The 280,380-nt window shown below is 42.7% G+C and overlaps 4 protein-coding genes and 1 long non-coding RNA gene across 7 annotated transcripts in view; 4 read left to right on the plus strand and 1 right to left on the minus strand.

Annotated features, from left to right (window-relative positions):
- The first annotated feature begins 18,245 nt into the window (after positions 1-18,245).
- Positions 18,246-66,358, plus strand: LOC139318796 (uncharacterized). Its single transcript, XR_011600532.1, has 3 exons — positions 18,246-18,328; positions 64,594-64,641; positions 66,319-66,358. It is a non-coding gene; the product is annotated as an uncharacterized lncRNA (long non-coding RNA).
- A 1,055-nt stretch (positions 66,359-67,413) lies between these two features.
- On the plus strand, positions 67,414-119,301 carry ELN (elastin). The gene is made up of 30 exons (XM_070931972.1): positions 67,414-67,423; positions 68,828-68,860; positions 69,333-69,404; positions 70,942-71,172; positions 73,284-73,319; positions 75,778-75,825; positions 76,416-76,487; positions 77,456-77,488; positions 77,682-77,756; positions 78,194-78,232; positions 80,759-80,821; positions 81,803-81,847; positions 82,451-82,549; positions 84,064-84,129; positions 90,686-90,961; positions 96,612-96,662; positions 98,292-98,597; positions 98,701-98,769; positions 101,528-101,785; positions 103,007-103,060; positions 105,226-105,480; positions 107,396-107,446; positions 108,376-108,552; positions 109,342-109,389; positions 110,251-110,289; positions 112,017-112,097; positions 115,830-115,868; positions 116,545-116,568; positions 116,670-116,717; positions 118,509-119,301. Exons 1-30 carry the CDS (start codon positions 67,414-67,416, stop codon positions 118,532-118,534), a joined length of 2,724 nt encoding a protein of 907 aa, XP_070788073.1. The 3' UTR covers positions 118,535-119,301.
- A 6,566-nt stretch (positions 119,302-125,867) lies between these two features.
- On the plus strand, positions 125,868-176,021 carry LIMK1 (LIM domain kinase 1). The gene is made up of 16 exons (XM_070946427.1): positions 125,868-125,925; positions 128,097-128,193; positions 150,169-150,307; positions 156,689-156,798; positions 157,847-158,038; positions 158,916-159,021; positions 159,145-159,311; positions 161,283-161,466; positions 163,248-163,334; positions 164,515-164,646; positions 165,873-165,932; positions 166,838-166,903; positions 171,259-171,406; positions 172,220-172,275; positions 174,059-174,216; positions 175,859-176,021. The coding sequence occupies exons 1-16, from the start codon at positions 125,868-125,870 to the stop codon at positions 176,019-176,021; spliced, it is 1,923 nt and encodes a 640-aa protein (XP_070802528.1).
- A 7,166-nt stretch (positions 176,022-183,187) lies between these two features.
- On the minus strand, positions 183,188-238,994 carry SEPTIN4 (septin 4). 3 transcript variants are annotated; one of them, XM_070932124.1, is made up of 12 exons: positions 238,912-238,994; positions 214,300-214,623; positions 211,934-212,027; positions 211,363-211,449; positions 210,214-210,337; positions 207,038-207,172; positions 205,236-205,353; positions 203,320-203,421; positions 202,240-202,336; positions 196,188-196,350; positions 189,831-189,930; positions 186,667-186,817 (listed from the first exon to the last, which is right to left on the minus strand). In XM_070932124.1, exons 2-12 carry the CDS (start codon positions 214,480-214,482, stop codon positions 186,761-186,763), a joined length of 1,260 nt encoding a protein of 419 aa, XP_070788225.1. In that variant the 5' UTR covers positions 214,483-214,623; positions 238,912-238,994; the 3' UTR covers positions 186,667-186,760. The 3 variants fall into 3 exon arrangements, with proteins under 3 accessions (XP_070788223.1, XP_070788225.1, XP_070788224.1); XM_070932122.1 differs by lacking the exons at positions 189,831-189,930; positions 238,912-238,994 and having other exon boundaries at positions 183,188-186,817; positions 214,300-214,570; XM_070932123.1 differs by lacking the exons at positions 186,667-186,817; positions 189,831-189,930; positions 238,912-238,994 and adding an exon at positions 194,772-196,037 and having other exon boundaries at positions 214,300-214,570.
- Positions 238,995-273,572: 34,578 nt separating this feature from the next.
- The window catches only part of VPS37D (VPS37D subunit of ESCRT-I), an 18,311-nt gene continuing 11,503 nt past the window's right edge, over positions 273,573-280,380 (plus strand). The window contains exons 1-2 of the mRNA XM_070946439.1: positions 273,573-273,701; positions 278,114-278,285. Coding sequence (XP_070802540.1) covers positions 273,573-273,701; positions 278,114-278,285 — 301 coding nt within the window. The remainder of the gene's footprint in view (positions 273,702-278,113; positions 278,286-280,380) is intronic.

Genomic DNA, 280,380 nt, shown 5'->3' on the forward strand with positions numbered 1-280,380 from the left:
ACCTTTGCCATGTTTTCCAAATTCTAGCTGTGCTCACTGGTCCAAAAAGTTAATAACACCCTGCTCTTCCCTGTTCCTCCAGCCTTCTCTGTCCTCATCAGCCACCCCAGCAGCTTTCTATTTGATGATTGCTTCCCCCCCCCAAAAAAGGAAGACTGTTTGTTTTTACGATGATTCAGCGATGAAGCAAAACAAATATTTGACATAACTCCCACAGTGAGTTTTAAAAGACAACAAAAGCATTTACCCTCTAAGGAACATGTCACTCCGTGTTGTTTTCACACTACTATGGGTCTCAACTGGAGTGCCACAGAGCTAAGTCCTGGGTTTTGTGCTGTTTTTATCAATGACCTGAATGAAGAAGTTAAAGACACTTTAGATGACTACAAAAACTTTGTAGATCAAGGGTCTCCAACCTTGGCAACTTTAAGACTTGTGGACTTCAACCCGCAAAGTTCCTCAGCCAAGGTTGGAGATCCCTGTTGTAGATGACACTAATGGGGAGGGGTGGCTAATGCTGGCTGCGGACCTCTGGCGGTTGAAGTCCACACATTTTCAACTTGCCAAGTTTGAGAATCGCTGCTTTGGGTGAAACAGGAAAGATTCACAGAGATCTAAGCAGGCTTTCATTGTGATATGAAATGAGTAGGATGGGATTTAACAGGGAGGAATGTATGTTTGTACATCTGGCTAGCATAAAATGTAAGGCACAGGTAAAGGATGGCTTGGCAATAGGAAATGTGAAAGTGATCTGTCTGCCCTTGTCAATCGCAAATTAAATATGAGCCAGCAACATCATGCAGTAGCTAAAACATACCTTGGGAAGCATTAACAAAAGCAGAGAGTTCAGATCAGGTGAAGTAACTCTGTCCTCATGAGACCCCATTTAGAATTTAGTAATCTAGCCCTGCTGGCCAAATAAGGAAAATAAATTTTATACGCAATAAAATTGACTTTTCTAATTTAAGTGTGTCCATCCATACTGTTGGAAAAGTCTCCCCTGTGCAGAAAAGGTTTCTTTTCCCTAACCTGTTACTTATGTACATAGACGTATTGAACAAATTAGAGAAATTAACATCAGATGACACAGGAGGGCTGTTGGGTACCAAGACAGGTATCTGTGGACATATTGGTTCCTTGAGACTATATTGCTCATTGCTGAAATACAATCATTCAGAAAATACTAGTCCAGCATTTTGTTCAATATGTCCACCAACGTTTTAGCTACTCTATGACATGGGGTTGTAGACCTCCAGATGACCAGCGAAGGGAAGCAAATTGCTAATGTTTATTCTATCATGGTCATGTGTGGTTTTCATTATCTAAGGAATCTTATGGAGCCAATATGGAATTAGAGGACGTTCTTGGAAATAAAACTGAGTCTGGAGACTGTATTGTATTGTATTGCAATACAATAAATCTTTAAAAATTTGAAAAAGTAGATGTGTGGCAAAATGTCTGATAGGCATCATTTGGGGTATTGCAAAACTAGAATCGTGACTAATCTACATCCTGTTAATTTTTCAGCTGGGTGATCATTTTGAACCAAGAGGCTGCTTTTCAGAAATGGATCACCACTGGACTTCTATTGAGGATACATTGTGAACTAGACATCTCTCAAGGAGCGAGGACAGCAATGAGGTGGAAATTGGCAGCCAGACAGCAAATTCTGGCTGGTGAAGTCTGTCCAGAAAAAGGAGAGATTATGAGATTGCCCACTTGCACTCCGGACACCTGTTCCTCATGAATAAACTGCAGGAACTGAGATTTTTGCAATCAAATTGTGAGTCGAGTAGCTGGGACTTGAGCAATTTCAAGTTCACAGCTGTAATGTAGCCTGTATGGATATTTGTCAAACCTCATTTCTTATTCACTTTTGGAATTACTTTTTAACTACTTTCAATTATTAACAACCTTTGGATCAACAAGTTTTATAGGTTTCATTCAATCTGTAGGGTAATAGTTTTTAAATATAAGATTAATAACTTAAAAATATTTTTGTGGAATAAATAGCAAAAGGTGATTAGAATGTTGCATCTGAAAAGTTATAAACAAACTAAGGGTCCAGATGGATTTGAAATAAGATTTTTAATATTAATGATAAGAATCCCTGTGGGAAAATGCTGTTATTTTGAATTCTAAATAAAAAAACAAAAACCATAGTAAAATGGGACCAGAAGGAACTAATATATTGGATTTATAAAAGAGATCTATTAAGGATTTGAAGGATTTAGTAAGAAAAGACAAATTAAAAAATGAAATGAAATGAAATTCTGTGACGTTGTTTGAAGAGATTTGATATTGTTAAAAGTATAGGGAAGAAATATACAGTTGGCTTATTTGATCACAGTTAAAATAGATATGTCACTGATAACCCTTAATAGACTTTTCTTGACCAGAACTGAAAAACAAGACTTTAAGTATTTGCTTATAGATAAGAGATGAAGTGTGGGAAGAAGAGATCATTTGTTGTATTTTAAGCAAAGGTGATAAGTCACTAAAAATGTTTACCTTATTGTCATGCGCTCAAAAGCCCGATTGGGTTTATTATCAGGGGATGTCTTATTTTGGGGAAAACAGGGTATAAATAACTCTGCTGCTGGATAGGGCTTTGTCATTCTGGTGCATTTTCATCTTTTTCCTTTTACAATTCCATTAATGTTAATTTCTAATGTGCTGTAGCGTCTGTTCCCACAATAGTTTGCCTTTGTGCTGTGATCATTGTTAGATGGCCTGGCCACGCTAGGTGTTCCATCATCTTAAGGGTACCAGGAACATCTTAACAGCTAATAAAAAAGGCTCCTTCTTAATGCCCAAGCCACCTCCATTAAAAATAATGCAAAATGATCTTTATTTTTTTTTAAAAAAAAATGCTGTCTTAATTTCACAATTTGGTTTTATTGTGGATTTTATACTCTGATTTATATATGTGTTATAATAAAACCAAAAATAGATCAAATAAAGAAAAAGCAAATAAAACATGCACACACATAAACCAGGCTTTTATCCATAGCAGAGAAGACATTTTATTCTGCTTTTTATGTTTTTTTTTTTCGGGGGGGGGTGTTCCTCTTTTTGCCAAGATTACAACAAATTGAAAAAAGAACACAACATTTTATTTATTGATATTTATAGTTTAACTTCTTTCTAGAATCCTGGATGGCTTATATTTATAATATGCACAATATAGAAGATATTTCCTCTCATAATGCACCAAAATAGCTCTGTAGTAGTGTCTTTTCTTGAAACCCAGAGAAGAGCTGGCATGTCTTCTTGGATCAAACCAAGGTCCATCTAATCCGACATCCTGTTTCCAACAGCTGCAAGCCAGATGCCTCCAGGAAGCCCACAAACAACTTATGAAGGCATGAAGTTTTGCTCTGTTGGTGGTCCCCACCCCCCCATCTGTTGGTTTTCAGAGGTATATTGCCTCTAAACATGGAGGCTTCATTTAGCTAACCCAAAAATCTCTCCAGCTCTACCTTCTGTCTCCAGTGGCATTAGTTGGTGAATTAGATATTTTCTAGACAGGGCCCAGAGGCAATATTCATCCTATTATTTCTTCCCTTCATATAATGCTTAGAAGTAAATTGTTTCCAAAATATAAGCTCCCGTGTTGGAAAATAATATATTTTGTGGTTTTGCTGCTGAAATGTTAATTTTACAATAATTTCCCCTTCCTTTGCATATTGCAATCCAAGATTTGTTCTGATCCCCCCCCCACAGTCACAAAACTGAAGCCAGTCATAATATCTTAGATTTTCCTGACAACAACCCTACAAGGTTGCCTTATGACATGGGTTTCAAACTCGTGGCGTCATGTTGCCATCACGTGACATATCGTGACTTTTTTTTCTCTTCGCAGAGCTGGGGTGGGCGTGTCCTGTGCATGACGCATCCGGCCTGCGGGCTGCCAATTTGACACTCCTGCCTTATGAGGACTGCATGGAAATACTAGTAGCAAAAGAGAGGGAACAATAATTATCAAGAAACCAGCATCTATTATCTGTTATTTATTGATCAAATAGTCAGTTATTTCATGTCTTATCTGTACCAACTGAAAATACCTTATATCAATATAAAAACAATAACACAAAATCGCAATCAATCCATTAAAAGAAGATAAATATTAGGCAACTTAATGGTGTGAAGGAAGGAGAGTGAAATTATAAGAGGGGATGGGGTGTTGCTGTGATACACATTGGCTGCATTCACACAACATGCTTATCCCACCTACTAGGCCTCCCTGCAGCCTCCTGGAACAAAAATGGGCCGCGGGGGGGGGGGGGTGCGCCGCACCCCTCCCCCCGTGCCCCGTTTTGGGCCTGTTAGGCCTCCTTGCACTTATCTGGGAGTCAAAATGGGGCGTGTGGGGATTCCTAGAAGGGGAGGGGCCAGCCATCAATTTAACAACCAGTTCGCCTGAGCCGGCCCGAACTGGCTGAATCTCACCACTGGTTGACCCCCTCTTCTTTGTAGCAGGCCCTCAAATATTGAAACACTGCTATCATGTCACCCCAGTTCTTCTTTTCAATAGACTAGATATATCCAATTCCTGCAAACATTCTTCATATTCTTCATTTATGCAGTAGCGCAGTGGTTAGAGTGCAGTGCTGCAGGCTACTTCTGCTGATCACCAGCTGCCAGCCATTTGGCAGATCGAATCTCACCAGGCTCAAGGTGGACTCAGCCTTCCGTCCTTCCAAGGTCGGTAAAATGAGGACCCAAATTGTTGGGGGCAATATGCTGACTCTGTAAACCGCTTAGAGAGGGCTGTAAAAGCACTATGAAGTAGTATATGTCTTAAGTGCTATTGCTCTGTGTTTTAGCCTTCACCCCTCCCTTCATCTTTGTCACCCTTTTCTACACTCTTTCCAGAGTCGCAACATTCTTTTTATTTTGTGGTGGCCAAATTTGGATGCAGTATTCCAAGTGTGGTCTTACCAAGGCATTATAAAAATCATCCAAGCTTGGACTGTTATATGGATGTGGTTTGGTTGATGGGATTTAGTAGTAGTCTTGTGGGAACAGGTCATGAGGAAGCCTTGAACCTGGGTTTATGACCAAAAACTTTTAAGAGGGCTGGTCAAGTTCAGCCTGGCTGTTTCTAGATTCGTAAATAGGAGGCCACGTCCCCACTGTTGAGGTCACTACTGGAATGGGTCTGAAAAGAAGGTAGTGGATTTGAATTTGCAGAAAATCCTAAAGCATTAGGAACATGAGCTCCTTCTAATGATCTTGTTGGAGGAGCAGGATTGTTCGACTGATAAAGTGAGGCATCCTACTTTCCCATTTTTAAAAAAATAATCTTCATTAAATATTTACAATAAAATTAACACACAATAATGGTTGAAAAGCAATATAGGAAGCGAAATATAGAAACACATAAACACAGGACTAAAACGAAACAACAAACATGAGTAACCGAGAGTTAAGCTCACTCTCCAATTAATATTAACTAATATCATCCTAGCCAAACATTTCAATGCAATCAAGTTCTTTTTACTAACTACAAAACAATTGGTCTGTTTTTATCAAAATTATAAAGAGTTATAAAGCCTAGTGAATATCTAGCTAATCTAATTAGTCAATCTTATCACCCTTCTCCTAAATTTAACCTTCTTTTGAGCCAAACAAAGCATATGTCCCAACTTCCATTATATACTGAATCTTTCTTGTCTTTTAAGATATACGTTAGCCTGTCCATCTCAGCACATTGAAGAATCTTGTTTATTATCAGATGGTCAGGGGGCGTGTCTGAATCTTTCCACAGTTGAGCAAATGCCATTCTCGCCATACCATGTGACAATTTTTTAGGATTTAGCAGAGGTACTGGTCTACCAGGCTTTTAACTGCTTGCAGAGCTGTACCAATCTACCCATTTATTTTTGCAGGCACTGATCTACTCATATATTTTTGCAGGCACTGGTCTACCCATTTATTTTTGTAGGCACTGATCTACTCATGTATTTTTTGCAGGCACTGATCTACTCATGTATTTTTGCAGGCACCGGTCTACTCATTTGTTTTCTTTTAACACTGCTGTAGGGCGGCCCTTTGAAGCCCCACAGCAAGAGTTTAAACAGTTTTTTTCCCTCTAGCCATCAGCTGGGACTCAGGAGGCAGCAATAGATTGGGGGTGGGGTCAAATAAAAGGTAAGAATAACGCGGGGGGTGGGGGTGGGGGGCAGAACCGGTTTGGTGACGTCATATCGTCACCACTACCGGCTCGGCGGAACCGGGCGGAACCGGGCGGAATCCACCACTGGTTGGAGACCCCTGATCTAGATCACCACCCTGAAGCACCAAAGGGATATACTCAGGGGTGGGCTTCAAAAATTTTAGCAAGGGGTTCTCTGCCCGGTTGCTGGGTGGGCGTGGCGATGATGGTCATGGCCTAGTCAGCCTCCTGCACCACAGCGGAGGGTCGTTTTTGCCCTTCCCGGGCTCTGGAGGCTTTCCTTGAGCCTCTGGGAGGATGAAAACAGCCTCCCCAGGCTCCAGAGGCCCTCTGGAGGCCAGAAACAGGCCCATTTCCGGCCTTCCCAAACTTCCAGTAGGCCCATTTTTCGCTCTCCCCGAGCTTCCACACACGTCCTGCATTTACCTGCATCCAAAACGGGCTGTGTGGGGACTCCTGGGAGGGGTGGACGGGGCGGGGCCAGCCAGGAGTGGAATTTAGGGGTTCTCCGAACTGCACAGAATCTTAACTAGAGGTTCTTCTGAACCCCTGCGAACCCCCAGCAGCCCACCCCTGGATATACTGTACAATACTATGATACTTTCACTCTCATTAGTTGCCTAGTTGCTGTTCAGAATTGGACAGCCTACTTATGGTAGCTTGACCTGAATGCTATCAGTCTGCAGCTTCTGAGGACACAGCCTATGATTGTGTTAAAATGCATACCACCAGAAAAAACACTGGTGCGGAATCTGTGTTTCACATATTATGCCAGGACAAGACATTTTATGTGGATAGCCTAGACTGCATGGAGGAAGGAGGCGACTTGAGATTGCAAGTAATCCTTGACTTACAACCACAACTGAGATGAGAATTTCTGTTGCTATTTATTTTATTTATTTATTTTGTCACATTTCTATGCCGTCCAACTCCCAAGGGACTCTGGGCGGCTAAGCAATACAGTTGTTAAATGAGTCATAAGTACCCTTTTCAGTCTTGTATCTTTGAATGGAGATTAAACGAATGGTTGTAAATTGAGGACTACCTGTACACAATTGGCATCAGCAATCTCTTTATTTCCAACTATTCCAGTAGGTAGGTTATGGGACCAGCCTTTCCATCCAATCAACGGACTCTGTGGCTGTTCTGCAAGGCTGGTTTGCTTGCAAGAGGGACCAGAGCCCTGGCTGGTCTGACTGTAGGCTGACTTATTTATCACTGCATCCACAAAGAGACAAGGAACCAAATTGAAAGGATCCTATCAAGTCCGAGGCAGCTGGACTCCAACTAAAGCATGAACTCTAGAGGCACTGGCTATTTAAATGGTTCACACTGCTTCTTCCCAGAGTTCTCCCCACCTGGGCTGAGCTGCCATTTATGAGATAAGCTATCAATTGACTAGGGACCTGGTGGCTCAGTGGCTAAGACACTGAGCTTGTCAATCGAAAGGTCGGCAGTTCAGCAGTTCGAATCCCTAGTGCCGCATAATGGGGTGAGCTCCCGTTACTTGTCCCAGCTTCTGCCAACCTAGCTGTTCGAAAGCACATAAAAAATGCAAGTAGAAAAATAGGGACCACCTTTGGTGGGAAGGTAACAGCGTTGCGTGCGCCTTTAGCTTTTAGTCATGCCGGCCACATGACCATGGAGACGTCTTCAGACAGCGCTGGCTCTTCTGCTTTGAAACAGAGATGAGTACCACCCCCTAGAGTCAGGAACAACTAGCACATATGTGCGAGGGGAACCTTTATCTTTATCAATTAGCCTTCCATCACCTGATTGTTTATGCCCGTGTTGTCTTCCGATTCAGACACATTAGTGGGAATGGAGAATAGGCAGAGGGCCTTCCTTCACTCCGGCTAAAGAAGAGACTGGTATTCCAGTTTCCACAGCCACGTTATTCACTGAATTTTGAAAATTAAGTTGATTTACTTGTCTACATATACACAGAAAAAGCCCTTTCTTAAAGGCTAGCTCTTCGGTAGCATACAGGTAGTCCTCGCTTAATGACCATTTGTTTAGCAACTGAAATTATGACAGCACTGAAAAAGAGTAATTGATAACCATTCCTCCCACATAACTTTTGTAACTGCTGTCTCATGATGGTCATTTGTGACCTTCCCACAAGGTTAATAGGGAAGCCAGCAGGAGGGGGCAAGTTGCTGTCACAATGTCTTCCTTCATAACTGTAGATCATTCACTTAACAACCACAATTGAGACAGCTAGAGCTGCCAGAATTATCGCTAAACAGGGGAATCATATGATGTTTGCTTAATGCAGGGGTGAAATCCAGCAGGTTCTGACAGGTTCTGGAGAACCGGTAGTGGAAATTTTGAGTAGTTCGGAGAACCGGCAAATACCACCTCTGGCTGGCCCCAGAGTGGGGTGGGAATGGAGATGTTGCAGTAGCCTTCCCCTGGAGTGGGATGGGAATAGAGATTTTGCAGTATCCTTCCCCTGCCCACAGAACCGGTAGTTTTTTACCGGTAGTAAAAAAAATGTGGATTTCACCACTGGCTTAATGACCATTTTATTTAACTGCAAAGTTGCTGGTTCCAATTAGAGTTGATAGGCGAGGATACTTATATATTCAGCAGGTCCATCTTGGCTGTCAATAGCCACGTTCCCAAATTATGTGGATTAATTTGAGAGCATCCAGAGTTTAATAGGCCTTTAGCCACTCTGGAATCCCAGAATACTATGGCAGGGGCTGGAGAATACTCTTTGCTACCACCTAGTGGCCATGGGGTCAATTTTCCACTGAGGTTGGAAAAGTTTTTGGAATGTTTACTTTTACTTTTTGGGGGGAAATAGTAAGGGAAAATGTTGATACAGTTAGACATCTATACTAGCGCCATGCAATGCTCTGGCACAGGGTTCTCCAACCTTGGCAACTTTAAGACTTGTGGACTTCAACTCCCAGAATTCCTCAGCCAGCAAAGCTTGAAGTCCACAAGTCTTAAAGTTGCCAAGGTTGGAGACCCCTGCTCTGGCACACATTGTGTATGGCAATTAGTGGCAGCTTTCCCCACCATCGGTGACATTTGAATTTTAGTCAGGGCAGGGAAACCATCAGTCACTGCCCCATCAGTGTTCAAGAGTATAGTATTGTAGGGCTGCAGACAGCTGCAGAGCATGGCCTCATTCCCATGTGTAGACTGGCCTGCTGTGAGAGGAGTAAAATTAGGGAAATTTTCCCTCTCGATAGATAAAGTTCTGGACAGATAAATTGCCATGTGGATGAATTCTTCACTTGAACGTGAATTCAAGGCACAAATTGCAGCCAGCAATGTGACGGGACTAAATTAAAGAGTGAAGTCATAACTCATTTGAGACAAAAAAGGAAGCCCTCTCTGCCCAAGCCAACAATGGGGAGGTATAACTAAAGGCAAACTGTTATGCTTCATTTTCTCTGAGTCTGGGACAGTTGCACTTTGCATCTGTATACTGTATACTACCAGTTCTATGGGCGTGGTGTGGCTTGGTGGTCGTGGCTTGGTGGTTGTGGCAGGGGAAGGATATTGCAAAATCTCCATTCCCACCCCACTCTGGGGCCAGCCAGAGGTGGTATTTGCCTGTTTTCCGAACTACTCAAAATTTCCGCTACCAGTTCTCCAGAACCTGTCAGAACCTGCTGGGTTTCACCCCTGGGTATACTGTATCTGGACCTGTATACAGCACGAGCCAGAAAGAGGGCTGTGAAAATATCTAGTAACCCCTCACATCCTGGACATAAATTGTTTCAACTTCTTCCCTCATGACAACACTATAGGGCAGAGGTGTCAAACTCATGGCCCGCGGGCCGGATGCATCACGTGCTGGCCACCCCTACCCCCAGTTTAGCAAAGGGGGGAAAAGTCCCGATATGTCACATGACAATGACGTGATGATGTGAGTTTGACACCCGTTATAGGGCATTGCATGCCAAAACAACTAGACACAGGGGGAGTTTTTTCTCCCAGGCCATCACTCTGCTAGACAACTAATTCCCAAAATACTGTCTTATGCCCTAGGATGTCAAACCATGTAGTACGGCTGTGCTGTTATCTTTCTCATCTTTCTTATTACCATCTCTTATTACCTTTTAGCATCTTATGATGATGACTTTGTTGTTGATTTACGTTGATTGCTTTTATGACTGAGTGTTGTATCTTATGATTTATGATTGTATTATGATCATGATTTATCACTTGTTGCTTGTAAGTACACTGAGAGCTTATTCACCAGAGACAAATTCCTTGTGTGTCCAATCACACTTGGCCAATAAAGAATTTATTCTATTCTGTGAAGAAATGGTACACTTGCTCCTAGGTACATTACAAGGAGGCCAGTCCAGTATAGCATTTTTTGCAAAGGTGCAGTAGGCATGTGTTTCAGATCTGATTTCAAAAAAAGTGCTTTAGAATAACCTCATTCAAGGCAAGATGGTTTGGATATACTGGATCCACAGATATGTGATCTTGATAAACTTCAGATATACAGAGCTTTGTCCTGGGCTTTGTCCTGTTTTAATCTATGACCTGAATGAGAAACTTGAAGAGACACTAAAAAACTTTATACCGTTTCCCCCAAAATAAGACATCCCCTGATAATAAGCCCAATTGGGCTTTTGAGCGCATGGCAATAAGGCCAAGCGCTTATTTCAGGGTTCAAAAAAAATATAAGACAGGGTCTTATTTTTGGGGAAATACGGTAGATGACACTAACTGGGAGGGATGGCTAATGGCAGCTGGGGAATTCTGGGAGTTGAAGTCCACACATCTTAAAGGTGCCAAGCTTGAGAAACACTGCCTTAGAGGACAAAGTAGCATGAACATAATACCTGTCTGCACTTTTTGGAAGCAGCCCCACCTAAGGAGCTGCTTCCTTTGTAACAGCAGATGGCAGCATCAAACCAACCTTAGCTGATCTCAGAAGAAGAAGGAAAACAAAAACCCCATCAGACTTGGTTAGTATTTGAATAGAGTGCCACTAAGAAATCCTAAGGTTCTAAGATGGGCAAGGACATTAAAGAAAAAAAAAGCCAGAAGACAAGGGCAAATGCAATCATTTTGTTGCCATGAAGTGAATCTCCACTTGTATAATCTCCTGTTTCTTTTGAGTTCGACAAAGTGTCCTGTTGTTTGTTCGAACTGTCTCCAGGAACAAGTATAGGAATGGTTTTTCTAATCTGCCAAGAAAAAAAAACTGGAACCTTTAGCAGGTTCTAGAGCAGTGTTTCTCAACCTTGGAAGCTTGAAGATGGGTGGACTTCAACTCCCAGAATCCCCCAGCCAGCTGGCTGGGGGATTCTGGGAGTTGAAGTCCACCCATCTTCAAGCTTCTAAGGTTGAGAAACACTGTTCTAGAGAGTCAAACCTCCCATCCTCTGATGTCAGGATGATTCTTCTGATTTCCTATCAGAAAGATGAAAACTTCTGAGATTGCTTGAAAACAGTTCCCCAGCCATCCAATCTCTCTTACTGCATTCATACAACCCAATAAATTAACCCCTTTTCTGAGTTTCCACAACCCATTAGCTCCTAAATTAACCAAACAGTTTGGCTTGCATGGCACCGTAAATAAGGAAACCAAAATGAAAAGTAGCCATTCTTACCATGTTTATACATATAACCACTAGGCATTTAAACTGATCTGCTTAACCATGTTGTGTAAAGGCAAACATCTTGAGGGGAAGTTTGAAGTGCCACCCAGTTGTTAGAGCTTTTGTCAACAGTGATGCTGTTTCTGATTGAAAGCTGATTAATTACACTTTGAAAATTAGGCTGCCTTGGAAGGAATGAAGTATGCAGATTCCTAAATGAGGATGTCAAGTGTCTTGCCTTTCTAGCAGCCAAATTCTTGCCGGGAAAACATCTGAAAGCTCCTACCATGGATTCTTATTTTGTATACATGGAAGTGTAACATTCCTACTACAGTTATGAGGCTCAGCTGTAATAGGATTGACTGGAAGTGTGTGGATGTGTGTGGAAGGGAGGGGTGTCTCCTATAGTATTTTTCCCAATGCAATGCATCAGTCAGTCATGCTCCTCACTCATATCACATGGCTGTGGGACAGAAGAGTGTCAGGCTATCTGATAGCAAGGATTGCAATTCCAAAGCTTGAGTGCGGAGACAGAATTGTACCCGCCTGCATTGCATTCATTGTGAACATGTTTATCTTACAGATAAGAAGCGTAATGTTTAAGAAGCAATTTCTCTCTTTCTGACAATTTCAGAGTACAAGTATTGGAAATAAGGAGGGACAGTTCATACCAGTGTTTCTCAACCTTGGCAACTTTAAAGTGTGTGGGCTTCAACTCCCACAATTTCCCAGCCAGCATGAGTTGAAGCCTATCCATCTTAAAATTGCCAAGGTTGAGAAAGAGTGGTTTAAATAATGGAATCATACAATTGTAGAGTAAGAAGGGATCCCAAAGGTCTTCCAGTTCAACCCTCTGCAATGTGTAGGAAAACCAATTAAACTGTCCCAAAGAGATGGCCTCTTCAACTTTAAAAGCTTCCAAAGTTGAAAGACTTGTATTGGTAGAAGAGTTCCAGTTTCTGTCTTGGGTAGCTTTTTAGACCAGTAATACTTGGCAACCTAAGATGTTTGAACTTCAACTCCCAGAATTCCGTAGTGGGCACGCTGGCTAGGGAATTCTGGGAATTGAAGTCCACACGTCTTAAAGTTGTGAAGTTTTTAAAAATACTGTTTTAGACAAAGGGGCTTTTGAGTTGAGAGAAAGGTCGGCTGAGTTCATGCATTACACTAGTCTAGGCTAAAATGGAGATTGCTTAATTTGAAGTTCAACATGTTGTGCGAAATCAGGGTGAGGCAGGACATTGGGTTCATTTATAAGTTTATTTACCAGGTATATATTCTGCCTTTTGTTCTGGAGCCCAGAATAACTTCCATTCCATGGATCTCTCTCTCTCCATTTTATCCTCACAACCGTTTTGAAGGGTAGGCTGGACCGAGAAATCTAAAGGGTGGGACCATATAAAAAAAAGGTTGGGCTTCAATTGCACAATCATAGTTATAATCCTAAGTGTTTTGATTCTTCCTACAGATGCTCCTATTGGGCTAAGAGAGAATAAGTGATCCAATGAATTTCTATGGGTAGACTTGAATTTGGATCTACCTGTCCTAGCCTAATATTTTAATCCTAGCATTGTACTGTTTCTTCTGAAGACATCGTTTATTCTTTCCTTCTGTTTCTGTACCACGTTCACAAAAGCATTTGCCTTTTATAAAAATGTGTTGGTTGGAAAAGTTGCTACCAGACTCCTGGTTGTTGTTTTTTTCCCACCATAGACTAAAACATCTTTCCTTCTACAATACTGACATTGGGGAGACTCAATTAGGGAACCCTGCTGGATCACAGATCAGATCGAGGAGACAGAATGAGGTAAAAACCCAGTGGTGAAATCCAAATTATTTTACTACCAGTTCTGTGGGCGTGGCTTGGTGGGCGTGGCAGGGGAAGGATACTGCAAAATCCCCATTCCCTCCCCACTCCTGGGGGAAGGATATTGCCAAATCTCCATTCCCACCCCACTCTGGGGCCAACCAGAGGTGGTATTTGCTGGTTCTCCAAACTACTCAAAATTTCTGCTACCGGTTCTCCAGAACCTGTTGGAACCTGCTGGATTTCACCCCTAAAAAAAACCCAAGGAGCTGTCTTGTGTTGCGCTCCCAGAGAAAAGCTGAAAGCTTTGAAGAAATTTAATGCAAGAGGCTTTGATGCACTGGAACCACATTGTGCTTTTGACATCTTGCAGTATAGCTAAAATTGGCTTAGGTTGAGCAGAAGTGGAAAACACAGTCCCTGTACATGCTCAGAGGCAATTTCTCAATCATCAGTCCAGCCAGTAAAAAAAAAAAAATTAACCAGAGTTATGTGCTCTGGCATTCATTCAGCTTCTCCCTAATCCAGCTATTGTGAGACTTCTTGGCTAATGTCAATTCTGTTGGCTGCCAAAACAAACAAACAAGCAAATAATAACACGCCCTTAGGATTAGAAGCTTCTTCAATGTGTCCTTTCCCCTCTATAACCCAGTATGAACAAAAAAGATTCCCCCCACCCCCATTCTAATAACATACAGAATTATTGTTTCCTTCTGTATAGCTTTTGCCATCATTCCTTTTTCCTAGGAAATAAACCCATTTAGCTTTTCTAAACACAGCCCAGGTTAGAGAACTGGGGGGACCAAGTCAGATTGCTTTGTACCAGGCAGCTTGGAAACAGCCAGGCCAAGAGCCAGAAGAAAGAAGGAGCAGGCAGATACCAAGGGTACGGTTAAAAAAAAATCAAAATGGCAGCCATAATACTTCGATAAAAGTTCTGCCATTTGAGTGGGTGCTGCACGTAATACATGTGGTTACCATCTTGATTTTCTTTTTACTGTAAATTGAGGACATCCTTGGTAGGTACTATCTGTGTTGAACAAAGCCTTGCCAAAACAGTATTGTGGTAGACACTATGATTTGGGCAGGAAATGTTGGAAAGGTTTGTCAACATCCTTAAAACACTGTTCTGACATCCTGAAAATTCCCTTTGAAATGACCTTCACTTGAATAAACAGGGAGGGGTGGAAGAGCTGGCTTTGGAGTCTGGAGAACCCAGGCATGATGCCTGGACTGTCTTACCTGCAAGGAATAATAGCAATGGAAGTTGCCAGCATGGAACCCCATAGTGGAACCCCATGAAAGATTCCATGGGTTCCATGAGGACCCAGGAATCAGTCACGGTCACCATGGCAAAATTTTTGTGAGAGTGCTTATAACACCTTCAAAATTCCAAATGTGCCCATTTGGTGCCCCAAAATATATGGAAAACACTGATCTACCCAAAGGTGCTTTTTCAAGAGGCAACTGGACTTTCTGGTTTTTCTTTGAAGATGTTTCGCTTCTCATCCAAGAAGCTTCTTCAGCTCTGGATTTCCAGAAAGTCCAGTTGCCTCTTGAAAAAGCACTTTTGGGACAACCATGACCTGGATGACTGAGAATCTCCATAGATGCTGATCTACAACGTTTTGTACTGCCCCTTGAGGTCTATTATCGGAATCTCAGAAGATCCCTATTGGACCAGGAGTATATTTCTAGAGACTATATTTCTCATAACCTATGAGAAGGCTATATTTCTGATAGCCATTGATCTGATGCCTCCAGGAAAACCCTCAATAGTACCTTCTATAGCTGGATACCCAGCTTCTTCTCAGCTGGATGCCCAGAAACAATGCTGCCCATAATCATGGAATTTCATTATGTATGTCCATACATAATCTCCTCCTCCTCCATAAATTGGCTCAATCCCCTTTTTCTAAGCAAGCTATCAACACTGGATCTTGTGACTCTAGGTTCTAAATAGAATCCTTCATATAGAGAGACACTATGATCTTGGGAACCTGTGATCTCTTGCATGCAAAACATATGCTTAATCATTGGATTATAGTCAATATGAGCCAACTTGGCTTCCCAGGCAAGGAAGCCACATCAGCAAATTCCCTTTTAAAAAGCATTTAAAATGTCATCTTCTCAACACTGTGATATAAATTAAGTCCTACTAAATTATATCTCTCCATTCCTGTCAATTCACACAGAATTCTGATGTGCCGGCACTGCTCTCCTCTGAGAGACATCATAATATTGTGCTCTCCATTAATTTGGAAGTTCTCCCTTCCTTCATCATCTGGGCTGGGGAAGTACACTCTAAATGCCCTTCTTTGGCTAGCAGAGCTCAATTTTTCTTGTTTACGGCACCAGACTGAATATTTTTTGATCTAATCAAACAGATTTGCTTAGTGCCTTCCAAAAGTTGACATTCTTTCTGAAAACAATGGCAGCGGGCCAGTGAATTTGCTGCCAGTGCTGGAAAAGGCATCGCTTTCTGGCATCAGAAGCCAATAAAATAAAGGGCTTCTTAGGTGGTAGGGAAGGAAGTCCGTATCCTTGGAAAGGAGGGCTCCTAAAATCCTCAAATGCACCATATCTTCCTCCCAACGTACAGTACAGTATCTGTTTTGTCCAGAACGAGGTAGATATTTTTGGCTATTGTCCTAATTGCCTCCACTATCCAGAAAACATTGGGTGATATGAGAACAAGCAGGATCTTGTTGGTAATGGCACCCAGATTGTGGACTTCTCTGCCAAACCTTTGTTTGACACAAGTTTTCCTTAACAAGGCAGACCATAAAAGGTGTCGATTTATGCGAAGAATACATGCAAATACATTTTAGTTACCACAAGTGTAACTAATATGTCTTACCTACCTTTTAGAACTTGTAGAGGAGACTCCTTTTTTAATGTGTTCTTCTGAGCATATGCAAAATATATTCTAGTCACCTAGTGCATCTCATATATAAGGATCTTCCCTAGTCCTATCATCTCCTTAGAAACAGTTATGACAGCTTCTAATTACTTTTTATTTTCAGGGAACTTCAGTAGTTGCTCAGAATGTTAAAGCTGTCGTATTCTGCTCTCCAAGGTGATTCAAACCGTTGAAAACACGACTCGCAGGCAAAGAACGAGGTTGTAAACCGATATACAACTATGGAGAGCTTCAAGGGTTTCATTATATTTATATATATATTTTTCAAACTGAAGTTTGTATTGTTTTACTTTAGAAGTTCAGGACTCTTTGGCGCTTTCGCCAACTTCTTTTTTTGAGAAGTCAACGCCTTCGTTTTCAACTGAATCCCCCAAAGCTTGAATTTACACATCTGAGAACCCAAACAATTCTTTCCCATCATTAAATCATAAGCTGCGCAAGGCAGGCATCTATTTTAATCAGAGTTGTGCTCAATCAATGGTCACATTTATTTTTTTTAAAAAAAAACAGGCATACAGTATTGTCATTTTTCTTTTAAGCTCTTTTCCAGCAACTTGGTCAGGAGGGTGGATGAATGCTATTATATCTGGGCAAGGGAGGCCCGTGGGTGGATTCCCCAGACAAGACCAATGTGTTGAGTGGGACAGGCCAGAGGTCTCCAAACTGGATCCCAGGGCCTCACCCTTGATCCGGTCCTTTGGCTGGTGTGCAAAGGGCATGTGGGTTCTCCCCCTTCTGACAGAGGCTGCAGGACCCTTGACCCATCTGGAATCCTGCCTCTTGTCTGTCTGAGCACTGGTCCAGGTGTCCTTGTGTCTGAACACAACCCAATCTGGCCAGTTGGCTCCAGAGAACAAACTCTTTTTTTCAGATAAGTTATCTGGACTCTCCTGCTTCATTTCCCTGGCGCCTCCCTTTCTTTCTTTCTTTCTTTCTTTCTTTCTTTCTTTCTTTCTTTCTTTCTTTCTTTCTTTCTTTCTTTCTTTCTTTCTTTCTTTCTTTCTTTCTTTCTTTCTTTCTTTCTTCCTTCCTTCCTTCCTTCCTTCCTTCCTCTTTTCTTTTCTTTTCTTTCTTTCTTTCTCTCTCTCTCTTTCTTTCTTTCTTTCTTTCTCTCTTTTTCCTTCCTTCCTTCCTTCCTTCCTTCCTTCCTTCCTTCCTTCCTTCCTTCCTTCCTTCCTCTCTCTCTCTCTCTCTCTCTCTCTCTCTCTCTCTCTTAGTGGGGATCCCCCAGCCCCGCTCGGCTGTTCCTGCTCTCTCCCCTACCCCACCCCATGCCTGCAGAGTGGCAGAGGCGACCTGGTTCCGAGCCGAAGGAGCCCTCCCGCCCAGCCACTTGCCTCCCGGCCGCCACCTGACCTCCGGGCCTCGGGGGTCTCTTCTCTGGCCTCGGGGTGGGGCGACGGACCCGAGCGGGTGCGTTGCTCTACCAAGCTGGAGGAAGTTGAGTCCCGCTCTTTCCTCTTCGCTAAAGTCTCCTTTGGCAGCCGCGCTCGCTGTTGGCAAAGGACGCACCGATCTGGAGCGGAGGAGCGCGAGAGAAAAATTGCAAAGGGAAGCCAGCCCGAGCAGTTGGAGAGACTCGTGGCTTTGCCCTTTCCCAATGACGTCGTGTCCTGAGCCCTTCCCCTCCCCTCCCCGCCCTCCCCCCCCTCCCCCCCCGCCTTTCCCCTTACATCTTTGGAAGCCACAATTAAGCAGCACCGCTGGGATAAAACGCTCGGGCTGCCAGCGGACTAGGGCATTGCATCGAGAGATGGCCAGGCTGCGGACTTCGTTCCTCCTCCCTGGAGTCCTCGTTCTCCTGCTTTCCAGCCTCCCGGCTTCGTGGCAAGGAGGTAAGAGAAGCACCTCGGGCAGGCTGCGCCGGCTTCAGCTTCTGGCCAGCCGCCGCTGAGGTGCTTTCCTCCTGAAAGCCGGGCTCGGCCGTCTGCCCCCTGGCTGCGGAGCCTTCTCGTCGCCTCCATCCAACTCCAGCTTTGGGGACTCCGGGAAGCCCCGGCCTCTCCTCCTTCCCCACCCCACTCTAGGCAAAGCCTCTCCAGTCCTTTTGTAGAAGGGAAGGGGGCGAGGACCCCGCTGCTGCAGGTTACCATTTGACAGCAGGGAGCAGGGTGGGTGTATCTACTGAGCCCCCTTTTTCTGTCTGTCTGTCTGTCTGTCTCGGGGGTCTCCAACACCCAGGGCTTCCAAGAGAGGCGCTGATACTGCATTTTCAAAAATAATAAGAATGATCATAATAATAAAAATAAAAAGCCAAGACCTCTGCTGTGTGAATCAGGATGATTTGGAAGGACGGGCAGAGGTGGGGGAAGGTAGGATGTGGTGAAGGCACAAATCCGGAGTGCTCTAGGAGGACCAGAGCTCACCTGGATCCCTAGAAGTGTTTCCAAATGCTGCGCTCAACTCTGGGTCCTGCAAGCAGGTCCTGGAAGAGAATCAGAGCATCTCTGAAGGTGTGGCAGGTTCCTGAAGCAGATACAGAACCTGCAGACAGGAGGGTTCGATGTGAACCCCAGTATTTTCTTGCCTCTTTTTACTGTAGAGTGGAATTACAAGGTCTCATTCACTGGTTAGGAAGCCTCCCCTGCAGGGGCTCATGAAAGATATATGGGTCCCTCCTCAGTGTTAAGTGACAGCCAAAATTCTTCACCACTCTCCATGTAGGAACACAGAAAGATTATCCCATTTCAGGGACCAAGACAAATGTTGGCTGCCCAGGATCCAGAGAGCCATATTGTGCCAACCCAGCTCCACCTCTTGGATTTTGCATCCTTCATGGGGCTGTTTGGCGAACCATCCGCACTCTTAATGGCATTCCCCTTGCTTAGGAACCTCACTCTTCTCCTGCTGAATAGTCTGACTCCTTGTAACCAATCTGCTGTCTTGGAGCAAATCAGTTCCATAGATTTAGGATGTAGCTGGTGATACTGATGATAAAGTAAACCTTGAGATTTTTCTCTACAAGGGCCCCTAAGGGGCATTTTTCCTTCTCTCTCCTCTGTGCCCACCCTGCTTCCTTTGGAATTGTCAGCACTCCAGGCAGAATAGGTAGTAATCTGAAAGTCTTTTTAAAAGTAGTATTTTTAACACACACACACACACACACACACACACACACCTCTACTGCATAGGGAAGATCTGCTGGATGGGTTTTGAACTACTGTAGGTGTGATGAGAAGCAATTCTCCTAGAAAGTTAGCTAAAGACCGCAGTAGGAAGACTTAGTGTTTGGATTGCCTTGTTCTTTTCAGCTTAATGAAAAAGTTGCTTAGATAGGCAGTAAATGATGCTTTATGGCACCTACAGCAGATGCCTGCCTGGATCCCTTTTATAAATGATGTTACCCAACTTGAGAGGCACACCCAAGATCTCTTGAATTGCTGCCCTGAAGGATTCCGAGGGCAACACAGTGACCCAACATCTTTTCTGCATCTTCACAAAGGGAGTTGTTGGTACACCTACCGGTAGTAGGCTGCAGTGTGAGGCGGACACCTGCTTTTTGCAAAGATCAACTCATCTCCATAATCTCCTTAGACTGGTTTGAGTTCTTTTTTAAAAAGATCGTTCCATCAATGATCCCTCTAGTATTCGGTTGACTGCTGTGTTCAGCAGCGGCCAGCTAAACACTTTCAGGAAACCTACAAACAGCGCACAAGGGCTGCATCTCCACTTGTCTGTCCTTAGCACCCAGAAGTACGCTGCACCAAGCAGGAAGGTTCCACTTAGGTATCATAGCTCAGGCTTGTTGATAATCCTCCCTACCCCACCCATTACTTGGTCTAATTTTTTTAATGTTGTCCGATCCATGCTTTTGTGTATCCAACCCCACTTTCACTCATCCTTACCCTCCATTGCTTTGGAAAGCTTGATCTATAATTCAGGTCCTTTCTTTTTAATTTTGCCAACTCTTTGCATGATAAAAAAAGGAGACATGAGTGACCCCAAAGCGTACTGATGATAAAGAATTCTTTCTGTTCATTGCTTTCAACGTTCGGGGGGATAAGCAGTGTCTATCTTGCTGTTGCAACTAAAATAGCGGAGAAACTGGCATTGGCATCTTGTACGAATTGTAATGGGGTTACTTGGGGAGAATGTCTGGGTGTGTAATGTCCTTTCCACATTGGGCTTTCAAGCTGTGTTGTGGACGTAGCTATGTGTATACAACAGATTTAGGCACAGGAGCTATGAATATTTAAGATCAGTTCAATAGGGCTTAGTTCTTGGCTGCAATAGAAGTAAAAAAAAAAAAATACAGAAAAGAAACCAAGGTCTCATTCTTGCTGGAATACAAGAATGTTGGCCAAGAATTTTTTTCAAGAAAGATTTATTAGAGGAGACAAGGAAATCAGAAATCCACAGAAATATGTCCCCCAAGTTCTGTCCAGGTTTGAGAGCATATTCAGAGGAATTATGTATGAGTTATTTCCTTCTACAAACTGTATACTATGTAGGAAAAAATGTCCCAAGAGTGGGGGGGGGGGAGGGCGGCTGTCTGGGAGTTTTAACTTTTTGGAAGGAAGGAACCATAGTCAACAAGAAGATAAAATTTCTCCTGAATTTTACTAGTGCCTATATATGACTATGTAGTTTTCTTGGCAATAATATGGAATTAGTTTACCATTGCTTTTTTATAGAAATCTTTTCCATTTTCCTCTCAGCTCAGTAACCCTGGTGATCTCCCATTCAGGTACTGATCAGTTCTAACCCTGGCTAACTTTTTCAAGATCAGCTTGGTAATGCCACCTGTTGTAAATACTCTTTTGCTGACTTCAAAACTGGCTTCAGACAACCAGGATACGCTCTCAATCCCTCTCTCCCTTTGCTTAGACTTCTATTCTGCCTTGATTGACCAGAGCAGAGTTGACTTTTTTGGTCTTTGAGTGTGCTCAAGTGCCATGAATTCTTAAGAGGCTTGTAAATTCTTTGCTAAGAACTAACACAGGACAGTTTTCATGCTATTTGTGGATTAATTTAGACTAGCCTTTGGCAGGGAAAGTTGCAGAGGGAGCTGGAAATTTATACCAGAGTTTTCTAAGTTGCATTTTCAGGTTGTAGCGATAACACATAAAAGAAACTGGATTCATATGACAGACACAGAGAGGTACTTTTTCCTATCCCCTCAAAGCATTTTTGCGTTTCTGTTATCACTCCACTGTGTTCTAGAGTGGCAATGCAATCTGGACACGAGTCCCTGATTGTTTGGGTTTGTAACAGAACAACAGCATATAAATCTGCAGGTACCCGTGCTCGAAAAATTCCCTTAAAAAGCAATCCCTTGCAAGCCAATTTTTTTTGTGTGTTTCCCTGGAAACAACTCCCACTTGGTTAAATTGGACTTACTCCCAAGTAAGCATGCAACGGATTGCAGAGAATGGTTTTAGAAAAACAGGATGCATACCACATTTGGCAGCCCTTCAAATTTGGGTCTAGTTACCCAAGAGTCCAAAGAATGCAATTATTACATTATTGTTAAAGTATCTCAAATGTAGGACCTGTAAAAGAAAGAAAAATCTCCCTTGAGAGGAGCAAAATTCTTCCTGGCTCTATGGACACATCCAGGCAATTTTGTTGGGGATAGTAGAGAAGTGCCTTGGTGTCATTTTCTTCTAGAACGGGTGAATTTCTGATGATTTCATATTCCAAGAGTAGCCAGGTTCAACCGAGGTTAGTTTTTTCAAGATGAGCCAAATCATCCAGGTGGTAGCATCTGTTGTGACATAAACCATGCACAAAAACTTGGAATGCAATAGGTCTGCTTTCAGACTAACAAGCTACAAAGTGGTTTGGTGTGTGTGTATGTGTGCGGGGGAATTAATAGAAGCAAAAAGCTTCATCTCTATCTATGAAGAAATCACTTGATCCCACTTTTCCAGGTACTTTTCTTCTCATTGTTTTTTCTTGAGCCATTCAGAAGATATAGAAAGTAGATCCAAAAAAGGAAGGACTTACGGGTGGAAAGTGGCAGAAAGGGAAGGCTTCAGAAGGTGTTTTTTTTTAAAATTCCGTGTTTGTTTGTTTTCTGTGATGGAACTGGCTTTTTTCTGGATGTCTTACTTTCATCCCCAATACAGTATCGTACTTGAAAGCCTTTTTTTTTTTTTTTTGCAAAATGCTGAAATTTCCAATTTTAGGAATGAATGTTGGACATTTGGCCAGATGCTCAGTATCTTCTCGGTGCTTAACATTGCTGAAATACAAAAACCTTAGGAAATAAGATGCTGCCAAAGACTTATAAGAATTCAAAAAGAATTCGGAATATATCTACTGAATGGTGAATAGGAGAAGGAGAAGGAGAAGAGACAAATAAAAGGAGAAGAAACCCCAGTGTTTCTTTGTCCTGATGTTTGCATTTCTCAGCAAAATATTGGCTGGGCTCACATATTCTGTTTAAGCTCTAAGTTTCAATTATTGATTGCAGGAGTGTCCATGAATGGAGGGGGGTGGGTGGGATGAAAGAAATGAAGAGGGCAGCCAGGACTGCATGACTGAAGCCTCACCCCCCCTTTTTTTTAACATGCAGGGTCCTGACTGTTTGCCAAATAAAACACAATGTTCACACAATACCCTACCCCGTAAAGACCAGCTGAGTGTCCTTTCTGCCACTGGAGGGCGCTCTTCTTTTAAACCTGCATCTCAGCTACCCAGAGAATTGATTTCTATTATATTATTTATTATTAATAGTAATTTACAAGTGTGAATCATTTATTTTACTGCTCATTCTCTTTTTAAAAACTGAATCATTGCACTGCTATAGCACAGCTATCAAGTTGTGCAATTTTGGAGAATTTGGGGTCAGTGGGTATATAGAGGTGCTAATTGCACACCCGTACCAGAAAGTATAAATCACAGCCTCCAATTCATCCAACTTCTGAGGCCATACATCAAGTTAAACCAAAGAAACTATATGATGACTTCAGCTTCAACATCTTATGCCAAGCAACCTCACAAAAAAAAAAATTGCCTTTTTTAAAAAAAGAAATGAACTTTAAGGGATTGAGAAAACAGTGCAGAGAATGAACAGTGCAAATAGTGACAATCACACGGATAAGGAGGAGGCTTAAAACATGTCCACGATCATTTCTAAACCGCTCACTCACAGACACAGAAATGCTAAAGACAATCATATTTAGTATGCACTCCAAAAGGCATTTTTAAAAACTTTTTCCAGTTCTATCGGAAGCCTAAAATGTGGCATCTGGAAATTAATGAGAGTTCATTTTTATTCCACAAATCAAGCCATTATGTTTTCAAGTGGCTGTAAAAGGATATATACCAAAGTTTGAAATGCCCTGACTAGCAAGGAGAATCATAGAAAAGTGACATTATAGTAATACAATCAGGACTTCAGCAAGGCAAAACTAAGGTATTTGGAACAGTGGTGAAATTCAATTTTTTTTTTTTTTTACTACTGGTTCTGTGGGCATGGCTTGGTGGGCGTGGCAGGGGAAGGATACTGCAAAATCTCCATTCCCACCCCACTCCTGGGGGAAGGATATTGCAAAATCTTCATTCCCTCCCCACTCCTGGGGGAAGGGTATTGCAAAATCTTCATTCCCTCCCCACTCCTGGGGCCAGCCAGAGGTGGTATTTGCCGGTTCTCCGAACTACTCAAAATTTCCGCTACCAGGTCTCCAGAACCTGTCAGAACCTGCTGGATTTCACCCCTGGTTTGGAAGATTTACTCCTTTAAAAAAAGATCGATGGATGGAACATAATTGTTTTTATAACTATATATAGCACAGAGGGAGCAGTTTAGAAAAGTTTATATGATCACTGAGAACTGCTTAAATCACCCACTGAAATAGGCCGTAAATGTATTTCAAAACTAACAGTAGAAAACATGGCTTTGATGTCTACCAGAAGGGCCCTGATGAGGGATAAGACAAACGGGTGGTTGCTAGATCCCCAATTAGTACTATTTACCAGGGAGTCTAAGAAGAGAAATCTTTGTATGGATGCAGTCTATGTTTGAGAGCCGGATTCTGGGGACAATCCCTAGAGAAGCGCGGTGGCATTTATATACAATGCAAGTAAAAAAAACCCCAGCTTTAATCTCGTCCTGGAGTCTGCCCTATACAGTTTTTGATTCCCGCTCCCCTGCAGACCCTCTTGCTGCTTGGGGTTTCTTCGAGGCACATGAGTGGAAAACAGGATGCTGGACAGAGCAGGAGAGAAAAAGAAAAATGTTCCTCAGTCCATGCCAACCTCATAATTTCATAAACCTGGCAACTCCAGCACTTGCTTTCTCAGTGTAATCCGGTCCCTTCCAAAGGGGGCCAGAGACTGAGCAGCTGTTGGAAGTAAGCTGGGGCAAATTAGCAAAGATGTTTGGCTTTCTACTTTATCGAGTGTTCTTTTCGTTTTCTTTTTGAACTGTGTCCTTGTGAAACCCCTTTTTGTTAAAATAGGCCTGTGAGATAAGATTACAGTTCCTGCTGTGGTTTATTCTTGTTCTTCCATCTATAAAATATAAAATGGGGAGACCTGAAAATATAAAGGGGAGAGCTCTGAGGCTTGTAAGAGCGGAAAAGAAAAAGAGATCCTCTCCTAGATTCTATAGAGATATAGGGAATTGGTGTGTAGAAGCTTGGTGTGTTTCGGAATTGGCAGAGCTCTGCTTAAGCTGCTGAGTCATTTTGTCCCTTTCCTCAAAGTGAGAAACTAAGTCAGGCAAATAGAGGAATAAGGCCAGTTGATTCTCAAGCACTCCATTAATTACTTCTACTCTTAACCTCCCCCCCCCCGAATACAGTATTAGCAATAGCACTTAGACTTATATACCACTTCGTAGTGCTTTACAGCCATCTCTAAGCAGTTTACAGAGTCAGCATCTTGCCCCCAACAATCTGGGTCCTCATTTTACCAACCTCGGAAGGATGGAAGGCTGAGTCAACCTGGAGCCAGTCAGGATCGAAATCCTGGCAGAGTTAGCCTGTAATACAGCATTCTAACCACTGCGCCACAACAGCTTTAGATTAGAGGCATTTGTGCACAAATTGAGTTTACATGTTACTTGGTTGTGTGTTTGTATCCTGCCTTTTATTATTTTTACAAATAACTCAAGGCGGCAAACATCCAACATAACCTCCTCCTTCTATTTTCTCTACAACAACTCTGTGAGATGAGTTGGGGGTGAGAAAGAGTGACTGGCCCAAGATCACCCCGTTGGCTTCCATGGCTAAGATGGGACTAGAACTCACATCATGCTAACCAAGTGTGTGCACAGAGGTTCAAGATCAGTGTCTTTGCCAATTCAGTCAGGCTTCCTTGAAACGTGATTGTTATGGCTTTTATCAGGCGAACCCAGCCAGTGATAGCTTATTCAGCCAATCAGGGTTAAGCATACCAGGCAGTATTATTATTGTTGTTGTTGTTGTTGTTGTTGTTATTGTTATTATCATTGTTATCATTGTTATCATTGTTGTTATTATTATTTAGACTTCTGTACCGCTTCATAGTGCTTTACACTATGTGTTTACAGCCATAGTGCTTTACAGCCCTCTCTAAGCGGTTTACAAAGTTAGCATATAGCATATTGCATTAGCATTAGCATATTGCTCCCAACAATCTGGGTCCTCATTTTACCCACCTCGGAAGGATGGAAGGCTGAGTCAACCTTGAGCCGGTGAGATTTGATTTGCTGATCTGCTGAACTAGCAGTTAGCTGAAGTAGCTGCAGTACTGCACTCTAACCACTGCGCCACCTCGGCAGTATAGATGTGCAAACTAAATAATAGTGTCTTTCTCACACACACTCAGTTGCACTGTAGTCAGTGTAAAATTGACACGGATGGGTGCTTCCAGGAAGTATTTTTATTGTGTTGTTATTCTGTCTCATTTGTGTAGTTGCATAAGGACTTCCGATGATTCCCATTTCTTACTTAAATCTATCCTTTTTCTTCTCTCTGGTTACATTTAGATATTTAACCCGGTTTCTGAATTAATCCATTTTCTGTGTTCACACATAATCCACTGAACTCTAACCTAACCAAATGGCATGGGTTCATGTAATTTGCTAACCTGACCCCTGACTCCCAGACATACAATGGTTGACACTATCAAACTGAAAGTAAACTATGGTGTGTGTATATGATTTCTCTCCCACTTCCTCCAGTCATAGTTGTTTGGCTTTTCATAAAAAAATGGATAGAAGAGAAATCTAAGGCTGGTTTGATGACAGAGCCATCTTCCTCATTCATGATCTGGGTATTCAACCTTTCTATCACTCCAACCTGTCTTACTATATCTTCTGGCCTATTCTTGTAAAGATTTGAAAATTGGCAGGATGACTCTGAGAACAAAGAAATGAGTACAGATAGTCCTTAAGTTATGACCGTAATGAAGCCTGCCAACCATAGGTTGTGACAATCATGTGACCAACCCAATTTTACCTGGTTTACAATGATTGTTAAGCAAATGCCACGGGAGTTAAGTGAACCAGTGGGCCTGGTTTTACTGAAAACCAGAAGTAATTGCCAGTAAATGGCAAAGCCATTGTAAAACCCACAGGATGCTGTAAACAGCCATAAAGTGGCCTTGTTGCTGAGCTCTTGAAGGGAGCCTAACTGTCAAAACTTTGAATCCGGATTGCAAGTAGAACCATAGTAGGCCCATTGGAAGTTTGAATGGTCATTAAGTGAATGGTCATAATCGAATACAGTCATTCATGCAATATCCAAGACAAATTCCTTATGTGTCCAATCACACTTGGCCAATAAAAAAAATCTATCTATCTATAAAGAATTATTTCTGTCTTTCTATCCATCCATCCATCCATCCCTCTATCTTTCTATCTATCTATCTATCTATCTATCTATCTATCTATCTATCTATCTATCTATCTATCTTATCTAGTTAGCTAGCTAGCTAGCTAGCTATCCAGAAGCACTTCTGCTTCTCTCCATTTTGTTTTATTTTTTTTCAATCATCCATTCCTTTTGCCTAGAACTCTGAGCCTGTCACTGCACAGTGGATATGAAACCCGCTTCCTTGAAGGTGTAGTTTTTGTTTTCTTAAACCCTGCCTCAGGCTGGGTGCCTCACAGAGTCTCAGCATTAAGCTGATTAGCTTTGCAGCTCTTGGATGCTCTTTTCAGGCTAGGCATAAGCTGCCAACATTCATTAGAGTTTTCAACTTCTGCCCTTCTCCGTGATCTGAACTTTGGACTCAAGACTGCGGCTGCCGTTGTATGAAAAAAAAGTCAGTTTGGGCACATTCTTGGGAGAAAATTCCACTGCCAGACCACCAATGATTGGGGTGCCCACATACGGCTGCTCAGTGGTAAGGCATAGGCCGTGTTTAATTCTGGCTGAAGCCTTTAATCCTGCCTCGAAGCAAGTGCTGAAGTCTGACCTGTCCAAGTAAAAATTATTTCAGTTTTTCAGAAATGCACCACATAAAAAAAATTATCCTCTGTTTCCAGTTTCTCTTGGACTATTTTACTTAATTTTGAAGCAAGTACTATGAAGTAGATTCAGGCAGGACTATAGTTAGAGTGTTATAACATGTGCATGACTTGTTCTGCATCTCCAGTGAAACCACCACTTCAGCTGCATCCTGTAGGCCAAGGGTGTCAAACTCACGTTGTCACGGCAGCGTACTTGACGTATTGGGACTTCCCCCCCCCTCCTTGTTAACCGGGCATGGGCGGGGCCAGCATGTGAAGCATCCGGCCCATGAACCGGGAGTTTGACAGCCCTGCTGTAGGCAGTTTTCATGAAAAGCCAATCTGATGATTCTTCTGTATTTTACTTTTGGAATTTAGTGATGGCTATTATAAGAGACAAATTCTGCATAATAAAAGCATGGGAGGGGTACAGAGGTGTGTGAAGAATGTATGCGTATGCATGTATGTCTGTGTGTGCAAGTGCAAAAGAGTATTTTGTAGTTATGTAGAGGGGTGACATTGTATAATGACATATACTGTGTTTCCCCCAAAATAAGACCCTGTCTTATATTTTTTTTGAACCCTGAAATAAGCGCTGCCTTTGTTAGGAAATGAGTATTACCTACCTTGTTGGGTTGGCAATATATAAACCATCAATATAGCTTTAAGACTGCTGTATTGCATCATACTGTGTCCTGATTGGTTAGCTCTGTAGCCAATCTCCTTAAGAGGGAGCTAGAAACATGGTTTGTTTCTCTTTGCTGTTCTTGCTCTCTGATATCTCTGTATGCTACTGTTTGCAAATCCAGAAGAACTGTTTATTGTGAATGACTACAACAACTGGTAAGAAGACTTTGTTATTGGATTATCCCTGGATTGTCGTTTTGCTATCTCCTGCTTTATATGTGTATGACCTGGACTGTTTATTGGACTGTGCCTTACTATTTCCTGAAAGTAAACACAACTCAGTGTATCTGTGTGTTAACTATGCTTATTCGTATCTACTCTCAATTGCTTTCATGTGCACACCCTTGCTATTCAAGGGTTACTCTGCGAATTCCTTAACAGCCTTATTGCCAAGCGCTCAAAAGCCTGATTGGGCTTATTATCAGGGGATGTCTTATTTGGGGGGAAACAGGATATCATAGGATTTTATTCCTCTTCATTTTTTTTTCTGTGTCCCATCACATTCATCAAGGCCTTAACAAGTATCTTTTGTAAATCCAACAACAAAAAAATTACCTGATCATTCTCTTGGTTTGTCATTTATATCGTGTGTCCCCCAAAATAAGACCCTGTCTTATTATTTTTCTGAACCCTGAAATAAGCGCTTGGCCTTATTGCCAAGCACTCAAAAGCCTGATTGGGCTTATTATCAGGGGATGTCTTATTTTGAGGGAAACAGGTATTTCTCTTTAAAATTTACAACCTCAGCCAGTTTCCTTTGTGGATTTAGTAAGACATTCTTTTCTAAGCCATTCTCTTGACCTGTCAATTATAAATCCATTTTCAATGCCATCTCCATATGGCCCTGTTCTGACTGTGCATTAAGCACACACATTGGGGGGAAATTAATTATGCCTGCACATTCTGCTCCAGACTCCAGGTTAAGAAGGAAGCATATCACCATTGAGGGTGGGTGTTGGAGAAACAATTCCTAACGTGTCCATCAAATGAATAAGAATATTGGTAGCTGGCATAAATGATGGAATGTCTTTACATTGTACCCTCCATACCAAAAATCTGCCTTACTGAAGTCCTCTTCTCTGTGCAGGGATATTCTCAGGTCAAAGATAATGGGGGAAGGCCTTCTCATTTTTCCCCCAAGTAATTTCTCCAATATCTCCCTTCCTGTTAGATAACACCAGCCTGATCATACAACATCTAACCAGCATTTCAGGTAGTCCTTGACTTTGGACTAGAATTGGGACTGCAATTTCAATTTCTAAGCAATGTGGTCATTAAGTGATTCATCATGTGACTAGACCTGATTTTAAAACCATTGTTACCATAGCGTTTAAGCAAATCAGATGTTAATTAAGTAAATCATGTGATCATTAAGCCAATCATACTGGAACTTCAGGGACTGGTTATAAGTCATTTTTCCGAGGATGCCATAACTTCAAACCATTGTTATATAAACCATCGTGAGGACTACCTGTAGACTGGGCAAAGTTTATCATGGGCTACAAATGCTGAGTTTCTACATGAGGTTTCTACACTTATTATATATGGCACATGGCGGCCACAAGCCAATGAATGGAACTGTTAGAAGGCCAAGATAGAAGAAGATGTTTCATAGGATGGATTACTCCTCTTTGGCTTTTCTCATTGGTGGATTTGAAACAGCAGTATCCCAGTTAATAATAGGGCCTCTTTGCATCCCCCAAACCAAGAAATTGCAAAACTACAACTGGGAAATCAGAGATGATCTATTTCTTTAGACATTTCCCTCAGGCAGATCTTGAGACCTGGCATCATCAAGAGTCCTTGGCAAAAGGTTAGATTCTGAGAGATTACAGGCTCCAAAACTGACAAGGAGGGAAAGCTTACTTCATACAGTTGAAATAAAGAATTGATTTTTCATTCAGCATGCAGAGTTCTCCCATTTAGACTATTCAAATCTCCCTATTTACAAGCAAAGGAAATGAAGAACCATTTTGGTGACATTCTCTCATGTTTCTCAGGGATAGGCCTCCCCCTTAAAGGAACTTGGTTTGTTAATTATTTCCCAAATATCTTTTGCCCCACTCCCCTCCATCATTTGCAGCCTATCCTTCTCCAGAACACTCTCAGTTTTATATTGTGTTGGTGGACATTGTAGGAAAAAAAAGAAAATGACGGCTGCCACATATTTCAAGAAAATTCTGCAAATAGTCTCCTTTTTCTCAATCAACTGCAAAAAGAAAAAAAGAATAAGAAAGAACATCGGATTATTTAAAAAGGACTTTGGAGAACTTTTAGCTCATTTTTGCAAAATCAGGGAAGGAATGCAAAGAAGAAAAATGGGAAAGAACAACATAATTCCTTATTTTCCATGCACCTCTATTAACATTCTTCCACAGTTATAGTAAGCAAGCAAGCAAGGCAGAATGACTTTCTCAGTATAAATTCATAGGATATGAAGATATTGGATGGAATCCTTTGTTATCCATTTTGAGTATAGAATGGGAAAAGACAACATTGATTTGCTTGGGTGAGGAAAAAAATTCCCCTATCTTTAACTCCTTCAGTTATGTCTGTGAATCCTTGTGTGCACTGACAAGAAATCAACTCAGGCCGATATATTGTATAGGAACCCAAAGGGCTGAAATTGCATTGAAATTGAACAAGGCCATTCTTTTTTAAAAAATTCTATGTCTAGGAATAGCAGAACATCTTAAAATTATATAAAGATGTCACCAGGAGTAATGGAACAAACAAACAGACAAAAACTAAGGCCACCTTTGCTTCTTTTCTTCTGTTCCTATTTTGTTTTTTATCCTTCATAGATGCATAGATACTTCTTTTTAAAATAAATTTGCTGGTGTAAGGATTAGTGGCTCCAATCCCCACTGAGTCACGAGCTGTCTTGAAACCTATGAGCATTCTAGCTCTTGTGGATCTTAAAGAAATGCAGTCAGCACAAAGTTTGCGGGAATATTACAACTCTATGGTTAGGCAGTCACTGTTGTCAGGATAAGTAACTTGATTGTCTTTGGATGACAGGGAGGTTAATCCCACCATCTTGCTTAAGGGTAAGCCTCAGTCTGTGCATCTTGCAAACGCACGGTGCTGAATTGTAAAATGATGTTTTTCAAAAGATTTTTCACTGGAAAAAAAATATCAGAAGGAAGCAGATGGATTTTTATTTTTATTCTTAGGCTCTGTGTGATCTTGAAAACATGCAATTTTACCAGCTATCATTGAACAAACGGTATCATATCAATGTATTTTCGGACCAGTTTTTCTTCATGCAAAGCTTGGATTCTTACCAATAGTACATTTCAGGACAGAGCACTCCATGACATAAGTAGTTTAGGAGGCGATTTTAAGCATTGACTGCTTCCAAGAAAATGGGGGAATCTGTTTAACAGACACAACAGGCTCCTGACCAAAGAGACACATGTGGTCAATTCCCCCCTCCCCCGCCCATCCTTTGGCTTGTGATTTTTTTTTTTTAAATCGAATTTGCTGACAATCTTCTTCTGCATTTTTATCTTGATTGGCCCTCAAATCCAAATTGCTTTTACTACAGAAGTACATAGGGTGACAAGTGCGTAGAATGAAGAATATCTATGGCTGTCATATTTTTTTAATGCTCTTGAGAACATCTGGCTCGGAACAGAAGGGTGGGTAGAAGAAAGACGCCCTAAAGCTGGGAGATGTTTGGAGGAAAAGAGGTCAGTGACTTTTTAAATTCCAGCTCACCGCTGGAGTTGATTGACAGGGTAAGAAGTCCTCATTCCCATGCTGTCTGTCTCCATGGTTCTGGATTTTTGCATAGTTTTAATTTTTTTTATTGTTTTTCTATATATGTTTTTACAATTTGTGAGAGTCATGTTATCAGGGAGATAAGTTGCATATAAATTTAGTAAACAATTAAATTCCAGCTCTTTCCTTTGGTGGCACCTGGGGCTTCCTAATATTTTTAAAAAATATTATTATGTTAATATTACTTGGATATACTATGGTTGATCACACAGTCAGCCAGATGTTGAGACTGAATTTGTCATGTTTGCCTACCTATTGAGTCCTTCCCAAGGACCTGGAATAGGCAGGTGTCGTTGTTTAATAATATTAAGGATGTAACCTGCTCCAAGTAAAGCTGCCCTAGCCTATTGACTGATTTTGTCAATGCCAGTGATGCTCAAACTCCGGTTGCTTTGGAAATGAACCCAAAACGCCTATCGTTAGTGGTGCTTTCTTTGCTTTCTTTTGCCACAGTCGTTCTACTTCTATTTACTTATTATAATTTAGATTTATAACACCATTAAAAAAAAAAAAGACTCAGGGCAGTATGTGGGACAACAGACAGCATTTACAAATCTGCTTTCAGTCTGGTGGTTGTAGGAGCTGAAACTAATATGGCCAGGTTGGAAGAAACTGGATTATAGATTTATGGCCTGTTTGGCAGTTTCAGAAGAAAAAGGATTCTGGGGGAAAATGCAAATTAAATAGAATAGTAAATCCAGATTCTGCAAGTGCTTTTGTGGAGCTTTAACAAGTTGCCTAAACTCTTTCCAGGAGTGTCTCCCATCCAGCAGGCTCAGAAATATGGTATTTGTTGATCCCTCCCCCTCCCTTTTTCTGAAATCTGGATTCAGGCAATAGGATCTAGCAACTATGAAATGATGAAATCAAAAACCCCAGGTCAGTTTTGAGAGGGGAAATGCCTAATTTCCTAAGCACTTAATGATTAGTCTTTTGATTTACATGCTGCAAAATGAAGATCCAAAGCTTGAAGATGGTGTGAAAATTGTCCAGAATCCAAAATAATAAAGTGTTGGCACATAAAGAAAAAAAAATAAGGATACACATTTTTCAGGCTCTGATACCTTTATCAAGTCCAACAAAACTTCACTAACATCTGCCTTAAAAAGTTATTGCATTGATCATGCAGAAATGTTCTCTAAACATCAATTTGGCATCTTTGGAATGGGGAGAAGTATGGCAATAGGAGATATTTTTTTCTGATCAGGCAAGTAATCTAGTATGATTTTCCCTACATCATCAAAACCTGCTTCCCTAGCATTCACTTGGATAAACACATATTTATCTTACAATAGGGGGTGACCACAGGGAGAGGATCAAAAGAGAAAAGATAGAGGCCACAATACTTCAACATATCCTGGCTATCAACAACTTTCTTTACCCATTCCTCAGTTCCTTTGTTTTCCTCTTGCTGTCCACAGCTCATGAGTAAGGCTATCTTCAGTCAAACTTAGCCATATCAATATAATAATATGCCCCCATATCTGCCCCCCAGTGTATATGAAAAGCCATTGTATTCAGCTTGACTGAAAACTTGCACACACATAAAAAGGCTTTTAATTGGTGACATATCAGTGAGTCTTCATAAAGTAATACTAAAGTAATACTGTCTTCCTCTCATTGTTTTGATGAGTTAAGCACCTAAATTGGATTATAAAACATGCTGAATTTGGATTTAAAAAACACCATTTTGTTGTTTGCATGGTATGCCCAAATGAAGATTCATATTTTGGTTTAAAGTTATGGTCTGGTTCACATACAACCCAGACCATAGTTGGGCTCCTGAAACTACACAGCTCCATTTTAATCCAGGTCTGATACACTGTGTAAACTCAGCCCAACAACACGACAGAAAATATGATCTTACTCAGCCCTTACTCATTCATTCAGATGAACAGAAGCCATAAACACCTCCATCTCTCATTTGGCCATTTCACCCTGGAGCCTCTCTTGCACATCTACACACTTGGCGCACACCATGCACAAGTAGTTATGTGCAGCTAGGCACCATCTGCACTCCACTTCTAAAGTGGAGACTGTGCGCCATCAATCATACTAGGATTCATGCGCCAGAGCAGCTTCCCTCCTCGCATTCTGACAGCCAAACGCCTGGAAGTGTGTGAGCACAGTGCCAGGAAGACCCCAGTTCAACTCTCTCACAGACTCACCAACAGCTAAGCTGCAATCTATCAGGCTTAGTATCCTCCCTTTCCCCAAAACAAAAATCAACCATATGGTGATAATAAAGAATTCCTGGAGCACCTTATGCAAGGTTACAAAGATGTAATATATGTGAAGAATTCTGGCCCTTCTCCAGAAGCACTAGACAAATTAATATCCTGGCCCAGAATGTTGTATTCTGGTGCCTTCATAAATCATTTGCAATAATCCCTCCATCTGATTTCTTCAGCCTCCATGTGCGTGATCTATTATTCGTCATTTCTGATAGAAGCTGTGGCCAGTCATATGGGACTTATCCTGGCTACACTGTGTAGTGGTTTACAAAACAGAAATCACAGCAAAGTGAGTATTCCTGGACTTTTAGGAAGACTTTTAGACACTGTTTCTCAACCTCAACCAATTTAAAATGGGTGGACTTCAACTCCCAGAACTCCCAACCTTGGTCACTTCCAGAATTCTTCACCCTGGCCATTTAAAGATGTGTGGATTTCAGCTTCCAGAATCCCCCAACCAACATCCAGGCTAGGGAATTCTGGGAATTGAAGTCCACACATCTTAAAATGGCTAAGGTTGAGAAACAATGGTCTGGATCATACCACTGATCATCATGCATGATGCTTTTAGGATATTCTGGGTAGGTTTAGAGCATGTGGCATAGCAAAACTTTTGACTCCTCTATATTAAGCCACATAATGTGGTGGATCTATTACTCTCCTTTCTTGCCTCTGAGCCAAACAGCCAGCAAAATAACAGCATTGATTTTCATTTTAAAATGACAAGAATATAATTATTCCAAAGTAACGTATGTGAAATTTGCCCTATTTAGAAGAACTTAGATCTAGCTATCTAGCTATCTAGTAGCTATCTCAGCGTGATGGCTCAGCAGTTAAAGATTTATTTATTTACACAAATTTATATGCCGTCCTTCTCCCTAAGGACTCAGGGCGGCGGACACAGGTTAGAAACATACAATAATAAAAGGAAACGTAATTAAAACCAATTTAAAACAGCGACAATAAATAATAAAACCCAGGAATCAGAATCAACCCATTTGTTGAAACAGCCAAGTCTTTAGGCCTCGACGGAAGGAGCAGAGGTCAGGCGCCGTCCGAAGTTCGGTGGCTAACTCATTCCAGAGGGCAGGAGCACCCACAGAGAACGCTTACCCCTGGATGTCGCCAGCCGACATTGTCTGGTCGACGGTACCCTGAGGAGGGCAGCCCTGTGTGAGCGGACAGGACGGTGGGAGTCAGGCAGGAAATGGTCCTGCAAATACCCCGGACCTAAGCCATGTAGGGCTTTAAAGGTAAGTACCAGCACCTTGAAGCGGATCTGGAGGACTACTGGTAGCCAGTGCAGCTCACGTAGGAGAGGTGTTACATGGGAGTAACGGGGAGCTCCCATAACCACCTGTGCGGCCGCATTCTGGACCAGCTAGAGCCTCTGGGTGCACCTCAAGGGCAGCCCCATGTAGAGGGAGTTGCAGTAATCCAAGCGAGATGCTGAGCTTGTCAGCTGGAAAGCTGACAGGCCAGGTCCGAGGTAACAGGATAAGCTCCCATTACTTGCCACAACTCCTGCCCACCTAGTATTTTGACAGTATGCAAATGCAAGTACAGTAGATAAATAGGTGGGAAGATAACAGTGTCCCATGTGCCTCGGCATATAGTCATGCTGATCCTGTGACCACAGAAATGTCTTTGGGTAGCACGGGCTCTCTCACTATGATACAGAAATGAGCACCGACCCCTAGAGTTGGACAAGCCTGGACAGAGGAAACCTTTACATCTATGTGCTATCCATCCATCCATTTATCTATCTATCTATCTATCTATCTATCTATCTATCTATCTATCTATCTATTTACTTAGCAAATTTATATATCAGTAGCAGCCCAACTCAGCAAAAGTGACTCACATAAAAGGTGGCACAGAACAGTCAAATGAAACAGAAAATGTAAAAACAAGAGATAAAAATATTTTTTAAAAAATCATATTACTAAATGTCATTAAAAAAACCAGAGATACAAAGCATAGGCAAAAAGAGGATAAAATGGGCCCCTCAACAATGATGCCATCTAAACAAGTCTCCAGCTCATGTGTCTTGAGGGCTTTCCAGAATATCAAAAGGGAGGTAGATTTAAATGATCAATAATTCCTTTGCCAAAAAGGAAGATAAACCACAGTTTAGCTCATGATCTTATTCCCAAAAATATCTGCCTCCATTTACAGAATTCCAGTAAATCTAAAATGAATCTCCAACATGGATTATTTGAGGGGTGGGGGGGGAAGAATTTCCTCTGAGGTAAACACAATATTTACATGTGGATTCTGGAAGAAATTTTACTTACGATGCTTTAGAAACTACAAAGAAAAAGCTCTAAGAAATCTGAAGCAGTCCAGAAGAAGACAGTGGAAAGTAAAACTGATGCAAATCTAAATCTGGAATTCTATATGCATTTAATTCTGAGTAAATATTATTTTGGTTGGGCTCTAATTGTTGTTGAAACTTATAAGAATGGGTGGTGATGGGGATTATTGGACCCAATAGTGTAAAAGATTATTTTCAGTTCTGTGGCTACATTCAACCTCTTTAATCCGGCTACTGGATTTACTCATGTTGGGGTTTACACAATATTTGAACCATAACCGAATGAGCAGTGTGTATACAATATATTAAACCACAGAAAAATAACCCACTTCCACCCAAGTTTAGCCTGCTGACAAATGTATCTGCTAGGTTTTTACCTCACTTGGTTGAGCATCCAAGCGTCCTCCATCTTTGAGATGTGCTAACAGTAATTTGGCAACGGACTGTTCTCCACCTTTCCTCTGCTTGTATGACTAAGCCCCCAAGGACTCCTCCGAATGTTGGATTCACCCTGGAATGTGATAGCTTGCATTAAGTAAAAGCAAGTTTCAAAGCATGTGCTGAATGCATTCGGCTTCCCATAACATGCTCCAGATTTGATTGAAGGTTTAATTCACTCAGATGTAGCATGATGGATGACTTCAACCAGAATCACTGTTACTGAGGCTGGAATTGCCACTTTCAAGGAGAGTCTGCCATCCTGAAACCCGATCAAGATGAGCAGGTGACAGAGAATCGAGCATTTCCCTAGCAGAAAAGCTCCAATTCTTCTGCCCATTTTGTGAATCAGTTCCTCTGGAGGTTTGGGGAAAGCTGTGTTCAGTCAACAGGGCACCGCATATCTCTGAGACTCTACTGGGGAGGGGGTGGGAACACCAGGGAAGAGGCAGCCTCCCCGCCTCCCCTGATGATTTGCAGCCAGCCAGCACACAGGCGCCTTCAGTTCCCCAAAGAGGCTGCAACACACAACCCATAGCATCAATGTCCCAGACAGCCCACCCATTTTGACCCCTTTTAAGCCCTGGCAGATAGGGCCTGCAGACAACTAGTGATGCAGAAGTCTGCAGCCAACAGACAGCCAAGGAAATCATTCTGGGAAGACGAGACCATGCCAGGGATGAGTCTGGAAAGGGTGCTGCAATTGCACCAAGGACTATAACCTTTTAATACATGCAGACCCATAAACATGGGCATATGCACACACAGGATATCCAAATAATATATAGGGCATACATGGCCTGAAAACGAGGCCGATTCATGGTGGGAATTAATAGCTAACAGCTATCAGGATTAATTCTGAAAAGAATACCCATGCCAGGAGCATCACTGCTGGGGTAGTGCAAATAGGGTTGCCAGGTGTCTACTATTTGAGCGGACAGTCCACTTTTTTCACATTATGTTCACTATTTTTTTTCACAAAATAGTGGACATTTTTTTTTATTCAAAAGCTTTATGATGAAATGGTACGTAATCTAATGCTGTACAGTCTAAGAGAATAAGGATAGGAGAATTGCGTTTTGTCTTTTTTTTCATAAGTTAGAATGAGACAAAGATCAAATGCTTATTGCAATAATCACATTTTACACAACAGCGCAAAAAATGCATTAAAGCAGTTATCTTTTGATATCGAAAATGTAGTGCTGAAGGTTTTTGCTGAATTTTCGAATTCTGTGAAGAAACGAGAAGAGTTGAAATCATTTTTTGAGTTTTGCGAGTCAGAATTCCATGAAGTTTTGTGCCATGTTCCAACACGTTGGTTAAGTTTGTTTAAAGCGGTCGAAAGACTTCTTTTAAACTGGATACCTCTAAAATCGTATTTTATTTCTCTTGGATCTGATGAGTGCCATAAGGTTATCTGGAACCTTATTTCGGATCAGGAAAATGAGCTCGCAAAGGACGATGAACCAACAATTTCAGAATTGTATTTATATTTCACGCACTTCTTCATGTCAATAATGCAAGACACCCTACTGAAGCTGGAAAGCAAGAAAATTCTTGCATGTGATCTTCACATTATCATGTGTAAGCTGCGTGATTCTTTGCAAAAAAAATATGATGAGCAATTTTTTGGAATGAAAGTTTTATTTGCCTTACGTAAAAAACATTTGCCTGAGAATGCCGTGCAAAAGTTCAAGAAAGAAGCCATCAACGTGTATCAAAGAGCCATTGCGTACCTAGAAAAGTGGTATAATTTCACCGATTCAGTATATGAGACGCTAAATTGTTTCAATCTAATTGATCGCAATAATCCTCCAACTTTAGAAGAAATGACGAACATCTGGTTATTATCACCATGGCGAGAAGAACTTCCACCCAACACTCTCTTCGATGAAATTTCTGCCTTAGAAGAAGTTTATGTTCATCTGCAGGGCGATTCATCCCTTGATAAGTGGACGTACTTTTTCAAGAAAGAGCCAGCTCTGAGTTTACTGAAACTGTTCCAGTATTGTGCATCACTTCCAGTATGAAATGCAAACATTGAACAAATTTTCAGCGTCATGGGAAATTTGTGGACTGACGAACTTGACGACTGCTTGTATCAGTTCGAAGTGAACTTTGTATATTTTTTAATATTTCTCAACGTTGTACTGAAATTAAAGAATTATTCCTTAAACACAAAGAATTGATCAAAGCTGCGCAGTCAAATAAAAAATACACACGACAGCAAAGTAAAATGTAATTTAATATTTTACATATTATTATATTTGATGTTTTGAATTTTAAGTAAAGTTTTGAAGTGATTATTTTAATACGTGTTAAAATGTTTGTAAGAAAATATATAATTTAATTGTAAATATTTTTTTTATTTTTTTACTACTTAACACACACACACACACACACACACCCCGCTTGTCCGCTATTTTTTGGAAGCAGACCTGGCAACCCTAAGTGCAAACAGCAATACTGTTGCCCTGACTGAGCTTCTTGGACTCATCCACTTGGTCACTATGGATACAAAGTGCTAGATTAGATAGAATGACTGGAAGCCAACAGTGAGTTTATTCTGTTCTTATTTATCCTGGCTACAGACTTAATCTGGTTCATATTTATTCTGTCTCATCATACAAGCGCCCTGGGAGCTAAAGTTGTGTAAAAGGAGGAAGTTAACTATTTTTAAGGTGTACAAACCAAGCCAGCAATTCCCAGAATTCAGCAGAGGAAGGTACAATATTTATGGGGGGATAAAGCCGAGCCAATTCTACCCTGTAAGTGCAGGTTGGCCTCAAGGCTTCATTTGATTTCTATGATTGCATTCACATGACACACTTAAGACGGGCTACTGAATTAGAAAAATGGTAATTTGTTTTTCTGGGCACTTTTGGCTACTTCACATGAGAAAATAAGCCAGCGGGGGTGGGTGCGGGGAGCTATGGCTAACACTGAACCAAGTTTAGCATGTTGTAGAATTGTTATCTGCAGGGTTTTTAACCTGATGTGATTGTGTGTTGGGTTGTTTTATTTATAGCTTGATCTGGGTATTGGTTCTTGGTTGCAAAAGCTGGTATCTTGTTGCTGATGAAAAAAAAATCAAAAACAAGGCAAGGCGTCTTTGGTTATGCATAACATTTCCGATCAATTCTTTGTCAGTCTGTCTCCAGCCGTGACATTTCTGGTGGAAGAAAAATCTTTTCTTCAACAAAGAGAAGATGTGTAAACATTGTAAAAAAAAAAAAAAAGTGGTGAAGTTTTTCAACTCCAATGTTGGTTTTTTGTTCTCTCCCAAGTTTGCTCCAATCCTTTGGGATGGAAATAATGGGCAAAAACAATGTTATTTTGTGTTCACACACACACACACACACACACACACACACACACACACACACACACAAACCCACTCATATTTGTAACAAAGCCACTGGAGAATTCTTGTGTTTAGGAAAGAGGGTTTTTTTTTTTTTCCACATCACCTCTTTGTTGTCCATACCAAATCCTGGAAAGTGGGGGTGGAGATTCAGGAGGGAACGTTTTCCAAAAGTTGATTTATTTTTCTGGGAATTAATATTGCAACAATGCAATCAAGTGGCTATGTATCTCTCCCCCTCCCTTACCCCTTGCTAATCCAAATAAAAGGAAAGGGTTTAATCAAGGTTTGGGTTGTAGTTTCTGTGCTAGCCCACAAATTCTAGACCAGTGATGGCTAACCTTTTTGCTGTCGCGTGCCAAAAGCAGGGGGAGTGGGGGGTGTTTGCGAATGTGCGTACCCACACCCACAATTCAATGCCTCCCCCCCAGTGCATGTGTGCAAGACCTCCCGTGCTTTCCCTGCTTTTGGCACATAATGGCACAGTAGGCCAGGTAGGCCCGTTTTAGCCCTCCCCAGGCTCCAGAGGCTTTCTTGGAGCCTGAGGAGGGCGAAAACAGCCTTCCCCACCCCCCAGAGGCACTCTGGAGGCTGGAAACAGCCCATTTCCCGACTTCCGGTGGAACCAGGCCTGAAAATCAGCTGACAGAGCTGAGCTAGGGCCACACTTGGATGCCCACAGATATGGCTCCGCGTGCCACCTATGCCATAGGTTCGCCATCACGGTTCTAGACTGAAGTACCTCTGATCACATCCAGAGTATTTTTCTTGACACCAGAGAGAAACCCTGGAAGAACCATGGCCTGGAAACCATGCTATTGGTTTTGCTGATTTGCAAAAAAGACCAATCAGAGGCTCAGGTGCTGTTCTTCCCTCCCTTAAATTGAGGCATCTCCCTACTGTTTGTCTTTTTGAGTTTTGCAGGATCTCAGGAGGATGAAACCTTTTTTCTGCCACCTGAATCCCAAAGCCTTTAAACTGGAGGTTGAAGCCTCTGGGCCAGGAAGGCTTCCTCATTAAAAGATTCTCCTGTAATTCAGAATGCATCCTCCATCAAGTCATTCATTGACCCCGGCAGGGTCTTCTTGGGAAAGTCTGTTCACAGGATCGGCATCAGCTCACCCTTATTTGTTTATCACATTTATCCCATCTTTATTACTTTATAAGAAATTCAAAGTGGCAAACATACATAATTCTACTTTCTCCCCTCTTTTCCCCCATAGCAACAAATTTGTGAGGTGAGTTAAGCTGACTGGCCCAAAGTCACCCAAGCGGCTTACATGCCTAAGGTGGGACTAGAACTCACGGTTTTCTGCTTTCTAGGCCAGCATCTTAACCACTACGCCAAACTGGCCCTTGCCAGTCAGCAATCATAATGCAGCAATTCTGCTTGTCTGATAAAGAGGCAAAATGGCAGCAGTCGTGTTGGAAAAATACAGTGTGACAAATGGCAGACAGCAAGAGAACATAGAACAACAAGATTGGAAGAGACCTTGGAGGTCTTCTAGTCCTACTCAAGCAGAAGACCTTACATCTTTCCAAACAAATGGATGTTCAATCTCTTCTTGAAAACCTCCAGTGATGGAGCACCCACGATTTCTGAAGGCAAACCACAGAATTAATTCCACAGATTAATTCTTCTCATCGACAGGAAACTTCTCCTTAGTTCTAGGTTGGATCTCTCTTTAATGATCTCCCACCCATTACTTCTTCTCCTGTCCTTAGGTGCTTTGGAGAATAGGTCAACCCACTCTTCTCTGTGAGAACTCCTCAAGTACTGGAAGACAACTTTAATATCACTCCAGTCCTTCTCATTGTTAGACTAGACATATGCAATTCTCTCAACCATTCATAGAAACACAGAAACATAGGCTGGAAGGGAGCTTAGAGGTCTTCTAGTCCAACCTCCTGCTCAAGACAAGAGCCTTATAGTATCCTGGTCAAATTACTGCCCAGTCTATTTTTGAAATCTTCCAGTGATGGAGCACCCACAATCTCAGGAGGCAAGTTATTCCATTGTTTAATTGTACCGTCAGAAAATTTCTCCTTACTTCTAGGTTGAATTTCTCTTTGACAAGCTTCCACCCATTGGTTCTTGTCCTGCCCTCTGGTGCCCTTAAAAAAAGTCAATCCCCTCTTTGTGACAGCACCTCAGTACTGGAAGAGAGCTATCATGTCCCTCCTCATCTTTCTCTTTGATAAACTAAACATACCTAACTCCCTCAACCATTCATCACATGATTTAGCCTCAAGAACCTTTATCATCTTTGTTGCTCTTCTCTGCACACTTTCAAGGGCCTCAACATATTTTTGTATCATGGTGACCAGAACTGGACCAAGTATTTCAAGAGTGATCTCACTAGTGCCATGTAAAGTGGTACTATTACTTCTCACTGTCTTTATACTACCCCTCTGTTGATGCAGCCTACAACTGTATTCGCTTTTCTGGTATCTGAAGAACACTGCTGGTTCATACTTAAGTGGTGGCCCTGTAGGACACTTAGATCTTTTTCATAGTTACTATTGTTGAGCCAAGCACCACCTATTCTGTACCTATGCATTCATTTCTTCTTGCCTAAATGTAGGACCTTGCTTTTCTTACCACTGAACTGCATATTTGAGGCCCAGTGTTCATCTGTCAAGACCCTTCTGGATCTTGAGCTTATCTTCCAAATTGTTAACAATTCCCCCCAGCTGGATTTGATGAGTTGCCCTTCTATCTTCTCATCTAGATAATTTATGAAGATGTTTGTTATGTCCATATAAGGGCATCCGCCCTGATTGGCTGCCAGCCATCGGGCGGGAGATTTGAATCCCTGTCTAGGGGCGGTGCGTCTGCCGGGAGCGAATATAAGGAGAGCTCCGGCAGCGCGCCAGCAGTCTTCTTTTACTTGTTACTATGTAAATAAAGTTTGTTACATGTATCGAGCTGGTCACGTCTTCTGTTCCTGCGCCTGATCTAACACTGGCGACGAAGGACTAGAGAAGAGAACCTGAGAAAGACTCACGGCACGATCGCCCAAAGAGCTGAAGTCACCTCACCACAGCGACTTCCAGAATGGCTACCCCGCAAGCCCCGATGACCGCGCTGAACCCGTTCGACCCATCCCGGGAGAAGTGGAGGTCATACATGGTCCGATTCCGGCAGTTCCTGCGAGGCAATGGATACCAGAACCTCGATGATGAGAGGAAAAGAGCCCTCTTCCTGGCTCATTGCGGATCGGACGTCTTAGAGATGGCGATGGACCTCGTGGCACCTAGGGACATCGAGGAGATGTCCTGGAATGACCTGCAGGACGTCTTACAGGAGCACTATGCACCTACAGGCACCCCCATCGCAAACAGGTTCACCTTCCAGCAAAGAAACCAGCGGGAAGGTGAATCAATCAAAGAATTCGTGGCAGCGCTCCGCCAACTCGCTGCCAACTGTGAGTTCGACAATGTGGACAATGCCATCCGGGACCGCATTGTGTTTGGAATGCGAGATGTGGGGCTGCAGAAGAAATTCCTCAGCAGGAAGAAGATTCCGCTTAAAGACGTCCTCGACGAGGCAACAGCAGCGGAAACGTCCGAACAAGCAGCCGCTGCAATGGTAAAAGCAAGAGGGATCCATAAGATCCACAAGTCGGGCCCAACCTCATCGGACGAGGCAACCACTCAATCCGAGTCTGATGAGGAAATGGCCGTCCACAAGGTGTCCCGCCCTCCCAGGCGGGAAACCCCACCGCATGGCGACCGCGGAGAGCGATGCGGCAGCTGCAGAGGCGACCACCCCAGAGCGACCTGCAGATGGAGGGACGCGACCTGCCGCCGATGCCTGAAGAGGGGCCACATCGCCGAGGCCTGCAGAGCCACAGACCCAGCCCCGGAGCCGCCCAGACCGCGATTCCGGGAAAATCGCAAAGATAACCAGAGGACATCCAAACGGTCCTCAAACCAGTCCCGGCGCGGGGAGGAGGAATATCCCCGAAACAGAACGGTGCACCAGACCACCACCATTGCTCACACAAGCGACGAGGGGACCACCAAGTTCCACGTGACGCTGCTAGCAGAGGGGTCTCCGTGCAAGATGGAGGTAGACTCCGGATCCGCCTTCTCCATCATGGACTGGCAGCACCTACAACAGCTGAAACCGGCATACAAAAGGACCCAGCTGAAAGCCCCGAAAGACAAACTTGTGGACTTTAATGGAAACCCCATCGACATCCTAGGCAGAGCAACCATCCATGTGAAGTACAACGACTTCGATGGAAAGCTGCCCATCACCATCGTGCAGCACAGCCGACCGAACCTGCTGGGCGTGGAGTGGTTCAAGCCTCTAGGACTTTCACTTCAGGGCATCCACGAGATCCGCAGGGACGAACTCGACTCCATCATCGAAGAGTTCAAAGAAGTCTTCGATGGTAAGCTGGGGAAATTTGTGGGGAGGCCAATCTCCTTTAATCTGGACAAGGGAATCACCCCAATCAGGCTCAAGCCCCGCCGAGTTCCATTTGCCCTGCGGCCGAAAGTAGATGAACAGCTGGATAAGCTGATCGCCCAGGGCGTACTGGAACCGATCGATCATGCCTCATGGGAGACCCCCATTGTGACCCCACTGAAGCATGATGGGTCTGTGCGCATCTGTGCTGACTACCGTTGTACCATCAACAAGGCGTTGGCACAGAGCGCATACCCAGTCCCAGTGGTGCAACACCTGCTGCATTCCCTGGGATCTGGATCAATTTTCGCGAAACTGGACCTGGCCCAGGCTTACCAGCAACTGCCAGTGGATGACAAAACGGCGGAGGCTCAGACAATTGTCACGCACAGAGGGGCATTTAAATGTAACCGCCTCCAATTTGGAGTCAGCGCTGCCCCTGGCATATTCCAATCCATGATGGAACGCCTTCTCCAAGGCGTTCCAGGGGTGGTGCCTTACTTCGATGATGTGCTCATCTCCGGTGACTCGAGACCCCAACTCCTTGAAAGGCTCAGGCTTGTCCTGCAGCGATTCAAGGACAAGGGTTTGAGGGTCAGGCGGGACAAGTGCATCATAGGAGTACAGGAAGTCGAGTTCCTGGGCTTCCTCATTGATAGCACAGGCATACACCCCACCAAATCAAAAGTGGAAGCAATCCATGAAGCTCCAAGCCCAAAAAACAAAACGGAGCTTCAGGCTTTCCTTGGGTTGCTCAACTTCTACGCCATTTTCTTAAAACAGAAAGCCACAGTTGCTGAGCCACTCCACCGCCTGCTGGGGAAATCGGCTTCCTGGAAGTGGGGCCAGGAAGAGGAAGCGGCATTCCGGGCCATCAAAGGACTATTGACGTCCAAAAGCGTCCTCATCCAGTACAGCGAGACGCTCCCCATCAGACTGACCTGCGACGCGTCGCCTTACGGGGTGGGGGCAGTCCTCAGCCACGAACTGCCCAATGGCTCGGAAGCCCCAATCGCGTACTTTTCAAAGACTATGTCCGGCGCAGAACGGAACTATAGCCAGCTGGACAAAGAAGCCCTGGCCATCGTGGCTGGAGTGAAGCGCTTCCACGAATACCTCTACGGAAGACGCTTCACCATAGTCACAGACCACAAGCCTCTCCTGGGACTCCTCGCAGGCGACCAACCAACCCCGACCTTCATGTCCCCAAGAATGACGAGATGGGCCATCTTCCTAGCTGGCTACTCCTATAGGCTCGTGCACCAGCCAGGCACAGCCATAGGGAACGCTGACGCCCTCAGCAGATGCCCGTCGAGGAAGCCGGTCGAGGACCCAGCCCCCACGCTCCACCTACTTCACATTGATGACGACGCCAGCTGCCCGGTGTCATCCGCAGATGTGGCCGTCCACACCCAAAAGGACCCCACACTCCGCCAAGTGAAGTCCTGGATCCTCAGAGGGTGGCCAGCGGAAAAGCCAGAGGAAAGGTTCAGCCCGTTCGCAAGGAAACAGGAGGAGCTGTCCACCATCAAAGGCTGCCTGCTATGGGGAGACAGGGTGCTGATTCCTGGCACCCTGCAACGGCGGACGCTAGAAACCTTACACAAGGGGCACCCGGGCATCGTCCGCATGAAGGCCCTGGCACGGAGTTATGTCTGGTGGCCCTCCATGGACAAAGACATTGAACAATGGGTCTCCAGATGTGACCCGTGCCAAGAAGTTCGCCCAGCGCCGCCGCAATCCGAAGTCGCGAAGTGGGAGACCCCCAGCAACCCCTGGTCGAGGATCCACATTGACTTCGCGGGTCCGATGCAAGGGCGACACCTCCTCATCGTGGTAGATGCCTTCTCCAAATGGCTCGAGGTGGTGCCGATGGCATCTACCACAACTGAAGCAACCATCCGAGCCCTGCGCCGCCTGTTTGCCACACACGGCCTACCGGATGTGCTGGTCTCAGACAACGGCCCCCAGCTCACATCCCTGGCCATGGAGTCCTTCCTGGCAGGACTGGGCATCCGCCACGCCCTGTCCGCCCCTTACAGGCCGGCCGGAAACGGACAAGCCGAACGCATGGTCCGGCTGACCAAAGAGGCCCTCACCAAGATGGGCCCGGGGGACTGGCAAGAGCGCATAGACAACTTCCTCCTCACACAGCACATCACGCCACACGCCACCACCCACAAGAGCCCGGCCGAACTGTTGATGGGCAGAAGGTTGAGGTCACCCTTGGACCGGCTGCACCCCCAATACAGCCCGGAAGTGACCGCAACCGCCAGCCGCCCGCTTCGCGCCTTCAGCAAAGGAGATTCAATCTTCGCGCTGAATTTCAGCGGCTCTCCTAAGTGGCTGAAGGGGAAAATTGCCAGCACAACCGGGCCCAAATCCTACATCGTTGAGTTGGAAGATGGACAGTTCACGAGACGCCACATCGACCAACTCCGAAAAAGGTGGGGGGGGGCACATGAAAACCAGCCTGACGAGGGAGGCCTACAACACCCCGACGAGGTAGGCCTCCAACACCCCGGCGAGGTAGGCCTACCACACCCAGACCAGGTAGGCCTACAACACCCCGACGAGGTAGGCCTACAACACCCTGACGAGGTAGGCCTACCACACCCCTGCGAGGCAGAGCAGCACCACCCCGACAAGGTTGGCCCAGCCCACTACCAAATGCTGTCACACCGGCAGCCCAGCGAGGTAGACCGGGGCCAACCGCACGGGGGATGGCACCACCAACCCAGCCAGGTGGGCACCAGGCACGGCAAGGCCAAGGACCACCAACCCAGCCCGCAGGTAGACCGGGACCTGCCCAGAGGAGGAGCAGCGCACCCCACCAGTTACAGCAGCCCATGCCAGCCCAGCAAGGGAGACTGCAGTTCCAGGCGAGTAGACCGGGACCCATCCAAGACGGGCACCCCCAAACCTATGGGCAAGGGTGGCACTCGACTCCCCGGCGAGAGGGACCCCCGCCCATCACAAGAGGCAGCCAGGAAACAACACCCCGACCCGGATGACCCCAGGCACCACCCAACGGTAGACCAGGGACTAGGGGGAAGGGAAAGCCGACAACAACCCGGCCAGGTAGACCTGCACCACCCCGGCAAGGGAGACCTCCGCCGCCCCGCAGAGGTAGTGCCGCAACAACAGCCCGACCAGGTCGACAACCACCGACCAGACAGGGTAGACCAACGCCAGCCCGACCTAGCAGACCAACACCACCCCTGCGAGGTCGGACAACGCAACACGGGCCAGCACCTCCCGCAGCCGGCGGGCCGGTCCAGAGGGCACCAAACAGAACCACCACCCACCCGGCACCAGGCCGAACCGCAACCGAACCGCAGCGCCCGGGAGACCAGGGAGGAGCAAACGATGGACTTACCAAGACTCAGACGCTCTTCCCGGGTCGGAACCGAGCCACCGAGACGAGGAAACAGATCCACAGGCCAGGAAGAAGACCACCAGAACCAGCCACCCAAGGTCTGCGGTCCGGCCGGAGGCGCTGGGGGTGACCCCGCTCACTCGACAGCCGAACCAAGCCCGGTTCCGGAGAGGGAGCCCGGAGACGACAGAGCCCCGTCCATCCAGGTCGGAGACGGAGAACAAGTGAGACTGCGCAGGTCAGCTAGGGTGCCGAGGCGTCCTACGTACCTGCGCGACTACGTGACTTTTGTAAACGAGATTGACAGTTCAGACTAAGGGGGGAGGAGTGTTATGTCCATATAAGGGCATCCGCCCTGATTGGCTGCCAGCCATCGGGCGGGAGATTTGAATCCCTGTCTAGGGGCGGTGCGTCTGCCGGGAGCGAATATAAGGAGAGCTCCGGCAGCGCGCCAGCAGTCTTCTTTTACTTGTTACTATGTAAATAAAGTTTGTTACATGTATCGAGCTGGTCACGTCTTCTGTTCCTGCGCCTGATCTAACAATGTTGAAGAGTATTGGGCCCAAGACCGAACCTTGAGGTATCCCACTGCTTACTTCTCTACATGTAGAAGTAGTTCCATAGTTCATGTCTCTAGAATTCTTTCTTCCTTCAACTATTTACAATTTACAGATCCCCTCGCATCCTGGACATAAATTGTTTCAACTCCTACCCTCAAAACAACGCTATAGAGCACTGTGTACCAGAACAACTAGACACAAGAACATTTTTTTCCTGAATGCCATCACCCTGCTAAACAAATAACTCCCTCAACACTGTCAAACTATTCACTAAGTCTGCATTACAATTACTATTAATCTTCTCATTGTTCCTATCACCCATCTCCTCCCACTTATTATTGTATGACTGTAACTTTGTTGCTTGTATCCTTATGATTTATATTGACTGTTTCCTAATATTATTTGATTGCTTATTTGTACCCTATGACTATCATTAAGTGTTGTACCTTATGACTCTTAACAAATGTATCTTTTCTTTTATGTACACTGAGAACATATGCACCAAAGACAAATTCCTTGTGTGTCCAATCACATTTGGCCAATAAAGAATTGCATTGCATTTGTTTGTAATTCCATGAACAAGGTAGAAGAATTATATTATAAAATGAAAACACCCCTCATAGTACTGAACTGTTGATTTGTGAGGCCAAACAGAGCTCTTGTAGATGGGTTTCAGCTGAAAAGCAAGTTACAAACTGAGCAATAAATTCGGATTAGGGGACGGTTACATCCAACCTTGCCAAGACTCCCGCTTGAAGTTTCCTTGCTTCCTGGAATTGCACTTTCTGGCTGCCCATTCCTGAGTCACTAAAATGTGTGTCTGTTTGTGTTTGTGTGCATGTGTTGTAACATTACCATTTCTACATGCCCTTACCAACAGGCCTGCTTACTTCCTTTGCTTGTCTGAGTAGTCTTTTTTTCTCAATCCCAGGGCTGAAAAAAAGGTCACACAGTTTAATCTGCTTCCAGTTACAATGGCTGCTAAGATACCTTTGAAATCTTACGCCTTGCATCAGGATCTTCCCTTGCCACATCTGGCCTCATTCCTTTTTTGTCTCAACTCTCTTGTCTGATCCTGGATCTCATCTAGCAAAAATGCTCATTTGCTTTTCTCTCCTGATCAGAATTTTAAAGGGGGAGGGGCAATCTTATTCAAGCCAAGGAACGAGCTCTCCCGTGCTGCCAGCAAATGGTGAATGCTAAAGACCTACGTATAATTAGATGAGACAGTAAAAGATCTCAAATGTTTGGCTCCGAAGTCCAAAATCATTCTTGGAAGATACCAACAAAAAGGTGCAAGCAGATGGTAATATTTCAAAAATTTCCTGCTGAGAATATCATCCATCTATCTTACCTTCCTTTTCCTCTCCTCCTTTCCATAAAAAAGAGAATAGAATTGATTCCTGCTTTGGGGTGGACATAAACTGCCTCTCTTCCTTTGGCGTCTCCCCACAAGGCTGAAATTGAGAACAGTAGTTACAGTGACAGTAATGGTCCAAACCACAGAGCCTTTGCCAAGAAACAGAGATAAAAATGATTATATTAAAGCAAGAAAGTTCCCTAGGCTGGTGACTTTCAGGCAAATTAAATGTCAGGTCCCATAATCCCCAGCCAGCTATTGGCTGTGCATGCTGGCTGGGGAATATAAGAGTTGAAATCCAACTCATTAGCAAAACATCTGGTTGAGGGATGATAATGTTAAATTATTAAAACATACGTGGTAAAGCAAATGTCTGGAGGATATTTTTAGCCTAGAACAGTGATGGCTAACCTTTTTGCTGTTGTGTGCCAAAAGCGGGGGGAGCACAAGGGGGTTGCGTGCATGCATACCCACACCCATAATTCAATGCGCCCCGCCCCCTGCGCATGCACACGTGACCCCCCCTGTGCAACCCCCGCTTTTGGCACGTGATGGCTTGGTGGGCCCGGTAGGCCTGTTTTTCGCCCTCCCCAGGCTCCAGAGGCTTTCTTGGAACCTGGGGAGGGTGAAAACTGCCTCCCCCCCGGGAGGCCTCTGGAGGCCGGAAATGGCCCGTTTCCCGACTTCCGGTGGGCCCAGAAGGCCCGAAAATCAGCTAGTCGGTACACACATGCGCGCTGGAGCTGATCTAGGGCAATGCTCGCGTGGCCACAGATACGGCTTCGCGTGCCACCTGTGGCACGCGTGCCATAGATTCACCATCACAGGCCTAGAAAAAAACTTGATCCACAGTCCTAGGCATGCTTACCTAGGAAAAGGGCCTTACAAATATAGAGGGATTAATAATGTTCCCCCCAAAAAAATCAGAACTCATATACTGTAATATTGTAAGTCTGGAGTCCAGCACATGCTTGCTTAGCATGAAGATGGTTATACCTGCTGTCCAGGTGCTAACTTTGAATTCCACCTTTCCTTTTAGTGATTTCTTAACTTGATCTGGGCTGTGCCAGAAGGAAGCTGTTGTCAAAGAGGTCAGACTGCAAATTCTGCTCAGCTCCAGCCAGTATGGCCAATGGCAACAAATTATGGAAATTATATCCCAATTTTTTGTGAGCATGAGGTTGCTTAATCTTACCCAATGCTACCTGACAGGGGAATGTCCATGTGGGGCTACTGTGAGTAGGAATTCAGAAGCACCATATTGATTCATCTAAAGATGTACAATTTATTTCATTAATACTCCTACTCCTACTATTTCTACTATTACTACTATATAGCAATAGCACTTAGACCAGGGGTCGGCAACCTTAAACACTCAAAGAGCCACAAAGGTCCTAACTGAAAGCTCCTGTTCAATTCTGGAGCCGCCCGGATGTCTGCTTCCCTCACCATAGAGTCTCCTCCTAGCACGGCGTCCTTTTTCCTCTACCTGTCCTAACTGAAAGCCCTATCAATTGTGGAGCCGAAAAGCAACAGGGAGCTGCAGCAGAGGGATGAAAGAGCCACATGCGGGTCCAGAGCCACGGGTTGCTGACCTGACTTAGACTTATATACCGCTTCACAGTGCTTTACAGCACTCTCTAAGTGGTTTACAGAGTCAGCATTTTGCCCCCAACAATCTGGGTCCTTATTTTACAGACCTCGGAAGGATGGCAGCCTGAGTCAACCTTGAGACGGTCGGGATCAAACTCCTGGCTATGGGCAGAGTTTGCCTACAATACTACATTCTGACCACTGCGCCACCATGGCATAAGTGGCTAATGTCAAATGTTTTTAAGCCATTTTGTTTCCCCCTTTCCAGCTGCCACTGACTGCTTATGGATGCCAATGCAGTAATTTCATATTTTTCCTGTCATTTGTGTCTTTGATTGAGTGGACAGAGCACAACAAAGGCTTGACATTGGTTGGTTCCCCTATTTGCTAAATCATAACTTTGTGGTTTGTTTGGTCTTGACTTAGAATGAGATGCTGATGCTAAAGGATTAGAAGGAAGCTGGCTGTAACCTCTGACAGAGGTCATGTTTGCACATCATGCTTAACCAGGCCAATTTCAAAGTTATCTGCGATTTGCACAACAGGCTAAGCTAAATCAGCATTGCAAACTTTGGTTTTTTTTTCAAGGTTTTTTGTGTTCTGCAAACCCTAATTTTAGGGTTTGGTTCAGGATATGATGTGAATCCAGAAAATAGGATGATTAAGTACACAGGTAGCCCACAACTTACGATCATTCGTTTAACAATGTTTCAAACTTAACAACCAGCTCAGAAAAAGTGACTTTCCACTATTCTCAAAATTACAACCATTGCATTACCAGACAAACACGCACACCACAGTCACATGTTCATATTTCAGGTGCTTGGGAACCAAAGTCACGTTTACTTATTATTTATTTATTTATTTATTTATTTATTTATTTATTTATTTAATTTATGTATTAAAACTTATTTGCCACCCATCTCGTGACAGTTGTAGCACTTGCAATCACGTGGTTGCAATTTGTGATCTTCCCAGCCAACCTCTGACAAGCCAAGTCGACTGGGGAATTTGGCTTCGCTTAATGACTGTGCAATTCGCTTAATGACCATGTGATTTGCTTAATGACCACAGTAAAAATGATCATAAAATCAAGTCTGGTCATGTGATTACTTATTAACGAGCGTATCACTTAGCTATCTCAATTCCAGTACTAATTATATTCATGAGTCGAGGATTACTCAATACTGGTGTATTGCAAGAATCCAATCAATCAGCCAGGGTCATCTTTGTTGCTGAGTGCAATATAGAGTTTAAACTCACCAGGGGTGCTTTCTAAAATTTTTTACTACCGGTTCTGTGGGCGTGGCTTATTTTGTGGGCATGGCTTGATGGTCATGTGACAATTCTTTAGGATTTAGTAGAGGTACTGGTCTACCAGGCTTTTAATTGTTTGCAGAGCTGTACCAATCTATCCATTTATTTTTTGCAGGCACTGATCTACTCATGTATTTTTGCAGGCACTGATCTACTCATGTATTTTTGCAGGCACTTGTCTACTCATTTGTTTTCTTTTAACACTGATCAGCTGTAGGGCGGCCCTTTGAAGCCCCAGGGCAAGAGTTTAAACAGTTTTTTCCCTGCTAGCTGGGACTCAGGAGGCAGCAATAGATTGGGGGTGGGGCCAAATAAAAGGTAAGAATAATGTGGGGGTGTGTGGGGGGTATGGGGGGGGCAGAGCCAGTTCGGTGATGTCATATCGTCACCGCTACTGGCTCGGGAGACCTGGGCCAAACCGGGAGGAACCCACCACTGAAACTCACACATCTTGCAGTGGCTGAGGTTGAAACACACTGCTGTAAACTATGTCCATTACAAGAAGCCTCCGTCCAACTGGATTACTCTTTGGTGGTGCAAATTCATGTTGCACATGAGCATGAGAATATTATATAATTTTAACTTTGCAAGTCTGTCCTTTAACCTGCTTGGACAAAAAAAAATGTCATTTTTCGCACAGGCATACTCAAGCTTTCTCTTAAGGTTGATCTAAACTTATGTTGAAAAATCAATTCTTGTGCTAAGTTAAGAATCACTATGAGCCGTTGATTAAATGAACACCTCTCAAGCTGTCCTGGCTTTGAAACTTTTTTCATCCTTCCCTTCTCTGCAGCCCAGGAAGAGGCTTGTTCTGATCCAAGACAAGAGAGGCAGGCCTAGGGCCACCATCCAATTTAGAAAGGAAAGAAACGTTTTCTTTACAGAGTACACTCAAGCTACACTACAAACCTGTTCCTGGCCAGACTGGTGCCTCAGCACCCTCTGCTGGACAAACTATGTAGATGCAGCTGAATGCCAGGAAGCTGAAATTGTAGTTCAAACTGCCTGCATCCAGCATCAAGGCTGCTTGGGAAACAGCTGCTAGATCAGGGCTGGGCTGGAATTTCTCAAGTCAAATTTCGCTGTGAGTCTTGCTGACAAAGTTTACCCAATCTTAACTTTATACAGCTCTGTGTTTTCTTTGGGTTCCATTGTTATTGTTTGTTTTATAGCATCTGGCTGTCTCCCAGTAAGATTTGCATTAGGAACCAATAGCAGTCATGATGTCTAAAAGTATTTCATGGGAGGCAGACAGTCCGGTGCTTGGCATCACTGTGCTTCATAAATCTAGATTTTTATCAGGGGACGTTAGTGTGAGAAACAAGTTCATTAACTCATGTAAAAACTCATGAATCTTAAGATCTATTTTGGAGGAGAAGGTCCCCTAAATCTTTGTCGAGAAGGAGCTTGACAGACTGGAACATGGCCCTATCTTTAAAAAATGTAATTCAATAGTAAGAAAAGTTAAGTTCTACATTTAGACAAGGAAAAACAAATGCACAGGTACAGAATAGGTGATACCTGATTCAATAGCTATAACTGCAAGATGGATCTTGGAGCCCTAGTGGACAATCGCTTACCAGCAAATATGAGCCAGCAGTGTGCTGCAGCTGCCAAAAAAGCCAACACAGTCCTAGGCTGCATAAACAGAGGGATGGAATCAAGATCATGTGAAGTGTTAGTACCGCTTTATAATGCCTTGGAAAGGCCACACTTGGAATACTGCATTCAGTTTTGGTCGCCACAATATAAAAAATAGTTGGAGACTAGAAAGAGTGCAGAGAAGAGCAACAAAGATGATTAGGGGACTGGAGGCTAAAACATATGAAGAACAGTTACAGGAATTGGGTATGTCTGGTTTAATGAAAAGAAGGACTAGGGGTGACATGATAGCATAGTTCTGATATCTAAGAAGCTGCCACAAAGAAAAGGGGGCCAACCTATTTTCCAAAGAATCAGAAGGCAGGACAAGAAGCAATGGGTGGAAACTAATCAAGGAGAGAACCAACCTTAGAACTAAGGAGAAATTTCCTGACAGTTAGAACAATTAATTGGTGGAACAACTTGCCTCTAGAGGTTGTGGATGCTCCAACACTGGAGATTTTAAAGAAGAGATTGGACAGCCATTTGTCTGACATGGTATAGATTTTCCTGCTTGAGCAGAGGGTTGGACCAGAAAACCTGTAAGATCCCTTCTGACTCTGTTGTTCTGTTACCTTTTGTGATCAATGGTACTTGCTTCAATGGTTCTTGGGGTGGCACCACCAAATTCTTAATGTCTGCTAATCAAGTGTCATCGTTGTATTGAGTCACTCCCAGTGCAAACACAGGTTTGGCTTGCATCAAGGATACGCACCTACTTTCATGGGCTGGGTCTCTAAATTTTCCTCATTTGGAACAGGTGTATCCACAAAATCATGCAGAGGCTCAGCAGGTTGAGCTTTTTTGAAAGGTTTTTTTTTTTTTAAATGCACCATCAGGTCATTCAACAACAACACTGATATTCTCCATGGCAATCTGTCCCTAACCTGTTCTTTCAAGTTTCCCAAATGTGTACTCATCACTGGCACATCTTATACACATTCTAAAAGGAAAATGTTCTCAAGGGTAACACCCCAGTTTGTTTTAATTTGGCAAATATGCCCCTTTATCTGAAATCTGGGAAACATGTGAGGGCCTCCATCTCAAAAACAACAAAATAAAACCCTGGCTCCCCACAGGCTAAAAAGGAAAGTAATAGGCAGCTGTGTTTCACAACCATTTCTTGCTGGTAAGTTCTAGCTAGCTTCCACTGGTTCAAATCAAAATGGTTCTGAGTGAGAATGGAGCTTCTTCCCCCCCCCACCCCCCCACCCCTCCCAAGATTCCAGTCTGGAACTGAAACTTCTGGCCACAACAAGAACATCATCTTGTCTCTACTGATGGCCTGCAAGCATTTCAGATTACTGTATTTTTCAGAGTATAAGACGCAAAGTGCATGCGCGAAGAGAATCGGTAGTAGCACCAGTTGGAACCCACCACTGGGCAAGATATATAGGGAAAAAATGATGAGAGCCAGTTTGATCTACTGGGTTAAAGCAGTGGCCCCCCATCGTTTGGGCACCAAGGACCGATTCCACAGAGAGAGGTTTTTCCATAGACTGGAGGGGCCGTGGTTTCGTGTACTGCTTGCATCCCACGGATGGGACTTTGCTCGTTTGCATGGCCTAGTTTCTGGCATACCGCAGACCAGTTCCAGTCCATGGACCGGGGGTTGGGGTCCTCTGAGTTAAAGCACCAAACTAGGAACCAGGAGACTGTGAGTTCTAGTCTCGCCTTAGGTATGAAAGCTAGGTGGGTGATTCTGGGCCAATCACTTTCTCTCAGCCCAACCTCACGGGGTTGTTGTAAGAAAAATAGGAGGAGGAGGAAAGAGTATATTCGCTGCCTTAAGTTATTTATAAAAAATAATAAAGGCAGGATTTTAAAAAATTAAATAAATAAAATAAGCCTTTTTAAAAGCTTTCCTTCCTTGGCCAAAAAAATAAAAATAAAATAAAAGGAAGATTCAAGGCATACTCAAACATATGACGCAGCCTCGTCCACTGCTGTCTCCATCTCCAGTTGCTTAACCCTGTTTAAAATGACAACCATATTTTCTGAGCCAAACAGCCCATCCTTTACTTCAGTCTGCTAAAACCCCAGAGAGGGAGGGTGAGCCAAGGGAACGACAGATTCACAATTTTGATGAGTTATTGCTGTTACTTTGTCTGCATTTTAGTGTTGCTCTAAAGGAGTGTTTCTCTGGTAATAAGGGGCCAGAGGGGCATTCTGAGGGATTCTGGGACTTGAAGTCCAAATATCTTTAAACTAAACTAAACATTGCTCTACAGAGCCTTAATTTTATACGTTTGAATGTCTTTTGTGTAGCATATAGGAAAATTATCTTTACAAATGTATTAGCTGAATCCGTACATGTTGGATAAATTGCGAGGTAGCACGCTGTGAAAATCCACCCTTCATCTTAGTATGTTATATGAACCAGATCATCCCTTGAGTTGGATTATTTAGGCACATATTATTTTAACACACCAATTGTATTTTCTTAATTTAGGATCAGATTTAGGATGTCATATGAACCCAGACAGTATTATTTATTTTATTGAATTTATATGCTGTCACTATCGAGTGACTCCGGATGGTTTATCAAATATGATTATTGTATTCTGTTGTTTTGCAAGTATACTGAGTGCTTCTGTACCGGAGACAAATTCCTTGTGTGTCTAACCACACTTGGCCAGATAAATAAAGTAAGTTAGTATTGTTTAAGTATCTTAATTCTATATTATTAGCGGACTTCTCGGTTTTTGGCTGCTCTTTGATACACAGCTGCTTAGTGGTTTCCTTTCTTTTCATAGCTAATGTTGGTTTGGCTTATGAAAGTTTACGTATTTGGTTTTACAAGGGATCAATTTGGACAATCTTCCAGCCCTGCCCTGGGAATCCATGATCTCTTGTCTCTTCTTCCCCTCCCATCCTCTGCATTGTGTCTGTGTTTATTATATCATTCCTTATTTTTCATTGTTTCTCAATCTGCTTCCACTAACCATCCAGTTGGTTTCTCAGTCTGCTCTGGCTCATTTGTCTGGGGGGGTTTCTGCCTTGTGTTGACTTAACTTTGGCTGCCGTCCATCAACTAATTAAGCTGGAATGCTGGAGTTTAAACCAGTTTTAAGTCCCACTTGGGAGGAAGCTAAGCTGGTTGAAAAATACCAACTGGACCGTTTTTTACTGATCTTGGGATCAGCCGTCTCTTTCTTTCATTGTCTTCCAGCTTGCTTAAAGAAAAAAAAAAAGCTTTTTCCAGTTTGGCCCTAGCTTTCTTTTCAGGTGGTAATATTTAATCTGGCCTTGTTCTCACACATAACTCAAGCAGGGGGAAAAGGGGAAACAGCTGGGAAACAGGTGGCAGGCACAACTTTTTTTTATCAGCGGGCAATTCTCTGCAGGCAGAGGCTCCAGGTAGGGGAAGGGCACACCTTTCTAATTTAAGTCTGGTTGTCAGATAGCAATCCCAACTCTGCTCCTGATGCTCAGGGGAAACTTTTCAAACTGGAGCTTTGATGACATTTTGAAGCCACAAAGACAGATGAGTTTGGGCTGGTTTAAAAAACAACAACAACAACAACAACAACCCACAGTGATAAGGGTCGATTGAAACCATCGGTGCTTGTAGGAAATGGGGCACAATGAATGTAGAGAAGGGAACATTGTTGGGTGGGAATAGTGGGGTTCCCTATGCATTCTGGGGAGCAGCACATCACTCATAGCTTACTTCACTCACTGCATTGCCTTTGTGGTTTCTTTTATTTTGGTGTCCTCACAGCCCAGTTTTTCTAAGACCCTGTAGGACTCTCTCTCCTCCCCCCCCCAATCTAAGCTCTCAGATCCTTCTCTGCATCCCCAATTCAGAACAGTAACAGCAATTGTCACAATTCCTCCCTCCCTCTCTCCCTCCCTCCCTCTCTCTCTCCCTCCCTCTCCTTCCTTCCTTCCTCTCCTCCCTCTCCTTCCTTCCTCCCCTCCTCCCTCTCCATCCTTCCTTCCTCTCCTTCCTTCCTCCCCTCCTCCCTCTCCTTCCTCCCTCCCCTCCTCCCTCTCCTTCCTCCCTCTCCTCCCTCTCCTGCCTTCCTTGCCTTTCCTCCCTCCCTCCAGAAATCCAGTGAAGTTCCTGGATGTAACTATCTGGAGCAGTATTTCTCAGCAAATTTAAGATGTACGGACTTCAAACTTCCATGGCTGGCTGGGGAATTCTGAGAGTAGAAGTCCAAACATATTAAAGTGACTGCAGTTGAGAAACACTGATCTGGAGTGTTTCTGTGATGTTATGGTAACTTCTGTCATCGTTTGGCTATTCCCCCCCCCCGCCCCCCAGCTGTGAAAATGCTGGGGATGTATCCCTTGGTCCAATCTTGAATGTCCACGGTGCACACATTGAGTAAGGAAATAATGTGGAAAAGATAGCCAGCTAGAAGCAGGTGACTCACCGGAATTGGGTGCAAAGTAATGGGTTGCCTGGGGGAGAAAAAATATGCTTTTATCTCCAGATAAGGAGCAATCTATTTTGTCATGGTTAATCCTACAGTACTTGCACTGCTCTCAGTTAAGAGGGTTGTTGGGGAGAGCTTTAAACAAACAAAATATGCATTGCTGAGCTAATGCCCTATAGTGAAGATGCTTCATCAGCCATCTCAAATCTTATTTTCTTGACCTTAAATTGCTGGGATGGGGTGACATGTATATCCTGGACATCTGTTAATGAGCATGCACAGGCTGCAGATGTCAACTCCTCTTCAATTCTTCTCGCTGTTTATCCGGATAGTAAATATTTGCCGCCAAACACGTTTGAACTGCAAAATAGCTCTCTTCAATCCGAGGCCTTCCACATATGTTAAACTGTAACACCCCCTGATTGATTTGCTGCCAGCTGCTCAGCAGGGTCTTAGGTAGGAATCATGGAAATTGTAATTTAATAGACACGCAGAGGCCTAGATTGAAGGAGGCCAATTTGTAGAGTAAGGGCAGTCAGGAAGATGGTGCTTTTTGTTAAATATTCAGAGGGCGTGTTGTGTATTGAACTTTGTCTCATGAATTTGGACTCCTTTGAGGTTGCTAAATCATTGGCTTTTAAAAAAAAATAACATTCTGTCCAGTTCCTGAGAAGAGAACTGAATGTAAGCCAACCCCAGGATTTCTCTTTGAACACATTTCTACAACATGCTAAGTTGCTAGGTTTGTTAGGGTTAGGCTAAACAAGCAAGCTGAGTTTCTGGGCTGGGTTACAAAAAGAATCAACTTTAGTATGGTGTGCAAACTCAAAACAATTGTGGTTTAGATATGATTTAACATAACATGGTTTTAGTATGGTGTTGATACCCAATTACTTGGGCTTTATGATTAACCAACATCCAATTTCAACCTCTGCAGGAGCTGCCTACAATCTAAATTCACCAACTGCCCTGGATAAAGCACAGTTCCTGTTTTGCCCTGTGGGGCTATTCAGCTTGCCTTCCAAGCCTTCAATGAGCAAGCGTAGATGCTAAATGTTAGTGCGCTGTGATAGTTTCCTTTCTTGTCCCTCAATCTTAGCCTAGAAGCCAGTCTTCTCCATCCTGACATTCTCCAGATGTGCTGGATTGTAGCTCCTATCAACCGGGCCATTGGCCAGGCTAGTTGGAAGTAGTGTGCCTTGTAATCCAAGACAGCAGGAGGATGGCAGGTTTGAGGAAACCTGCCATAACCACTTATCAAGAGAGCAAATGTGGCTGAGTCATTGCTGTGCTGTAAGTAACTAGATCTGGATTAGATTTATTTTTTTAAAAAAAAGATTCTCAGCAATTGTTGCTCTATAACTGTTAGCTTCAGTTGACTAATACTCTTTCCAGGACAGGCTTAGTAAATAAATGTCTTCTGTGTCCGATGGAGGAACAACATGTAATACCCTGTTTCCCCCAAAATAAGACATCCCCTGATAATAAGCCCAATCAGGTTTTTGAGCGCATGGCAATAAGGCCAAGCGCTTATTTCAGAGTTCAAAAAAATATAAGACAGGGCCTTATTTCAGGGAAACACAGGTAGAAGTCTAGTTTGATGAAAAAAAGGACCAGGAGTGACATGATAGCAGTGTTCCAATATCTCAGGGGCTGCTACAAAGAAGAGGGAGTCAGGCTATTCTCCAAAGCACCTGAGGGCAGGTCAAGAAGCAATGGGTGGAAACTAATCAAGGAGAGAAGCAACCTAGAACTAAGGAGAAATTTAGAACAATTAGTGGAACAACTTGCCTCCAGAAGTTGTAAGTGCTCCAACACTGGAAGCTTTTAAGAAGAGGTTGGGGAACCATTTGTCTGAAATGGTATAGTGTTTCCTGCCTAAGCAGCGGATTGGACTAGAAGACCTTCAAGGTCCCTTCCAACTCTGTTATTCTATGCCTATACCTATGCCTATGCCCGTGCCCGTGCCCATTCCCCTTCCCTTCCCTTCCCTTCCCTTCCCTTCCCTTCCCTTCCCTTCCCTTCCCTTCCATTCCATTCTATTCTATTCTATTCTATTCTATTCTCAAGAGGTGGTGGCAAATATGGAGCACTCTTTGATGTCAGAAAGGGAGTAATATACCCTTTTTGTCTCTGTGGGGTGTCAGAACAATTTATCTGTGTATCGATGGAGATTCTCAGTCACCAAGGTCATGGTTGTCTCAGAAGTGCTTTTTCAAAAGGCAACTGGATTTTGTTGTTTGTTTGTTTGTTTGTTTGTTTGTTTGTTTGTTTGTTTATTTATTCATTCATTCATTTATTAGTTCGATTTATATGCCGCCCTTCTCCGGAGACTCAGGGCGGCTTACAATGCATTAAGCAATAGCCTTCATTCTTTTGTATATACGTGCTTAGTAGGGCTTTCACCCCGCCCCCCAGCGGTGTTCTTTTTTTATACAAAGTCAGCTTATTGCCCCCACAATCCGGGTCCTCATTTTACCTACCTCGGAAGGATGGAAGGCTGAGTCAACCTTGAGCCTGGTGGGATTTGAACTTGCAGTAATTGCAGGCAGCCGGCAGCTAAGTACTACTTTAATAGCACTTAGTCCACTGCGCCACCAAGACGTTTCGCTTCTCATTCAAAAAGCTTCTTTTTATCTATCCACCACCATTCAGTCAGAACTGAAGAAGCCTCTTGGATGAGAAGTGAAACATCTTCAAGGAACAACAAAATCCAGTTGCCTTTTTAAAAAGCACCTTTGGGATTCTCTGCATAAGCTTTCTGTGCCCTGCTAGCCCTGTCCTATCACTGACACAAGGATGTTACTCTTTGGCTGCATTCAGATGTGTTTCCAACCCCAAATGACGTCTTCCCCTAGTCTGCTTTAGCAGTTCCAGAAATTGGCTTTTCTCATTTACAGTAGTTCTGCAAGTTACATTTATAATTTGATGCATGCCTCTGCTTTTATGCTTAGAAGACAAATGCACTCTGCGTATGCGTATTGGAATCATATATTTATTTCATATATGTTGAAGCTGGATTGGGCACCAGAAAAATATTCTGGGTCTGAAGTTGTCTAATGCTGAGTCGAATGAAAACCCTGCCTTTAGTCAATCCAGTTCCTATCGATAATTACATTTTCTGCTGAGTCTTCCTTTTATTTTATTTTTTCCCCTTCCCCATAAAATCTGCATCCATGTGTTTGTGTGAAGGCTACTGAAACTGGGCTGGAAACATTTGTTACATCTAGTGGTCATCTGAATATTTGCAGCCTGGATATGGTAGTTCTAATGCGTGCCTGCACATCTAAACACAAACTAATTGTTCTTTGGCCATAAAAGCTGCTTCTGCCATTGCAGCATTCTCTTGGCTGAAAGAGGTCAGCCCATTGTTTGAATCCCAAGGCAAAATATGCTGCGTTTAAACACAAACACAAGTGTTTATTTAAGGGGAAAGAAGCCACAGTGTCAGCAAGAGGAAGGAGGGGCTGGAGAACATGTGGCAACAAGTAAGGGTTGTATCAGGTTCTGCCATGCAATGTGCACAGGTGGCTAGAAGGAATTAAAGTTTTATTGGAAGGAACAACCAATGGAATAGCTTGTCTTCAGACATTGTTGGTGCTCCATCACTGGAGGCTTTCAAAGAGAATTTGACATTATTTGAGAATTATTTCCTGACGGTTAGAACAATTAATCAGTGGAACAACTTGCCTCCAGAAGTTGTGAATGCTCCAACACTGGAAGTTTTAAAGAAGATGTTGGATAACCATTTGTCTGAAGTGGTGTAGGGTTTCCTGCCTAAGCAGGGGGTTGGACTAGAAGACCTCCAAGGTCCCTTCCAACACTATTATTCTATGTTCTAACTAATGCTAGTCCTTGGAGTTGAATAACAAGATTCGTGTATATGTATATTTACCTTTGGAGGTATATTTAAATAATCATACATTTACAAGTCTTGAAATTCAAACTGCATTTATGCCATCTGCATTTCTTCCGTTATGCAGGTGACTTTGATAATGGTTTTATATTAGTTTTGAATGAAGGATGAGATTTCATGCATAAATATGTGTGTGTATATGTTTATAAAATAAAATATTTGTCTTAACTCTATTGAATTTACTAGTTATGTTTGCACAAGAGTTTAAGTTAATAATCTAATGGCACTTATAAGACTTACTTCTTGGTCGGGGTGTTTTATTTACTTATCAAATGTATATAGCTGCTCATTTTGCATACAGGTGACTCTGGGCAGTATACAACAAAATCAGATAGTTTTTGTTCTGTTTAGTGGTTTAGCATGTTGAGTGAATCAAACCCATTCATTTAGCTTTTGAGGCTGGGTGCGCCCAGGAAAATGTAGATGGCACATCATAACACATGTAAAATAGAGCAGATTTCGGCTGACTGGTTGTGGCTACCATCTTGGTTTCTGGTCCTTTGATCACTTGGTTGTAATCACTGTCTTGACTTTTTTGCCCCCTCCCTGTCAACATCCATGAACAAGGAAGAGGCAGGGAAAAAAAACAACAGGCAGGAACAGGGAAGGGAGCCAGGCTTTATCCCAAAACTGCTTAATCTTTTGGTTGGCCACTGTTGTTGTTGTTGTTGTTAGCTGCGAAGTCGTATCCGAACCATTGTGACCCCATGGACAACATTCCTCCAGGCTTTCCTGTCCTCTACCATCCTCTGGAGTCCATTTAAGCTCACACCTACTGCTTCAGTGACTCCATCCAGCCACCTCATTCTCTGTCGTCCCGTTCTTCTTTTGCCCTCAAACTTTCCCAGCATTAGGCTCTTCTCCAGTGAGTCCTTCCTTCTCATTAGGTGGCCAAAGTATTTGAGTATCATCTTCAGGATCTGGCCTTCTAAAGAACAGTCAGGGTTGATCTCCTCTAGGACTGACTGGTTTGATCGTCTTGCAGTCCAAGGGACTCTCAGGAGTCTTCTCCAGAACCCATAGTTCAAAGGCCTCAATTCTTTGGCGCTCAGCCTTTCTTATGGTCCAACTTTCACAGCCATACATTGCAACTGAGAAAACCATAGCCTTAACTATATGCACTTTTGTTGGCAGGGTGATGTCTCTGTTTTTTAGTATGCTGTCTAGATTTGCCATAGCTTTTCTCCCCAGGAACAAGCGGCCACTGTTTGTTACCCACTGAAGTGAAGTTAAAAACATGACTAGACTGGGTACCATCTGTGCTCTCCATGCAATCCAAAAACAACTTCTCTCTCTCTCTTATTTTATTGATAGGGGTTCCAGGTGCTGGAGCAGGAGTTCCAGGAGCAGGGTTCTACCCAGGTAAGAATTAGCACCATCCTAAGTGTTAGAGATGCCATGATTGTGCAACATTGGTGATGCACTGTGTGTGCCTGCTCACAATACCAATTTCAATCAAACTCAAACATTGGACTAGAAAAGAAGCAGCCAGGGAGAAGACCATTATTTATTCATTTGCTTATTTATTCTGCATAATGAACTTATTTGAGGGAGGTGAAATGGAATACTCCCGTGATGGCAAACCTATGACACAAGAAGCCATGTCTCCTGGCACGCGCAATGTTGCCTGTTCCTCTTCTCGGTTTCTGGCGCACATGCTCATGTGCATGCAACAATCAGCTGGCCTTTGTGCATGCAGCAGTGCCGGAAACTGTGGTCTTCCGTTTTCCAGCGTGAGATGCACGCCGGCCAGCTGATCAGCGTGTGCGCATGCGTGGCAGTAACCAGAAGGCAAGTGCACTGGAAACTGGAAGTACCTTATCCAACTCGCGCATGCCCCCTGGCAGCTCCTCTTCCTGGTCATGGCTCTGACAAGCATGAGCGCGAAGTGCTCTCTTTTCGGCACTTGGTGCCCCCACCCACGCGCTCCCTTTTCGGCACTTCATGCTGAAAAGGTTCGCCATCCCCGGAATATTCAGAGTTTTTTCTTCCGTGTGAATGGAGAAAATGTTAATTTGCATGAGTGCCTTATACCTATAACATGAGCAACACAACTATTTTTCTTAGTTTTCCACTACAAGAAAATGGGATGGGAACTTTAGAATAGTATATTTCTACATGTTGCAGCAGATGCCAGAACAAATTATAATATCTCAGGCATTTTCCGATATTATAAAAAAATATATCACGTAACTCAGTGTGGGGACTGATGTTTCAGAGGGCACCGTCTATCCTCTTGATCAGTGAAAGCTTACAGCTTTCCGATGTGTGGACTTCAGCTCCCAGAATTCTTGAGCTAGCATCACTGGTTAGGGAATTCTGGGAGTTGAAGTCCATACATGTGTGAATGTTGCCAAGGTTGAGAAACACTGATCTAGGTGGATCCACTTTAAATTATGGCATTCTGTAATGTTTCAAGGATGCCTTTTTCCATATCTACCTTAGAATATAGGGACTATTCCCTAGATAGATTAAAATCTTCTAACTTTGTACCAAATATGCATTTATAAAATAGGTTCATAACAATGTTGGTATTTCACATGGAGTGGAAGTAGGGAATCTGTCATGATCTATCCAGGCAGATTCTGCCTTCTTATTTCTTCCCTTAGGAGAGTTTGCAAAGATCATTGGGGAACACTAAAAAAAATGTAAATCACTGTGTGATCTTATCTTGCTTTCATTGGCAATTTGTTTGCACTTATCGTTTTATCCAAAAACCATCTGCAAGCTCATTTCCTTCCTTGCCTTAATTATTACCCTATTGTGCTATTTCTTTTCTTCACAAAATTTGGGATGTTATTAGTGGCTAAATGAATCTATATATGCCCATTTCTTTAAAAAAAAAAAAACATTCTTCAGAATGTTTTGTTAAATTCCCTTAACTGGGAAGTGCACAATACAGATATGAACATACTTGGCTCAGAACTCCAACTTTGGGGTGGGGGTGGGGACAACTAATATAATATCATGGTTGGGGCTAGTGTTTTATATGCTTTATTGAAATGACTAAGAATTGTTTAAAATCCTTGCTTTCTGCAGGAACAGCTGGCATCGGAGGCCTAGGGGGACTTGGCGGCACAGGTAAGCCCCTAACGGAGTAGAACAAGATTCCTTGCTGGGTTTGCTTATAAAATAATGCTATTTTCAAAAATAATACATACAGTAGAGCAAATAAGCATCTCTTCTTCCTCCCTGATAATGCTATCGTGTTTCCCCGAAAATAAGACCCTGTCTTATATTTTTTTGAACCCTGAAATAAGCACTCGGCCTTGTTGCCATGCGCTCAAAAGCCTGATTGGGCTTATTATCAGGAAATGTCTTATTTTGGGGTGAAGAGGGTAGAATTTGGTGGTATCCAATGAAATGTGCATATGTAAGAAATGCAAAGGAAAATATATAAAGGGAAAAAAAACTCCTGATGGTAAGATCTGTACAACAGGGGAACAATCTACCCTTAGAGACTGTTTTCCAAGAAGAGGCTGGACAGCCACCTCTCACAGATGGTTAAGTTAATTTTCCTACAAATTGCATGATTTGGCCTAAGTAATCCTTGGGGATCCTCCCAACTCCATAGTTCTATGATTCTGTCACAATTGACAAATAATGATCAAATTCATAGTCACATCTTGGTGGTGATGCCTGCCTGCTAGCCTAGGTGGCGCTTCCAAAAAGCTGCACAAGTCAACAGTTGCCTAGTTGGCTCATAAGAAGTCTGGTTGGAAACGAGCCAGTTTGGTCTAGTGGTTAAGGCATCAGGCTAAAAAGCAGAAGACTGAGTTCTAGTCCTGCCTTGAGCATGAAAGCCAACAAGGTGACCTTGGGTCAGGCTTTCTCTCTCAGGCCAACCCACCTCACAGGGTTGCTGTGGAGAAAATAAGAGCAGAAAGGAGTATTATGTATGTTCTCTGCCTTGAGTTACTTCTAAAAAATAATAGTCAAGGAAAATAAATAAATAAATAAATAAATAAATAAATAAATAAATAAATAAATAAATAAATAAATAAATAACATACATACATACATACATACATACATACATACATACATAACCAGTAGTGGTATTCACTTAACTTCGCTACCGTTTTGCAGATGTGAGTGTGCGTGCCACCTCTGCACATGCGCAGAGCGTCCGTGATGACGTCTGGTGGGTGGGTGGGCGGAGCCTTCTGCTGCCACCGCTACCGGTTCACCCGTAGAACTGGTAGATTCCCACCACTCATAAATACATACATACATACATACATACGACTGTCATGAAGTTCATTGATCCAGACTTCTACATGAAGAGTTTGCACCACTTCTGAATCACTTCCATACCGCTGTGATGTTCAACCTCAGCTGCCACAGCCATCTAAAAGGTCCTGTAAGAGGAATGGTAGTTTTCCTGCTTTGCATCTCACCTCAGTAAACTGAGGAAAAGGAGGAGTGAAATTGCCAGATTTTTTTCTGTACAGTACTGTAAACACAAGGGTGGTGAGAGAATCTAAGGATCCAAGGCAACTCAGGGCAGAGAAATGGTTTTGGCTCTTTTTTTTCATTGTGAACTTGGCAGTCACAAAGAGAGTGGCAGACATTTTTTAAGTTGGCTTTGGAAGAAATGGGGAGTGGAAATACAGTATTATGGAAATACTCCCAGGCAAGGTTTCTCAGCCTAATCTATTTTCCAGAGTTGCAGGTGGTCCCTGGAATAGACAAACATTTTTTTTAAAAAAAGGAATTTTATCCATGTGTTGCATGTGCACCAGTGGTGGGATCAGGGATGGGTTCTACTTACCTTTACTACCGGTTCACAGTGGGCCCGCATGCGCAGAAGCGTTTTGATGACATCGGGGTCGGTGGGCGGAGCCTTCCGCCGGTTTTACTACCGGTTGTATAGAACCATTGTGAATCAGGGGCAACCCATCACTGGGTGGGATTCAAATAATTTAACAACTGATTCTCTGCCCTAATAACCGGCTGGGTGGGCATGGCCATGGCAGGCATGGCCAGGGGGTGTGACAGCACTCGGCCTCCTGCACCCCGCTGGGAGCAAAGACAGGCCATGGGAGGGGGGAACGCAACACTCCCACCCATGCCCCGTTTTGGGCCTAGGAAGCCTCCCTGAAGCCTCCTGGGAGCAAAAACAGGCCGCCGGGGGCGTTCCCCCCCGCACCCTGTTTTGGGCCTAGGAGGCCTCCCTGCACTTTCCTGGGAGCCAAAATGGGGCGCGTGGGGACTCTTGGAAGGGGCAGGGTGGGAAGGGGCAGGGCCAGCCAGCAATTTGACTATTGGTTCACCCGAACCGGCTGAATCCCACCACTGATGTGCACATATGTGCTTCTATGCTGGAGATGAAAGTTTGTCACTGGGGTAACTGCTGCTATCCCAGCTTTCCTTCTGCTGCACTGCTGAAATAAGGCCAGCAGAGATACCTCTCTCACACAAGGGCTATCCCTATCAGGCTGTGGCTTTCCAGAGGGGTGTACATCCTGAGGAACCTGCCATAAAGGCCTTGGTCTTCATGAAGGGACATGAGAAAAATTGCTTCTTTTTTGATGTTCTTCCACAGGAGCTGGCATTGGAGGTGGACTTGGAGGAACAGGTGAGTCATTGTCTCCACTAACTAGGCTTCACTTCAACCTCACAGGTTGCTCAACTTGTTCAACCTGCATCTAGCCAACTGTAGTTGAACCAGAGGTGGGTTTCAGCAGGTTCTGAGCAGTTCTGGAGAGCCGGTAGTGGAAATTTTGAGTAGTTCAGAGAATCAGTAGTAAAAATTCTGACTGGCCCCGCCCCCATCTATTCTCTGCCTCCCAAGTCCCAGCTGATCGGGAGGAAATCCTGGGCCAGTCAAAATTTTTACTACCGGTTCTCTGAACTACTCAAAATTTCCGCTACCAGTTCTCCAGAACTGGTCAGAACCTGCTGAAACCCACCTCTGGTTTATTCAGTAAGCCACAGTTAAATAACCCCTTAGCTTAGATAGAGTCTCAACTCAACTGGGGCTTCCCAGTTAACAATTGACACACACAATTGTTCCCATCAAAAATGAATGGTGCATTTTTTTTTTACAGGTGGCCTATATCCAGGAGGTGCCTATCCTGCTGGATCTGCTGCTGCAGCCTATAAAGCCGCCGCTAAAGCTGGTAAGTTGAAGTTGCTGTTCCCCGTTGACCAGTGGTGAAATTTAAAATTTGTTACTACCGGTTCTGGGGGGGGGGGGTTAATGTGATGGGTGGGCGTGGCCAACTTCTTTTTTTTTAACTTTTAAAAGCATTTTTTCTACAACCTCTTCAGCCAAAGTGGTTGTAGAAAAAATGCTTTTAAAAGGCTCTGACGATCCCAGCTGAGCTGCGCGATCAACAGAGGGTGTTTTTTTTTTTACTTTTAAAAGCATTTGTAGAAAAAATGCTTTTAACAGTAAAAAAAAAAAGCCTCTGATGATCGCGCGGCTCAGCTGGGCATGGGGGGGGACGGGCAGGGATTTCTGCTACCAGTTCTCCGAACCACCCACCGCCATCGCTACTGGATCGGGCAATCCGGTCCGAACCGGGAGCATTTCACCCCTGCCATTGACCTCATGTTCAGTATTCTGATTCCATTTCGTCTTGCCACAGACCAGACTTGGACAAAAGTCATAGATGAAGTCAGAGGTCTATTCAATTCCTCTTTGCCTTTATTGGCTTTCTTGGTATTGGATGCCAAGGTCTTATAAGGTCATCTCTTTACCTGCCTTGTTCCCATCTTGGCTTATAGATGGTAACTAACTCTTAGTGATTCCTGATATAATTAATCCTCAATTTACGAACAGATGCTTAGTGACTGGTCGAAGTTGTAGCAGACCTTCCAGAAGCTACTTGCAACTTGGTTCCAAACTCCCCCCTTGTGGTCACATAAACACATTTTGGGTGTTTGGCAACCGGGCTGCGCTTATGGCCACTTGCCGAATCCTGCGGTCACATGGCCAGGATTATGACAATTTTGCCAAAAACTAGACTTTACTTGCAGTTTTCAACAAAAATGCTCCTTGGGGACCAATGGATTCGCTTAACATTCATGTCATTCTCCTCCTCCTCCTCCTCCTCTGCTTCTTCTTCTTCAGATTATCATTTATAATAAAAAAATCTAACCCAAACCAAAGAAACAAGAACAAAATAAAAAATAGAAGATGCAGTAAAGGAAAAACTTGAAAGAAAAATATCCTATTTCTTATCTATAAATAAATCATAAAAACCTCATCATTTCATTTCTGATGCCAGCAAAATCCCATTAAAGGTTAACAGAGATACAGCATATCTATTTTAGCCTTGATCAAATGAACCAATTTTATATCCCTCCCTTTTACTTCTAACAATCTTGATCTTTAATTCCTCCAAATAATGCCCTAGAACTTGATTTTTCGTGTTTTCTTTATTTCTTCTCACAAAACTCTTCTTTGTCTTTGTGTGAGCTGGCAAACAGTGAGACGAGTACTCCTGTGGGAGCAGAAAATACTATTTTCTGTCATCCTGAATAATTTTTTTCTTTTCTTTATTTTTTTCTTTTATTTATTTATATTTCCTATTTCTAAACCATATCCCCCCTCTTAGATATAAGAAGTCTAGATATCAGGGAATCATTAATCTCATCCCAACATCAACCTAGTCCTCAAACCTCAATAAGTGTGTGTTTTATCATCTTCAGGACTTGGTCTACCTGGTGGTGGCGTAGGTGGATTACCTGGAGGCGGCCTAGGCGGACTACCTGGAGGTGGCTTTGGTGGACTACCTGGAGGTGGAGTAGGTGGACTACCTGGAGGTGGCTTTGGTGGACTACCTGGAGGTGGAGTAGGCGGACTACCTGGAGGCGGAGTAGGCGGTCTACCTGGAGGTGGCATAGGTGGACTACCTGGAGGTGGTGTGGGTGGATTACCTGGTAGGTCTATTAACATGGAATGATTATATTATCAACATTTCTGCACCCAAAAATCTTAGCTCTGAATAAGAATGGTTCTTCAGTAAGTCCAATGTCAACTTCTTCCAATCACATGATTCAAACTAGGAGAAAGTTGGAGGAACAGTCTCTTGACTTTGCTTATCAAGTTACAGAAGCAGTTTATGGTGTGGTGGAAATAATGAAACAAAAATTCTCTATTACAGCTTCATCCCCCCAGGTACTTGTCTTGGTCATGGGCAAGGAGAGCAAGTGGTATTGTGTGCCTCATGACACCATCGTGGAAATACTGTAATATAAAATATCTACTTGCATTGTTTTGGGTCATGGTGCAATGACATTGTGGCATTGTGGTGGTTTCCACCAGATGCCTCTATAAACTTGGTCACTGAATTTCCCAAATTTTGATTTTGTACTATTGTGGGGAAAACGATCGTTTAAATAAAGAACCTTTCCACAATAGAACAGTATATTAAGTTATAAACTAACCAAAAGGTCTGGGTTCACTAAATCACCAAAGAACTTATGAAAGTAGACACTATCTAAGCTGCCATTAGGACATAAAAATGACTTGGTTAAGCATGTTCTTTGAAGCTAGCTTTTATGTGTAAATCATCATGATACCCTGGAAAAGCCATCTATCTCCAATTACTACTTCTTTTAAAAGAAGTACTGTATGTAATTGGAGATGGGTGGCTTTTCTGTGGTATCAATTAGATTGATGTTAAGTGCTGACTCCTCTGAAATTTCTCTTCTGCCAGTGGGGTAAATAGACAGAAGACATATGGCATATTAGCATCACCAACTTGATGATGTTAATCTGCCATTTTTAGAGGGCTTTAAAAAAGAGAGAGAACAGGGATTTCAGAAATCTAATAATCAGTGATTACAGATGAGGCCATGATGATGGCAATCTTCATATCATATTCCTGAATTTTTCCTGTGCATCTCAGCCTACCAACCTTACATTGGTTGCATTTGTATTTGTAGGTTTTAGGTTGTTTTGAATTCAAAGAACACTTGGAATCTTAAACAAGCTAAATTCACACAACCAACAGCATGATTTGCAAATGCAAACTTGATTATTGAGTGAAAGGAAGTGGCTTAAACACACTCTGACAAGGGGAGAATAGTTTTTATACTTTTAAGGCATGAAACCCAATCCAAACCGTAAAAATTTCCCCTTGAATGAAGAGTAATAAGGCGACAGCGATATCCTGTTACTATAGTTGGGATATATATACTAAGCTGTCCTCAAAGTTCTCTTATAACACTGATTGGGGCAGTTGCTCATTTAAACCCCTCAAAGACGCAGGCATCCCCTACAGACTTCAAGGACAAAAAAAAAATGTTGAAAAGTGATTTGCTATGTCATGGTGCAGGTTCTGACCTGTCAAACTTTTGGCTTGACCTTGGATATAAATACATAAGTCACAAGGATTGTACATTTCATCTCTTGTTCCTCCTTCCTGCCTGACAGGTGACCAAGCAGAAAGTTGTTTAATAAGTTTATGCAAATTGCAGTATTTTTTTTTTATTTAAGAGTTTAATAATAAAAGAACAATAGCGTTGGGGGTCGTTCAACGTAGGAATTGGTTGGTGGATTAACCGAGAAGCATATTAATTTTGCCTTATTTGCTTCTTGCCTTCCTGTATTGTATTTAATGTTTTTAATATTTTAATATTTATGATTTTAACTGTAAGCCACCCAGAATCACTTTTCAGAATGACATGGGCAGCATGTAAATTTAATAAAGAAATAAAATGAAATAAAATTGCCCATTAAATACCGATTGAAATCGTGGCCTGCTAAATTCTGCTCCTTAGTGCACTGTGTTTTAATTTGTTTTGGGCCAAAATAAATTAATCCTTTCTAACTAACTCTTGATATATTTTTCCTGATTTTGACTTGCACAATCTCACAAAGACTGCACGATCCAACAGAAAGCACCTTTGCACTACTGCTTAAGAATGTTTCCTTTTCGAATCTGGGCTGGGGGGGGGGGGAGACCAGAGTAAAAAAAAAAATGACAAATAGGTATGCTGGACTGAGGCTTTTGCACTGTATCAACTGGTCTCTTTTGCTCCCACAGGTGCTGGTACTGGAGCCAAGCCTGGGAAAATCCCTGGTAGGTCAGCAGTTACTCCAAGAAACTTCAGCTCAAATAAGGATGAGTGCTCTGAATTTTAATAACATGTTAATTAGCTGGGAGAGTAAGTTGGCTATGAAAACTGAAGGCATAACGTTGGGTTCATCTTTTGCTCTCTGACTTATAGGATTAGGTGGCTAATCACAGTGGGCTCGAGATGAACGTTTTGTTTTTCATTTAAAACATTACTTCCACTCCATATCCATCTGGGAAACTAATAGTTTTTTCAAACAAAACCTAACATCGTGATAAAAATAGCAGAATACCGGTAGTGTTTTGGTTAAAACAACAATACATTTAGTTTAGGGATAATATCTTGAGTTATCCATTTTTTTCTACATGAGGGGGTTGGTTTGGCAGCTAACAAGCAGTCTTTTTTTCATCAAAAATAGTCAAAAGGGGCCAAAAGGACACAATTCTAAACAGAACAGCAATCAACAATCTTCAGTGGATCAGAAACAACCCCCTTGAATAGTATGAACTGGCTTGTATTTGGTTAAAAAGTGGTCTCACTCAGTTTTGTGGGCCGTATTGCTAACTAAGTAGCTGACTTCCTACCATTACTACCAGTGGTGGGTTTCAAAAAATTTTACTACCGGTTCTGTGGATGTGACTTGGTGGGCGTGGTGTGGCTTGGTGGGCGTGGCAGGGGAAGGTTACTGCAAAATCCCCATTTCCTCCCAATCAGCTGGGACTTGGGAGGCAGAGAATAGATGGGGGCGGGGCCAGTCAGAATTTTTACTATCAGTTCTCCAAACTACTCAAAATTTTCACTACTGCTTCTCCAGAACTGGTCAGAACCTGCTGAAACCCACCTCTGGTTACTGCATATGTAACCTATCCACTGAATTAATCCATTTTCTAGATTTGCAACCGCAAACTAGTTAAACAGACTGGGCTCATGATACATATTAAGGCACAGTAGGATTACTCAGCCATTAACTGACTTGATTAAGAGTATTTAATCTTCCGCCCAATCCAAGCAAGTCTTGAGTGGCTTGAGTTTTAGGGCCTCTGGCTCTGTTGGTCTTCCATGTTTACTTCTGCATGGGATCATTGCACTTCTCCAAACAGAACTGGAACGCAATCTGGAGTTCTCCTGGATCTCTGCTTGAAGAGCAGATAACAATCTTGGCGAGCGAGAGGTTTTGTACAACTTCATTTGTGTGTCAGTTGTAGCTTTCCTGGGCCAGGAGGCACTGATCATAATGACTTTCACAATTATCTCCCAAGTGAATTACCGCAATGCAAATGTTTCAGAATGCAGCAATGTGAAGTGTTATGTTTATGTTTCGGTATATTCATGCTACACCTCTACTACACTATCTATATTGATTCCCAGTGTGTTTTTGGATGAATTCAAGGCGCTGATTGTCACCTATAGTTCCTTTCAGGATATGGAACCAGGTTACTGTATTTGTAGGGCTACCTTCCCCCAGTTTCTACCTATCCCATTTGATCCAAGAGGAATCAATTTAGGTCCCCTCAATTAAAGGATGTCATCTAATGGAATCTGTTCTATTGCAATGCTGGCCTTTCGGAAAGGGCTGAAGAGCCAGGGGTGCTCCAGGGCATGGGGGTCAGACAGGTAGATGGCCTATGAGATGTTATTGGGTATAATTGGGTTTGTTCTCAGTGATCATTAGATGTTTTTCCTTTTTTTTTTTTTTTTGCTGTTATTGTTCATCTATACAAGTTGATTGAATGCATAAATAAATAAATAAATTTAACATCAGCCGTTGTTGATTTGATGCTCTCCAGATGTGTTTAATTTTGCAGAATTCCTAAGTAGTATAAACACTGAGAATTCTGGACATTGAAGTCCCTGCACAAACATTGATTGGCATAAATGGTCTTGCTTTGCTGTCTTAGAGTGAGAAACTGAGGAACTAGCTGATGGATAATTTAAAGAGAAAATGCCTATTGAAACTAAACTGCTTTAGGACGTGCTTGGAAGTCCTAAACTTTATAACTTTATAACTCTGTATAACAGGTAAACAAAAATAAAAGCATTCAAGATAGGGGGCTAAAATCAATTCAGCAGGTGTTTTTGACTTGGTAGAAACTAGTTGACCTAATGACTTTGAATCTCATCTAGTTAAAATTATTGCCCAGAGCTTTTTAACTCACAAAGCCTCTTAGCATTACAGAAGAAATTTGCTACGGTCTTCTTCTGGGATGTTATTTCAGCTTCCCAAGGCAATGTCCCAAATTAGCAGGTGGTTCTCGATCCAAGTAAAGTATTAACCAAACCAAGGCTGATCTTGCTTAGCTTCTAAGATCAGTTTTGTGCTGCCATCTGCTGAAACCATTAAATTGACATCAAGAACGAGTGAGAGAATTCTTCTAGCTAAGGCATTTGAACTAACTATAATGCTCCAGTCGGAGAAAGTCATGGAAGGAAGAATGGCAGCATCTTTCTTCTTCTGTTTGACAGGTGTTGGAATTCCAGGAGTCTTCCCTGGAGGTGTACTTCCTGGCACAGGTGAGTTTGGCCTCCGTAAATTCCATCCCTCCCTCCTTTCAGCAACATGACGTTGAATGCATAGGTGCAAATTTAGCACATTTCAACGAACCAAAAGATAATGATGGAGCACTTTATTTTATTTTTTATTTTATATTGGATTTCTATACCGCCCTTCTCCCTGAGGACTCAGGGCGGTGTACAGCCAGATTAAAAAACATGCAGAACAAATATTAAAAACAATTAAAAGATATATAAATTTGGCCCAATTAAAACTCATTACCAATTAAAAACGTTTAAAACATTTAAAAAACAGTTAAAAATTTCATCTTAAGCCAATTTAACATGTGAGATAAAGAGACTCAAATTTCCTGGCAGTTAGAACAATTAATCAGTGGGACGACTTGCCTCCAGAAGTTGTGAATGCGCCAACACTGGAGGATTTTAAGAAGAGAATGGACAACCATTTGTCTGAAATGGTAGAGGTCCCTTCCAACTCTGTTATTCTTTTTTTTTTTATTGAAAAAGTTTTTCAAATACAATTTTTTCCCCCCAACTCTGTTATTCTTGTTAAACTAAAACCTTAAAGTTGCTGTTTCTGTATATGTCAGGAATCCGCTTTCCAGGTGTAGGAGTCTTGCCAGGAGTGCCATCTGGAACAGGTGTCAAACAGAAAGTCCCAGGTAAGTGGCATCTCCACCCCCAAATGCTACTTTGTTTGCTATTGTTTATAGCAAGGTTTTGTTGGGATCTTATAATTCTCTGATTCTCAAACATTTCGGTCTCAGGGCCCCTTTACGGTCTTAAAATTGATTGAGGACTCCAAAGAGCTTTGGTTTATGTGGATTGTATCTCTTGATGTTTACCGTATTAGAAAATAAAACGGAAGAGTTGTAAAATATTTATTCATCTGACTTGACTCTGGGTTCCCTAGACCATACTTTAATAACTGCCCTTCTAATTCACACTGTGATTCATTTACCTCTGTCTCTCTGTGTGCATGGATGTGTGTGCCTCAGTGTATGTGCATGTGCATAGATGCACGTGTGAGAGTGCAAAATAATACCTGCAAATACCTTCACTCTCAGTATTGATATCTGAAAAGAACTTGAAGCTCAGGGTAGCTTATTAACCAAAAACAATCACATTACAGGTGATCCTTATTTAATGACCATGCCAATGAGTGTTCAGTCTTATGACAGTGCTGAATGAGTAGTAGTTATGACTGATCATCATACTTACATTGGCTGTAGACCCAGCTTGCAGTTATGACGTTGCAACACCCCACGGTCATCTGATCGCCATTTGCAACCTTCTTTGCTGGCCCCCTGGCAAAATCAATGAGGAAGGTGACCGGAGGTCGCAAATGGCAACCACACAATGTCCTTGCTTAATGATTACATTGCTTAGTGACAGAAATTCCTTCCCAATTGCCATTGTTAACCCAAGACTACCATACCTGTATATATAGAATGAATAGAAAAATATCATATATCTTAAAATCCTTTATCACTCAGATAGATTTTAAAATATCCTACGCTCTAGCTACAGTACTAGGTGTGGGTTTTTTCCTCCTTTTCTCTTGGCATATTCATACTGCTATGTCCATATCAGAAACAATTTCTAACATGCTTTCCTCTTCTCCTTTCAGGAGCTGGAGCAGGAGCCTTTGCTGGAATCCCTGGTAGGTTGGATGCTTAAAAAAAGAAAGGAAAAAAAATGAGGCCTGCATTTGTGCATGCATCACATATATCACCTGCTTCCAGGGTAGGTGAGGAAGAGACTGATCCATTCCGGTTACTAGCTACAAAGTGCAGTAGGAAAATCTATTAGGTCATTGTCAGTTTGTGACCTTTCCCTTCTTCTTGATGTTACAGGACTTGGAGGAATTGGAGGTGGACAACAACCAGGCCTACCTCTGGGTTATCCCATCAAGGCACCAAAACTCCCAGGTGATTCTTAATCCAGAATTTAACAAATTACTTTACACATCCCTGAAACATTTGTCCAAATAACCTATAAATACTGACTACATTAGAAGAATTTCTCTCTCTCTCTCCCTCCTTCTCTCCCTCCCTCTACCTCTCAATTTACATAGCATTGCAAACCAAAAATAAAGTTGAACAATTGTGGCTTGTAAATTATAGGTTTGGCCTAGCCTACTGAGTAACTCTAAGATGTGTGTACTTCAGCTTCTAAAATTCCCCAGCCAGACACGACTGATTGTGGAATTCTGGGAGTTGAAGTCCACAGTTTTAGAATTGCAAGGTTGAGAAACACTCCTAGCAGTCCACAAAAATTGTATTCTATCCTAATTGGAGCAGTGGTCTGTCTCAGTAACTAAGCCAGTTTCCTGTGTGCAAGTTCTGATCAAACAGTTCTCTTTCAGGTTATGGTAAGCCTTATGGTGCTGGCAAGCTGACTTTCGGTGAGTCCTCTTGACATGTCTTCCATTCTATAAATCCTTTGTTCAGTGGTTGTGCAGCCTGCGGCTTGATAGAAATGGGCACAACTTGAGACCTTAAATCTACTAAATTATCGACTGGATTCCAGATTGCACAAATCTGTCTTGTGTGTCAATTGTGCCCTTTCTTGGACCAGGAGGCCTTGCTCATAGTCACTCACACTTTGGTCACTTCCAATTTGGTTTATTGCAACCCACTCTATATGGGGCTATCCATGAAGTCCACCCAGAAGTTACAACTGGTCCAGAATGCAGCAGTGCATACTGTGTTGAGTGTCCCTAGTTTCACTGATATTACACCCCTGTTGCAGGATATGTACTGGCTCCCAGTTTTTTTTCAGGGTGCAATTAAAGGTGCTGGTTATAACTTTTAAAGCCCTACATAGTATGGGACCAGGTTATTTGTAGAACTGCCTCTCTCTGAGGATATGTGTCCATCCAACCAGAGCTGATGCGGTGGGCGCACTCCAGTTCTCTTGCATTAAACATTGCCATCTTGCCAGGCTCAAGGTTGACTCAGCCTTCCATCCTTTCTAAGGTAGGTAAATTGAGGACCCAGTTTGTGGGGGCAATAAGCTGACTTTGTATAAAATATACAAAAGTATGAAGGCTATTGCTTAACGCACCGTAAGCCGCCCTGAGTCTCCAGAGAAGGGCGGCATATAAATCAAATTAAAAAAAAAAAATTATGGGACCTAAAGAAGTGTGCTTTTTCCATTGCAGTCTCTGCCTTAAGAACTGGTGGGCCCCTAGCCTTTCAGGGAGCATTAAAACCTAATTCTTCCCCCCAGGAAGGGGCATTGGAATAGGATGAGGTCAAGATGGGACAATAATGTGGATGCATTGGAGCATTTTTTCTGTTTCTGTTTTTATTACCATTAATTTGTTACTGTTTTATATATTGTTTTATCAGCTGTAAGCCTCCCAGAACTGTTTTATATAGCAGGGCAGCTATATAGCAGGGCAGCTATATAACCATTTTAAATAAAGAATTAATAACAGACCAGGTGAGCCAACCATTTAAAAGGAAGGTTTGTGAAGCTTTGGCTTCAGGCTTCACAGTAAGCCTGAGAATGTGAGCAAGTCTTCCTTACTGATTTCTGTCATTTGGTTTGAATCTAGTTTTAAGTCTCATGGCTTTGATTGGAATTGTGGTTTTGGATAGGAGGCAGAATTGAAAATTATTTGCAAATCTTCTAAGCCTGCTGCCGATAGAGAGAATGACAAGCATAGGAGTGGAGTGAAATTGGATCTAATTCCATAATTAGATGTAGAACAGCCTTTCCCCATCCTGGACATTCCATCTGATTCGGGATTATGATTGTAGAGGTCTTATACATACGGAAAGCATTGGGTTGAAGAAGCTTTATAAATATGAGGAATTAAGAGATCGCTGTCTCTCTAAATCTAAAACACAACAGGGATGAGTTAAAGGAAATGTAATCCTACATATCAATACGGGTAGTCCTCAAGTTACAACCATAACTGAGCCCAAAATGTATGTGGCTAAGAAAAACATTTTTTTAAAAAGATTTTTTTTTTATTTTTAAACAAAACATAAAACATAAATCCATCATCCATTACAATTGCAAACAGTGTGTCAGTCGGTTACAAGTCTTTTGTGCTTCATCCCCATATTCAAAATTTACTAATGATCTAATTTCTCATATTATCAAACAAATAAGTATCCTCATTTATCATTTATTTAACTATGGCTTTATCGTTTCATAAAAATTATTTTCAAATATTATATTATAACATTCATTTCATGTTCCATATTTCATTTCCATGTTTTATTATCTAGCCATTGATAAAATAAATCCCATATTTTATAATATTGTTTATCTTCTTGTTCTCTAATTTCAAATGTCAATTTACTCATTTCAGCACATTCCATGATTTTCTTAATAACTTCATATTGCGTTGGTATTTTCTCATTTTTCCAGTTTTTAGCAAACACAATTCTAGCTGCTGTTAATACATTCACAATCAAATATCTCAATTCTAAGGCTAAGAAAAACATTTGTTAAGAGAATTTGCCCCATTTTACGACTTTTCTTGCCACAGTTGTTAAGTGACTCGTTGCATTTGTTAAGCTAGTAACACAGTTGTTAAGTGAATCTGGATTTCCCCCTTGACTCTGCTTGACAGAAGGTCACAAAAGCTGATCACATGACTCTGGGACACTGCAACCATCATAAATATGAACCCACTTGCCAAGCATCTGAATTTTAGTCATGTGACCACGGGGATGCTGCAACGGCCGTACATGTGAAAAACGGTCATACGTCACTTTTTCCGGTGTTGTTGTAACTTTGGACAGTCACTAAATGAACTGTTGTAAGCGGAGGACTACCTGTATGGGGGAGGTGTTTTTACCAAGAAGAGCCCCAATGAATTTTTTTCCCTCCATTTTCTTTATATCTGGTATTAGGCAAAAATATTAATACCTATTCTCATGCAGATTCTGCCTTCTCTATGTGGTTTCAGGCGGGGCAGGTGGTGCATATGCTGGAGGACTTGGAGGGAAACCTGGCTATCCAACGGGTACAGGTAAAGGTCTTTGTGTGTTTGGCTGAAAGTCAGACTAGAGTGTTAGTAAAGCCCTTCTTGTCTTCCTGTCTTGCAGCTCAGGGCAAATTTGGCATTTTGAGATAGTCAGAGAATGCCACGGATTTGGGGAGCCTGTGGCCCTCCAGGTTTTGCTGAATGACTGCGTTTTCCACTGTATCCAGGGGTAGGCTGCTGGGGGTTCGCAGGGGTTCGGGAGAATCTCTAACTAAGATTCTGTGCAGTTCGGAGAACTCCCAAATCCCACTCCTGGCTGGTCGTCCTGCCCACTCCATCCCGCCCCTCCCAGGAGTCCCTATGCGGCCCGTTTTGGATGCAAGTAAGTGCAGGGGGCGTGCCGCGGAGGCTCGTGGAGGGCAAAAAAACGGGCCTCCCGGAAGTTTGGGAAGGCATTTCTGGCCTCCAGAGGGCCTCCGGAATCTGGGGAGGCTGTTTTCGCCCTCCCGGAGGCTCAAAGAAAACCTCTGGAGCCCTGAGAGGGCAAAAACGCCCCTCCCCCCATGGTGCAGGAAGCCGACTAGGCCATGCCCACCATGGCCACGCCCACCCAGCAACCGGGCAGAGAACCCCTTGCTAAAATTTTTGAAGCCCACCCCTGACTGTATCTGTAAAATAATTTAAAGATGACCTTAGAAGGTATGAAATAATAGTTAAGGATGGACTTGGTAAAGCAATTTCACAGTCAAGAGATTGAAGCCAGCAGAAGAAAAAAAAACTGAATCTGTCTTGATTTTGTTTATCAGAAGACAGGACAGGGAGGAACTGAGAGGTCCTTGGTGCTCTCTAAGCTTGATGGTTTTCTTGCAGATGTTTCATTGCCAAACTAGTAATGCATCAGTGCTAGTAGGAAGTGGAGTTTGCTCTCGTTTTATATTCTACTGACAGTGCACCAAACAGGGAAAGCCACTAGAATATAAAATGAAAGCAAACCCCACAACAATGTTGTTCTGTTTTCTTCTGCAGGTGTAGGAGCTCAGGCTGCTGCTGCTAAGGCAGCCGCAAAATATGGTAAGTATAACAAGCCAAAAAGAACCACCAGCATTTTTGTAGCACGTGCTCAAAATTCACCCTGCAGGATTTCCAGGGTGAATAAACATTTAATGTTTTAAAACCTATGCAGCCTCTGTGGTCTCCAGGGCTCCTAATCATAATTGTTAAATTACAACTTTTTTAAAAAAAAAAACCATGGCTAAATCTCAAATATCTGTAGGTTATCCCATGAAATCTCATGAGACTTTAAGCCATTTTAAAATTATCTTTCTTTTTAATTCTTGTGTGTTCTTACTTTCTTAAACCCACAATATCATACAAGAGTATCTACTGCCTAAAAGAGTCACTGAACTTCCATCAGCTAAAGGATATTGGCTCTAATTCTAAAATTTTTGGAACAAAGGGCCTTAACAGTACTTTCTTGTCTGTAGAAAATGAGATGTTTCTTCTAGGGAGTTCAATCCTGCAGAGAGCCTTTTTTTTTCAGATAGTAACTCGAGGTTGGGGATCAAATGACTTAGATGGATTATGCTGGGATTAGAAATATTTGCTCTCCATTCTGCTGGGAGTCAAAGTACAAGGAACTTTGGCCAATATGCATCCCTACTTTTTTCTTACAAGGCGCTGGACTTTTGCCTGGAGCAGGCACCATCCCTGGAGCTGGAACCCTTGGTGGAGGAGGGTTGTTGCCTGGTGTTGGTGGTGTTCCAGGAGGACTAGGTAAGAGATATCAAATCTGTCTTGCTGGATCACTGCCTGAGAATAAGGACAGTTCATTATGGGCTACCATGATGTCAATAAAACTAAGACGAATAAAACTAAGATCTATATAGCCTCTTATCTACCAGAGGCCTATTCACTCCCAGATATTAAAAGTCAGTTATGGAGAAGATGGCCATGTCCAACTTTCATTATCCTTGGTCCCTTGGCTGGGGCTGATGCATGTCCAGCAAAATTGGAGTGCTATTGCTTCTCTTTCCCTCACCTAAAAAAGTAGAGTGCATCTGAATTGATCCAGGACTAGCTCGTCCAGGAGTCAGCAACCTACGGCTCTGGAGCCTCATGTGGCTCTTTGGGCCCTCTGCTGTGGCTCCCTGTCAGGTGATCCCAACACTGGATGGCCCCACCCCTCGCCCTCCCCTCCCAGTCACTCCTCGCCTGGCCTGAGAAGGTAAGGGCAACGGCCAGGGCAGAAACAGAGAGATACAGAGAGAGGGGAAGAAAGAGAGACAGAGAGAGAAGGAGAGAGGGGGGGAGAGAGGGAGAGAGGGGAGAGAAAGAGATGTCAAAAGGATTTTGTGGTTCCCGGTGTTTTTTAACAACTGGTTCTCTGCCTTAATGACTGACTGAGTAGGCGTGGCTAGGGGGGGTCATGTGACCAGTGGAAGTGAGTGACATCAAGTTGGCCATGCCCACCCAGGTTTTGTGGCTCCCGGTGTTTTCTTTTCTGTGGGAAACAGGTCCAAATGGCTCTTTGAGTATATAAGGTTGCAGACCCCTGAGCTAGTCATTAGCAGCCATCCTCACCTTGTCTTGAAGTTCCATCACAGAAGTGGATAAGGCCAGCTATATACTTGGAAGTCAGAGCTCAGCAGAAAGACTCTGGACTCATAAACCTTGTGGAAGTTGAAGCATTCTGTGAGTGCACATGGGCATTCCTGAGCCCCCAGATGATGTGATCAATGAGTAGTGAAGCAGGTATTATAACTGAAACATAATGGAGATGCATATACAGGAAGTACATGATAGGAATAGGCCAGGTCTAGCACCTAGCTAGCTGCATCCTACTAGGAGGGAAGTCCAAAATAATATTTTGTGTGTCTGTGTCCCTGGGAGAAAAGCTAGATGGAGGTGACTGTAGATTAACAAAGTGGAGATGAAGTGATAAAGAGAGGGACACATTAAACATTAACTCTCCCTCTACAGCCTATGACCCTTATGGTCAGTAGGGCATGGTGTGCTGAAGAGCCTATGTCATTGGATTTGGAGGTCCAACAAGACTTTGGGTACCTCTCTGTTTTATAGGGCTATGGGAAGATAAGCAAACTTAAAACTCATTTAGTCCAACTAAATGTGTTCCCCCACAATTACGCTGCTTCAGCCATCACAGCCATGACTTTCTGAAATCCACCCCTCCATGACCCAGATATAGTAGGAACATCTGTTGTTATTGCCATCAGGATCCCAAAGGTAACAAGACAAGTATACTTCTCTCATCTTTTTCTTTCCTTCAGGTGCCGGTGGACCAGCGGTAGCGGCAGCAGTAGCTGCCAAAGTAGCTGCCAAAGCAGCAGCTTATGGTGAGTTGGTTCATCATCTTTAGATGAGCTTGAACTAGAACTGAAACGGAAACTGAAGATGAAGTAAATTGAGGAGGATAAAGAATGTACAGACTAAATTAAATAAGGCACCAAGAATCTTTTGTGGAATAACTTAGAATTGGCAGAGGAGAAGTAATTCTCCTTTGCTTTGAGCTTAATTTTGACTATCCGTGTTGTTTTCTTGGAAACAGGATAAAAATGATGTACCGTTATCTTCTAGTGGTAGTTTTTTTCTTTTTCTTTATTTATTTTTCACATTTCTGAGCAGCCCATCTCCCTCAGAGAGAGACTTTTTACTTCCTAGTCCAATCTTCAACTTTGGGATTTCCTTGTGATAGGCCAGGGGCGTCAAACAGATCTGCCCCGCAGGGTACTTAGATCTGGCCCGTGGTGTCGCCCTGGAAACAGCAAAAGACCAGCCTCTGCCAGATAAAACAGAGCTTGGGAGGGCCGCATGTGGCCTTCCCAGGTTCCATTTTCAGCCACAATGGCCTCCTGCCACCCTCTGGCCATGCCTACCCTGGCCACGCCCACCCCAGCCCTCGAAGTCAAACACAACCCTGATGTGGCCCTCAATGAAATCAAGTTTGACACCCTTATGATAGGCCATCTAAGTTCTTACTACCGTAGGCCCAATCCTATTTGAGATTGGCTGAGGTCAACCAAATGCTGCCGTCTGGTTTAACAAAAACTGGCAGAAAGGTGCAGTTTGGACAGAGTAAATATGGGGAGATGCCTGATTCTTCAGCACCTGTTACTGCTCCTTTGTAATCTTTTCTCCTGATGCTTTGTGAATTGACATTGACTGTAACAAACTTGCCTCCATGCAGGGAATGAGGTGGCAAATGGAGGAACTAGACACAGGAAACAGGAATTCTTCTTCCGCCTTCAGTCCTTGCTTCTGTCTTCAAAAATGTACCTCTGTCCTCCTTTTTTAGATACTGGAGAAACCATGTTAATGCTTCCAAACTTTCTATTTGGACTTAACAGCTAGCTAATCTCTCTTTATCTCTCTCTGAGTGATCTGATATGATTGTTGGGTTTGGGTGGCAAAGTTTGCTCTTGTCTGTATGGGACCAGGATGATGGTAGCTTCTTGTGTTTTTCCAAAAAAATAAAATTAAAAAAAATCTGGGAGATGAAGGAAAATCACACAAATAGCTTCAAATAAAAAGTGTAGGATCAAATAGGATGGATTTTGAGCACCTCCTCTTTAGGTTCTAAATACTGCATCTTTCCCAGGTGCACCTGACCTGCTCTCCGGAGAGATTTAGGAATTGTAGCATATTGCTTGCTACCACCTTTTCCTGGACTGTCTCAGCCTACCATCTGTTTTTTATTGAAGAAGTGAGCTGGCAATGGGGAGTCAAGCAGTTGAAGGGATTTTAGGAAACCACAGAACCGTCTGGTTTCACCAGGCAGGATATTGAGACTGTGTACTATTTTCCAGTCCCTGAGGTTCTGCCCAAACATCCATCCTGCATTAAAATCGAGGGGCAGGGGCACCAGCTCTGATGTGTTTTTTCTTTGGGGCGCCTCATCTGTGGCATCTGTGGCTCCTAGTAAAAGCCAGAAGCAAATGTGTGAGATGGGCTCTGAACTATCTTGAAATCCAACACTTCAGCCTAGAAAGTCTTCCTTCCCTTCCCTGATTTTACTGCCTCTGCTGCAGTTGCTATTCTTACAAAGGATGGATTATCTAGGCTTGATTGGGTGCGATTAACAGAGTTGGAAGGGACCTTGTAGCAGAGGTGGGTTTCAGCAGGTTCTGACCAGTTCTGGAGAACCGGTAGCGGAAATTATGAGTAGTTCGGAGAACCGGTAGTAAAAAGTTCTGACTCGCCCTACCCCCATCTATTCTCTGTCTCCCAAGTCCCAGCTGATAGGGAGGAAATGGGGATTTTGCAGTAACCTTCCCCTGAATTGGGGAGGGAACGGAGATTTTACAGTATCCTTCCCCTGCCACGCCCACCAAGGCATGCCACGCCCACCAAGCCACGCCCACAGAAATGGTAGTAAAAAAATTTGAAACCCACCACTGCCTTGTAGGTCATCTAATCTAACCCCCACCCCCTCACTTTGATTAGAGACACAAATTCAATGTTCCAGGCACAGTGCACTTCTATTCTTTCTTTTTTTAAAAAAAACTGTATATCATTTTTTTCTTAAATATTGAAAAGAATAAAAACCATATTACATTTTGAAAGAAAGTTAAAAAACCCAATAAATTAATGAAAAGAGTGCAAAGAAAAGATTTATAAAGGAGTGGCTTCAAATGTTAGGTTATTAGGTTAGGTTATTAGTTTACAATACTGTAAAACTTTCTTCTTTCTATAGTCTACCCTTTGGAGAAGGAAGTGAAAGAATATGGGCTTTAGTTACATGTTGGGAGAAAGAAGAGATTTTTTTTTAAGTGAGAGAGTTGTTGCTAGATAGGTCCTGCTGCCTAGTTATGATAACACCCTTGATTTCTCCATTGGATTTTGAGAGATCGTTTTCATTTTTACAAGAAAGGCAGAAACATAATTTCCAGTGTAGACCTGGGAGAATGAAATAATGCTAATCTTTTGTTCCATTAAGCTTACACACAGATTCATTGCATTTATTAATGTTTTTTTTTTAAACACATGAACTGAGATCAGTGTCAGAAAGAATGGGAAAGTTTTTTGTTGAAACCATTCATTGTATTAGTCAATGTATTGCCCAGTGGCAGTTGCGCTGAAAGTCTGGGTTTTTCCATTGGTTTCTATGGGCAGCCTTTGTTTCTCTTCAGAAGTGGAGGTGAGGCATGGGTGGGATGGGTGAAATGTGTTGAAAGCAGAAGTTCACCTTGAACATCACTCTTTCCTTTTCCATGTCTATGACTCAGCCCCTGTCAGAGATAGAGCCATCCAGGAAAGAGGCTGCCATCTAGTGGATCGTTCTGGCTACAACATGCATGTCATTCCATGCAATGTTTTGAACTTCCTAAAATAACAGAATAACCCCGGTCTTCTAACCCATCCAGTGGTGGGTTGCTCCCGGTTCGCACCAGTTCTCAAGAACCAGTAGTAAAAATTTCTAGTAGTTCGGAGAACCGGTACTAATATTGGCTGGCCACGCCCCTGAACCTGTCCCCAGCCCAGTCACCGCTCACTTACCTCACCCACCTCATCAGAGGCTTTTTAAAAAAACTTTTAAAAGCATTTTTTCTAGAACCTCTTTGGCCAAAAAATGCTTTTAAAAGTAAAAAAAAAAAGCCTCTGATGATCGCGCGGCTCAGTTGGAAGAGGTTGTAGGAAAAAAAAATGCCTTTAAAAGCCTCTGGCAATCCCAGCTGAGGTGCCTGATCGTCAGAGGCTTCTAAAGCATTTTTTTCTGCATCCTCTTAAGGTTGTAGAAAAAATGGTTTTAAAAGTTAAAAAAAAAAAGTTGGCCACGCCCACCCAGTCACATTACCCCCCCCCCACCAAGCCATGCCCACAAAATAAGCCACACCCACAGAACCGGTAGTAAAAAAATTTAGAACCCACCCCTGATCCAATCCCCTGCTCAAGCAGGAAATCCTACCTATATCATTCCGCACAAGTGGCTGTCCAGATTCTTCTTAAAAGCCTCCAGTGATGGAGCACCCATAACTTCTGAAGGCAAGCTGTTCCACTAATTTATTGTCCTCACTGTTAGGAAATTTCTTCTTAGTTCTAGGTTGCTTCTCTTCTTGATTAGTTTCCATCTGTGGTTTCTTGTCCTGCCTTCTGGTGCTTTGGAAAATAGGTTGACCCGCTCTTCTTTGTGGCAGTTCCTCGGAGTAAATTAGAAGAATAGGCTTAGACTTGGAGTTAGAATAACTTTATTATCATTTTAAATGTACACTAATCAGCATACATTAAAATGAAACTTCGTTGCATACAGCTCTCAATATACACTACATAAATAAAACAAAAAATTATGCATACACCCAGATACCCACATATATTATATGTTCAATACAATGATCAATCACTCCTCATGTGTCAAGAACTATTGAGATGGCAGGTAGAACATAGTACAGTAACAGAGTTGGAAGGGACCTTGGAGGTCATCTAGTCCAACCCTCTACTCACGCAGGAGATCCGTACTAGGGATTCGAACCGCCAAACTGCCGACCTTTCTGATCGACAAGCTCAGTGAGGAGCATCACAGGGGCTGTTTATGACTCTCAGGAGCCTACATTCAGAGTGACTGATTCATAAATATTAGAAAGGCATGATATTGGGAATGGCTAATTTAGAATTACAGGAAGATTCTCTTATGAGATTTGCTTAGTTTTATCAGCAGCAGCAGCTGTAGCAGCAGCAATTATCAGCCCCGCCCCCCAGATATTGTAGGAGGAAAGCCACATTAATTTATGGTAACAAAAAAAAAAAAATCAGAAGGAGTCATGGAGCATCTTTTCAACCAACAAATTGTATTAAAAACCATCAGCTTTTAATAAGCTGTGACTTCCCGTCACGACAGACCTTCTTTGAAGCAGGAAGTTTTCATCCCTGTACCTCTGGGGATTCAGCAACAGTGTTAAGTATTCATTCACAAAATATTGTATTTATTTTACGATTGCATCCTCACCATCCCAGAATTAGGCAGTCGCAAAGGCTGCAATTACTCCTTATTGCAGCAGTAAATAAAATAATTACTATAAAATTAATATGATTGCATTCATCACAAGAGAAGTCTTTTCTAGGTAGCAGCACTTAACAACTCTTGAGCTCAGAAACTGAAGTAAGTTGTGGTTGGCACTAACGTAGGAAATCCCAGGATTGTGGTTACATTGTGAAGTTTAAAAAAAAAAATCCTACATGACGACAATGATAGTGACCACTTCCACGTAACTGCTGAGAAAATTTCACAAACATAACTATGACATCATTAAACTACGACGTCAAGTTCAGCTGAAAGCATACTTTCTCATGATATTATTATTATTATTATTACAATAATTATAGCATTGTGGATGGGTGGTTTTGTGGTATAGGACTTAAACTGCCTGAACTGAAAAGTTGCCATTCTCCAGAAAAACAAATCATAGTTTCAAATCGTTCTTGGCACCATTCTTTTCATGGATGGTGATGATGATAACCTCCCTAGTTAGATGCTCCTATTACCACCATTTGACGTTTTTCTAGACATGAACAACTACTAGCTACAATAGTTCATGCTGCGTTAGCGTGGATGGCATGCACGCGAATGTAGCACACGAAGCACATACCTGTTCAGCATTTAGTGAGTAGTGTAAAAGGTTTGCCTGATGACTATCACTGAGTGTTGTATCTTATGATTATGATGATTGTATTTTATGATTATGATCATGATTTATCACTTGTTGCTTGTATGTACACTGAGAGTTTATGCACTGGAGACAAATTCCTTGTGTGTTCAATCACACTTGGCCAATAAATAATATTTCTATTCTATTCTATTCTATTCTATTCTATTCTATTCTATTCTATTCTATTTTATTCTTTTTTTTTTTTTTTGCTTTAATTTATATGCCGCCCTTCTCCGGAGACTCAGGGCGGCTTACAATGCCTTCATACTTTTGTATATTATACAAAATCAGTTTATTGCCCCCACAATCTGGGTCCTCATTTCACCTACCTTAGAAAGGATGGAAGGCTGAGTCAACCTTGAGCCTGGTGAGATTTGAACTTGCAGTAATTGCAAGCAGCAGTGGTTAATAACAGTGTTCTAGTCCACTGTACTACAGGCTCTCTTCCCTTCCCTTCCCTTCCCTTCCCTTCCCTTCCCTTCCCTTCCCTTCCCTTCCCTTCCCTTCCCTTCTCCTCTCCTCTCCTCTCCTCTCCTCTCCTCTCCTCTCCTCTCCTCTCCTCTCCTCTCCTCTCCCCTCCCCTTCCCTTCCCTTCCCTTCCATTGGAGGTCCCTAACAGAGTCTTAGTTCCTCCCCTGGAGCTTCTTTAAATGGCTCCTCTAAGGAAAGTTTGGATTTCATTTTTGTTCTGCATAGACTTCATTAACCTGATGTTATCCAAATATGCTGGACTACAGTTCCTAGTAACCCAGCTAATAGTGCATATTAGCTATGGATGAATGGAATTATACTCATTCTAAAAGTTATGCATTAAGTTCTGAATTTAAGTGATCTGGAAATTTCCTAAATCACAGGTTAGTATCTTAGCCTCTGTGCTATTCTAGCTTTCCACCCACAAATCCTTCCATTTCTTTGTGATTTGAGGATTGCAAAACTAGTAAACTACCCATAGAGATTACCATTACCATACTACCATTTCACCCTCCAGCCTTTCATAGCTGATTGTGTGTGTGTGTGTGTGCGTGTGTATGTTTGTGTGTATTTATTTCTTTATTGTCCATCAATGGAAGTTTCTGAAAAAAGCCCTTTTCTGCAATTAAGGCTTTCTGTTCTCTGCTGTTCTAATAAATTAATGCTAATTATTGATCAGTATTTGACCCATGTTGGCCAACATTCAAGAGATTCATGACTCCCTTCTCCCAATTTCACCCTGTTTTGCTTGTGCCCTTTATGGCTTTCTTTCTCTTTGCAGGTGGCAGAGCTGTCCCTGGAACTGGACTGGGTGGTGGTGGTGGTGGACTTCCTGGTGGTGGTGGATTTCCTGGTGTTGGTGGACTTCCTGGTGTTGGTGGACTTCCTGGTGGTGGTGGACTTCCTGGTGGTGGTGGTGGATTTCCTGGTGTTGGTGGACTTCCTGGTGGTGGTGGTGGATTTCCTGGTGTTGGTGGACTTCCTGGTGGTGGTGGACTTCCTGGTGTTGGTGGACTTCCAGGAGTTGGAGTAGGCCCAGGAGGAGTTGGTGTGGGAGGTAAGTTGTTAAGGGGAAGAGGAAGAGGAGGAGATGAAATTGGGGTTTGCTTCCATATCCCAAATAGTCAATCCCATTTAGTCCAACAGTTCTCAATTGCCCTGTTTCCCAGAAAATAAGAGCCAACCAGAAAATAAATCCTAGCATGATTTTTCAGGATGCTCGTAATATAAGCCCTACTCCCAAAATAAGCCCCAGTTAAGGTTGTCAGCCAGATGGATAGCATTTAGTACTGTATTTCCCCCAAAATAAGACCTAACCAGAAAATAAGCCCTAATGCTTCTTTCGGAGCAGAAATTAATATAATTTTTAATATAATAACATGGTATAAACTTGTTCACTGGCTTCAAAAGTATTAATATCTATTCACTGCTTTTAGGTTATATCACCAAGCAGAGGTCCAATGGGCAAAACAGCAATAGCAATAGCGCTTAGATTTATATACCGCTTCATAGTGCTTTTACAGCCCTCTCTAAGCGGTTTAAAAGGCAGCATATTGCCCACAACAATCTGGGATTCGGAAGGATGGACGGCTGAGTCAACCTTGAGCCGGTCAGGATCAAACGGCTGGCTATGGGCAGAATTTGCCTGCAATACTACTTTCTAACCGCTGTACCACCACGACTCCTACCGAATACTAGCAGACACACACATCCTGTGTGGCACGTGTGAACCGAGGGCAGGGGCTATCTGCTCAAATAGCAGTATCAGTCTCAAAGCAACACCGTGTAATCACAGCCATTCTGATCCTAGTAACTGGAGCAGAAACCTAATTTTAACATCCACACAGGGAGCAGAGCTGAATCCACCTGCCCCTTATTTATTCTTCCTCCAACCTGATACCAAAGACACTTCCATGCTGCTTCAGTCCCTGGTCCTCATCTCTTCAAAATCAGTTTGGAGCTGTTGTTTATCAGCTGATCTTAAAAAGCTGAGAAAGAGCAGAAAAGCTGTTCTGCCCCAGCTCCGGATTCCCAAGGATTGTGACACACACCAAAGTTATAACGTACCAAGAATAAACAAAGTCCGGCAAAGGTTGGCAACCAGCCCAGAAAACAAGATACGATAAGACACTCACTCTTCAAAAATGCTCTGATGATAATTACAAGTTGTTTTTAGCAAGAAACTTACTTAAATAGGTTAAGGGAGTGATTCATTATCCTCAAGCCTTACTCTCGAGGAGACCTCTTCCTCCTGAGTAGCCACTCCTGCCTTTTGGCAGCCCTGCGTGCTCGAGCATTGAGGAGAGGCTCCTCCACTTCGCTCTCTCCACTTGAAGGAACCTCTGGAGGTTCTGAAGGCCCTGGCTGAGTCTCTGCCTCTGGCACCACATCCTCTTCAGCCTCCTCGCTGTCTGACATGAGCGCCGGCTGCGCAGGCTTCTGGCGCGACCCCACACCAGCCTCCTCATCAGGATCAGCCACAATCCGCGCAGGCCGTTGGTGGGCGACAACAAAAGCCTATGAGTCATCTTAATTCTCTCTCCAGGTGCTGAGTAAGAGCGTGCAAAGAACATGGTTCAGCATCACAATACTGGAGTAATAAAACACATCCCCATACTTTGCAAAAGGGAAAAATAAAAAAATTATCAGACTCAGGCTTGCCCAGGAACCCATTGAATGGAATAAAAAAAAAAGAACAAAACAGTCAAACTCTTAATCATTTTGAGTTCCTTTTCCTGCATTTGCTATAGCCGTGATGGCGAACCTATGGTACACATACCACATGTGGCATGCAGAGCCCTCTCTGCTGGCATGCCAGCCATTGCCGCAGCCCAGCTCCACCGCACATGTGCGCGTGCCTTCCGCCTCCAGCTGGTCTTCGGGTCTCTGCCACATATGTGCGGGGGCCGGGCACGTGTGGGGATGCACATGTGTGTGCACGGGGCAGGGGGCATGCGGGGGATGCACACATGTATGCGTGGGGGCGGGGCGCATGTGCAAGGGGGTGCAGGTTGGTGCAGGAGGCTTTCCAGGCCCAAAACTGGGTGTGTGTGGGGGGTGCGGGGTGCATGCGCCAGAGGCGGGGCACATGCACAGGGATGCACGCTTGGGGGCGGGGCACATGCACGAGGGGACGCTTGCATTGCATTTTGAGGGTTTGGGCACGTGCACATCAGAGGTGGGTTTCAGCAGGTTCTGACCAGTTCTGGAGAACCGGTAGCAGAAATTTTGAGTAGTTTCGAGAACCGGTAGTAAAAATTCTGACTGGCCCCGCCCACATCTATTCTCTGCCTCCAGAGTCCCAGCTGATCAGGAGGAAATAGGGATTTTGCAGTATCCTTCCCCTGGAGTGGGGTGGGAATGGAGATTTTACAGTGTCCTTCCCGTGCCACGCCCACCAAGCCACGCCCGCCAAGCCATGCTACGCCCACGAAGCCACACCCACAGAACTGGTAGTAAAAAATGTTGAAACCCACCACTGGCGCATGTACATTTACATACGTGTGCTTTGGGCACTCGGCACCAAAAAGTTTAACCATCACTGTGCTATAGGCAAATAAAAATTGAAAGCTATCAGAGGTAGAGCTGTGCAGTCTTTCAATCCAAAACAGAAAAGTCAGACATTCTCAACTCCTTCCCTGAAATGCAGCTACCGTGTAAACTGAGGGTCCCAAAACTCCTCAGCTCCTTTTTTTTTTCTTTTTTAAATTTGATTTATATGCTGCCCTTCTCCAGAGACTCAGGGCGGCTTACAATGCGTTAAGCAAAAACCTTCATATTTTTGTATATTTTTACAAAGTCAGCTTATTGCCCCCACAAACTGGGTCCTCAATTTACCTACCTTAGAAAGGATGGAAAGCTGAGTCAACCTTGAGCCTGGCAAGGTTCGAACTTACTAATTGCAGACAGCGGGAGTTAAATTACAATGCATTAGTCTGCTGAGCTATCCAGGCTCTATCCTTGACCCCTTCGTGAAGTTTCAGGTTGTTTATTGACTCCTAGAGATTAATTATGGTATGTGAAAATAATTTAAGAAATACCACTTTAACTAATACAGTAATGGTCACAAATTATCCTCACACATTGTCTGCTGTGGATACTCTACAAATACAAACCCACCTCTGTTTGGAAACAACGCCAATCAGTTCATGCTGTATTTTACAATAGGATCATCGGAGGTTGTGTGTCTTTGCCCGATTTTATGCAAAAATACCTGAGCAGTAGATGCAAGAGCGGTGCTCTTAAACCATTTGACCCAATTACCAGGGTTTTTTTCCAGTCTCAAATAGTGTCATTAACACCCCCGCTCCTAAAAAACCAGAAACTATATTTTACGCAATCAGGTAGGCAGCAGTTTCCCAAACGGAGTCTTCCACTCAGAAACAAGCAAATTGCTTCATAAACCACAGGATATGCCCAGTTGAAGAACCACAGTATTAGAGGGAGCTAAAATGAAGCTACTTTAAAAAACAAAAAACAAAAAAACCCTGCAGACAGGAAGCTTTGTTGACTCTAGTAGTTCCTGAGTGGGGAGGCAAGGTGAGACGGAAGAGCTTCACCGGTTGGACAACCAACAGCTCATGCTTTAAAAGTGGGCTGCGAAACGAAAGTCTGGTAGGCCCATGCTTTGAAGTGGGCTGCGGCTGAGTGTGAAATTAATGGGCTCAGCTGGCAAACACAGCAGACTGCGTGGGAAGATCTTCCTCTGAATCCAGTTCTGGGGTGGCGGAAAATGAGGCTGAATGGAATTAACAATGTTTCAATAGGATGAATTGAACGGGAGGGCATTCTGTTCCTATCCGTTCTTTTTTAACGTTAAAATTATATCTCACTCATTTTCTGTATTATTTTCCATTTCCTTGCAATGCAGTACCGGCAGCACTCCACATTTTAAGATTAGTGTCTGTTTTGCTTCCTGTTGGCGTCTGTAAGCGTGTACACTCACACACAAGTACATGAAGGATACCTTTACCTCAGCCCCCCTGTGAGGTAACAGCAAATGAATCAGCCGTGTGAGGAAAAGAGAAAATCACAAACCACGTTTTGGAATGATCACATTTGTTTATTACCACAGTATATAGAATACATGCATGAAGCAGTGATTTTCTAGGAAAGAATGAAATGGCATTTGAATGAAGTAAATAGTACAGCTTTGAGAATCTGAATTACAGGTAGTCCTCGACTTACGACCACAACTGAGCCCAACAATTCTGTTGCTAAAAGAGACATTTGTTAAGTGAGTTTTTGCCCCACTTTACGACCTTTCTTGCCACAGTTGTTAAGTGAATTGCTGCAATTGTTAAATTAGTCACACAGTTGCTAAGAGAATCTGGCTTCCCTATTGACTTTGCTTGTCAGATGGTCGCAAAAGGGAATCACATCACTCCGCCATACTGCAACCGCCATAAATATGAGTTAGTTGCCAAGCTTCCAAAATTTGATCAGGTGACCAATGGGCATGCTGCAATGGTTGTAACTTCGAATGGTCACGAAGTGAACTGTTGTAAGTTGAGAACTACTTGTATTCCATGGCCACTAAAGAGAATAATAAGATACCAGTAAAAAGCTTACCTTATTACAATGCTGCATTTTATTTAAAGCACGTATGGGACTTTTCCTCTCCAGTGCTAAGGTCCTGGGGGTCAGAGAGGGAACTACGATATGTAGCCCCTTGGGAATCATCTGATGGTTATGGGTAACCAGAGCAAAACGAGCAAGGGAATTCATCTTCTTTGCCACCCCTTCTTTTCACCAGGTGCCTATTAAAGAGAGCTTCTGGACATGGAGTAAAGCGCTATGGTGGCGCAGTGGTCAGAATCGGTGAAGTCCAAATTTTTTTACTACCGGTTCTGTGGGCGTGGCTTGGTGGGCGTAGTGTGGCTTGGTGGGTGTGGCTTGGTGGGTGGGGAAGGGGAAGGATATTGCAAAATCTCCATTCTCACCCCACTCCAGGGGAAGGATACTGCAAAATCTCCATTCCCACCCCACTCCAGGGGAAGGATACTGCAAAATCCCCATTCCCTCCCCACTCCAGGGGAAGGATACTGCAAAATCCCCATTCCCTCCCCACTCTGGGGCCAGCCAGAGGTAGTATTTGCCAGTTCTCCAAACTGCTCAAAATTTCCACTACCGGTTCTCCAGAACCTGTCAGAACCTGCTGGATTTCACCCCTGGTCAGAATGCAGTATTGCAGGCTAACTCTGCTCACATTGCCAGGAGTTTGATTTCTGACCAGCTCAAAGGTTGACTCAGCCTTCCATCTTTCCAAGGTCGGTTAAAATGAAGACCCAGATTGTTGGGGGAAATACGCTGACTCTGTAACCACTTAGAGAGGACTGTAAAGCACTGTGAAGCGGTATATAAGTGCAATTGCTATTGCTAAAGTTGATCAGAAGTGGAGGCTGGGAAGGTCTCATCATCTCCCTTACACAACTGAACAGCTTCCAGTTTTAACCAAGCCAGGCTGGTTTAACTGCCCCAGCACCAGCTAACCTTTTGCTGATGCCAGCAAAAGTTTCAGAATAAATTGTTTGATCTCCTTCCCTTTGGCCCCAAAGGTACATTTCCACTATTTCTTAAAATTAGAGTAAGATTAAAATGAGAGTAATGTCAGATTTGCATTATCACAGCAAGACTATATTTGAAATGCATTACGTTTCTATTATTAAGCTATACCTCCTGTTTCCTCTCTTGCTTGAATCTTCAAGGAGTGAGTCCAGCAGTAGCAGCAGCTGCTGCCGCTAAAGCAGCAAAATACGGTATGTCTCCCAATTATTTGAAAGCTCTTTATTTGGGGGGGGGGGTATCTATAGCAAGCTCAAGTACGTAGATATTATTGCAGTGCACATGGTAGGATTGGGCCCTCCATTCTTCTCTCTCTTCTCTCTTTCCCCCTCTCTCCCTCCCTCTCCCTCTCTCCCTCTCTCCCCCCTCTCTCCACCTCTCTCCCTCCCTCTCTCTCCCTCTCTCTCTCCCTCTCCACCTCTCTCCTTCTCTCCCTAACTATTAAAATACTTCCCCGGGAGTTGCACTTAGTAAGTGTGCCATCTTAGTGACTTCTCAGAAACTAGAGGACAGGTGGGTAAATCCAGCATGAAGTTACAACTACTACTGAAAACAACAATGTTGTCGTACAGACAGTTTTTCCTCTCTGATGTCAATTCTGGAAGTTGAGACGAGGTTGAGAAATGTCAATCTGTACAGCGCAGTGTAGAGCAGAGAAATTTGTGATATTTTGGTGGGAGAAAATAGAAGATTTTGAGTTTCTGCTTTCTGACAACAGTAAGATTTAATACAGCATGCCTGGTGCCTTAAAGTATGTTTGAAATCAAGAAAGGTTTCAATTGATTTCATATTTCTTAACACTTCCCCTAGTTATCTGGCCATAACAAAACTAGAAATTATATTTTGAAATTTCCCCCCTCTAACCATAAATTTTGCAAAATAAAATTTAGAAAATCAAATTGACTTTGTAAAAAATGTGCAAGTTGCAAGATTCAGGCTTTCCAGGCAGAACGTGGATTGATTGAAGGCCCAGATATATTCTATGTCTACTTACACAGGAAGTAATTGCTATATATGCAGTGATACTTCTGTGATCTGGGGGTGTTGTGTGGATTTTTATCTAGGAACCTCCACAATTCACCTCCCCGGGACAGAGAGAGAGAGTGGCTGTTTTAAACCACTGTATCAAATAGGCTCATATATCAAACTGACACATACAGTATATGGAAGGGCAGCAATGAGATCAATGAAAAGCTTGAGGAATAGAACACATCTTTTGAATCAGTGAAAAATGAGAGAGAGACATACACACAGAGAGAGAGAGAGAGAGAGAGCGCACGCAGAACTGTCATGGAAGAGAATTCCTCATATTGAAGGTCATCCATAAAAAGGGTACCTCTGCATCCCACCAATCCCAAACGGAGGCACTGTGCCTATGAATCCCATGAATCTGAGGGACCAGAGTGATGAGCCAACAAACACAGCCTGTGAAACCTCCCTCAAACTTTGTGTCCTTGCCTACATGAGGAAACATGTACATGAATGGAATCCTATATGTGGTGGGATTGCAGAATGAGCATGGAGAGGTTAGGGTTAGGGTTAGGCTTTGGGAACCACCATCTGATATAGACTGTTTTTGCTCTAATGTGGTCATTCGATGGTAGCATGCAGGCAGTTCTCTCCTGAGTCTGCTCTTATGCTTAGCAGCATTGAAGTCGCATGGATTTTCTGAATAAGTATAATTGGTAGGCAGCAAGGACTTTGGTGAATTTTCTTTGAGTTTCCACTAAGTTCCTCTCCAATTGAGTTTCTGCTGAGTTCCCAATGCAATTGAACCGAGTTTCCACCGAATTCCCACCCCCATTTCATCATGTCTTTCCTAGGGCGGGTTCCAGGTGGTGTCATCCCTGGTGGCATCGGCCCTGGTGGCGTTGGACCTGGTGGCGTCATCCCTGGTGGTGTTGGCCCTGGTGGCGTCATCCCTGGTGGCGTTGGACCTGGTGGCGTCTTCCCTGGTGGCGTTGGCCCTGGTGGTGTCTTCCCTGGTGGTGTTGGACCTGGTGGTGTCATTCCTGGTGGTGTTGGCCCTGGTGGTGTCTTCCCTGGTGGTGTTGGACCTGGTGGTGTCATCCCTGGTGGCGTTGGTGTCCCAGGTGGTGGTGTTCCTGGTGGTGTCGGTGGTTTCCCAGGTATTGGTGGAATTCCTGGGGTGCCATCAGTCCCAGATGCAGAAGAGCTCCATGCCAGTATGGATTCTGTCCTGTAACTTAACTGTGTTTCTATGCACATTAGGAGCCGGGACAGCAGGAGCGGCAGCGGCAGCGGCAGCAGCTAAGGCAGCAGCAAAAGCAGCAGCATATGGTAAATATGGAACCTATTTCTTTTTCTCATTGCGACAGAGTTTGCGAATAGCAAGATATAACTAAATGCCAAACATCAGCAAAGCATTGAATAAAATGAAATACAGAATGGCATGCAAAATAAATTGCTGACTGAGGCAAAGTAAACTTATCTCGTACCTTGAGCCTGGCAAAATATGTAATATTATAAAGAATCCATAGATATTAATTTAAAAACACAAGGCTCTCTGTAGGAAAAATATATGTGAAATTATTTTGAAAGTCTATATTAAAGACGTTCATTGGACCTAATATAAAGCATTAATATACATGTCCTTAGATAATTCTTTTACTGAATCAAGTTTGTTTATCCCCCAACCTGTCTGAAATCCAGGTTATTGTGATAGATAACACAAAATTGGAAACAATCAGACACCCCTCTGGATCAAATCATAATAAAAAAAATATACGAATGTGCAGAGATGGACAGATTATCTATGGAAATGAAGGAAAGGGAGGGCACCGAGTACTATTTAATATGGAATAAATAGTTTTCCTGGCTGGAGAGTAAACATAAAACTTAAGGGATGTTTTTGTTATGAGATCGAATTGTAAATAGAAATCAAGATAATTTAAATAAAGACGTAAGTTTAAGAGAGAGATATTTAGAAGTAGAATTTGTGTAAAGTGGTTAAATAGGTTAGAGGTACCGATGCAGAAAAGTTGTTATTAGTATTGAAATCTTGATACGTTTGTTTTTGTTGTTTATATTTCTTCTTTTGTGTGTCTTTTTTTCTTGCTTTTTTGTGTATTATGTTTCTTTTTGTACTGTGTATTTTAATCTTTGGAAATTAAATAAATATTATTTTTTTTAAAAAAAGAAATCCAGGTTATTGCATTTACCTTCTACCCACTAAAACAATCCTTCAAGCATAACCAAAAAGATTTATCGCTCAAATCTCCCTCTCAGTTTATCACTGCCCTTATTGCTTTTTTGTTTGTAAACCAAAATTTATCATCCTTGTAGATTAATGTTTTTCAAACTTGGCAACTTTTAAGATGTGTAAACTTGAACTCCCAGAAATCTCCAGCCAGCACACTGTGGCTGGGGAATTCTGGGAGTTGAAATCCACACATTTTACAGTTGCTGAGTTTGAAAACCACAGAAGGATCTTGCCTTCTGATTATTTCTCATTCAGTATTTCTCATTTATACTGAATCAAATTTGTCAGACACAACAAAACCAAACTCAGCATCTTTGTGGGGATAATACAAGATTCTGCTGGATTGCTGAATTGCACTCTGCTCCCACAGCAATAGGAATTGGGTGGAGGGGTAGGGTGGGGCACTTCATTGATGTTTTTCAATTCTTGAACATTCCATTCTTTTTTTTTTTATTTGATTTATATGCCGCCCTTCTCCGGAGACTCAGGGCTAGCCTTCATACTTTTGTATATTTTATACAAAGTCAGCTTATTGCCCCCACAATCTGGGTCCTCATTTTACCTACCTTAGAAAGGATGGAAGGCTGAGTCAACCTTGAGCCTGGTGAGATTTGAACTTGCAGTAATTGCAGGCAGCTGGTGTTAATAACAGTGTTTTAGTCTGCTGAGCCACCAGGCTCCTTTCTCTCTTTAGAGGTAGAGGTAGAGGTAATTTGCAAATGAATAGAATAGAATAGAATAGAATAGAATAGAATAGAATAGAATAGAATAGAATAGAATAGAATAGAATAGAATAGAATAGAATAGTGGAAGGGACCTTGGAGATCTTCTAGTCCAGCCCCCTGCTCAAGCAGGAGAACCTATACTATTTCAGATAAGTGGCTATCTAGTCTCTTCTTAAAAACCTCCAGTGATGATGTGCCCATAACTTTTGAAGGCAAGCTATTACACTGGTTAATTGTCCTCACTGTTAGGAAGTTTCTCCTTAATTCTAGCTTGCATCTCTCTTTGGTTAGTTTCCAGCCATTGTTTCTTGTCCTGCCCTCTGGTGCTTTGTAGAATAATTTGACACCCTCTTCTTTGTGGCAGCCCCACAAATACTGGAATACTGCTATTATGTCACCCCTAATTTTTCTTTTCTTTAGACTAGCCAGACCCAAAACCTGCAACCGTTTTTCATATATTTTAGTCTCCAAGTCTTGGATCATCTTAGTTGCTCTTCTCTGAACTTTTTCCAAGGTCTCAACATCTTTTTTGTAGTATGGCGACCAAGACTGGTTGCAGTATTCCAGGTGTGGTCTTACTAGGTTTTTATAAAGTGGTACTAATACTTCACATGATCTTGATTCTGTGCCTTTGTTTATACAAGCCAGGATTGTATTAGCTTTTTTGGCTGCTGCTGCACACTGCTGGCTCATATTTAAATGATTGTCCACTAGGACTCTAAGATCCCTCTCATAGTTACTGTTTTTAAATCAGGATTTGCCTAATCTGTACTTATACCTTTGATTTTTCCTGCCTAAATGTTAATCTTTGCTTTTCTCCACATTAAAATTCATTTTGTTGGATAGGGCCCATTGTTGAAGTTTGTCAAAATCGTTTTGGATCCTGAGCTCGTCTTCTGGGGTGTTGGCTATTCCTGCAGTTTAGTGTCATCTGCAAATTATCAAATTTATTTATCAAATAGAAGAGTTCCCCTTCTATTTCCTCATCTAAGTCATTTATGGGGGGCGCGATAAACTTAATACCTCATCCTAATCCAACAAATATTACTAAAGAAGATAAAAAAATTGGTCCATATAATCAGACTATTTGTTTCAATATTTTTTTCCTCAGGAACTGGAGTAGTACCTGGTGGAGTTAGGCCTGGTGGAGTTGTGCCTGGTGGAGTTGTACCTGGCGGAGTTGTGCCTGGCGGAGTTGTGCCTGGTGGACTTGTGCCCGGAGGAGTTGTGCCCGGTGGAGTTGTGCCCGGCGGAGTTGTGCCCGGCGGAGTTGTGCCCGGCGGAGTTGTGCCTGGTGGACTTGTGCCAGGTGGAGTTGTACCTGGTGGAGTTGTGCCTGGCGGACTGGGACCTGGTGGAACGGGACTAGGTAAGTTCTTATGTATGTAGGAAATGTAAAAGCACAGCATTACTGCCAATGGCATTTTTATGCTGCCCATCTTGCCAAGAGCCAATTCTAGGTGGCTTACAACCAAGCACAACCAACCATTTTGTGTCAGCTAAATGGGTGTTTAGCAGTTTAACTCAACTGTGAGGAACATTCTGTATATTTAGGTCATTCAGTCCAGAGATCTTTAGTGAAACAGTGAGACTTGATGGGAATTTGGAAGTATGCCTTCTCTGTCATGATGCCTGTTTTATGGAACCCCCTTCCCCAGAGATACAGGCCTTGTTGTCTTCAGGAAAGCAGTGAAGACCTGGCTTTTCCCCTAGGCTTTGAAGCTACGATCCAATGGACCTAGCATGGGGTGGTGGATTTATGGATGCAGGTTTGATCATATCAACATTTAGGTTAAATTGGAGGTAGGGGTTGTCTTGGAATTGCATTGTGTCCTGTTTGCCCCCCAGAATTCCTTCTGGCAGATGAGCAGCTATGTAAGTTTGTTTCGATAAACGAATTAAATAAATAAATCCTTGCTCAGTGCAACAATTCAAATTAAAACATCTCTTAAAAGATGGCCATCCAGTTTCTGGATGAATATATCCAGGGAAGGGACGCCTACCAGCATTTCACACTTCAGCTGATCTTACCCTTAGGAAGTTTTTCCAACATTCAATTGGAAACTGCCTTCCTTTAACTTACTGTAAATTCATTATTCCGTGTCCCTGCAGTCTGTAATGATAAAAGAACAAGTTTTACCAATTTTCTTCTCTGTGGTCGCTTTTTAGATATTTGAAGCATGGTATCATATTTCTCTCCAGGCTCTTTTTCTCCAGGCTTAAACATGTCTAACAACTTCAATCTCTCTTTGTTTCAGGTTATTATCTTAGTTGACCTTTTCTGAAAGTATTCTGAATCCTCTGATTCCTTAAAATTTGGTGCCTACAATTGGTACAATACTTCAGCTGAGTATTATTCCCACATATTGGACACTGTACTTTTACTAATGAAGGCTAAAATTGTTTGGCTTTTTGGCAGCCATGCCACCCTGCTGACTCATATTCAGTTTAGCAGTCATGGTTTCATGGTTATTTAGCTGAAGTTAGGCTACCATTGGGGTGACTCCCAACCCTGCCATGAATTGGGGAACTATGCAAAATAGGTGTTGATGATCCAAAGACCTCATCTATATTTTTCTTGTATTTGCAGTTCCAGGAAGTTCTGCGGCCGCTCTAAAAGCAGCTGCCAAGGCAGCAAAATATGGTAAGGTCGCTTCCATCCAGCATAGGCAACAATTTAGACCAGCATTGTAAATATAGGCAACTAACAGTTTCTACTAGGTCTTTGCAGTATTTCGATTTGAAGGCAACAAGATATTTTGGGAAGTACAGCAGCATGTTTGTAGCACTTGTCTGCATCTCCTTAAATCAAATATGTCTTTCCTTAGGGTCCTGCTGAAGCTAAAGAGGGCATCACCCAAACTTTGCAGAGTTGCAGGCAGATAGCAATAGCCATAGCACTTAGATTTATATACCGCTTTACCAGCCCTCTCTAAGCGGTTTACAGAGTCAGCCTATTACCCCCAACAATCTGGATCCTCATTTTACCCACCTCAGAAGGATGGAAGGCTGAGTCAACCTTGAGCCTAGTGAGATTTGAACTGCCAAATTTCAGTCAACCAGCAGTCAGCAGAGAAGTAGCCTGCAGTACTACACTCTAACCACTGCACCACCATGGCGCATTATGCTACATGCGTGCTCCCAAAAGTCCCTTTTTTACTTTTATATTCAGATTCTGCACAGTATTAGTAAACAGCAAATGAAGCACTATACACAAGGAGAAATGAAAGAGTCCATTTTTCTGGGCCTTGGTCCATTTCTCACTTAAGCAGAAAATCTGTTCACCGAGTTAGAAGTACTGGGGTTAAGGAACCATTCAAGTCTGTGCTCTAAGGTTTCATGGACCGGCATTGGGCCGTGGCATGCCAGAAACTGGGCCGCACAAACAAGCAAAGCCCCATCCATGGGATGCAGGCAGCATGCAGAAACCATACCCCCTCCTGTCTGCGGAAAAACCTCTCCCCATGGAACGGGTCCCTGGTGCTCCAAAGTTTGGGGGCTGGTGCTCTAAGGAGACTGTGTCATTTGGAGAGAACATAGCATCTGAAGAGCATCCCAGATCCCTCTCTCATCTCCTGTTATACACATGGTATGAATGTCAGTTTATGGGGGGGGGGGATCAGGATGAAACTGGTAGCACATTTTCTGAATAGGTTTATTAACATGCATAGCCTGTTTTGTGAATGGCAGTGCACTTTATCAGAAGCAAAGAGCCTCTGATGCAGCTCACAAAAGTTTGTACCTGCTAATAAACTGTGTGAGTCAGAAAAGGTGCTACAGATTTTTTTTTGTCTCTCACCATTCATGGCTTTGGTTCTCTTTAATCATCATTTAATAATTGATTATTGGTGGCTCAGCATATCATGCAGAACCACAGGCTTTAAAAATTGTGTGTGTGTGTGTGTGTATGTGTGTGTGTGTGTGTGTGTGTGTGTATGCAGCCATAGAAGTGCAGCTACATCCAGCAGACCTTTCTCAAAAGTTGGGTATTTACCATGGCTCAAAAGCAGGATGATGAAAACAATGAATAAGCTGATGCTTATTATTATTATTTTATGTTAATATGTTATGTTAAGATTTTTATCCCCCTTTCTTTCAATTGCTCAAGGAAGCTACATGGGGAACTCCCTTTATTTTATTGCCATAATAACAACCCCGAAGAGGGTTAGTCTTAAGTCACTGGAGCAAAATCACCCATGGCTGTTGGTGGACTTGAACCTGGATCTCCCCATTCCTAGCCCAAAACCTTTATTACTCCACCTGCTTTCTTCTGCTATAAATGAAAAGCTTTACGCCTACACCGTAGAATGTCCAGGAATACAGTACAAGTGGTTTAAGTGGCAGGTAATAGGTTTATATATGTAAGGATCATAAGCATTGTTTGGGGTGTAGTTGACGTGCCCAACCTTTGATCTGGCTTTCCTTTGCAGCTGGAGAAATTGCATAAGATGGTATGATAGCAGAAGGGCAAAACACTTCCCCACCTACTCCAATACACAGACCTGTAATTTGCCTGTGAAAATATCACTGTATCATTTAGCAGCAGGGTTCTAAGGGGGGAACAAACAACTGCAGAAAAATGCTGTATCGTTGAGCAGCCTCATTTTGCAAAGAAAAACAACAACATTGTAATAAGAATGCAAGTAGCAGGCATGGTGAAAAACGTTGGCGGTATTAGGAGAAAATACAAAGCACACAGGTTTCATGTTTTGAACTGAGTATCAAAGTACCATCCTTTGAGAACTTCAACTCTTACACAACAGAACAGAAAACTGTTTCTTTCTTACAACGTTTGCTTTGCCCCAGCAGCAGCTGGTGGAGGTAGAGGACTTGTGCCTGGAGGAGGGGTTGGCGGCCTAGTCCCTGGCGCTGGTGGTGTTGGCGGCCTTGTTCCTGGCGCTGGTGGCGTTGGCCTGGTTCCTGGTGCCGGTGGCGTTGGAGGCCTAGTACCTGGTGCTGGTGGTGTTGGAGGTCTGGTTCCTGGTGCTGGTGGTGTTGGTGGCTTGGTCCCTGGTGCTGGTGGTGGACTTGTGCCTGGCATTGGAGGAATCCCAGGAGCTGGAGGTAAGTAATGCTATATGCCAACACTTATTACCAGCTATACTTATTTTATTATTCCCAGACAAATTAGTATTTCTCTGGGAACACAACAGAATTTCTATCAGTTCAGAATACAAGGCAACTAAGCTAAATTACTGAAATGCCCTTACAAATTTAATTAACAATGCTAAGGAACAAAACAACAAGCTCCCCAGCAGCACAAATGCTTCCGGCAAGAGCAAACATTTACCTACCCTCCTCAATGGTAGTAGGAGCCTTCCAAGAGCAGAGAGTTCCACAACTGAGGCACCCCCTCCAGGGCGGTTTCGATTTTCCCGTTCAGAAAGGCTGAAATGCAAATCCTATTCAGGTTTTTGGCAAGCTGTATTGCAAGTCAAAGCAGTGTTATTCTGTACTACCTTTTGATTTTTCAAATACTGCTGCAGGAAATCCAGGAAAGGGAGGGATTGTTTATAGCAGTCCATCTCAGCAATTTTAAAATGTATGGGCTTCAACTCCCAGAAGTTCCCAGACAGCAAGCTACAGAAGTTTGAAGTCTGCATCTCTTAAGAGTTGCGGAAAATTAGAAACACTGGTTTAGAGAAAAAAAACCGGGGATCCATCAGTGAAAACCGTGACCAAAAGAAATATAGCTCGTATACAGGGGTGGGCTGTTGGGGTTCGCAGGGGTTCGGGAGAACCTCTAGCTAAGATTCTGTGCAGTTCAGTGAACCCCCAAATCCCACACCTGGCTGGCCCTGGGCCCCACTGCCTTGCCCCTCCCAGGAGTCCCCAAACGGCCCGTTTTGGATGCAGGTAAGTGCAGGGTGCACGTGGAGGCTCGGGGAGGGCAAAAAACGGACCTACCAGAAGAGGGCCTCCAGAGCCTGGGGAGGCTGTTTTTGCCCTCCTGGAGGCTCGAGAAAAGCCTCCAGAGCCTGGGGAGGGCAAAAACACCCTCCCCCCCACACCATGGTGCAGGAGGCCAACTAGGCCATGCCCACCCAGCAACCTTGCTAAAACTTTTGAAGCCCACCCCTGCTCATATACCGTTTTCAACCTTTTTCAGTATTGTTATTAAACACATGCTCAGTGGTGTTTCAAAGACTGGTAGATAGATCTGCCTGTCAAATCCAAAACCAAACCAAAACCAAATGAACTCCAAAGCAAAACAAAGCAAAATCAAACCAAACAAAATCACGACAAAACAAAACAAAAGAGCCCTGGTGGCGCAGCAGACTAAAGCCCTGTTATTAACATCAGCTGCCTGCAATTACTGCAAGTTCAAATCTCACCATGCTCAAGGTCGACCTTTCTAAGGTAGGTAAAATGAGGACCCAGATTGTGGGGGCAATAAACTGACTTTGTATAAATATACAAAAGTATGAAGGCTATTGCTCAACGCATTGTAAGCCGCCCTGAGTCTCCGGAGAAGGGCGGCATATAAATTAAAGTTAAAAAAAAAACAAAACAAGACAAAAACATAGTTACCAGTCCGTTTAAAGTGGGACAGAGTTATAGTGCCGATTCTTCTGTTGACTGTGTTTTTACATAGCCATGCTTCCTGCTGTTTTTACTACTTGGGAGGAAAAGTATATTGTTTTGCCTGCCCTAAAGACATTGTGCATGTTCCATAAGTTGCTTCCAGATGCTGCCTTCTGCAGCTTTCCCCTGCCACCTTTGACTGATTGTGTGCCATCAGGTTGGTGTCAACTGTTAGCAACCACACAGATGTGGTTCTTCCAGATCTTCCACAGTTCTCTCATCACCACTGTAAATGAGTCCATCCACCTGGCTACTGGCAGTGGAGAATTTTGGGAGTCGAAGTCCACACATCTTAAAATTGCCAAGTTGAGAAACGCTGTTTTAATGAGATATTAGAGATCTGAACTTTGCTCCCATTCTGACTGCTTAATTCTTTTGTTCTTCTTTCGCCTAGGACCTGGTGCAGCTGTAGCAGCGAAAGTAGCTGCTAAAGCAGCCAAATATGGTGAGTTTGGTTTGCATCTATCTAAGGTAGCTTTTCTTGGGATATATAATTTTCTCTCTTTGTAGCCCGCTTAACAAAAGGCTCTGCGCTTTTTCAGGATAAATGCCAAATTACCAAGATCAGTTATGGGTTCCTCTATTCCACAATGCCATTTTTGAGTTGGGCAAGGGCAGAAATTGGGAATTTATTTTGATACCCTATATAGGGAAGTGCATACCTTAAGGCTAATATATGGCTGCATGTGACTTCCAAAAGTTTTGAATGGAGTTCCCGGAATCACCTAAAATTTGCAACTGAATTTTTGGAAATGATTGGCAGGGAATATTATTAATTGTAATGGTAATTAATTTGTCATCTTATTGAAATTAAATGTAAATTTAATTTAATTTTTGCATGGAGTCACTCTTTTGTATATCTTGCCCTTGAATATTTTAGAGTTGGGGTAGCTGTATCACATGACTCAGAAAGCTTCTCATTGGTCACTATTTCATTGGCGGGGGAAGAGGTGGGAAAATCTGATTTTCACAAACACCAAACCCACTGATAATGACTGTGTCAAGTGACAACCTGCCTGAGTCAGAATAAGATGAGGCAAAGAAAACTTTCGGAAAATGATTGCATAAAAAGCACAGCTTTTTAACACAGTATCCATGTATGAATCAGTTACACAGAGGGACAAGGCAGAAAGAAATTAAAAGCAAGAGCAAAGGAGATATGCTGCCATTTAGGATTTTTTTAAAAAATTCTCCTTATTAAGCTGGGATTTAATAGGAGTAAAACACCTATATGAAACCATCTAAACCTAACAGTGGAGGTGAAAGGACAGAATGGGAAACATTTGATCTTGTCTTTTTTCTTTTCTTCTTATTTAACACTGCCTGCACCTCAATTAAAAAAAAAAATCAAACTCATTATATGTGGTACAATAGGCCTTCGTCCTGGAGGTGGTGTCCTTCCTGGAGGTGGTGTCCTTCCTGGAGGTGGTGTCCTTCCTGGAGGTGGTGTCCTTCCTGGAGGTGGCGTCATCCCTGGAGGTGGTGTAGTGCCTGGAGGTGGCGTCATACCCGGAGCTGGCCGTATACCTGGGGGCAGACTTCCTGGTGCAGGTCTGTGCTTCATTGAGTACACATTGTCCTCAACTTATAGCAATAGCATTTTGACTTATATACCACTTTATGGTGCTTTACCATCCTCTCTAAGAGGTTTAGAGAGTCAGCATATTGCCCCCAACAATCTGGGTCCCCATTTTACCAACCCCGAAAGGATGGAAGCCCGAGTCAACCTTGAGCTGGTCAGAATCAAACTGCTGGCAGTCGGCAGAATTAGCCTGCAATATTGCATTCTAACCACTGCGCCACCATGGGTCTGACCACAATTGGGATTGAAATTTCAGTGACTAAGTGATGCAGTTATTACTGTATCATCATGTGACCAAACCTAAATTTATGACCATTTTTACCATTGTTGTTAAGTGAATGACAAGGTCATTAAGCAAATGACAAGGTTTTTAAGCAAATCTGGCTTCCCCAATTGACTTTGCTTGTCAGAAACTGGTTGAAAAGTTCACAACAGGATCATGTGATTGCAAGACACTTGCAACCATCATAAATTAGAGTCAGTTGCCACACACCCAAGTTGTAATTATGTGAATGCACGGCTAGTGGGAAAGTCATAAGTTTGAGAATGGGTTGTAAGTCTCTTTCCTAGACAGTTGCAACTTTGAATCGTTGTTAAAAAATGGTCGTAAATCAAGGACTACCTGTAATCCTCAAATTTTCCTGAGACAGGAGTAATTTCCTAGAGAATCAGCCCTCCTCACAATTTCTCATTTTGACAGGCAAAAATCATCTCTGGCAATGAGTTTCTGATGAGAATTATTTCCTCTTCTCTCACAGGCATTCCCTTAATTGGAGGACAAGGAGGAGTCAAACCACCTAAATACGGTATATCTGCGGAATGAAAAAAATGCTTGTAATTCATTATGTTAACTCCTCAAAATAGGTATAGACCAATATGTCTATGAAAGGAAGAGAAAGTGAAAGAGAGAGAATGAGAGGGGGAGAGAGAGAGTGCAAAAGAAAAAAAAAATCAGCTCAGAATGGGAGAAACAACCATTTGGAAGTGAGTGGCACATTTAACTTTGTTTGAGAAGGCCAAGGAGCACAATGGGTGGAAAGCATAAGGCAAAATAAATGATTTTTTGCTGTTACTCAGAACTAGATTAAAGTCACTTTTGGTTTAGGCAATTTCTGCATACCTTAACTGCAGAGGGCTGATCCAAAATGGCATTTCTTATTCACCAACATATTCACCTGAAGATATTCTAGCAGGAGGCTCTCCTGATCAGGCCCCACTGAAACAAATGGAAGCCACACCAGGGACCCCCTTCTGTTATTGCACAGCTCTTTTTTTCTCTTACGTATCTGGAGGCAATTCTCATGACCCAAAAGGCCAGAGGCTTTGCCTTCCCAAATGGTTGCTCTCCAATTTCTTGTACTGGCTCAGAACAACCATTAGGGCAGATTTTCTCATCTTGGCAACTTTTAAGCTGTATGGACTTCCACTCCCAGAATTCCCTAGCCAAGGCTCCCAGAGAATTCTGGGAGTTGAAGTCCACACAGCTTAAAGTTGCCAAGGTTAAGAAAAACTGCATTAGGGAAAGCAAGCTCTGGACAAAACATCTCCTTGAAGGAAAAAAGACCCGGGAAAGTGTGATGCAGCTGCCATCTGGGAAGCCTCCAGCCTGCAAGAGAGAAAAGAATTGCCATGGTTTCACCATTGAGACTTGCTCCTATCTTTGACAGGTGTCCCAGGTACTGGATTGGGTGGAACTGGCGTGGCAGGTAAGATAGTCCAGAATATGGAACTGCTGGAGTTGACCTTAGGGCTGAGTCTTTAGCTTATAGGGGCTGGGCCTGGATTCTTCCTAACCCTGTTTCTTTTCCTCACACTCCAAAATATGCAGAGTTGTCTTGATATGTGAAAAAGATGCAACACAGTGATGTTTGGCAGGGTGTGATGAATGAAAGCAGTTAGGCTCTGTCATGTAACACACAGGTTCTGTTGCTATAAACTTGAAGAATGTTTTCAAGGCCCAGCTGAGCTGTCAGCCAGCTAATCTTCATGGCCCAGTGTTATTCCCCAAACCACATCAAACTCTGTCCTGGAAGTCTGCTCCTTAATTGGAGGAACAGATTCCCAGAGTAGAGGCAGGGCCAAATGTCCTGCTTTGGTTCTCAAAAGGTCACCTTGAGTATTGATCACCTCCCTGACCTTGACTTCATCATCTCCCATTGTGATTTCCAACATTGCTGTTTTGTACCATTAAGTTACCTGTTCTTTCTTAGACTGCCCTGTAGCTCTTCTCAGATCACTTAGAATGGATTGCCAAATGGATCCCATAGTCCTTTTAGAACAGTTGGCCCAGTACTCTGCTATCTAAATTAGGATTAGCCAAGGCCAAAAGAGACTTCTCTCAAAACATGTTTGTACTGCAGACTGGTTTTTAGGATGTTCAAAACTAGCAACAATTGGGTAGGGCACATTCAGGATTTTTATAAGGCTTTGATAATTATCATTTCATACCATTAGCTTCTAATGTTAGAATAGAATAACAGAGTTGGAAGGGACCTTGGAGGTCTTCTAGTCCAACCCCCTGCTTAGGCAGGAAACCCTACACCACTTCAGACAAGTGGTTATCCAACATCTTCTTAAAAACTTCCAGTGTTAGAGCATTCACAACTTCTGGAGGCAAGTTATACCAACCTACGACCACAATTGAGCCTAAAATTTCTGCTGTTAAGTGAGACATTTGTTAAGTGAGCTTTACCTTGTTTTACAACCTTTCTTGCTGCAGTTAATAAGTTTCTTGCCCTGTTGATAAGTTAATAACCCGGTTGTTAAGAGAATTTGGCTTCCTCATTGACTTTGCTTCCCAGAAAGTCACAAAAGATGACCTTGGGACACAGCAACGGTCATAAGTATGAACCAGTTGCCAGGCATCTGAATTTTGATCACATGACCATGGGGATGCCGCAAAGGTCATAAGTATGAAAAATGGTCATAGGTCACTTTTTTCAGTGCCGTTGTAACTTTGAACGGTCACCAATGAACTGTTGTAAGTTGAGGACTACCTGTACTGACCTCAGAAAGCCTAACCTGGAACTCTGATATTTTGGACTACAACATTCCCATGTCTTTGCCATTGGCTCTGCTGGAAGAGATACATGGGAATTTAAATCCAAATCATCTGAAGGGTCAGGAAAATTTCTGCCTTTTATAATATTAGTACTGTAGCCTCCAGCGGGCTTCTTCAACTCATATTAATACTAAACAATTTAGTATCAGTTCTGGATTAATTCACCAAGATTTAAACTGAATGTTTGGCAATTCTTACTGTAGCTTAAATTCACCAACCACTTTTACAGACAAAAAATAGCATTAATTCTCTTCAAGATCCTCCCTTGTTAGATTCAAGAGCAATCAGGCCAAAAGACAAATATTCCATATTGCATTTCAACTAGATATATGGTTTGTTTCTGATGGAGATTTTCTTTGAAAAAAAAAACAGGCGTTGGAGGAGGATACGGAGTCCCTGGACTGGGAGGAACCGGTTTCGGAGCTGGTGCCGGAGCTGGAGGTCTGATCCCCGGTGGGCAAAGATGCTTCCGATGGGGTGCAGGGGGAGGGCAATTCAGGGTGGGAATTATGTCCACATCTGTGTCATCCTGAAACTCAGTCGCAACTTTTCAAAACTGGAAATGTAAGAATGCACCTGTTAAACTCAGTCCACCATTTTTTAAAAAAGAACAAATAGGGATTTGTTGTAGAAACACTCTAGATCAGGGGTCTCCAACCTTAGCAACTTTAAGACTTGCGGACTTCAACTCCCAGAATTCCTCAGCCAGCTGGCTGAGGAATTCTGGGAGTTGAAGTCCGCAAGTCTTAAAGTTGCTAAGGTTGGAGACCCCTGATCTAGATCAGTGTTTCTTAACCTTGACCATTTTAAGATGCGTGGGCTTCAACTCCCAGAATTTCCCAGTTAGCATGCCCTATATTTTAAACACTACTATCAATTTTATGGTCATGGTAAGCCAGTGGTGAAATCCAAATTTTTTTACTACCGGTTCTGTGGGCGTGGCTTGGTGGGTGTGGTGTGGCTTGGTGGGCGTGTTGAGGAAGGGTACTGCAAAATCTCCATTCCCACCCCACTCTGGGGCCAGCCAGAGGTGGTATTTGCTGGTTCTCCGAACTGCTCAAAATTTCCACTGCCGGTTCTCCAGAACCTGTCAGAACCTGCTGGATTTCATCCTTGTTGTAAGCTTAGATCTATCCTTGACTGGTTATAAACTTTGCTCCTTGTAATGCAAAATAGAAGAATATTATGTCGGGATGTAGGAAGAAAATCTGAGTGACCACAATGGGCTATAATTATAATTCCCCTTCAAAATACCTTAACTCTAATGCACCTATTCAAACAATTCAAAGCTTTTTTTTTAAAGAAGTCCAGTTCTTCATGATTATATCCATGCAGTTTTCTTAGCAGTGTAGCAAAATGGCTTTGCCCCTGCTGTCTCTAAGGCTGCTTTAAAAAAAAAAATCCAGTCTAGTGAATAACTTGGTATTAACAAGTAATGGCCATCCATGTACTAACCAGCTTCCAAGATCAGTCAAATCAGAATTGCTTTACAACCAGCTAAAATAATTAGAACAATCCTATTAAGGAAATGAGGAAGGTATCTTTCTCCCTATCACCTTTCAGCCTTATTACACTCATAGGTAGAGCTCACCTCTGCTTCCAGCCTCAAGTGACAATATCTTTATTTATTTAACACATTTCTATGACGCTACAATCCTAGGAGATTTTTGGCAGCTTAAATAGAACACATTCAGATTACAGACATCTGGGATAGAATAAAACAACTACAAACACAATAAAACTAAATACCAGAATAACAGAGTTGGAAGGGATCTTGGAGGTCTTGTAGTCCAACCCCCTGCTCAAGCAGGAGACCCTATACCATTCATGACAAGAATTTGTCCAGTCTCTTCTTAAAAGCCTCCAGTGATGGAGCCCTCACAACTTCTGGAGGCAAGTTGTTCCACTGATTAATTGTTCTAACTGTCAGGAAATTTCTCCTTAGTTCTAGGACATTCTCTCCTTGATTAGTTTCTGTCCATTGCTTCTTGTTCTGCCTTCAGGTGCTTTGGAGAATAGGCTGACCCCCACCCCACCCCACCCTCTTCTTTGTGGCAGCCCCTGAGACACTGGATCACTGTTATCATATTCCCCCAGTCCTACTTTTCATTAAAGTGTTTTTCATATGTTTTAGCCTCCAAATAGCATAAACAGAAATAAAGATGGCAAAATTTAGACCAAGGGAAAGTTTTCTGAAACAATTCAGTTTTTAAAAGTTTCCAAAAGACCAATAAAGATAGAGCCAATGGGACTGCCACAAAGAAGCAGCACTGCCTTGCCCCTCCTTCTCTCGCCCCCTCTCCCTCCCTCCCTCCGCCCTCCCACTCTCTCCTCTATCTCTCTTTCCCTCTCCTCTCCTCTCCTCTCCTCTCCTCTCCCCTCACATACACATACACACACAGACAGAGAATCTCCTGAAAATCTGAGATTTACAGCAGTTTCTCCCTGGCAGATCTGATTGGCTGGGTCAATTCTGATGGGAGAAGGGGGTCCTTGAGATACCCAGGCACTAAGCCGTAAGGGCCTTTATACAGTAAGTCAGCATTTTAAATTGGACCTGGAAACCAACTGGCAATCAATGCAGGGTCAGCAAAACCAGTGTAATTTGTTCCCACTACTGAGAGTCTAAAAGGATTTGGGCAACTGCATTTTGGACCAGTTGTAGTTTCTGAAGATTCTGCAAGAACAGCCCCAAGTAAAATACCTTATGGTAGTTAAACCAAGTGGCCATAAGGGGAATGATTCTCTTTTCTCTCATTTTGTTGCACAAGATTGCAGTATCCAGGGGTTGGTGTAAACTCCCAAACCAGATAATAAGAAAATAGGATTTCTACTAACGGGGGAGGAAGCAAGGGGGACAGAAGGGAAAGGAGGCTCAGAGTTCAAGTGACTCCCAAATCTCCAAACAATGGATCCTCATAAAGGATTTTTTTTTTCTCATAGAAGTTGTCGATGTTCAAAGTTCACAAAAGAAGTGAAATTTTGCAAGAATAACTCATTCCTATTTATCCTCAACCTGCACTTTTATAACTGGATAAATCATTCCACCATCCATGGGTAGTTGGAAACGTACTTATTTAAGTCAGCATTTCTCAACCTTAGCCACTTTAAGATGGGTGGATTTCAACTCCCAGGATCCCCTAGCAACATACTTTAAGGTGGGTGGACTTCAGTTCCCAGAATTCCCCAGCCAGGAAGGAATTCTGGGAGTTAAAGTCCACTCATTTTAAAGAATGGTGGCTGGAGAATTCTGGCAGCTGAAGCCCACCCATCTTAAAGATTACTGGCTGAGGGAATTCTGGGAGTGGAAATCAACCTATCTTAAAATTGCCACAGTTGAGAAACATTGATTAAAGTTATATTATGAGATTGCCCTTCTAAAAAACTACTTTTATTTTTTCTGTGGGTTCCAGCGCTGGTATTCTAATTGCTGTTGAGTCAATAAAGAAAAAGACCATTCTTTCCTAGGATTGAACAATGTCTTACCTTTCTCCCAACTCTCAGCTATGGCGATAAAAAGATGGAGCATCTTCAGAGACCCTCCAAATTCTTCCATCTTCCCACATTTGTTCCAACACAGTGGATTATTTTATGTATTGCTTCCTTAAGGACAAGCAAATTCCTGCATTTCTCTTTCTCTTTTTTCCCTTTTAACTAGAGGGAGAAAAAATATCCAAATTTCTATAAAATAATACGCCAGAGAGCTTGGAACGGAACTCAAGAGTCAATGTTCTACCGAAAGATAACATGTTAAATAGTGGGATCTGAAGCTTTGACAGGCCCACAGCTGCACTTGCGTGAAGTTGAGTGGGCTGAAAAAGTCCACAAAGATGTCAGGAGGCACATTGGCTGGGTTTGCATGTGCTCGTCTATAGCTTATTTTAACCACAATTTATTCAGCTAATCCAAGCTTTTGGAATCCCACTAAACAACTGTAGCATAAACTAACCACATGGAAGGATAAAACCAGCATACAAAGCTGAAACGCAGTTGGCTAGCTTTCAGTACATTGTTTGAACACTGCTTTTGGTACTCTAACCACAAGGGTCCTCTTTACACATGTGCAAAATTATTGGCTGCCTCAGTCCTCCAATACTTCATTTAACTGTGTGAATCAAGTGTCCTCTGTGCTTGTCCCTTTGAAGTCTTTTTATGCTTTCTCCCACCTGTTCCCCTCTATTGCAGCAACTGGCACTGGCTTTGGATTATCTCCTATTTACCCAGGTATGTTGTCGAGGGAAGGCCTCAGGTCCTGGCATACCCAAATGCAGGAAGGGGCTCTGGGCTGAATTATCTTTGTCTGGCCAGAGTAGCAAGCCTGTGTCCTGAGGGCAATGATTATCAAATGATGGCTTTCATCCAGTGTGTGTATTCCCTCAGTAACATTAACTTTTGTTATTAACAGAGCAGTGCCCTTCCAAAATCCTTCCAGGAGTTATTAATAAAGAAAATAGACTGGCCCAGTCGATATAACACTCAAAGCACAATGGCCAGGTTTCTCGTAATTTATTAAACCTGGGTTCATGAAAAAACTGCTGTATTTATCTCATGCTCTCAAACCTGTGGCTAGTTCACCCCACAGAATTGGCTACATTCCCACAATTCACAGGGCCAGAAACTACTTCATTTTTATTGAGTATATGTTGCAGTGTCTCCGATTTTAACTTTGCATGTTGTATGAACCAGCCATTTGCTTTTTTATACCATGGTTCAGCAAATGATGGCTTACTGCAATGCATGGATCCAGCCACTGACAAAGAAGGTGCTTTAGGTGGGCCCATTTTTCTGAGCAGTTCTTAGCGTAGTGGGAAAGGATGTATGTGTGTGTGTGTGTGTGTGTGTGACTAAAAGGGGTAATGGCAATGCTAATAAGATTTTCTCTCTCATTTGGGATTCCCAGGTGGAGGTGTACCTGGCTATGGAGGTAAGAGCAGTACTTTAGGGGGAGGAAAGAGGCAAAGGATAGTCTAGAAGTTAACTAATTAACTAGCCTTGAATGACCCCCCTTTTTTTCTGTATACATAGGTAAACCTCCCAAGCCTTATGGAGTCCTGGGGGCACTTGGCTACAAAAGTAAGTGGCACCATAGCTTGGAAAGATAACTTGATTGAGGTCTACTGCTTCTTATTTCCAAAACTGTCATGCTCAGAGATAGTCTGCCTCCAACAATTTGATCCTGAGTTGAAAGAAGAAGACTAATACTCAACATGCCATAGAATGTCCCCAGAATCTCCCGGTCAGAAACAAAATGTCAGGGAAGCTGATTGGCTGGTCTGATTCTTGTAGGACTGATTTGGTGCTCCTATCCAGTTAGCTGGAGAATTCCTGAGCACCACCTACACCCTGTTCCCAAAACAATAATCGTCATCTGAACCAGTGAAGGCAGTTGTTGGGGATCCTCAGCAGAGGTCCAGGAGTAGCTGGTGGGAGTTTGACCCCGCTTAGTTTCCAAGCCCAAAACAGATTCTACCAGGTACTATTCCATGCCATAAAAGCTGTCTACTATAGGTTTCAATACCAAAATCCGAAGCCAAACTTCCTCTTTGTACCTAAGGGTTGTACTATTCAAATTCCAGAATTATCAGTTAACTAAATCGCCTGGATTTGTACAAATCACACTAACCCACATACACAACAAAGGACATTGATGTTATTAAAGCTGAATGCATGGAGTTCATGGTGCTCTTAGCTTGGCCGGTTGCTTGGTTATGGCACTGATGAAGCTACTTAGTCGGGTAAGGGAAATACTTGCAAAGAATAGAATAGAGTAGAGTAGAGTAGAGTAGAGTAGAGTAGAGTAGAGTAGAGTAGAATAGAATAGAATAGAATAGAATAGAATAGAATAGAATAGAATAGAATAGAATAGAATAGAATAGAATAGAATAGAATAGAATTGAATTCTTTATTGGCCAAGTGTGATTGGACACACAAGGAATTTGTCTTTGGTCCATATGCTCTCAGTATATATAAAAAGAAAAGATACATTCATCAAGAATCTCACCAGGCTCAAGGTTGACTCAGCCTTCCATCCTTCCGAGGTAGGTAAAATGAGGACCCGGTTTGTGGGGGCAATAAGCTGACTTTGTATAAAAAAGAACACCGCTTGGGGGGGGCCAAAAGCCCCACTAAGCAGGTATAGACAAAAGTATGAAAGCTATTGCTTAAAAGCATTGTAAGCCACCCTGAGTCTCCGGAGAAGGGCGGCATATAAATCAAACTAATAAAATAAAGAATCATAAGGTACAACACTTAATGATAGTCATAGGGTACAAATAAGCAGTCAAATCATACAAGGAAACAATATCAAAATAAATAATAAGGATACAAGCAATAAAGTTACAGTTATGCAGTCATAAGTGGGAGGAGATGGGTGATAGGAACAATGAGAAGATTAATAGTAGTGCAGATTTAGTGAATAGTTTGACAGTGTTGAGGGAATTATTTGTTTAGCAGAGCGATGGCATTTGGGAAAAAACTGTTCTTGTGTCTAGTTGTTTTGGTGTGCAGTTCTCTAGAGCGTCGTTTTGAGGGTAGGAGTTGAAACAGTTTATGTCCAGGATGCGAGGGGGTCTGTAAATATTTTCACAGCCCTCTTTTTGACTCATGCAAATAACCAAGTTCAGAGAGCACCAAGAATGCCACAGTTCAGCCTTGAGCTACAAAGTATTTTTCTTCTGTTGGAAGTTGAACACGTCCAAATAAAATAACTAGGCCTTCAACAAACCCGGTTAAGAATGTTGCATCCACCCAAGCCAAGGTCAGAATCCTCAGGGCCATTCATTTCTGATTGGCAAGTCCCTTTGGCCCCTATCAGCCATCTGCTGGACGACTTGGTCATTCTATCTCTCTCTCTTCTGATTTCAGGAGGAGTCGGCCGGAAGAGGAAGTAGCCCAGACCGACAGCCTACCATTCACCTCATGAACTTTGGTGCTACTGCCTGGTCTCGAATGTACCCCCACCCCACCCCTGAGAAAAGCAGAGATTCCACCACCACCGCTGCCAACACAGCCCCATGCCTTGCCACCCCCCGGCTGGCCCCCCTCCCTCTCACTGGTGCTACAACCATCCCACAGGGAGCGTCCCTGCCTTCAGCTCCCTGGGGCCCTTTGGTGCTGCAGCCTAGGAGGGCTGCTTTCAGAGGGGGCGGCCTGAGCACTTTAACCCACTCCTGAGCCCCGCGCCCACAAGTGGGGGGACAGGAGCCATCGGCCAGCTGGCCCTGCTTCTTCCCTGGTCTCTCTCTGCTGGCTCCTCTTTGGATCTAAGTGTGTGTGGGGGGACACCCCTCGTTTTGCCGTGAGCCCCATGCCAGGCCATTCTTCCCTTCCCCCTGAACACACTGCCTCCGCTTGGAGGGGAGCAGCTCAGGCCAAGCTGTCAGCGCCAATGGGATTAGCCTTAATCCTGGAGCTTCTGCTGGCTGCCAGGCTCGGGTGGATTAGCACGGCCAGGCCACAGCATCCGTTCCATTCCTAACGTGGACGCCGGCATGACATCGTACAGCTCCCAATGATCGGGCTGGCCAGGGACCCCTGTACATGACCAGCCAACCTACTCCACATCTTCATGTTTAATCACTTTGGTGTAACTGGGATGGGACACTTTTTATAAAGAAGAACAGTAACTGCTTTCCAAAAAAAAATAAAATAAATAAAACCTGACTAATAAATAATGTTTTAAAGGTAATCTCTCTCTCTCTCTTTCTCTTGTTGCTATTTTCAGAAAAGAGATAGTAGCCTTTGACTTACATCCATTTCTTTAGCGACTGTTCAAAGTTACGACAGCATCCAAAAAAAGTTACTTACAACCAGTACTCCTCACCCTTGCAACCATAGCAGCGTCTCCATGAGTCACATGATCAAAATTTGGGTGCTGGGCAACCTGCAGGTATTTACAAGGGTTGCAGCAGCCAACATAGTCACGTGATTGCTATTTGCAGTCCTTCTAGCCGGCTTCCAACAAGCAAAGTCAATGGGGGAAGTTGGATTCACTTAACAACTGTGGCAAAAAAGGTAGTAATATCAGGTGTAACAACAGAACGCAATGGAAATTTTGGTCTCGGTTGTGGTCAGAGGTTGAGGACTACCTGTATATTTTCCAAATGGACTCACTTGATCATATCTGGATCGAATTTCCCAATATCCCTTGATAGCAGAATGCAGTTGCTCCAGCAACCCTGCGGTATGTTTAGTCCTTGGTCTTAAACAAAGCAAAAACCACCCACACATAATATGAACACATTTATCCTGTTATTGTGGCTGATTTTTTTTAATAATTCACATTCAAGAGTGTAGCTGCTATTGGAAATATTAATTCCTGCTCTCCTTACTTTCTGCTTCAGTTAACACTGCAACCTTATTAATACAGGCAGTCCTTGAAGTACAGCCACAACTGAGCCCAACATTCCTGTTGCTAAGTGAGGCATTTTAAGTGAGTTTTGCTGGATTTTACAACCTTTCTTGCCACGGTTGTTAAGTGAATCACTGAAGTTGTTAAGTGAATCACTAAAGTTGTTAAGTGAATCTGGCTTCCCCATTGACTTTACTTGTCAGAAGGTCATAAAAAGGGATTATATGACTCCAGGACACTGCAATCGTCATAAATAGGATTCAGTTGCCAAGCATCTGAATTTTCACCAGGGGGGGATTTGCAACCGTCGTTAAGTGTGAAAAACGGTCATAGGTTGCTTTTTTCAGTGCAATTGTAACTTCAAACAGTCACTAAATGAATTGTTGTCAGTTGCGGAGTACCTGTATCTGAATACTTATTATTAGAGTAAATTATTCTACATGTCTTAGAGCATGTTTAGCCTAATTATCAAACAATGCATGTTCTGGGTTAGCAGAATGTACTGTGCCAAAACCTAACCAAACAAGCAAGGACATACATAGCATTTTTGGCTCAGGTGTTGGGGCCAGAATGAGTTCGTGCCTGCAGGATCATAATAAATGTCATTTCCTTAATCACCATCGATGGTTGTTTACCGATTTTAACTGAAATTATTTCATTTTTGTATCTTGTTTATTGAACCCCACCCAGAATTGCGGTGTTCAAGTGGGGGGGAGGGGCATATAAATTTATCCAATGAATAAATGTTAACATACACGCATACACTGAGCGAATATAGTCATTATGTTTTCAGTCATCTTTCTTTTAATACAAATCCAGCCACGGCGATGTCTCATGACTCTCATAGATTTTAAAAATAACACAGATAAGTACACATGTGAAGTGGAGGTGTTTATAATGACGAAGAGGCATTATAAGTAATTGGAACCACATGTTTTAGGGTAGCATATCTGATGGTGGGAACTGATAAGTTTCTTGTCTTGTGTACTTTCTCGAAGTTTCTGGTTGGCCATGATTAGAAGTACAGTAGAATGCTGGATTAGATAAGAATAAGACAAGGTAAAATGTACCCTGTTTCCCCGAAAATAAGACATCCTCTGATAATAAGCCCAATCGGGCTTTTGAGCACATGAACTAAAATAAGTCTCCCCCCAAAAAATAAGCCCTCCCCAAAAATATTTAAACACAGAGCTAGAAATCAGGTAAGACGGCAAGAGGAGCCCCATCTTGCTCCATGCGTCCCAAAATAATAAGACCTCCCCAAAAATAAGGCCAAGTGCTTATTTCAGGGTTCAACAAAATATAAGATAGGGTCTTATTTTCAGGGAAACACAATATCATGCTATCAAATGGATCCTCTGTATGAAGAGGCAGTATATAAAAATTGTGCTAAAGAAAAATCTTTTCAAATAAGACTTTTTAGAGCAACTGAGAACAGCACAGGCAGCAGGAAGGTGCAAGAAGATACTGCCAGTGAAACAGGCATCCTCTTATAGTTAAGAAAGAGTTGTTATATAATGTGAGATGGAGCAATCTATAGTTTATATCATGAAAAAGAGAATAAACAGGTAATCCTTGATTTACAACAGTTCATTTAGTGACCAAAGTTACAAAAGCACTGAAAAAAGTGTCTTATGTCCGTTTTTCATACTTACAATCCTTGCAGCATCCCCATGATCATGTGAACAAAATTCAGACCAGCTTGGCAACTGGTTCATGCTTATGACCGTCGCTGTGTCCCAAGGTCATGCGATCACCTTTCGCGATTTTCTGACAAGCAAAGTCAATGGGAAAGCGAGATTCACTTAACAACTGGGTTACAACTTGCCAACTGCAGTGAGTCACTTAACAACAAGTGGCAAGGAAGGTTGTAAAACGGGGCAAAGCTCACTTAACAAATGTCTTACTTAATGACATACATTTTATGCTCAGTTGAGGCCGTAAGTTGAGGACTACCTGTACTTCTCTGCAAAAACTGTATAGAGCAAAATTGCACTTGAATGTATTAGGCGTCTGGTAGTTTCCATGTAATTTCCTTTTCAAACTTAACGAAATATATTGAAAGGCATAAACTTTCATAAATTGCAGCTCACATCACATATCAAATATGTCTTTTTGATTACACAATATCATCCTAACCCACACTGTACAACTGCACTGTACAACCAGCATACTTTCAACTTACCACTATTTGTTTAGCAACCATTCAAAGTTACATTGGCACTGAAAAATGTGATTTATACATGGTTTTTACACTTACGACTTACACTTACACATACACTTATGACCCCCACAGTATCCCCACAGTCCCATGATTAAAATTTGGTAACCAGCATGTATTTTTGATAGCTGCAGAATGCCAAGGTTATGCGATCACCATTCGCAACTGTCCCAGCCAGCTTCTGACAAGCAAAGTCAACGTGGGAGGCCAGATTCACTTAACGACTGCATAATTCACTTAGCAACTGCAGCGAATCACCTAACAACCACAGCAAAAAAAAGGTCACAAAATTGAGCGCCACTCACTTAAAAAGACCCTTGCTTAACAACAGCAATTCTGGTCCCAACTGTAGTCACACATTGTGGATTACCTGTACACAAGAAGGAAGAATCCATGCCACATCAGGTACAGAAAAGAACGTTTTTCTGTTCCCAGATAAAGGAACTGTGAGTTGCTACATGGCTTTCTGAATGTGTGTAATTTGAAAAGTGTTGGGTTCCCAGCTGGAGTGTAGGAATGCAAACATTTTACAACAGTAATCCAGAGCACAGAAGAGCCGATTCCTGAATTCAGACTTTTTCTGGATTTACATAAATTAACTGAAATAACCAAACAGGCTGGGTTTGCACCAGAAGTGGGTTTCAGCAGGTTCTGACCAGTTCTGGAGAACCGGTAGCAGAAATTTTGAGTAGTTCGGAGAACTGGTAGTAAAAATTCTGACTGGCCCTGTCCCCATCTATTCTCTGCCTCCCAAGTCCCAGCTGATTGGGAAAAAATGGGGATTTTGCAGTAACCTTCCCCTGGATTGGGGTGGGAATGGAGATTTTACAGTATCCTTCCTCTGCCATGCCCACCAAGCCGTGCTGCACCTACCAAGCTACACCCACAGAATGGGTAGTAAAAAAATTTTAAACCCACCACCGATTTGCACATATTAAGCTTCAAAGCAAAACCTATCCAAGTTTTCATATTATGCAAGTAAAGTTGCTAAGCCTTTACTTGACACCGTAAATGAACTTTGTGAGCTCAGCCTGCATGTGGTTTGAATCTTTGATGGTTCTGCTTCTTTGTAATTCTGGGATCATCTCCAGCTCTGAGGGTATACTCAGGATTTACTGTACTTACTTTCCATAGCCAGGAACTACGCAGGAAATTTAACTGCAGTTAATTCTAACAAATAAATACTGCCTAGCTAAGTCAAATCATATACAGGTAGTCCTTGACTTATGACTGCAATTGAGCCCAACATGTCCATTGCTAAGCAAGGCAGTTATAAAATGAGCTTTGCCCCAAATCACTGCAGTTATTAAACAAACCACGTGGTCATTAAGGAAATCTGGCTTCCCCCATTGACTTTGCTTGTCAGAAGTCAGCTGGCAAACTTACAAATGGTGATCATGTGACCCCAGGTCAGTGCAGCTGTCATAATACATACCAGTTGCCAAGTATCCAAATTTAGATCACATGAAGGTGGGGATGGTACTATGTTCGTAAGTGTGAAAAATGGGCGTAAGTCACTTTTGTCAATGTTGTAACTTCGGACAGTTACTAAACAAATGGTTGTAAATTGAGGACTACCTGTATGTTCTACCCCAGCTACGGACCCCAAAGAACGCAGCACACACAAAGTTTGTATAAACTTTAGTTTACTAAATTAAATCAGTCTTTTTCAAACAGAGGCTGTTAATTAATTTTCTTAACAGCCTATAAGAATCCAAAGAATAAATAATCATAATCTTACTATGATTGGCAGAAAGCCCAGAAGCAATTTGCAGGAAACTGATAAAAGAACTAAGATCAAGACGCAAAGGAGTTGTTCCCTGCAAATTGCCTCAGTCATCGTCCTTCTTTAAATAGGCTAAGGGAGTGGCCAATTAGCCCCAAGCCTTACTCTTGAGGAGACCTCCTCCTGAGGAGCCACTCCTGCCTTTTGGCAGCTCTGCGCGCCCGTGCATCTTCATCCTCTTCACTTATGGAAGCTTCTGGAGGTTCTGAAGGCCCTGGCTGAATCCCTGCCTCTGGCACTACATCTTTTCCAGCCTCATTGTCCGACTTGAGTGCCAGTTGCACAGGCTGCTGGCGCAGCACCACACCTGCCTCCTCGCTGTCGGAATCAATTACTAGCTGCACAGGCCACTGACGGGCTACAACACCGTATTACAAATAAGCATGCTGCGCGAAGGTGGATGTCATGTATTTCCTTTAGTTTAACCTACCTCGAAGGATTGTTGTGAAGGTGCAAAAGGGGAACACACTGTTTCCCTGCAGCGGCAGAAGCCATCAACTCAAATCCACTTACTATTAGTACAGATGACAGGTAATCCTCAATTTACGACCCCAATTGACCCCAACATTTCTGCTGCTTAAGCGAAACATTTGTCAAGTGAATTTTGCCCCATTTTTACAATCTTCCTTGCCACGGTTGTTAGGTGAATCAGGCTTCCACGTTGATTTTGGGTTCTCAGGAGGTCGCCAAAGAGGATCACATGACCCCGGGGCACACTGCAACATCATCAATATGTGTCAGTTGCCAAGCATCCAAATTTTGATCTCCTGACCGCGGGGACGCCCCAACGATCCTAAGTGCGAAAAACGGTCATAAGTCCCTTTTTTTCAGGGCCCTTGTAACTTTGAACGGCCACTAAAAGAACCGTTGTAAATCAAGGACTACCTTTATTGGGGGTAAAGTGAGAGTGGAAGTGATAACTGCTGAAAAAACAAACACCTTTCCCCAAATTGCACACCTCTCCTACCCCCCCCCCCCCGAAAGCCGGCACCAGAGTTTTTCTTCCACAAGTAGCCCAGAAGTTGTCCTGGCTTCACCGCAGGCCTTTCAGGGACAGCCTGGGCAATCCGGGGCTCCCCCCCCCCCTTTTTTTTTTTAAGTAGGCTGTCTATGGAGATTCTCAGTCATCCAGGTCAACCCAAGTTGTCTCAAAGATGCTTCCCCCCCACCCAAAAAAAGTGGCAACTGGACTTTCTGGTTATTCTTTGAAGACCTTTCGCTTCTCATCCAAGAACTCGCTTTTTGTAGCTGGGATGAAGATGGTTTTTCCCACCCCTTCGATCCTAACCAGTTTTTTTGTTTTTTGTATTTTTTATAAAAATCTTCGAGAAGTGCCTGTCAGGCGCTCCCCAGGCAGACTGATGCCCGGATCCTCCTCGTACCTTCTTCTTCTTCCTCCTCCTCCTCCTCCGACTGGCCGCAAGCCCGGGACATCGCTCCCCCTTCCCTCCATCCCCCCCCCCACCACCACCACGCCACGAGCTCCTGCAGCCGGCGAGCGGGGAGGGGCCAAGCCTCCAGGCATTGGCTCGCCCGCCGCTCTGCATTGGCTGGAAGAGATGGGGAGGGGAGGGGGGGTCCGCTCGCTTGCTTGCTTGCTCGCTCGCTCGCGCGCTCTTCTCTTTAGACCCGCCTCCCTCCCTCCCTCCCTCTCTCTCTCTCTCTCCCCCCCCCCGCCCCGTTTTCCCAGCGCTGCCTCGTAGTCGGCCCGGGTGAGTCTGCAGCCGGCGTAGTCAGCCCGCTCGCCCGCCCTGCCCCCTCCGTTGCGCCGCCGGGCCGGAGGTGGAGACGCCGCCGCTGCTGCCGCCGCCGCCACCGCCGTGCTGCTACTGCTACTGCCTAACCGGGCCAGGCGGGGGCGGTTGCATGAGGTTGATGCTGCTGTGCTGCACTTGGAGGGACGAGCCCATGGGAGAGGACGAAGGTGGGTCGGGAGATTTTTTTTTTTTTCCCTGCGCCCTCCTCCCTCCTTCCCTCCCTCCCTCAACCACCGGCCTGTTTCCTCAGGGAGGGAGGGAGGGAGCGGGGAGCGATCTCTTGAAGGCTGCAATCCTCCGCAGGTGACCTTGAGTCCCTCCGGGAACTGAGCTGCCTTGACCCCCCCCGCCCCCCGCTGCGTTTTACCCGCAAGACATTCACGCGAGCGGGCATTCGCACGTGGAACTACTAAGCCAGCTCTCGTATGCGTTTCCCCCTCCTCCTCCTCCTCCCCCCCCCGACCCCGCGCTGTGCCTTGCGGGTTGTGTGGTGGTGATGGTGAGGGGGGGGAGTGGGGGACTTGGCAGGCCCATGTCGGAGAGATGCCCTTGGCACGTCGAAAGGGGACCTTGACGCAATCCTCCCCCCCCCCCTTGCTTTTCTTCGCCTATTGCCTCCCCGCACTCATCCCCCCCCCCAATTTCATTCGTCTCGAAACTAGTTTTAGCGCAAAAACTAAAATAAATAAATAAATAAATAAAAATAATGTAGGGGGTCTCTCTGCGAGCAGGTATGGAAGGCCTTTTCTCCTCCCGTTCAGCCACGGAATTCCTACTTGGGATACTTTCCAACTGAAACAAAAAAGGCAAGGCAAAGGAGCTGACAAAATTTAAAAGAAAAAAAATCTATATCCATTTCAAATCCCTCCTCATCCCGTGGGTGCTGTCCAGGGTGCTGCCTGGACTTAGTCTCCCGATGCCATTTCCCTCCCAAGAACAAATGACCCCTAGTTAGCTAAGGGGCAGGGGGAAGAAATTCTTGCCCGAGCTGAATGAAGGGCTCAATGCTCACCCCTCTTCTTTTACTGGATGTTTTTCAGCAGGATGCTTTCGGTGGTATTATAACTTTGGGACTAATTCTCCCCTTTTAGACATTTTTTTTTCTTGTACTGTGTACTGTAACTTACACTGTAACGTAAGAGCTGGTTTGAAATGATATTGTTAATAAGATGCAGATCTAACAGCAGGACTTGGGTTTTTTTTTTTTTTCCTTCAGTCCTTCTTCATTCTTCCCATCCTTTTGACCCCATGCTAAAATAGAGGGCTTGGGGCAGGAGTTAATGCCATTTATAGAAAGTGAAGCAATGAGAGGTAACTCCGTACATGCTTCAAGGCACTTTTGCTCTTGTGGTGGATGATTGGATCCACCACCGCCACAACTGGTTTGGAGGTTTTACTTCCCATTTATGTGATTGGCAAAGACAAATATAAGTAGAGATCCCCTTGTTTCTTTGCAGCTGTCCTTCACCTTCTCATGCTAGAAGGTGAAGTGGGGGATAATGCTGTTGTTACAGAATGGAAAATCAATCATTTTTCACCAGACATTGATCCAAAAGTCAGAAAAGCACCTTCTGCACAAGGTTGTGGTCGTGAAACCCTTTGGGACCAGCAAAATTGCCTCTCCCCTCTGGCAGGCAACTGCTCTCATTTCATCCCTAAAGAAACAAGGAATATTTATTTGTCTGTCTGTCTGTCTGTCTATCTATCTATCTATCTATCTATCTATCTATCTATCTATCTATCTCTATCTTTCTCTCTATCTCTCTTTCTCTCTTTCTCTCTACCTACTACCTACTTACCTACCTACCTATTTATTTATTTATTTATCTATATCTATCTATATCTATCATCTATCTATCTATCTACCTACCTACCTATCTATCTATATCCATCCATCCATCTAATATCTCATTTCACAGAATAAGCGATTCTGGATGGCTTACAATAAGTTACAACACATTCTCCTCTTTTCTGCACTTCTCTTCTTAAAGGAAGGGGAGGATAATCATGGCTCTGCTTTGGGGGAAAAAGACACTAAGAAGCTAGAAGCTGCAGGCTCAGCTCGAGGTTTTTGATGGATAAAACCTTTTGCATGTTCTCAGAGGCACTCTGCTTTGCATTAGATTCCCATTCTATATTTTGGCAAGGACTGTCTCAAAAGAATTGAATGTTTAGAGTTAACCCAAGAGCCTGGGAAGTTGAGAGAGGAAAAAGGACCAACACTTGCACTTTTTAACTTTTAATGGCTAAGTCTGATGTCAGAGTTATACTGCTCCAGCTGAGTTGCCTCTCTAGGCTGCAGAAAATTACCTCTTATTACCTCTTTTGTGTTCCCCAGGAAGTGACCTGCCAATATGTGCCAGTTGCAGCCACAGCATCTACGACGGTCAGTACTTGCAAGCCCTGAACGCGGATTGGCATGCCAGCTGTTTCAGGTAGGGGGGTCTTTGTGATGACTGCGGCCTGCCGGGTCTAGAACAGGGCTATCAAACTGGTGGCCCCACGGGCCAGATGCATCACACGTAGGCCATGCCCACCCTACCCCAGCCCCTGCAAAGGAAAAAAACATTGCAATACATTGCAATACATCATGTGACATGATTGAGTTTGACACCCATGGTCTAGAGGGAAGGTTTTGCTGCAGAGGTTTATCTCCTTGGCTATGAGCCCAAAGGAAGGAGGGCATGTAGAGATCCATACCAATGTCAAAATTGCCCATCTGAATCATTCTATGACATCTAGAACAGTGGTTTCCAACCTTGGCAACTTTAAGACTTGTAGACTTCAACTCGCAAAGCTGGCTGAGGAATTCTGTGTGTTGAAGTCCACAAGTCTTAAAGTTCCCATGGTTGGAGACCCCAGATCTAGAATGTGGTTATGTAAAGTGAGAAAAAGCACCCAGATGGATAGACTGCATGGGTCCTGGTTAGTTTTTTGAGTAACAGCAGTTGTTCTCTATTTGTCAGCTCTAATAGCTCCAACTGATTTACAGGGAAGGAGATCTCTCATTTTATTTTACTGGAAATAAGGTTGAGCTGATCGATAACAGCTGGGCCAGATCCATCCAGTGAGGCAACTGATCAAGGATGAATCTGATTCCCCAGTTGTCAAACAATTTAACTACTATTATCACTCCAGTGAACCAAATAGGCTGATTCACACAACATGCTAAAGCACAAGCAAGCAAGAAGTAAGCAAGCAATTGTCCTGGTGTGGTCTCTATAAATTGGCCTAATATCTATTAAAGCCATTCTAAATTAGTGATCACCATCATTTCTTGTAGCAGTTTCTAGGTCTTACCATGGTGGGAACAGTGATCAAGTACTCTTGACCTGAGTTGTGTTCATGATTGCTCAGTTACTTAGAATTACAGTCCCAACGATGTAATCCAACCCTGGATGAAATATTAGCCTTGATATATTTTAGCAGAAAAAGTGCAATTCTGCCTTTTTCTGAGAAATAAGAAGGGAGAGTATATTCATGACATCCTAGGTATCAGCCAATCGATGCTTTGCTCAAGCTGAACTGCATTTCAAACAAGCACAGCTGCTGCTTCAGGCCTTGTGCCTGGGAGAGAAGATGCTTTTGTCATGTTAAACGCTGAATTTTAAAGCCTGCATGTTAAAGACTGTCCAGTTATATTCTATGTTCAAAATCTAACAAAATGTTCCAGTCCTTTGGCCCTCGCTGGCATATCCTGGATGTTTCTTTGTTGGATGCAACGTACTCAAAAGGCACCTCAAATTATGGCATAATATTAAACTTAAGCTAGGAAGAAGAGATGCCACAGACTAGGAATAACAAGCAGATAGTATTTGGGTTTGTGTTATGCAACTTTGCCAGCCATGCTGGCAGGCTTTTGCATTGCTCACCGCAGTAAAAGACATCCCATAGTGCCGGTTTTTGGAAGGGTGCCAATAAATTTGAATTAGGAAGTACCCTTGCTTTGAAAATCCCCTTAGTCTTCCAAGAAAGTAACTTCCATGCACCGTTGCTCCATCTGAACAAGGAGGTTAGAGGGCTTCCCGCTTTTGTAAATGGCTGGTGACATCTGCTTGACATGTTTAACTGGTTATTTCAGAGTGTTGTGCAAATATTTCTGGACCAGAATCAGGGCCAGAATAAATACCTTCATATAACCTTGCCTTGTGTTGGATTCATATTGTGCGAATGAAGAACAGAGAATTAAGTAGCACTATAAAATCTGGCTGACCACTAGATGACACTAAAGGCAGTCTTCTTATTTGTTTGTTGCCTTCCAGCGGTTGTCTTCGTGTCTGCATCTCTGTTCTGATAGCCCTAAACGGAATCTCCCTTTTGACCTTGGGACATAGAAATAGAAGTTTAAAGCAGTTGGGGGGAAAACAGGGCTATTTTTTCAAGTTTCTTTACTTTTTCTTCCTAAGGGCAAGGGATTTTCCCCTCTGTGCCATCCTCTGCTGGCTTCAGCCCTGATTTATCACCGTGGGGTTTTTTTTTTTTTTGGTAGCTAAAAAAGATGTTGAGAACTGTAGCTGCACAGGAGCCTGGGATGCCAGCCAAGATGGCTGCTTCCTATTGCATTGAAGAAGTTGCTCTTTTCATTCATCATCTGCCATTGGATCATCAGGTAGATCACTTTCCTGCAAGCAGCAGCAGCAACAGGCTCAATCTGCTCTTTTGTGAATACAAAATCAAGTGGTTTTTTTCCCCCCTCTTGTTGAGTATATTGTGCAAACCCAGCCTATTGGTTTACAGTCAATAACTTGTGTGAATGCCCCCTCCAGAAAATTGACCAGGTTAAATGTGTTGTGTGAATGCATAACTGAGTCACACAACATAATCCCTTTTACTCAGAAGTAGGAATTGATTTGCAGATATCCTCTCTGAAATGTCTGTGGATTAATTGGAGGAACTGGTTAATTTTAAAGCAGGAGCTGTTTTAAGATCTGAACCAAGAAAATTTTTGCTGCCTGTGGCATGTAAAATGATTTAGGGAAAATAGATATTCTCCATCGCAACTAAAGGGACTGCCCCTTTAAATTCTGAACCCTTACATTACGTCTCCCTTTAACAAACCTTTCAAAATAGGCGTGAGATTTTGGATAATATCAAACAAGAGAGGTCTCCCCCCCCAAAGGCTGATGTGTGAAGTTCATTAGAATCAGTAGACTCCAAATGCAAGTAAACTGTATCATAGGTAGTGGAGATGGATAGAAGAACCAGCAATGAAGAAAGAGAGGTTCCTTCCTATCTTCTGCTCTCCTGTATAAAATAATTGTGCTGGCTGCTGTATGTAATTGGCAAACTCCAAGCTTTGGAGAAAAGCCTTCATGCTTTAGGAGCCCAATATTTGAGAGAGTACCTCTCCAGGAAAGACTAATCTCAACCCTGAAATCTACGGGGGGGGGGGGGGGGGGGGGGGTTGGGGTTATTTAATCAATCAAATTTTCCCCTCAGGGCAAATTTTTCCCCTCAGGGCTCCAAGGTTAAGAGAGGCCAGGGGTGGGCTTCAAAAATTTTAGCAAGGGGTTCTCTGCTTGGTTGCTGGGTGGGCATGGCCATGGTGGGTGCGGCCTAGTCGGTCTCCTGCACCATGGCGGGGTGGCTTTTTGCCCTCCCTGGGCTCCGGAGGCCCTTTGGAGGCAGGAAACAGGCCCATTTCCGCCTTCCTGAACTTCCGGTAGGCCCGTTTTTCTCCCTCCCAAAGACTCCGTGCACGCCCTGCATGTACCTGCATCCAAAACAGGCCTCGTGGGGACTCCTGGGAGGGGCGGGATGGGTGGGGCGACCAGGAGTGGGATTTGAGGGTTCTCTGAACTGCACAGAATCTTAGCTAGAGGTTCTCCTGAACCCCTGCGAATCCCCAGCAGCCCACCCCTGAAAGAGGTACGTTGGGATGCAGGACATGGCCTTGATTGCTCTGGCTACTTTTGCAGGCCACACCAGGCCTGTCTTTCTCAACTTTTCAGCATAAAAGAAGCCTCTGGCTTTTGACTCTCATGATCAGCGTGTAACATCTACAGTTTAACTTTGTCTTTTATCCCTTCAGCACTCCGTATGGCTTCATTGACACAATATCTTGACCTGCTTACTCAAGTCACTCATTTAGAGGGTGCATGTAGTCCAGGGAATCATAAAGTCTCATAGCTTGGATTACTATAACATATTAGCTTCATCATGGTAAAAACTAAGCAAGGCATTCGATCCATGAACAGATGTTAGCGAAGCATGTTTTCTGAACATAACTTAGTGATATCATTGGGATGGTTACTGTGTGCTGTAAATGAAGTTCTTACCGTATTTATTTTAGTCGTCTGTCTTGCCTTTTATGTGGATTGTAACCTGCCATAAGATCTGGGCTATAAATATTTAAAATAAGTAGCTTTGTTTCCTTGTTGGGAGGCGTGGGGTGAGTGTAGACCCATACCCTTCTTCTGTTTCTTGATTCCTGCTCTCTGTTCTTGGTTTTGCATCCCCCACCCAGTCACTCCTTCCTCTTTCATATGACTGGGGCTGAGCAACTACTAATAGCGATAGCAGCAGCTGGTTAACACAAAGAGTTGGCTTGCCTGCTACGCATTAGCTGGAGGACCTCCTGAGTCCTCTGGCTTGCAATTCTTTGCTTGTTCAGCATTAATCTGAGTCCCAGAGTCCCAAGCTAATCTGCTTGAGGCCTGTCTCCTTTCTGTCATCTGGCCGGAAATAAAACAACCACTCTCTCACACCCACACTCGGGAGAACGCAGCTCAAGGGAGGATGCGGGTGGGGGGTGGTGTGGAGAAGCTGAACGAGTGCTGTGGATGGATAACATTATGTGTCAACGTGTGCTGGTGATATTCCCGTATCCCAGACTGCTGCTTTGGTAGTTGAAAAGGCACCGAGGAAGCCAAAATGGTAGGGGTTGTTGATTGATAGAGGAGCATCCTGGGCTGGGTTGGGCAGCGTTCCCTGGAGCTCGCATGGATTCAGCTGCGTATCCGTCGGTGAGGTTCTAACAGCCGGACTTGGACTGCTCCGCTGCATTGGAGGGTTGGCGCTCAGAGGAAAAGTTGTGCAGAGAAGGCGTGCACGCAAAGGAAGTTCTGTCCCACTTTGTGATTACAAGACAGCTTCCTCCCTGCTGGTAGTTAGATAGCAGAACGGACGCCTGAGTCAGAGCAGTGGGTGCCGATCAAGGGGACAGTGCCACTATTTGTCACTCCCCTGCCTCTTTGGAGTAGGTGGACAATTGGAAGTTTCCAAAGGGTGCTGCAGAACCCTGAGCCCCTCTGGAGGCAAGGACCAACATGCCCCTGGTCGCCCTTTAAGTGCCATCAGTGGACAGGTGACAAGAAGGAAACTCTCCCAGCCATGCTGACCACTGTGCTGAAACGCAATCGCCTCCGGATGGCGAGAGCCAAGTAAGTTGCATTTGGCATTTGTACTTTCTGATAAATCTCTGACTGGCTGAGTTCTATGAGCCAAAAGGTTTTAGCAGGTTTGGGAATCAGAGTGAATAAACCAGTATCAGTGGGGGGGGTTGTTTTGTTTTTGTTTTAATTAAAATAGGACAAAGCATTTTAGCAAAGAGTTGGGACGTGCAAAAGCTTTCAGTTCTGTTCTGATCATTTGTTATGATGTTCCCAGTGCTCTGTTAGATGCTTGGCAGATCCAAGGGGGTTTTGCAGTTGATGATGAAGTTTCCAGCCCGCAGCTGAAGGACAGCAAAAGTTCACATCCCTGTGCAAGGGAAGGCCATATTTTATTACCCCCACAACGAAGGGAGGGCTAGATCTCTTGCATCAGTGCTGCTTTGCATTATTTGCTTTGTTATGCAGCGCATATCTTTTTGCTCAAGAAGCTCATAATCAAATCTACAGTTCTCTGCCCCAAGGACCTTGCAAATTATGTTTGACAGTGAGCAAAATGGGAGAGTGGAAAAGATGAAAGGGTGGCACAGCAAATGATTGCAATGCCCTGCACTTAATTTTAACTTCAGATACAGGCAAGAATAAAAGAGCGAAGAAGAGAGCTTTATAGAAATCATGACTTTATTTGAAATAGGAACCAGAAAACACTTGCAAGCACAACATTCTTGGCTTTGCAATCATCTGTTCTTCATATCTTTCAAAAAATGCAGGACTTGCTGGTGATGCAGCCATGGTTTCTGGCATCACTTATATTTTTTTAAGAGGGAAGAAGTTGGTATTACAAAAAAAAAATATATGGTGTGTAAAGATCCATTGGGGAGCCTTGTGTGTTTCCACAAGCAGTGACACAAACTTGTTGCCTAGCAGGCAGTTAGATCCTCTTGGTTGGATCCTTTTAACCTTATGGTGAAGGCATCAGTTGGAGACCATGAGTTCTAGACCTGCCTAAGGCATGAAAGCCAGCTGGATGATTTTGGGTCAGTCGCTCTCTGTCAGCCCAGTCTGCCTCACAGGGTTGTTGTGGGGAAAATAGGAGGGGAAAGGAGTATTAGCCACAGTGGGGCAGTGGTTTGAATGCAGTGCAGGCTATTTCTGCTGACTGCTGGCTGCTTGCAATTTGACAGATCGAATCTCACCAGGCTCAAGGTTGACTCAGCCTTCCATTCTTCTGAGGCTGGTAAAATGAGGACCCAGATTGTTAGGGGCAATATGCTGACTCTGTAAAACCGCTTAGAGAGGGCTGTAAAAGCACTGTGAAGCAGTATATAAGTCTAAGTGCTATTGCTATTAGGTATGTTCATCACGTTGAGTTATTACAGGATACAAAAAATCTAAATACCGCTCTCTGTCTTAATTGTAGTTAAGATTACAATAATTATAGTACTAGCAATAGCACTTAGACTTATATACCGCTTCATAGTGCTTTTACAGCCCTCTCTAAGCGGTTTACAGAGTCAGCCTATTGCCCCCAACAATCTGGGTCCTCATTTTACCCACCTCAGAAGGATGGAAGGCTGAGTCAACCTTGAGCTGGCATATTATCCTTGATCTTCTTTCTTGGATTTTCTTTCCTAGGAGGGGGTGGGGAGGCTGCCACTCAGAGAAGCAGGGGACATGAGTGTGGGAGAGGGCAGACCCAGCTTCTGGACTCCAGAGATAGTTGTGCGATGGTATTTGTTGCTGAGGAGCAATGCAGGGAGAGCATCTGGCCTTCCTTCCCTGTTCTTCGGATTTGGGAATCAGGATTAGGATTATTCTGTAGAACTGCTGTTATAGCCATGATAATTGGGAAAGCAAATGCAACTTTAAAAATTACATTTTTTAAAAAAAAACTGGGAGGAGTTGAAGAGGGGCTGCTGTCTGAGTTGTAACTTGTGGGCTTTTCTGAGGCTGTTAGGTGGAAAGGGTGTCTTGGTTCAAGAGATAAACCTTCAATTAGCACAATTGCCCACAGACATTTGGGGGGGTCCTTCATTAGAAACAGAACACTGGGCTAAAGCATTGAATGAAAGAGTAAGGATGTGATTCTGGTGTCGTTTCCTTGTGGTCTTGCAATTTCCTTCTGTGCTCATGCAAACTAGTCAGGGTTGTGTAGTAGTTGCGTCGGGGCTTGGTTGTGGCTCTTAGGAAACAAAAATTGGCTAACTGTGTCAGTAATCTATCCCACTGCTGTTATTCACGCAGCACACTTAGCCAGGTCATTCAACAACTCAATTTTCAGAGGTGCTCACAATAGGAGACTTGAACAATAAAAAAATATATAAACATAAATAAAGGAGGCTTATGCAGTATGCTAAGGCTCCTCCTCATAGAAATAATTAAAATATACAATACACCTGTAAAATATAGAGTAACTATGCAGCATTCTCCCTGAGAGCTCTTGAGGCCATTCCAACCTTTTTCTCCCCCCATTGAATGTCAATGGAAAAATTTCAGTGGAAAAAAAGTTCCATTGAAGCTCTTCCAACCCCGCCCCCATCCTGTCAGAACGAATCCCTCCATAGCCCCCACCATCCTGCCAGAACTGATGAAGCTTCTTGGAGGAAAAGTGAAATGTCCTCCTCCTCCTCCTCCTCCTCCTCCTTCCTCCTCCTCCTCCTCCTCCTCCTCCTCCTTCCTCCTCCTTCTCCTTCTTCTTCTTCTCCTCCTCCTCCTCCTCCTCCTTCCTCCTCCTTTTCCTTCTCCTCCTCCTCCTCCTCCTTCTTCTCCTCCTCCTCCTTCTCCTTCTCCTCCTCCTCCTTCCTCCTCCTTCTTCTCCTCTTCCTCCCCTCCTCCTCCTCCTCCTTCTTTTCCTCCTCCTCTCCTCCTCCTCCTCCTAATTCTTCTTCTTCTCCTCCTCCTCTTCCTCCCCTCCTCCTCCTTCTTCTTCTCCTCCTCTCCTCCTCCTCCTAATTCTTCTTCTTCTCCTCCTCCTTTTCCTCCCCTCCTCCTTCCTCCTCCTTCTCCTTCTTCTCCTCCTCCTTCTCCTCCTTCTCCTCCTCCTCCTTCCTCCTCCTTCTCCTTCTTCTTCTTCTTCTTCTCCTCCTCCTTCTTCTCCTCTTCCTCCCCTCCTCCTCCTCCTTCTCCTCCTCCTCCTCCTCCTTCTCCTCCTCCTCCTCCTTCTTCTCCTCTTCCTCCCCTCCTCCTCCTTCTTCTTCTCCTCCTCCTCTTCCTCCTCCTCCTCCTAATTCTTCTTCTTCTTGGAAAAGAAAAGAAAAAAACCCCAATCCAGTTGCCTTTTGAAAAAGCACTTTTGATACAGTAAACCTCTTCGTGTGGTATGCAAATGCAAGTTTCTAGTCTTTATTTGACCGCTTAAGGATGTTGTAGAAACACATTCAACATACAGGATAGATCTTCTCTCTCTTCAAGTCCTCCCCCCTCCCCCACCAGATCTTTAATTGTTCCACCAGAGGCTGTGCTGTCCTTGCCGACAAAGAGTGTAGCCCTGCCAAATACTAAGGGAAGCAGCGAGCGTGGTTGAGAGGGGAGCAGCTGTGCAAGGGTTAAACCAGCGAGCTTCTGGATTGGTTTAGCCGTCTTCTCTCTAGAGTTTGGGAAGTTCTGCAAGGGTGATGTAATGGGGTGGCCCCTGAGTGATGTCATTGCTACTTGGCATTCCCCGCCTGATTCCAGAAAGGTGGGTGGGCAGGAAAAAAAGGAGGGGAGCGAGTAACAGATGAAAGCACGCTGCGGATGAGTATCTTTAAAAAGCTTTAGGCTGTGCTAAAATGTTTAATAATTTAGGGGGAGGTTTCTACACTTCAGTCTTGGTTTTTTTCCTCCTATTGCTGACACAGAGCTAGAGGGGGACATTTTGCTGCTGGCTCAAGAAAGCCTCATAAAGAAAGTAGCATTATGATTGGGAGAGGCTTACTTACATCTGAAAGTGCACGCTGCCAGGATAGGTTTCTGCACACCGCCTTTTAGTCTGCATGTTACTTCAGACCCTAGTCTTAAACCATCCTGTCTAACCCAGATTTCCAGGCTACTGTAATGGCTATGCTGTAATCACTCCACGTATAGCTACTTAAATCCTAAAACTTTTTGGTACTTACCCAAGCCAGGATGCAAGCTGATCCATAGAGGTCCTAGAGCAGGGGTCTCCAACCTTGGCAACTTTAAGACTTGTGGACTTCAACTCCCAGAGTTCCTCAGCCAGCTTCGCTGGAAGTTGAAGTCCACAAGTCTTAACGTTGCCAAGGTTGGAGACCCCTGTACTAGACTGCTTCCCTTGTATGAAACATTCTAGGATCCTTCTTAGTAGAGTTGTGATCACAGGGAGCAACAATTACATATACCAGCTAAGCTTCATATTCTTTTACCCTCATCAATCAGTTCCATTTCTTGCAAATCTACTCATTCTTTCAATATCTCATCTCTCTCTCTCTCTCTGAAACCCAGTGTTGTGGCCTGCCAGCAGACAGCAGAACTGGCAGCAGATTCAGACAGTGAGGAGGTTGGGGAGGAACGTGGGCCAGTCCTGGAGTCTGGGGAAGGCTCGGACGATGGCTCTGAGTTGGAGGCAGAGAGGGGGCCAAGGCCATCTGGTAGTTCTTTGCTGCCTCTAGAGTCTGACATCAGCGAGGCAGAAGAACAGCGTGAGCTTGTTCCCAGTGTGCGCATGTACAGAGCTGCCAGGAGACAGGAACAATTAAGGAAACTGGGTCGACTTGGGAATAAGGCTTGGAGATGATTGGTCCCTCCCATAAGACATAAAAGAGAACCGAACGAGGACGTGAGCTTTTGCAGGAAGCAATTAGTTCATCTGGTCGGTAAAAGCTGTGGAAAAGTTCTGTTTGACTCTGTGCTAAGTTTGGCCTTGCCCTGCGTCTGGCAATTAGTTCTCTGGCAGCATTCCAAGGGAGATAAGGTGAGTGTTTGTAAGACTGTTTGATAAGCCTGTGGGACTGGGAATGACAATAATTCACAGCAGTATGAATTAAAGAGATTTGCCGGGACTAAGTTTGTGCTGTATACTTTCTAAGGAAGCCTAGGTCAGAACATCCAGCATCTTTGTTTATATTTATGCTATACTGTAAATGGAATGCTTCCAGCTTGAATTTGCCACAAAGCAATACTGTAAACTCACTTTGGATTGTAAGAAAACAATGGAATGATTGAGCTAATGTCTGAATAGCAAGATTTTAGGTCTATGTTCTTTACAGGGTGAGAATATACATTTTCACACAATACAGAATGCTTCTGAGACCATCTTAGCTGGGAAAATGCACAGTGAGTGGTCCCTGAGCAAGAGATCTAGGCAAATCCCAACTCCCTGGGTGGCTGCTGGATGACTGTCTCCCAGGTTCTGCATTTAGTTGCAGTTAAAACCAGAATTAATCAGAATAGAGCTTGAAGGGACCTTGGAGGTCTTCTAGCCCAACCCCCTACTCAAGCAGGAGAACCTATACAGTTTCAGACAGGTGGCTGTCCAGCCTCTTCTTAAAAACCTCCAATGATGAAACCCCTACAACTTCTGGAGGCAAACTGTTCCATTGGTTAATTGTCCTCCCTGTTAGGAAGTTTCTCCTTAATTCCAGGTTGCTTGTCTCCTTGATTAGTTTCCATCCATTGTTTCTTGTCTTGCCTTCTGGTGCTTTTGAAAATAAGTTGACCCCCCTCTTCTTTGTGGCAGCCTCTCAAACATTGGGATACTGCTATCATGTCACCCCTAGTCCTTCTTTTCTCTAAACCGGCCATATCCAATTTCTGCAACTGTTCGTCACCATAAGCCTTGTGGCGTAAGATAATCCTCGTCCCTTGAGACCGTCATTGCAGTTGGCTACCTGGAGTGCGCAGGAAGGAAAGGGGAGGAGCAATTTGTTAGAAGATGTGCGAATCTGTGGCAGCAGAAAGAATGGAGCAGGCTTTCAACTCAATGCAGAGCAGAGGGTATCTTTGCGCAGCAGCATGCAAGCTATTTTTCCAAGGTTTTATTTTAATCGGCCAGCAGGCAAATGTGGGAAGCAGATTGAGACAAGGGGGATCCTGGCTGGTCTGGGAGATGTGCCTAGAAATGGAAAAACAAAGCAATAGAGAGAGTTCGCAAACCCAGCCAGCTGCTCCCTCAGATGAGGCTAATTTGAAGGATTCCCTTAACTTCCTCTAGAGATTTCTAGGAAACTTTCATTTTCAACCTTGGGATTTGCCAACCGTGGGTTGGAGGCACCTAATGTTCATCTGGCACGTTTTCATTTTCGTTGAATCTTGAATTTATAAGCTTAGAAACGGACTTTCTGCCTGTGTTCAGAAGATGATGGTCTCTAAGATTTCATAACGATGCAGGCATTTATTGGGAAAGGAAGCCCATTGAAAACCGGAGCTTGCTTACGAGCAAGGTTTTCAGGATTTGCTTTTTTAGTTGTTACATTTTTAATAAGTTCATTGCAAGTGGCATTTTTGCAGAACAGTTATGATTTAAATCATGAGTCTCTAACCTTGGTAACTTTAAGCCTGGCAGACTTCAACTCCCAGAATTCCTCAGCCAGCTTTGATCTTTTTTAAAAAAAATTTTTTTTTATTTTATACGCAAACAAACATTTAATACATCAGTCATCCCTCCCATGGGACATCTCGGCGTTTTCTCTGTAACTTCATCTTCTTTTTGTTGTTTCTTCTGTCTTCATTTTCACCAAATCTATTACAACATTTCTCCAAAAATACAATATTCTAATTATACCATTTTTTTACATGGCTATTAATTTACTCATCTGTATCTTTTCTAACCAATGATAAAATTGATCCCATATCTTAAAGTATTCTGAATCCTCAGCCAGCTTTGATCTTAATAAGATCATTGCAAGTGGCATTTTTGCAGAACAGTTATGATTTAAATCATGGATCTCCAACTTTGGCAATTTTAAGCCTGGCAGACTTCAACTCCCAGAATTCCCCAGGCAGCTTTGCTATTGTGGAGGAACAGCTCCTCATAGAATATTAAAGGTAAAAGTTCCCCTCGCACATATGTGCTAGTCCTTCCCGACTCTAGGGGGCGGTGCTCATCTCCATTTCAAAGCCGAAGAGCCAGCGCTGTCCAAAGACGTCTCCGTGGTCATGTGGCCGGCATGACTAAACGTCAAAGGTGCACGGAACGCTGTTACCTTCCCACCAAGGTAGTCCCTATTTTTCTACTTGCATTTTTTAACATGCTTTCGAACTGCTAGGTTGGCAGGAACTGGGACAAGTAACGGGAGCTCACACCGTTAAGTAGCACTTAGGGATTCGATTCACCGAACTGCTGACCTTTCGATTGACAAGCTCAGCGTCTTAGCCACTGAGCCACCCTTAGGGGAAAAAAAAGTTACTTGAGCATATTATATAAAAAGCATGAAATGAACACACTAACATTCTAAATTCAAAAATTAAATCCAATGGCAATCAGTGCAAGAAAATAGAAATTATTATTCTGGTGAATGCATTAAACTTAGTTATAAAAGCGAGAGGCTAAATTTGGAAATATTTGCCAAAAAAACAATAGGGGTGTTGGGTGTTGGGAGGGGGGGAGGATAGGTGTAAAAGAAAGCCAGAAAGATGGCCATGACTGTGCAACTGAACACATGCATAAATGCATACAAAGTAGGGGTGGGTTCTAAATTTTTTTACTACCGGTTCTGTGGGCGTGGCTTATTTTATGGTTGTGGCTTGAGGGTCATGTGACAATTATTTAGGATTTAGCAGAGGTACTGGTCTACCCATTTATTTTTGCAGGCACTAATCTACTCATGTATGTTTACAGGCATTGGTCTACCCATTTATTTTTGCAGGCACCGATCTACTCATTTGTTTTCTTTTAACACTGATCAGTTGTAGGGCGGCCCTTTGAAGCCCCACGGCAAGAGTTTAAACAGTTTTTTTCCCTCTAGCCATCAGCTGGGACTCAGGAGGCAGCAATAGATTGGGGGTGGGGGCAAATAAAAGGAAAGAATAACGCGGGGGGTGGGGGGGGAGAGGGGGTCAGGGGGGGAGAACTGGTTCAGTGACATCATATCGTCACCGCTACCGGGAGGAACCCACCACTGGTACAAAGGGGCAGAGCTTTAATTGCAGGTCACAATCGACACCTTGACTTTTTTGACTGTTCTCCTGTGGATGTTTTTGAGGAGCCTGGATAGCTCAACAGACAGAGCTCTGTAATTTAACATCAGCTGTCTGCAATTAAAGTAAGATCGAATCTCGCCAAGGCTCAAGGTTGACTCAGCCTTCCATCCTTTCAAAGGTAGGTGAAATGAGGACCCAGATTGTGGGGGCAATAAGCTGACTTTGTATAAATATACAAAAGTATGAAGGCTATTGCTTAATGCACTGTAAGCCGCCCTGAGTCTCCGGAGAAGGGCGGCATATAAATCAAATTAAAAAAAAAAAAAAAAGTTAATAATGCCAGAAATTATTAAGGCAATCCTTGATTTACGACCATAATTGAGCCCAGAATTGCGATTATAAGTCATCCCAGGTCTTTAAGTGGGTCATCACATGACCATGCTTGATTTTATGACTTTTTTTGCGGTGGTGGTAAAGCAGACATTGTGGTCGTTAAGCCAACACTGCAGTCATTAAGTGAAACCATTGTCTGCAATCAACGTTCTTTGCTGGAAACTAGAAGCAAATATCAGCTTCTGGTGAAAACATCGTAAATTGCGATCATACGACTGTGGAACAATACAAACAGCCGTAAATGCAGGCCAGCTGCTGAGCACCCAAAATGCAAGCATGTGCCTGTAGAGGAGCTTGGTCCTGAGAACTTGGAATCCAGGTCATAAGTCCCTTTTCGGGGTATATTGTAACTTTAAACAGTCACTAAGTGACCAGTCGTAAGTGAAAGACTACCAGTAAAATAAGAATTAAACATGAAATTGAAACCCTCGTCAATTAAATACCCATTTAATTATTTACAGTTCTTTACAAGGGATATCAAGGAAATCCATTCCCTTAGTTCCACATGCTGTACGTTTCATAGAAAGGGTGGACCTCTCATCACTGCTAGATGATCTTGACAAACTCATCTGTGACCTCTGCTAATGAGTGTGTTGTTGTAAACACTGTTAAATCTTTCTAGTGATGGTATATCACTTTGCTGCCTTACATGGGAAATTGGTTAAAAGGAAGTGACATATATGACCAACCTGAGGCTGGCCCGACATATTTTACACTTCTTACTATCGGAGTTCTGTTTGTTATGGGTGTATTATTTGGAACCCTGACACTTACTTCCTTTTTCTCATGAAATACCAATGGGCTTAGATAATATTTTTTTTCACTTCTCACCTCCTTTTTCTCATGACATACTGACAGGTTAGAAAGAGTCAGTGAGGTAAGCCTTTGAAAGCCCTTGAAAGCCTACTGAATTTCTGGTTTAATCCTATGGAATTTGCATTCCAGAATGAGATAAGCCTAGTAGTTAGAAAACAGAAGGCCAGGTGAATTGACCCGTAGAAGAATTAAAAATTGAAACAAAAAGAAAGGAGCTTTATATATTTCCATTAGATATTTGAATGTAAGGTCTTTGCTCTGGTAGGTTAGTCATCTAAACAAAATAAGGGCAAGACTATAAAAGTTGGGTGCTATGAATTGCTCTCATCTCTTCTCCAGATAGGATTCTGATCCATGAGAGGATTATTTTAAAAAGAAGTGAGCAGTTCAGAGCTACATTCATTCAATTCCTCAAGTTTTTGTGAACAAAAATGGTTGAATGTTGGCCCCATTTTTTTTCCAAAAATAAAAGTGAAAATGGAAGTGGAAAGCCTATTGAAGGCCTACTGTTTTCATACCACCCTTGTAGTCTTCTATCTTCCCCAAACATATAGAGAAATACGAGAGCAGATTTGGTCTAGTAGTTAAGGCACCAGGCTAGAAATCTGGTCAGAAGTCATCAACCTTCATCAACACATTTATTGGAGGATACATGCCTGAAACAGAAATTGCTATTAGTAGATAGAGGGAATGTGCATAACAAGTACACAAGACTTTTTTATTTTCTTACTTCTAAGATTTATCAACCACTTAAGTTCCAAAAGGTGGTATACAAATGTGTTCAATGCCAAATGGTAGAAATGGTATACAAATGTCAAACATAACAAATCTTGCCTTTCTTTCTTGACACAGTTATTAAGTGAATTACTGCAGTTATTAAGTTAGTAACATGGTTATTAAGTGAATCTGATTTCCCCGTTGGCTTTGTTTGTCAGAAGGTTGCAAAAGGTGATCACATAACCCCAGGACACAGCAACCGTCATAAATATGAGTCAGTTGCCAAGTGTCTGAATTTTGATCATGTGACCATAGAGATGCTGCAATAGTCAAAAGTGTGAGAAACAGTCATAAGTCGCTTTTTTCAGTGCTGTTATAACTTTGAACGGTCACTAAATGAACTGTTGTAAATGGAGGACTACAGTATAATGTTAATATAACAAAAACCTATCTTTCTGGCATCAGTTACAGCCTCTAAACATCTTCTTAAAGGGCCGACTTTAGAGGGAAACAGGCAGGGGTGAAATCCAGCAGGTTCTGACAGGTTCTGGAGAACCAATAGCGGAAATTTTGAGCAGTTCGGAGAACCGGCAAATATCACCTCTGGCTGGTGCCAGAGTGGGGAGGGAGTGGGGATTTTGTAATATCCTTCCCCCAAGACTGGGGAGGGAATGGGGATTTTTCAGTATCCTTCTCCTGCCACGCCCACCAAGTCAGACCCACAGAACCGGTAGTAAAAAAATTTTGGATTTCACCACTGGAAACAGGTTTAATTCTTTGAAACGCATCCTAGAAGGCCATTTTGTCCAATGAAGGGGAGTCTCCACCATTAAGATTACAAGTCCAGTTGGCAGCGACTCCTATTTAAATAGGTATTACATGAAAATCCTTGATATGAAATGCTGGGCTGAAGAAATTGTAATAGCTATGTGGACTCTGTTGTTCTGAATCAAAACCAAAGAATCCACTTTGCTAATATAGTTAACTTGATTACTGCATTAATCCATGGATGGTAAATTGCCCACCAATGTTGCAAGGCATTTTACCAGAATAACAGAGTTGGAAGGGAATTTAAAACACTTGTAGTCCAACCCCCAACTCAAGCAGGAGACCCCATACCATTTCAGACAAGTCGTTTGTTCTGATCTAGGCTCCGTTAAAAAGCAGGAAGCAGAATCTTGATCCCAGCAAAACCTCTTTTATTTACTTTCATTCACATTAAGCAAGGCCTGTCCAAGCAGTCTTTCAGAGGAATATTTATCAACACACCTTATCTCGCTTGGCAAGCTGCCACGTAACTTGTTTCCAAACACAGCACAAGGCAAAACTTGGCACAGAGTCTCTCAGAGTCACAGAACAAACAAACTAATTATTTCCTACAAAAGCCCACTCCCCATTCGCTCCTCTTTTGTTTCCTATGGGAGGGGCCAATCATCTCCAAGGCGTGGCTTTACTCCCAAGTCGACCCTGTTTTCTTAGTTGTTCTTGTCTTCTGGCAGCTTTGCACATGGGCACACTGGGAACGGGCTCCAGCTGTTCCTCTGCCTCACTGCTGTCGAGCTGCCTCTCTGCCTCCGACTGGCCCATGTTCTTCCCCAACCTCCTCACTGTCCAATTCTGCTGCCAGCTCTCCTGGCTGCTGGCGGGCCATAACATGGTTGTCCAATCTCTTCTTAAAAACCTCCAATAATGGAGCACTTCACCACCAACCAGTGGTGGGATTCAGCCAGTTTGCACCACTTCGGGAGAACCAGTTGTTAACTTTCTGAGCAGTTTGGTGAACTGGTTGTTGGAAGAAATCATTAAGGCAGAGAACCGGTTGTTAAATTATTTGAATCCCACCACTGCCACCAACCCCCCAGCTGGCAACATCCATATAATATTCTTAACCAGTTCAAATGTAATTCCAGCAGATGCATTCATACAAGATGATTTGGCTTGATTAATGTTAACTTTGGTTATTCTTTTTGTGACTTAATGTATTGGGCAAATCCAGCCATTTTGGTTCATTTAGGGCTCAGTTTATTTTACATGAGTCAATAAATAAGTTGTGTGAATGCACCCATAGAGATTCCTAGACACTGTCATCAAAATTCAGTGAGTAAATCATAATGTAACAGCATACTTTTCAGAGGACGCTAAATCAAATTGAAGGCATAATGTACCTATTTTATTCACCTCCCAAACTTGGGGGAGGGAGGGCAGCAGAAGGAAATACCATTGTTGCCACCCCTTACAGCAACGACACCATTGGTTATTACTGTGACTTCTGTTAATATTTAGAACTATTTTTAATAAAAGCCACTGGCTTTTGAAGATAAAAATAATGTGCGCCTCTTTGCAAGCCACAGTCACTGGTTTCCTACATTATGCTGAGCCCAAATGAAGCAAACCACATTAAGGGGACTGATGGGGCCTCAAATCTACCCTCTTGGCTCTTCGGGAACTGCTGTTGCAAGCAGGAAATATTGGGGTCTGGGGGAGAAGAGAGAGGTTTGAATCGAGTCTGTCATTTGATTCCAGAGCTTAAACAGAGAATTCAAGGACAAAGGAGACGAAGCTGAGAGCAGCAGTACAAAAGATATTTGAGACTTTTCCTTTTATTTCCAGTGCCATGTCTAAATTAAGCATAAAGTCAAGGGCTGGGACAGGGGTGATATTCATTTACCTTCGCTACCAGTTCGCAAATGGAAGTGTGCGCACCTCCATGCATGCAAAGAGCATCAAAAACGGGACGTGATGACATCCAGGCGAGTGGGCAGAGCCTCCCGCAGCCGCCGCTACCGATTCGCCCAAACCAGATAGAACTGGCTGAATGCCATCACTGGGCTGGGGAAAAATGCAGTCAAGGAGATGTTGCTTTCAAATGGCCTAAAAGCAGAGGAATTTTTCATCTGGAAATTCAGAAGCAAGTGGTACCTCAGTAATCATCATTCAATGGTTCCGAGAGGCACAATGAGTATCAAAAGCAATGAGTACCAAACAAATTTTACCCATAAGGAATAATGTAAATAAATTTAATGCATTCCTAAATCAAAATCAACACACATTTTAAGGCAATATGTAAAAAGATTTCTCATTACTTTACATGAGAAATAAACCTAAGAATTAATAAATACTTAGGTTAAATAAAATATAAAAACTTCACTTTACCTGTATGGATGAAGGGGGGAAGAGCAAAAATGCCCAAAATGGCCACATAAGCAAAGATGAGACTGCAAGGGGATGTGCACATGGCAAGAGCTACTGCGTGACTAACGTGTCCCTCTTTGTTTCAGTGGAAAGAGTAGCGAGTCACAAGGCAACCAAAACTGGCAAGTTTTAGTTTGCTCGTTGAATACCAATTGCTACAGCTTTTAGACTGTGATGTTTCTCTATGTCATATATGTGTGTGTATCTGGGTATATGCATAATGGTTATCCTTTGAAAGCTGAATGCAGGGAAGTTTCATTTTAATGTATGCTGATTAGTGTACATTTAAAGTGACATATTATTCTATTGTATTCTTTAATTGGTGCACTGGTTTAGCAGAACCAGGAAACTAATGGGATTTCCAAAAAATGTGGGAAGAGAGCTAAGTCCTTGCATATTTTCAGAAGCCACTTTGCATCTGGTTAGTCATTTCATACATTTCATATTATCTGATGCCTTTATTATTATCTGAAGCAAAACTGGTGCATTGCTAAAAGAGTACCTACCGTACCTTGCAGTTTGGTAAGATCAATTTGAATAGAATAGAATAGAATAGAATTCTTTATTGGCCAAGTGTGATTGGACACACAAGAAATTTGTCTTGGTGCATACACTCTTGATGTACATAAAAGAAAAGATACATTCGTCAAGAATCATAAGATACAACACTTAATGATAGTCATAGGGAACAAATAAGCAATCAAATCATATTAGGAAAAAGTCAATATAAATCTTAAGTATATCAGCAACAAGGTTACAGTCATACAGTCATAAGTGGGAGGAGATGGATGATAGGAACAATGAGAAGATTAATAATAATGCAGACTTAGTAATTAGTTTGACAGGGTTGAGGGAATTATTTGTTTAGCAGAGTGATGGCATTTGGGGAAAAAACTGTTCTTGTGTCTAGTTGTTCTGGTGTGCAGTGCTCTATGGTGTTGTTTTGAGAGTAGGAGTTGAAACAGTTTATGTTCAGGATGCGAGAGGTCTGTAAATATTTTCACAGCCCTCTTTAATTTAATTTAATGTAATTGATTAGCTGCATATTCTAAAAGACAGCTGATTCATCAGCTACAACATCTGTCAGTTCACTGAGAGTGTTTAGCTCCGTGCCACTTTTCATTTGTGGACTTCATTTTCCAAGGAATGACCAGATGCTATGCTTGCAGTTAATTATAAATCATGTTAATAGACAAAATCCATTTTGGAACAAAAGGGTTGTGTCCAAACAATATACTTTGCCCAGCAAATAACATTTCCACACAATATCTTTACAGTGCATCATGTAGTATGAGAAGAAAAAACAGAGATTTTGTAATAGGCCAGATCTAAATAGGAAGTGAATCTCCTGTGTCATTTCTCTTCTCTTTAGGAGAAATCCCCAGCAGCTATGCCTGTCTGGCCCCTCCCATACTCAGAAAAAGGATGGAAATAGAGGTTACTTCTGAATACTCCTAGCTTTTATATACTTTTTCTAGAAATTGAGGTTCTTCTTGTCCATCAGAACTTATGTTGGGTTGATCTCAATCAGTTTCTCCAAATCTCATATAAAGACATCTAGAGTCCCTCCCTGTAATTTATGGCCTTGAATTATTTATAGTAATGAGTGAAGAAATATTTTCTATTGTCAGTCTCAAATCTGCCGTCATATCCTCTGCTTCATGGGGGCATTGACAGGTCACTTTCGAAAAATGATTCAGAGGTGAATAAAGTTCCTTCTTTTTCTTATTGGAATGGATTCCTTTCATTGAGCTGAAAGGAAGAGTCAACTAAAAAAATATCTCCATCCTAGATTGTAGATATGTGGCCCTGGTACATTCATTGTACCAGGGCCACATATGTGTAGAGTTACAATACTTCTTAATTTTATCAGGATTGTACCAGTAAACAGTCCTCTCTGGGTGGCCCAGCTGGATTATTAAAAAGTCCAGGAAAACAGAACTGTAGCAATCCACAAAAGGGAAGATTGGGTTTAATAATCTCATAATGGCTAAATTCACCCTGCCCCTTGCCTAGGGAAGTATGATCAAATGGTTTAGCCATTTAAATTTGCTCCCCCTTAGCCTGCAGAGCATATCATGATGTGACATAAAATATTGTACTTGGGGCAACATTTACACAGTACTACTGGAGCATTTCAAGACCAGCTTGTTGGGTGAACCCCAAAATTGTTAACTTTAGATCTGGCGGATCATTCCACTTCCAAGATATTCTTGAACAATCCTTAGCCAAAACAGCTTCCCCTAGTCAGGATATACAGGTCGTTCTCAACTTATGATCACAATTGAGCCCAAAATTTATCTTGCTAAGTGAGAAATTTGTTAAATGAGTTTTGCCTCATTTTATGACTTTTCTTGCCACATTTATTAAGTGAATCACTGCAGTTGTAAAATTAGTAACATGGTTGTTAAGTGAATCTGGCAACCCCATTGACTTTGCTTGTCAGAAGGTCGCAAAGGTTTATCCCATGGCCCCTGGACACTGCAACGGACACCATCATAAATGTGAGTGAGTTGTCATGCATCCGAATGTAAATCATGTGATCATGGGGAACATGTCACAACTTTTGAGCACCCCTAATGTTTGAAAATTGAAAGTCGAAAAAATTGACTTGCCCTAAAATTAGATGCTGCAACGGTCATAAGTATGAAAAATGGGTAATAAGTCACTTTTTTCAGGGCCGTTGTAACTTTGAGCGGTCACTAAGTGAAATTGAAGTGTTGTTAAGTGTTGTTAAGCCGAGTACTACCTGTATTGTGTGAACCCAGAAATAGATTTCACACAATATGTCACACACTATATATCACACATTTCTGGGGTCACACTTCTAGACTCGTCTTCCTGTACTGCCCACTGGTCTTCCCAGGAAACACAATATTGTAGGAGTGGATAGTGGTGAAAAAAAATGGCATTCCAGTTTTTTAATAAATCTTGGAATATAATCATTAATTGGTTAAATAGTCCAAGATGCACTCATTGATCCCTGTGTAAGCAATCAAGAAATGGCCACTGGAGTAAGACAACGCAAGGACTTCAGGTTTCCCAAGAGCACAAAGCAGACTCCTTGTCCCAACAAAAACCCCTTTTTATTAAGTTACTGTGAATTCCTTTCATTCACATCCAGCAAAGTCTTTCAAGGGAGAATTTACAGTCACAGACCTTATCTGGCTTGGAGAGCTGCCAGGCCGATATCTTCAAAACTTGGCAAGAAGTCTCTGAGAGTCACGAACCAATTAAGCGAACTAATTGTCTCCTGCAAATTCCCCTCCCCTTTCGCTCCTCTTTATTCCCTATGGGAGGAGCCATTCACCATCCACCTGTGGCTTTACTCACGAGTCTACCCTTGTTCCTTAGCTGTTCCCTTCTCCTGGCAGCTTTGCGCATGTCCACACTGGGAACAGGCTCCAGCTGTTCTTCTGCCCCACTGATGTCTGACTCCGAAGGCAGCTGACAACTGTCAGACGACCCTGGCCCTATCTCTGCCTCCAACACAGAGCACTCATCAGAGCCTTCCCCAGACTCCAGGACTGGCCCATGTTCCTCCCCAACCTCCTCACTGTCTGAGTCTGCCATCAGGTCCACTGGCCACTGGCAGGCCACAACAATGCTATGTTACACAGGAACAAGAAGAAATTGAATAAGGTTTCTCTTTTTCCCAAATTGGTGGCTCTTAACCTAACGAGCATGTGCTACCGAATCTAAGAGTAATTTGGTCTGACTAAATTAGTAGCAGCCTAAATTAAGCATGCTGGGCAAACACAACTCCTCTGAACCTGTGGGATTATGCCTCCTTCAAGCTCTGCTTTTGGAATCTCTGCATGCAGTAGGTTTCCCTTCAAAGTCCTGAGGCTGAAAAAACCTACTTTCTTATTGTCCCTGCAGGTGCTGCGAATGTGGGGCTTTGCTTTCCCATCAGTACTACGAGAAGGATGGTCGTCTCTACTGCAAAAAGGATTACTGGGCCCACTTTGGGGAACTGTGCCATGGCTGCTCGGAGCAGATCACCAAAGGGCTTGTCATGGTAAGAGAGGACATCCACACAGAGCATCACCGGATGACGTAACTTGTTTTTTTTGGGGTGGGTGGGGCAAGTGATCACAAGCCAAAAAGCAAGTGGGACAGAAAAAAAAAGTAACTAGCGCTGGAAGAGAGCCTAATTTGGAAACCTGACATCGTGTTTCCCTGAAAATAAGGCCCTGTATTATATTTTTTTGAACCCTGAAATAAGTGCTTGGCCTTATTGCCATGCACTCAAAAGCCCAATTGGGCTTATTATCAGGGGATGTCTTATTTTGGGGGAAACAGGGTAGGGCCATGGTAAAAACTCAGCATGGTATTATTTAATTTAAATGGAAATTATAACACTGACTGCATGAAATACAATTCCGGTGATTATTGTTCCCTGCATTTAATAATGTTGTCCTTCCGTCAGACAATTCAGAGCTCACCTTTAAAGGGATATGGATTGTTAAGAGGTGGTAGGCAGTGATGAAGGCCTGACTGTACATCTCTGATCGCTAGGTCTGTCTGGCATATTTTTCCTCTGGCTGTGGCCATTGATGTGGAAATAGTGAGCAAGAAATACACCTCTGCAACTGAATTCAGAACTGCATGTAACCAAATCATGAACCTTTTTTTTTTTTCCTGGATGGTGCTACTTCAGAAATGCTATGACCACTGCGAAGGGGATAGGGACAGATCTCCCTTCAGTCTAAAGGTCCTTCCATTGGTTTTCAGCTTTTCATTTTGGAAACGGGAAAGAAGAAAGAAGAGGACATAACAAAAGAGGAGGGGGGGCAAGGAGGAGGAGGAGGAGGAAGAAGAATAGATATGGAGCAACCAGTGTTTGCAGAGGGAGGGAGACAAAAATTCTATGAGAGGCTACTGCCTGAGCATAGATCTCCTTAAATCCTTTTATTTGGTATTTTGTTACTTCAATACAGAAAAGAAAGATGTGAATTGGGGGGGGAAGTAGACTGTCCTTGGCACCTACGTCATCATAACCAACGAAGTCATGTAGGTGGAAGATGATGGTGAACAGGATATGCTCTTTTTTCCCTCTCCAGAGCTTATAGCATCTTTGCAGGTGAGAACCTGGGGAAATGGCACAGAAGGAACCATTAAGCCCTGTTCCCCAACAACAGGTCCCAGCACCAGCTAGCACTGCTGCTTTTAATCAAGCTTTGCTCTCATTGTTTTGAATAAGCTCAAGGCAGTGTTTCCACTTACTTTCACGATGGTTTCCTGGTTGTCTTTCATTTCTTAGTCTGCATTTGTTTAGTTAACTCTGTCCTTACTACAAAACAGTATTGTCAATTACACTCAAGTTTGATTGCCAAACCACCTCTCCTTCTCACAAAGCATTATGTGTCATGGGCAAGTTAGTACGTCCAAAGGAAACAACAGTTGCTTTTGAAAATATTCATTTTTATAAGAGCAATATAGGAAAGGAAGCATCTGAGTCCAAACTCAGCTATTATAAATGCAAAATCCATTTGACTTACTCTCTTTCTGGAAAGAGCCAGTTTGTATGGTGAAGATGCTGGCTTAGAAAGCAGGAGGTGGTGAGTTTTAGTCTTGCCTTAGGCATGAAAAATTGGCTAAGTGGCTGGGCCAGTCACTCTAAGTCCAACTCACATTACAGAATTATCATTGTGGGTAAAATAGGAAGAGAAAGGAATATTAGGTATGTTCGCTGTTTTGAGTTATTTATAATGTAATAAAAATCTTATAAAGAAATATGTACTCCAGTGATCTAATTTTTCAGCAAAATGCACAAAGGTAAATATAGCTGAGTTGTTTTCTTTTTATAGGTTAAAGCAACGCTCTAGTTCATACTTGTAGTACACAAAAGGCAGAAACTTGAAATCTTTAAATTGATTTAAATTGGATCTTGGTAGCACACATAAGCGCCATAGCAACCCACTAACTTCTAAAATAATGATGGTGATAATGAGTAGGATGATATCCATAATACTCATAATAACAATAGTAGTGGTGGTAGTTATTATGATAACGTAAATAATAAATAATTTATTATTTAAAATAACATATTTTAAATAATATTATACTTTAAAATAATAAATTAAAATGGCTGAAATCCCAGCAGGCCAAATTGGCATGAGAATTTGGCCATTTTTAATTAGATGTCTATATATATGTGTGTGCGTGCATATATATATATATATATATATATATATATATATATATATATATATATGCACGCACACACATATATATAGACATCTAATTAAAAATGGCCAAATTCTCATGCCATATATATATATATATATATATGTCTTTGGTTATTCGGGTCTTCTCCCACGTAAAATTGGAAGTGTCTTGGTGACGTTTCGACGAAGTCTCATTCGTCATCTTCAGGCTGGTGTTCTCGGCTTTGTGCTTCCAGGAGTACGAAGCCGAGAACACCAGCCTGAAGATGACGAATGAGACTTCGTCGAAATGTCGCCAAGACACTTCCAATTTTACATGGGAGAAGACCCGAATAACCAAAGACCTACATACAAACACCCGCGAAAACCTGAGAAAAATATATACATATACATACATACATATATATATATATATATATATATATATATATATATATATATATATATATGCATCTAATTATATATGTGTGTGTGTGTCTATACACACACACACATATTTATTTTTAGCATTTCTGACCATGCAAAAATCACATGATTGTGGCCCCTGCTTGAAATAATTGTTGATTCATATTTTAAAGGAATACCCAAAAGGGAAGTAACTACTTGGCCAGAAAGCAAACAAAAAACCCCTCAAATTAGTATCAGAGCTTTTTTGTTGGTTGTGAACGTGCACTCTATCCTTCAGAGGTCTGCTGTGAATTTATGAGAATATAACAGAAATTTAAGAAATTTAGATAGAATCTAAAGAGGGTTGTACAATAAAGAATCAAATTGTTTCTGTGGCAAAGTGAGGAAACACCTATCTTTAAATTTTTAAAGAGATTGTCATGAGACTTCTGGGAAACCACCAACCTAAAAGGGAAACTGAATTGTTGGTCAATCCCAGGATGAGCGTATTATGTGTGTGTCCTCTAGTCAGAGGTGTCTGCAGAAATGAGGAAGAGATTGAATATTTCTGGGTTAAGACAGAAAACAACAGCTGTGGAATGAACTAATGGAAAATCTGGAGAAACTGACAGAAAGCCTTTTAGAAAAGGGCAGGGAAGGAAATCCACAACGTGACATTAATTGTGAACCCAAACCATGGCATTTAGCACTTGGAGTATATGGTTATAGATCTAAATATGGCAGAATGAATTATGGGGTAGAAGTAATTGTGTCTGTGGATAATGAGGAAATGTGAGGCAAATCCTGAAGAAATACAATACGGAAAGTACAATGGTAGTTTTAAATACAGTATGGATCTTATTCCGTGAAAGATCTGGAGAAATCTAAAGATCCTGCTTAGGTTTCACCAGACACAGCTGTTTGGAGTGCCAAAAGCTCAGAAAGTTAAACATTGCTGATCTAAAGTGTTAAAGAGCGTCTGCTGCAATCAGTTGGATAAGGAGATTCAATGTATAGCAGCTACTCAATTCTAACTCTCTCTCTCTCTCTCACTCTCTCACTCTCTCTCTCTCTCTCACACACACACACACACTCCCTGATTCAGTTCAGCAAGACTGAAATAGAGCTACCTTCCCCAAATGGCCATGGGCGAATAGGTGGCAATATAAATTAGATAGATAGATAGATAGATAGATAGATAGATAGATAGATAGATAGATAGATAGATAGATGATAGATAGATAGATAGATAGATAGATAGATAGATAGATAGATAGATAGATAAAATGCCTCACTATTGTACCCTGTTTCCCCCCAAAATAAGACATCCCCTGATAATAAGCCCAATCGGGCTTTTGAGCGCATGGCAATAAGGCCAAGCGTTTATTTCAGGGTTCAAAAAATTATAAAACAGGGTCTTATTTTCGGGGAAACACAGTATCTGAAGATCTATGAGTCGGGAAGCTGGAATCAGAGCAGCCCAAGTTGGAGAGGAAGAAAGCAATAAGTCCAATGCAGTTTAGGAACCTGATCTTAGGGATGCCTTGAGACTTCTATAGAGAAAAATTTAAGAAAGCATTAGAGGGGAGAAAAAGGGCAGTCCGGAGTCCAAGACAGCGGAGCTGTTGCTCCATCGCAAAGTGCAAAGCTATTACCCAAGAAAGTTTGGAGATGCAATTGCAAGCAGCATGTGCTGCCCTACACAGGAGCGAAACAGCTGCCAATATCATAAGACAATAAGTGGACAATTATGAAAGTGCAAGAGACTCCTGCAGAGAAAGTGACTTCAGGTAGAATTCTAATCAAACCAAAGCTCTGAGCACTGAGGAAGGAACCTTGAGTATGGATAATCTTGACTTAGAACTGGTACATCAGGGGTGATGGCTGACACCATCATCACATTAATTTGGTTTATTGACTGCGTATGTGCCATCAAATTGGTGTCGACTCTTAGCGACCACATAGATTTTCTCCATAACAGTCGCAACTTAACCTTGTCCTTCAGATTTTCCAGTGGTGTGCCATCAATGCCATAACTGAGTCTAGCCACCTTGCTGCTGGTTGCAATAATAATAATAATAATAATAATAATAATAATAATAATAATAATAATAATAATAATAATAATAATAATAATAATAATAAATAGCCTTTATTGTCATTGTACATCATGTATACAACAAAATTGGTTCTTCTCTTTCCTTTCACCTTTTCCAGCATCAGAGCTTTTACCAGAGTCCAGTGGTACTCTGAATTCTGCATTGACTTCCAAGGACAATTCAAACTGCTGATTGTAACTTACAATAGTGGCCAAAATTGGGGAAACCTTTTGGGGAAAGTGTATTTTCTAAAACTAGCTAATAACACCACTTTTTGGGGGAGTAGTACCATAAAATTATATATCAATGGAAAGATAATTTAATAAAGAATGTAATGCAATAACTTTTATGAAGGATTTGCTATTAGAATAGCAGTTACAGTATAAAGAAGAAAAGTGAAACACATGGAAAAAATTAGATATACAAAAATTATCATCATAGAAAAAACAAGATATACAAAAATTATCACGTCAGTTAATACTTAGTTGGGTAAGCTTTAGCATGAATTACGGCCTTACAACATCTTCCCATGGAGTGAACCAAGTCTTTTAGTTCTGCAGCTGTTATAATGTGAAACCAAGATTGAGTGATTGCTTCTATTAACTGGATTTTATTGCTGGGTCGCTTCTGATTAACAAGTTTCTTTAGTCGGCTCCATAGATTTTTAATTGGGTTAAGGTCTGGGCTATTCCCAGACCATTCCAGCAGTTAAATATGATTATCTTGAAACTCCAAAAAAAAAAAAAAGTGGTGTTATTAGCCATCAAACCTCAAAAATACACTTTCCCAAAAGGTTTCCACAATTTTGGCCATTACTATATAACATTTTCATGATTTACCACCAGAGTATCTGAAGGGCCACATACACCAAACAGAACTGACTCCTCTGATTCATTCAGCCTAAAGAGGGTTGTTAAAAGTCCCACTCCCAAAAAGAACCACGAGGAAAGAGAGAAGGAGGGAGACCTGGTTGCTGCTTAGCATATGATTCACAACACTTTTTCTCCTGAAGTTTGTTTGGTACTTGGTCCCTGACCATTTTCCAGAAGACTGAATATTTTAAATAGTTTGAAGAAGAAGGAGAAGAATACTGGGGTTTGGTGGCACAGGGCAGATTTTATTTGATTTTTAAAATATTTTTATTCTATAAACCACCTGGAGTCTTCAGAAGTCTATGTTGCATTAAAATAGTTAATAAATAAATCAATGTGCTCTATGAACTCAAAATGGATTAATCAGTAACCAGTTAAATCCATTCAAAGAATCTTAGGGCTGGAAGGGACTTTGGAGATCTTCTAGTCCAACCCCCTGTCCAAATCTGGGCAAGTTTGCTTAATTTGTGCAACTTTAATGTTTTGTTAATTAATGAATTACCCAAATATTATTTGATTCAGGAATGATTGTCAATCTGCCTCTTCTTTCCGGTCTCTTCTGCTCTTATGTGAGCCTAGAGTCCCACCTGCATGTCTTTTTTTTTTTGAGATGTGATCCTTTCATCATCCTCCCAATGATTTCCTCAAATCTCTCTCTCTGGCAGTGTGAAGTGCCTGGATCAGAATTTCATTGCCTGAGCCTGCTTATGTTGAATTTCAGGACTGGACAATCTTTAGCCTCTTGCCATTCTTCCTTTGAACAGGAACTCTATGACACTGCTGGATAGTGGGAAGGACCACCCAAAAAATGGTGATTGAGGAGTGTATACTGGAAGGGAGACAAGCTCATGTTTATCTGTTCCTATTCCAGGTGGCTGGAGAACAAAAATATCACCCCGAATGCTTCAGCTGCCTGAACTGCCAGGTGTTCATTGGCGATGGAGACACTTACGCACTGGTGGAACGATCCAAGCTTTACTGGTGAGTGGGAATTTGGCTGAATCAGATGATTAGGATCTTCCCTAATTTTAAATTCACAACAAAGGCCCTGTAAATTAATGGAATGGAATGGAATGGAATGGAATGGAATGGAATGGAATGGAATAGAATAGAATAGAATAGAATAGAATAGAATAGAATAGAATAGAATAGAATAGAATAGAATAGAATAGAATAGAATAGAATAGAAGTGGGAGGAACCTTGGAGGTCTTCTAGTCCAACCCCCTGCTTAGGCAGGAAAACCTACACCACTTCAGACAAATGGTTATCCAACATCTTTTTAAAACTTCCAGTGTTGGAGCATTCACAACTTCTGGAGGCAAGTTGTTCCACTAATTAATTGTTCTAACTGTCAGGAAATTTCTCCTCAGTTCTAAGTTGCTTCTCTCCTTGATTAGTTTCCACCCCTTGCTGCTTGTTCTACCGTCAGGGTGCTTTGGAGAATAGTTTGACTCCCTCTTCTTTGTGGCAGCCCCTGAGATATTGGAAGACTGCTATCATGTCTCCCCTAGTCCTTCTCTTCATTAAACTAGATATACCAGTTCCTGCAACCATTCTTCATATGTTTTAGCCTCCAGTCCCCTAATCATCTTTGTTGCTCTTCTCTGCACTCTTTCTAGAGTCTCAACATCTTTAGATTAAGAACAATCTAAATTAGATTAACAACAAATTAGATTGGACACACATTGGCGGGGGAGGGGAAGAGAGATTTGCTCAGTTTGAAAGTTCTAATAATAATTATAAACAAACTAAACTCAGAAAGAAGGGATAGTAAAGAAAAAAAGAGAATAAAAAGTATGCAGAAAAATAGAAAAGAAAGGAAAAGGGAAGAATGATTATTCTTATTCATTTTTTTTCTTTTTTTCTGTTTCTGGAGGGTTACCTCCTTCAGAGGAGACATATTGGTGTTTCTCAGCAAGCTTTTAAAACATTCTTCAGTCAGTTTCTGGTGGTAGCCTTGGGCTCTTTCATCCTGAGGTTTGGAAATGGATGTCCTAAATTTGTGGTACCTTTTCTTCCATGTTGCAGTGGGCACTGTTATTACCAGATGGTGGTGACACCTGTGATGGATCAGCTGCTTCCAGAATCTCCCGGCACCCGGATTCCACACACTGTCACCCTGGTGTCTATTCCAGCATGTTCCGAAAACAAGCGGGGTTTTTCCGTCTCCATTGACAAGCATGGAGGTTCTGAGCACCCACATACTGTGCGCGTTCGTGAGTGAGTACAGACTGCTAGTCATTAGGAAGTGTTGTTCTTCAGAAATTGTAGCCTTCCATATCAGGCCTCTGGAGTGTTCTGAATGATAGAGGCTATTTACAACAGTTTGGCATTACAAATGTAGATTTTTAACATTTTGACATCTGAGGCATTTCTTTTTTACATCTACCTATTCTGAGTCTTGTTGGCATATATTTTTGGTTGGGGTAGGCTTTAAATAAGGATTGTCATAAACTGACAGATATCAAATATCAGTTACCACTGTATGTTACCAATCAGTCTATAATACAAGTCATACGTTTGCAACCTGTCTATCCAATACCATGAAAATCTCAAGAGTGTTACATGGAAATAACTGTGAAATAAGGAATCACTCAATTATTTGTCAAACGCAATTGTCTACTACTCTTGGTGTCAGATAATTGTATATTTTCAGGGAATATGTGGTGATATCTGATATAATCTAACTATTTGCAGAATATCATGGGAATTAGAGCGTGGAATTCAGAAAAGAAGGGCAACTGACAACGTAAAAATCTGTTTTTATTCTGGAGATGGAACTGTTTAATAGGTTCTGTTCATTTCACAACTCCTTTTCTATATGTGTTGACTGCAATGCCTAGAAGTCTTAAACTGAATGGCTCTTAGGAGTTGCAGTCTCAACACATCTGGAGGACATCTGGCTGAAGAATGTGGGTCTACACCATGTTGATTGATTGTAAGAGGAGGGTGATGGAATCTAAGTGCTTTGATCCCTCTCCTCTAGTTTTCAGAGAAAGCTCTAGCATGCTATCGCTTTCCTGAGGCTTAGTTTGGGAGATATATGCCAGAACAGAGTAACTTAAGCCTCCTTTGCTGCCCCCTTCTGTATTTTTAGATTAGACCCAGACTGCATAAGCCCCGATATGAAGAATTCCATCCATGTCGGTGACCGCATTCTGGAAATCAATGGCACACCAATCCGTCATGTTCCGCTGGATGAGGTGATTTTTTTTTTGTCACTACTGACTCAATCATCCTCTTCTCATTTTTGTTTCCACAATGTGGTCCCGTGCCTGTCAGGATGTATTGCCTCTCTTCTCAGCCTGCCTTCTCTATCTCCACAGATCGATCTTCTGATCCAAGAGACCAGTCGCCTGCTGCAGCTGACCATTGAACACGACCCTCATGAGATCATTGAAAGCAGCCCTCTTTCAGAGCTGCGCAGTCCTCTCCATTCGCCCAGCCACACGCCTTGCCCGGACCCTTCAGCCATTCGCCAGCGCACAGTCATGTAAGGATTGAGTAGAAGATGGCTCTCTGAAGTAGATTCCCCTTCCCTCCTCCGTAGAAAAGTTTTTGCTCTCATGCTGTAGAACTAGAAAATAGTTAGTGCGCTTTTCCCTAGCTTAGTTTATTTATTATTTATTTATTTATGTTATTTGTTCAACTTGTATGCCGCCTTTCTCCGAAGACTCAAGGCGGCTTACCATGCATTTAAAAACCATATATAAAAACATTAAACATTAAAACATTAAAAACAATTAAATCCCATTCACACCATTCATGGCCGGATCACGCCAGATCACAACAGCGAGATCAATGGCCCCAGGCCTGCCGGAAAAGCCAGGTCTTCACCACTTTTCGGAAGGCCAATAGGGTGGGGATGGTCTGGATCTCAGGAGGTAACTGGTTCCAGAGAGCTGGGGCAGCCACAGAGGAGGCCCTCCCCCGGGGGCCCGCCAACCGGCACTGTTTAGCTGACGGGACCCGGAGGAGACCAACTCTAGCGCCCTGAAGCAGGGCTGAAATCCAGCAGGTTCTGACAGGTTCTGGAGAACCGGTAGCGGAAATTTTGAGTAGTTTGGAGAACCAGTAGTGGAAATTTTGAGTAGTTCAGAGAACCGGCAAATACCACCTCTAGCTGGTCCCAGAGTGGGGTGGGAATGGAGATTTTGTAATATCTTTCCCCCAGGAGTGGGGAGGGAATGGGAATTTTGCAGTATCCTTCCCCTGGAGTGGGGTGGAAATGGAGATATTGCAGTATCCTTCCCCTGCCACGCCCACCAAGCCACACCACGCCCACCAAACCATGTCACACCCACAGACCAGAAGTAAAAAAAATTGAATTTCACCACTGCCGTGAAGGTTGTGTCGGGAAAGCACTTAGAGTCCACAAAGTCCCCAGCCAGGTTGGCAGCCTACAAGGTATCAGGTTAGGAAGGCAGCCTTGAAATTATAAATGTAGAGGCAGGCAGAAAATAAGCCCTTACGAGCAGAATCCCTGGCAAACCCAAAGATGGTGCCTTCTTGGTCAACTTCCATTTCTATTTTCCAGTCTCATGCTGGTTTTATTTACACATTGCCCTTTATATATTTACTGAATCAACTTATTTCCTAGGCTAATGCAATACACCAGACTGAAAGGAATTAAACGGACTGGGGGTATATGCCACAAAAAAACCCTACCAAGATTAACTGAATTCAGTGTATTTCTGATACAACTGCTAAGACAACTGGATAAGTGTATTATTTATACACTGTCCCTCTCTGCTTAATAATTTACAGTTCCATCTGTTTGTGAGCAACACACCCTAGGAAATGTGTTTTTCCAAAGTATGTCAGATTCCTCCTTTGCGTGCTTGCATTTTTTAGGATTCTTGAATAAAGATATTTTGAGCAAAGAGAAACTTAACTAAAGATATTTTAAATTTGTGAATTAGTTATATCCTAGCAGAGGTCAACAGATCTCAAGAGTAGAAGAGAATATATAACAGGGGTGTCAAACTTGATTTTATCGTATCAGGGTTGTGTTTGACCTCTGGGGCTGGGATGGGCGTGGCCAGGGTGGGCATGGCCAGCTTGATGTCATTTGTGTTGGGGGCGTGTGTGGTGGCTGAGTGCTCTGCCAGCGAAAACGGGCTCCCGAGCTCCATTTTCAGCTGTGCTGGCCTCCTGCCACCCTCTGTCAGCAAAAACGGAGCTTGGGGGGCCACGTGCAGCCAACAGAGGCACAGATTCTCCTCCTGTGAAAATGGCCATTTTGTAATGTTTTACCAGTGCAAAGAAGGTGAGGGTAAATTGCAAGCTGTGTTGTCTTAATTAAGCTGGAATTAAGGGCAAACGGGAAGTTGTTCAAGATGAAATTCTTCCAGTTTCTCCCTGAACCTAGAAAAATTGAACTGGGGCACCTGGAAATTGGTCTTTTGTGAGAAGAGCATACCCGATGTATACCTGAGAAGAACATTTCTCTTCTTCTGCACAGGAGGAGCTGTAGCATTGATAAGTCACCTTGTTCCAGCTCTCTGGGCTCCCCCTCCTCCCAGAGGAAAGACATTGGCCGCTCAGAATCATTGCGAGTTGTCTCCCGTCTTCATCGCATCTTCCGCCCCTCGGATCTCATTCATGGCGAGGTGTTGGGCAAGGGCTGCTTCGGGCAGGCCATTAAGGTACAGGCATGGTATCAGGACAGGATTTTGTTGGGGATGTAATAAGGATACATTTTGTACAATGCCCTTTACTTACAAAAGTAGTAAACAATGTAAAAGTAGTAGACTGTATCAATATGATTGTGTGACAAAATCTAAAATGTTCAGACAATGATATTCTTTTGAATTACATACCAAGCACTTGGAATGTGGCAACCGGACAATGTAAATGCATTCTCTGTGCCCATACTGTGCCCAAGAGACTGATATTCCGGCACTGGAAAGAGAAACATATACCCCATTTACTCAATGGATGGAGGAATGATTGTATTTGCCACTCATGAGCAGATTGCCTATAGATAGACAAATGTAATCAAATATGAAACTCATTTACACTAAATACAACAGGTTAAAAAAGAATTATATGTACTGTATATATTAGAGATTCATATATATTTGAATAATAATTGCATTGTTTTTCATTAAGTCATGCCCAACTCTTTGCAACCCCATGGACTGCAGCATGCCAGGAATTGTCTCCCGGAGTTTGTATCAATTGATGTTCATTGCATCAATAACACTATCTAATCATCTCATCCTCTATTGCCCCCTTCTCCTTTGGCCTTCAATCTTACCAAACATCAGGATCTTTTCCAATGAGTATTTGAGCTTGAGCTTCAGTATGTGTCCTTCCAAAGAGCAGTCAGGATTGATTTCCTTAATAACTGCATTAGTTAACTATATACTGGTAGTCCATGATTTATATGAGATGCTACAACAGTTGTAAGTATGAGGATAGGTCATAAAAAACTGCTGTTGTAACTTTTAATGCTCGCTAAATGAATGGTTATAAGTTGAAGGCTACCTGTATAGAATTATCATTGTTACTGTTAAAATGGTATACATTACTTTTGCTGTATTTTAGCTCACTTTTTTTAAAAAAAAAAAAAAAATCCCCTTTATGTTTTTTTAAAAATAATGTATATATTTTTAACTTTGTGTTTTTCTTTTCTTTCTTTCTTTTTTTTTGTTGCTATTTTAAAAACAATCAAACAGTAACATTTTAGAAGATGCAGGCATGGTATTTTGTGCCCTTTCTACCAGCTGGATCTAGATTATGGCTCAATCTAGCCAGCCTGTTGCTGAAATTTCTGTGTTGCACAGTCATTGTTCAGTGACTCAGACTCTTACAAAATCTGACTGAGGAGGAGATTGGATTAGCAGATCCATGCGCATAATTGCATTATTTTAGCTTATCCTAGAAAATTGAAAATGAAAATTGGTCTATGCATACACTAAAAACTAGAGTTTTCTAAGGCAGGGGTCTCCAACCTTGGCAACTTTAAGACTTGTGGACTTCAACTCTGGCTGGCTGAGGAATTCTGGGAGCTGAAGTCCACAAGTCTTAAAGTTGCCAAGGTTGGAGAGCCCTGTTCTAAGGTAACCCTCAGTGAGTCTCTCCTCCCTGCCTTTATCTTAGAGAGCATTAGGGCACTCTGGGAATTCTGGGAGTTGAAGTCCACAAGTCTTAAAGTTGCCAAGATTGGAGAGCCCTGTTCTAAGGTAACCCTCAGTGTGCCTCTCCTCCCTGCCTTTATCTTAGAGAACATTAGGGCACTTCTGTGACACTTCTTCAAATTGCATTCCTGTGTTGCACTTGTATTTCGTTTATCAGACCATTGCGGCTCTTCTTCCTGTCCCTCAAGATTATTTTTACTGCCCATTACATCCCTTGTAATTGTATGATTCTAAATGTTTCCTCCTCTAACAAAGCCCTAAATGCCTTCTGCCTTCTTCATCAGGTGACCCACCGGGAGACTGGAGAAGTGATGGCCATGAAGGAACTTATCCGTTTCGATGAGGAGACCCAAAGAACGTTTCTTAAAGAGGTTGGTTACTCCAGCTTAGTCCAGTGGCTAGAGAAGTTTCCTTTCTGTTGATTTCCTTTTAATATCATTTAAGTTTTTGTTTTTTACTCCCCACATCAAATGTTGCCTAATTTAAATCTGTGTCCCTCTTCTTTAAATGTATATGGCAGGGGTGTCAAACTCAAGGCCGGGGGCCGGATCCGGCCTCCAGGGTGCTTAGAAACAGCAAAGGACTGGCCTGTGATGCCTCTGCCAGCAGAAATGGAGCTGGGAAGGGCTGTGAGCGGCCTGCCCAAGCTCCGTTTTCACTGGCAGAGGGTTGCAGGAGGCCATCACAGCCAAAAATGGAGCTTGCGGGGGCTGTGGGCGGCTCTTCTGAGCTCCGTTTTTGTTGACAGGGGGTTGCAGGAAGCCATTGCAGCCAAAAATGGAGCTCGGGATCCCGTTTTCACTGGCAGAGCGCTCGGGCCACCACAGGCACACCCTGGTCCCCCGAGGTCAAGCATAACCCTAATTTGGCCCTCAATGAAATAGAGTTTGACATCCCTGGTATATGGTGATCCCTACTGTTTTGACACTGCAAGCAAGGATTTCTGGTTTAAGTTTCATATGGAGCATATGCTGTTCTATAATATTCTATAAGGCTCAGACGCTGAGCTTGTCGATCGAAAGGTCGGCAGTTCAGCAGTTTGAATCCCTAGTGCCGCGTAATGGGGTGAGCTCCCGTTACTTGTCCCAGCTTCTGCCAACCTAGCAGTTCGAAAGCACGTTAAAAAATGCAAGTAGAAAAATAGGGACCACCTTTGGTGGGAAGGTAACAGCACTCCGTGTGCCTTTGGCATTTAGTCACGTCGGCCACATGACCACGGAGACATCTTCGGACAGTGCTGGCTCTTCGGGTTTGAAACGGAGATGAGCACTGCCCCCTAGAGTCGGGAACGACTAGCACATATGTGTGAGGGGAACCTTTACTTTTAATATTCTATGACAAGCCGTTCCTCCACAATATTTGTCAAAATCTTTCCTTGTGTGATGTCCCCAAAGTTTAGGTAGTTGCTATAGGGCTTACAGAGAAGCAGGTAGTAGCCCAATATTTTACAAAATCGACAATTTTTTTCCTGAGGTTGTATGCAGTTTCCTGTCAACAGCAAGAGATTTTGAGGAATGCAGAATTAGCTGTCTTGTGGTTTTTGTCCCTTAGGTGAAGGTAATGCGCTGCCTGGAACATCCCAATGTGCTGAGGTTCATTGGCGTCCTCTACAAAGACAAGAGGCTGAACTTCATCACAGAGTACATCAAGGGAGGCACCCTTCGTGGGATCATTAAGAGCATGGTGAGGGCATAGAACCTACATCAAATCTAATGTAAGAATATTGAGCATCTGAGCAGGAGGAGGGAGAGCAGCAGAGACAATCTGGCTGGGTTCACACAGCACAGTAAGCCAGGTTAATAAAACACAATAGCTGTATTCATGTAGCATGTTGTAGCCAAGCAGACTGTATTATGACTTAACGTCATGATGTAATTGACACTACATGTTAAAACACCGCTGCCTGAGCACAAACTGAATTCTGGAGCTGGGGTCTCCAACCTTGGCAACTTTAAGACTTGTGGACTTCAACTCCCAGAGTTGAAGTCCACAAGTCATAAAGTTTCCAAGGTTGGAGACCCCTGTTCTAGAGAGTATCAAGTTGCCTACCAAACCCAAAGAGAAATGCAATCCCATTCAGGATCAAAGACTGAACCACTCCACAATCACAAGGCCCATATATCCACCGCCACTCATTTGGCCTTGTCAGATTTAAGGCCTAAGCCTGTTCCTTCTCCACTGTCAAGACCAACTGGACTCATCCGTCTAAAAAGGAAGAGAACAACACTTCCAGTTATGGATCAAGTAGAATCGGGATGGTTGCACTATCTCTCTCCTGGTTCCACCAGATGTCATCATCAAGCATGACCAATATTGTCACAGTACTATTCTCCAGGTCTGAACCAGTGGTGTGTTGTCTCCGGTTCAGACCGGTTCACAAGAATTGATAGTAAAACTGGCGGGAGGCTCTGCCCACCGCCCCGGATGTCATCATCAGTGATCTGCGCATGTGCAGAAGCAAGGCGCGCAATCCCGTTGCGAACCAGTAGTAAAGGTAAGTAGAACCCACCTCTGGTCTAGTTATCAGCGAAGATCTCACAACTGCATGTGTGCAATCTACTAAACTGAGTTAATAATACTCAAGTTTTTGATTTAGAGCAGGGGTCTCCAATCTTGGCAACTTTAAGACTTGTGGACTTCCTCAGCCAGCTTTGCCATAAATATGGCCATGTTGCCCTTGTGGGAGTTGAAGTCCACAAATCTTAAAGTTGCCAAAATTGGAGACCCCTGATTTAGAGTATTGTGCAAACATGATTAATTCAGTAACCAGCTGAAGTTTGTTTTGTGAACATAGTCATGAAAAGGATGCAAAGTCTCTTTCCTGCTACTCTCTCTTTCCTGATAGAAGTGAGAGGTTTCCACCCCAACTTTTCCAAATACTTCACTCACCAGCAACCTTTTTCTTCCAGGATAGTCAGTATCCTTGGAGCCAGCGGGTCAGTTTTGCAAAAGACATCGCTTCAGGGATGGTGAGTGCAAGCATGAATTTGTAGCAGCAGACTGAACCAGTAATTCTGGGGGGGCATCAGGAAAGCATCTTGCAGGAATCATTTTAAAATGTCCTTTCTGTCTTATTCACTAGCCTTTAAAAGTATGTCAGGAAACCAAATGAAGCCTCCATAACTTGAAGCAACATAGGCTTGGTAATAATAACAAAGCATGTTGCTTGTGAGCTTTCCAGAATAACTTACTGGGCAGTCTTGTAAGCACAATGCTAGATTGTGTGGACTTTTCGAATCTGAATCAGTTGGGTTCATTTTTACTTGCTTATGAATAAGGGTGGGTAAAATAGATTTGGTTAAAATAAAAAATACACTCACAATGTTTCCTGTCAAAACAGGTCAGTCACTTGACTAAACTTAATTTTACAAACTTTTTTGCATTAGTCATTAAGTGAATCTGAGGTTGTTAAGCGAATGCTGCTTAACATCAGTAAGCAAACCAATGGTTGATTATGGGTGCAATTTTGCCAAAATCTGGAAGTGCCAGTTTTCGGCAAAACAGTAATAAAATGTAATCATGTGACTCCTGCAAAAGGCTGTAAATATGGCCATGTTGCCAAAGATCTGAAGTTTGGTCATGTGATCATTTGAACTTCAAATCTGGATCATAAGTACAGTAAATCTGTTGTAACTTTGAATGGCTGGTAAGTGACCGGTCATAACTCAAGGACTACCTATATGCTACGATAGGTCAAGTTTCACTTCAAAAATAACAACTCAGCCTCCTATAAAATGGGAACAGTCTTATTATATGTATTAAGAGTATCTAGCAGTGCTGGATAAAGTGAAGTCAGCCATATCCTTTTAAAAAAGAAAAGAATTATGGAAGAATAACAAAATTTCTAACTCTTTTTTCTCGTTTCTTTTTATAGGCTTATCTCCATTCTATGAATATCATTCACAGGGACCTCAATACACATAACTGCCTTGTGCGAGAAGTAAGCTGGCACTGGTTAAATTTTTAATTCATTCATTAATTTAAGTTTTATTTTCATTATTCGGTTTGCTAAGTTTGTTGATTTTTAAAAATTAAATAATTTTAAAAGCAAGGAGAAAATGTTGCTGGTCATATTTTGAGAAAGTAAGTTATGAAGGGTATCCTTAATTTTTAAGAACATCATCTTAAAAACAACAGATGAAGAAAAGGATTATTATAGGGCTTGAATGTTACAATCTCTGATTTGTGAAAATATCTAACATTTGAGGATGCAGGATCGTAGAAACCCGCCTCTGTTATCAAATTGTACTTTGTTCCAAATCTCTGCTTTGTTTCAGATTACTGTGTGAATAGAAAATGAGAACTTGGAACTAGTAGCCAAGTTCAGGTTTGTTCCCTCTATTGTCTCCTACACTTTTAACAAACTAACAGCAGTGGTGAAATCTTACCGGTTCGCACCGGTTTGGGCGAACCGGTAGTGATAAAAGCTACTGGTTGGTCCGAATCCTGCTTTCTAGTGAACCTAAATTGCGCGGCACAGCTGTTACACCCCCCCCCCCCCGCTGTTCTACTTACCTTCCCAAGCCTCCTTTTTCCCAAGCAGCACGTTTGGTGTGTAATGTGCATGTGTGCAGCGTGCATTTAGCGTGCAGTATGCATGCATGCACAGCATGTGTTTGGCATGCACTGCACATGCGCACATACACAGCGTGCATTTGGCATGTACTGTGCATGCACGTGCGCAGCGTGCACTTGGCACACACTGCGCATGCATGGGCAGCAAACCGGTGGCAAACCGGGGAAGATTTCACCACTGATTAACAGGTAGATTTCTCAGGGGCAGGCAGAAGTTAATCCAAGACTGATTTGTGGTTTATCTTCCTGAAAGCTGAAAGAGGGAATTGTACATAAAATTACAGGATCATAGAGTTGGAAGAAAGCATTTAAGCTATTGTTTTTCAACTTTGACAAATTTAAGATGTATGAATTTCAACTCCCAGAATTCCCCAGCCAGTGCCAAGGAGCCAACGTTGAGAAACCCCAATTTAGGCTACTTGGGTTAAATCGGTTAGGCCAGGTGTCAGCAACCTGCGGCTCCAGAGCCACATGTGACTCTTTGGGCCCTCTACTGTGGCTCCCAGTCAGGTGATCCCACCACTAGCTGGCCCCGCCCCTTGCCCTCCCGTCCCAGTCACTCCACCCCTGGCTTGAGAAGATAAGGCCGATGGGGGGGGGATGGAGAAGCTACCGGGGCAGAGACAGAGAGAGGGAGAGAGAGACATAGAGAGATACAGAGGGGGGGAGAGAGGGAGGAGGGAGGGAGCGGGAGAGAGAGAGAGAGAGAGAGAGAGAGAGAGAGAGAGAGAGAGAGAGAGAGAGAGAGAGAGAGAGAGATCAAAAGGGTTTTGTGGTTCCCAGTGTTTTTTAACAACCGGTTCTCTGCCCTAATGGCCGACTGGGTAGGCGTGGCTAGGGGATCATGTGACTGGTGGAAGTGAGTGACATCGAGTTGGCCATGCCCACCCAGGTTTCGTGGCTCCTGGTGTTTTCTTTTCTGTGGGAAACGGGTCCAAATGGCTCTTTGAGTGTTTAAGGTTGCAGATCCCTGGGTTAGGCTATTCAACCCTATTCAGCCTAAATCCCTATCCACTGCTGGAATCCAAATTAAAGTATTTCAGATAATTGGCTGCCCAGTTTTGCTTGAACACATTCAGTAAAGAAAAATCCACTGCTATTTCATTAATTGCTTCCACTATCAAATTGTTCTTAATATTTAAAAAAAACACCACCTTTTTGTAACATTTAAATGAGAACTTGCCCCATCATTCCACTTTCTACATTCTGGAATGATTGTGAACAGCTCTTTACTTTCAGTGTGATATCCATTCAGTACTATTGCATTGCCCCGATTCGGCTTTTCTCAAGGCTAAGTAAAATGGTTGGTTACGTCTAAGATGTGCATGCACTGCTAAATCATCTAAAATTTTAGTGACTTTATGTATGTCACATGCTAAATTTAATGAGATGCAATTGTGGTTAGCTTGGTTGTTATAATTCGGTGGCTTAATATGTTCTGTAAATCCAGCTGGTTGGTTAGTTTATACTGCAATTGTATTCTACAAATTTAGATAATATATTACAGTAATTCAATGATCAGCTTTTGGGAGAATACCATTTAGGTATTTAGTCGAGGTGGCACAGTGGTTAGAGTGCAGCATTGCAGGCTACTTCTGCTGGCTGCCGGCTGCCGGCTGCCTGCAACTTGGCAGATCGAATCTCACCAGGTTCAAGGTTGACTCAGCCTTCCATCCTTCCGAGGTGGGTAAAATGAGGACCCAGGTTGTGGGGGACAATATGCTGACTCTGTAAACCGCTTAGAGAGGGCTGTAAAGCACTGTGAAGCAGTATATAAATCTAAGTGCTATTGCTATTGCTATTGCTATTGCTATTGCTATTGCTATTGCTATTGCTATTGCTATTGCTAGGATATTGCTTATCCTTATTGTAGGAGATGACCAGGCTGAGCCTGAGGGAGGGGTCAAACAAGTCATAAGTCACGAGTCCCACCACGCCCACAAGATATCTAAGTCCAGCCCACCTTGAATGCCTTCTTAATTCCCATTCATTTCCTTGTCCATTAGTAGCTCAGATTTTTGTAGATTTTGCAATATATCTGTATACTCATTTGAACTGCCCGAATCTCCTGATTTCCCCAGCATTTAACACTTGTATCGCCTCACTTCATATCAGGATTTTCAAATTTTACAATACTTTCAGCCCCCTAAAACAGTAATTGTGCAATAATTGTGCAATTACTTGTCTCACAAGTAAAACTAAAAAAAAATCATTGGGGTAGGAATTAGGCAAAATACACGCCATGTATTTTAATAATTATATTATTATCTATCAAACAAAGCAATGATTAATATTTACAGGGTTTTGCATGACATTTCCAGATGTCATTTTGCTTTTTTGGGCTTCAGATTCTCAGGGACTAGTTTTTCTGATAAATAATAACCTGAATTCAGTCTTTTCTGTTAACAAACAATGGATGGTGAAATCTTTAAACATTCAATGCTGTTAGAAAGAAAGTGAGCCACTACAAACTAGAAAGTAATGACAGAAACAGAAGCCTGTTCCAAGAAATTAATGTTTGAAAAAAAGAACTGAAAATAACTCTCTGGACTTCTCACTTTGTTATGTGGAAATGAGAACTGACTATGTAAGGAGAAAAGTTGAAAACAGTAAGAATAGAGAACCAGTAAAACAAAAATAAATGCGTTCAGAAGCATATGGATTGAATGCAATAGTGAATTTCAGTGGAAAAGGAATTTGTTGAGATGGTTTAATCATATAGAGAGAATGAAAAGGATTGAATGGCAAAATGAAAACAGTAGAGGATGAGTGGAAGAGTCAAAAGGATCAGAAAGACACACAGAGAGTTGTGATTGTAGAAAGTATAAATTAGACTTATTTCCCTCTCTTTTTCTCACCTCATTTTTGAAATTCTTTTTGGCTTACCATATGCTGCTCCTTTTCTGAGCTTTGCAAAATTTTGCTTATCAAAAGGGAATAGTGTGATTTGTATGTTTGCAAAAAAAAAACATGTGAAAGTATCAGATATAGCAATATAGCAAAGAATGACAATACTTTCTTGACTTTTATGTACACTGAGTGGATATTTTTAGTGTTACAGCTACTATCCCACAAAACCATTTTCTATTTTGACAGGATGGAAATTTAAAATAGATCAAAATATACTGACATCTACCAACATGGACACTTCTGTAGATATTGCAAAGTCTGTAGATATTCTACTACCTACCGGTATTTCACCAGCGGAGATTCTGGAGACAAATATTTATTAGAAATGCCAAGCCCAACCCTGGAACTCTCTAATATCTGATAATAGTTTATCACACAATCAGTAAATACTAGTTGTTAACATTATGTAACAAGAATAACAAGAATTTTGTCTTTTTCAGTTGAATTAAACCCTCCAATCCATGAAAAAAAAAATAAAGCTTACTTAAAAACTGTAGTGATACTTTTAATGTAATAATAATAGTAGGTAAATTGAGTATAAAATAAGTTCATTTCAAAATAACATTCTATAATTTTTAAAATAATCAGGTTCAGCTGATATTTGTTTTGCTTCAAAAACAAGCCACCTTTGTTTGAAGGTGACAGGGTGAACAACAAAAATTTGTTTTTTGAAATTTGGTATTTATTTCCTCTTTTCTTAAATACTTGTCTTGTCTGCCAACTGCATTAAAGCATTGTAAACTGAAAGTGCTAAATCTACTGGATAATTAAAAGAAAGGGGGGGAAATATTCTTTCTGTCCTTTACACAGAACAAAAGTGTGGTAGTGGCCGATTTTGGCCTTGCTCGGTTGATGGTGGATGAGAAGAACCAGCTAGCAACCCTGAAGAAACCTGACCGAAGGAAACGGTACACCGTGGTGGGCAACCCTTACTGGATGGCTCCTGAGATGATCAATGGTGAGTTGAGCAGGGGAGTTGGGGGTTGGGATCAGGGGTGAAATCCAAAATTTTTCCCTACCGGTTCTGTGGGCGTGGTTTGGTGGGCATGGCAGGGGAAGGATACTGCAAAATCTCCATTCCCACCTCACTCCAGGGGAAGGATATTGCAAAATCTCTATTTCCATCCCACTCTGGGGGCCAGCCAGAGGTGATATTTGCCGGTTCTCAGAACTACTCAAAATTTCCGCTACCGGTTCTCCAGAACTTGTTAGAACCTGCTGGATTTCACCCCTGGTTGGGATAGACCAGAGATGAGGAACGATGGCCTCATTATGACTTGTGGACTTCAACTCCCAGAATTCCTGAGTTCAGAATGGCTGGCTCAGAAATTCTAGGAGTTGAAGTCCACAAGTCATAAAAGGGCCATCATTCCCCATTCTTGGGATAGAGCCTCACCAGATCTGGCTTAATTGTGGTCAGCAACAAGGGAAACAAGGATCATGTTTGGGAAGCTGCCCAGGAAAGCCATCTCTGTGTAATGCGCAGAAGGAATAACTTTGAGGAACAGGAGGATTTTTTCTGGGCACATTGAAACTAAGATAAAATGGGCAGCAAAACAAAGGGACAATTTCCCTTACAGCTACAGTACTTTGGGACAGATTAATATGAGAGCTCATGGGTCCTTAAGGAAGCCATTTTGTGAGAGCTCCCATGAGCTGCTTTACAAATGCTAGATGAACTCACCAGCTCCAAACAATAGTCCACCCCTGGCTAGGATGTCTGGGCCTGATAGCTAAATATGTTCTTTCGTCTTTTGTCATCTTTTTGCAGGGAGAAGTTACGATGAGAAAGTGGATGTCTTCTCTTTTGGCATCATCCTATGTGAGGCAAGTCCCAGGAACATAAAGCATTCAAGGAGGAAGGAAGGGTTGCTAGAGAAATCTAGAGGAACATTTCCAGAAAGCGGTTCTGGCAGATGCCTGATGCCAGCATTCTCTATCCTTGTTATTAATCCTTTAAAGGAAGAGTTATTGAACTTAACCTCATTTTGAGAAGCAAGAGCAAAAAATCAAATGGCAAAAAAGAGGGGAAAGGGATGGTTTTGTTTCTCTTGTTTTGAGTTTTAAACACATCTGCATGCAACACCAAAGGTGATGTGGTTCTCAATAGAAAAAAAAAATAGGAGAGTCTTGGTTATGATCAAGACCCGGTGTGGTATATGGATCAGGGCTACCAAATCTGAGCTGTAAGAATCCAGGCCAGTGTTTTAGATCCTTAGATCCAACTTGATGTATGGACTTCAATTGCCAGAATTCCCCTGGGAGTTGAAATCCACACATTTTAAAGTGGCTAAGTTGGAGAAACACTGATTCAGGTAATCACTAGATGGCAGCAGAGAGATGCAGAACCTTTAAGGACATTTTAGAACTGCCACCTAAGGGTCATCTAGGTGTTTTGCCTGCTTTAGTAAGGGCTAAAGACTAGGACTGCGAAAATTAACTGTCCGTAGCAAAAGCAATTGCTACCCAACACCTAAATTTTAATCATGGGACTGCAATGGTTGAATATGCAAGAGTATTATACATTATACATATGCATGTATAAATCACATTTTTCACAGTGCCGATGTAACTTTGAATGGTTGCTAAACAAATAGTAGTAAGTTGAAAGTATGCTGGTATCTCAGTTGTACAGTGTGGGTTGGGGTGATATTCAGTGGTGAAAACCGAACCAGTTTGCTACTGATTTGCTGGCTGTGCATGCGCACTGCGTGCCAAATGCGTGCTGTGTGTGCATGTGCAGTGCATACCAAATGCGCGCACAAGTGTAGTGCACGCCAAAAGGAGGCTTGGGAAGGTAAGCAGAAGCGAGGGGGGATCAGCTGTGGTGCGCGATTTAGCTTCGCTAGAAAGCAGGATTTCCTGCTTACCCTCCACATTCTCCTTTTGGTGCGCAGTACACACCAAAAGGAGAATGGGAATGGTAAGTAGAACAGCTGGGGGGGAATCAGCTGTGGCGCGTGATTTAGCTTCACTAGAAAGCTAGCTAAACCTCACTGCACAGCTGATCATCGGATCATCGGAAATATCGGTAGCTTTTTTAAACTACCGGTTCAACCAAACCAGTAGCTAACTACCGGTAGCTTTTTAAACTGCCAGTTCAACCGAACCGGTAGCTAACTACCAGTTCGCCTGAACTGGTATCTTTTATCACTAGCGGTTCGCCCAAACCGGAGTGAACTGGTAGCAATTCACCAGTTATTGTGTAATAACTGCTCACATCAAAAAGACACTAATATTTGATAGGTGATGTGAGCTGCAATTTATGAAAGTTTCTGCCTTTCACTATATTTTGTTAGTTGGAAAAGCTGGTCTTTGTGTCTCTGCTGCGGGGGCAGGGCACATGCAGGGGGGCTGTGCACGCATGCACAGGGGGGCTGTGCACGCATGCACAGGGGGGCGTGCGCATGCAGGGGGCCATGCACACATACATGGGGTGGGGCGTATGCATGGGCCCTGCACACGCATTGCATTTGGGGGGATTCGGGGGCACGCACACACGCTTTGGGTACTCGGTCCGGAAAAGATTAGCTATCACTATTCTAGATTGTTAACCAAGCCTAGATCAGTCCAGAGAAACCTGTAACAACTCCATTTTTATTTTGCACAGATCATTGGAAGAGTCAGCGCAGACCCTGATTACTTGCCTCGAACCTTGGATTTTGGCCTCAATGTGCGAGGCTTCCTGGACCGCTACTGTCCTCCCAGTTGTCCTCCCAGCTTCTTTCCTATTGCTGTTTGTTGCTGTGATTTGGATCATGAGAAACGGTGAGCAAGTGGAAACAGACGTGTCAGACCAGAGAGTCAGGGGAGCCCCTAGATATGGGGATGAGAGGATATGTGGCTTGGAGAAAGGGATGAGTCTTCCTCAAGGCAGATGGTCCAGCCTGGGAGGACAAATTAAGCCAGTGCTTCTCAACCTTGGCAGCTTTGAAGATGTGTGGACTTCAACTCCCAGAATTCCCAGCATGCTGCCTGGGGAATTCTGGGAGCTAAAGTCCATATATCTTCAAGTTGCCAAGGTTGAGAAACATTAGGTTAAGGCTTTTCCAACCTTCCAGTAAAATTCAGACTGTGGGAAGTTCAGCTGTTCTTTTGCTTCTCCCACATCCAGTTTTTTTTTCTTTTTCTTTTTCTTTTGCAATTGACCTTCAATCTCACTAGATGAGAGCCAAGGTTGCTTCCAACCTTTACTGTCTCTAGGTCTACATAATGATGGTTTTCAACCTTAGCAACATGAAAATGTGCAGACTTCAACTGCCAGAATTCCCCAGCCAGCAAATAGTAGTCCCACATCTTAAAGTTGCTGAGGTTGAGAAAGGACTAGTATAGAGAACTTGAAGGAAACTCTTCTCCTTCTTATTAGATCCTGATCCCTATCCAGCATTTCCCCTATGTTTACCAGGATTCTTGTCCTCTTTAAATGGCGAGTAGCCAATGCTCATATTTTTGAGGAACTGATTATGTGCCGTCAATATATTTTTGACTCCTGGTGACCATGATTCTTGTCCTCTTTCAGTGGAGAAAAATATGTACCATATTTTTCGGAGTATAAGATGCACCTTTTTCCCTTAAAAAAGAGGGTGAAAATCTGGGTGTGTCTTATACTCAGAATGTAGCCCAGCCCAGCCTCCCAAACTGAGATTTCAGAGGCTGAAAGAAGCCTCTGAAAGAAGCTTCAGGAAAAAAGCCTCCAAACAGAGCTTCAGAAAAAAAGCCTTTTTTTCTGAAGCTCTGTTTCGGAGGCTTTCAGAGGCAGAAAAAAAAAGTTTTTTCTGAAACTGAGCTTCAGAAGCTTCAGAGGCAGAAAAAAAAGCAAGGCACAGAGCTCACAACCAACAAACCTGTTGATAAAATTCACCTCTGGGAACAGCTGATTAGGGGTATTCCGGAAGGCCGATCCACCCACCAATCAGCTTTTTTCTTATTTTCCTCCCCAAAAATTAAGGTGCGTCTTATACTCTGGTGCGTCTTATACTCCGGTGCGTCTTATACTCTGAAAAATACGGTATATTCAATGGAGGGAAACACACAGGCACACACACATGCTGGGAAGTCCATACATTTTCAACCTGCCAAGACTGAAAAATAGTGTGGTGCCTTCAGACTCTGTCTAGGGCCCACTAAGCCAGGGGGTCCCCAACCCTCAGGCCGCAGACTGGCACCAATTCACAGCACACCAAGAACCAGGCTGCGCAAGCGAGCAAAGCCCCATCTGTACATGTACGGGATCCAGGCAACACGCAAAATCACGTCTGCCCAGGTCCGTGGAAAATATGCCCTCCATGGAACTGGTCCCTGTGCCCCAAAGGTTGGGGGGGTTAGGGTGAGGGTGGGTTGCTCTAGGCCATTTGGGGCTTTTAGCCTGATCAAGCAAAACTCCTCACGTTCTTCTGCTTTTTCTCTCCAGGCCTTCCTTCAGTCGGTTGGAGCAGTGGCTGGAAGCTCTCCGCATGCACCTGGCTATGCAACTTCCCCTAAGTCCACAGCTGGAGCAATTGGACCGGGTCTTCTGGGAGACACACCGGCGAGCTGAGAGTGGACTGTGTGCACATGCAGAAGTGTCTGAATGAGTACAGCAGGGGCAGGCAAGCAGCCCCCAGCCTGCATGTCTCTGTATGAGCTGGGCTGAAGAAAAGCTTCTCTTGCCGAGTCCTGCCACCAGCTGCACGCAGCTCACCAGCTAGAGCTGGTTTTTGGAAAAACCACTGGGAGCTGGTTCTCCCTGCTTCCTTCCTTGGGGGATGAGTTCTGTGCCTGGCTTGCACAGAGATGGTCTGGGGCAGCCCGGGTTCTTGTAAATACTCCTTGTGAATACATCCTTCTCCTTGCGCATCCCGCAAAGTGGAGGAGAAGCGACGGATCCTTGACTCTCTCTCCTTGTACGCTTTGTGGTTGCAAAAAGCTTTGCACGCCCCGCTGAGCACATAAGCTTCTGTCATCAGCTGGCAGCTGCTCACAAGCTGGCATTAAGGTGGGGGCTGCTACCCTGTCCCCCAAATACACCTCTACAGATCCTCTTTAAAACCTTTGTCCTATAAAGTGGTGCCTTGGGTTTATATGTGGACTTGCGTACTTGGATTCTGGAGCCCCACTTTGTTGTTCTGCGAATAGGCCACGGGGGTCTATGCGTGTGCTTAGCATGTGCTTAGCCTTTCCGTGGAAGTTGCAAGACTGAGAGATCTGTGCAGATGTTTGGTCTCTGTGCTCCTTGGGATCCAGTGTCTGACTACATTCACACAACATGTTTTGCCCAGTTGGCTGAAGATTGTATTTGCACAACATACTGAACTTATTGCTACTCTTAACCTTGGTTAGGATTTTATTTTTTTATATAGCTTAGCATGTTATGCAAATCCAGCCTGTTTGATTCATTTGAAGTTGATATATTGTGCAAATCCACACACACACACACACAAAATAGCTCAATCCAGTAACCAGGTGAAATCTGTTATGTGAATGTAGCTGTCAATACCCACGTGTGCTGTGTGCATGTTTCACTGTGTGCACACCTTAGCTTCTTCCTTCCTTCTGTTCCAACCATATTCGGCAGAAGTACATAAAGTCCAAGGCTGCTGGATTTTTTTTGGTGAAATTCTATTTCCTAAGCAGGCAGTTTGCCCCAGAGAGAAGCTATAAGGTAGAGCTGAAACAATCTCCTCTTACCCTTTCTCTGCTCCAAATTACCACCCCATTTAAACTGCTTGCCTACTCTGGAGATCCAAATGCGTGTTAAGGTTTTGTTGCAAGATTTAATGTACGTGTGCACATGCATACACCCATGTGCTGTCAGGCCCTCGAAAAGGCAATCTGGATTTCTAGAAGGACAGAAAGAGGAGGAAACAACTAAGTCACCCTTCTAAAGGGAGACTTCTGTGCATAGCTTGAAAATCTAGCCAACTCTTTCCAGGTTCAGGATAGACTCATGGGATGTGCATTCCCAGCCGTCTTCAGACCTGCCAGGGAGATTTGTTTTCACTACAACTCCCAGAACTCCTCAGGCAACATGGCTTTCAGAACTGTGCAACTCCCAGAATTCTTAGCCAGTGGTTTGGAGGCCAGGCGAACAAAGGAATTCTGGGAGTTGCAGTTCCAACCCATCTGAAAAGCATTCGATTGGAGAAGGATGAGCTAATCTATGTGCCAGGGTCAGCAATAAGAATGAGCAAACATTACTGGACCCTCATCTGGAAATGGGCAGCAGGTATTTTCCATCTGGTTGATCAGCAGTGGTGGGATTCAAGTAATTTAACAACCGGTTCTCTGCCCTAATGATTTCTTCCAACAACCAGTTTGCCAAACTGCTCAGAAAGTTAACAACCGGTTCTCCCGAAGTGGTGCGAACTGGCTGAATCCCACCACTGGTGATCAGCATAGCAGAAAGGAGCCTTCAGGGGGAGACCAGCTAAATTCCTCTTATCCAAGGATCCTTAAGACAACTTAAGAGACATATTTTTAACTTACCCTTGTGGGTTGTGGGGCTACATGACTAAATGTCCTCTTGTGCCAAAACAAAAAGCAAAAAAACACCCCTGAATATTAAAACCCTGTATGTCATAGGCAGGAGAACAGGCCCTGCTTTTTCCTTCTCTCTCCAGCTTTTTGTGGACATGAAGCAGCCATTCAGATTGCTATTTGGAAAAAGGCACATTCCTGTATCATTCAGTGCAACAGGAGATTGGCTTGATAGTCTTTAGAAGGAAAGAAAAAAAATGGAGCTTTTTCAGTTCCTGAGAGTACATTTTTAAGAACCTGAACCATGAAAGACTTCCTGGGTTTTCAATACTAACAGTGTGGGTGGCCATTGGAAAAAAAATAGACCATTTTCTTTCCTGGCATTCTAGCACCCAGGACAAACATTGGTTGTGCAACCAAAGTGCAAGAGGGTCAGGCAGGAAGACTTGAAGTTTAGCCATGCCAGCTGGGAAATCCCTGGAGACAACCTACCTCTGATTATTAGTAGTGCTGGTAAGAAAAGTCAGGTCTAGATATCAGTTTCTGGGCTTCTGGTTGTCTGGTTAGCTGCTGAGGGAGACAACATGGATCTTCTTAAACTCTTCCCAGTAGGCTCCTGTTCTTTTCAAGGGAACACCAGCATCTTTTTCATTTTAATTGAAGGCCATGTTATCGTTTAAGTTGGGGTTTTTTTGTTTTTTTTTTTGAAGGAGGGAAATATGGAGAAAGAAAACATTCCTTGCAATCTCAAAATGAATTCCCTCCATAGACTTGTGATCCAGCTTTGTTAAGTCCTATGTGCCAAACTTGCATACAGACATCATGGCTTAAAAAAAAAAGGGTAAATTTCCTGGATCTTCTTGCTTAGAAATGGGGAAACTTAAAAATGGCGGTCTGAAATTCTGCAAATTCAAAAGAAGTAGAAAGCAGTTCTCCTCAACCCATGGCTCACGTGTAACTACGCAGCTTCTAAGTCCTGAAATACATGGAATTGGAAGCAGTTGTTACAGTAGGGTGGAGTGCTGTTAGATTATTATACGAACCACATTCTTATAGGGACTAAATCTAAAATAATTTGGAAAACAGGTTCTTGTAGTTCCATATTTCTTCTCTTCTCGCTTCCCTGTCACAAATTGAAAGTATGCGTAAGATTCACTGTATGATTTGAAGGATTTGGTGAAATAGCACAAAACTCTGACCTGAGGTGAAATTTCAAATATTTCTGATTTTTATCAACAAAGCCTGCCCAGTATCTACGTTCATTCTTTGAAGAGTCAAGACTAAATGAAGACTCCCTATTTAAGAGTAGTGTACTAGATTTGGACAAAAACATTTTTAAATTTTGATTTTGCATATCTTTGAAGCTTCCAGACTGATACATCAACATTTTATGAACATCTGTTAGAAAAGGCTAATGCTCATATTTTTGTGAAAGTGCATTTCATGTTCGATGCAAAAGATGACAGACCTTGCGTATTTTATGATCGATCTTCAGAGGAAAGTATAAGCAAGTATCTCTGCTCCATTGGCACTTTTATGTACATCTATAGAAATTAAGTGTTTTTCTTGAAGAATTTTGATGGCCACTTGAAACTGTGCCCCAGAGTGTGGATGTTGCATTTATACCGGTGTGAGGATCATGACACTCCGAGCCTGATGTGGTCTCTCCCAACTATGGCTATGTGTAAGAGACACAGCAGAAGACCTGGTGGTTCTACCAAGAAACAAGAGAGGCTGGAGGTCTGCAGTAGAGGGCAAGGGTGAAAGGCTATTGGTTAACTCCGGTTCGGGCGAACCAGTAGTGATAAAAACTACCGGTTCAGGCGAACCTGTAGTAAAAAATGCTTTAAAAAGGTAAAAAAAAAAAATTCCGACAGTCGCATGGCACAGCTGTGCCGCGCGATCGTCAGAACCTTTTTTTAAACTTTTTAAAAGCATTTTTGCTACCTATTCGCCGGAACCAGTAGTAAAAATATGCTTTAAAAAGAAAAAAAATGTGTTGTCAATCAGTTGTGCCGGCTGATCATCGGAAACATTTTTTTTCTTTTTTAAAGCATTTTTTGACTACCGGTTCCAGCAAATAGGTAGTAAAAAAATGCTTTAAAAAAGAAAAAAAAAGTAGGCCACACCCACCGAGTCACATGACCATACCACTCCCAAGCCATGCCCACCAAGCCAAGCCCACAGAACCGGTAGCAACAAATTTTACATTTCACCACTGGTAGAGGGTGAAAGAGGAACCTGTTTCCCCCAGGCTCAATGTGTCTCTTGGAGAAGAGTACCTTTGTTATCTGATGGCCTAAAAGTCATTTTAGAAGTTCTGATTTCTACATTCATGCCTGCAATCTTGGTTTTAGACCATGTTTGACTGTCATTATCTTATCATAGCCAGCGAAGTCCCCGGTTTCCTATTCTACTCCCCTTTTAAGGGAGTCTGGTTTCCATCTTTCATGCGTTTCCTATGCTGTTCCCCTAATTCTTTCACACTCTTCAGGTGCTGCAGATTGCAGCCAGCATGTGAGCCGTTTTCCTGAGTCAGGCAGCTCTTCCACATGACTCTGGCACACATGGGGTTGTGTAGTCCCTGTCGTTCCTGCACTCGGGGTCATTGCTCTGTAACACAACTGAAGAGAAGAGCTTGTATTATTTGTTCACTCAGTCAATCTTGGTGAATTGGGGAGTTTATCATATTATCAGTCTGCCTCAATTGTCTTTAGGAGAAGTGTTAAGGGAAGGAACATGAATTAGACAAAGACTGTGAAACATTTATACGCACTTTGAAAATGAAATGTGATGCCCTCTCTGATGACAATGATCAGAATTCACAAAACTGTGATGTAAAATTAATTTACATGGAAATAATAAAAGTCCTTCCACTCCCTTGTTCTAGCCACCTATGACTTTCTTGATGACATTTTTATGGAGGATGTTTGAAAGCTTTTCAGATCCCTTTGCTGGCATTCAGAAGGACAGCTACACAGAGCTATGCTCATTGAACTGGATCCACTCCTTCATTCTTCCATTCTTAAGTGGGCAAATCTTAAATATGACCCCTGTGCTGCTTTGGTCCAGAAAGCCAAAGTCAACATCATAGATGTGGGGTGAAAGACTTGCCAAGCTTGTCAACTCTTGCCTCATTCCTAATATTCTAGATCAGGGGTCTCCAACCTTGGCAACTTTAAGACTTGTGGACTTCAACTTCCAGAGATCCTCAGCCAGCAAAGCAAAGCTGGCTGAGGAACTCTGGGAATTGAAGTCCACAAGTCTTAAAGTTGCCAAGGTTGGAGACCCCTGTTCTAGATAACAATTATCAAGCCACTTCCTGATTTAAGTTATCAATGCTGAGCTCCCTTTACAATGTTGTTAGTTGGTTTGCAAGGCAATAATGCAGGTGAAATATTGGAATTGCTTCAAATGACCTGGAAACATATATTTTTACCTCAACTTTTATTCTGGGCCTCTATTTTCAGTTTTTGTTTCCCTTCAGATCTGAATTTCCAACATCTTAGAGCCCTACTGTATTATGTTACATACTGCAGAACACCCAAGGATTCAATTGATGTATAAGATACATTAATTGAAATCTTAATGTGTTCTTGGTTTTTTTTTCAGGAAACTAAAGAGCGCACATCCTCTTCCCAGCATTCTTAGAAAATAGGTTACATTAGAAACCAAGCCAGAATTAAACCCAAGTTTCCCATCCTAGATGGTTACAAGGTTATTGGTTTCTTCAAGCCTATTCATAAAGTTCTGGTTAATCTGCGATCAGTGATATGAGCAAGCAACATGTGATTAGTAGTGTATCGCCACAGAGTAACATAAGCTGTCAATTTAGGATTGGGAGTTCAGTGTCAAGAAATATTTTCCTTAACTCTTTTGGACATCCCTCGGAAGGCCCATTGGTGTTCCTTGCTCTATTCTTACAAGCCTTTCTCAATTTTGGCAACTTTAAAATGTGTGTACTTCCAACTCCTTGCTGGCTGGGAAATTCTGGGTGTTGAAGCCCACACATCTTAAAGTTGCTAAGGTTAAGAAACATTGCTTTGGAAGCTGCACTTGTCTTCCTTCAACCTGGCAGCAGGGGCATATCCACACACCTGCATTAACATGTGCTCCTCTTGTCCTTGAGGTGGGAAAGAAGTCCATCAAAATAATTTGGACTCTCAACCATGTTTTATTTCTTTTCAATGAGACTGAGAAGTGAAGTGGTTCTTGCAGACTTAATCTTTGCTGCAGAGTAACAATCTTTGGATTCCCTACCACACAGCATTCACATAACAGTGGGAATAGCAACGCCCAATCATTCTGTGTAACATGCCAGGACATCTTCAAAGGGGCATGTTCTCAGGATGCCACCTCCAGCCCAACCTAGTCCAGCTCAGCCCAGCACAGAGAGGCAACCAGACGTCTGGAGTGGTACCACTGGTAAGGTGGTTTTCAAAAGCTCAGAATTGGCTTGGATCTTTCTGTACAAATAATCTATCCATTTTCCAATTATTTGGGATTACCTTAAATCAAGCATGTCAAACTCAATTCCATAGAGGGCCACTTCAGGGCTGTGGTTGACCTCGGGGGGGGGGTGTCTGGCTGGGCGTGGCCAACTGGGTGAGCATGGCCAGCTTGACGCCATTCCCCAAACTGCTGGCATGTTTCCTCTTCACATTGGGTAGACCGGGCCGAAGTTACGCTGGCCCGATGTTTCCTCTTTGCATTGGGCAGACTGGGCCAAAGCGATGCGGATAGACTGGGCCGAAGCAACACAGGCTGGTCCCTTACATTTTCCAGGACTGCCCCGCGAGCCAGATCCGACATCACTGGCCAAATCCAGCCTGCAAGCCTTGAGTTTGACACCCCTGCCTTAAGTCTAGGAATAAGCATATATGTATTAGAATGTTCTTTTTGCACACTGACCTGAGCAATGGGTCCTGAATTTCCCTGGGAACATGAGCTCTGGATGGTAAATATGCTGCTTCATTGCCTTGGCTGATGACTGTTCCAAAAGTATCTTCTGTTCCGAATACTGTAGAAGGCCAGTTCCACTTTTCAAAGAGTATCATTTCCCCAGTGTAGGAAAAGTATTTTCCAACCCAACAACAAACATTCTGTAGTGGATGTGAATCACTTGAATGAATTGAAGCTCTCACTGTTTTGTTGCAATGCAATCACAGACCAATCCCCACCATTAAATCAAAGATGATTTTCATACATCACACCTGGAAGACCCTTACTTTGGCACAATATATATATATATATTTTAAAAAAACTCAAGTCTCAAACAGGCTCATTGAAATTAGCTACTTTTATTGGTGGGATTAAAAAATAAACTACTAGAATGTATAAACATATATATATATATATATAATATATATTTTACAACCTTTCAATAAATATTTCCCAGCCCCAGACAACAGATAGAATTTTTCTCTCTTTTTTTAATAGGAAAATATCAAGATTTGAAAAATGAATGAATAAAAGCAGAAATGCTGTTTGAGGGTTCCTAAACATCCTACAGCTCTCTCACACACACTCATCTTTTGTTACTCCTGGGACTAACCCAGCAATTAAGGCAGTGAGAATAAAGGAATACAATGTTTTGGAAGCACTGTTGAGAGCACAGTGGACTATGCATTCAGGAGCATCCATGGGACGGGAGGGAAGAGGGAGAGGAGTTAAAAAAGCAAACTCCACAATTGTGGGTTCAAAGCCGTGTCCCTTTTTTTACATGTTGTGATGCAATACACTTAAAAAGGGACAAGGTTTCCAACACATAGTTGCAAACACCCTCCTGAATGTATTAAAACCTCCCCCCCCATACCACTGTATGCATTCCAGAATTCCAGCACTACATCTAATAGCCATCATGTTTTATGCTTAGCATCTAACCACAGCAGCTTATCTTCACAACATGAAGGTTAGAAACTTAAAAGATTGAAAAGAAAAGATAATTTTGGGGCTACTTCCTTTAGTTTTCTGCACTTTCAGTTATGGCACAAGAACAGTCCTCCTTGTATGCAACATGGAAGTTGGACTGAAGCGAAAGGGGGAAATTGCTTGTCTGAATGTGCTAATGGGCATCCTTGTGGTCGGCTGCTTCAGCTTTCACTATGCCTCGACAGGATATAATAAAATGATGTTTAAATAAGGTTATAAATAGTGATACTTTAGAGTATGTATGTATCCTGGAGGATAAATAAATAATAAAAAGTAATCAATAATTAAGAATAAGCACATCAAATGATAGCCATCATAATATCACAATAGGAAGATAACAATTATAGTTTCAGACAGGACAGCTTAACAGTACCAATCCAAAGCTTCCCCATTCCGAGTTTTTCTTCACATTATAGGGGGGAAATGGAAGAGAAATAAAGGGTGTTTACTAGTGAAAATTACATTCTCATCCCCCCCAATAATATTGCACAAATAAACCAGGTTAATTGCACAAGAAAAGCCTTAACTGGAAGCACCTCTATAAATATTGAAGCCAAGAGTATGGGGTCAGCCTCTGTAATAGCAGTTTGCTCTACCAATACTAGCAAGTAGTAATATTTCCTCCATGCAATGAAAAACATGTTTAAGTATACCAAGATATCTTTAAAGCACAGAAGCAGGCCAGGTTATGCTAGGCTAAGGCTAGGCTTTTCCCCCACTCTGGTCAGTTGGCAATCCTATTGCATTTGGAGCTGGGTGGAAAGGAATGGTTAAAATCTAAGGATTTCTTATTTCAAGACCTGCAATTTTGGGGCCTTTCTTTAATCAGAAGTTTCTGCAGGTTATGTTATAATAGTTACTATAGAAATGGTTCTACGATGCCCAGTGGGTTCTGAACCTTCTAGAGAAAATAACCAATATTCTCCTAGACTTGGCCCAGCTTACAAGTCTGTTTTGGATCTGGATTCATTGACATTGTGGCAGCTGTTATGACAGGCAGTTTATTAGAAAAGAGGATGAGACAGAAGGGTACTAACAGGCATCTATCAACAATTGACTCCTACAGAGCCTCCATGGCCAGAGGAAAGACACCACTAATTATCATTGCTACTAACATGAGAGCTTTGGTCTGATCCAGCATGTTCTCATGCTGTGCTGGCCTACAAATGAAAGGTTGTTAGCTTTATTCAGAAGCATCATCTTTTTGCTCCAGCAAGTTCGTGTCCTAGGCTACTTGCTTGCACTTTGAATTCCTCTCCATCCTCTGCCAATCCTCTGCTTCTCTTTCATTGTGGATCCTACAGGGAGAAAAGGCCTGTTTAAGGAAGGGCCATCCATACTTCAGCTCCAAACTGGAACAGCAGAGGTGGCTTTCATGGGGTTGCACCCATATCTCCAGTGAGATTGATCACCTTGGTTTTCTCAGCGCACTTTCCATCGGCACCACTCCTTGAAAGAGGAAAATGCCTTGTGGCCATGGTTGCCATAGTTGACCATCCTGGGTTCTGATGGTCCTTTTGAACAGCCTTGAAGTGAGGGAGACCTAGAAGAGTGGATGGGTTGGCTGTTTCTCTTCTTTTGAGAGTATCTCACCAACATTTTCTGTAAGCAACCAATCAGCTGGTTTGAGAAAGATGTGTCGCGTTGTTCCCTGGGATCTTCTTTCAAAGCGTCATTTAATGGCAGCATGCATCATTGGCGGAGACGGACATTTTAAGCAGATTTAGAAGACTGATCCCCATAAGAGCGGCAGCATGCAGATTCTGATCCTCCAGAGAGGGGAGAGTGCCAAGCATTTTTTTCAGACTTTTAGAAAAATTTCCATTTGGAATAAGCCACACATTACAAGATCCACTTGCTGAAAAGTCCTAATTTAGGTGTTCTTGATTGAGGGTATGAGCTGATACACATTCACAAAAGAGACACAGTCACTTAAGACACATGAGAAGGAACGATTTCGAATGAAACTGAATATCCCTTGCAAGAAGCCTGGTTACTTTGCACGTCCACCATGCAGCTGGGTATGCATGGATGTGCGTGGGACAGTAATTTTTTTTAAATTTTATCTTACTTTGATAAATAGCTTGAAAAACTTAAATAAAATTAATATTATTAGCTTGCAAAAACTATATTAACTCCCATGTTTTGACTCTCACTTATGAGGAGATAAATATAAAATAGAACAAAACAGAGTTTTTGCAAAGGGAAGTGCTTAAGTATTTAATTCAGTCAGAAGTTTCTCAGTGCAAGATTTCGGCAGCTCCCATTCATTTTAAGGGGATCATGAGAAATTTAATTGCTGGCCAGAAGTATTTTTTTTAAGCATTTCCAACATCTGAAAGTTCTCCATTTTACCATTTTATAGATCAGAATTTTGCCATTTCATCTCTCGTGTGCATATATTTTTGCCAATAATTTCAAGATGGACTTGGAGAGAATATCTTGTGTTTTGCGTATGCCTTTTTTTTTTTTTACTCTTGCATCTTTTTTACAACTGGGTTAGAAAGGAATCTAAGCAGAATCTTGTCAACCACAGTTTGCTGGTACAAATTATCGTAGTCTGCCTGTCGGATGAGAGTTAAGTTTCCTTTCAGTGCTGTGATTGCAGAATAGTTTGTCTCTGCACTCTACAGAAAAATCACCACAATGATGATCAGTAGCCAGACTGGATGGAGAAAGGAAAAGTTCCTGTGTGTTAGAAGGTTGCGGTAGCATCTTGAAGCCTTTCTGAGTTTCTCATTTCTTAGAGGGGTAAGTAATTGTAGAACTTTGGTTTTAAGGCGATCATTGCAGCAATTTATGTTTGACAAGGACTAAGTACTGGAGATGGGGTGAAATTCAGAGGGATGTAAACATTTTCTGCTTTGGAAGAATGCCAGCCAGCAGGGACAAAAAATATATTTGGGGAGGAGGCAATTTATGATTACTATGAATCTTCCATCTGCTGTTGGATTTTCTGCAACCGTTCCTGCAGTCTTCGTAACTGAAAGGAGAAAAATAAACCAGCAATTTATCTGCTTAATTTTTCTGTGCAAACTGAATGCCCAAAGCAACTTTCAAAATAAATACCTTCCGCCCCCTAAAGTACGAAATTGAAAATACCAAAACACATACTTTACACGACAAATTAACAAACTGTCTAAACAGGGCTGTCTAAAAGAGAGATACTTAAACATGTCTTATAAAACTGACAAGAATAGAGGTCAGATGTAGCTTAGAAGAAATATGTTCCACATCCGCAGGTTTCACTGCTGAAATGATGAAGCAATGTCCTCTTTGCCATAAAACCATGTTTCTCAAGCAACTTTAAGAGGTGCCAATTCGGCTCTCAGAATTCTGGGAGTTGAGGTCCACATCACATAAAGTTGCCAAGATTGAGAAACACTGCCACAGATTCATATTATACAATGGCGATGGCTAGTTCCATCCCTAACCCTGGCTTAGCACGTAATAAGAACCCATATCGTTCAATTACCTTACAGAACAATATATTATTATTTTGAGCTGCGGTGGTGCAGTGGTTAAGAGTGCAGTACTGCAAACTACTTCTGCTGACTGCTGGCTTCCTGCAGTTTGGCAGTTCAAATCCCACCAGACTCAAGATTGACCTTGAGGACCCAGATTGTTGGGGGCAATATGCCGACTCTGTAAACTGCTTAGAGAGGGCTGTAAAGCACTGTGAAGCGGTATATAAATCTACGTCTAAATGCTATTATGCAAACTCAGAATATAGATTAAATCAGTAGCCAGATGAAGTGCATTGTGACTGTACCTTTAATGTGTTAAGCCACCAACTTTAATGGACCTAAGAAACATTTTCCCACATTTGGAGGGGGAAAAGTGGAAGACAGAATTTTTTGTTGTTGTTGTTTCTATCTGATTCGTCATCCTGCCATTTACTTTTTTAAAAAATGTTTTCAACAATTAACAGGACAAAAGAATAACGGAGTTGGAAGGGACTTTTTAAAGTCTTCTAGTACAACTCCCAATTGGTGAACCACCCGGAGTTGCTGAAAGTCGGATGCATATAAATGTAATTGATGATGATAGTCATAATCTCAACCCCTGGGAAAAGGACTAATGATGTCACAAAGCCTTGCTCAGTCTCTCCTGGTAAAAAGACTCATGGGATACCAGCTTCTTCTTAGAGCAGGGGTCTCCAACCTTGGCAACTTTAAGCCTGGTGGACTTCAACTCCCAGAATTCCCCAGCCAGCGTTGCTGGCTGGGCAATTCTGGGAGTTGAAGTCCTCCAGGCTTAAAGTTGCCAAGGTTGGAGACCCCTGTCTTAAGAGCATTGTTCTTAAGTCTCAGCAACTTTAAGTTGTCTGGACTTCAACTTGCAAAATTACCCAACACCCATATTAAAGAAGGTAGCCTAGCTTTGTTTTTGATCTAATTATTATGATCAAGTGGTCAGAACCGCCACTTTTATTAGTTTACTTATTTATTAGTTCGATTTATATGCTGCCCTTCTCCGGAGACTCAGGGCGGCTTACAATGCATTAAGCAATAGCCTTCATTCTTTTGTATATACCTGCTTAGTAGGGCTTTTGGCCCCCCCCAAGCGGTATTCTTTTTTATACAAAATCAGCTTATTGCCCCCACAATCCGGGTCCTCATTTTACCTACCTTGAAAGGATGGAAGGCTGAGTCAACCTTGAGCCTGGTGAGATTTGAACTTGCAGTAATTGCAGGCAGCTGGCAACTAAGTGCTACTTTAACAGCACTTAGTCCACTGCGCCACCAGGCTCTCACTTTTTGCTGATAGAATTGAGTATGCTGGGAAAGCAGAAACGGGTGGGATGTGCAAATGTGCAAATGCACTACTCAGGTGACCCTGAGGACACAGACAACCTCCAAGTGACCTCAACGACTCTCTAAAACAGGGGTCCTCCAACTTTTTTAAATAGGGGGCCGATTCACAGTCCCTCACTGTTGGGGGGGGGCGGACTGCCTGGGTGGGTGTGGCTAGGTGGTCATGTGAGTGGGTGGGCGTGGCCAATTTAACGGTCCATATTTTTTTGCCTTTCTCCTTCCTAAGCTCCTGTTTAAATTGTTTTCAAAGACTTTTAATTTAAAGCAGTACTTTACAAGCCCAGAGCTGCTTTTCAAGGCTGCACCAGTGAGATCAACCCTCAGCTGGCTCGCTGGAAGATAAGGCCCATGGCAAGGGGCGGGGCTTAATCACACCACTCCACGGGCCAGATACTTTGCATTGGTGGGCCGTATCCGGCCTGCGGGCCATAGTTTGAGGATGCCTGCTCTAAAACAATGCAAATGACCGGTTGTCTGCAAGGAACATAAATCCTTCCATTCCCCACCAACCAGCCAGAGCTGAAGAAGCTTCTTGGATGAGAAGCGAAACGTCTTCAAAGAAAAAACAAGAAAGTTCAGCAGCCTCTTGAAAAAAAGGCACCTGTGGGACAACCATGATCTGGATGACTGAGAATCTCCATAGACACAGTGTGTGAACCTGCTCTTAAAAAAGCTGGTCAGCTTGATGTGTGAATCTGGCTTGCACTGAGCTAAATTGAGCTATATATGTTGTACAATACAGCTCTCTGTACAGGCAATCCTCGAGTTACAACTACAATCGAGCCCAACATATATGTTGCTAAGTGAGCTATTTGTTAAGTGAGTTTGTCCCATTTTACAACTTTTCTTGCCACTACTGTTAAGTGAATCATGACATTTGTTAAGTTAGTGACACGGGTGTTGAGTGAATTCGGATTCCCCATTGACTGCTCATCAGAAGATCGCAAAATCTGATCATGTGACGCCAGGACACACCATAAATACGAATCATTTGCCAAGCAGCTGAATTTTGATCATATGACCATGAGGATGCTGCAACAGTCGTAAGTGTAAAAAATGGTCATAAGTCACTTTTTTTCAGTGCTGTTGTAACTTTGAACAGTCACTAAATGAACTGTTATAAGTCGAGGACTACCTGTATGTTTCTGAATTCCCCCAAAACAGTACCCTGTTATTCACCTCCTCATCCTTCTCCCGGATCAGTTTCTCTGTTTCCGAGTCTGGCACTGTGGGCGTAGTTGGGATGGGGAAATCAGTCCCACTTTCTCGGGTTAGCTTGCTGGGTTTTTTTTTTCCAAAAAAAACAAAACAGGAAAGGAAATAAAAGAGGAGGAAATACATTAAAGTGTTCTCAGAGAAAAAACTGCCAAAAAAACGCTTGGGTATGCAATCCTACAAGATATCCCATTTGCTTCTCAATCAAACTGCTATATTTGGTGGCCAGCAAAGCACTTCTGTTACTTATTCCATGATATAACTCTAGTCTGGCTTCCCCCAGCTGTTTGAGGTTACTTTGCAAAGGTAATTAATAGTTTCATATTCATTTTTGGAAAAATCTCCTGATGGCAAGAATGGTTTGATGGTGGAACCAATTATCAAGAGAGGAAGTAGAAGAGAGGTTGGATGGTTACAAGTCTGGGATCTTTTGTCGGGATCTACATAGAAAACAGGTGGAAGATAGGACTTTTAGGCTAATGGCCCTTTCCAAATCATTTTGACCGATCAATCAATCAGAATAGAGCTGGAAGGGATCTTAGAGGTCTTCTAGACCAACCCCCTGCTCAAGCAGGAGACCCTATACCCATGATGGCAAACCTATGGCACGCATGCCACAGCTGATACAGAGCCCTCCCTGCGGGCACGCGAATCATCGCCCAGGTCAGCTCCACCATGCATGCGTGCACACGCGCCTCCGGCCAGCCAGCTGATTTTCGGGATGTGCGGGGGTCGGGGTGCATGCGGGAGACGTGCGTTCATGTGCGGGGGATCACGCGTGCATGCACCGGGGGGTCGGGTCACACATGCATGCACGGCGGGGGGGCAAGGGGGTTTTTAGGCCCAAGAGGCTGCAGGGAGGCCTACTAGGCCCAAAATGGGAAGTGGGGTGTGTGGCACCCCCCCACAGCCCGTTTTTGGGCCCAAGAGGCTGCAGGGAGGTCTACTAGGCCCAAACGGGAAGCGGGAGTATGTGGCACCCCCCCCCCACAGCCCGTTTTTGGGCCCAAGAGGCTGCATGAAGGCCTACTAGGCCCAAAATGGGAAGCGGGGGTGTGTGGCACCCCCCCACAGCCCATTTTTGGGCCCAAGAGGCTGCAGGGAGGTCTACTAGGCCCAAAATGGGAAGCGGGGGGGGGTCGTGTGCACATGCATGGAGGGCATAGGGGCCTAGGAGGCATGCACGCATGCAAAGGGGCGCATACATTGCACTATGGGTGCCGGCACATGCGTGTTTCGGCACACGAAGAGAAAAAAGTTAGCCATCACTGCCCTATACCATTTCAACCAAGTGGCTGTCCAGTCTTTTTTTAAAAAATCCTCCAGTGATGAAGCCTCTACAACTTCTGGAGACAAACTGTTCCACTGGTTAATTGTCCTCACTGTTAGGAAGTTTCTCCTTAATTCCAGGTTGCTTCTCTCCTTGATAAGTTTTCATCCATTGTTTCTTGTCCTGCCTTCTGGTGCTTGGGAAAATACGTTGACCCCTCTTCTTTGTGGCAGCCCCTCAAATACTGGAATACTGCTATGTCACCCTAGTTGTTCTTTTCTCTAGACTGGCCATACCCAATTCCTGCAACCGTTCGTATGTTTTTGTCTCCAGACCTTTAATCGTCTTAATTGCATTTCTTTGCATTTCTTCCAAAGTCTCAACGTCTTTTCTGTAATGTGGTGACCAAAACTGGATGCAGTATTCCAGGTGTGGTCTTACTAAGGCTTTATAAAGTGGTACTAATACTTCACATGATTTTGAATGCAATGCAAGACTAACCCCCAAAAGAAAAGCCCACACAATTGCTTTCTGGGAAAAGGGCTAGCTTACAATAACATGGGCTCTCTTAAAAGAAAATTCACACACACTCTCCATTCAAACTATGTTCTCGAGTCTCAACAGCAAACCAGGCTGGCAAACCTCCATCCGCCTGGTGTTTGTATTCATAGAATTTCACTAGTAACAGTGATTACTAGTAACTCTGGTAAGGCTTAGTGCAAATCCAGCAGTACAGTTAAGCATCTTATGTGCATAGAGTCAGGGTGCTCTGACTTCCAATAGCCCATCACAATTTAATAGAACTTTTATAGGAAATACATGAAAGCCAGACAGAGCCTGTGAAACAGAGGGCTGTGAAAATACTTACAGACCCCTCGCATCCTGGACATAAATTGTTTCAACTTCTACCGTCAAAATGACGCTATAGGGCACTGCACACCAGAACAACTAGACACAAGGACAATTTTTTCCCAAATGCCATCACTCTGCTTAACAACTAATTCCCACAACACTGTCAAATAATTTACTAAGACTGTATTACTATTATTCTTCTCTTCCTTACTAGTATCTATCTCTTCCCACTTATTATCGATACTATAACCATGTTGCTTGTATCTTTCAATTTATAGTTTTTGTTTCCTAGTGCGATTTGATAACTTATTAGTAATCTTGACTATCACTAAGTGTTGTATCTTTTTATTCTTGATTAATGTATTTTATTCTCCTTGTGTACACTGAGAGCATATATACCTAGACAAATTCCTTGTGTGTCCAATCACACTTGGCCAATAAAGAATTCAAGTCAAGTCAAGTCAAGTCAAGTCGTCTAGTCTAGTCTAGTCTAGTCTAGTCTAGTCTAGTCTAGTCTAGTCTAGTCTACTAAGATGCAGCTCTGGAGGTAAGTGTCAGGCATTATCTCCAGCCTGGCTGTGTAAGTCCTCAGCAATTACAAGCTTACTGAAGTCCAACAGCAGAGGGGAGTGGAAGCAGAACTGAAAAGGGAGGCTTAGTTGTTCATTCCAAGAAATTGTTACTACAACGGACTCTCAAAGATCGGGACCTCTCCTTCCCCTCTAAACAGGATGGCAAGCAGAACAGGGGAATGGAGTCCCCCCAGTTAAAATCACCATGGGAAGGCAGGGCAAGGAAGAAGCTTCCCTTCAAGGCTCAGCCCGCCCCCACAGTTCCAGATTTTCCCTAGTTTAGAGGATCATTTCCGTGTCCTAGTTCAGGCATCCTGGACCAAACTCTGCCAGTGGTGGAACCACAGTTGAAAAGCCAGAGAGATGGAAGCAAAGCCTCTGAAACCACTGATCCTCAGTCATCTTCTCCAATAGGGGTTACCAAGAAAATAATCCTCTCTCTCAGGTAGAGAGAAGAAAAAGGGATGCGAAAGTATGTGTCTCAGAGGGTTATTGTTGGGGGTTGAAATGTGCAAAAAAAGACTTGGAAATGGTGAACGCTTATATGGTCACTAGGAGTCGAAAACAACTTGGTGGCACATAATGAATTCCTCAAAAATACAGTATAAGTATAGACTACTCTCCATTTATGTAGGACGAAAATCATGATAAATGTGGAGGAAATCCCAAATAAGGATCAGGAACCAATAAAAAAAGAGGACAGTTTCTTCCAGGTTCTCTATACCAGTGTTTCTCAATCTCAGCAATTTTAAGATGTGTGTACTTCAACTCAGGGGTGAAATCCAAAATTTTTCCCTACTGGTTCTGTGGGTGTGGCTTGGTAGGCGTGGCAGGGGAAAGATACTGCAAAATCCCCATTCCCTCCCTACTCCTGGGGGAAGGATATTGCAAAATCTCCATTCCCACCCCACTCTGGGGCCAGCCAGAGGTGGTATTTGCCAGTTCTCCGAACTGCTCAAAATTTCCACTACCGGTTCTCCGAACTGCTCAAAATTTCTGCTACCAGTTCTCCAGAACCTGTTAAAACCTGCTGGATTTCATCCCTGCTTCAACTCCCAGGATTCCTCAGCCAAGGCTCCCAGAGAATTCTGGGAGCTGAAGTCCATTAATCCTGAAGTTGCTGGGGTTGAGAAACACAGCTCTACTATACACTTGTTTCTCCCACAATCACATACTATCTAATTTGCTTTGTTCAGAAAACGGTAACTTTCAGTCATTGCTGCTGAGAAAATAATTCATGTCTAACAGACATGGATGTAAAGATTTCATCCTTCCTATATAATATACAGGGCTGTCCCCAAATAGTTTGAGAAGTCTAACAGCTGCCAATACTTGCCAATACAGAGAATGTCCTGCTCTGCAGTTAAACACACACAAACCAATATAAAACAGCAGCACCACATAATAATTTCTTGAATGTGCTACCTCCTCGGTATCCTTACTAAGGTTTCTTTTTTCTTCTTTTTCTATGCTTGCATTCCTTTCCACCCAAGCTTATTGCCCTTTGCTTTCTCACCAAGTCCCTTCCAGCATGCAGATTGCAAACTGCAGCAGTGGAAGAGTTACAGAGGATCATCAGGTTAGTGCATTCAACAGGTGAAGCTCCCAGATACTTAGTACTAACTCAAGGACCACCCAAGCAGATTAGCACATTTCATTAAAAGGCATAAAATGTAGGATTTAAAGGTACTTGTAATCTGTCTCACATGTAATCTGCATAATCAACCTGTTTTACCCTCCTTCCTCGACTTTAATCCCAATTTAAATCCTCCATCTTTCACGCCACTCAATGCATCTGATGAAATCAGATGCAAGTCACAAAAGCTTATACGTTCTAATAACATGTATTAGTCAGAAAAGGAATTAACAGATTTTCTTCTGATGTTTTGCCAATATAGACTAAACCAGTGTTTCATCTTAAAGTTACCAAGGTTGAAAACACTGGACCTACCCACCTCTCCTCCAACGGCTACAGCAGAATATCCAGGGATTATTATTACTCAATTATTTTGTAAGATAAAACAATGCCCCACACTTATTTCTTAATTGTGCACCTGGCACATTGAGAAACATTCTGGTTGCTTAGACTGGTTGCTTTTATGAATAAAATGAAACATCTTTTCTAGCTGGCCACAGCTGGACAGAGAGGAATAGTGGCAAATGAAGTAAGAGACGCAGTAAGATTTAACAGTCAAGCTTTGTGGAAGAACAGTGTCAATTTAATTTTAATTTAATTTAATTTCCAATTTATATACCGCCCTTCTCCCTGAGGACTCAGGGCGGTGTACAGCCAAGATAAAAAACATAGAATACAAATATTAAAACATTTAAAATATATATAAATTTTGGCCCGAAGTTAAGAATCACAAACTAATTAAAAGAATTTAAAAATTTGTTCTAAGCCAACCCGGCTTGCTGAAAAAGATAGGTTTTCAGGGAACGACGGAAGGCATTGAGGTCATGGATTCTTCTTATCTCCGGGGGCAACTGATTCCAGAGGGTGGGAGCCCCCACAGAGAAGGCCCTCCCCCTGGGGGCCACCAGCCTACATTGTTTGGCTGATGGCACCCTGAGGAGGCCCTCTCTGTGGGAGCGCACGGGTCGATGGGAGGTCGTCGGTAGCAGCAGGCGGTCTCGGAGATAGCTAGGCCCTAACAATGAGTTAGCAGGACAGTTTTCAAGGAAGTATGAGAAAACAAGCAAGATCTGATGAAAACTGAACAACAGAAAATATGAGTTAAGAGAAACAGAATCTCAGGAAAGGTTTATTCAAGACCATCCTTGGTAAGTCAGCAAGATGGTGATCTGAAGGCCTATAAAGAAATCAAAGGGCTACAGGGTATTCTATTTTGTCTCATGATTTTGATCTTCCTAGCCATACTGTAGAACACCTCCCATTTTTTTATAACCAGCGTATCCGATGGCTCTGTCAACTGGGAAAACTGAGAACATTTCTGAAAGTTATCAGATTTTGGGGGGAAATGGGAAAAGTTAAGCAACTAGACTCAGGTATGTTTCTCCTAATAGGGCAATTCACTGAAAACGTCAAGGCCCAATAAAAGCTGTTTTTCTCTGCATTCACTTTTGGTGAGTTTTCTTCCTGATGCCAACTTGGACATCCCATACATCAGCCACTGAGTTTAAAAAATTATATAAACATATATATATATACATATATATATACATATACATATATATTGCACTTGTATTTGTATTGCATCGCCTATCTACAGATATTTCTATTTAACACAAAACTGCACAAACCAGGAAAATGGATTTCAATGTACATAATTTATTCTGTTTGCAATAAAGTGCCTATCCATCTGTTGTTATAATAAATACCTGCCTAAATCATCATTTAAAAGAAATCTGTGAATTTAAGCCAGCATTAATTTTTCCTTGATGAACTGCCTCCACCAGCCTCTGATTCCACCTGAGAATTTTTAAGGCCGCTTTGCCTGTCTTTCCTCCTCATACCTGTTGGAGAGGAGGTTACAACAAGGTTATTGAATGTGGGGGGGGGTCCCACCTTTCACATCTCCTTTATCCTTCTCAGCTGTGCCATCTGCCCAGCTCCCTTCCCCCCCCCCAGTTCCACCTCCTCCTTCCCAGCACCCCACAGCTTACTTGCGATTCCGCTCTTTCACCACCATGCGAGTCATGCTCTGAATGCACTGAGCCCGGTAGTTTTCGTAGTGGGTTTCCCGAGTCACATCCTTCAGGTCCTGCATATGGGTCCTGACCAGCATGGTGCGCAGCTTGACAAAGTCACAATGCATTGGGTTCTCCACTGGCAAAGGAAGGCGGAGTTCAGTGAGTGCAATTCAAGACCGCGTAGCGCAGTGACGGTCTCTTCTACTCAACGATCTCAAAACTGGAAACAAATCCATGGGAGATGAAAAGCCTATTGATGGCTTTTAGCAACGAAAGTGAAATGGAGCCTGTCTGGGGAATCGCTGAATGCCCCGACTGGCAGGCAAAAGCATGAAGGAAAGCTTATTGTTTCCTATTTTGCTTGCAGCTTTTTGGTTCCTCTTACATTCTTAGGAGTCTGCGCTCCAGAGAGACCTGGGCAGTTCAAGATAAGACTCAACAGGATGCAACTCCCACCCACACATTTGGAGGAAATACTTTCATATGAATACACATGATGATCAAGCTTCAAGTGATTTTGCTGGGATCTGTTGATGCCATCTGTTCTCTTTCTCCTTATTATAAAAATGGGGGGGGGGGGGAGGAGAAAGTACCTCCCTATAACAAATATTGAAATTATTGTTTTAGTTTTCCTAAAGTTGATTTGCCAAAGGTCCCTCTCTATATGCTGCCACTGTGGGTTGTGGACAGGCCCTGCTCTGTAATAAACTGAAGAACATTTTAAAGCAGCTGTTAAATTCATCACCTTAATTCTTCACCATTTTCGGTAGTTTAGTTTTTTTTTGAGTGGTGACATCTATAGTATTATTATCAAGAAAGATTATATATTATTATAATAATAATAATAATAATAATAATTTTATTTCTATACCGCCCTTCTCCCGAAGGACTCAGGGCGGTGTACAGCCTATTTAAAAACACAAACAAAACAATGATATAAAATTTAAAATAATTAAATAAATGGCTCAAATTTAAAACCCCAATAAATTTAAATACCCCAATTTAAAACTATTGTATTGATAGTCCGGCCTGGCGGAACAACAGGGTCTTCAATGCGCAGCGAAACACCCGGAGGTCAGATATCTTACGAATTTCCGGGGGCAGTTCATTCCACAGGGCTGGGGCTCCCACAGAGAAGGCCATCCCCCTGGGCGTCGCCAGCCGACATAACTTGGCTGACGGCACCCTGAGGAGGCCCTCTCTGTGGGAACGAACTGGTCGGTGGGAGGCTATTGGTGGCAGAAGACGGTCTCGGAGGTACCCGGGTCCTATGCCATGGAGCGCTTTAAAGGTGGTAACCAACACCTTGAATCGCACCCGGAAGACCACCGGGAGCCAGTGCAGCTCGCGCAGGAGGGGTGTCACATGGGCATAACGGGTTGCGCCCATAACCACCCGCGCGGCCGCATTCTGGACCAGTTGGAGCTTCCGAGTGCTCTTCAAGGGGAGCCCCATGTAGAGAGCATTACAATAGTCCAACCGGGAAGTAACAAGGGCATGAGTGACCGTGCGCAGGGCGTCCCGATCCAGAAAGGGCTGCAACTGGCGAATCAGGCGAACCTGATAAAAGGCCCCCCTGGCCACGGCCGTCATATGCTCTTCTAAAGACAGCCGCGCATCCAGGAGGACACCCAGATTGCGAGCCCTCTCCGTGGGGGGCAAAGATTCACCCCCAATAGTCAGCGATGGCACCTGCTGACTATATCGGGGCGCCGGAAACCACAGCCACTCGGTCTTGGAGGGGTTGAGTCTGAGCCTGTTCCTCCCCATCCAGGCCCGCACGGCCTCCAGGCAGCGGGACATCACATCAAGGGCATCGTTGGGGTGGTCTGGGGTGGAGATGTACAGCTGAGTATCGTCAGCGTACAGATGACACTTCACTCCAAAACCACGGATGATCTCACCCAGCGGCTTCACATAAATGTTGAACAGGAGGGGCGAGAGGACCGACCCCTGCGGCACTCCCCATGCGAGACGCCTCGAGGTCGACCTCTGCCCCCCTGCCAACACGAACTGCGAGCGGTCGGAGAGGAAGGAGGAGAACCACCGCAAAACGGTGCCCCCTATTCCTAACCCCCTCAACCGCTGCAGCATGATACCATGGTCGATGGTATCAAAAGCCGCTGAGAGATCTAATAGGACTAGGACAGAGGAACAACCCCTGTCCCGAGCCCTCCAGAGATCATCCACCAACGCGACCAATGCCGTTTCTGTGCTGTACCCCTGCCTGAAGCCCGACTGGTACGGGTCTAGATAGATAGCTTCATCCAGGTGCCGGGGAAGTTGTCGTGCCACCACGCTCTCAACAACCTTCGCCACAAAACGAAGGTTGGAGACTGGACGATAGTTGGCTAATTCAGCCGGGTCCAGGGAAGGCTTCTTGAGGAGGGGCCTCACTACCGCCTCTTTCAAGGCAGCAGGAAAGGCACCCTCACCCAAAGAAGCACCTATAATCCCCTGGAGCCAGCCTCGTGTAACCTCCCGGGAGGCCAGTACCAACCAGGAGGGACACGGGTCCAATAAACACGTGGCGGCACTAATCTTACCCAGAACCCTGTCCACATCCTCGGGAGTCACAGGATCAAACTCCTCCCAGATAACATTCTCAAGGCCTGCCCCGGTCTCCTCCCGTGGACTCATCCAATCGGAGTCCAAGCCATCCCGAATCCGAGCGACTTTATCATGCAGGAATTGCACAAAATCCTCAGCACGACCCTGCAAGGGATCTTCCCGCACTCCCCCCCGAAGAAGGGAGTGGGTCACCCTAAACAGGGCGGCTGGGCGGTTCTCTGCAGATGCGATAAGAGCGGAAAAATGGTTAGATTTTGCCGCTTTTATCGCCACTAGGTAGGTCTTGATATAGGACCTCACCTGTGTCCGGTCGGAATCGGATTGACTAGTCCTCCAAATGCTCTCTAGGCGTCTTTTCCGACGCTTCATCTCTCTCAGCTCCTCAGAGAACCAAGGAGCTAATTGAGATCGGCATCGGGTCAGAGGCCGCAAAGGCACGACGCGATCCAAAGCTCCGGCGGCCGCCCTTTCCCAGGCGGCCACCAGCTCTTCAGTCGAGTCATGTGTTAGAGTCTCAGGAAACGGCCCAAGCTCCGTCAGGAACCTTTCGGGATCCATCAGGCGCCTGGGACGGAACCATCTGGTCGGTTCCGTCTCCCTGCGGTGGGGGCAAGCGGTAGGAAAGTCTAGTTGAAGGAGTGAATGATCTGTCCATGACAAGGGTTTAATATCTAGGTCCCCTCTACCAAGATCATTCAACCACTGACCAGAGATAAAAATCAGGTCCAGAGTGTGTCCCCCTATGTGAGTGGGGCCTTGAACTAACTGGGTCAGGTCCAAGGCCGTCATGGAAGCCATGAACTCCCGAGCCACCTCTGACGCCTCACCTGCGGATGGGAGGTTGAAATCCCCCATGACAATAAGTCTGGGGGTATCAACCGCCACCCCGGCAATGACGTCGAGTAGCTCGGGCAGGGTCGCTGCCACGTGGCAGGGAGCCAGGTACATAGTCAGCAAACCCATCTGCACCGCACGGCCCCACTTCACACAAAGGGACTCACATCCGGCTATCTGAGGAACAGTGGTCTCCCTCGGACAAAGACTCTCCCTAATGATCACCGCCACTCCCCCACCCCTCCCCTGGGCCCTTGGCTGATGAAATGCATGGAAACCTGGCGGGCACATCTCTATGAGGGGGACCCCCCCCCTCTTGGCCCAACCAGGTCTCCGTAATACCTGCCAGGTCTGCACCCCCCTCCGAAATAAGATCACAGATGAGGGGGGCCTTATTAACCACCGACCTGGCATTACATAACATCAGCCGCGGACCCTGGGCCTGAGGCTCTACACAACCCAGGACACGAGTCACGCATTGGGGGCCGGAGTGCGCAATCGCTCGGAGACAGCGCGTGCGCACCCCCGACACTTGATATGACCCCCTGCACCCGTCGTACCTGCCCCTCCCACTCATGATTTCAATTACACAGCCCTTTCTATCGTCCCCCTGCCCCCCAGTTAAATTTCCTGTCACGACCCCTCTGCTGCAGCTAACCAACCCCTCATCCCGCACAGTCGCTATCTGGACCCCCCCAGGTCCACTTTTACAACTCCCACCCGTCCTCCCGGGTCCCCTTAAAATTTTCCTTAAAAATTTAGCTAAAAAACCCCTCAGCCCCCTCTTTGCTGCATGCCATCTCTCGGGGTCCCAAAGCCCGTCATCAAGATAGGCCCTCGATAACGTGGAGGGCCAGGCCTGTGAGAGGGGGGAGTCTCGCAGTGCAAGAAGGTCGGTTTTTTGGAGCATCAACCGAGCCAAAGATGGGAAAAGAAAAGCCAGTCCGGGAATCTATCATAGTCCAAGGGATAACTGAGCATAAAGGTCACAAAATATCCATTTATAGGGCTGGACTCCACTGTCCTCTCACGACAGGGAGAGGGTCCAATGTTCTTTTTCTCCAACAGAGGTTAATGGCCAACCATTCTCTCACGATGGCCGGTCCCGTTACAAAGTTGACGGGAGCAGTGTTCTATCAATGTGTTCTATTCAATCTCTCTTAGAAAAACAGCTGGAAGGGGCCTTGGAGGTCTTCTAGTCTAACCCCCTGCTTAGACAGGAAACCCTATATCATTTCAGACAAATGCTTGTCCAATCTCTCTCTCTCTCTCTCTCTCTCTCTCTCTCATTCCCCATTTACCTAACTATTGGGTATCCCAAGCTATGTTTGACTCTGATTCATTTTTAGCAGGGGTGAAATGCTCCCAGTTCGGACCGGATCGTCCGATCCGGTAGCAATGGTGGGTGGTGGTTCGGAGAACCGGTAGCAAAAATCCCTGCGCCCCCACCCCCACCCCATGCCCAGCTGAGCCATGCGATCATCAGAGGCTTTTTTTTTTTTACTTTTAAAAGCATTTTTTCTACAACCTCTTCGGCTTTTTAAAAGTTAAAAAAAAAGCCTCTGATGATGCGCAGCTCAGCTGGGATCATCAGAGGCTTTTAAAAGCATTTTTTCTGCAACCTCTTCAGCCGAAGAGGTTGTAGAAAAAAAATGCTTTTAAAAGTTAAAAAAAAAAAAAAGTTGGCCATACCCACTCAGTCACATTACTCCCCCCCACCAAGCCACACCCACAGAACCGGTAGTAACAAATTTTACATTTCACCACTGATTTTTAGGCATACAACAAATCTTGAAATTCAGCATACTTCAAATCCAAGCTTTAAAACTGGATTTTTCAAGTCCAACAGGGACAAAAGGCTAAGATGGGACCAGGGTTGGCTCTACCCTAGAACAGACTGAAGCAGCCACCTCAGACAGCAGGTGCCGGGACACAGCAAAAGGTTGTTTGCTGCATGGCCTGTGTTGCCTCTAAACTAGCCTTTTGCCTTCAATGCACTAAAGAAGGCAATCTCAACTGTAACACAGAAGAAGTACTCAACAACCAGTCCAATTGGATTTTGGCTGGATAGGAGAGACGCTGTCTTGTTTTTTGTCTCCCATGTCTACATTGGGGACCTCTGCAGGGGTGATTTTAAAAAAGGCCAAGGGCACAACTGCACAATTGAGGCCCCAATGTGTTGGTCAAGTGCATGCAAAAAAAGACACCTGGCTTTGATTGGGTAGCTGTGCCCACCATCTTGACTTTTTTGACAGTCCATGGGAATGCCCCTGTAATAAACCATTGGGATTGCCGAGAGGTGGCATCTTGCCAATGTTCTCCCTCATCCCTATCTCCTGTTTTTTCCAACAAGATATGGGGCAAAACTACCGTGCTTCCCACAAAACGACTCATTTAATGCTTGGGGACAGGAATATTTTATTGATTTCTACAGCCAAAGCTAAGACATTAAGCTGCCAAAGTCAATATTTTGTACTTCCATCCCACAAGAGCATTGGTAATCGGATGTTAATTCAAACTAGGGGAGCATGGAACATTTTTGCTGAATTCTGTATTGAATCAATGTCGACCCATTAGCTGCAGTCCCCAGTTTATTGAGCCCCACGGAGCTATAGGTTACCTTCAACGATCCCCCAAGGGTACAGCCTCCCCCGGATCCGCTTGCCTTTCATCTCCACAATGGTGTTACTGCCAATCACAGCGAAGGGGATGCTGTCCTGCAGAAGGACGGTGGCAATTAGGAGTCAAATAGGATGGCAGGAGGCCTTCCCCAATCTTTGCTACTTCACATATATTTAGTGATGAAAGAGAGAGCATTCCTCAAAAAGATTCAAGGAACTGCATCATGGACTTGCATCAATTGCACTACCAAATTTGGCAGTGAAGTAAGAGACGGGATTCCGAGGGCATCAAAAAAGAAAAAAGGCTTGGAAAAGAGATGATCCTTGTTGTACGGTAAATAAAATACGATGCACGAGTGCTTTACATTCCACCAGTTTCCTTTCGTTTGTTTAAATTAAGGAGATTCTTCTTTTTAAATTATTCAGGCCAGGCATCAAAAAAAAAAGGTATAATTTATTATTTTTTAATTTTTTATTTGTTAAATTTATTTGCTGCCCATCTCACTGTGGGGCTACTCTGGGTGGCCTACAACAATAAAACAGAAGTGATAAAAAAAATGACCTGTAGATTCCAAACTAGGGACCCATGTTTATAAGAACGGCAGCAGTTTTAAATTAAACAAGGTTGTCTCCCAGCCTGCTCTCGGTCTCCAGATGAATAAGATTGCCATGTCCCAGGTTCCTGGCTGACATTCTGCAGTCCAAACACATCTGGAGGACACCAGGCTAGGGAAAGCTGTATTAAATCAAGAGCATATACGTCTGGGATGGGAGAAGGATGGAAAAAAAATATTTTCTTAGGCTAAGAGTTTAATCCAAGCCTAGCTGCCTCTCTTTAGTATAGCTTAACTGGAATTAGAGATACATGCCTGGCTTGGAATAATTTAATTTAAAAAAGGCAAGGAAATATGAAACATATTGTTTTCAAATATTAGGAAAAGCTCCTTTACAGTCAAAGCATCAGAACATGTGGAATATGATTGGGGAAAGCTAGGCTTTTTTCTGAATTTGTTCTAACACAATCAGGTACATCTAGCCGAACCAGTGGATCCCAATGTCCACTGTTGGTAATCCCTCACTTTCAGTGCTTCATCCTGCTGCTTGAATTCCTCATCTTCGTCTGAATCACAATCAGGGAATTGATAGATCCGGATCCCAAAACGATCAATTTCATCACGAATCTAGAACAGAGGAAGATGTCAGCAGCTGATGAAATTCAATCATAGCGTTGGTTCCTTCTATTCTATAGAGCAGGGGTCCGCAACCTTAAACACTCAAAGAGCCATTTGGACCTGTTTCCCACAGAAAGAAAACACTGGGAGCACAAAACCTGGGTGGGCGTGGCCAACTCGATGTCCCTCATTCCGACCAGTCACATGACCACCACTACCCCTAGCCACACCTACCCAGTCAGTCTTTAGGATAGAAAACCTGTTGTTAAAAATCACCGGGAACCACAGAACCCTTTTGTGACTCTTCAACGAGCTCCCCCCGGAGATACGGAGGATCCCGGATCTACGCACCTTCCGCCGCGCTCTCAAGACCTTTTTATTTCACCAGGCTGGTCTGGCCTAACCTCTCCCATTCTCTTTTTAATGTAAATTTTAATGTAAATTTTAATTTGTTCTTAAACCTGGGGTTTTAAATTTGTCTTGGGCTAAACTGATTTAATTCGATTTTACTTCTGCTCTTAAATCTTTGTATTCTATGTGTTTTATCTTGTGCCTGTTCACCGCCCTGAGTCCTTCGAGAGTAGGGCGGTATATAAATCAAATAAAATGAAAATGAAATGAATGAAAATGACATCTCTCTCTCTCTCTCTCCCTCCCTCCCCCCACCCCTCTCTCTGTATCTCACTATGTCTCTCTCTCACCCCCTTTCTCTGTATCTCTCTGTCTCTGCCCTGGTTGCTTCTCCATCCCCCGCAGTCGCCCTTACCTTCTCAGCCCAGGTGAGGAGTGACTGAGAAGGGAGGGCAAGGGGCAGGGCAAGCCAGTGATGGGATCACATGACAGGGAGCCACAGCAGAGGGCCCAAAGAGCCACATGTGGCTCCGGAGCCGAAGGTTGCTGACACCCACTATAGAGCAACCTGCATAAACATGGGCACCCACTGCCACACCGAGATTTCTTCAAGAGCCAATCAGGGTCTTCAAGAAAGCTAACAGGGGAGTGAAGAGCTCAACATTTAATCAGCACCAGACCTCCAATTCCTCACCCTCCCTGACTTTCTCATAAAATGCATGTGGCCACTTTAAGGGACAGACTGAAAGCCATCTGTATGCTCATTTTAAAAAGAATACAGATTTCACAATGTCACAGAGTCTGGATATTGGGGAGGGGGGAAGGTTGGAGAGGAAGGGAGGGTTGAGCAGGACAAAGTCAATGTGAGGAAGAGGGGATGTAACAGAAGCATATCAAATTAGATAGTCAAGATAGTATGATTCCATATGGCCTACATTTAGCTCAGAATTACAGCGGGCTGTGCATCTATACACAGGTAGCTCTGGCATTACAACCATTCATTTAAAGTTATGATGGCACTGAAAAAAGTGACGTGCAACTGGCACTCACACGACCAGTGTCCCCACAGTCATATGATCACGATTCAGGCACTTGGCAGCCATCGTGCATGTATGACTGTCGCAGTATCCTACGATCATGTAATCTTCCCAGCCAGCTTCTGATAAAGAAAGTCAATGGGGAAGCCAGAAAGGAAGATTGCAAGTTGCGGTCACATGATGTCTCACTTAACAACTGTACTGCTTAGCAATAAACTGTATTGTGGTCATAAATCGAGGACTACCAGTACTTAATACTTTTATACTTCAGAAACAATTTCAAAATCTTGGACATTTCCTTTTCTTTTTTGTTTTCCTTTTACAATTAGTTTTGCTTACGTTACTCTATTTATCTCTGTGTTGTGTTTTTTACATTGTTTGTGGAAGTGAGAAAAGTGCCCCCCCCCCCGAGTTTGTTCCGATCTCCTTTTTTACCTTGCACTTCATTCGTTCCACCTCGGAGGGCATGAGAGTGTCAGCCTTGGCTAAGACGGGAACAATGTTCACACGCTGATGGAGCGCTTTCATGAATTCAACATCCAGAGGTCGCAAACTGCCAAGAGCAGACAAGAGTTCACTATATACAGAATAAGTATATACGTAATTTTGTATTTATTTATTTAGTCATGTTCATGTCATGTATATTGGGGGTGGTGACCCTTTGAGAGCTGTATGCAATGAAATTTCATTTTAATGTATTCCGATTAGTGTACATTCAAAGTGACAATAAAATTATTATTCTATTCTATTCTATTCTATTCTATTCTATTCTATTCTATTCTATTCTATTCTATTCTATTCTATTCTATTCTATTCTATTCTATTCTATTCTATTCTATTCTATTCTATTCTATTCTATTCCTGGGAGCTGTGGAAAGAGATTGTTTCTTTTTTGGCCAATAAGCAAAAAAGTGGGTACCATGTGCTAGAATCTATACTAATTATTTGGCGGCAATCAATGATACTTCACAAAAATAACTATGGTATTTCAATTAATTTATATAAGGAAACGTTAAAAAAGAAAGGCAAAACTGGCAGATGCAGCGTATCCTGACTGGAAAAAATCTATATTTTTGGCAAAGATACAACATCCTTATTTCATGTAGTAACCTCTGCAGAACAAATGATTCTCCAATTTCCAGGAGGAGATAGCATGAAAAGAAGTATGGCCTTCCATTCAAATTGTTTAAGAATTATACCATTTGAATCACACATTTTAGAGTTACTTATATTGAAAGCTTTTGTTGTTTTCCAACAACTTAGGGGAGTCTTTTCCAATTACTTTAACCCCTCATGGATAGACACCTTTATCCTAGATCCTGCTTGGGTCTATCAATCTGAAGGACTTCAAGAATTTGAATTCTATGGAGCAAGGACCCCATTAGAGAATTCTTCTCCTTTAACCCAAATATCCAGCATGCTGTGAGGAAAGACATGCCATAATATAAAATCGATATATCATGGATCAGAGGTGGTATTCAGCAGGTTCTGACCAGTTCTGGAGAACCGGAAGCGGAAATTTTGAATAGTTCTGAAAACCGGGAAATGCCACTCTGACTGGCCCCACCCCCATCTATTCTCTGCCTCCCGAGTCCCAGCTGATCGGGAGGAAATTGGGATTTTGCAGTAACCTTCCCCTGAAGTGGGGAGGGAATGGAGTTTTTACAGTATCCTTCCCCTGCCATGCCCACCAAGCCACGCCCACCAAGCCATGCCACATCCACGAAGCCACGCCCACAGAACCGGTAGTAAAAAAAATTGAATCCCACCACTGCCATGGATGGGCTTATCTTCAAGTATATACAATAATGCTGTATTTTTAAAAAAGTACCCGTATTTCCCATATATCTATTTGTAGATAAGCTCGTCCGCAGACAAGAAGACCCTCAAATTTGTAACCAAAATACTATGAAAAATACAGGCCAGCTTATCCACAGGTGTTTTTTGTTTAAAAATTCAAGGATTGGCCTATCTTTGGATTGGCTTCTATGTGAATAGATACGACATTAATTGCACATAGACTTTACAGGTCGTGTAGCATTCTAACCATATATAACTTCCAGGCTGGAAAACCAGGGGTTGCATATTGGAGAGCATGAGATTAAAAGGGATGGGCCAGAAAAAAAACTGATAAGAGTCTTTTAGGTAGCAAGGCAATTGTGAAGTCTTTAGTCAACTTTTTTTTTTTAAAGAAAAAGCATGTTCCAGGATCATGAGTAGGCTGGTTTAGTTCATACCCGTGACCAAAAGGAGAGATGAAGTAGAGGCAGCAATGGACACGGTTGTCTTGAATATTTTTCCGGTTAAGGCCACTTTCATCCCGGAAATACTGCTCAAACTGCTGATCTATATAATCAGCCACAGGCTTCCAACTGGGGAAAAAAAGAGAACATAATTTAGAATTGGTGGGTTGAAAGGGAGGCAGCCATCATGTTTGCACAATCGAAAGTAAACTTTACTGTAAATATCACACAGACTTTTTTTAAAAAAAATGCTGAGTTAAGGAATTTGGAATTCCAGAACTGGTTATTCTAAACAATTTTTTTTCATACCAGCAATATGTCAGAGTTTGCAGCAGTAATCACATCCAGAAAGCGCACACAGGTAACTGATTCAGCAGGATTCGAAATTTCTTTATATACATAATAACACATGAAATAAATATACAATACCAACAGCAGAGAAGAGTTTCCGTTTTGATTCAGAGCGGCAGACTAGTTTGCAGCTTTTGCACAGACTCAGAGCTGAGCCATGCCCAGCCTCCAAACTGTTTCAGTTTCCAAACAGTCCCCATTGGCTGACCTGCTACCATATCTATTCTATTCCAGTCTATGAGTATTCATACTCTGACACAATACAGTATAGGGCTGGGACAGATATTATTGTTGACAATTAGGAAATCCTTGATATTTTTTTTGCAACTCACCCAAGGATCTAGATCCAGATCTATTTTTTTAGATGGAGGAGGAGAAAGAGCAGGAAGACGAAGAAAGTTGCATAAATGCCTGTGATATAATTATGGCTAGCTACTCTTGGAAGGCTCAGTTTTGAATCCACCTCTGCTAGTCTTAATATAAGTTCTTGAGTGAGTCACACACTTCTCCACTGATCATCCATAAATGGCACATTCATGCTACCATGATAGGATGGAAGCACGGGTGAAATTTTGAACATCTCTTCTTGGGAGGGGGAGGGGCTGTTCAGAGTAATTCAGTAGGACTTCTAATGTGTTCATGCCTGATAAGCCATTATGGAGATAAAGATTAAATATCTCCCTTCCCTTCAGAAGTCTCCCTGCTGGTTCACAATTGCTGTAGCTCAGAAATCAGTAGAACTACTCCAGAAATGTAACAGTCTCTCTTACATGTCAACACAGCTCACTCAATCTACCAGGAATCAAATTATCCACTGATATGGTATCAAATGACCTCAGGAACGAAAAAAAACCCAAACCCCGCTCGAGTTATTTTGAAAGAAATTATATCTGACAGGATCTCAGCCACCTTTTCAAAAACATTTAAATTGATTATGCGCCATCAAGTTGGTATTGACTCTTAGCAACCACATAGATAGATTTTCTGCAGAAAGATGTGTCCCTAACTTGGTCATCCACGTCTTTCAACAGTGCACTCGTTGTCACTCACTGTAAATAAGTTCATCCACCTTGTTGTTGATCGTCCTCTTTCCTTCCTCGTTTCCCAGGATCAGAGCCTTCTCCAAAGAGCTAGGACTTCGCATAATGTGCCCAAAATAGAATAACTGAGTCAGGTCATTTGTGCCTTAAGTAAGAACTCTGGTTGATTTGTTCAATGATCCATTTGTTTATTTCTTGACTCTCCATAGTATTCTCAAGAGTCTTCTCCAACACCAAAGTTGAAAAGAGTCAATACAGGTAAGTGCTTGAATTACGATAGCAATTGGGGCCAGGAGTTCCAATGCTAAATGATGCAGTTGCATCAAATTATGTCATGTGATCACATTGTTTAGAGATGGCAATGCTGGCAATCCCAGTTCTATGATTAACTGAATCCCAAAGATTCAAAGGATCTACCCTGATCTAAGTCATTCCTGGCCTGGTCCCTCCTTTGTAAGTAAGGGGCTGCCTCCTCTTCAACTCCTCCCACCACCACCACCAATTTCCCTCCGTATCTCTGCCCTTTTGGCCACCTTGCATTATGCTACCTCTGTCACCCTGCTCTCCGCCCAGTCATCTTTTCACCCACCGTCCTGCACTCAATGCTCCTGCCATTTTTCCCAGCCTTGCTCCCCTCAATTGACCTTCCTGCTGCTACTGAAGTGCCTGGCGTAGGCCTTCATGAGGTAATTGCTGGCCGCACCAGGTTTTCTTCCCGAGACTGTGCCGGCCCCTCTTCCAAATCATATGTGACCTAATCCAAATCACACACGGCCTTCTCATGAGATTGTACTTCTGCCTTCTGTACTGCACAGTGTTCGCTCTGCTTGTCACAAGCAAAAATGTGTGCCAGTTACGAAGCACACTATTGGCAATCACATGACTGGTAAACATTGCAACAATCATAAATAGGTGGCAAGGTATTTTTTTTAATACTGTAGTAACTTTCATTGGTCACTATATAGGTAGTCGGTAAGCGAGGACTACCTGTAGGTTACTCATACGGACTATGAGTTGTTCTGTGATTCCTATTTTTCTAAGCACATTCAACAGTTCGGTGTGATCTAAACAAAGATATTTCTATAACTAATGAAGAACATAATACTTCTTGTTGGTATTTGGCTTTCTGTGTCATCCAGTGTGCATCAGCAATAATGATCTCATGTTCCTCAGCCTTTTCTAAAGCCAGCTTGAACATCTGGCATCTCTTTTTCCACGGAGGGCTCTAATCTGCGTTGGATGATCCTACGCATTATTGTGCTAACATGTGATTTTTAAAATTAGCAATGGCTTAAGCAAAGAGAGAGCCTGAGGTCAGGGTGCCCCCTTCCTCTTTCTGTCCATACCACCCTCTCTCTTATCTATATCCCTAGGGAATTGAAAAGGAAAAAAACAGAGATGCCATTTGGAAATATAATTTTCTCAAGATCTGATGTAAGACAGGAATTCCTTTCTAGTTCAGATTTTAATTTTTTTTAATGAATACTATTAGACTTCAAAATTCATATCTGAGCCCGATGAACAATGCATGTAAAAAAAGACTCCCTCTTGGGCAAGTCTCAGTTCTTCTTCCTAGTGCCTGCAGCAGGATTTACCTGTCCTTCAGCCAGCTGGCCTTTGTCTCTTGCAGATTATTTTTACCATAGTCTTGGCTTCCATCCAAGGGTTACCTCATCCCTGCAAGAAACGCCTAATGGGATTCCCTCCCTACAATTTCTCATGGTTCTGCAATCAGGCTTTCCTCGGGCAAATTCCTTTCCACTTTCCAGGGAGACATACCATTCTGTGTTGTTTACAGCATCTCCAAAGCCTGGTGTGTCCACGATGGTCAAGCGAAGTTTCACCCCTTTCTCTTCTATGTCTACCACATGCTTGGTAATCTCCACCGTTTGGACAATCCGTTCTAGTCCCCGAGATAGAAAAAGGAGAATCAGAGAAGGTGTATTTGCAAAGTTCCAAATCAATTGAAATGTAAACTATGCAAGAATAAGATCTCTAATGGAATGCCTTTCCACCAGAAATAAGATTCCTTTCTTATTTCCACTTTCTTTCAATTGTTTAGAAATGTTTTGGCTCCTTAAAAGAGCATTGCTCCTGCATCTTTTATTAAAAGCTGGTATTTAACAGAATCTGAAAAAATCCAGAGAATGCATACAGGAGCTAGAAATACCGTGGAGTATTTGTTGCAGAATATTGCAGAATTGGCCACAGACCAATACCGTTTCATCGATTGCTTTGTATGGTTTTCCTATTGGAGATTCTTTTGAGACGTCTGTGATTTCACAGCTCTCTACTTGACTTTTGTTTTGTGCATGATTAAAATTAAAAAAGGGATTTTTACCATTTTCCTTTTCGTTTTAAAAAAATAAAATTAAACTTTCTGTCAAACTTATAAAATTGATCTGTCTTTCAAAGGAGAAGGAAACTGACTTCCTTAGTCACATCCCTTCACACTACATTGTCAGGACTAACAATAGAGGAACTATTTCATTTTATTAATTTATTTTTACTTGCTGGTAAGGCGCACAGGCTCATCAAGGAAAGATTTCCTCCTGGAAGACAGGTGGTTGCAGGTGTAACTTACCAACAGAAAGGAAGTGGAGCTAAGGGGCAATGATCCAAAGGATTTCTGGGAGCTGAGGGTTGAGAATCTTTCAGGCTTAGTATCACCACTACATAACTTTGCTTTATGATTATTTGATTTGGCTTATTGTCCGCTGTTTGTTTTACAGTTATTGTATTTTTTCCATTTTGTATTTTATTATTATGTTTGTTGTTTGCGAGCTGCTAAGACAGCGTTTCTCAAACTTGACAACTTTAAGATGGATGAACTTCATCTCCCAGAATTCCCCAGCCAGCATATGTGTTATGTATTAAGAGTTGGAAAGGAAGAAGCATAAAGGAACATACATACAAACAAACAAATACCTTCTGCATTTAAGTGTTTGCGATCTTTGTATAGGTCTGTAAGAAAAAGACTATTCACCAGAGTGGACTTCCCCAGCCCAGACTCTCCTGAGGAGGAAGAGGAGGAACAGTTAATATTACATATAAGGAAAATGAGTTCTTAAGAAACAGTTTTTCTGAAGGAAAAAGCAGCAAATGTGAGGAATGCTTTAAATAAAGAGGAATTTTTTAAAGAAAACAATCAGTGGCAATTTGCATAGCTAGTTTGTATAGTTAAAGCCAATCTTCCTATTTCTAGCTCTTTGGTATCTACAGCTTAGACTATCCACAGGTTCACTAAGAGTGCTAAGAAATCCAACTTTACAATCCAATCCAATAAAAAATACTGTGGAATTATTTCTAAGATCTCATAGATTAAATGCAACAGAATATATTTTCTTCTCCCTTTAGACTTTTATACACACATTATCTAAACATAAGGCAAATGAAATTTAGTTTTAATTATAGTTCTTTGCCATGAATAATGTGCTTTTAATCTGCAACAATTATATACTGTCTCCTGAAACAGCCCTTGTAATTTCAGCATTGATACCTGCAACCATTAGTGTGAAATCAAATCCTTTTTTCACAGATTTCCGATGGACCTGATTAGGAAGTGTTGCAAATCCCACATACTCTTTATCATCCTAAGAGAGAGGAAAAAGAAGAGAGAGAGAGAAAAGCAGTATTACAAATTGCCAGGCCTTTTTTGCAAGAATCATTTGTCTGAAACAGTTTTTTAAAAGTTATTCACGCAATAAATTTAACTTGGTTACAAAATTAATCTATTTCCGAGTTTATTTCATTTTTCATTTCATTTCATTTTATTAAATTTGTATACCGCCCTACTCCCGAAGGACTCAGGGCGGTGAACAGCCATAAAATAAAACATATAGATACAAAATTTAAAATAGAGATAAAACTAATTAAATAAATTTGGCTGAACCATTTTAAAACCCCAATAAATTAAAACCAAATTTAAAATTTCCATTTAAAAAGAGGAAAAATTTAGGTCAGGCCAGCTTGATGAAATAGGAACGTCTTAAGTGCACGACGGAAGGTACGCAGATCCGGAATCCTCCGTATCTCGGGGGGAGCTCGTTCCAGATCGTAGGTGCCCCCACAGAGAAGGCTCTCCCCCTGGGGGCCGCCAGTCGACATTGTTTGGCTGACGGCACCCGGAGGAGCCCCTCTCTATGGGAGCGTACTGGTCGGTGGGAGGCTATTGGTGGCAGCAGGCAGTCCCGTAAATAGCCAGGTCCTAAGCCATGGAGCACACATAATGCACTAATAACATTAATTAAATAGGCTTAGTTTTTGCACCACAAATAAACTTTTGAAAAGTAACTAAACTTCACATGCTGTGCAAATTTACTCACTCAGCCTTTAACTTGATTTGATTAAACACACTAGGTAAATACAATAATTGTGTTACTGGCGAGAAACATTCTTTATTAAAGTATTTTTTATGAATGACATAAGTCTTCTATACAAGACTCAGGAAATGGATCTCTGTGCATTTATACACCCACTGTTCATGTCAGTGAGTCATCAACTGATCAATAAAATAGCCCTTGTTTTATTTCTGTGCTTTCTTCAACATGGGAATGCCAATGATACAGGGATGAAATGCTCCCGGTTCGGACTGTATCGCCCGATCCGGTAGCGATGGCGGCGAGTGGTTCAGAGAACCAGTAGCAAAAATCCCTGCGGCCCCCACCACCACCACCATGCCCAGCTGAGCCGCACGATCATCAGAGGCTTTTTTTTTTAACTTTTAAAAGCATTTTTTCTACAACCTCTTCCGACGAAAAAATGCTTTTAAAAGTAAAAAAAAAAAAGCCTCTGATGATCGCGCAGCTCAGCTGGGATCCTCAGAGGTTTTTCAAAGCATTTTTTTCTGCAACCTCTTGGCCGAAGAGGTGGTAAAAAAAATGCTTTGAAAAGTCTCTGACGATCCCAGCTGAGTTGCCTGATCAGCAGAGGCTTTTCAAAGCATTAGAAAAAATGCTTTGAAAAGTTTAAAAAAAAAAAAAGTTGGCCACACCCACCCAGTCACATTACACCCCCCCCCGCCAAGCCACGCCCACAGAACCAGTAGTAACAAATTTTACATTTCACCCCTGCAATGATATGTCCAGCTTGAAAAGCATCATTTGGGGGCACTCATTTCATTACTACAGCATTTGAAGCACAGCAAAACATTACTTCTAGAAGCAGCTTACTCCATGACATAAGCAAAATACTCCCATCAAAAAGGATGAGGAGGAATCCAGGTTGACTATTCCTGTACATTCAAACATCCGTGGCCACAATCCTGTTGTGTCCAGTTCTACAAAAGGGAGATTCTGAAGGGGCTGGAACAGTGGTGAAATCCAGGCGGATCTATCCAGCTCGCACGATCCGGTAGGGCCGGCAGCGGGAGGTTCCGCCCACCCACCCAGACGTCATCACGTCCGTTTTTGACCCTCTTTTTGAAGGCTTTGCACTTGCGTGGAGGAGGCGCACTCTCACGTTTGCAATCCGGCAGCGAAGGTAAGTGCATTTCACCCAGAGGTGAAATCCAGCAGGTTCTGACAGGTTCTGGAGAACCGGTAGGGAAAATTTTAAGTAGTTTGGAGAACTGGCAAATACCACCTCTGGCTGGCCCCAGAGTGGGGTAGGAATGGAGATTTTGCAATATCCTTCCCCCAGGAGTGGGGAGGGTATGGGGATTTTGCAGTATTCCTTCCCCTGGAGTAGGGTGGGAATGGAGATTTTGCAGTATCTTTTCCCTGCCATGCCCACCAAGCCACGCCCATCAAGCCACACCACACCCACCAAGCCATGCCCACAGAACCGGCAATAAAAAAAATTTGGGTTTCACCACTGGGCTGGAAGATGGAAGGTGCTGACAGAAATGCTGTAGAGATGCTTTACCTCATCCGATTCATAGGGGTCAAGCCTGCCCCAGGGGCTTCTGGGACGGGATGGACTTGGCGGTGCTGGAGCAGCCATGTGTTGCTGTTTCAAGTCTAGAGGGTGAGGGCGGTAGAAGGCCTTCTGCTCCTTTTCCTCCAAGGCATCTTTGGGAATGGCCTGGATTGCAGCACTAGGGAACATTTCAGGCCCACCTGGACCGGATCTTTTCTCCCGATGGATGGCTTCTGGCTTCACCTGGTGGAAGGTCTTTTCTGTTGGGGAATCGTTAAGGAACTGGACCAGCTCAGCTTCTTCTGAGTCTTCCTTCAGAAAGTGCTTTATCTGGGCAGGAGAGATTGCGGGAGAGAACAAAAACAGAAAACAATGCTCGTGTGAAGAGATGGATCTGAGTGTCATATCCTTTCAGCTATCTTTCCATCCTGCTATATATATTTGCAGGTCTTCATTCATGATGTAGTATTGATTTTTAATACGGTGCTCCAAGATCCTTCCCTTTCCAGTGTCACTGACTCAAAAGCAGCAAGAAGTTCTTCTTTCTTTTTATTCACGCATATGGGCAACTCTTAACTTGCTTATTTAATTGGTTGTTACTGAAATATCCTCTTTCAGGGCACCGTTTTTCTGATCAGTATTTCCTGACAAGAGCATTCTGGGATCACTCAGAATCAAAAAGGGTTTGTTTTTGTTTTTTACAACTAACTACTATGCAGCCATGTCACTTGAATATCCTTGACACTTAATTCACCATCCATAAATTCCAAACAGGAAAGGGAAGAATCATGGAGCCTCTTTTGATCTGTAAATAATACATGCACATTATCATTTGCAGTACTGGGAAAATGAAGGATAGTTCATTTTGAAAATGAAGAAGAGTCATATGCTAGGGGCAAGAACCCAGACTGGGGGAATAGGGAGTAAACTGGGGTCTGCAGAGGAAAACGGAGGGAAAATTCCATCGTGTATGCAAAATTCTTACTGTGTGCTCCTGGGGGATGCTGGCAGGCTCTTCAGCCTGCCCAAAGTGGCTGGGATTAGCATCCTCTTTCAGGGCACCAGCAAAAGGCATCTCTGCTTCACTGGGCTGCATCTCCTTGGAGTCTTCCAGGACAGCTATGGTTCCTTCTACCTCCTCTCCCTGAGTCGAGAGGATTGGGCAGGGCAGGTGTTAGAATTAGGGGTGAAAGGAGCAAAAGACAGATAAATCAAAGAGAAAAGTGCACAAGAAGTCCACAAAGGCTCTGGCCTCAAACCTACATGTTCAGAAGTCAAAGCATGTTTGCCCATGGCGTTTACGTGACTCCTTACTACAACAAAGATACTTTTGTCGTTGTTGTTGTTGTTATTATTATTATTATTATTATTATTATTATTATTATTATTATTATTATTATTATTATTATTTCTATGCTGCCCACTCTCCGAAGACTCTGGGCAGCTTACACCAAAAACAGTATACTAAATAGCATATTGCCCCCAACATAGTCATAGGTGTGGGTGATGTGTGTGCATCAGGGCAATCATTTAAATCAGGGGTGTCAAACTCAAGGCCCGGGAACCAGAGTCGGCCTGCAAGGTATTATTTTTTATTATTTTTTTATTTTTATTAGTCATATTTCTATGCCGCCTACTCTCCGAGGACTCTGGGCGGCTTACACCAAAGACAGTATACTAAATAGCATATTGCCCCTAACAATCTGGGTCCTCATTTTACCCACCTTGGAAGGATGGAAGGCTGAGTCAAACTTGAGCCAGTGAGATTTGATCTGCTGATCTGCTGAACTAGCAATCAGCTGAAGTAGATGCAGTACTGCACTCTAACCACTGCGCCACCTCGGCTCTTTTGATCTGGCCTGCAGGGCCACCCTGGAAACAGCAAAAGATTGGCCTGCGGTGCTTCTGCCAGTGAAAACGGGCTCCCAAGCTCCATTTTCACTGGCAGAGGGTTGCAGGAGGCCATGGCAGCCAAAAACGGAGTTCGGGAGCCTGTTTTCACTAGCAGGGTGCTCAGTCCACCACAGACACCCCCGACGTCAAACTGGCCACACCCACCCCGGCCCCCTGAGGTCAAACACAACCCTGATGGGGCCCTCAATGAAATTGAGTTTGACACCCCTGATTTAAATAATTAGGCAAATAGCTTCCTTGCACCTAAAATGAAAAGTGTAGTTTATCTGTCAGGGTAGCTTCAGGATTGACAATATCCATTTCTCAACATAGAGGTAGTTCTACATTTAGTGACCATTCGAAGTTACAACACTTGAAAAAAAGTGACTTATGACCATTTTTCACATTTGTCAGAAGGTCGCAAAAGGTGACCCCGGGATTTAGTGCCACTGTAACTTTGAACAGTTACTAAACAAATGGTTGTAAATTGAGGACTACCTCTACTTATAACTCAGTTCTGAACAACACCATACTTTCAGAAGGGCTCAGAGTAACTGGACGAATGAACAACAGAGGGAATAAAATTAAGCCCTATAAAAAGACTGAAGGAGTCAAGAATGTTTCCACTCAGGAAAAGAATAATGAGGGGAAAGATGCTAGCATTTTTCAAATATCTGAAAGGATATATAGAAGGTCAATACTTGTACATTCTCAGTTTAGAGCAGTGTTCTCAACCTTGGCAACTGAGATGTTTGGATTTCAACTACCAGAATTCCCCAGCCAGGCTGAGAAACACTGTTCTAGAGAGTAAGCTATAAGACTGATTTAAAGTTCCAATTAAACATTAGAAAAAACTAACTTCCTAACCCTAAGAGCAATTCAATAGTGAAGCCAATTACCTAGAGGGTTGATGGGTTATGTGGAAGAGGAGACTAAACAGCTATCTCTCTCAGATACTTTAACTTGGTGGCCCAAATGGCTCCTTCCAATTTTATGATTCTATCTCATATCATAGGATGGGAGCACACAACTTTTGTTTCAAGGGCAGCACCTGCCCTTGAGGTGACATATCAGGAGCCCTGCTCCAAAAAGAGGAGAAGCCAAAGGAAAGCTAAATTTGAATTAAATGAACTGTCCTTGCTTTGAAACTGCCTTGTTTAGTGACCACTGCAGTTACCACAGTGATGAAAAAGAAACTTTTCAATCAATCCTCACATTTACAACTTTCACGGGTCTGTAAAAGGAAAGGAAAACTGAAGATAAGCAAGGTTGCAGTTTTACTTAGTGACTGCTTTGCTTAACGACCCAGTTGCTGCTCCCAAATGCAGTTGCTAAATGGTGCATCTGTAAATGGTGTTATCTCAGGAAAGTATATATGGGGAGTTTCATGTCTGCGGTGTTAAAGAACAATTAGAATTATGTGGTGGATGGCATCTCTTACTTATTTATATTGTAGTAGCAGCAGCAATTATAGATCCACAAATTGGATAGGTCAGAAATTGGAATTCCCATACTATACGAGGAGACCCCATTTCATCTGAAATCAGGCATTTCTCAGGAAAGTAGTATGGCGAGCAGGGTGGATAAAAATCAATGATTTTTTTAAAAAAGTCAAAAAAATCAGATTTTTTTGATTTAAATCGGATTTTTTGATTTAAATCGGATTTTTTTCATTTTTATCAAATTTATTTTAATAAAAAACTTTTGGGGTAAAAATCTATTGTAAGATAGTTTTCTATTTAAGATACATAAATAATTTAGTTTATTCAGCATGAAATGGAGCTTAGTTATGTAGCATGAGGCTGTATATTCTGCAACACTGGGACTATCGGTGAGTCAACAGTGGGTCAAAGGAGTAGCAGAGATGACAGTTGCTCTTTAAAAATTATGATTTAAATTGAGTTGATTTAAATCAAGCCTTTTTACTAGTGATTTAAATCAACTCAATTTAAATCAAATCCACCCTGATTCATACAGCAACATTTTTAATCAGAGCAGGTAAAAACTCAGCATTTGAACAAGTTGCTGAATTAGACTTAGCCTTGAGTATTTATTAACTTCATTAGTTTTGTGGCTGAACACTGGGGTGAATATAATTTCCTCGCCACTCAGAATAACTCGGACGTCTGCTTAGGCAGACTTGGAATCATCTTCAGAAGGAAGGCACTTCTATCCTGGAAAGACTGAGATTCCCCTAGGTCAGGGGTGTCAAACTCAAGGCATGGGGGCCGGATGCAATCCACGGGGTGCTTAGATCTGGCTCGTGGGGCTGCCCTGGAAACAGTGAAGGACCAGCCCGTGGTGCCTCTGTCAGTGAAAACAGAGCTCAGGAGAGCTGCATGCGGACCTCCCAAGCTTCTTTTTTGCTGGCAGAGGGTTGCAGGAGGTCATCACAGCCAAAAATGGAGCTCAGAAGCCGGTTTTTGCTGGCAGTGCGTTCGGGCCACCACAGACGACCCCAACACGAGTAATGTTGAACTGGCCACACCCATCCCAGCCCCCCAAGGTCAAACACAACCTTGATGCGGCCCTCAATGAAATCAAGTTTGACACCTCTGCCCTAGCTCAAGGGGTGGGGAACGATGGCCCTTTTATGACTTGTGGACTTCAACTCCCAGAATTTCTGAGCCAGTCATGCTGGATCAGGAATTCTTGGAGTTGAAGTCCACAAGTCATAAAGGGGCCATTTTTCCCCACACCTACCCTAGATTCTCCTTCTCCAGGGGACACAAACAAGATTGTGTGTGTGTTTTCAATGAAGCAAAGATGCTGGATGATGGTTCAGCATCCACTACATGGTAGTTCTGGGGACCCAACCAGGGTGGATAAAAACCGATGATTTTTTGTAAAAAATCAGATTTTTTTTTATTTAAATCGGGTTTTTTTATTTTTATCAATTTTATTTTAATAAAATGCTTTTGGAGTAAATAATTTTCTATTTAAGATACATTAATAATTTAGTTTATTCAGCATGAAATGGAGCTTAGTTATGTAGCATGAGGCTGTATATTTTGCAATATTGGGACTGTCGATGAGTCAACAGCGGGTTAGAGGAGGAGCTACTGCGGGACAGAGATGACAGTTGCTCTTTAAAAATTATGATTTAAATCAAGTTGATTTAAATGAAGCCTTTTTACTAGTGATTTAAATCATGATTTAAATCGTGATTTAAGTCGACTCGATTTAAATCAAATCCACCCTGGACCCAACCCATATAGATAGTTTCTGAATCAGTGTGGTGTCCAGTATATAGAAGATGGGACAATCCAATAATCTAATTAAGGTTGCTGCCAATAACTAAAAAAGCAATTAGATCTTTGAAGTGACAACTTCAAATATTAACAATAAACTGAAACACTGCAACAGTATCCAAAAAATCAGAATACAAGCCTGGATAATCCCCTCACAAGATCATGGCGTTACAATCATGCTTGGGTTGGGGGAAAAAAACAGATCTAAATTTGTTGTCTCCATTTCCAATCTCTATTATGCACCTATTTACTCTGGTCCCAATTGCTGCAAACTTCTGATGTTACTCAAAGGTGGTAACAGAGATTTTACTTAACTTGAAGTAAGTAAACTTCAAGGTTTACTTAACTTGAAGCTGCCTTTCAACAGCATCAGAAAAAGGGGATTTTTTTTTTTTATTTGATTTATATGCCGCCCTTCTCCGGAGACTCAGGGCGGCTTACAATTAGCTAAGCAATAGCCTTCATTCTTTTGTATATTTATACAAAGTCAGCTTATTGCCCCCACAATCTGGGTCCTCATTTCACCTACCTTAGAAAGGATGGAAGGCTGAGTCAACCTTGAGCCTTGGCGAGATTCAAACCTGCAGTAATTGCAGGCAGCTGGTCTTAATAACCAGCTTAATAACAGGGTGCCTTAGACCACTGTACTACCAAGGCTCTTCCTTTACACACTACTGCTAAGGACAACTTAAGCCTTATTTGCTCATGGGCTGAAAATGAGAAGATCCTATCTGTTTTTGATCTGTAAATCCCAACATCCTACTCAAGGTAGAATATGGTTTGTACTGTACTGGAGTTCCCTGAAAGGGGACTAAAACAATGAAAACACGTCAAATGCCAAAGCTAAGCAAAAAAATAATAATAAATCACAAGCTTTCCTCACGAATTGGTTCAAATCAACTTGATGTTTTGCTGCTAAAATGAACAGCATGGAACTTTGGCTTGGAGACATCTACACCTCTACAGTTCCCCCGGGGGAATTCCAGATGTTCCCCAGTCCAAAAGGATAGACTGTGATCACATCAAATTACTGAACCACCTACACTAGTACTATAGGCCTGAGGCACAAATTGTTCACAGCTCTGCTTTTGGAATGCATTTTCATTGGAAAGGCCATAAGAGACCCAGGTTGATTTGTCCCCCTCCCCTCTGGGCTATTGTCCAATACATGCTCTGCCAATTAACCAGCCATCCTCCCTCAACTGGAAATTGCTTTTTTTTCTTTCTTTCTTTTTTTTTTTGACGATGACCTACAAGTAAAGGCAGCATCCTCTGCTGCAGAGTGGAGCAAGGTAGGAATAGGGTCACAGTGACTCCCCAGCCATCCTGCATCATCTGAGTAGAGCTTGGCTTATCCATCCTAATCAATATCACCCATTATGCCTGTGTAATTGCTACATGCATCCATCCATTCAACCATGACCTTGAAAAGGCTGTGGTATGGGTTTAGTTTGCATGGAGCCTTCCCATGCATTGTTGCAGCAACCCAAGGAACCTTCTTCTACAAATGTACTGCTCTGGTTTCTATAGCCTGAGAAGACTCTCTGGTCCCCGGGTCTTGTAGAAACATGGCTTTCCAAAAGATCAATAAGCAACTCCAACATCATCAGACTGCGCCTCTCATTAATGGGCTTCCAGAAGCCAGTGAAGGCTAAATATTTTTGGGATGTGATTGTTTGCCATAATTATTATGCATCTCATCTTTTATTTTTATACCGTGGGTGTTTAAGGAGGAGCCGTGGTGACGCAGTGGTTAGAATGCAGTATTGCAGGCTAATTCTACCTTCCACTACCAGGAGTTTGATGCGGACTGACTCAAGGTTGACTCAGCCTTCCATCCTTCTGAGGTCGGTAAAATGAGGGCTCAGATCGTTGAGGGCAATATGCTGGCTCTATAAACCACTTACAGAGAGTGCTGTAAAGCACTATGAAGTGGTATATAAGTCTAAGTGATATTGTTACTGCTATTTAATATAATTGCTTTCTTACCATGGTCATTTTATTGTACATTATTCTGATGTAAATTACCAGGACTTGGAATGATTTTTGGTAGCATATAAATTTAATCAATAAATAAACATAATTAAAATTAAGCTAAGTAGGATAGCTTGATGCTTTTAGTCATCAATATCACTAAGACAATGATGGATCCAAGGGTACTTCGTAACACATAGCTCATTATTTCAGGAAGAGTTCAACTCCTATGTAACCCAAGCAGTTCTGTAAGTATCAGAGCCATACATTCAAAGTACCTCTGCCTTATCTGAGTTCAGATTGATTTTCTGGCGCTCAATTATTAATTACATTTAAAAATCAAATTTCTAAGCCGCTGAATTTGAAACGACTCTGGGCAACTTAACATACACACACAGAGAAAACCAATCAATAATTAAACTCCATAAATAGCTTCAGTCAAAGGGAACAACTTCTCTCTTCCACCAGCAGAAACACAAAGAGCTTCACCCAACCACACTAACCCAAAAGCCCCGGGAAAGGTAGAGACCAGATTTTAATGTCTACATTGGGGTCAAGTACCAATGATGTCTATGCATGGTCTGATTTGTGTCCCAAGACAAATAAAGTTGAGTATCATCAGCATTCTTTTAAAAAAAAATATTTGCATATCACACGAACTCCCTAATAAGGTTATCACCAACAAAATCTATAAAAACAGCACAGAAACAACTTACAAACAGGAATACTAAAATGCATTATGGGGCCAGTCACCCTCCTTCCAAACATTCTGGAAGAATTCAGTTATCATCAGCTCCCTGGAAGTCATCAAACTTGTAATCATTAAACTGGTCTCAAAAGAGAAACATGGGTCACGGTCAAAAAGGCCTGTCTGTCAGCTCTTGCCACTTGAAATCGAGCACCTTTGGGACCAGCAGTCCAATATAAATGAAGCATCTCATAAGCAGGACATCCTCCAAAGCTCACCTGCTCCACAGCAAGGACGGAACATCTTCCAGGCCTAGACTATACCCTCTCAGTCTTACTAAAAACTTTTATATAACTTTTATATGAGCCAAGGTGGTGCAGTGGTTAGAGTGCAGCACTGCAGGCTACTTCTGCTGACTGCCTGGAATTTGGCAGTTCAAATCTCACCGGCTCAAGGTTGACTCAGCCTTCCATCCTTCCGAGGTGGGTAAAAGGAAGACCCAGATTGTTGGGGGCAATAGGCTGACTCTTAGAGAGGGCTGTAAAAGCACTATGAAGCAATATATAAGTCTAAGTGCTATTGTTATATAGAAGGCTTGATTGACCAAAACCATGACAGACACCAAAGATCAATATTTGCAAGCCGACCTTTTGATAACTATGACATGTAAATAGTAAATTAACAAATGAAATGAAGGAAATTGATATATTTTATCAATAGACATGCCATCTGTTAAGGATATTGTTGTGTTACCAACCAGCAGAGTAAGTGCACAGAGAAACAGTACTGAGAGCAATGAATACAATACATACAAACTGGTTTAACAAAGCTTTTACTTTGTAGTGAAAAACAATTGCATAGTCTTTTTAGTCAATCCAAGCCATTCAAATCAGTCCGAAGTTACAGATACCTTCTTACCAGACAAACAGCAGTAATTCACGCTGGTAACAAATCATGATGGTAGCATATCCATCCACGTCAAGCAGCAAGTCAAGCAATGATGAGAGCAGGTCCAACAATGACTATAGCTCAGCTTCCTCCTTATATAGAGTTTACACTAGTAATTATCCACTTAAGATAAGTGCAATGACTCAACAGTACAATTATGATAATTGCAGTCAGCAGTTAGTAAGCAGTCATCTTAGAGTTAAAGAATACATTTAAAGTGATAGAACACATATATTGCCTGGACAACTTGTTAGACTTACACCATATCCTAACACCATCTCAAGAAAATAAGTATTTTAAGTTAAGATATCATAAGAGTATAGTAAGGTATTTCAGGGAGGGTATAAAATGGTTGCTTTTCTTTAATTTGTCTTAATAAATTTTCCCCTTGTACCCAGAGCCCTTAAGAAAACAGGTGCAATCCTCCACAGTGCCAAATCTAGATCCAGAATTCAATCTTTCATCTCCCCTGCCCTGACCAATGAGTTTTTGTAAGCAATTTCTTGCTTGTTCCCTGGCTCAAAGATGGATGAAGTCATTTTCCATTCTGATGTGAGATCTAGATTGAAGAAAGAATGTTTTGCAATGCAGCTTATAAATTAGAGAAAAATGGAGGGGGGGGAGATACTTTTATTTGCATGGCTGCATCCCAGCAATGCCTGCATGTCTTAAAAGCTACATCAAAGCAGCTATTTTGAAAGGGAGCATGCTGTTTGTCCAGGAAGAAATCCAGTCATTCAGCTCTTACTCCAGATGTATGATACAGCAAAATGGAAATATCTCAAAAGTGTATGCAGAGTTCCCTGCCCTTGCCTCTGAATCAAAGAGTCATTTGACCTCTTCTAATGGGTCTGCTCCATTACTTACGTTCATTCATTTATCTTTATATATTATAGTATCAGTTTTGAGGGCTTTTTGGTGATTTAACACTCTCCCTAGGGGGAGAGCCTTCTCTGTGGGGGCACCTACGATCTGGAACAAGCTCCCCCCGGAGATACGGAGGATCTCGGATCTGCGCACCTTCCGTCACGCGCTTAAAACTTTTTTATTTCATCAAGCTGGCCTGGCCTAAATCTTCTCCCCTTTTAAATATAAATTTTAAATACAAATTTTAATCTGTTTAAATTATGGGGTATTTTAAATTCAGCCAAATTATTTAATTCATTTTTAATCTATTTTAAATTTTTGTATTTCTGTGTTTTATCTTCTGGCTGTTCACCGCCCTGAGTCCTTCGGGAGAAGGGCGGTATAGAAATTTAATAAAATAAATAAAATAAAATAAATAAATATATCCTTTATGGATTTCAATATATATACCGTATTTTAGTATAAGACGCACCTTTCCCTCCCCCCCAAAAAGAGGGTGAAAATCTGGGTGCAAACGTAGCCCTGACCAGCTTCTCAAATGGAGGTTTCAGAGGCTGAAAAAAGCATCAGAAACAAAGCTTCAGAAAAGAAGCCCCCAAACAGAGCTTCAGAAAAAAGGCCCCAAACAGAGCTTCAGAGGTTTTTATTCTGAAGCTCTGTTTCGGAGGCTTTCAGAGGCAGGAAAAAAAGCAAAAAAAAAAAAAGCAAGGCACAGAGCTCACAACCAAGGAACCTGTTGCTAAAATTCACCTCTGGGAACAGCTGATTGGGGGTATTCCAGGAGGCCGATCCACCTGCCAATCAGCTTTTTTCTTATTTTCCTCCCCAAAAACTAAAGTGTGTCTTATACTCCGGTGCATCTTATACTCCAAAAAATACGGTATTTGTCTTATTGCTCTTTTAAATTATATAAATTGTGTTTCAACGTACGTTTTCCTGGAAATGCAAGACATCATATGCAGTAAGGGAATATTTTAAATATTAAAAATACACTTCCAAATCCAAGAAGTAGGACTCTGGAACAATTCCCTGATGATCTGATTGCCCAATCCCTCAAAAAGGACTCCGTTATAACAATGATAACCCTTTCCAGGTATTCAAATGAGCCTACATGTTTCTAAAATGGTGGAATAGGAAAAATAAGAGCTACAGTCCAACACAACTAGAGGAAAGTTGACTCAGCAGCTAAGAGATATGAAGCCATGTTATAAATTCAATAAAACATCAAGTAATTACATACATCCACAGGCAGAGTTGTTAATTGTAGGCTTGCTGAGGATAAACAGGCAATTTAAATGTTATTCGCATCTGGAAATTTTAATTCCAGAACTACTCAGTTTAGCATGCAGCAAATGGACATCTCAAGAAGTTAATAAAATTAAGTAACTAGTTAAACCAGAACTGGCAGATAAACTGTCAACAAATTTAAATCTTCCTTGCTGTCTCTTTAACTACAGGGCTTTGATGAGTAAATCTAAGAAAGATAATGTGGGAGAAAAACCTATTTATTTCAGCAGCTGATTTCCAATAATGGTCTATTTTGAGCGTTGGCCACAGTATCAGGCAGACATTGCCTCCGACCACAGAGGACTCACTTATTCAGAAATAACATTTGATCTAGATCAGTGTTTCTCAATCGCAGAGACTTTGAGTTGTGTGGACTTCAACTTCCAGAATTCCTCAGACAGCAGGCTGGCTAGAAAAATCTGGGAGTTGGAAGTCAGTGGTGGGATTCAACCGGTGTTAATAACCGGTTCGCTGAGTGTGCGGTGCGATTGAATTCAACTCTGAAACTTACCTTCTACTGCAGCCACAGTGAGTAAAACAGCTGAGGCACAGCAATCCACTCTGCTGCGCCGATCAGCTGGGCTTCAAACAAAGGAAATAAAGGTAAGAAAAGCGCAGGGGCAGGTGGGCAAGCCCAGTTAATCATTGGAGCAAACCGGTTCACTCTCGGCTGATTGTTGGAGCTACCGGTTCGCCTGACCCGGTCCGAACCAGTAGAATCCTACCCCTGGTTGAAGTCCACACATCTTAAAAGTTGCTGAATTGAAAAGCACTGATCTAGAATATAAGAATCAATTTGTTAACAGGGATCAGATCCTAGGAACATGATTGAAAAGAGTTTCCTATTTCCAAGCATATTCAATGTAAAATCTGATTACTTCTTCTCCATTTACTAAAAAGGTCTTTGGAGACCTTTTAAGTGTCCTATGGTTTGAGACCATAGGAGCAGGCTTTTCCAATGATTGCATCTCAATGTCTCTTCCAATAGAACCCCACTCTACCAGTGGCCAAAACCAAAAAGCCTCAGTTCACGTTATGATAGCCTAAGTTACAATGCACTTTCCTAAAGGAAATCAACCCTGATTGTTCTTTGGAAAGACAGATACCAAAACTGAAGTTCAAATACTCTGGCCACCTAATGAGAAGAGAGGACTCATTGGAAAAGACCGTGATGCTGGGAAAGATTGAAGGCAAAAGCAGGGGTTAGAATAGTGTCATTGACACAATGAACATGAGTTGGGGCAAACTCCAGGGGGCAGTAGAGGCCCCTGGGATTGCAAAGAGTCAGACATGATTTAGCAAGTGAACAAAAAGATGCTCTTGGGTGCTAGCCATTGTTAATTGGAATTGTGTGTCTGAACTCAACCAGGGAAACAAGGCAGATGGATCTCAGATGGAAAAGAATTCCAGAAATTGGAAAGACAGCTTCCATGAAACCTCACTTCTTGAGGTGGGGAGTAAGACTCAGAGGGAACAATTGCAAGAGGAACAGACCATCTTTTGAATATTTCATTCCTAAATTGCTTAGGGATCTAGAGGTCACAAATGGCACCGAGAATTGTGCCCTAAAGCAACATGGTAACAAATGCAGTCAGAAAAAGAGTGATGTTTGAGCCAGTCAAACCTTTAGCTGCTACATTTTGAACCAAAGGGCAGGGGTGAAATGCTCTGAAGTCTGCTACCAATTCGCTTTGCTACCGGTTCACTGCGTGCAAGCATAGGCAGTGCGCACCAAATGCATGCTTCGTGTGCATGCACACCACAGGCACTGCCACGCAGCACTGAAAAATGAGGATTAAGAAGCCTTTTCTAAGGTAAGTAGAACAGTGAGGGGGGAGAACAGTTGTGCCGCGCGATTTAGATTCACTAGAAAGCAGGATTTCCACAGCACAACTGATCGTCGGAAATACTGGTTCGCCCGAATCGGTAGCTTTTATTACTACCGGTTCGCCCAAATTGGTCCTAACTGGTAGCATTTCACCCCTGCCAAAGGGTTTAAGGGTAGAGATACATACAAATTATTACAGGTAGTCTTCAAATTGTGAGTGCAATGGAGCCTGCCATCACACTCGTTAACTCCTGATGGTCATAAAATTTTGCAACCTTTTTTGCAACAGTTGACAAGAGAATCAATGGTTTGCTACGGATGGTTTGCTATAGTTTTGGCAAAACTGTCAACCACAATCACGTGATCATGGGATGCTGCAAACAGCCATAAATGTGGCTTCATCACTGAGAGCCCAATATGCACTCGTGTGAGGGGGGACATGCATGTCAGAACTTTGAGTCCTCAGGTAGGTCCACTGGAACTTCGACTGGTCACTATCTGACTGGTCGTAAATCGAGGACTATCTGTATAGCAATCTAACTGAGGGGGGAAAGGGCTTTAGTCAATTTGGCAAGAAAGTTTAGCAAACTACAGAAAAGGGCTATATCCTTTAAAGCTAAAGAATGCTTTGCATGTGCTGCAGCAAGGATCTACCTTGAAACAAAGAGCACCACCAAGCTGTATATTCATTCCTTCAGAAGCAACACAAGTCAGGATTACCTCTTACTATACTACCTGGATAAATTCTCCTGATCACCATCGAATAACAGAATTACAGACTCAGAAGGAACCTTGGAGGTCTTCTGGTCCAACCCCCTGCTCAAGCAGGAAACCCTGTAACATTTCAGACAAATGGTTGTCCAATCTCTTCTTTAAAACCTCCAGTAATGGAGCACCCACAACTTCTGAAGGCAAGTTATTCCACTGATTAATTGTCCTGCCAGGAATTTTTTCCTTAGTTCTAGGCAGGGTGGATTTGATTTAAATTGAGTTGATTTAAATCACGATTTAAATCATGATTTAAATCACTAGTAAAAAGGCTTGATTTAAATCAACTCAATTTAAATCATAATTTTTAAAGAGCAACTGTCATCTCTGCTACTCCTTTGACCCGCTGTTGACTCACCGATAGTCCCAGTGTTGCAGAATATACAGCCTCATGCTACATAACTAAGCTCCATTTCATGCTGAATAAACTAAATTATTTATGTATCCTAAATGGAAAACTATCTTACGATAGATTTTTACCCCAAAAGTTTTTTATTAAAATAAATTGATAAAAATCAAAAAAATCCGATTTAAATAAAAAAAATCTGATTTTTTTGATTTTTTAAAAAAAATCATTGATTTTTATCCACCCTGGTTCTAGGTTGGTTGTCTCCTTGATTAGTTTCCACCCATTGCTTCTTGTCCCGACTTCAGGTGCTTTGTAGAATAGCTTGGCCCCCTCTTCTTTGTTGCAGCCTTTTAGCTATTGGAACACCGCTATCATGTCACCCCTAGTCCTTCTTTTCATTAAACTAGCCATGCCAAGTTCCTGCAACTGTTCTTCATATGATTTAGTCTCCAATGCCCCTATTCATCTTTGTTGGTCTTCTCTGCATTCTTTCTAGAGTCCCAACATCTTTTTTATATCGGGGCGACCAAAACTGGATACAGTATCACTTCTGGTCATTGCTAACTCACCTCCGTAAAAAAGGTATGTGAACATTTTAAACCACCTCTGTAGTCTCTGTGAAAGACGTACGTACAGTAGTGCCAGAGGATTGGAGAAAGGGATCTCTTGTTCCTATCCTCAAACAAACAGGAGTAAAAAAAAGATCCAACTAATTACCGACTTAGCCAGCCTGATGAAGATACCAGGCAAAACTCTGTAACACATTATTGAGCAGTCGGCCTGTAAGCATTTAAAAAAGAATGTGCTGCTTGGCAGGACCCAATGTGGGTTTATCAAGAATAAAACATGCCAAACCAATATGTTCTCCTTTTTTGGTAGTATGACCAATTCATTTGACCACGGGAATGTGGTGGACATAATGTACCTTGACTTCAGCAAAGCTTTTGACAATCTCCCACAAGATTCTAGTAGGGAAGATGACCAAAAATGGGCTGCATTAATGCTAAAAGTAGCTCGATATGGAGCTGATTGACGAATTATACCCAACTAGTATACATCAATAGTTCCATGTCAAGCTGAAGGGAAGTGTAAGTGGCATACCACAGGTTCTGCTGAGGTTTTCTGTTGTTCAACATATAAAGGACCTGAATCAGGCATTTGAAAAGTTGATACTTAAATTTGCAGATGATACAATGGTAAGAATACAGTAAACACCTTAGAGAGAGGTATCCAACCTTGGCAGCTTTAAAACCTGTGGACTTCAACTCCCAGAACTCCTAGCCAGCCACGGAATTCTGGGAGTTGAAGTCCACAAGTCTTAAAGTAGCCAAAGTTGGACACTCCTGCCTTACAGGAAACTATCAAGATTCAGAATCTTGACAAGTTGCAATAATGGGCAGAAACACAATGAACTTCAACAGCCAGATGTAAAATCTTACATCTGGTTAGGAACATATCTATACTGGATGGGACTATAGGGAGAGGAGTACATGTGAAAAGGATCTGGCTATCTTGGTGGATCACAAGCTGACAATGTGATGCAACTGCAAAAAAAAAAAAAAAAAAAGCAAAAGCAAAAGCAATCCAAGGATGTATCCAAGAAAATATGATGTCAAGATCAAGAGTTGTGGATTTGGGCAGGGAGTTGGACGAGAAGGTTCCAAGATCCTTACATTTTACAAGCCAACGTATATCATACTCACTAGGTGAGGTCAGACCTGGTCCTCTATGAACTCAGCAAAATACTACTATGTTAAAAGGCGTATTTTTAACAACACATGATGATTGACGTTTTTTAGGCACCAAAAATAACAAAATTTATACATTGACATTCAGATAGATGACCCATCACCAGTATGTTTTTTTTTATTTTTTATTTACCAGAAATTCCTAAAATTTTGCCATCATACCTTTTCTGTACTCTTAATGTAAACAACTGCCATAAAAACCAAACACGAAAATGAACACAAATGAACAATGAAAACAATACAATGAAACTTTGGAAAGTTGGCTTTATAGTAACAATGTAACTAAAAGGTATTTTGCACTTCCCCTGCACTCTGTCTGAAATTCCCTAAGGGAGAAACACCACCCAGTTTGGGAAAACTCTGGTATATACTTATACATATTCACATATAACATACATGTCAGTAGTGGGTTCTACTTACCTTCGCTACCGGTTCAGAATCAGGAGCATGCGCATGCGCAGAGCATCCATGTTGACGTCTGGGCGGGTGGGCAGAGCTTCCCACTGCCGCCACTACCAGTTTGCCCGAACCGTGCCGAACCGATAGAAACCCACCACTGATTCATGTAGTCCTCAACTTACAACCATTCACTTAATAATAGTTTGAAAGTTATGATGGCCTCAGAAAAAGTGACATACAACCCATCCTCAAAGTTATGACAATCATACCACCCTGGTAGTTAATATGATCGCAATTTGGACATTTGGCAAGGGGCACAAATTTACATCAGTTGCACTGTATTGTGGTTTTGTAATTGCAATTTGCAAACTTCCCAGATGGTAAAGTCAATTGGGGAAACCGGATTCACTTAACAACCAAAATAAAAATGGTCATAAACTCAGGTCCAGCCATATGACTCATTTAATGCCTGCATTGCTTAGCAATCAAAATTCTGGTCCCAACTGTGATCATAAATCAAGGGTTACCTGTACATATACTGTACATAGGGTGTACATATTTGCATGCACGTTTGCTTTCTTTAAACAATAAGGTAATTTTTCAACCCCCAAGATACATATCTTAAATAATATTATGTTATGCCGCCATAGATTAAACAGGGCATTATTTGATTAATATACCAATTAAACACTAAATACTTATTGCTAGACAAGCTCAGCTGTAGTCCTGCACAAATCTCAGGGAATAAAGAAGCCAGATCAGAAGCCCAAATGCAAGTGTACTGACCTCATGGGCATGTATTTTTGGAATTGGTGGATGTGCTCTCTGGGATTGTCCAGAAGCTCATTAAAGAGAGAATTATGTCTTGGATTTGGAAAGTCCGAATTCCTGATACATCATTTAGTCCAGGTGTCAGCAACCTGCGGCTCCAGAGCTGCATGTGGCTCTTTGGCCCCTCTGCTGTGGCTCCTTGTCAGATAATCCCACCACTGGCTGGCCCAGCCCCTCACCCTCCCCTCCCAGTCACTTCTCGCCTGGCTTGAGAAGGTAAAGGCAACAGCGAGGGATGGAGAAGCAGCCGGGGCAGAGACACAAGAGATACAGAGAAAGTGGGGGGTGGGGGAGAGAGAGACATAGAGAGATACAGAGGGGGAGGCAGGGAGGGAGGAAGGGTAGGTGAGAGAGATATCAAAAGGGTTTTGTGGTTCCCCGTGTTTTTTAACAACCGGTTCTCTGTCCTAATGACTGCCTGGGTAGGCGTGGCTAGAGGGTCAAGTGAGTGATGTCGAGTTGGCCACACCCACCCAGGTTTTGTGGCTCCCGGTGTTTTCTTTTCTGTGGTAAACGGGTCCAAATGGCTCTTTGAGTGTTTAAGGTTGCAGACCCCTGATTTAGTCTCAGCTATGATTCCTACAGCTGTACGGAGCATAATACCCTAGCCTCTGTGCTCCCCCAAACCAAAAATCTTGACTTTTTAAAAGTAAAGTAAAACAATTTTCCTAAACTTGGCATCCTCTAAGTGTTGGGACTGCAACTCCTAGAATTTCCAATGAAATTCAGGAAGACTGTTGGGAAATTTTAAGTATCTTGTTCCCTGCACACCTATGATCTTTGTCCCATTACAGTTTCAAAAAGGACTTCTTAAGCACATTACACTGACCCAGATTTGAACCACGAGGGTCCTTAGAAAAATGCTTTCTTAGCTGATGGCTCCAGAGAGCTAGAAAACATCTCCTGCGGGAATTTTCAAAATCATTAATTCCAACTTACTGTGGCATTGCAAAAGGATTGGTTGCCTGCAAACATTTGACTTTCTGCCCTACATTCTTACAGTAAGAGCCACTCTGAATGAGGGTCAATTAACCTGCATTGTGATCCGAAAAATAAGAATTACTAATGCATCGCCAAATCACATTTTAAACTCCATCCTCAAAACCAAATAGTTTGGAAACCACTTTAACTCTTGCATAAACTGCGTAACTGAACAAAATATAATCCACGTCTTCCTGGGCCAGAAAGATATAAATAACCAACAGCTTTTGAGACAATTATTATTAGGTAGCCCTTGTTTAGCAACCATTTGAACTTACAACAGCACTGAAAAAAGTGACTTATGACCATTTTTCACACTTACGACCATTGCAGTATCCCTATGGTCACATGATCAAAATTTAGACATTTGGCAACTGGCACGTATTTATGATGCTTGCAGTGTCCCGGAGTCACGTGATCCAGGGGTGAAATGCTCCCGGTTCAGACTGGATCGCCCGATCCAATAGCGATGGAGGCAGGTGGTTCGGAGAACCGGTAGCAAAAATCCCTGCCCACCCCCCATGCCCAGCTGAGCCGCACAGAGGCTTTTTTTTTAACTTTTAAAAGCATTTTTTCTACAACCTCTTCAGAAGAAAAAATGCTTTTAAAAGTTAAAAAAAAAAGCCTTTGCTGATCAGGCAACTCAGCTTGGATCGTCAGAGGCATTTAAAAGAAGAAAACCTTTTTTTCTTTTAAATGCCTCTGATGATCCAAGCTGAGTTGCCTGATCGTCAGAGGCATTTATAAGAAAAAAAACCTTTTTTTCTTTTAAAAGCCTATGATGATCCAAGCTGAGTTGCCTGATCGTCAGGGGCTTTTTTCCTTTTAAAAGCCTATGATGATCCAAGCTGAGTTGCCTGATCGGCAGAGGCATTTAAAGGAAAACAAAAGCCTCTGCAGATCAGACAACTCAGCTGGGATTGTCAGAGCCTTTTGAAAGCATTTTTTTGCAACCTCTTTGCCGAAGAGGTTGTAGAAAAAAGGGTTTTAAAAGTTTTTTTAAAAAATTGGCTATGCCGACCCAGTCACATTATCTCCCCCACCAAGCCACGCCCACAGAACCGGTAGTAATAAATTTTAGATTTCACCACTGATGTGATCCCCTTTTGCAACCTTCTGCCAAGCAAACTCAGTGGGGAAGCCAGATTCACTTAACAACCGTGTTACTAACGTAACAACTGCAGTGATTCACCTAATAACTGTGCATGAAAAATTGTAAAATGGGGCAAAACTCCCTTTAACAACTGTCCTGCTTATTGATTGATATTTTAGTCTCAATTGTGGTCGTAAATCGAGGTCTACCCGTATAGGAAGTCTTTGGTTAACAACACTTGTTCTGTGATCATTCAAAGTTACAAGTGCTACTGAATGCATGGTACTATGATCAATCCTCAAAGTTACAACTACTGAAGCAGCTCCATGGTCACGTGGTTGCATTAAGGGGGGGGGCTGCCAACTGACTCACAGTTATGACACTTGAAGCATCCCACATTATGTGATTGCCATTTGCGGCCTTCCCTGTCAGCTTCCCACAAGCAAAGTCAGTGTGGAAACCAGCAAGTCATTCCTGGAGCTTTTTCTCCTGAGGACCCCTACCCAGACTCGCACTGAAGCAACCCCCAAGCACTGTGCTGGAGCAAGGCATCCACCTGCACTCATTTTACCTGTCCACTGGCTTGCATACAAGCCGTCTAAAGCAGGTCTCTCCAACCTTGGTCACTTTAAGACTTGTGGACTTCAACTCTCAGAATTCTCCAGCCAGCATGGGAGTTGAAGTCCACAAGTCTTAAAGTGACCAAGGTTGGAGACCCCTAGTCTAAAGAAAGTCTTGTTCTGATTGGAAGTCTGTAGAGATTGTCAGTCATCCAGGTTATGGTTGTCCCAAAGGTGTTTTTTCAGGAGGCAACTGGACTTTCCCCCCCCCTTTTTTTTTCTTTTGAAGATGTTTCGCTTCTCATCCAAGAAGCTTCTTCAGCTCTGACAGGATAGTGGGGAGTGGAAGAATTTATATGCCTTGCAGACAGCGGATTGGAACTTATTACTTCTTGCCAGTTTTCCCACTGACTTTGTTTCTTGGAGGCCAGCAGGAAATTGCAAGTTGTGATTGAGGTCCTTCTCAATAACCTGCGATCCTCCCTTAACAACAGCAACCGAGGCTGACAGGATTGCCATCGCTAAATGAGGCAGTCACAACGTTTTGTAACCACTATCATTTAGCAATGGAAATTCTGGCCCCCATTACCATCGTTAAGCAAGGACTTCCTGTGTTAAAAATAGAGTCACAAAAGCCCAAGAGACTGCCTCTCATGCTTCCATATGAGTCTACTGTGCTAGTCTCTATTTTTTTTTTCTCTGAGTATTAAATGTATTTCATTTTCTGTAAGAAGTCCAATCACATTACTCAATAATTCTTAGTTCATAGAGATAGAAACGTCATGCCACTTCAGAAGAAAATACTGCCTGGATTTCTACATGATGTGCTTGTCTGTTCTCTGACCAGCATCTTTTCTAGTTATAACTAGATTTTTTTTTACCTGCTATCATAGATGTTCTGTTTGGAAGAGGACAACAAAACAACAGGCAGATTCCTCTGATATATTTTCCTTCCTTGACCAGTTTTGAATAAAGCCTCCCTCCACTTTCCTAAGAATCAGGACATTTGACAAATATTGGACCAATCTAAATATTTCAATACTTGCTCGCATATGCCCCCAAAAATGGAACGGGATTATATAATCTTTTTGCCTTAAGCACATTTCCAAAATGTGAACCCACTAAACCAGTCATGGAACAGGCCGAATGGCACTTTGATTGCTTGCAATTTCATATGCACACAATAAACGCTCTCACAGATTTCTAACGTCATCGTTTCTAACATCATCATTCCTTTGAACAACAAAGACACTAAGCGGGGACTATAAATAGCCAAAACAGGACCATGGAGCAAACAGAAAAAATTCTTAACATTTTTTTCTTTTTACAAATAAAAGGCAGCCAAACAAACAAAAGAAAATACAACAAGGATTGGATATGTTTAGCAAACTGGCTGTTGCTGAAAAATAAAAGAAAAGGAAATAAAAAATGGGGAAGTATAATAAAAATTCCTAGAGAAAGGGCTTGGCTTTTCTAGTTGGCTGGAATCCTGGACAGGTGCATTTCAATATACTCCACCATATTGCTGCAGGTGATACTTGTGTCTCTTTAATCTAAAATTGTTAAAGATCATTTTTGAAAAAGTCTGCTTTGAAACTAATTTTGAATCACATCCCACACCTTAATTGTGGGATAAAGTTTGAAAGTAGTAATGTTAGAAGATAATAATGGGTGGGTAGGCTGTGGGCCATTTTCTCTAAAACGGGACAGCATGTCAAAATGATTGTGGAAAACCCTTCACTGATTACAACTATGCATCTGTGTTATTTTTGCTAGTAAAGCTGAGGCACATGAAAAAAAAGGGATAGAAAACCCTGAGAAGCTGTTTCCTGTTCCCACAGAACTGCCGGCTGGCTTCTAGGAGGAGAATTGAAAATATGCAGGGATTTGGCATACTCACTGGCATGCTCTCCTGCCTGACGTAAAAAGTTGCCATAAAAGCTATAAGGGAGAGAGTTGGCTAATCCAGAACAGGGTGAGAGAATAAGAATTTACTGGCAAAAAAAAACTAAACCAAGTTAGAAAGAAGGAAAAATATGTTCTGGTTCTCAGGACCAGGATTATTAGCTCACACTGCTGGAAAATAGCTTTGGAAGAAGGAAGTTCCATTTACTCAAAGATCTCATTTTGAGGACAGATCAACCACATAGCATCCCAAGACAGGAGAGGGAACATGGTGAAGCCACATTCCAGTCCATCCTCAGCCAAAAAAGCTGACTGGTTAACTTCCAGTTGCTTATTTCTCAGCCCCTCCTACTGTCCGGATTGCTGTTATTATGGGGATAAATTGGTAGAGGGAATACTATGCATGAGAGTGATGGCCTCTCCTAGCTCAGTGACGGTGAACCTTTTAGGCAGAGTGCCCAAACCGGAAGGTGTGCGCATGTGCCAGAAACCCAACGACCAGCTGGCCGACGTGCATGCGCACCTCGGAAATCCGACAACCAGCTGGCCAGCACGCATGCGCACCTCAGAAGCATAACAACCAGCTGACTGAGCCCACAGAGAGGGCTCTGTGTGCCATCTCTGGCACGTATGCCATAGGTTCGCCATCATGGTCCTAGCTTATATGTTAGTTTCCGAACATTTCGTTACCAGGCTAGGTAACATCTTCAGCGAAATTTAGGGTTCCTAAACTCCACTGAAGAGATTACCTAGCCTGGTAACGAAATGTTCAGAAACCAACCCACAAGCTCGGAGAACCAACCTTCACCCTAATCTTATGCCCGAACTACAGATACTCACCACTATTGCAATACTAGCGGTATGTATGTTGCCTTGAACTCCTAAAAGAAAGGCAGGACTACTACAAAGAAAACCACACTACTAAATTCATAAACAAGACAACAGACCTTCTCTTCTGTTCCTTCCCTCCCCAGTCTCTGTTCGTCCAGACCAGTATTTCTCAACTTTTAACCACATTAAGGTATATGGACTTGATGCTGGCTGAGGAATTCTGGGAGTTGAAGTCCATGCATCTTAAAGTGGCTGAGGTTGAGAAATGCTAATGTAGACAATCTTGAAAACTTTGAAGTTCAACCTATTGTTATGAACAGTAATAGCTCCTAGTCCTCCCCTCCCAGACAATATTTTCCATATATGTCTAATTCTTTCCCAAAACAATGTAATCTGGAGAGTTTCAGTATCCGTCATTACCTCAAATTCCAGACTATATCTTATGCTGTAACAAAAAAAAAAAATCATCCTATTTGCACCTATCAAAGTCAAATTTTAAATGGCAGAGGATGGGTGAACTCTTGGTTGGAATTAATGGTGGTGGTTTTACTCAGCTGGCCCAATGGCAGCAGGTTGGAAAAACCATCAGGAATATCTGATCAGGAACAATATCCCACTAGATTCTAGCACAGGGGTTCCCAAACTTTTCTATACCCCGCACCCCTAGAACGCTTCTGATATATTCTCGCACCCCTTAGAAAAGTAAATACCTGGTTTGAATTATGCATATACACTATAATTTTGAAATTTCTAAACCCAAGTTTTTGCACCCCCTGGAATATCATCTCACACCTCCAAGGGGTGCAAGCACCCCCAGTTGGGAATCCCTACGCTACAATATTCTGCATCGGAGGCACCCTTGGTGGCGCAACAGACTAAAGTGCTGTTAAGTAGCACTTAGCTGCCAGCTGCCTGCAATTACTGGGAGTTCAAATCTTACCAGGTTCAAGGTTGACTCAGCCTTCCAAGGTAGGTAAAATGAGGACCCGGATTGTGAGGGCAATAAACTGACTTTGTATAAAAAAAGAACACCGCTTGGGGGGGGGGGGCGAAAGCCCTAATAAGTAGGTATATACAAAAAAGTATGAAGGCTATTGCTTAATGCACTGTAAGCCGCCCTGAGTCTCCGGAGAAGGGCGGCATATAAATTGAACCAATAAATAAATAAGTAAATAAATTTTTCCCCATAGGTAATGCTTGGACTGTAAATATATCTCAAATATCTATCTGCTACATGGAGGAAGGGCTAAATGCAGATTATTCGGAGGGGGGGATCCTTTTTATTGGGAGAGAAGAGACATCCTGTGGTAGGGGACACCCCCCCCCACCAAAAAAAGAGCAAGACCTGGGCCTATAAAGAGATCATCATGCTGTGCTTCACTCTGTCTGTACTAACGTAACCCATCTATTTCTAAATTAATCCAGGATCTGAATTCACATGGAATCATCATTTAACTAAGCAATCTGGGTTGCACAGCCCACAAGCTGCCAAAAAAAAAAAATTATTAAGGCTAGCATTAACCACATGTTGGGGTGTAATGCATCTGCTAGTCCTTCCCTGATCCACTGATCCAATTAAGGGAATTGGGTGAAACAGCTACTGTGAGTATCATCAAATGCTTTGCATGTATCACACCTTAGCTCAGCGGTCAAAGGCCTATGGAGATAGGCTGGTATTCTCAAGCCATTTCTGCAAGCCATAAAGCCGGGCCAAGAGAGGGTGGGATGAAATCAGATTTTCCTGCCACGGTCTCTAGACTCCCAAATTTCATGGCATTCCAATAAGGTTCGGCTTGGATGCCGGCGCAGAAAAAAGTAAAGCGCCCCCCACCCTCCCTTTCTCCCAAACCTCCTAAGCGTGCAGTCCAGGCTTAAAGTAGGAACGATGAAACGCGACTTGTTGTAACCTATGCGCCCCTGCCTCCTCGCTTACGTAATGGCCTGAATTTATTTATTTAAAAAAAAAACTCGGTACACGCTCAGATGCCCGCTAGCCTCCTGCGGTATCAAAACTTCCACCTCTTCCAAAAAGAACGACGATCATCGCTTCCACACGAATCCCAGGAGAAACTTCTGGGCTGAAAAGCAGCAGCAGCAGCAGCAGCGCCGACTTTCTCCTGCATCGCCGAGTCTCCAACCGCCGGTGACACCCGGAGACCGGGGAGGGGGGGTGAAGTAGTGCGGGGCCTCCCGGCCTTAGACCCAAAAAGCATCCCTTTCCCCGGGTGGAGGGGAAACACGAAGCAGCCACCCCCGACGGGCGCCAACGACGCCGCGCAAAACCACTCGCGCGATCCGCCTTTGGATCTCCGGGGAAAAGGACGGCGGCGTGTTTCGCTGCCACCGCAACGGCAGCCGCTCCGCTTCCCGACTTCCCTGCCCAGCCGCCCCTCCGTCCCTCCGTCCCTCCGGCTTACCCACTGCAGGGGCAGCAAATCGGCGGCTCCAGTCTCCGCCGCGCCGCCAGGTGAAGCTGTTCGGCTCGCTCCGTCCCTCTCAGGCCGGGCGCAGGATTAACGGAGGTTGCAGGCAGGCATGTGACTGGGACCGGACGGGAGGGGGAGCCGCGAAGCTCAGCACCGCAGCAGCCTGGAGGGGAAAAGAGCCGCAGCTCTCCCTGAGCTGCAAGGAGAAACACCAGCAGGCTCCTGCTGATAAACTTCTGAGCCTTTCTTTCTCCTCCACCCCCCCCAACTTCCGGCCTCGGAGAACTTGAAAAGGGCAGTGCCTCTGAGCATGTGCAGCATGCCATGCCTATGGCATCCTCTGAGCCAGAAGCCTGTTAAAAGCAGGAGTTGTGATTCCGGAATTGTGCAAGGTGTCTCCGTTGTGCAAGCTTATTTTATCATTTTATTTAATTTTATTTAAAGCTTGGGAGTCCCCCCCCCCCCGCATCTTTGGAAAACTGCACTGTGAAAGGTGCTGTGTTCTCACAATAGGTTTTTAACGTTTTAAAGCCACTTAAAGGGACAGTTTTGCCTAATCAAAATGAAGATGCGAGAATGCAAACTTTAAAAAAAAAAATAAGTTGGTTTTGTTTACCCGGTGTTTCCTTGAGCGTAAGCAAAAAGTATCTAAAACTGGAAGGTTCTGTTTTAAAAACTGTCAAAAACCTCAAGAGGCTAAAAAAAAAAAATGCGGAAGATTGTGGCGCTGAACATGGGCAGACTATGGACCGAGTTCCAGCAGTAGATCTGCTTTCTGTGCCAGCATTCATCTCGTACGTCTTGATGGTTGAATAATGAGGGCTTCTCTGGACGTGTGAGGAATGCAGAACTTTCTGATTCTCAGGACTTGTTCTGGGAACTGAATCTCTGGCTCTGAATGTCACCTTCAGAAGTGCAGGAATCTTACAGCCATCATTCAGCCAGGAAAAGTTTTTAAAGAGAAACAATCCCCAAATGTAGAAATGCCCTCATTTAGAAGAACAACCTGTGCTATTTCATGTGAATTGGGTTTCACTATCAGGAAAGGAAAAAAAAATATACTGCTTCAGTCATTGGACACATTTTAGATGCAGAACTCGGAATCCAGGGCATACCCAAATTCTCAATACAGATAGTCCTCAATTTAGCAATTGTTCAAAATTATGATAGAACCAGCTACTTATACTGATGTTGAAGTTATAATGGCTGCAATTCTCCTCTCCCATCCCCTCTACATGATTGTATTTTGGGTGCATGACATCTGGCTCACCTTAAATCTGCAGTCATGTGACTGGTTGTTTTTTTTTTACAGCTTCCAGCATTTACTTCTGATTTCCTGCAAAAAAAAGTGCCCATTGTGTACATAAAAGTGCCAATTTATTTGCTTATTGACTGTGGTGTTCACTAACCATGGTATTTGCTTAATGATTGCCACAAAAAAATGTTGTAAAATTGGTTCTGTTCACATTGTGACCCACTTAACAACCACAACGACTTACAACTTTAATTCTGGGTTCAATTATGGTCCTAAATCAAGGACTATTTGTATAACCAAGTGGACAGAAAAGACAGAAAAAACTTCTGAGCATGTAAACAACAAGCAATCCATGTGTCCTGCAACCTAGAATCAGGAGGTGGAAAATAAAAATAAAAAAATAAAACGGGGAGGGGAGAAGCTTCCTTTAATCCACCCCATGTTTCAAAGGCTTGAAAGAAAGTATCTTCGATCATGTTCAGAATTCTAAGATTAATTTCAATCCTGCACAATATATGACCCCGGGGGGGGGGGTGATGTCATCACAGGGGGTCAGCGAAGGTTTGAAGAAATGTTATAATTTAAATCTTAAGTTAAATCTTCAGGGTCCATGGCCACAAAAGGGGGCTTATGGTGAAGAAAAGAGGAGTCTGTCTAAGGAGATTCTCAGTCATCCAGATCATGGTTGTCCCAAAGGTGCTTTTTCAAGAGGCAATTGGACTCTGTTTTTTTTCTTTGAAGATGTTCTGCTTCTCAGAGCTGAAGAAGCTCTTAGATGAGAAGCGAAACCTCTTCAAAGAAAAACCAGAAAGTCAAGTTACCTCTTGAAAAAAGGCACCTTTGGGATAAAAGAGGAGAAGCCTAAAATATTCTGCATCGGATGAACATGGTGTCCCAAGAATAATCTCAACATGATGAAAGTAGTGATGGGGATAACACACTGTAAATATCAGAGCAAGCTCTGATGCAGATTGTTCGCAAGAAATGCCTCCACTTACAAGTGCTTGGAACGGGGAAGACAGTATATAGTCTACGAGGGCAGCCTCCACCACCAAGGAAATCAATGTTGAAGAGTAAAAGGGAAGTTGTGTGCTTGATGTTGAACCTGGCCAAAGACCTTCAGCTCCACTACCATGTGAACAGCTCTCCTGGAGCAGATTGAGACACATAGGCAGGATTCGCACATCATGGCAAGCTACGGATTCTTTGATTGCAACTTACAGGAATCTTGGCCCACACAAGTGTTTTTTTTAAAGCATGCCCAACCCCTCCATCGCAAAGGTGTACATCCCCAACTGCAGGTGTAAGAGGCTTAAACCAGCAAAGATTTTGACAAGAGTTTGGCCAGTCTTGTTTACCACTACAGGTAGCTCTTGACTTATGACCACAATTGAGCCCAACATTTAACACTCATTGCTAAGTGAGATGTTTGTTAAGTGAGTTTTGTCCCATGTTACAACCTTTCTTGCCACCATTGTTAAGTGAATCGCATCAGTAGATAAGTTAGAAACCCGGTTGTTAAGTGAATCTGGTTTCCCCATTGACTTTGCTTGTCAGGTGGTCTCAAAAAGGGATCACATGATCTCGGGACACAGCAACGGACATAACTATGAATCAATTGTCAAGCATCTGAATTTTGATCTTGTGATCACAGGGATGCTGGAAACGTAACTGTGAAAAAGGGGTCATAAGTCACTTTTTCCGGTGCTGTTATAACTTTGAACAGTCACTAAACAAACTCTTGTAAGTCAAGAAGTACCTGTAGTTGCTTTATCGTTTTCCCCAGCTAGACCCGATATTGGAAATAATCCCAGTTTGGAGTGGGGACAGCTTGGGAGATGCTGTGGGGAGAGCAATCGATGCTGCTCCTTTTCCCCAAATCTTTACATTTGGGTCTTTTATAAAAACAAAGCTGACCTAGATGCATTTAGACAAGCATGTACATCACTGTCTGCCAATTATCCTGTGATGCTGGCCTGACCAAAGTTTGCTCAGTAACTCCGTTGCCACCGTTCCTTCTAGCATCCTTCCTTTCCAGTGTTTCTTTAGGCCTCAGTTTCCAGCTGGGCTCCTTGACTCTAATGTCAGAACAGGAAAGTTAACTCCTCAGCTGGGATAGGATTGGAGGGGGGCAGACCACTCTCAAGCCGCAGGGTACAGATGTGGAGTCTGCAGCCTCCGAGTGGCATGGGACAGCTATAATTATCCAAAATATAATTATTTTGGGAAACCTCTGGCTGGCTGCCCAGGCATTTCTTTCAATCCGAAGGGGCCAGAGAGCTCTTGGAGAGTGGGATGCCCAGCCAGATGGCTCTTCCCTCTCCTCTCCCATCTCAGCTTCTCTTTTTTTCCTCTACTCTTGTTCTTGGGCCTGTAAGTAGTTACATGATGTGACTACCATTTGGGTAGGTGAAGCTTCTCCCGGCATGCAGAGAAAATGACTCTGTAATTGTTGTTTCCATGCTGAGTTTTTTTTTAATCCAGCCTAGCCTAATCTGTGCTGCAATTAGGTGAATTACAGACTGATGAAGATAAATTAAAGATTGAAATTCCACACCAGCCCTTATCCTAGCATGGCATTACTAATGCCCTTCTTGTTATTCCAGCCCTATGGTGTTTACATACAGGATCATTCTGTTCAGCAAAGATTTAACATTAATTCCACGTTCTCACTGGTAGTTTCAGTAAAAACATTTTACTGAAACTGGGTTTCTCCTGAATGAGAACTAACATCATAACTACGTAGTATGATGGACTGCAGGGCCGGCGCAATGTGTAACATGTTCACACTGGTGCAATAAGACTGGGTGTTTTGTTGATACGATTTATTGGGTTAGGGATTTTCTGTCTTCACTGTGAGTTATATTTTGTTGGGGGAGGTGCACTGAGGGAGTTCAACCAATCTCATTGTACATACGTTGTGCACTGACAACAAAGATTTGAACTGAAAATCTATGGACAACATTGAGAAATTATTTATGAAGCTGTTGTGCAGGCTGCATTTTGACACTGTAGAACACCTTGTTATAATTCAGAATGATGCAAGAGTACAGGTGGCCCTTGACGTATGATCACAGTTTTAATGTTGTAGGTCCTCCAGGGTTACCTGTGTGTAAATGGAGCAGCCATACAAATTTGTTTAATTAATAAATGGGGGGCAGAACTTCTGTCATTAAGCGAAATGGTTTTTTAAGTGCAACCTGTTAATGCTGCTGTCGTTAAGCAAATCCCTGTGTCTTTAAGTGAATCATTTGGTCATTAATCAAAACTGGCCTCCTCCATTGACTTTGCTGGCCAGAAGCCAGCTAGGAAAGTTGCAGAGGAACTTGTGATTCTGGGACCCCGCAACTGTCATAAATACATGCCAGTTGCCAAGCAGGTAAAGGAGACAATGATTGCCTGGGCTAAAAATGTTGGATATGCAATAGAATTAGACAAATGGCAGAAATTATGGGATAGAAATATTAAACTGACGATGTCGACTGCATATAAAGAACATTTGTATAAAATGTTTTATAGATGGCATTTTGCACCGGCAAGATTGACAAAAATGTATAAAGACAGATCTGCTAAATGTTGGAAGTGTAATCAATTATCTGGTTCATATACTACTGTATGTGGTGGACCTGCCCAAAAGCAAGAAAATATTGGACAAAAATACAGACGTGGCTGAAAAAAATGACAAAACAACATAGAGATCTGAAACCAGAGATATTTTTGTTGGGCATTCTACCAGAAAAAAATATGATAAAAAGACTACATACTTGATTCTGCATATACTAACTGCAACTAGAATTGTATTTGCGCAACAATGGAAAAATGATGAGATCCCATCTGAGGGAAATATAATTAAGAAAATATTAGAATGTGCAGAAATGGATAGACTAACACTATTAAGGATAAAGAAGAAAATGAGTATTTTTTGATATGAGACATATTCTATCAATGGCTAGATAATAGAAACAGAAATTAGAAAGGAGGAGATATAAAAAGAGGTAAAGTGGAGAGTTGTTAAAGAAGAGGATGTTAAGTGTTAAGTATCAATATTATATTATTATGTTATTATATTAATATGATGGTGATGAATATCACAACAAAGATGTATAATATGACTATTTAAACATAACTGTACCTAGAACACACACTGTTTGATGAAGATTTAATGTTATATAAATAAAACAAATAAAACTTAAGAAAATAAATAAATGCATGCCACTTGCCAAATCCCCAAATTTTGATCATGTGACTGTGGCTACGCTGCAACAATCGTAAGACCAGTTATAAGTAACTTTTTTTAGCACCATTGCAACTTCAAATGATCACTAAACAAATGATTGAGGACTACCTGTATCCAAAAATGTAGACATATTGATCCATATCTATATCCATATCCATATACGTGACTGTGTTAACACATTTGCCAAACACACAATGCTTTATTATTGATTTATTTTTAAATCAAATTTATATAGCTGCCCATCTCCCACCCAACGTGATTCTGAGCAGGGCACATCACAGGTAGCCCTCAACTTACAATTGAGCCCAAAATTTATGTTGCTAAGTGAGAAATTCGTTAAGTGAGTTTTGCCTCATTTTACAACTTTTTTTGCCACATTTGTTAAGTGAATCACCGCAGTTGTTAAATTAGCAACCCAGTTGTTAAGTGAATCCATCTTCCCCACTGACTTTGCTTGTCAGAAGGTTGCAAAAGGGGATCACATGACCCCGGACATACCGTCATAAATCTGAGTCAGTTGTCAAGTATCCGAATGTAAATCATGTGACTATGGGGATGCTGCAACAGTCAAAAGTGTGAAAATGGTCATAAATCATTTTTTTTCAGTGCCATTGTAACTTCGAACACTCACTAAGTGAACTGTTGTAAGTCCAGGACTACCTGTATTAGCATTAACTGTGATTTGATTGGGAATATTACAGACCCCTTGCATCCTGGACATAAAGTTTCAACTCCTACCCTCAAAACGACCCTAGAGAGCACTGCACACCAAAACAAGTAGACATAAAAACAGTTTTTCCCCGAACGTCATCACTCTGCTAAACAAATAATTCCCTCAACACTGTCAAACTATTCACTAAGGCAGCATTACTATTACTATTAGTCTTCTCATCATTCCTATCACCCATCTCCTCCCACTTATGACTGTATGACTGTAACTTGTTGCTGTATCCTTACGATTTATATTGATATTGTTTCCTAGTATGATTCGATTGCTTATTTGAACCCTATGACTATCATTAAGTGTTGTACCTTATGATTCTTGACTAATGTCTTTTTATGTAGACTGAGAGCGTATGCACCAAAGACAAATTCCTTGTGTGTCCAATAACACTTGGCTAATAAAGAATTCTATTCTATTCTATTCTATTCTATTCTATTCTATTCTATTCTATTCTATTCTATTCTATTCTATTCTATTCTATTCTATTCTATTAAATTCAATTCATAATTTCTGGCTACATTCACAGAACACATTTAAACAGGTTATTAAAGTAACTCATATATACACATTTACACATATAAACAGAAAAGAACAGTTGCACATGAATGACAATGAACTGAATGTCATTGAATAGTGAGCCTGCAAAAGGCACTATAGAGATCAGCATTTCAGATTTTGGCTGGAGACAGCTTAATGTAGAACCTCATTATCAAGTGCCCCTTGGGCCAATCGCAATCTGAGTCTAGCCTATTTTACATCTTATTGTGGGAATATAGCATTCACATAGGAGAAGAGATAAATTTGCAATTCTCTCTACCAGCCTTAGCTAAGGAAAGAAAGAGCTGGGAATCAAACAGAAAGCTATTAAATCTGCAACCTGTCACTTACAAATTGTGGTAGGATCTTTTCTGAACTCTTTATAATGGGACCATTCTATGGTTTTCTAACATACCTTTAATTTTTAAAAAACATTACATATTTTTTTCATATATATTTCAAAAACACATTTTGAAATCAATAGAAAGCACAGGAAACTGTCCTGCCAAACAAATGAGTGAAGTTGCAATACTGTATACCACAAATCGATGGAACTAAACTTTGAAGAACAACAATGCTTAGCCATATTGTAACATATAATACAAATGCTTAGCTATTTTAATAGGAACAGTGCCTGCCATTTAGTTCAAAAGAACTATCAAAACAGTGACTGAATAATTCATCATTTTTGGATAACCTCTGTCATGATGCAAAGTCACTGTCTCTTCCCAATAAAGGGAGGGAGAAGGAGATTTTATTAACTGGCTTATTTTCAATAGGAAAGTATAGGTAATCCTCACTTAACTACCACTATCAAGGCGAGAATTTTGGTCCTGTCATTGCAGTTGTTAAGCAGATCACCAATTTTATGACCATTTTTATGATGTTTGTACAGTGAATCATCAGAGTTGTCAAATGAAACACATGGTCATTAAGCATATCCATTCTCCCAAATGCCAGAAGCCAGCAAAAAATGTTGCAAATCACAATTGTGTGACTGTGGGACACTGTAATCGGTCGTAAGTGTGAGCCAGTTGCCAGCATCCAAAAGTATGTGTGTGTGTGCAAGTGTCATAACTCTGAGGATAGGTTATAACTTTTTGAGGATCCATCAAAACTTTGAACCAGTGGTGAAATCTAAAATTTGTTACTACCAGTTCTGTGGGCGTGGCTTGGTGGGGGGGTAATATGACTGGATGGGTGTGGCCAATATTTTTTTACTTTTAAAACCATTTTTTACATGTAAAACCATATAAAAAATGCTTTCAAAAGGCTCTGACGATCCCAGCTGAGTTGCCTGATCAGCAGGCAACTCAGCTGGGATCGTCAGAGCTTGGATCGTCAGAGCCATTTAAAAGAAAAAAAAGGCTCTGATGATCGCGTGGCTCAGCTGGGCATGGGGGGCGGGGGCAGGGATTTTTGCTACCGGTTCTCCGAACTGCCCGCCACCATCACTACCTACTCGCCCGAGCCGGTCCGAACCGGGAGCATTTCACCCCTGCTTTGAACAGTCATTAAGTGATTGGTTGTTAAGCAAAGACTATATGCATTATTTTCTTATACGGTATAAAAGTTGCAGTAGAGTTTAGCACTTAATCAGGAAACTATTTGGTGTCGCCCTTAAAACCAAATGACAAGTTGAATCAAAGAAGACAAAATGGAATGCAGTAAATTGTGTATTAATTTGTTGGCAATATATCACCTGGGATAAAACAGAATCTGCTGATTGGGACTAGTAGGCCCATGCTGATGGTCAGTGGCTTCCCTTCATTTTGGCCAAATTCCTTCTTAGCCCAACTTCAGGGAGAATTTACTGCAGCTAAAACTACCAGATCCAAGTTACAAAAATTTGAGCAACCAATAGCTAGGAGCAAAGAGACCTTATATCTCATTTTTGTGGTCATGTAGTGATAATTTGTAGTTTTACAGTCCATATCTGGCAGCGCAACCAGTGGCCCATAGATTGCATACAGTCTCCATTCATTCATTCAAAATATAATCCATATTTGGAGATAGATACTCAAACTAGTGTTTTAAAAGTGGCATTCCATTTCTTCCTGAGTAAAAGCCGAATTAACCCATATAGGAGCCCTGGTAATACATGGACTTATAAACTAACCAAATTGGCTGTGGTTGCAAAATAAATCAAGCAATTAAAGAAGTTAACACAACCAAGCCTAACAGGTTGTGTGCATACATCCATTAGGCTCTCACCTAACTTGGTTAAGCATTTGTATGAACATAGCTATACGGAAATGAACAGATCTAGTATCTGAGTGCAGGTAGCCAATGTAATCGTGTGTGGCACTGCTGCAGGTAATTCATTTTTATCTTCTTCTTTTTCTCCTTTTATTTGCCAGAAGGCACCTAGACTGTGGGAACTTTATTTCTCTCATATGCTACCGTAAGATTAAAGCCATGCCTCTGAAGGCAGACAGAAGCTATGAGAATTACTAAGGTGCTACACTAAAACAGGAGGCAAAGTTTCTGCAAGAGGACCTTTGAAACTGTTTGTGTGTGCCTTTGAGTCAGTATTCACTCCTGTCAACTTTCTGTGCTAGTCCTGGCAATTTTCTTGGCAAGGTTTGGTCTTGCCATCTTCCAAAGACTGAGAGAGACAGAGAGATGGCCCAAGGTGGCTCAGTGGCTAAGACACTGAGCTTGTCGATCAGAGAGGTCGGCAGTTCGGCGGTTTGAATCCCTAGTACAGGTCTCCTACATGAGCAGAGGGTTGGACTAGATGACCTCCAAGATCCCTTCCAACCCTGTTACTGTTAAGGTCACCCAGCTGGCTTTGTTCCCAAAGCAGGACTAAAACTACGGATCTCCCTGTTTCTAAATTGGTGCTTTAACAACTACACCAAACTGGTGTCCACAACAGATTTAGATGTGCACAAATACAACATACAGTACAGATAGTCTTCGGCTTACAACAGTTCATTTAGTGACCATTCAAAGTTACAACGGCACTGAAAAAAGTGACTTCTGACCATTTTTCACACTTACAATGGTTCCAGATTCCCTATGGTCACACGATCCAAATTCAGACACTTGGCAACTGACTCATATTTATGACGGTGGCAGTGTCCTAGGGTCACGTGATCGCCTTTTGCGACCTTCGGACAAGCAAAGTCAATGGCGAAGACTGGTAACCACAGTGATCCACTTAACAACTGTGGCAAGAAAGGTTATAAAATGGGGCAACATTCATTTAACCAATGTTTCGCTTAGCAACATAAATTTTGGGCTCAATTGTGGTCGTAGGTTGAGGACTTCCTATATATCCCAGTGCTGATATCTGACTAAAATCATTTCTTGATCTGTTCCTCGGAGACAAATAAGAGTTGCTGAAAAAGATTTCCTCTTTGCTCCCTTGGATTTCCCAAATTCTTATACCAGGGGTCTCCAATCTTGGCAACTTTCAAGAGTTGTGGACTTCAACTCCCACAATTCCTCAGCCAGCAAAGGAATTCTGGGCGTTAAAGTCCACAAGTCTTAAAGTTGCCAAGATTGGAGACCACTGTCTTATACAGTGGCAACCTTTGTTCTAAAGCTCAGAAGCCATTTTTCTTGAGTTCCTCTTTCCAGCCTAAGTGTGTTACTTCTTGTTATCCTGTTTCCTGCTGAAGAGCTGCTTGGGTTTTCCCACCCACCCCCAAAAAAGCCTTTCCCCTGAATAGGGAGAATGCTGCAATCAAGAGGAACCTCTCTGAGGCAAAGGGTTGTGCAGTGGCTCCTCTGTCTGGGCAGCAGCTGTCAATCTCATTCTCATCTGGTAGCAACCCAAGTCCACTGGGACTTTTGATGTGTGCGCAGGCTTGCAAAATGGCACGTGCTGGGACACTTCCAAACAAAGCACTAGGCTTTACTCATCTCAAGAGAGCTTTTGCAATTCTTTTTGGGCAAAGAGGCATTCTTAGAAATAAAGACACTGCCAGAAGTGGCCATCTATACTGATACAGGATGTCTTCCCATATTTTAAAATTATCCTTTTAAAATGCAAATACGTCAATTATGGCAGAAAACCTGATGCATGCTAAGAAAAAGCTCCTATATATAAAGCCCATATCAATAGATAGGAAAGGTAAGGACCACACCAGGGGTGGGTTCTAAATTTTTTTACTACCGGTTCTGTGGGCGTGGCTTATTTTGTGGGTGTGGCTTGGAGGTCATGTGACTAGGTGGGCGTGGCTAGCTGGTCAGAGTCATTTCTGGAAGGTCCTCGCACTTATGACCCGACTCATTTGTTTGCTTTTAACACTGATCAGCTGTAGGACGGCCCTTGGAAGCCCCGCGGCAAGAGTTTAAACAGTTTTTTTCCCTCTAGTCATCAGCTGGGACTCAGGAGGCAGCAATAGATTGGGGGTGGGACCAAATAAAAGGTTAGAATAACGTGGGGGGGTGGGGGTGGGAGGGCAGGGGGGAGAACCGGTTCGGTGACATCATATCGTCACCGCTACTGGCTCAGCCGAACCGGACCAAACTGGGAGGAATCCACCACTGGGCCACACCAGGGGTGGGTTCTACTTACCTTATTACTGGTTCGCAGCGGAAGTGCGCATGCGCAGATCACTTATGATGATGCCATGGCAGGTGGGCGGAGCCTCCTGCCAGTTTTACTACCAGTTCTATAGAACTGGACAGAACTGGGAGCAACCCACCACTGGACCACACAGCTAGGACATTGATAGAAAATTAGTGTGATCATCCTTTTTTGTTGAAGTTTGGGAGGGTTGCACATTTTACTAGTCTATTAACCATGTATTATGTTCATACCAATGAATTAAACTTATTGCCTTTTAGATTTGGTTTACAATTCCTATAAACCTTAGCTATCTATTGATATGGGCTTTTATATAGACTTTCTCCAAACACCAAGACAAAAAGATATCCAAAGATGCTTTTTGAAACTTAGCTGACCAAAAACTCTGGTTCACAACAAACTTTTAGATTTTACAGTGGAGAATTCTTACCTGAGGTCAGGGGTGGGGAACCATGGTCCTTTTATGACTTGTAGACTTCAACTCCCAGAATTCCTGAGCCAGCCAAGAATTCTGGGCGTTGAAGTCCACAAGTCATAAAAGGACCATGGTTCCCCACCCGGACCTGAGGTGAATATTTGAGGAAGTCTTGTCAAATGTTTCAAAATCTGAGGAAGAAATACTTTGGCTAACTGCAGGCCTAAATAAACTTGCATTCTACAAAAACCAGCAGGTGTTTTCATTAATCCCTCCCAGCATTTTGCTTCTTGAAACTGCTTGTTCCACCCAATTTAGGACAGAGGCTGTACTGACTTCTCCTGGCTGAAAAACAGTTTTATTGTACTGGAGAACTCTCTCCTAAGGCTGCAGAATGGCTGGCTGATTGCTAATTTAATGTTGCCACCTACAGGAAGAACACTGCTATCTTATGAGATTGCTCCATAATTTGGAAATATACAACTTTTCAGTAAACTACAGGTGGATGCTGGGGTCACATCCTAAGAAGTAGGCAAAAATTATAATAAACAACTTACTGAAGTCAAAATTACGATTTTTAGCTAATATATTAAAGGGTGTTTTTTTTTCTTGCTTTTTATTCACAATAAATTACAACTTGGTGTCAATATCTGGATGGCTTTGGGAGCACACGTGCACTCTGCACATAAATCAGATCCAGAAAGGTAGAAAAATATAGTGAAGAAGAGCATGTGGGATACTCAAATGTGCAACTTTACATATAAAATGTTATTTTGTTGGGTTTGACTTAGCATTCCAGCTGGTTGTGGTCTATTCAAAATTATTGATCTTCTATAGCAGAAATTATCAACCCACCTGTATGTTTAAAATAAATGTGCACATTTTTCAGACTTGAATATTTGCTTGAACTATTTTTTTCTCTTGTTAATATTGTCTAGGTAATGCAACCTATTACACATTACCATTGAAAACAAAGGGCATTTAACATTGTATCTCTTCCCAAAACATAAGACACACTTTATCTATTCCAGAAACTTGAGGCAAGAACAGTCCTTACCAAACAGAAGTGGGGATAGAATAGGGGTGAAACCAAATCCAGCTGGGTTTGTAAATCTCTCAAAACGTTACAGTAGTGAAGAGCTCATTACATGGATAATTTCTCTCTCTCTCTCTCTCTCTCTTACCTCTTCATCTGGAGGGAGGAAATTCCAAGGAGTCATCATTTCCAAAATTGAAAGGAAAAGCGATCAGAAGATAATAAAGGATTAGACAGAAAGAGAAAGGTCTATATTAGATGCTTATAGTTACAGCATCATCAAACTGAAGACATAAACAATTAGTAATGGGCAACCTGGAGCAGGAGGAAAAGTCAGGGACCCCTGTTTTCTGAGAAGGTAGAACCAAAATTACCAAACTGGGGAATTTAGAACTGGAAGAAAAGCTAATTGGGCATTCATTTCAACCAAGAAAAGGGCCTTTAACTTTGGCCCCTTAAACTGGCAAAGGACAAAATAATTGCCCCCCAAAGTTAGGGCCAACCATTCTGGTAACATCATTGCCCACTGGCTATACCCATAGGCCGCAGCACTATGTGAAGGTAATCTACAGTTTGATTCAAAGTCTAAGATTGGTGGAAACTTAGTGATTCATGACCTAACCATTATTATTACTGTTGGTCACACCATCAACCAGATGTTTAGACTGGATTTGGCATTTTTATATTCCTGTCAAATACTTCCCAAGGACCTGGGATAGATAGATGTTGTTGTTTGATGTGTTAATATATCACTGCAGGATGTAAGCTGTTCCAAGTAAAGCTGCCTTTTGCAATTGGCTAATGGTGATTTTGTCAATGCCGATGGTATTCAAGTGGTGCTCCAGATATTTTTGAATTGCACCGAAGTATCAATTAATATTGATACTATTTTTGCTTTCTTTTGCCACAATTGTTAATATCTCTATTTTCAGGTCTTAATTACTTTGTGATTTTCTCCAGTTCTTTCTCTTCTGCTGTCAGGTACTGCCACATCCACTGTCCAGATATTTTTCTCTTTCTTATTGACAGTTGTTAAGTCTAGGACATTACATGACAGGTGCTTGACTTTTTGAATTCTAAAGTCCCAGAACACTTTAGCTTCTTCATTTTCTATTACTTTTATATTTTGTGGTCTCATCAGTCCTTGCTTGCAGACAAACGGCATTTCTTGCAATTATTCCAAAGCAGGATTGTTACTACTGTGTCATGCTTTTTTTTTTTTTTAGCCAGTCTATGTATCTTCTTGCAGCAGCTAACAAAATGGTCAATTATTTCTTCAGCTTCTTTGCAGAAGCAGTACTTGCTGTCTGTTGCTGTCTTCTCAATTCTGACTTTGTATGCATTTGTTCTTAAGGCTTGACCTTGTGCAGCCAGAATTAACCCTTCTGTTTTTTTTCCCCCTTCAACTTTCTATAACATAACCCCTGTAACACTTTCCTGCTCTTAGCATGTGGCAGGGAGTCAGATGTCTTCTTGTAATCAATCCAAGCTACGTTCAAGTTGCTCTTCCTTCTCTTACAGTTTTCCAAAATAATTTTGTCATTTACGAACTGATCTTTTGTTCCCCTGCTGTTTGGGCAGTTTCCTTTCTGCTCAGGTGGAAAAAGCTTGTTTTCAACTAGATGCTGTCGGACTGCATCATCTACCATGCCAATTTAAAAGTTAGTTGGTTAGCAAAGTAATTGGCCTGTGGTTGCCGGGTGCTGCCCCTTTTGTTGGACCTTTCATTATCAGGGAGGTTTTGCCAGATGTTAGCCAATCTTCAATTTCACCTCCTTGCAGTATGTTGTTAAACTACTTGAAAACGAGTGGGTGTAGATCAGTCAAATGTTTCAACCAAAAACCATGCAGTTCATCTTCACCTGGTATAACTAATTCTTGATCTTCCTTGTCCTTTTCTCCACCCTTTCTGCTGTTATTACAAGTTCTTTCATTTTACCTTTTTTTTTTTAAATTTTACCCACCTCCTTTGTCCAAGCTGCATTCTTGTTGTATTTCTTTTGGCTGTCTCATAGCTGCATCCAGAACTACTTTGTTTCCTCTTTATCGGGTGTTGACTTTATCGGGTGCAGACTCTGTATTGATGGATTTATAAAAATATTTATGATTCCACCGAAATTGGGGATTCTGCATGTAGTGTGCAATTTGAGTTTTGCATCTGCCGATCTTCTTGACTATCGCAGTTATTTGCTGATTTATTATTTGCTTAATTTTCCTTGTTTCTAGGTGATAGTTCTTAATCAGGTGTTTTGGGGTTTGTTTGTTTGTTGTTCTTTATCTTCTTTTGTTATTATTATATAATAATATTATATAATAATAATCATTATTGTTGTTGTTTCAATTGGTTGCACAGTCAGTCAGATTTTATACTGGATTTGGCATTTTTATCCACCTATTGAGTCCTTCCCAAGGAACTTGAATAGGCAGATGTTGTTTGATGTGTTAAAGGTATTGTCCCAAGATATAAACTGTTACAAATAACTGCAATTGATTGGTGGTGATTTTGTCAATGTTAATGGTGTTCAGATGTGCTCCAGTTGCTTTTGGGTTGCACCCAAGGCACCTATTACTATTGGTGCTATCTTTGCCTTCTTTTGCCACAACCGTTCTACTTCTATTTGCCATAGTCAATATACTTCTATTTTATTATTATCTCTTTTATTCATTAAACATGAAACTCAGTCAACTGAACATTTAAAAATGTATCACAAATACCACTGACTGGCGCTGATGGTTGATACGGGTTGCTGCCAGCATCTTAGGTATCACCCAAGTATCTTCTTAAAATGTACGATGTTCCGAGTAGTGCAGTTTTTTGCAGTTCCGCTGGTGTTATTGCAGGAAACGGCAATTTCCTGATGTATTTTGTAAAATTCTTGGACATGGTACCATGTTTTAACCATAATTGCGTAGTTTCAATGGCCAAGTTGCAATATTTCGTGATTTTTTCCAGTTCTTTTTCTTCGACTCTGGCGTCTCCTGGTACAGCAATATCAATAAATTGTACACTTCAGTTTTCGACAACTGTGATATCTGGCGTGTTGTGTCCCAAATGATGATCCATCATCATTGTCATCATTTATTCAAGCTATGTTAATATACAGGAGAGAGATATTGGACTCAGGGTGGTCCAAAGCATTTTTAAGTATGCACAACCCTGTGAGTCAGCACCATGCTCCACCTGACTCAAAAATATATCCAACTGAACCCAAAATTTTTCTACTTCTAGCAAAACTCCAATCCAAACTGAAATGTCTCTTTCCATACCAGTTTCTCTCTCCATTACAACAGAGGAGGAGTGATTCATATGCAGGGCTGTTCATCAAGATTTCCTCCCTTGCAATGGACAGAGAAGGTTACGCCTGGAAGGTTCAACAAATACACACTGACCTCATGTCAGCTTCTTTTTTGTTGCAGCTGCTGTTGCTCTGAATGAGTGCAAAAGAGATTAGATCTGCCTATTTCATTTGGTTGTCAGCTTTCTGGGTTGCAGCTTTCATCCTCAGTTTGCAGGAAAGGGATTAAAATCTCAGGATGGGCACCACCTAGCCCAAACTACAAAAACAAAGTTTAAAGTCTCAGAAGTGAGACACTTGCCTTATTCCTGATTAGTAACATCAGCTGAACTTGCCATCAGAAGCAGAAAGTGGCACAACTCTCTTAGGGCTGGAGGCATCCCCTGAATCTCTTTTTGGCAATTCCCAAAACTGCCAAAAGTGGTCAGCATAATTTCTCATAGTTTTTTGAGATGGCACTCACAGAAAAAAAAAACTATTAAACCATCTTAGGGCAATTCCAAAAAAGTAAACAAAAAGCCCCTATCTTCCTTAAAATCCAGAAGAGAAACAGAAAACCCTGACTTCCTTCATGTTCCATCCATTTTCATGTTCATCCTATCTATTTCCACCTTCTAAAACCTATTAACTGAGCCAGTGGTGGGATTCAATTTTTTTTAAACTACAGATTCTGTGGGCGTGGCTTGGTGGGCATGGCATGGCATGGCTTGGTGGGTGTGGCTTAGTGGGCGTGGCAGAGGAAGGTTACTGTAATATCTCCATTTCCTCTCCACTCCAGGGGAAGGTTACTGCAAAATCCCCATTTCCTCCCAATCAGCTGGGGCTCGGTAGGCAGAGAATAGATGGGGGCAGGGGCAGTCAGAGGTGGTGTTTACTGGTTCTCCGAACTACTCAAAATTTCCGCTACCGGTTCTCCAGAACTGGTCAGAGCCTGCTGAATACCACCTCTGAACTGGGCCCACCTTAAGACTTCCTTCTCTTGCCCAAATGTTATCACCATTCCAATAAAACTAGTATTATTCACCTGAAGGCAACTTCTTTTAAAGCTGGTTTCCACCATAATAAGGGATATTGTACTCATTACCTGTTGAAGCTACACAGCATGCCCTAATACAAGGCATAATACTACAGTCTCAAATTGGAAGGGGGAGATGAGGGGAGCCTTTACTTTTCAAAAACATAATTTTACAATGCAAACTTGATAATGAATATCAGAACTGGTGGAGAAAAATCCACTCAGATTTAAGTATCATTGTATACTACTTTGCTATACACATATTTGCCTAACTGCTTTCTGTGAGAATGCTTAAAGACCTTCTTTAAAGTTTTGCTGTAGATAAATTTATTTAAATAGAGTGAATTAGCCAATTGAACTAATTTAGATAATGAATCACATGTTTACTTGCTATCATCCTAGATCTGATTTAAGGCAGTCAAAGCTGTTGTTCATAGCTGTTATACACACACTTCAAGGTACATTTGCCACAGCTCATATGAAATAGAAATGGCAAATGACCTTTGCAATGTTAATTAAAAAAAGATGAAATGTCTGCTGTTGAGTTGCATTCATATGAATCAAATGTAATTAACGGTGAAATCCTCTACATGTCTCCTTGGAAGCTCTACTGGGTTCAATGGAAGTGACTCTCTCATAACTATAAACAGAATTGTGCCCAAATATTATTTCCCAAATATTTGGAAACTTTTTAGAACCCCTTTCACTGTAAAAAAAAATGAAGTTCTCTTGGGAGATATATTGGGTTAACCATTTTCCTTTGAAATAGACTCACTGTGCAGTGAGTTCATTGCTTACTCAAGAGTCAAATCTGCTAAAGTCAGTGGGGCTTATTCTCTATTAAGTATGCGTAGGATTATGTCCTAAACAGTAAAATATAAATGCAAAATGTCCTAATCCAATAGCTACGAGTGGAATAATAATTCAACATCATTTTCCATGTATAACACTGAAAAGCAGAAGCAAAACAAAGTATTGCTTAATACCTGAAATCCAATATTTCCTTTAGAAGCGTGAAGGGCCTACTCAATCATCCTGTTTTTACAACACTTGATGTTTGTAAAGTACAGAAAAGAATACATAAAAGATGCATCTTTCAGTAAAGGCTGTGAGCCAAGGACAAGTGAAATAAAACAGGAGGCCTGCTTTTGTCTTTTCAGAGTTGAGATTATGAGCTCCAAATACCCACCTTTCAGCCACCAGAGAATGTCAGTATACATCTTGTCCGAGACATCTGGAACAGAGATAAAGAAAATGGTTAGGAACTGCAGTGGAGCTGTGGCTGAATGAGAGAGTGGATTCAACTACTCACCCTTCCATTTATGTTCCTCATCCTGGTCAGATTTTGGAGCTTAAGAACTGGTTCAAAACCTGCTACATTTCCACCTCCCATCAGAACCTTGTGCTGATCCCTTCTCCTCTCTACCAAACCTTTCCTACTTGAAAGTTATTGGTTTAGCATTAAGAGCCTTGCCTTGGAACTAATCTGACCCCTAGCAAACAAAGGTTGTGTATTACTGAATGTATTCCTATTTATTTAAATGGAATGTGTCCCCATCATTCAATGGTCAAGGACATTTTCTGCACAGAGAAGGAAGGGCCCAAGCAAAAATGCTATTTTTCATTTTGCAATCAATGGGCTGAACCCACATTCATGAGCCAATCCTGTTCATTTTAATAGGCTTCTGCTTGCAAGCTAGATTTCTAAATGTCCCCTTCTACATTCAGTGTTTAGTGGCTTCCAGTGTTTATCACCCAAACTCAATAATAGCTATCATAAAGATTAATAAGATATAATACAAGGCAAGCCTTTTTTGAGACCTAGGGCCACAACAAGCCTTTGAATAAGTAAAAGGGGTAAGTGGGGGTCAAGATAAAGAAGAGGAGAGGAAGACGCTATAAATTAAGTTGGATTTTATTCAAATTTACTTGATTATTGATATTAAATGAATACGTACACTTAATATGGAGAGCCAGTTTAATGTAGTGTTTAAGATGCTGGCCTAAAAACCAGGAGATTTGTGAGTTCTAGTTCCACCTTGAGCATAAAGCTAGCTGGGTAACCTTAGGTCAGTCACTCTTTCTCAGCCCTGGCAATGGCAAACAACCTCTGAAAAATGTTGCAAAAAAAAACCAACAACTCCAGGAAGTCCACTAGAGCAGGGTCTCCAACCTTGGTAACTGGGAGTTGAAGTCCTCCAGGCTTAAAGTTGCCAAGGTTGGAGACTCCTGCACTAGATGTCAATACAAGGTTGATTCAGCCTTCCATCCTTCCGAGGTAGGTAAAATGAGGACCCGGATTGTGGGAGCAATAAGCTGACTTTGTATAAAAAAGAACACCGCTGGGAGGGGGGGGCAAAAGCCCTAGTAAGCAGGTATTACAAAAGTATGAAGGCTATTGCTTAACACATTGTAAGCCGCCCTGAGTCTCCGGAGAAGGGTGGCATATAAATCAAACCAATAAATAAATAAACACTGACTCAAAGGCACACACACAGGAAAAAAAACCAATTAATATGAAGAGCCAGGTTGGCATAGTAATTAAGGAACCAGGTAAAAAAAAAAATATGCAACTTATGAGTTGTAGTTCTGTCTTAGGCATGAAGACAGTTTAGCAATGTGCAGAAATGAATAGATTGACAATTAAAGAAAGAGAGAAATCGGAATACTTTAAAATATGGGGCAATTTTACCATTGGTTAGAGAAGATATATATATAGGATAGATAAATGTATTAAATGAGGGAGAAATGTTACAATAAATGAAGTGATAATATCAAGATATGATAAAGGTTGGAGGTGTGAGAAGACACAAAAGATGTACTCAGATGATACACTGAATGATTGATTATGTATTGTATGTTTGTCTATAAAATAAAAAAAACTTTTAAAAAAAAGACAGTTTAGCAATGGCAAAACTTTCCAAAAATATTACTAAAAATAAAAACCCTGCAGGGACTAAATCCAGTGTTTCTCAAATTTGGCTAAGGAATTCTGGGAGTTGAGGTCCACTTATCTTAAAATTGTCAAGTATGAGAAACACTGGACTAGTCAACACCAAATGAAGACAATAATAATATCTGCAAGAAAGAACCGGTGGGACCACAAATAGACAAAGTAATTGAAAATAGTGTACCTAAAGTGCTCTGGGACTTCAGAATTCAAAGAGATGAGCATTAGACTTAATAGACTTAACTATTTTTGATAAGAAAAACAAAAAAGTCTGGATAGTAGACATTTCAATACGGAGAGAGCAGAACAGATAACAAAAAAAAACTGGAGAATATCGCAAAGTAGTAAGACCTGCAAATAGAAGTATAACAACTGTGGCAAAAGAAGGCAAAGTTAGTACCAATGTTAATAGGTGTGTTGAATGCAATCCCAAAATATCTGGAATACGACGAGCACTGTCAACATTGACAAAATCACAAAATCTACTGCAAAAGGCAGTACTTGGAAGAGATTTCATCCTGCAATGATACTTTTAACTCCATCAAACAACCTATCTGCCTATCCCAAGTCCTGGGAAGGACTCGATAAGTGGTCAGAAATGCTAAATCCAGTCTAAACATCTGGCTGGCCGAATGCCTAACCGTAATATCAAAGCATTTTCACATTAAAATTAAAAAAAATTAAATTAGGTTTTAAGTGGCCAAGATTTTGAGGGGCTCCCTGTAACATTCCATTTCAGTTTCCATGATCTTGAATTAAAATCACCTTATAATCCTTAAAATTCAACCATTAAATGCCAATAGCAAGGAATAACAATCTGGCTAAAATGAAAGTAGAGTTCCTTAATTATTTCCAGTGGCAGGACTGTTATATTTTTGGAGGAAAGGATTTGGTAAATATGGGGCCACTCCCAAAAGAGTTTCTTCCTGGTACTTTCAGCCCAGTATAATTTATTTATAGAGTTAAAGTGCTACAGTTTTAAAGCACTTCCCTAGCTGGTTGTAAGCCTGGGCAGACTTGTATTGGTTCAGGCAGTCCTTTAGGTAAAAAAGGATCCCTAAATTTTGCCAGTCCTGATGCATCCTCTACTCTACCTATCTAGGTCTCACTGCAAGCCTCCTTTTGAAAGAAGGGCTCCAATTATATACTACTAAGAAGATCCGTTTTGGAGCTGAAATGTTTTTGCGTACTTTCCATTAACTGTATATATGGATCTGCTCACAGTCTGCACCAAGGAAATATGTGCAGCTTAGCTCAAAAGATTACGCATTTAATTGTTCACAAGAAATGCATTTTTGTGATTGCCTCTGTTTGCCTTTGACAGAGGAGAAGCTTTTCACTTATAAAAATTGGCTGCTTCCACAAAACTTACTTCTCCTGAGCAGCTGAATTAACTCAACCAACCAAATGCACTGGGTTTGCACGACACACAAAGTTTTTTTTTTTTTAAATGAATCAAAGTGATACTAAACAAGCTGAGCATGTTGAACAAATGAATCTGCTGAGGCTTTGCCTAACCTGATGAAGCTGTGCTCAATGGTACAATTTGCACACTTATAGCCTTAAACCTGTAAATCGGGGATGTGCAATTTCCATTGGCTCAAAGGACAATGCTGGACTTTGCACAATTTGTCGGTAGCCAGGTACTCCAAAGTGGCCTAGCCAGGACCTATAGTTCTCTTGATCTGGGGGACATGGATTCCTTATTATATTCTCCCCAAACTCAATTGTTTGCTGTGGGTAGCAAAAAAATAAAATAAAATAAATCCAGGTCAGGTTTTGAAGCTGTGTTTTAAATCATTAATGAGTAATAGGGCCTTTCCCCTTTGCTGAGCTAAAGTGCTCTCAAGCCATCTTTGAACCAGAAATGATGCCAGCATGAAATGTGCCACAGCCCCATTGCTGATCCTTGTCCTGCCTCTGTTGCCTCTGTTTTAGCAGCTGCCAGTCTCCTGATTTTCTGCCAAGGTAATGGGTGGACAAAAGTAAAAGGTGAGAGATTTTACATACCTTGAGACAGTCGTTGAATACTTAAAATTATAAGTAAAATAATACTTTAATACCAGTACACTTAAAGGATGACTTAAACCTGTCTTATTCATGGGCAGGGAATGAGAGGAACATAATGTAATGAGAACATGTAAAAAAAAAAGAGAGAAAGAGATGCAGTCAAGGTACATTTGTGCTATGGTTAGGTATTAGTGGAGACATAGAAAGAGTCCTGGATGAATCAGAGTGTGGGAAGAACACCCCAAAAGGACAGTGCCAGGAACCACTAAAGCAATGCCAAAAAACTAAAAGCAGCCCTTCCCCTTTAAGAAAATCAAAACCCCAAAGCGAAGGCACCAACTGAAAAGAAAACTCAGAACAGCAGCTTAGGCTAATTGAAAGTCTGGGCGTGCTGCCAAAAAAACCATGAACAAAGTAACAGCCTGACCATGGAAACATTTAAGAGAGCAATAAAGATAAACAGGATTAAACTAAAAATAACCCAGAAAGGCACACTGAGGCACACTAGAACACCTCCTTCCTGCCTAGGACCAGGATTAATCCATTAACCCAGGAAAACAAAAATCCCAGGCAATCACTTCAGCTAGAGGCACATCAAAACCCATCAAACTGTAGGAGCTTCAAAGGAAAATCAAGTATAAAAAGGCATGGGCTTGCCTCCCCAATTTGCTAGCTAGCCAGGGACGCTTAAGCTGAGTCAGTACATCCTCTTGCCTTTCTGAATTAAAGGATTCTACTTTCTGGCAGCCTGCTTCAGTGTCAATTTCTTTTCAGTGCCGGTGACTGCGTCCCAGCTGGGGCATGAACCAAGGAAATTTCTACCAACAAGAGAAGCGATCCATCTGATCTGGTGGCCAACTGAGGCATGAAGACCCAATTAAACCATATCTATACAGGCCAGTCAACTGCCAACTGCCAAAAGTTCATTTAGTGACCATTCAAAGTTACACTGGCACTGAAAAAAGTAACTTTTTTACACTTATGACCATTACAGCATCCCCATGGTCATGTGATCAAAATTGAGATTCTTGGCAACTGACTCACGTTTATGACAGTTGCGGGATCGCGGGGTCATGTGATCCCCTTTTGAGACCTTCTGACAAGCAAAGTCAATGGGGAATCCAGATTCATTTAACAACTGTGCTACTAACTCAACAACTGCAGTGATTCCCTTAATAACTGTGATAAGAAATGAGGCAAAACCCACTTAACAAATGTCTTACTTAGCAACAGAATTTTGGGGCTCAACTGTGGTTGTAAGTCAAGGACTACAACCACTTTCCCTTTTTTCCTTTTAACATACAAATTTTAAATTGGTTTTAATTTATTGGGGTGTTTTAAATCGGTCTTCAGCCAAATTATTTAATTCGGTTTTATTCTGTTTTAATTTTTGTACTAATGTGTTTTTATCTTGTGACTGTTCACCGCCCTGAGTCCTTCGGGAGTAGGGCGGTATACAAATCAAATAAAACAAACAAAACAAAACAAACAAACAGTACTCTGTCCAAATAGTAATAAGGTCCAATCTTACTTAACTTTTTCAATATCAGACAAGATGAGCTAGATGACTGCCTCTAAACCAGATAAAGGTAAAGGTTCCCCTTGCACATATGTGCTAGTCATTCCTGACTCTAGGGGGCAGTGCTCATCTCCGTTTCAAAGCCGAAGAGCCAGCGCTATCCGAAGACGTCTCTGTGGTCATGTGGCCAACATGACTGAAAACCAAAGGCGCATGGAACGCTGTTACCTTCCCACCAGAGGTGGTCCCTATTTTTTCTACTTGCATTTTTTATGTGCTTTCGAATTGCTAAGTTGGCAGAAGCTAGGACAAGTAACGGGAGCTCACCCCGTTACGCGGCACTAGGGATTCAAACCACTGAACTGCCGACCTTTCGATTGACAAGCCCAGCATCTTACCCACTGAGCCATAACGTCAGTAATAATCATTTAATTATCATAGCTAATAATGCAACTATTTCGCTTTTGGCTAATCATCCACCTACCCCCTTTGGTGGGCCACCCCAAATTCTTCAGTAGAACATATTCTTTTAATTGTCTTTTTAAGATTTCATTCAGGCGGGCAGGCAGGCATGTTTTTGACATATTTTCCTCTGTTTGTGCCCATGAAATAGCAGCATGTGAGTTAGGAAACCAAAAATACTGAAATAACTTTGGATTGTTGTTTTTTTAAAAAATAAATTTATTGCCTGGGTAAAAAGCATCAGTTGCTTCAGTGCCAAAAAGGGCTGCATGAGGTTCTTCTTTCTGTGCGCCCTGCCACTTCCTGCTGCCCCTCCCACACAAAATGCCCGGCTCCTTAATTATCACTTTGAAGCAGCCAAGATCTGGTGGAGAAAAAGTGAGCAACTGCCTGCCTGCCTGCCTGCCTTTTGCTGAGCCGCGGTCCTTGCAAAGATGCCATTGGGGTGCCACCTCTTGTCCACAAGCAGAACTGCAAGAAGAAACAATCAGAAAACCAGTTTCGCTTTTTTCCTCAAAAGACCAGACCTCAGGAGAGGTCAGCTGGATTCTGGCCTGGTTTTTTGAGCCAAACAGAGTGCTACTGAACAGGGTTCTATAGCTAAGCTGAGGACAAATCCATGAAGCCTCCTTCTGGCATGAGGACAACCCTTTAACTATTTCCAGAGAGATGTCCACACATACAACTACCGTACCTGTCTCTCAATATCCATCCACAAGTAGGCAGTCCAGTGTGGTGGAATATAGTACATCAGGGGGTCTTTTTCCCAGGAGCAAAGAGGCAGCTCAGAGTGGAATCTTTGGCATGAAGAGACCCACAGCGGGCCCTCCCTAACTTTTCACAGAATATATTGCCGTAATAGCACAGATTTGTGTTTTAGTCTGGCCTGATTCCTATCTTGGACATAAATTGTTTCAATTCCTACCCTCAAAATGACGCTATAGAGCACTGCACACCAGAACAACTAGACACAAGAACAGTTTTTTTTCCCAAACGCCATCACTCTGCTAAAACAAATAATTCCCTCAACACTGTCAAACTATTCACTAGGTCTGCATTACTATTAATCTTCTCATTGTTCCTATCACTCATCTCCTCCCACTTATGACTGTATGACTGTAACCTTGTTGCTGGTATCCTTAAGATTTATATTGACTGTTTCCCTATGACTATCATTAAGTGTTGTACCTTATGATTCTTGACCAATGTATCTTTTCTTTTATGTACTCCGAGAGCTTATGCACCAAGACAAATTCCTTGTGTGTCCAATCACACTTGGCCAAATAAAGAATTTGATTCGATTCGATAGGCATGCAACAATAAAACCACTGTAGAGTAACTTCTCGTGTCATTCTTGTGCAAGAAAGAAAACCTCCATGCTACCCTTGCCATCCATGCCACACTAATCCTGAACATTCCTGACCAGACAGTGAATCCCAGACGGAATAATAGAATAACAAAGTTGGAAGGGATCTTGGAGGTCTTCTAGTACAGGGGTCTCCAACCTTGGCAACTTTAAGACTTGTGGACTTCAACTCCCAGAATTCTTCAGCCAGCTGGCTGAGGAATTCTGGGAGTTGAAGTCCACAAGTCAAGGTTGGAGGCCCCTATTCTAGTACAACCCTCTAATCAGGCAAGAAACCCTATATCACTTCAGACAAATCTCTCAAGACCATCTCTTCCTAAAAACCTCCAGTGTTGGAGCACCCACATCATCTGTAGGCAAGTCGTTTCACTGACTAATTGTTCTGTCAGGAAATTTCTCCTTAGTTCTAAGTTGGTTCAATAGTTCTAGGCTGGACAATCAAACAAAAGTTCGCTTAAGCCTTTCTGCTGATTTTGCTATCTAGACTGAAACAAGACTAAGCGTGTCTTTTGCTAAGAAATTGGTAAATAATGAAAGTTCAATTAAAACTAAGGAAAATTCCCTCAAGATATGAAACTCTTTTATACACACAATGTTTCCCCCAATTCTAAACCCATCACTCAAAGTCAACACCTGGACTCAAAAAAGGGCAAGGATTTCAAAACTCCACAGAGTAAGAAACCACATTTCCTCCCTAATGGACCCAGTACACTCTCTGGGGTAGACTGTGTTCATGCATGCCCTAAAAGAAAGACATGTTCTTCTATAAATGTAGCCGACTCTTTCTTTTAACTCGTGGCTACCTTTGACTGCTAAGCTGTTTTGCTGTTAAATAAACTCTACTTTTACTTCAAGTCATTGTCCTGTGCTCTTTGAAACCCAGCTCAGAATGAACCAGAATTTCTTCTAATACTTGGTTCCTGGCTCCTGATACCCAGGGATCCTTTAGTAGTACTTTCTCTCTTATCCCACCTCCAGATCTTGCACATGGGCAATTTAGGATATAGTCATATGCACGGGGAAGATAGCCTGAAATGATAGGCTCCACATCCACAAATGTGTGGCACTAATTAACCAATTGATGCTGCCCTGTTTATTTGGTCTTTGACCTGTTTTCCCACCTCTCAGCTATGGGGATCACCTGAATCCCAGGTTTTTTTTCGTCTTTAAAATGGGCTGACTAGCCTATATTCTTGTCTTGATGCATGTAACCGAATTATAACAGAAAGAGTATACCTTTAAATTTTTAATTTTAATTTAATATTTAAATTTATATACCACCCTTCTCCCGAAGGACTTGTCCTTATATAAGCTTGCCTGGCAGGGAATTTTCTTTCCTCCTTTTCACTCCTTGCTTTTTGTCCTTAAGGTACTTTATAGTTCTCACATTGCTCCCCATAGCCTAGCCCCATTTCTCAAACTCCAGCTCTTCAACAGTATTATCTGGTAGCTGCACTAATATGGATGACCACTAGATGGCAGGCATGAGACACAAAAACTTTCTTTGCTACCACCTAGTGGTCAATACATCACATGGTGGACCAGTCAACCCACAGTTTCAAGGAACTATGAAAAAGTTCAGACTGATGGTACAATGAGAATGAAAAAAATAAATTAACATTGCAACACAAAGGTATCCAAGAGTTGTGCATGCTAACTGGAGAGAATTTCCACATTGGTGGTTAAGGTGGGCAGAGTAGGAACTGTAACCAAGGGAATTACCAATGATGGCTCTTACAATATAATGTTGCACATTAAAGCTACAGGAGTAGAAGTGCAGCATAGACTCATTACAAGGGAACCATAACTGCCTGCTCTGGGGAACAGCAAGGCTTTCTGCTGCCTCTGGGACAGGAGGGTAAGCATAGTTTAAACTTCGATAACATACCCACAAAGAAAGCACTAAACCTGGCAACTGACTTCCCTCTCTGTAACTTGAGGAGGTCATCAGCCTCACTGTTGTAGATTGCACGTTCTGGTCCTTGGCCTCTACGCTGGGAAGCCAAGGAAGTAGGTGGTTTTTCTGAGCGCATTGTCACCATTGCCTTCTTTTTCCTTGGGACTGTAACACAGTCAGATGGGAAATCCGAGACTGCCTCTGAATCCATAGTTGGCTTGTCCAATAAATGTTCTTGAGCTGGCCCACTGAAGTGTCTCTCTCGCCAGTCTGGAGCTAGGTGGGCAGTGCAATGCTCCCTAGGTTCTGGAACTGAGAAACTTCTGTATGTCTCCATCCTGTCTGGGGCTGGTTGACTGGTGCGCTTCTTCGACTGTGGAAACAGATGGCTGGTGTCTGCTTGAAGTAAAGACCACCAAGGTGATTGAGGTCCAAACTTCTCTAGACAGCGCGGAGGTAAGATTCCACAGGTCCTGGCAACCTTGGTGTGTGGCAAGTCTCTGATGTTTGTTTCTGCATCGGGCTGAAGAGAGCACTTCAAATCCTTGTCAATATTCACTGCAGCCAGCCAAGTGGTGTCAAGATTCTCTGGGTGAAATTCAGGTATGACATTGGGTGTGGTTTCAGGCCTGCTGGTGAGCAAGTTCCTCTGAGGCAGGAGCTCAGCTCCTTGTGTGAAGAACTGCTTCTGGGTTGCTTCCAGTTGTTGATGCAGCATACACCTATACTCGGATTCACTCTCTGGATGGAAAACAGGTTTACGGAGGAGTGCATTTTGGTCACTTGGTAGAGATTCAGACCACAAGGGCTCCTGGTGAGTTGAGTAAGGTACTGCTTTCTTCTCCTGGTATCTTCTTACTTCTTTCTTTTGCCGTAGGGAGCCTTTGTGAATAGGGTAATGTTCTTTGATGTTCGTATTTGAGGTAGAAACTGGGATCCAGGAGAGTAACTCATCTCCAAGAGAAAGAACAGGTGTGAAGTCCTTGGCCTCCATCTCTTGGTGGAGCTGACAACGATACTCAGACTCGGTCTCTGGGTGGATGACAGGCCTTTTGGTTTCCTGGGTCAATTCCTGTCTTGTTTGGAGGTTCCTCCTCACATCAAGCTCCGTAGGTACAGCATGTTGGCACACTGGTTCAGTCCATGTTAGGAGAGAGTTCTTTCTCTTCTCAGCCTCTGAGGAGAGAGAAGTTCGGTGAAGTAACTCAGACCTTGGAGAGAGAGAATGTTTGCGGACTGTGTCCATCTCTTGATAGAATGGCCTCATATAATCTGATCCACGTTCTGCATCGAAAGCACACTTATAATTTGGTTTAATTTCTGAATAAGAAGACACGACGACAGTTGGCACTGGGGATGCTTTGGACCTAGCTTCTGCTCCAGGAAGTGGGGTTTGGGTTGTTCTAGTCCACATCTCTAATTGAGGAGTCTCCTTTTTTGAAAAGAAGGGGTCTTGGTAAATAGTTTCTGTTTGAATACATTTATCTTTTGGACTGGAAACATGTTTACCCATTAATTTCTTTGGGGTTCGGGATGTATATTGCTGTCCTTGTTCAGTCACTAACTGAGAAGTCATCTTAGATGTTTGAGTCCATGCATCCTTTAAGCGGTTAGCAGGTTTTTCAACGCATCGGGGGATTGGTGGGAGGGAGTCATTCCACACTGGGATGAAAGGCATGTATTTATTCTCCATTTCCGATTTCTCTGCAGTTGATGCAGATCGGAGTCTCTGGCACATCTCCTCTCTTTGTGAATTCAGGCTGTGCTTCATTGCTATAAGCATACGACTAGCTGTCATTTTAACCTGGCCAGGATGGATGGAGTATTTTCTACGAGATTCCATGACAGTTTGAGGAGATATGGTTCGGACTGCTGCCTTTCCTTGTTGTGGAAGGTTGGTTTCTCTTTGGGGTGAAGCATTCGGGTTAAATTGGCTCCCTCGCCTTGAGGAAGTACTCTGAGAGAAGTCACTTCCTCGATGGGGTGAGACATTTGGTGGGACCTCCATCCCTTTGTATGGTGAGGCACTCCTGGTGGCATTGTTTCCTTTCTGAGGAGGAATCTTCTGTGCTGGGTCATTTGGTTGCTGAAACGAAGAAATCTGGGAAACCTCACTCTCTCTCCGTGAAGAAGGGCTTGAAGAAGTGGGGATCAATCCTCTTGGAGAAGACAGCCTTTGGGCAGCCTCACTACCCTTCTGAAAATTAGCAGTACCCTGTGGGACTTCACTCTCTCTCCGTGAGGAGGAACCTGGGGGATAAGATCTTCGGGGAGCTTCATTTACCCTTCCTCTTTGAGGATAAACGTTCTGGGGAATTGTGCCCTGGGAAGCTTCACTTCCTCTGTGGGGGGAGGTGCTCCGGTTGATGTCACTTCCTCTCTGGGGTGAAGCAGTTTTAGCCATCTCGCTTCTTGGCGGAGAGAGAGGTGCCATTGGAGGGCTGCTCCTTCGACGGGACTGTGGACTAAGGATCCATTCCCGCTGAGGCGAAACTGTCCTTGGAGGTTCATTATCATGATGGGAATATGGGGTTTGATATGGATCATAAACTACTTTGACTGGAATAACATAAGACATCTCCCTTGCCAGCTAGTCCAGTCTGGTTGGTGATCTTTTGTCGTTTGATATTATACATTGATCAATTTTCCTAGGATTCTCCTTCAGTTTTACACTGACCTTATCCATCCAACAGTGGGCCATTTCTGCCTTTCATAAACCACTTGGTTCTTCTAATATGGCCCCTTTATTTCATCAGTTCTACACTAGCCCAGCAAGATCACAAAGCAATGATGTCATTCCCTTAGACTATGACATCACCTACTCCACACCCACTGGAAACTTTCTACGAGATCACACAATTCTGCCACTTCTAATTTTCAATGTTTAACTTTGTTCATTTCTTCATTACGTACCCATCCATATTTTTAAAATACCCAAAGCGTCTTATAAATTGTAAGTGTTTAGAAATAAGATGCCATTACCATACAAGGTCCCACATCTGTGATAGGCCTTCTCTGAAGCTGTCCTCACCTTGCAGCACATATTGCCTCTTAAAATACCGAATGCCCCCAAATTCATAAATTGCTTCAGATTTGGCTATTTCATCAAGCGTTTCACCCTAGTGGTGTGCAGGCTTTTAGATAGTTTGCTGTGCCTGTTTTATTATATGTACTTTTTTATCTTGTAAATTGCCTTGAGTCCATCAGAAATTGGCAGTATATAAATTTGTGAGAAATTCAAATAGGTGGTGAAATGTATAATTTAAAAAAACCCTAAAGCATAAGAAGCACAAAAAGGCATCACATGCTAATGGCTTGTTTAGTGACTATCTTGTACCGCAACTGTTCACAATTACAAGAGTGATGAAAAGTAACTTTGTGGCCTATTTTTGCGTTTATGACCTTTGAAATTCTGTAAAACGAAGGAAATTGAAGTAAGATCATATGCAGTCACAATTTCACTTAGCGACTGCTTTGCTTAATGACCAAGTTGCTAGTCCCAATTGTGGTGGCTAAGCAAGGACTATCTGTATGGTGTATGATTTATTCTTGATCCTACGCACATTAACGTTTGGTTATTGTAATTGCTTTTACTGTATTTTTTGTTGAGAATCATTTGTTGAGATGGATGGCCATATAAATTGAATCTAAGAATGAACAAATTAAGGAATAACAAAATAACAGAGTTGGAAGGAACCTTGGAGGTCTTCTTAACAGCAGATATCGACATTTGTAGAGAAACCAGCAAGGAAGTGCCTAACATTGTTAAGTTTTAGCTGAAGAGCTCATGGAATAAAAAATAATGTCTTATGTCACATGATTGAATCCACATACCTACTGTAAATTGCACCACCTAGATCAGTGATGGCTAACCTTTTTGCCATCACGTGCCAGGAAGGGGGGGTGGGGGAGGTTCGCGTGCACGTGTGCCCACACCCATAATTCTATGCACCCCACCCCACGCATGCGACCCCCCCTTCCCCCCGCTCCAAGCACACGATGGCCCGGTAGGCCCGTTTTTCTTTCTCACCTGGCTCCAGATCCTCTCTATGCATCTGGGGAGGGCGAAAACAGCCTTCCCCACCCCCTCGGAGGCCCAAAACGGCCCGTTTCCCAACTTCTGGTTGGACAGGAAGTGAGTTTTTTGCTGTCCCCAGCCTCCAGACTCCAATGCATGCGCACCGGAGCTGAGCTGGCGTGCCAGGCAACATGGCTCCGTGTGCCACCTGTGGCACGCGTGCCATAGGTTCGCCATCATGGACCTAGATAATCTTGGCTGATATTAACCTAAGCAGAACCTGGTTAGGATCAAGCTTGGATGGGAGACCAGGATGTCAGATCTGTAGACCAGACTAAGGTGATGGAAAAACAACCAGAGAAAATGTAGCAACAAATCTCTTTACTGACTGTTGCCAAGAAAATGACCCCAGGAGTTAGGATTAATTTATGAGGGTCTTTACTTAAAATCCACTTTCTAGCTATTCTTAGAACTTTGACTCCCCTGCAAAAGCTTTCTGAAATTGAAGACAACTTTGCTTGTTCAGGAATCCTACCTTCCCTGCACTAGCTGCTAGTTTGCTTCCCAGTTCAATACAAAGTGCTAGGGATCTTTCATATCTTACACAACATGGAGCCCATTTATTTGAGAAACCGCTTCTCACTGGTTATGCTACCCATCTGGCAGGAGGGACATGTTATAGCAGAGGTGTCAAACTCAAGGCCCGGGGGCCAGATTTGGCCCGTGGGGGGCTTAGTTCCAGTCCGCAGGGCCGCCCTGTAAAGTGCAAAGGGATCAGCCTGTGGTGCCTCTGCCAGAGAAAACGGGCTCCCAAGCTCCGTTTTTGCCTGGGACGGCTCCTGCAACCCGCTGCCAGTGAAAACGGAGCTTGGGAGGGTTTGCTGACAGAGGGTTGCAGGAGGCCGTCCCAGCCGAAAACAGAACTCGGGAGCCCATTTTCTCTGGCAGAGGATTCAGGCTACCACAGGCGCCCCTGTCACGAGTGATGTCAAGTTGGCCATGCCCACCCTGGCCACCCCCACCCACCCCCAAGGTCAAACACATAACTTGATGCGGCCCTCAATGAAATCGAGTTTGACACCCGTGTTATAGGTTCTGTCTACTTATCTGATGGGACCCAGGAGTTGGCCCTTTTTTCGTATGACATTTACCCTTTGAAGCAACATTCCTCCCCAAGGTGAGAGTGGCCCTGACGATACTGACCGGCCAGAAGGTCCTCATAACCTGGTTTTGCCATTGGCCCTGGGGACCCCATGGAAATACCGAGCCCACAAAAATGGCTGTATCGTGTGTAAGATTGTGACTGCATTTTCTCATGTATTTCGTTTGTAGTTTTTGTTTTCAACCGTTTTGCTATAATAGTTTCACGTTTTTTGCTCTATTTTAATTTTGGGATCATAGAATATAGAATAATAGAGTTGGAAGGGACCTTAGAGGTCTTCTAGTCCAATCCTCTGCTCAAGCAGGATACTCTATACCATTTCAGATAAATGGTTCTCCACTTTTTTTTTTTAAAGACCCCAGTGATGGAACACCCACAATTTCTGAAGGCAAGCTTTTCTATTGGTTGAATGCTCTTACCATTAGGAAATTTCTCCTTAGTACAAGGGTGCTTCACTCCTTCGTTAGTTTCCATCCATTGTTTCTTGTCTTACCTTTTGGTACTTTGGAAAATAGTTTGACCCCCTCATCTTTGTAGGAGCCTCTCAAATATTGGAACACTGCTATCATGCCTCCCCTAGTCCTTCTTTTCATTAGACTAGACATACCCAATTCTTGTAACATTCTTCATGTTTTAGCCTCCAAGCCCCCAATCATTCTTGTTGCTCTTCTCTGCACTCTTTCCAGAGTCTCAACATCTGTTTTATATTGTGCTGACCAGAACTGGATGCAATAATCTAAGTTTGGTCTTACCAAGGCTTTGTAAAATGGTATTGGAACTTCACCGCCTCTTGATTCTATCCCTCCATTTAGACCAACCTACACAAGATGGGGAGCTTTATAAATTCAACCAATACATGTTTATAACCATCCTGGCAACTATGATAACCAAACAGCTTGATGAAACCCATCCAGGAAAGCTAGCACAGGGCTGGCATTCCAACCTAGGGAGACCCTTCCCAAATGCCAAGGATTTGGGCCTCCCAAGGCAACCTCTGGATGCTTGTTCAGGAATCCTACCTTCCCTGCATTGGCCCTGGAAAGAGAATTCAGGGCAGTTTCTCTTCAGCTGGCACTTTTGATGGATTTATAAAAGGGTGCTTAAACCATCTACTAGGAATGTTAATTGCACCAAAGGGGATCAAAGGGTCAAAGGGGCCACGGTTCAAATCCCCACTGGACCATGAGGCTCATTTAAAAAAAAAATCCATTCCTATTCCTATTCCTATTATTCCTATTCCATTCCATTCCATTCCATTCCATCCTTAACCTATTCCTATTCTATTCCTATTCTAATTCCTATTCTATTCTATTCTATTCTATTATTATTCCCATTCCATTCCTATCCCTATCCCTATCCCTATCCCTATCCCTATCCCTATCCCTATCCCTATCCCTATCCCTATCCCTATCCCTATCCCATTCTATTCTATTCTATTCTATTCTATTCTATTCTATTCTATTCTATTCTATTCTATTCTATTCTATTCTATGCTTCCCTATCCCTATTCCATTAGATGATCGTCCCAGCACCAGGCAGCATATACATTTATCATCATCATCATCACCAGAGATCTGTTCATTTTGCCCAGCACCGGCCTACTTCAGTGTCGTTATGAGGATACCATGAAGAATTACCCCGTATGCCCCGCTTCGGCCTCCTTCTAAGGCTGACGGCGGATTAAATCAGTTAATCATACATAAAATGAAAGAGGCTAAAGACCTCACACCAAGCCGGGCATTCCCGCCTCCATGGCCCCGGCCTGCCTTAAAGCTTAGCACAAAGAGGAGGCGACACACGCTCGCAGCCACCAAGCGACAGTCCAATTTTCACGGCGCAGAACGCATCCTTTCTCTCCCCCCCTCGCCCCCCCGAGATCCCTCGCACGCGGCGACGGGCTGGGTACTTTACACATGCTCAGACGCTCCCTCTGCCTTCCAGGCAGGAGAGCCCCCTCCCCTTTGTCTGCTCTCCTCCTTTGAGAGGAGGGGGCTGCCCAGCACGTGCAATTAACGCCCTCCTTCGCCGCCGCCTGCGCCGACTTTCTGCCGCGCCCACCCTCCTCCCCAGCCGAAACAACGGAAGCTCGGCGGAGGCGGCCCCTTTAAGAGCGGCGGGGCCGCCCTCTGGCGGTCTGCGGCGGCGGTGCAGGTGCAGGTGCAGGATCCCGCTCCTCCAGGTGCGGCCGCTCCGTCTGCTCCGTCCACATCATGGAGCGCGATCGGGGCCCGCGGGCCTCGGCGGTAGATCTGGGCTTCGGGGCGCTCAGCACGGCGCAACTCCGCGCCCTCATGCGGGACGAAACCTGGCTCGAGCGCATCGTCAAGCTGAGCAGGAAGGTAAAGCCGCGGCTCCCGGGTGGGAAGCCCAGGAGGAGAGAGGATCGGGCCCTCCGGAGGGGCGAGAGAGAGAGAGAGAGGTGGGAGGGTGGCATCCTGCTTTCCAGCGGGGTCTTTTGCTGCACGCACCCGCGGCTTGCGTTCCTCCGACCCCAGCAGCCATCCCTCTCCATCCAAATACAAAGACCGCCCCCGCCCCCTTGGAAAATAATCCGAGCATCCAAAGGGGCATCGATGCCCGCCGAAACTGCCCGTGGCATCCCTGGGGCTGTGCCACCCGACCCCCCTTTTGCAGCAAAGGCAGCTCTGGTTGCCAGGGGGCTGGGAGTCTGGCACGGGAGGAGGAGGAGGAAGGCGGGGGCTAGTGCCAGTCCAGCCAGGCCTCTGCTTGGTGCCAGAAACAATGCCCAGACCTTCGGCCTTTTCACGGAAGCTCTTGGCCCAAATGTACAAGACTCAAAAGAGGATAGCTGGGCCCCAGGCGGGGAGGCCCTCTTGCCCCAACTGTTGGCTATGCCCTTGGAAGATCTACCCCCTTCTCGTCCCGTTCCGCTAGCTCCGGGGATTACAAGACGCCCCGTATCTCCCCGTCCCACCTCTAAAAGCTGCCACTGGGATCCAGTTTGAACTGAGGTGTTCTGCTACTCTGGTTCCACCTCTCCAGCCCCCAGAGATGTTATAGGCCCCTTTGTGGACTGTTGTCAGATTTTGGTCTTCTCCACCCACCTGTCACTCAGCTCCCCTCCTTTCCCTGAAAAGCAGTCTCCTCCCCCCCCAACACTCTTTGAAATACACCCCGTTTATTATGCCAGAGGAAATGCCGAGAAGGAGCCTCCCATCTGTTTGGGGTCCTGGAGATGGAGTCATCCAGGGAGGGTGTGATGGTTTGTTGGGGGGGGGATGCTTCCAAGGCCTCAGTGCTTTTGTCTTGGCAGGATAGACCCATCCTGGGCCAGACCCTCCCTTCCCTCTTTCTCTGGTGAAAATCAGCCACAATGGTGACCACGGACCCCTGTTTTGTTTCTCTGTGCTGAAAAGAAAGGGATTTCTTTTCCGAGATCCAGCAAAGCCTCATTGACTCAGCCATGGAAACACGGACGGGGTGGGGGGGTGGGGGTGTTGACTCTGTCTAGCCAGGCAGGCAACATGTCTTGTGCTGGGTAACAGAGAAAGGTTGCCGAATTAAGTGCCACAGCATGTCAGGCATTTTCATCATAAATGGCGTATGATTTTTGCCTTCCGACAGGCGTGGAAACAAAGCAAAACCTCCCCCTTTCTTTCCCTTATTTATTTGGCATCCAGCTAACTTCCTCCTTGCTCCCCCCCACCCCAATTGCAGGAATTCCCCACCCCTTTTTGTGGCCCCCAACCAGACCCTCATTGGAATCTGCTCCTGGTCTCACAGTTGAAACGTCACACATGTTGTCATCCATCCTCACAAGGAGACGTTGAGGCAGTTGATTTTGGAAAGGCACCTTCTCTGCCTCCTTTTCCAACAATGGCCAGAAAAACAGCCTCACTTTTGCAATATCTTTGTCAGTTCAGATGAGCTGGGTACTCCCAGCTTCTGCCCTTGGTGTGCTCTCGAGGCGATGCCGGCTGTCTTTATACAAAATCCCTAACCGGGTCAATTAGAAGACTTAGCAGCTGCTCTCAATCATTGTGCTAATTGTGGTTAATTTTAATCTTGGTTAGTCTTTTGTTGCTTGGTATGTTGTGTGAACCCAGACCTGTTTGGAGAGTTATGGTTCAATCTCCTATTCAAAACAGAGTGGGTTAATTCAGTTACCAAGACAGCGTACAGTATTGTGTGAACAGGGATATTGAGTTGCTAGATCTCACAAGAAGCCCAGTGCCCTCTGAAAAATTGCCCATCAAGATAGTCAAGTCCTTTCCCCATAGTTTACCATCCCCAATGGCCCCCATAACTCTAACTAGGATGGCCCAAAATATACCTTTGTCTTCCCCAAATATGCGCTCAAGTGAAGTACAAAATAAGCCACAAATATTATATAGTATGTTACCATTTAAGTTTAGGGCAATTTGTCATAGTTTCAAGACTCCCATAGAATACTCACAGTTTGGTTTACCAAGTCAGTAAATAGTCAGGAAATTTTTATCAAGTCAGTACATAGTAACTTTTGCTTGAAGGATTGTACTCCCCCAAAATATCTGATGCATAATTGGGGGGGGGTGAGTATCTATGTATTCTCCAAAGCACCTGAAAGCAGGACAAGAAGCAATGGATGGAAATTAATCAAGGAGAGAAGCAACCTAGAACTAAGGAGAAATTTCCTAACAGTGAGAATAATTAATCAGTGGAACAACTTGCCTCCAGAAGTTGAGGATGCTCCCACACTGGAGGTTTTTAAGAAGAGATTGAATAACCATTTTTCTGAAATAGTATAAAGTTTCCTGCTTGAGGAGGGGGTTGGACTAGAAGACCTCCAAGGTCCCTTTCAATTCTGTTATTCTGTTGTTATTCTGGTTTGCTCAGAGGTTTAATAAGGACAGTAGCTCTAGAAGAATAACCTTTTGGCAGCTTCTCAGTGGCTCTATGCTTGCTGTAGCCAGAAACATTAAACCACATTTAGTGATTGAATGCCAATTGGTGACAGAGAATACGCTGACCATGCTCCTCAGATACTTTCCGTCATGAAGAGGGTTTGGAGTTAGCTAGTATGAAGGAACAAACAAACACAGACTAGAGTAACTTCTCAAGGGCCCATGTTATTAGGGGAGGCCTAAAGAGCATCTGGCAGTGGGAAGATGCTGCCAGATTGTGACAGCTAAGGGCTGGCAATACTTATTTTTCAATCAACTGATTAATGGGGAAAAGACAAAGCTAATAAATACCATTTTGCCACCTGTACATTATTTTGTGGTAAAAAGGCATGTGCAACTTTTTAAAAAAACTGGGCCCTATTAAAGAATACAAACTTGACAAGATCTATAAATTAATGTGTACATTCAGTTGGCTTACACATCTGTCAAAAGTGCTGTCTTTGAAAAATTATAAAAACTTTAATAATCAGGAAAATCTGGTTCCAACCTCAAATATTAACGTTTGGATTTAGCAGGAAAAAAAATGACTTCCCTTCACATCTTTAATATGGAGTGTTAGTTGAACTCCCTGAATGAAAGTGTGACATAATACCCACTGATTGCATTTGCACAGCACACTTAACACTTATTTTTCTGGATTTGCACAATACATTAAATCTCACAGAAAATCCCTAACCAAGATTAAAATTAAATCAAGTTTGCAAGTTACGCTCATGCAGCCACCAGGATTTTAAATGATTCTTTTCAGCAAGTTGTATGAGTGGTTCTCTCATCTAATCCTTTAGAGTTATTTTTTTCTACTCATAGGTACAACATCCTTCTAAGATAGGTAAGAATTTTAGCTCCTGACTGTAGAAGGCCGAAAGTTGGTCTCTCACCTGAAGTGGCCATTTCGTAGAGATTAAAATCCATGACTTCTGAGCACAACATCCTTTAGGCCTGTTTATATTGGTGGCAGCAGTAGCAGCTGCTAAATAATTAGACTTATTTTAGGCATCCATTCAGACCAGCTTGATAGGTCTATTCACATTAGTTTTTTTTTAACTTGGTTACCAAGTTAATCCACTGTCTTGTTTGAGCAACACTCCAAACCATTAACTAACCACACAATTCACTGGGTTAACATTATCAAACTTTGTATGCTGCATCCAGGCAGGCTTGCTTCAACTCCCAGAATTCATGTTGTATGGACACAGCTATTGCATTTCCTATGGTATATATTCACCACCATATATCACTCCAACACTCAAGCACTGTGGGTGCCTCCGAGCTGTTTCTTTTACTGTTTTTCACTTTGTAACAAGAATGTAATTTGTATCTTCAGATTGTATTGTTAAATACTGTATCTTTACAGCATATTTTGAATCTCCAATGATGTTGGTGGTGCTAGAGATGGTGAGGATGCTAGCAAAACCATCACTAGGCAAAGTGCATAAATCTATACCCTTATAAACAGATAAACTCAGACAAGAGTACAGACAGCAAAGCAAAGATTAGCAAAAAAGGTAACTCAAATGAGGATGATAAGCTGCCAGATACAAAAGGAAGCCAGAATCTAAAGATCTGTAGAACGGCAACTTGGGGGAAAACATTGGGAAAAACAGCAAAAGTATCAAAACTAGATTGCTAGGGGGGTTACCAAACATGCACATTATTTTAGCAGGGAAAGTGGCTTTCCTCATTTGGGTGAGAAATCCAAATTTTCTCCAAGCATTCATGGGAAAACCCTGTACTGTATGCCCAGGATAGCCATGCAGAAACCAGAGAAACTCTGACAAGCTGAACAGATAAGCATACAGAGGCCTTTCAGCCTGGCCCAGACGCTCATTAAATATGTGTCTTTTCAGTTCCAGAACCTGCAGCTGGAGCGGGAGGTGCACCTAGCTTCCAACTATAACCTCGCCAAGCAAAATTTGGGCTTGCAGCCTCGGCTAGAGAATGGCAAAGCTTCCCTCGCTATCAAATACCAGGAGTTGCAGGAGCTACGGGAAACCTGTCATGACAAACAGCAGCGCTTGGGTGAGCAACAGTTGGTATCTTCCTTTCTCCCCCCCCCACCACCATCCCACCTTCTCCCAGAGTAGAGGCAAAGGTAGGACTGTTGGATCTGGGCTGCCTTAATCTAGATTGGCATTTCTCAACATTTATTGCTGGTTAGGGAATTCTGGGAGTCGAAGTCCACCCATCTTAAAGTTGGGTGGACTTGGCCAAAGTTGAGAAATTCTGTTCTAGATGATCAGCAAAGGGCAAAACATTTGTTAGTGGTCTGGACTTTTGCAGGTCTGAAAGCATCTTTAAGCAAAAGGGCTTCATTCGTGACGGGTCTATGAAAATTCGCCATGGCCAACTTGCCTTGGCCAACTCACCACAGTCAACTCATCATGGCCAACTCACTGCAGGACAAGAGTTACACTAATAACAAAGAAATGGTGGAATAGAAGCATTTTTAAAGAGGGTGCAGAAGGAAGGACAGAATGAAATGTGAATGGCAAAAATAAAATAAAAGATTATTTATTTTAAATAATTAAATAGAATTGTTAAATTGTCCCAAAGTAAGTTGTCCCATTCCGTTCATGACAGTCTGCCTTCCTTTAAACTAAGCCTATCTTGCAAAAGGTAGGATTCCAGTCTAGAGTAGACCGATTGATAATACAGGTACTCCTCATCTTAAAACAGTTCATTTAGTGACCGTTCAAAGTTACAACGGCACTGAAAAAAGTGACTTATGATCGTTTTTCACACTTACCACCTTTGCAGCATCCCCATGATCATGTGATCCAGAGATCTTCAAACTTGACAGCTTTAAGACTTGTGGACTTCAACTCCCAGAATTCTGGGAGTTGAAGTCCACAAGTCTTAAAGCTGCCAAGTTTGAAGACCTCTGATATGATCAAAATTCAGATGGCAACTGACTCATACTTATGACGGTTGCAGTGTCCTGGGGTCCTGTGATCACTTTTTGTGACCTTCTGATGAGCTAAATCAATGGGGAAGCCAGATTCACTTAAGCAAGTTACTAACTTATCAACTGCAGTGATTCGCTTACCGACTGAGGCAAGAAACGTCGTAAAATGGGACAAAACTCAATTGAGAAATGTCTCACTTAACAACAGAAAGTTTGGCCTCAATTGTGGTCGTAAGTCGAGGACTACCTGTGGTTAGTTGTAAAGAAGTTTTGTCTTATTCATAATGGGTGAGCCTAGTTTATGATCACAGTTGGTTTTATCAAATTTCAGTTTACTGAAAACATGAAGATCCCTTTTCCCGACTTCCTTTTAGCCCCTGCTCCCTGGTTACAACTGGAAGGATGAATAGATGGAGAAACAAGTGGAGTGAGGGCTCAGCAACTTTATACGGAAGGTGTTTCTTTGCTCTGGAATAGCGTTTCTCAAATTTAGCAACTTTAAGCTGCGTGGACTTCAACTCCCAAAATTCCCCAGCCAGATATTCTAGCTGGGAAATGCTGGGAATTGAAGTCCCCACAAAGTTACTGGGGTTGAGAAACACTGCTGTATTTCTTCCGCTGTAATGCAATATGTGAATGAGAGATATGAAAGAGAAAAGAAGGACCAGGGGAGACATGGTAGCAGTATTCCAATATTTGAAGGGTTGCCACAAAGAAGAGGGGGTCAACCTGTTCTCCAAGGCACCTGAAGGCAGGACAAGAAGCAATGGGTGGAAACTAATCCAGGATAGAAGCAACTTAGAATTAAGGAGAAATTTCCTGACAGTTAGAACAATTAATCAGTGGAACAACTTGCCCCCAGAGGTTGTAAATGCTCCAACACTGGAAGCTTTTAAGAAGAGATTGGATAACCATTTGTCTGAAATGGTGTAGGGTTTCCTGCCTAAGCAGGGAGTTGGACTAGAAGACCTCCAAGGTTCCTTCCAACTCTGTTATTCTATACTCTATATTCTATGTAATTTTAGAGAGCTGAGACAATGTGTTTCGATTACAGATTTCAGCTTGAGTACAGTATAGATAGTCCTCGATTTACAACCATTCCTTTAATAGCGATAGCAATAGCACTTAGACTTATATACCGCTTCACAGTGCTTTAATGTCTATTTGAAGGTACAACACACTGAAAAAAAGTGACTTAAGGCCAGTTTT

This window comes from Pituophis catenifer, unplaced genomic scaffold (genome assembly GCF_029215685.1).
Source record: "Pituophis catenifer annectens isolate HBS135680 unplaced genomic scaffold, rPitCat1.0.hap2 SCAF_1, whole genome shotgun sequence".
In the NCBI taxonomy this organism is placed as follows: domain Eukaryota; kingdom Metazoa; phylum Chordata; class Lepidosauria; order Squamata; family Colubridae; genus Pituophis; species Pituophis catenifer.

Bases quoted from the DNA above. Each gene is read 5' to 3' on its own strand.
- LIMK1 (XM_070946427.1), top strand. From the start codon at position 125,868: ATGAGGTTGATGCTGCTGTGCTGCACTTGGAGGGACGAGCCCATGGGA. The intron at 156,799-157,846 runs GTGAGTGGGAAT...TCCATGTTGCAG, and splicing joins GAACGATCCAAGCTTTACTG to TGGGCACTGTTATTACCAGA. The intron at 163,335-164,514 runs GTTGGTTACTCC...TTTGTCCCTTAG, and splicing joins AAAGAACGTTTCTTAAAGAG to GTGAAGGTAATGCGCTGCCT.
- SEPTIN4 (XM_070932124.1), bottom strand. From the start codon at position 214,482: ATGTTCCCTAGTGCTGCAATCCAGGCCATTCCCAAAGATGCCTTGGAG. The intron at 211,450-211,933 runs GTATCAATGCTG...CTTCCTCCTCAG, and splicing joins TTTCACACTAATGGTTGCAG to GAGAGTCTGGGCTGGGGAAG. The intron at 210,338-211,362 runs GTATTTGTTTGT...CTCGGGGACTAG, and splicing joins CAAACACTTAAATGCAGAAG to AACGGATTGTCCAAACGGTG.
- ELN (XM_070931972.1), top strand. The intron at 77,757-78,193 runs GTGATTCTTAAT...GTTCTCTTTCAG, and splicing joins CAAGGCACCAAAACTCCCAG to GTTATGGTAAGCCTTATGGT. The intron at 96,663-98,291 runs GTATGTCTCCCA...TGTCTTTCCTAG, and splicing joins CGCTAAAGCAGCAAAATACG to GGCGGGTTCCAGGTGGTGTC.